This window comes from Bombina bombina, chromosome 2, assembly GCF_027579735.1.
Source record: "Bombina bombina isolate aBomBom1 chromosome 2, aBomBom1.pri, whole genome shotgun sequence".
Taxonomy (NCBI): Eukaryota; Metazoa; Chordata; class Amphibia; order Anura; family Bombinatoridae; genus Bombina; species Bombina bombina.
This window is the reverse complement of record NC_069500.1, coordinates 1,014,304,610-1,014,519,609: the sequence shown is the minus strand read 5'-3', so window position 1 is coordinate 1,014,519,609 and position 215,000 is coordinate 1,014,304,610. Positions and strand designations below refer to the sequence as shown.

General features: G+C 37.4%; 1 protein-coding gene across 2 annotated transcripts; it reads right to left on the bottom strand.

Moving 5' to 3' along the window:
* Positions 1-25,940: 25,940 nt before the first annotated feature.
* MYOZ2 (myozenin 2) lies at positions 25,941-142,543 on the bottom strand. Of its 2 annotated transcripts, XM_053703598.1 has the most exons (7): positions 142,417-142,543; positions 141,026-141,276; positions 136,974-137,075; positions 48,048-48,217; positions 38,900-39,029; positions 27,612-27,795; positions 25,941-26,331 (listed from the first exon to the last, which is right to left on the bottom strand). In XM_053703598.1, the coding sequence occupies exons 3-7, from the start codon at positions 137,047-137,049 to the stop codon at positions 26,100-26,102; spliced, it is 792 nt and encodes a 263-aa protein (XP_053559573.1). In that variant the 5' UTR covers positions 137,050-137,075; positions 141,026-141,276; positions 142,417-142,543; the 3' UTR covers positions 25,941-26,099. The 2 variants fall into 2 exon arrangements, with proteins under 2 accessions (XP_053559573.1, XP_053559574.1); XM_053703599.1 differs by lacking the exon at positions 142,417-142,543 and having other exon boundaries at positions 38,900-39,026; positions 141,026-141,358.
* Between the last annotated feature and the right edge of the window lie 72,457 nt (positions 142,544-215,000).

Here is a 215,000-nt window from a genome sequence, read left to right as displayed (position 1 = left end):
CCTGTTTATCATGCTTATGCCATGCTTGTCCTTTCAATATGTTTACTTTTGTTGACAGTAGAGACAACCTCCCAGAATTACATAACTACAACAAGAAACACATTTTAATATGATAAAGACATAACTCCTTCCTTGATGTTTTTATGTTTCAAGTCCCTCCCATCATATACTAACATCATTACTGATAATCAACTACTACAAGCAGTTGTTATTTAGGCCCTAGTATTTACAGGCTTAATTACTATTGCAGATGTCATGAAATGATATATTCTTTGCAATAAAGTGTGAGGACTCAATAGCATGGTGAGAAATATGCTGACTCTAGCATGAGCAGACCTCACTGAATGTTCTAAGCAAAGGGGCTATCTCAATAGAAAGTAATAATGTATTGTTTATTCAATTTAATAAGGGCAATGTATGTTTTGTACAAACTTGCCAGGCTACATTTGGCGAGATGAAACCGTAAGACCTATACTGTCTGTAACATATAGTAGAGATACATTAGAGGTTTGGCGGCTGTATCATTATCATATTCATATGTTCTATACAGGAAGCAGTACACGACTCCCACTGCTGAACAAATTATCGCTGAAATAACTTCAAATAAGTAGCTCTATTCAAGCACTGCAACATTTTTCAAAGTTGATATTTTCATATTGGGACAGTCACAAACATAGCATATTGAATGCACTGCGACTATATGATACCTTTTGCGTTCTACAAGATGTTTTTAGAAATACGTCTGTTGTGTGACACTTAAACTGTTATATTTTACTTCAGAATATATCTGTATATACAATATATATTAGACATAGGTACGGGTGAAAATTTCATTCCGTCTGAAAGATTTGTTTCATATTTTTTCAAACATTTGGTCAATGAATAGCTCACAGAGACACAAAAGTCACATGATTGCATATTCCAATAGTTCTAGTCTAACGGCTAGATTTAGAGTTTTGTCGGTAACGACCCGAAAAGCTAACGCTGGCTTTTTTCTGGCCGCACCATAAAAATAACTCTGGTATTGAGAGTCTACATAAAGGCTGCGTTAGGCTCCAAAAAAGGAGCGTAGAGCATATTTAACGCAGCTTCAACTCTCGATACCAGAGTTGCTTACGCAAGCGGCCAGCCTCAAAAACGTGCTCGTGCACGATTCCCCCATAGGAAACAATGGGGCTGTTTGAGCTGAAAAAAACCCTAACACCTGCAAAATAGCCGCGTTCAGCTCCTAACGCAGCACCATTGTTTCCTATGGGGAAACACTTCCTACGTCTGCACCTAACACTCTAACATGTACCCCGAGTCTAAACACCCCCAACCTTACACTTATTAACCCCTAATCTGCCGCCCCCGCTATCGCTGACCCCTGCATATTATTATTAACCCCTAATCTGCCGCTTCGTAAACCGCCGCTACTTACATTATCCCTATGTACCCCTAATCTGCTGCCCTAACATCGCCGACCCCTATATTATATTTATTAACCCCTAATCTGCCCCCCACAACGTCGCCTCCACCTACCTACACTTATTAACCCCTAATCTGCCGAGCGGACCGCACCGCTATTATTATAAAGTTATTAACCCCTAATCTGCCTCACTAACACTATAATAAATAGTATTAACCCCTAATCTGCCCTCCCTAACATCGCCGACACCTAACTTCAATTATTAACCCCTAATCTGCCGACTTGAGCTCACCGCTATTCTAATAAATGTATTAACCCCTAAAGCTAAGTCTAACCCTAACACTAACACCCCCCTAAATTAAATATAATTTTAATCTAACGAAATTAATTAACTCTTATTAAATAAATTATTCCTATTTAAAACTAAATACTTACCAGTAAAATAAATCCTAATATAGCTACAATATAAATTATAATTATATTATAGCTATTTTAGGATTAATATTTATTTTACAGGTAACTTTGTATTTATTTTAACCAGGTACAATAGCTATTAAATAGTTAAGAACTATTTAATAGCTAAAATAGTTAAAATAATTACAAATTTACCTGTAAAATAAATCCTAACCTAAGTTACAATTAAACCTAACACTACACTATCAATAAATTAATTAAATAAAATACCTACAATTACCTACAATTAAACCTAACACTACACTATCAATAAATTAATTAAATACAATACCTACAAATAACTACAATGAAATAAACTAACTAAAGTACAAAAAATAAAAAAGAACTAAGTTACAAAAAATAAAAAAATATTTACAAACATAAGAAAAATATTACAACAATTTTAAACTAATTACACCTACTCTAAGCCCCCTAATAAAATAACAAAGCCCCCCAAAATAAAAAAATGCCCTACCCTATTCTAGATTACTAAAGTTCAAAGCTCTTTTACCTTACCAGCCCTGAACAGGGTCCTTTGCGGGGCATGCCCCAAGAAGTTCAGCTCTTTTGCCTGAAAAAAAAACTTACAATACCCCCCCCCCCAACATTACAACCCACCACCCACATACCCCTAATCTAACCCAAACCCCCCTTAAATAAACCTAACACTAAGCCCCTGAAGATCTCCCTACCTTGTCTTCACCTCACCGGGTTCAGCGATCGGTCCAGAAGAGGGTCCGAAGTCTTGATCCAAGCGGAGCAAGAAGAGGTCCTCCATCCGGTAGAAGTCTTCATCCAAGCGGGGCAGAAGAGGTCTTCCATCCGATTGAAGTCTTCATCCAAGCGGGATCTTCTATCGTCATCCATCCGGAGCGGAGCGGCAGGATCCTGAAGACCTCCGACGCGGAACATCCATCCTGGCCGACGACTGAACGACGAATGACGGTTCCTTTAAATGACGTCATCCAAGATGGCGTCCCTCGAATTCCGATTGGCTGATAGGATTCTATCAGCCAATCGGAATTAAGGTAGGAATATTCTGATTGGCTGATGGAATCAGCCAATCAGAATCAAGTTCAATCCGATTGGATCAGCCAATCGGATTGAACTTGATTCTGATTGGCTGATTCCATCAGCCAATCAGAATATTCCTACCTTAATTCCGATTGGCTGATAGAATCCTATCAGCCAATCGGAATTCGAGGGACGCCATCTTGGATGACGTCATTTAAAGGAACCGCCATTCGTCGTTCAGTCGTCGGCCAGGATGGATGTTCCGCGTTGGAGGTCTTCAGGATCCTGCCGCTCCGCTCCGGATGGATGACGATAGAAGATCCCGCTTGGATGAAGACTTCAATCGGATGGAAGACCTCTTCTGCCCCGCTTGGATGAAGACTTCTACCGGATGGAGGACCTCTTCTTGCTCCGCTTGGATCAAGACTTCGGACCCTCTTCTGGACCGATCGCTGAACCCGGTGAGGTGAAGACAAGGTAGGGAGATCTTCAGGGGCTTAGTGTTAGGTTTATTTAAGGGGGGTTTGGGTTAGATTAGGGGTATGTGGGTGGTGGGTTGTAATGTTGGGGGGGGTATTGTATGTTTTTTTTTACAGGCAAAAGAGCTGAACTTCTTGGGGCATGCCCCGCAAAGGGCCCTGTTCAGGGCTGGTAAGGTAAAAGAGCTTTGAACTTTAGTAATCTAGAATAGGGTAGGGCATTTTTTTTATTTTGGGGGGCTTTGTTATTTTATTAGGGGGCTTAGAGTAGGTGTAATTAGTTTAAAATTGTTGTAATATTTTTCTTATGTTTGTAAATATTTTTTTATTTTTTGTAACTTAGTTCTTTTTTATTTTTTGTACTTTAGTTAGTTTATTTCATTGTAGTTATTTGTAGGTATTGTATTTAATTAATTTATTGATAGTGTAGTGTTAGGTTTAATTGTAGGTAATTGTAGGTATTTTATTTAATTAATTTATTGATAGTGTAGTGTTAGGTTTAATTGTAACTTAGGTTAGGATTTATTTTACAGGTAAATTTGTAATTATTTTAACTATTTTAGCTATTAAATAGTTCTTAACTATTTAATAGCTATTGTACCTGGTTAAAATAAATACAAAGTTACCTGTAAAATAAATATTAATCCTAAAATAGCTATAATATAATTATAATTTATATTGTAGCTATATTAGGATTTATTTTACAGGTAAGTATTTAGCTTTAAATAGGAATAATTTATTTAATAAGAGTTAATTAATTTCATTAGATTAAAATTATATTTATGTTAGGGGGGTGTTAGTGTTAGGGTTAGACTTAGCTTTAGGGGTTAATACATTTATTAGAATAGCGGTGAGCTCCTGTCGGCAGATTAGGGGTTAATAATTGAAGTTAGGTGTCGGCGATGTTAGGGAGGGCAGATTAGGGGTTAATACTATTTATTATAGGGTTAGTGAGGCGGATTAGGGGTTAATAACTTTATAATAATAGCGGTGCGGTCCGCTTGGCAGATTAGGGGTTAATAAGTGTAGGCAGGTGGAGGCGACGTTGAGGGGGGCAGATTAGGGGTTAATAAATATAATATAGGGGTCGGCGGTGTTAGGGGCAGCAGATTAGGGGTACATAGCTATAATGTAGGTGGCGGCGCTTTGCGGTCGGCAGATAAGGGGTTAATTATTGTAGGTAGCTGGCTGCGACGTTGTGGGGGGCAGGTTAGGGATTAATAAATATAATATAGGGGTCGGCGGTGTTAGGGGCAGCAGATTAAGGGTACATAAGTATAACGTAGGTGGCGGTCGGCAGATTAGGGGTTAAAAAATTTAATCGAGTGGCGGCGATGTGGGGGGGCCTCGGTTTAGGGGTACATAGGTAGTTTATGGGTGTTAGTGTACTTTAGAGTACAGTAGTTAAGAGCTTTATGAACCGGTGTTAGCCCAGAAAGCTCTTAACTACTGACTTTTTTCTGCGGCTGGAGTTTTGTTGTTAGATTTCTAACGCTCACTTCAGCCACGACTCTAAATACCGGAGTTATAAAAATCCCATTGAAAAGATAGGATACGCAATTGACGTAAGGGGATCTGCGGTATGGAAAAGTCGCGGCTGAAAAGTGAGCGTTAGACCCTTTTTTGAGTGACTCCAAATACCGGAGGTAGCCTAAAACCAGCGTTAGGAGCCTCTAACGCTGGTTTTCACGGCTACCGCCAAACTCCAAATCTAGGCCTTAGTGATTAAAATGTCTGAGCCTCCTCTAGTCTCCCACCTCCCTATGCTAGAATAAAAAGGGACAGTTTTCAACTTAGTTAGCTTAAAGTCTTACCTTATAGAAAGGGGTGAAGGAGGCTATTTGCAGCTTAATCTATCATTCAGCAGGAACGGTAAAAAAGTTATTTTAAACAGAATATAATTTCTGGCCACTTTAAAATGGCCACCAAACTCCACCCACTGATGATTTCACGGTCAGAGCTGCATGTGTTGTCCAATCACAAAAGTCTCACTAGTTAGATTCAGCAGACTGTCATTGCTATTCAGCAGAGTGTCCATATGCAGTTCAGATTGTGATGTCATCAGTGGGTGGAGTTTGGCGGCAATTTCAAAGTGCCAGAAAACAAATTATTTTTAAAATATTAATATTTTTACTGTTCCTGCTGCATGATATAGAAAGGGGTGCAGGCTATTTGTAGCTTAATTTAAGGTAAGATTTTAAGATGACTAAGGTGTAGACTGTCCCTTTAAGGCTTGATTGGGAAAGTCTGTTTGACTAAAATTCAACTTTTAGTGCCTGACTGTCCCTAACATCACTCATTTGTAATACTATGGCATTATTGGACAGGGGATAATGTATATATGAATGGTCAGACCCCTGTACATCATTACAAACAAGAGGGAGCTGATTAACTAAACAATATAACTCCAAACGGCACAAACAAATGAAGTGATTTCATCAAACAACCACCCCTTCTTCATCTGTTTCCTCTAATAATGTATATATATATATATATATTATTCATTTTATCATCCCTACCATTTGAATTAACCTGTATATGATGCTATGCACTGCAACCAACTATAAAATACAGGTTTAAAGGGACAGTCAAGTCCAAAAAAAACTTTAATAAATTCAGATAGGGCATGTAATTTTAAACAACTTTCCAATTTATCTTTATCACTAATCTTGCTTTGTTCTCTTATTATTCTTAGTTGAAAGCTAAACCTAGGAGGTTCATATGCTAATGACCTTGAAGACCGCCTCTAATCTGATTGCATTTTGACCACTAGAGGGCATTAGTTCATGTGTTTCATATAGATAACATTGAGCTCATGCACGTGAAGTGACCTAGGAGTAAGTACTGATTGGCTAAAATGCAAGTCTGTCAAAAGAACTGAGATAAGGGGGCAGTTTGCAGAAGCTTAGATACAAGTTAATTACAGAGGTAAAATGTGTATTATTATAAATGTGTTGATTATGGAAAACTGGGAAATGGGTAATAAAGGGGTTATCTTTCTTTTTAAACAACAACATTTATTGTGTTGACTGTCCCTTTAATATTAAAATAGAACATAGGGCTCTATGTACTAACCGGCAGGCGGACAGCTTCTTAACTCACGAAGCTGTCCGCCCGCCTTCGCTACATACGGTCAGTGGATCTGTTGATCCGCTTGCCCGTATGTATCATTACACACTCATCGGAGTGTGTAATGCCCGCCCCTTCATTCACGTGACTGAAAGGGCTGTTAATCACTGAGAGCGAGTGAGCATGCTCTCGTTGATTCTCCCTCGCCACTTCAGAGGTGGCGTAGGGTGTAAGAAGCAGCGGTCTAATGACCGCTGCTTCTTACATTGCAGGAAACAGGCTCGGATATGCGAACCTGCCCCGCAAGGGCTTCAGAGCAGCTTTCGCTGCTTCGTACTTGGAGCCCATAGTCTAAGTCAAAATAGTCTGTCATGTTAGTTCAGTAATTTAGCTGCAATAGTATTGCCGTATACTGTGCTGTTATTTCATAAAGAATGCTAGTCCAATAAAAATGTATCACAACCTATTCAGCATTTTTTTGATCCAAACAGGAAAAAGTGGAAAATAGTAGTCGTTCTGGAAGTAATTTGCAAAAGCACTTTAAAAAGACTAGTTCATTTTCAATATAGTCTTTCAGCAGTACTGGACATAAAGGGGTATAAAACACTTTGAAATTGTAATAATCATGCATAGTAAAATAACTTTGCAAAAGACTTTAATTTATTTTAGCTTCTTTTCCTGTTATTTAAAGGGACAGTCTATTCAAAATTAAACTTTCATGGTTCAGATAGGACATGCAATTTTAAACAACTTTCCAATTTACTTTTATCATCAAATTTGCTTTGTTCTCTTGGTATTCTTTGATGAAAGCTAAATTTAGGTAGGTTTATATGCTAATTTCTTAGCCCCATCTTTTATCTCAGTGCATTTTGACAGTTTTTCAAAGCTAGACTGTGCTAGTTCATGTTTGCCATATAGATAAAATTGTGCTCAATTCCGTAGAGTTACTTTTAAGTCAACAATGATTGGATAAAATGCAAGTCTGGGTAATAAAGGAATTATCTATCTTTTTAACAAATGAAAATTCTGGAGTAGACTTTTGAAATTTGGAAATGCAGACTGCAGATTTAAAAGCCTAAACCTGTAACATATCTGTGCCTAATTAGCCTTAGCACATATGATCTATAAAGGAGCTGCAAAACAATGGACTTTTGCTAACAAAAGAAAAGTGTCTAGTTGTGTCTCCTGCGGTAACAAGTCTGGATTCACTCATCCAAAAATATTAAGCAGTGGATGGAATTTTGCTATTGAAATAGTAGCAGCAAACAAGATGTTAATATTTTCAAAACATTTTCACACTCCGCTAGTATGTAAATTTATTTAAAAATTGGAGCAAGATCTTGTAATTTCAAGGTGTGTTGTGTCCCTTTAAGAATGCCTGGATTATGTGTGAAGCTATAGAATTAAGTGTGGGCTTCCGGTTCTTATTTGCATTCGAAAAAGCGATATTTTTGCTACATGATAAAATGCTTTTTTTTCACATTAAACCAAAACAAAGAAAGCACATTTATAATGACAGCATATTCAATATATACCATAGCTATCAGATTGTATATAAACATGCAATGTACTGTATGTCTGCTATCTTCTGATCATTGTTCTTTATCCCTTAGGGCTTTTTTGACATGGTATAACGAGTGGCTCATATCTAAGCTATTAACACACCTAAGAGCTATGTAACATTGTGTAATGTGATGTACACTGGATAGTGTTACTCATTATTCAACTTAATCATAGGCAGGTTGAAATAGTTAAATATATATGAGTATGATTTCATGTAAAAATATGAGAACACCTTGATCACTATAGTCATATATATTCTCATGCCTTAAATATCCTTTCTCAGTACAAACATGTTATGTCATAATACATAAGCAATAAAGATTTTTTTATCCATCTTATTGTTATGCACACACAACATATGATATGCTGTAGGGCACCTTGGCTGCTTCCTTTCTTGTAATTACTGATACACAAACAGAATATGGAATCGGGATATATATAAAATTGACAGGGGTGGTGGCACTCAAAAAATAGGCTTTGGTAAACTGCACCAGAAGTAAATGTGCAAGCAGTCACAGAAATATTATAAATATACACCATACAAAGATAGGGCTAATGAAAACATTAAACAAAAGCCAAATTGTGACATTGGGGCCTATCTATCAAGCTCCGAATGGAGCTTGATGGCCCGTGTTTCTGGCAAGTCTTCAGACTCGCCAGAAACAGCAGTTATGAAGCAGCGGTCTAAAGACCGCTGCTCCATAACCCTGTCCGTCTGCTCTGAGCAGGCAGACAGGAGGAATCACTGCAATTCAACCCGATCGAATACGATCGGGTTAATTGACACCTCCCTGCTGGTGGCCGATTGGCCGTGAGTCAGCAGGGGGCGGCGTTGCACCAGCAGCTCTTGTGAGCTGCTGGTGCAATGCTGAATACGGAGAGCGTATTGCTCTCTGCATTCAGCGAGGTCTTGCGGACCTGATCCGCACTGTCGGATCAGGTCCGCAAGACCTTTCATAAATAGAGGCCACAGGCTGCACCAAAAACAACATACTTTATTTTACAGCTTAAAATAGGCTCAGTGGAATGTCTCTTTTTCAGAGTACAATCGTGTAGCCGATATATAAACGAGGAATACACTTGCAAGCACCTGCTTAAGACGATATATATAAAAATATATACATAATAGGATATTAGGCAATCTCATGAATCATAAATTTGCAACATTGTAAAGTATTGTTGCATAATTTTGCCAGAGTTTATATATCGCTACACTGTTGCCAATGGGAGAAATACATGTTTATATATAACTATTAGTGATGTCGCGAATAGTTCGCCGGCGAATAGTTCCCGGCGAACATAGCATGCGATGTTCGATCCGCCCCCTATTCGTCATCATTGAGTAATACTTTGACCCTGTACCTCACAGTCAGAAGACACATTCCAGCCAATCAGCAGCAGACACTCCCTCCCAGACCCTCCTACCTCCTGGACAGCATCCATTTTAGATTCATTTCGAAGCTGCATTCTTAATGAGAGGAGGGACAGTGTAGCTGCTGCTGATTTAATAGGGAAATTGATAGCTAGGCTAGTGTATTCAGTGTCCACTACAGTCCTGAAGGACTCATCTGATCTCTGCTGTAAGGACAGCACCCCAAAAAGCCCTTTTTAGGGCTAGAACATCAGTCTACTTTATTTATTTTTTTCCTGTGTAATCTAATTGCAGTTGCCTGCCTGCCAGTGTGTGTGTCAGGCTCACAGCGTATACTGTGTCCACTTGCCCAGTGCCACCAATCATATCTGGCCAGGGCACAGTGTCACCCAAGTGCCACTCATATCTGGTGTAACAGTAGTGTAGATTTTAAAAAAACAACACTTTTTTGACTGTGTTAAATAATAGCAGTCAGTTTCCTTCACACATGTACGTTTCAGGGCCTGCCTGCCAGGGCACAGTGTCACCTCAGTGCAACTCATATCTGGTGTAACAGTAGTGTAGATTTAAAAAAAACAACACTTTTTTTACTGTGTTAAATAATAGCAATCAGTTTCCTTCACACGTGTGCGTTTCAGGGCCTGCCTGCCAGGGCACAGTGTCACCCCAGTGCAACTCATATCTGGTGTCACAGTAGTGTAGATTTAAAAAAAACAACACTTTTTTGACTGTGTTAAATAATAGCAGTCATTTTCCTTCATGCGTGTGCGTTTCAGTGCCTGCCTGCCTGCCAGGGCACAGTGTCACCCCAGTGCAACTCATATCTGGTGTAACAGTAGTGTAGATTTAAAAAAAAAAAAAACACTTTTTTGACTGTGTTAAATAATAGCAGTCAGTTTCCTTCACACGTGTGCGTTTCAGGGCCTCCCTGCCAGGGCACAGTGTCACCCCAGTGCAATTCATATCTGGTGTAACAGTAGTGTAGATTTAAAAAAACCAAAACACTTTTTTGACTGTGTTAAATAATAGCAGTCAGTTTCCTTCACACGTGTGCGTTTCAGGGCCTCCCTGCCAGGGCACAGTGTCACCCCAGTGCAACTCATATCTGGTGTAACAGTAGTGTAGATTTAAAAAAAACAACAACACTTTTTTGAGTGTGTTAAATAATAGCAGTCAGTTTCCTTCACACGTGTGCGTTTCAGGGCCTGCCTGCCAGGGCACAGTGTCACCCCAGTGACACTGGGATGACACTACCTGATCGATACAACATCATACCTGATGTTTTAAAGCACGTTATTCCAAACAATTTATGAATGTTAGGTGATTTATGCCCTTTATGGCTTAAAACCAGACTCTGCATCAACTATGTAATTTTCCATGGGAGTTTTGCCATGGATCCCCCTCCGGCATGCCACAGTCCAGGTGTTAGTCCCCTTGAAACAACTTTTCCATCACTATTGTGGCCAGAAAGAGTCCCTGTGGGTTTTAAAATTCGCCTGCCCATTGAAGTCAATGGCGGTTCGCCCCGGTTTGCCGGTTCGCAAACTTTTCGCGAACCCAAATTTTTAGGTTCGCGACATCACTAATAACTAGTGATTGGCACCACAGCAAAATGCCCCACATTCTGGGGAGATGGTTACAAAGATATAAGTTACAAAAATTTGCAAATTCCAGCTTCTCATTTAAACCTTTTGGTGACAAAGTGTTTAAAACATACATTCATTTGGACTCTTTCTGAAGCAGGATTTTGTGAATGTTACCTCCCCTCCTCCTGGGCTTAACCTGTTCAATGCCAATAACTGTTAACTCATCAGAATTTGATCCATGTTTCTCTGCAAACTGTCTCCCTATGGGGCTATCTATATTTACATGTTTAATATCATACCTATATTCTCTCACTCTATCTTTTAATCCTCTAGTCATTTTTCCGACATAAAATAGTGGACATGAACAGGATAAAAGGTAAATCACCCCTGTGGAGTTGCAGTTGATCCATTGTTTTATTTTAAAAACATGGTTTATATCTGTATGGAACGTTTTGGTTTGCACCATATGACTGCAATACACACATCTCCCACAGGGCTGACTACCTACACTGGGCCAACTGCTTGTCAACCAATTTTTGGTGTGGGTGCCTCTTACTTACTCACTATGGACAAGGGAGTCCTTTAGGCTTAGTGCCCTTCTGGCTGTTATCTGGGGGTAATCAGAGATAATACCATCTAAGGATTTATCTGCTTGTAAGATGTACCATTTTTTTTGTAAAATTGCCCTAATCTTGTCCCAATGACTATTATATCTGGTGATGACCCTAACTGTGTTATCATCCTTTTTTGATTTTGTTGTAAACAGCATTTCTTGTCTAGAACTTTTCCTGCCTCTTGTCCAAGCTTTTTTCACCTGCCTATTAGAATAACCTCTGGCTTTAAACCTGAGTGCCATATCTTCAGCATTGCTTTCAAAATATGCTTCCGTGGAGCAGTTCCTCTTTGGTCTTAGGAAGTTAGGAACTGCCCCATCGGTATAGCATCCTTGAGTGCCCTAGGGTGATGGCTCTCCACTTGTAAAAGACTATTAGCCGCTGTCGCCTTTCTATAGACCTCAGTAACTAAGCTCTTTCTATATTTCCTTATTTTTAGGTCAAGGAAGGAAGTTTCCATGTCATTAATCTCACAAGTAAGATAGATATTAAGAGAATTATCGTTAAGAAGTTTTACAAAGGTATTTACCTGGTCCACAGTTCCCTCCATAGGATGAACACATCATCCACATATTTCAGCCAGAGTACCACGTGTGCCTCCAACCATTCACTCAACCTAATGAAGACCTCATTCATTTCCCAGAAGCCTAAATGAAGGCATGCATAGGTGGGGGCACATGTGGCACCCATGGCTGTTCCTCTTTCTTGACGATACAATCTATCATCAAAGACAAAAATGTTATTCGTCAAAATAAACTCAAGCAGTTTTACTACATAATTAGTATGATTCTTATAGTCTATTCCTCTTGTTTCCAGATAGTATCTAGCAGCCTTGAGACCCACTTGATGGGGTATAGAAGAGTAGAGAGACTCTACATCCAGGGTTACCAATAGTGTATTTTCTCCCACATTCACATTGTACAGCCTTTGCAAGACCTCATTAGTATCTCTGACATAGGAGGGCATGGATGTCAGAAATGGTCTAAGAAAATAGTCCACATATTTACTGACATTCTCTATAGTGCCTCCTATGCCAGAGATTATGGGTCTACCTGGAGGTTTCTCCAGATTTTTGTGCAATTTTGGAATGCAATAGAATGTGGGAAGAACAGGATACTTTTGGTACATAAATTGATGCTCGCTACGGGTAATGAGTCCTTCTCTCAGGCCCTCATTTATAATAAACAGTAGTTCATTACAGGACTTATCGTATTCAGATTTATTTACACAGCTATATTGTTGAGGATCAAGTAGCTGTCTCATAGCCTCCTTGGCATAATCCACTTTGTTCATCAGGATTACATTGCCACCCTTGTCTGACAATTTGATGACAATGTCATCTGTGTTTTTTAACTCATTTAGGGCTATTCGCTCTATCCTAGTTATATTGTCTACTACTATTCCAGTGTTCCCAATTTTGCGCATATCTTTTTCAACGCATTTGACAAAACTTTGAATGCTAGGAAACAGGGATAGAGCAGGCATATTACTCATTTTTTAAAAAAAATCGATTTCACTGGAAATCTCTCATCCTCCCCTTCCACAACTTCCTTCTGGTCAGACAATAAAGAGACCAGAACTGCTAATGTTTCTTTATCTGCCTCACTTTATACCAGAGATTCTTTAATTTTTCTTTTATCTCTCCAGAGTTTTTTAAGGACAAGCTTTCTAGCAAACAAATTTATGTCCTTAGTTACTTCAAATTTATCTAGACCTGAAGCAGGGCAAACTGTTAAGCTCTTTGATAAAACTTCAATGTGGGCATTGTTAAGAGGAAAGGATTAGAGATTGAATACAGTGACTTTGTCCCCTGTGGGATGTTCACCTAAAATAGATCTTGCCTCTCCTGATTCCTTGTTGTCATACGTGTGTAGCCTCGATTCCCTCTGAATCACCCTGTTTCTGCCTCTTCTCCCCCTCCAATAGGTATGATATTAAACATGTAAATATAGATAGCCCCATAAGGAGACATTTTACAGAGAAACATGGATCAAATTCTGATGAGTTAACAGTTATTGGCATTGAACAGGTTAAGCCCAGGAGGAGGGGAGGTAACATTGACAAAATCCTGCTCCAGAAAGAGTCCAAATGAATGTATGTTTTAAACACTTTGTCACCAAAAGGTTTAAATGAGAAACTGGAATTTGCTAATTTTTGTAATTTATATCTTTGTAACCATCTCCCCAGAATGTGGGGCATTTTGCTGTGGTGCCAATCACTAGTTATATATAAGCATGTATTTCTCCCATTGGCAACAGTGTAGCGATACATAAACTCTGGCAAAATTATGCAACAATACGTGACAATGTTGCAAATTTATGATTCATGAGATTGCCTAATATCCTATTATGTATATATTTTTTATATATATCGTCTTAAGCAGGTTAAAGTATATTTAGTAGTATATAAGTATTATGTACTCTTGTAAATGTTTTTCTCCTCACTGAATGTCATGTTATGCAGCAGAGTAAGTGATTGTTTAACTCCACCCTCCTAAGCAAGCTGCAACTAAGGGCTATTTAAGCCAGGAGATGGAACCAGAATGCTATCTGACAAAGCCCCAAAGACGGCCCATTGAGAGGAGTGACAAAATGCGTCATCAATTCTGCAATCGATACTCACCTGTGAGCTGCTGGTTTGAGGTGAACCAAGCCCTCCATGCACTTACTCTGTGCGAGTAAGCTGCACAGGAACTGTCTGTTTATATCTTTGTGAATAGATCTGGAGCGTGCGGCTGCATTAAGTGCTCCTTATACCTAACATTTAAATTTATGCATATGTCTATATTTGGGACATTTCAAGGGAGCATGCTACGGCACTTATGTGCTCCAAGTATACAATATCATACACTGATTCAATATGTATGTACTGGTTGTCCAATATTTAGACATGTCACAAAACGATTTATGTTATGTATAGAGTATATATAATTTAAAGGGACACTGAACCCAATTTTTTTCTTTCTGGGTTCAGATGAAGCATGCAATTTTAAGCAACTTTCTAATTTACTCCTAATATCAATTATTCTCCGTTCTCTTGCTATCTTTATTTGAAAAAGAAGGCATCTAAGCTTTTTTTTTTATTCAGAACTCTGGACAGCAGTTTTTTATTGGTGGATGAATTTACCCACCAATCAGCAAGGACAACCCAGGTTGTTCACCAAAAATGGGCCGTCATCTAAACTTACATTCTTGCATTTCAAATTAAGATTCCAAGAGAATGAATAAAATTTGATAATAGGAGTAAATTAGAAAGTTGCTTAAAATTTCATGCTCTATCTGAATCACTAAAGAAAAATTTGGGTTCAGTGTCCCTTTAACAGACGTCTGTCTGTTCAGGCAAATTTTGTGCTTGCAAGTGTATTCCTCATTTATGTATCAGCTACACAGTTGTACTCTGAAAAAGAGACATTCCACTGAGCCTATTTTAAGCTGTAAAATAAAGTATGTTGTTTTTGGTGCAGCCTGTGTCACAATTTGGCTTTTGTTTAATGTTTTATTTAGCCCTATCTTTTTATGGTGTATATATATATATATATGTATATATATATATATATATATATATATATATATATAAATATAAATTTTTAGAGAAGTTTAGATAAAATGTCTAAAAACTTGAGACACATTGCCAATGCCTAGTAAGACACCATATATACAGTATTTGTGTGTGTGTGTGTATATATATATATATATATATATATATATATATATATATATATATATATATATATATATACCAAAATAACAAGAATATTGCATTAAGCAATGATACTTTTTATTGGACTAACTATACATTTATAAGTAGCTTTCTCAAATCTGAAGCAATATGCAATACATTTAAAGGGACAGTAAACCTTAAAATGTCATTCCCTCTTTTATTTTATAGAAGTATAATACTGTATTTTTGCAAATATGATTAATTATTTTAGTTGCATATTTTTTAAAAATCTTTATTTGATTTTTATTAGGTTTCCAAGCCCTTCCATTTTGTATTTACTGCAGTCCTATTAGTGCACGCTATCCGGATAGGACTGCAGCTATGCGCACATTATATCTGTGCATGCTCACTTGTATTTAACTGATAATTTTGTTTTACGTCAGTCACTTGTACAGATTTTAGCGCTCTGTGGACTTCTAGTGTACGGAGCTGCCAGTTACAATTCGTACAAGTAAGTGTCCAGACTGTTTGAAATTGTCTAGGTGTGGAGTATGCAGCCACTGCACTGAAGCGATATTTATGGCACTGCTAGCACTGTGTGTGTCAGATGAGTCATTGAGAGCCCTAGAGCAAAACTGGAAGCAGCAGACCCCTGGTGTGTGGGGTGATGTAAAAAAAATGTGTGCATTAAGAGTTTGCTTTAGGCAACCTCAAATGCATGTGCTCGGCAGTGCACAAAGACTAAATGTATATGCAAACATGCAACGATTTGATAGGTTGCATAATAAATGAGGGATGGAAAATTTCAAAGGGGAGAAGTTTAGCATAATTAGACCAGAGAAATAATAGGTTTATGAGAACAACCCATATATTAATAATATCATTTGGTGGGATTGTTTCATTGACGATATAATATTAATTTGGGATGGAAATGTAGATCTAATCCCGGATTTTATAACATACGTCAATGACAACGATATGAACCTTCAATTTACACATAGAGTTGAGAAATACAGTATAGAGTTCCTAGATCTAACCCTGTTCTCTGAGGGTGACATGGTCATGACCAAAATCGTCACTGATAGCAATAGTTCTCTTTCGGCGGACAGTGGCCATTATCCTTTGTGGATAAAAAATATTCCTTATGGCCAATTTCAGTGTTTACACTGAAACTGTGCGAAACTGGAAGACTTTGATAAAGAATCCATAGTATTGAAAGATAAATTTGTGACCAAAAAGTATCCAAAAAAACTACTGAACAAATCGATAAAAAAAGCTAGAGATCTTGATCGAAATTTGCTTCTGGTAAAATCAAACATAAAAGAAAAGGATAAACAAGTAACTCAGCCCAAATACAAGCTAAGGCTAATCACAACATATAACGAGGCAGCACCAGACATCAAGAGAATATTACAAATACACTGGCCTGTCCTTAAACAAGATAAGTTTCTTACCAATATTATAGGAGATAAACCATCAGTTACTTTCAGAAAAAATAAAAATCTCAAAAATACATTGGCTCCTAGTAAGCTAAGGACAACTAAAAACCAAGGAAATTGGCTAGAGAAAAATACTGTAGGTTTCTTTAAGTGCCATAGGAGTAATTGCTCCAGTTGCACTTATGCCTATGGATAATAAACTGACTAAAATAATATCAGCTACTGCCAACAAGAAAATGTGCACACTAAAACACCTTACCAACTGTAAGACCACTTTTATGGTCTACATTTTGAAGTGCAGCTGTCAACTGCAATATATAGGATGCACCAAACGCCCTTACAAAAAGAGGCTAGCTGAACACATCACAAATATTGAGATGTCCTTTAAGGACCATAGCCTGTCCGAACATTACAGGACGGTACAAAATAGTGATCCAAAATGTTTAAGGGGTTCGATCCTGGAACATATCCCCCCACTAAAACAAGGATGGGACAGGTTAATCAAACTCTGACAAAGAGAAACATTCTTATCCCAAAAAGTGTCAACAAGGACATTGATATTGTGGCCTTTCTATAATAATAAAAACATATATTACAACAATAGGGGAATATAGTGTTACCAATTCAGCTTTTTTCGTCTTTCTTTTTTCTTTGTATAGGGCACCAATATAAAAGTATTGATTTGTAAAAAGTACATTGTACTATAATGTTATCTGTAAACTACTCCTTGGACTAACTACCCAAACTATAACAGAGAAAGTACACTTCAGGTACTCAGAAATAACAACCTCTGAAGGAATTCCTCTTTTAATAATTTTAAATAATTAATAATAATTTTTAACCTTTTAAAAAAAGTATTATCTGTCGGGTTAGTTTCAACCTATGAGATAACCTTTGTGTCAGTCATTTAGGACACCTTATTGAAGAACCCACTCTCTCTCTCTAACAGGGATTTGAAAATCTATGGGTATATTTTACATAAAAAAATCTCCCAGGGCTATATTACTATTACTACCACTATTAATGATTTTGTTATTGTTTTTTGTACTATACATCTCTTAATATTGTGAGGAATTGCTTTTTTAACTATGCCACTATTAAAGTATAAACCCTTGGAGTCCTGAAAATATTCTATTCATTTATTAAATTTTTTACTTTTTATCAAGGTCATTTATGTATTATTATTTTTTATCAAGACCACTTAACTTTTGTCTTTGTGCTGCTATTTTGAAATATCGTCATATTTATGTGTATGTTTGTCTCTAGGTCACACTGTTGTCTATTGTCTAGTACCTTGAATGTCTTTGTACTCCTGTATATCCTTTTTATTGTTTGTATATATAATTGTACTTATATATTTTTACTTATGTAAGGTTTCATGAGATACAAAGTGAAATACTTACCAGAATGCCTTATTATGCACAGAGCAGCGTGTTAACACTGACGTCACTTACACGCTGGCCATAGGGTTTGGTCACACCCATAAGAGGTGTGCCAAATAGGAATACGGCATTTAGTCAAGACCGCTTACATAAATAGTGACGTCCCCAAGACCGTGAAAATCTGTATTTAAAGCAATACGGGATGCCATTTACATCACCATTACCTCTGACGAAGAAGTATTTGAACTTCAAAACGCATAAGGTTCATGGTGGGCATCCCGGTTCTACCTCGCGATCAACAGACGTGATTTCGAGTGTTACCCTTACCTCATAGGACTGAGATTCATTGCTGTAAGGACCTGCATTTTATTGTGTGTAGTCTTTCAATAAAACGTTAATTCACTATTAGTGTATTTTTGTGTTGATTCTATATCCCCATATCTGTATCTGCAAGCTGTACTGACAGCTGGGCAGGATTCCAAGCCAGAACACAGAGGATCAGCCAGAAACTGGAAGCAGCGGACACCTGGTGTGTGGGGTGATGACAAAAAATGTGTGCATTAAGAATTTGCTTTAGGTAACCTCAAATGCATATGCTCAGGAGTGCGCAAAGACTAATTGTCTATGCAAAAATGCAACAATTTGATAGGTTGCATAATAAATGAGGGATGGAAAATTTCAAAGGGGAGGAGTTTAGCATAATTAGACCAGGGAAATAATAGGCTGTGATCTGAGGAAATATTTAAAAAAATATTTTCAAGCACAGTTAGAATACATATTCAAAAAAAATTATAAACAAGTAAATAAAGAAAAGTTTACAGTCCCTTTAATATTACTGGTGTGGGACATGTGGACTAGTGGATATTTCCAGACCTGTCTGTCTATCTATATATAATTTTTTTGTACTGAGATTATGGTAGCTGGTTTGATATTTTACCCTGGATTGTGGTACACAGAATGTAGGATATAGATTGAAAAACTTTGGGCCATATTATATTTTTTTAGGAAAGTTAGAATAAACCCCTTAGACATTTGACTTGTCTCAAATGGAAGGTTCCTTTAGAACTTGCTCATGCTGCATAATGAGAAATCCAACACTGTCACACAATTTAGTGCTAGATTTTGAGTGGTGTGCAAACCATAGCGCACCAGTGATAAGGGGTATATCGCGGCTTATTGCACACATGGGAAGTATGAGTGCAATTGAATTTAACGCACGTCAGGTTAGCGCAACTTCAGAGCTCTGGTTAACCGTTATGCTTGACTAAAAAGTTGCACAAAACACATCAAAAATACATTGTACAGTACAGTTACACTCCTAATTAAACTGTCTAATAAAAATTCTTAAAAAAAATATTGCATAAAAAAGTTATAAGGGCTCAAAGGCATGATAAATGCCTTTAATATATAGATACATACATACACATGTCTAAATATGTATGTGTGTGTGTATATGGACTAACATGGCTACTCCAATCAATATATATATATATATATATGTGTGTGTGTGTGCAGACATGTATTTATATGTGTGTGTGTGTGTGCAGACATGTATTTATATGTGTGTGTGTGTGTGTGTGTGTGTGCAGACATGTATTTATATGTGTGTGTGTGTGTGTGTGTGTGTGTGTGTGCAGACATGTATTTATATGTGTGTGTGTGTGTGTGTGTGTGTGTGCAGACATGTATTTATATGTGTATAAATTCATCCAGATAAGAAAATTATCGCTGCTGGGTAAAAGACTGAATTGGTTATGAGTATAGTAGCTCAGACTCAGTATTAAACTCCCATCGAGCCCAAGCAGTGATTAGACAACTTCGGTATATACACTATGCAATCTGTGCTGTGTATAAATGTATATCTGGTACAAAACATTAATCGCTTTTTCAAAGTGTCATTATACCTAATAAACTGTAAAACTACCTTGGGACTACGATAGCCTTCCGTGTATTATTACCATGATGAAGTAAGTCCACCTCCGAGCTCAACACTATAGCGGAAGACGCTGACAGCCCTGAACAGGCCCCTCTCACTGGGGCTTCACTCAGCAACGGTCCTGTGACCCTTCCGGAAGTTCGGTTCCCAGGTTCAAAGCAACAGCAGATGCAGGATCGTAAGGAAGCGTCCCAGCCTCTCATCAAATTACGATATTAAAAGAAACAGGAAAATGATCCAATGGTGGTCATCAAATAGTGTAATTTATTTCAAAAGTGGTAAACAGCAACACATCATACGTGATACAGCAGGTCAGGTAAACAGTCTACGTGTTTGATGCCGACAGGCACTTCGTCAGGGATAGTGAACATACTCCTCCTCCTCCATTTGATCAGGTGTACAATTGTGTCAATTTGCAATCAGTGTTCAGGTGCACACACGGTTGTAATTCAAGTGATACATTCAGTTCAAAACATTGTATAGACTAAAAGAATCAGCATTTGGCCGCAAAGTATTATCTTCACATTGAGCAAACACAAATCTCTAGGGAAGAAAATAGACTCCCAGAGAATAATAAAAGTGGTGACAATGCATCCCGGCACAGAGTATCAGCCCCTAATATTCAAAATATATGAAAATAACGTATAATATAAAGTGTCTATTTCGTAACCATATACATATAGGGTTAAACAGTCTATTACCGTAATGCAAAAGTCAGCATATACATTTGTCAGCACATACATTTGTCTATGATCATGCAAGGAAACCACAGCCAAAAAACGGCAACCAATATAATACACAAAATACAACAATAATACAAAGTATAGAAGAACATTAATGAAAGATAAAGATTATCAAAACTATTCTAACTGGACTATGGAAATAAGTAAAAAATATATCTTAAAATAGATACACACTTGTTTGTACAGAGATACAGATACTGCTGGTTACATTTAATATAATCTATATTGCAATTGCATATTATGAATCTTAATATATGTATTAACGCATAGAAATACAAAATATCTTAGCAAAGATACCAAAACTCGAAGTATTCTGTTATCTTTGACTTCTTACATAAGATATTGCACTGTAAAAATATCAGGAAGCAAAGTATATGCATAGATATGGGAAACTGTTTCAAAAGTATATACAATTGTGCTCATAAGTTTACATACCCTGGCAGAATTTATGATTTCTTGGCCATTTTTCAGAGAATATGAATGATAATACAAAAACTTTTCTTTCACTCATGGTTAGTGTTTGGCTGAAGCCATTTATTATCAATCATCTGTGTTTACTCTTTTTAAATCATAATGACAACAGAAACTACCCAAATGACCCTGATCAAAAGTTTACATACCCTGGTGATTTTGGCCTAATAGCATGCACACAAGTTGACACAAAGGGGTTTGAATGACTATTAAAGGTAACCATCCTCACCTGTGATCTGTTTGCTTGTAATTAGTGTGTGTGTATAAAAGGTCAATAAGTTTCTGGACTCCTGACAGACCCTTGCATCTTTCATCCAGTGCTGCACTGACGTTTCTGGATTCTGAGTCATGGGGAAAGCAAAATAATTGTCAAAGGATCTGCGGGAAAAGGTAGTTGAACTGTATAAAACAGGAAAGGGATATAAAAAGATATCCAAGGAATTGAGAATGCAAATCAGCAGTTTTCAAACTCTAATCAAGAAGTGGAGAATGAGGGGTTCTGTTTGATAACATACTGCATTCATCTTGCCATCAATTCTGACCAAATTTCCTGTGCCTTTGTAGCTCACACATCCCCAAAACATCATTGATCCACCTCTGTTTTTCACAGTAGGAATGGTGTAACTTTCATCATAGGCCTTGTTGACTCCTCTCCAAATGTAGCATTTATGGTTGTGACCAAAAAGCTACATTTTGGTCTCATCACTCCAAATGACTTTGTGCCAGAAGGTTTGAGGCTTGTCTCTGTGCTGTTTGGCATATTGTAAGCGGGATACTTTGTGGCATTTGCGTAGTAATGGCTTTCTTCTAGCGACTCGACCATGGAGCTCATCTTTCTTCAAGTGCCTCCTTATTGTGCATCTTGAAACAGCCACACCACATGTCCTGTAAGTTATTTGTGGGTTTGTCTTTGCATCCCGAACAATTTTCCTGGCAGTTATGGCTGAAATTTTAGTTGGTCTACCTGACCGTGGTTTGGTTTCAACAGAACCCTTCATTTTCCACTTCTTGATTAGAGTTTGAACACTGCTGATTTGCATTCTCAATTCCTTGGATATCTTTTTATATCCCTTTCCTGTTTTATACAGTTCAACTACCTTTTCCCGCAGATCCTTTGACAATTCTTTTGCTTTCCCCATGACTCTGAATCCAGAATCATCAGTGCAGCACTGGATGAAAGATGCAAGGGTCTGTCAGGAGTCCAGAAACTCATTGACCTTTTATACACACACACAAATTACAAGAAAACAGATCACACGTGAGGATGGTTACCTTTAATAACCATTCAAACACCTTTGTGTCAACTTGTGTGCATGTTATCATGCCAAAATCACCAGGGTGTGTAAACTTTTTATCAGGGTCATTTGGGTAGTTTCTGTTATCATTATGATTTAAAAAGAGTAAACACAGTTGATTGTTAATAAATGGCTTCAGCCAAACACTAACCATGAGTGAAATACATTTTTTTGTGTTATCATTCATATTCTCTGAAAAATGGCCAAGAAATCATAAATTCTGCCAGGGTATGTAAACTTATGAGCACAACTGTACATGCCAAAGGACAAACATATATATTCTGTAAAATTTGCTCATTAGATACACATGTCACATGAATATGATATGTTCCATGTTTTCAATATTCACTATTATAATGTCACCAGTGAGTGTAAATGACACAAGACATTAAGTTTTGGAGCTCTGTATAAGTATATATGGATCAACATGAAGAGGCAAGAAGATAAACTATACAGTGTGTATAAACATCTCTTAAAAATGCACACTTGGCTTATTACCGTCTATACACCTGTATATGTTTGGAGATCCCATATCATGTTAATGCCCAAAGGGGTTCCTGTCTGTAGTAAAAAGATCCAATAGGCTTCCTTACGATTCAATTTGATAACCTGTCTCCACCCCTAATGTCATTAGGGACGCAATCAATAGCCTGGAAATAGAACATATCATTCATGTTAACCCCCCCATGTGTTACAAAATGCTTAGCAACCGGAGTTTTTGGAGGGTCAGCTCCTAATGAACTGATATGTTCTTTAATGCGATCCTTAAGAAGGTGAGTGGCATGCCCTTTATATTGTTTTAAGCATACTTTACAGGTGATCAGGTATACCACAATCTTAGAGTTGCATGTAAGGTGATTATAAATCTTATAAGATTTCCCTGTCACACTAGAGGTAAAATCTTCTCCCTTGGAAACATATTCACAACTTTTACAGGGACGGGTCCCACACCTAAAAAAAACCTTTTCTGGGGTTCAGCCAACTTCCACTCAATCTATTTATCTTGCTGAAATCCCTCTTAAGGACATTCTCTAAAGTCCTTGCCTTTCTCGAAACACATTGTATTCCTTTATCAACTATCTGTTTACCTATAAGTGGATCTTTCTCAAGGATTGGTAAAGCCCTCTGAACAATGTTGCATATCTGTCTGTATTGTTTTCTATATGATGTAGTAAACCTAAATGTATCATTTTTCTCTCCCATCTGTAACTTAATGTTATCTCTTAATAAAGCAGACCTGTCCACTTCATTAACCTCATCACACATCCTACATAAAGAGCTCTGATCATAACCTCTCGCTTTTAGTCTTTCTGTCAACTCATCAGCCTGTTTGTTGTATGTATCTTGCTTTGTACAATTACATTTTAGGCGGATGAATTGACCCTTAGGAATAACTTTCCTAAGGTGTACTGGATAATGTGAATTGGCTCTTAAGATAGTGTTGCCTGATATCTTTTTCCTATACGTCTGTGTTATTACTGCATGAGCATCAAGATCTTTCACAATGAGCAAATCTAGAACGGGAATTTCTTTTTCTGAAAATTCAAATGTAAATTTTAAGTTCTTATTATTATCATTCAGGTATTTAACGAAATTAGAAATGACTGATTTATCTCCACTCCAAATGAGTAGTATATCGTCTATATATCTTCAATAAAATTTAATATTGTCTTTATATGGATTTGCAGATGTAAATAACTTTTCTATTTTGAAGGCGTTAAGATATAAATTCACATAGGAAGGTGCGAATTTAGCACCCATGGCGGTGCCACATTGTTGTACATAAAACTGGCCTTCAAAGGAGAAAAAATTATGAGTAAGCAAAAAATACTCAGAATCACAAATGAACTTAATATAGTTACTGTAGAGGATAATCATCTTTAATAATGCTTCAATGCCATGATTGTGAGGAATACAGGAATAGAGTGACGATACATAAATTGTAAGGAATATGTCCTCTTCCTGTAAAATTACATCATTTAGCATATACAGAAGATGCTTAGTATCTCTCACATACCCTGGTGATTGTTTGACTATGGGTTGTAAGACTGAATCAACATAAGCTCCCAACTTCTCACCAAGTGAGCCCACCCCTGAGATAATGGGCTTCCCAGGGGGGGATATGATGGTTTTATGTACTTTCGGTAAGTGTTTGAACACAGGAATTTGTGGATTATGGACCATCAAAAATTCTGCAGTATTTTGTGTAATCAAGTAATCATCTCTCGCCTGAGATAAAAAAATATTCAACTCTTTTTTGTATTTCCCACTCGGATTAAAGGTGATTTGCTTGTAGGTGCTTACATCGTCAAGCTGTCTCTTGGCCTCCATAACATACTGAGACCTATCCTGGACAACGATGGAACCACTCTTATTTTTTTATATGTGTATATATTTATTTACATATATATACAAATTAATACATATATACACATATATATAAGTGCACTGGAGCCATTTGCATTCAAGTAGCTGAAAACATGAAAAAACATTTATGCAATATTCATATTTAATAAAGTATTTAACTGTAAATATTTCACATTCCAATGTTCTTTACATAGGGGAATATGTTCTAAGTATTTTTAAATAGATATTCCTATATATATCTGTATATATCTATACCTATACATAATTATATATATATATATATATATATATTATATAGGTATAGAGATATACTTAATTTTTTTTTAGATATATAGAAATATTTATTTAAGAATAAATAGAACATATTCTGCTATGTGAGGAACATTGGAATGTGAAATATTCATATTTCATGTCCGGTTAGTGCACTTGGTTAAACGGGATCCTGTTTGCGTGTGAGTATGGGTTTTAGTTCCCCCCCACACACACTTTTCACACTCCATTTAAGTCTATGGGGGAATACGTCAACGCGGTCATGATATTCCACTTTTTGAGCACATCGGGTTAGCATTTGTGCACAAACTTTTTACTTTCAGTTAGTAATACGAGCCCTACTCAATGCACAAATGCCTTTGTCTAGCGAAGTTAACACATGAGTAGGAGCGCTAATTGTACTCCACTCGTTATCTAGCCCTTAGAGAGATGCTAGCCACATTAAACTTTTAGTATAATCATATTAATATCTATTTTTTATCTAATGATGTTGTTTGTCTTCTGTTCATTTTCTTTACATTTTTATATGTGTTTTAGAAATTTATTATTTGACGTTTCAAGATTTATTCATTCATATATCATAGGAATGCAGTTATTATTATTCTATTTCTATTTTTATTAGTTGAGTAGTTGGTATTAGTTTTATTTTTATTGCATACTAAACGCATACTAAACAGGGAAATATTGGTGCATTCTTATTTATATGCAGAAATGAAAAAAAGATGCATGTAATGCAGTAGCCGTATTACTCATAGAATGTTGCCCAAAGCTTCAAGTTACATTATACACAACAATATTTTTATGTAATCCACAACAATATTTTATGGAATTATTTTTATTTATATTGGAACCGACACTTACACTTTAAAAATACATTTGTTTTTTGTCATAATATATCCTATTTCAGCAACTTAAACATGCTAGGAAAGCTATAGTATTACATATTTTTATTCTTGTTATAACTTAAGCTTTTGTTATTTACAGATCATCAGATTCCGGAATATCTACATTCAGGAAGATGTCAGACGTGAGGACAATAGGGTCATGTTCAGATGTCCACCCCTGAGGAGCTCTGTTAAAGGATCGTCTAGTGCTGAGAGGGTTGGGTACCATATATACAGGGTCATTCATAGATGGTAGATTAAATTCTGGGATCTTGAAAGTTATCATTTTTGAAGCTTTTTCAAATCCCCCAAATGGTGTAGCAGCTCTAAATAAGGTAGAAGGGAAATCAATTACACACAAAAACATACACTGATTAATTGTCTATTAAAAAATTTAAGATTTTTTTCAGCATTATAAGAACCTGCCTAAATATACTAAATATAGTATATATTGGGTAGTTTTTAACACTTTGGATGTGGATGGGCTCAATTTTGACTATAAGACTGACCACAATTCAAACATTTTTAATTAGATTTATCAGTCAGGATTGACCAATATTTTCTATATACAAGATAGAGCACTAAGCAAAAATCAGACCACAAAAATGAAGAGAACCTGGTTCTGAAAAGTCCCATTCCTGGGTAATTTTAAGAGGTTGAAGAACATTATTCTGCAGGACCTAATGGTAAAGGCTACATAGGAACAATTAGTGTTTTTTGTTATTTATTTATGCTTAGGTTAAGGGGCTGCTATTTGGGAGAAGACAGTATAGTGGGCTTTAGGGTTAAATGGTACATATACCAGTTAATAGGATCATGTTGAGTCATGGGTCAGTCATACTATTGTATTGGGTCAGGTAGTAATTGTGCATAGTAGCAGTGGAGGCCAGATAAGCCATTAGGTATACTGGAGAGTGGTCCTGAATAGGGTTAATTGCTGTTGGGCTAGGTCACAGTTAGGGTTATTAGGTGGGAGGTAACTGCAAGGCAGATGATCATTAATAGGATTTTTCATATTGGGGTTTTAACTTTTTAAAAGCTTGTCCAAGGAGTTTATACCAGGTTTTAATTTGTACTATGACAAAGGTGTTTATGAAAGCAATACACATACTCATGTTATTATGATATAGGGGTTCCCAAAGAAAGTAATTAACTGGAAACTGTCTCAATTGTAATATTGTGATAGTTGGCCAGCCACTATTGACTAAGTCCACATATATATAACCAATATGACATTTTACATGTAAATAGAAGGGAAAATATATCTTTCTCTGAAAAATATATTGTTCAGCCTTATGAAATCTAAATCGTTGTAAATTTTACAGTTTTCATTACTCAAAAATATGTTTCAATTGTTAATAACTTTCTGAAAGCATTTGATCTTTATTATTATCATTACTGAAAGACAACTACTGTACTTTCATGTTCTTGTAATCAGTAATCACCCACAAATACTAATACTATGGATAAGATGTTAATAATGGTTTAACTTGGAGATGTTTCATTAAAATAATTTGGAAAATTAGTACAAAATGTGAAAAACTATTGTGGTTAATCCAGCTGTGCAGAAGAAGAAAGGGATTATTATACTCATTAAGAAATGTACCTGTTGAAGCTCCTGTAGTCTGGTATGTCTTCCTTTTCCCCAGGTGTGGGCATTTTGGGATACAATGCATCTAGGAGGTCTGGGTCATTGACAATGGCTTCTTGCCATGGAGACATGTAATACTTTGGGACCGCTGTTTCATTGAATTTTTCTGGTGGGATTTCTTTGAGTGGTCCAGTGTATCCTATATCATCATGGGAAAACAGTGCAGATCAACTAATAAAAAGAAAGTACATGTTGACCCTACATACAGCTATAATTACAGAAGTTGAAGTTAACGGTGTGCTCAAGTGTACATATCACATATACAGAATTACTGTATATACATCCTAAGATCACCTTATGTAATTAAACAATTTGTTAAAATATATTAAACAGTTAGATAATTGCTTAATTATGTGTAGTAAATAGTATCTTGCAATATATTTTCATTATTTATTATGCCCCTGTTTTCTGTAATTTAAGGATTCCCCTGCTCTTCTCTAAGGTAATGGATACAGCCATGTTGAAACCTAGGTTTCCCTTATGTAATTTATTCTGCTGAAGACAGAGTTAGTTAGATAAAACATTGGTATATTCCATAAAGTCATTTTTGGAGACTATTTGTCCTCAGTTGTCCTCCACAAAAGAGATTAAACATAGGGAACCTAGGTTTTAACATGGCTCCACTGATTACTTTTCTCAAGCTATTTTTTGCTTTGAATATATCATTATATCTAGTGTATATATACTGTTTAACGTCCCTTTAACACTGGTGGCTGGTTGAAGGATTCTTGTTAATATATTTGGTAGGGGGGTTACAATGACCTCATTGAAAATACAGGTATTCACAAATAAATGCAGCCTGTTGGTATAAGGCTGCCAAGGCCGGATTGGCCTACCTGGAAATTTCCCTTTGGGCTGCAGCAGCTGAGGCTGGCCAGCTACATTTTAAGAGGTGTGCCTTTGGTTAGGTGATGCAGCTATATTACCTCCTCTTCTCCTCTGCAAATATTTACTTGCAAGTTTTATTTCCTAGGCCATGTACCATTTTGTAGCCCTGCTTTAAAGGGTTTTCATTGTCTAGTCAAGTCACACTGTGAGGCAGAGTGACACTTAAGTGTCTTTTCCAGATCAAATATGGATAATCATTTTCACACAATTAGTAATGCATGAAATTGGTTTGTTGTGTGTTTATTTAACAACGTCTAGCACTGGGAGTAGATATAAGAGGTGCACCAGCAAAATATACAATCAATACCTATATCTGAATACTAGTGTATCAATAAAAAATCTGAGTGTACAATTAACTAGATATAAGTGCCAATAGAGGCCCCAACTCTCAAATACAAGCAAGATAATGAAAGCTCAAAAATAATTAAAAATAATTAAAAAGTAAACTATATAAACAAACTAAATATATACATACAGATAACACAAAACCAAATGTATATGAAAAATAATAAAATAAATTATTAATGAAATAATAAAATAATAAAAATCAACTAATATATCACGATAAGTCCATCAATGAGCCAATCAGTCTCTATAACATATGCTCAAAGCAGAGTCCACAAGACGCTATAAGAATGGAGGCAGCAACCTAATGTTGTAATGTGTTATTAAAATAAACCTTTTAAAGCCATCATACCTTGCTCTTTGGTTACAACCAACTTTATTGTACAAGTAGACATATCGTAGGTGCTACTTTTTGATTGGTTACTTTCAGCCCAGGTGGAGATATGTCATCAGAGAGGAGTTGCGTGGTTATCCAGCTGTCCTGCCTGATCACTTGAGTCAGCCGAGCGGCTCTGAAGCCTCGGTCCGCTAGTTATTGCACTGGATATGCAACAACTTTTGGGAGTACCCATCTGCACATTCTACCTTTCAGTTTGTATCTGTTATGTTGTCACACTATTTGGTGCCTCTCTCCCCCTTGTCTTATAGGACATTGTATGCGATATTTTAAAATTACAAACTAATATAATCTAATTCTGAAACACAATTTTGGGGGAAGGAGTATCCCAGTAATCCCTTTGAGAAAAATAGGGTGTGTACATTCTATGGACTCAATGGAAAATAGGATTGGTCTTCAATTTGTTTACAGGGCTGTTTTTTTTATTCCCAGTCTGGCCCAAGGGCTGTTGATATTTATTTGACAACCTCTAAATCAATGGCTCACAAAACACAATAGATACTAGCAGGTCTGTTGCTACTTAAAGGGACACTAAACAATTCTGAATTATTTATTTATACTAATAGTGGCCACAGAATTTTTGGCAACTTTTTTAACCAGTAAAAAATATGCAACAGTGCAGCTTGCAACACAAAATAAAATAATGGTTATATATTTTATTGCATACAAAGAGAGAAGCGCTCTACCAGGAACGAACAACAGCTCAGTAGCTTGTTCTATGGCGATTTACCACCCGGAAGCAGCCTCTTTTAGACCAGTGTGCTTTTCACAGAAGAAAACTTTCCTGAAGTATATCAGTCTGATCCTGCCAAGTAAGGTCAGTCCAGCCCCGAAATACCAGGCAATTCTCCTCTGAACAAGGAACATGACAACCCCAGACGATCGTTTCGGCCTCCTATGGGCCTCGTCAGTGAGGTGCAGCCACATTCCTCTAAGCACACTGGGCAAGGAGTCCACGTCTGGTTTCCCCCATCACCCATAGGGAGACTTCCCCAGGGTCATAATAATTTGCATACAAAGAGAGAAGCGCTCTACCAGGAACGAACAACAGCTCAGTAGCTTGTTCTATGGCGATTTACCACCCGGAAGCAGCCTCTTTTAGACCAGTGTGCTTTTCACAGAAGAAAACTTTCCTGAAGTATATCAGTCTGATCCTGCCAAGTAAGGTCAGTCCAGCCCCGAAATACCAGGCAATTCTCCTCTGAACAAGGAACATGACAACCCCAGACGATCGTTTCGGCCTCCTATGGGCCTCGTCAGTGAGGTGCAGCCACATTCCTCTAAGCACACTGGGCAAGGAGTCCACGTCTGGTTTCCCCCATCACCCATAGGGAGACTTCCCCAGGGTCATAATAATTTGCATACAAAGAGAGAAGCGCTCTACCAGGAACGAACAACAGCTCAGTAGCTTGTTCTATGGCGATTTACCACCCGGAAGCAGCCTCTTTTAGACAATATATATTTTATTGCTCATATATTTATTTTCATATTCAAATGTATATTATATAATTGATCCTAGTTTCAGTACTTGTTAAATACAGAAACATGTAACAGTGGCATACATTCTTTCATATTAAAGATGAGTTAAAACCATACTGTAGCTTTAATAATAGCAGTCTATAAATCTTACTAGCGGCATAGAGTTTATTGCTACACAGATATATCCATTGTTTATAATGGAATTTTACAATTAAGAACTATTATACAGCACTGCAAAAGATAGAGCTTTAGGAATAATTATGATGCACATTATGGTTTAACTCACATATGTTTAGAAATGTAGTTTAGCATATAAATAAATCTTAGCATCATAATGTAATATATACACAGATTAATTGTCTACTGTGCTTGAAAGGATTAGTTGTATTATGCTAATGAAGCTTAAAGTGAATGTAAACTTTCAGCAATTAGTGCCCGATTTTTAAAAATACTATTAAAAACAGGGACACTTTAATTGATGAAAGTTTACATTGCACCGTATTTGTAGAAATACTTACCTTTTACTTCTCCAAAGCCGGATCGCCGATCCCCCGCCTCAGTCCCTCTGTACTTACGTCAGAAATGACGAAACTGGCTTCCTCCAATCTTGGCTTCCCCCCCAGAGCATCCATCTCGTTATGCCCTGCTGTGATTGGAGGAAGCCGGTTTCGTCATTGCTGTGTAAGTACAGCAGGACTTACCATAACCCCCATTGCAAACTACCCCACTACATTATTAACTCTAATCTGCCATAACCACTAAACCGCCATTACCCCCACCACAATAACCCCTACACTATTTAACCCCTAAACTGCCATTACACCCACTGCAATAAACCCTTCACTACTTAAACCCTAAACTGCCATAACCCTCACTGCCATAAATCCTATACTACTTATCCGCCATTATCTCCACTCCAATAACCACTACTTAACAGCTAACCCCCCAAGACCCATAACTAAGACCCTCTAAGTTATAAAACTAAAACAAACACTAACCAGTAAAAACTTTATTTTTTTTTACCAAAAATAAAAAAAACAATACCAGTAAAAGCCCTATCCTAAAACTAAAGTACCCTAAAACTTAATCTAAAAATTGTAGTTAAAATGGCATTTGTCAGGAAGTGCTTTGGTTAAAGTAATTATAGCTCTTTTGCAAAAAAATCTATCCTAAACCCCCCCAAAAAAATAACATAAGGCTAAACCCCAAAGTTTATACTCACCATCTTGAATCGAGGCTCCTTTTGGGGGCAGGTCCATGGCGGGGACGCACCTCTTGTGGGGTCCCCTGGGTGCTCTTCTTGGTCCTCTGGTGGTATTCCTGTGTCCCCTACTCCTCTTCTGGTCTTCCACTCGATCCTTCTTCATGCTGTCACAGCAGCACACTGAAGATTGAATGCAAGGTTCCCCCTTATATAGTGGTGCTTTACACAAAGAGAGAAGCGGTGCGCTCTGCCTTACCTGTTCATCGATGTGTGGCACTGGGGAGAGTGGGGATGACCGGCTAGTGAAGTGAATGCTGTAGGCGGCGTCTCCGTCCAAAGAAACGCCAAATAATGTAACAAAATCACAGAGAATCTTCAGCACATATCACGCCTTGGTGAGTAAAGTAAAACAATCCAAATGTATTGCTTCAGTATTAAAAAGATAACTGTCACAGCATAGCATCACAGTGACTGACAAGAGCATAGAGAGGATAGCTGGGCTCCTATGCAGACATGTTTTGTGTCCGTAGACACTTGTTCACTGCTCCATAGTGGTGCCCTTGCATTTTTTTTGGTAGATTTTTTTAATTCAAATTTAAATCATCCAATAGAAATGCAAGAGTACCCTATATAAGGGGGAACCTTGCATTCCTATCTTCAGTGTACTGTGATGACAGCATGATGAAGGATCAGGTGGAAGATCAGAAGAGGACTGCCCAAGAGAAGTGAGGAGCTAGGCCAGGGAATTGAGGAGCACCGCCAGCGGATTGGGGAATGCAACCAGGGGATCAAGGAGCACCACCAGGGAACCCCGCCAGAGGACCGAACCCCGCCAGAGGACCGCCGCCATGGACCCGTCGCTGCCCTCCAATGGAGCTGGATTCAAGATGGTGAGTATAAACTTTGGGGTATAACCTTAGGGGTTTTTTCTGTTTTTTTTTTATTAGGATAGATTTTTTTGCAAAAGAGCTATAATTACTTTAACAAAAGCACTGCCTGACAAATGTCATTTTCACTGCAACTTTTTAGATTAAATGGATACTGAACCAACATTTTTTATTTCATGATTCAGATAGAGCATGCATTTTTTTTCAACTTTCTAATTTACTCCTATTATCAATTTTTCTTTGTTCTCTTGGTATCTTTAGTTGAAAAGCAACATTATAAAGCTTAGGAGCCGGCCCATTTTTGGTTCAGAACCTGGGTTATGCTTGCTTATTGGTGGCTAAATGTAGCCACCAATATTGCAAGCGCTATCCAGGGTGATGAACCTAAAATAGGCCAGCTCCTAAGCTTTACATTCCTGCTTTTTAAATAAAGATAGCAAGAGAATGAAGAAAAAATTATAGTAGGAGTAAATTAGAAAGTTGCTTAAAATCGCATGCTCTATCTGAATCATAAAAGAAAAAAAATTGGGTTTATTATCCCTTTAAGTTTTTTTAAACATAGGTTTGTTTATTTGTGGGGTTATTTTAGTTTCAGTATAGGGTTTTTTTAGGAGGCTTTTATTTTTGGTAGTGTTTTTTAATTTTTTGTAACTTAGGGAGTCTTAGGTTAGGTTAAGAGTCTTGAGGGAGGTTAGCTGTTAGGAGGTTAATAGAGTATGCAGATATTGCCGTGGGGGTAATGGCAGTTTAGGGGTTACGTAGGGTAAGGGTTATTGCAGTGGGGGTTATGGTGGATTAGGGGTTAAGCAGTGTAGTAGTTATTGCAGGGGAGTTAATGGCAGTAGGGGTTATGGCGGATTAGGGGTTGATAATGTAGAGGGGTAGTTTGAGGTGGGGATGTGGTGGATATGAGGTTAATAGTGTAGTGGGACTAAAAGAGTAGAGTAATGTAGCTGTTTAGGGGTTATTAGAGTAGGGGGCTTATTACGATGGAGTTTACCTCATGAGTATAGGTGTTAGGTTTTCTTTTAACTTTGCTGCTCTATTGAAGTCAATGGGGTTAATGTGATATTGTGAACATGATACCCTGTGGTTAACTTTCTGTGCGTGTCGGGTTTTGCTCAAGCACAACATTTTTCCTTTCAAACTATTAATATCAGCGCTACCCAAAGTGCAAAAGTAAATTTCTAGTTTTAACTTATGAGGTATAATATATCTAGGAATTGCAAATACTTATTGATTTGCTTGTGCTATACAGCATTTGCCTTTTTTGAATGTGGGATGTTGAATTGCCTTGAAATATTACCATATACAAAAGAATGCATAGATCTTTGGAATTTTCCTTATGGTAACCAATCCCATTTGCCCTCTTATGGGGTTACACAATGGTGCTATATTATTTATTTAACCAGTATCATCTTCTAGTTAATGGAGAAGTCTCCATGTTTTTTTGCAGTGAATGTTGATGTTTTATTCTTAAATGTGTATTAAGCAAAGAATTTTGTATTTTTCACATTTATAAAAGAGTGGTGAATTCCCTGTATTTTAATTGGGTTTATTGTCCTCAATAATCTGTCTTTAAACTTTATGATTAAAGGGGTCGACCACAATCCTTTAGAAAAACGTATCAAGTAATTTATTTACAAAAATTCCAATAATGGTGTTTTTCTGTTGAGCATCATTAGATAAGTTTTTCTAAATAATTTTGATCAATATCAAACTGTTCATGAAGGTCTGTACAATATTTTGAATGATTCTGAGTACAATATAAAATTAAAAACATTGCTCCCCTCACTGTGGATTTAATTGAAAATACATTTAAATGTAATACTAAATAAAAAGCGAGAGCAGGTATTTGCAGAGCATTGAGGACTAACCTAAAATAATGTGATAGTTCTTTGTGTATTTTACATTTGATCTAAAGATTAAAGGAATATTAAAAAGTAAATAAATAATCAATAAAATTATGTTTTCAAAGCAAAGATAAACTTGAGAATACTAATAAGTTTAAGGATTTGGTTTCCATAAAGTAATAAGTGCCACCATGTTGGAACCTAGGCTCTCTTCAAATCTCTCTTTTCTGCTGAGAAAAAATAGGGACAGATATAAATCAGAGTGTGTAAACAAGGTTGTGTGGAATATAGGTAGATAACCCATTATCCAAACTGCTTGGGACCGGAAAAGGTTTGCATTTCGTAATAGTTTGGATTTTGGAATATTTGAATCTAACATGGAACAGTTTGTATAGAGAATGGAACCAGGTGTAAACAACAATATCTTAAGTCATTTAGGCAATATTTACATCATATAATACAGCTTATACATGTAACTTATAAAAGGTAGTTTTTTTTAATAATGTGTAATACTTTTGTATATATGATACCATCACAAAGATAGTACAGTTTACTGTAACCAGAAATGTTATTGCTCTTTTCAATAAATATAGACTATTATTTGCATTTTAGAACACAGAAATCAAACCAAAGACACAGGCAGAGAAGATTGTGACTTATAGGCGGAAAAAATATAAATTTTTGATATATATATATTTTTAAACATTAATTAAAAAGTTTGGATTTTGGAATTATGGGTTTGGGGATTTGTACCAGTATAGAATTTTTAAATAAAAACAGAATTTTCACACAGCCTTGTTTGCACACTCTCTCTTTTATTTCCTGTTTTATATCTATCAATATGGGCCTGATATGGGCTCTCCGCTCAGATGAGATGATATAAAATGGTCCTCCAGCACTGCAAGATCCCTCTGTATGTAAAGGAGAGACAAGCCTAGTGCCATATAGCACTGCATGACATGAGAGTTCCACTGCATTTACACTTTGTGCTTTGTGTTCAATAATATTTTACACTTCAGATTATGGGGTAGATTTACCAATGTCTGTCCGACATTATACGCTGTAGCATATCATGTCCGACAGACATTGCTGAATGCCGACAGCATACGCTGTTGGCATTTATCATTACACAAGCATTTCACCAGAAGTGCTTGTGCATTGCCGCCCCCTGCAGATTCATGGCCAATCAGCCGCTAGTAGGGGGTGTCAATCAGCCCGATCGTATAGGATCGGTCGGATTGAAGACCGCAGCCTCTGAGGCAGGGGACAAGTTATGGAGCAGCGGTCTTTAGACCGCTGCTTCATAACTGCTGTTTCCGGCGATCCTGAAGGCTCGCACGGGGAACAAGGGCCATTCGGCCCTTGTTATATCTACCCCTATGTCTTTAATTTTTATTAAATTTAGGTTTGCACTTTATATTTCATATTTTAATGCATTTAGATTCCATATACAGCAGCTTATTGTGATAAGCTTATTGTGATTTTACAGATTCTGATTATGCTTTGACAATTTCTATGTTTACTTTAACCAATTAGGGTCATACTTTGTATATTTATGTGCATCTTTTACAAATTTTATTACAGTGTATTTTTTATATTTAAACAAAAAACTGACAACTTCAGTTTTGAGAGAGCTTCATTACTTTCTATGGGTCAGATGATCAAAAATTTTGGAGAGAAATTATAGCACAGACTTCAGAGGCCGAATTAACTGAATTTTATAAGAAAATGGGCGGAACCTGGAATTCCCAGAGAGATGAGAGATATCTTCCCTAGAAAGTAATGAGGCTTTCTGGGATACAGAATTTCACAGGGAAGAGTGAACTTAAGAGCTGAACACCTGGGACTGACAGGAAGTCTCAGTTTACAGCAAATATAAATTAAACTGAAATGTTTTCACTACAATTTAACATGCTTTTGGCTCTAGTTTAGTATATATTAGTTCTATGTCAGTTAAATAAGTGTATTGTGGATTTTAAGCAAACTTTTCCTGCATACAACTAGAGAGCTGCTTTTGTAACTATGCTTACAGCATTTCATGAGAACTGTGAGAGAGCATCAGACATACCCTGGGAAGGCCACTGTTCAGCCCAGGGAATTGCCCTGTCCCTCCCACTTTTTGAAGCTGTCAGTTTTAGTTTACAAATGAGGAAATACAAAGAACAATTTAATTTGTAAAGTTTACATAGAAATATACAAAGTATGATCCTAATTTGCTAAAGTAACACAGACTCTTTAAAAGCATAATCAAAATTTGTGAAGTCACTGCTGTGTACAGAATCGAAATGCATTAAAATACAAAAGAAAAAGTACAAAGGTTAAATATAAGCATGACCCAATCTGAAGTGTAAAGTAATATAAAATACAAAGCACAAAGTGTAAGTGTGATAAAACTATTTTGTCATGCAGTGCTACATTGCACTGGGCTTGTTTCTCATTCACATACAACAGAAAGTCAGGGAAAGCCCCTTTGACAAGTATAGCAAAATTTGCCTGTATAGAATCTTGTGAGAGAGCTCCCAGTGCTGGAGGATCATTTTAGATCATCTCTCATCTCTCTGGTACTTCCAGGTTCTGATCTTTTTCTTTTAGTGTTCACTGAGTTCAGCCCCTGTAAAAATGTTTAATCATCAGGCTCTAATTGTCCTCAGCAGAAGAGATAAATAACCTAGGCTCCAACATTCCAGTGCCTATTACAGTATAGAAACCCAATGGAATGGAGACAACCAACTATTTTTAACATTACATAAGGGACCAAAATAAATAAAAAAAAAGTATATTTTGACTTCATATATAATTAAACATATTATATTACAATCTTAAACTATTTAATGCCCCTGTCGTTCATGATGTATGCGTTTCACTATAGCTCTGCATGTGGCCTCTCCTGGATTATCTTTTATAGTACCACTGTTATTTAGCTTAACATGTACCCAATAAATGCACAACAGCTAGACCCCTATTTAGGAATACTGCAGGAAGTATTGCTTTTCGTGTTCACGTTGACTGAATTAAAGGGATACTAAAGGGATACTAAACCCAAATTGTTTCTTGATTCAGATACAGCATGCAATTTTAAGCAACTTTCTAATTTACTCCTATTATCAAATTTTTTTTTGTACTGTTGCTATCTTTCTTAAAAAAGCAGGAATGTAAAGCTTAGGAGCCGGACCATTTTTGGTTCAGAACCTGGGGTACGCTTGCTTATTGGTTTACTAAATATAACCACCAATAATAAAGCAATATCCAGGGTGCTGAACCTAAAATGGGCTGGCTCCTAATCTTTAAAATCATGCTTTTTAAATAAAGATACCAAGAGAATGAAGACAAATTGATAATAGGAGTAAATTAGAAAGCTACTCTATCTGAATCATGAAAGAAAAAAAATTGGGTTTAGTGTCCCTTTAAGTGGAAGTTCTAGAATTTTACTTAGATCCAAATGTATATTTCCTATTTAATCTTGTTACCAAACCTGTACATGCATGAATATAACCTTTCCATCAATAAAAACAGTTAAAATAGCTATGGAACAAAATGGACTATATAAGTGTACCTTCTGATAAGGGGTACTGAGCTGTAATATGGAAGACCCATTAGAAGGAAAATGTTGCTTATGCCACTATGTACTAAATGCGAGTATAGACTAAATATTGGCAGATGTAAGGGTAGACAAAGAGGGAAGATGTTGTGGGGGTCACCAAACATAATTGCTTGCTCAAAATTTAGTTTAATGCACAGCTGATAAAAAAGATAACACAAAAAGAAATTTGGAATTGTTGAAACTGTGTTGGTTATATTTTATTTATTTATCTTTTATATTTATTCTGTACAGTTGGGATGAAACTACTACTTATTATTATTATTATTATTATATTAACCCCTTCATGCTTGGGTGCAAGTGCTTAGATTGGGACAAAATGAAATCCCGTGATCGCTGATGCAATCACGTCATTTCAAGGCTGGATCGAATCATTGAGGGTTGCCTAAGCTGCTAGGCACCCCCCATCTGATTTTTCATTGTCCAAAAAGGGAAGGCTGCAGGACATCATATAAGGTAGGATGTTCCATGCTGTCCTAATGGAGTTAAATCCCAGCGCTTCTAAGATGGCATGGAACTTCCTAACGACATCTAAAGGTTGACAAGGAACCTAAACCTATGAAGCTGGTAAGCAATACTGGATCACTCTTACCTGGGGCAATAGTTTCTGGGTTAGGAGGGCTTCGAGGATCTGGTGTATTTGGAGGCGTCAGTGGAGATTGTTGCTGGGCAGAGTTCAAAGTGTTTGCGTCATTTTTGGCATTTTGAATTAATTCATTCTGCTGATAACAGAAAGAAAAAGACAAGAAGATGATAATATGAGCTGAATACCTGTGTTTAAAATAACTTAACACATTAAAATGTCAAAATTAAAAAGTCTAATAAAATTGTGAATTAAACAATAGGTCAGAAACAAAGAAGTTAAAGGGACATTATACACTCATATTTTCTTTGCATAAATGTTTTGTAGATGATGTATTTATATAGACCATAAAGTTTTTTTGTTTTTTTTAAATGTATAGTTTTGCTTATTTTTAAATAACATTGCTCTGATTTTCAGACTCCTAACCAAGCCCCAAAGTTTTATGAGAATACCGTCAGCTACCTACTCCAGCTTGCTCCTGTTTGTGTTGGAGAGGGGGGGGGGGGGGGGGGGGGGAGTATCTTATTTGCCATTTGCAGTGGGCTTTCCAGCTACCTTTTTAACAGAGCTAAACTGAGAACTTCTAAGTAGGTTTTTAAACAGTTTTATACTGGATTTTTATATCTGTATCTGTGCATCTTATTCTTTATAGTATTGTCTATTACATGCCCGTATATGAAAATGAGTGTATACTGTTCCTTTAAGTAGTATTTCCTCAATACACTACCCCTATGTTGTGTTCTTAGTATATAACTTTATTTATTGGTGCATTTGTGTCTTTATTCTCTTTAAACTATGACAGATAGATAGATAGATAGATAGATAGATAGATAGATAGATCGATAGATAGATAGATAGATAGATAGATAGATAGATAGATAGATAGATAGATAGATAGATAGATAGACAGGCAGACACAGATAGATAGAGAGATAAATAGATAGATAGATAGATAGATAGATAGGAAAAAAACAAAAACTACAGGGCAGATGATTGTGTAAAGAACACTAGTGGTCCCAAAGCAGAGCCAAGACACTACTATTAAGATGTTGATTTGTTTGTTTTATTGTATTCTTTATAGAACAAGTATTACTTGCGACATTGACCTCTAAATAAACACAGTTTCCTTTGGTAAGTGACACTTTAAAAGGACAGTAAAGCCACAATTAAACTTTCATGATACAGATAGGACGTGCAATTTTAAACAACTTACCTAATTTGCTTTGTTATCTTGCTATTTTTGTTAAAAAAGCATACCTAGGTAGGCTCAGGAGCAGCAATGCACTACTGGGAGCTAGTTAGTGATTGGAGGCTGCGCAAATATGCCTCTTGTCATTGGCTCACAGATATATTCACCTTGCTCTAAAAAGGGCATTGCTGCTTCCTCAACAAAGGATTCCAAGTGACTGACGCAAATTGAATAAAACAAGAAAATTACAAACGTTCCAATCCTGTCTGTTGGTGGTTTTTTAGCTCCTGATACGTTTTTCAAGTTCTGAGTGCTCGCAATCCAAGCAATAACACCAAATCCATACTGGGAAAAGTTTAGATCGTATCCAAGCAGATAGCAGGAAAATCACCCATATAATGCAAGGACAGCAATTGCTTGGGCAATCACAATCTCCCCAACCACAAGTTTTGCACTTAATTTTGACAATAAATTGGACACAATTAATTCAACACACAAAAGGTGTTGATAACGTGTATATTTTACAATTTTTACATGAAGATTTAGAATAATTCTATTATCTTGCGCATGTGTACTACAGATGGCATTTTACAGTATACATGAATATATGGTGTGGATTCATTAAGCCTATATTCCAGCACTATTGTATAGTCCAAGGGTTCTCAAACTTGGCCCTCCAATGGTTTTGGAACTACATTTCCAATGATGATCAGCCAGATAAAATGCTGGTTGAGCATCATGGGAAATGTAGTTCCAAAACCTCTGGAGAGCCAAGTTTGAGAACCCCTGGTATAGTCCATCAGAAGTGGACAGGACAGATATTTACATGTGTATATGTGTGTAATAGACAGATATGTGATATTCCGTACAACTAACGAGAGCTGCAGGAAACGTGAGAAAATGGCAACATCAACAAATGGCATTTAACAATTGTGCTCTTAATATCTTTGTTTTTATTTCTCACTTGTAATTTGACTTGGGGATTGTGAAGTACAGTATTCTCATCTTAAAAATTGCATTGTCATTATTGGCTATTCAGTTTTGTTTGTTTAAAACCAGAATCTTCTTAAAGCTATAGAAATGTGGCAAAGAAACCCTGTTCTGTACAGTATAAGGGAGGTTTGGAAAACGTGGTCTGTACAGTGTGAGTGAGCCTTCGAATTCGCAGCATGTACAGTGGGTTTTTTAAATTGTGGTTTATACATTGAGTTCTGCAACTATCTTTTACAGCTAGTCACAATTTAGAGTGTGAGAACTGTTACATTTCTGTTATATAAGATGAGATACCTTGCGGCTACTATCTTCCTATATAAATATCCCCCACTTTTTCTTGATTTTAGGTGAATATCTTGCCAAAATAGAAAATGAGGTTTATTTAATGAATTAAAAAAACAAATCATCATTGATCAAACATGCCCAGTATACCCATCATTCCCATATACAAAAGGCATTCATATTGTTTAACACTTATCATAAAGACTATTCAATTGTACAACACAGACACAGACTCCATTAATCCCTTTAACCCATTTGTACCATTGTGAGTTAACACGGCTGTGTTTGACTCAGAAAGATTGTGATCATTTTGTTGACAAAAAATAAACGCCTGTTTCCTGTTTTTCTAATATTGGAAGAAAAAATGGTAAAGATTGAAATCGACCCCTGTATGTTCTATCAGAATCATCAATGAAAAATGTTGCCTTCTATGTCCCTTTAAATGAGCTAACAAAAGAAAAAGCAATATTTATCATAAACTATTTTCATCCATAATGGAGCAAAAAAAAAAAAAAAAGACCAGGACTGAACTGCTTAGAAAAGCTGAGCTTAAGTTAATAATACAAGCATTAATGTAATAGCAAGCATCAGAAACTTTCCAACCTGGTTAAACATTAAACATGGTTAGGGAAGCAAAGGAATGCCGGATCTGTAATAATCTGAAATAAAATGTGTTCAAATCATTCTTCCTTCTGCCAATCCAGTTTAGTCAGCTGATAAAATACAGCCCAATGTGACCTGTCTATTGTACAATGAGTCATGCTGCCTGCATGTGTTGCAATGTTCTCAAATGTTTTATTATTGTACACGGAGTACTGATTGGTTTACAACTAAACTGTCTATTTTTTCAGTCTTAAGACACCTGTGGAGCATCGTGGAGACTGGAATTAAAGCAAAACATTAACAAAGATAACAAGTCAGCTTCTATCCAAATAGAACTGTGCTTCACTTTTTGTTTTGAAGCAAGGCTCCACATTGGTATCAATGCTACAGAATTTAGAATTTCTTCAATAAAGTGCATTCAAAAAGTGAAAAGGTCTGTGTAAATGATGATGATTTTACTCAATAGAACTGAAAGCAGCGAGTTTTGCTGTGAGGCTTAAAATCGAGCGTTACACTCTAAAATGACAAGATCCGTAACGCCATCTAAAGTCAGTAGTTATGAGTGTTACACTACAAATCTGTAACATAAAACTCATAACTAAACTGCTACAAAGTACACTAAACACCCATAAACTAGCTATTAACCCCTAAACCGAGGCCCTCGAAAATACTATAATAAATTTATTAACCCCTAATCTGCCACTCCCGACATCGCCGCCACTAAGAAAATGTATTAACCCCTATTCCGCTGCTCCCCGACATCATCACCACTATACTAAAGTTATTAACCCCTAAACCGCCACTCTCCGGCATCACAAACACTATTTAAATATTATTAACCCCTATCTGCCGTCCGCCCACATCGCCCCCCACTATACTAAAGTTATTAAGCCCTACACCGCCGCCACTATAATAAACCTATTAACCCCTAAACCGAAAGCCCCCACAACGAAATATAATAAATTAAACTATTAACCCCTAAACCGAAAGCCCCCACATCGCAATAAACTAATTTAAACTAGTAACCCCTAAACCTAACGCCCCCTAACGTTATATTAAAATTACAATTTCCCTAGCTTAAATTAAATTTAAATTTACCTGTCAAATTAAAAAAACTAAGTTTAAACTAACAATTAAACTAATATAACTATTAAACTAAAATTAAACTAACTATCAATTAAATAAACTAAACTACACATTAAAAAAATCCTAACACTACTCTAAAAATTACAAAGTATCTAATAAAAAAAAATACTAAATTACAAAAATTAACAAACGAAATTATCAAAAATAAAAAAGAGTTACACCTAATCAAATAGCCCTATCAAAATAAAAAAGTCCACCCAAATGAAAAAAAAATCCCTAGCCTACAATAAACTACCAATGGCCCTTAAAAGGGCCTTTTGTAGGGCATTGCCATAAGTTAAACAGCTCTTTTACCTATAGAAAAGACCCCCCCAACAGTAAAACCCACCACCCAACCATCCCCCCAAAATAAAAAAACTAAATCTAAAAAAACCTAAGCTACCCATTGCCCTGAAAAGGGCATTTGGATGGGCATTGCCCAAACCCTGATCTAAAAATTAAACCCACCCAAAAAACCCTTAAAAAACCTAACACTAAACCCAGACGATCAAATTTATTGTTTTTTAAGTCCTGCTTGAACGATCTTCATCCTGGCGGAGAAGTCCTCATTCAGGCAGCGAGAAGTCTTCATCCAGACGGCCTCTTCAATCTTCATCCAGACGGCATCTTCTATCTTGATCCCGGCGGCGCGGAGCGGGTCCATCCTGAAGACATCGAGCGCGGAGCATCCTCTTTATACAGTCACCGCCGTACACTGAATCTTCAATGCAAGGTATGCGATCCAAGATGGCGTCCCTTTCATTCCTCTTGGCTGCAAAATTGAATCAGCCAATAGGAGTTAGAGCTGTTAAAATCATATTGGCTGTTCAAATCAGCCCATAGGATTTAAGCAGCTCTAATTCTATTGGATGATGAATGACAACTGTGATAAATGCTGACATTATATATTATACGCTTTTAAGAAGTCTGGCAAAGGATTTATTAATTCTTCAGATTATTAGCAATAGTTATGTTGAATACTTTTATACTATTTGTCATATTGTTACCTTTTTTAGAGCGTAGACATTTGTGTTGTAAATATACTAGTTAATAAATTACTGACTATAATGAATTATGCCAAAACTTTGATCTGTAGTGAAAAAGCTGGTCAATTTCCAACAGATAATGAAGTCTCTACCCTTTAGATAAATTGGGGCTTTCTATAGAAACATGGTGCATATATATGCAATATCTTATTGCTTAAAGGGACATGAAACCCCAAAAATGTCTTTCATAATTCAGATAGAGAATACAATTTTAAACAACTTTCCATTTTACTTCTATTATTTAATTTGCTTCCTTCTCTTGTTATCCTTTTCTGAAAGGTTTATATAGGCAAGCTTAGGAACAGCAGAGGACCTATGTTCTAGCTGTTGATTGGTGGCTGCATATATATATTGATTGTGATTGGCTCACCCATGTGTTCAATTAGGAACCATTAGTGCATTGCTGCTCCTTCAACAAATGATACCAAGAGAATGAAACCAATTAGATAATAGAAGTAAATTAGAAGGTTGTTTAAAATTGTATTCTCTATCTGAATCATGAAAGAAAATGTTTGGGTTTCGTGTCCCTTTAATGTTCTGCTGCTAAAAATGGTTCCATATTTTGAATTTGAAAGGGAAAAAGATGTTAGAAAAGTGACATTAGAGTTGATTTTGCTTCCTGTGTTGAATTTAAAGGGATATGAAAAAAAAAACTATTTCATGATTCAGATAGAGCATGCAATTTTAAGCAACTTTTGAATTTACTCCTATTATCAATTTGTATTTGTTCTCTTGGTATCTTTATTGGAAAAGCAGGAATGTAAGCTTAGGAGCCAGACCATTTCTGGTTGAGAACCCTGGGTAGCACTCGCTGATTGGTGGCATTTAGGACATCAATTAAACAAAAGTTCCTAGTATACTTTAGATGTATGGAAAACAATAGGCTGCTCTTCCCCTGTGAGAACCTTCAGTATAATCGGAAGACAGATAAGGTCAGAGAATTATTGGATAGATGTTTAACCCATTAGCCACCAGTGAGGACTGTACTGTATTGCAAGCATTGCTGTATGAGAACTGAGCATAGAGTGAAAATGTTCTCAGACATTTAAAGACAATAAAAATAATACAGTGATCATGTTCACCAAAACATAACTATAGTATTATGACATCATATCTATCACAGTTCAATTCCCTACCTGACTGAAAATCAATTATTTTTTGTCATTCTAATTCTTCCTCAAACAGGCTTCCTAAAAATTCGACTTACTCTGGTGTTATGTAAGAGATCATTAAAGCACCTGCTGCCATGGCAACAGATTGCGCACATTATACCTTTTTGTTAATAGAAGAAATAAGATTCTATTTATCTGTATGTCCTTATGTGTTTATATGTTACAGTACTAATGTAATGATTTCAGTTTAAGATATTGTACCTTTTATAATACTGTTTTCAAGTTTATAGTCATCATTGTTTTTATGAATTTGTTAAATTACCAGTGTTATCAGAGCATATAAATTGCAATAAAATCACCTACAATCAAGTGACACATTCTCTGTTTCAGCTGCTGAGGGATACACATTATTACAGCACTGAGGTGGTTTGTTATTGACACTTCACGTGTGTTGTAAAACTGATGACAGCTAACTTTGTGATATTATGTCATGTGCCTCTGGTATTTAAGGGCTGAGATTACACAGTGACTAACAAATCTTTAAACAGAGGATGTTAAAGGAACATTATATAGATCTCTGATGTAGGCATGGAAGCTATGAAGCAAAAAAAAAACCTGTATCCTAGCAATAGAAGTAGCAGTCAAGACAGTTTCTTCAGTACCAGAAAATGTTCAGGTTTCTATACGTTAGCAAATGCACAAAGGAACAGTCTACAAGTTCTGCACTTAAATTGTATGAGTCAGGACTGCTGTAAGGAATTATCAGGAGCGCCCTTTGCATATTGAGAGAAACAATTTTGCAGTCACTCTTGCGTTTACGAATGTATTTTTTGCTAAACATTTTCATGGTTTTACAAACTTGGGGTCTATACAAAATTCTAATCTATTTAAAGTGCTATACAAAGTGTATAGCACTTTAAAATAGACATTACTAATACTTTGCAATGAAAGTCCCAAGGTTTATCACTTTGAACTTATTTGAAGGACATCTTAGCGTGACTTTGTCAATGCTTCCATTTTTACACGGTAAATCCATTTTTTTAATATGCACATCTGATTCCTATTTGATTAAAAGCTAAAAAATATTGCTTACAGCAAAGTGGCATGGTTTAAATGTGTTCAAAAGAGCAAAACATTAAACCCAATTTTATTCAGATAGAGCATAGATTTTTAAATAACTTTCCATTTTTCCAATTTTGCTGCATTCTCTTGGTATCTTTTGTTGAAGGAGTAGCAATGCACTACTAGGAGCTAGCTGAACACATCAGCAAGCCTATGACAAATGGCATATATATATATGCATCCACCAATGAGCAGCTAACTCCTAGTTCCTGAGCCTACCTAGGTATGCTTTTCAACAAAGGATACCAATAAAAGTAAGCAAATTAGATAATATATTAAACTGGAAAGTTGTTTAAAATGGTATGCTCTGAATTGTGAAGGGAAAATGTTTGCTTTCAAAGTAAACCACAATAAAAGGAGTCCGTATGAAACAACATTGAATTCAGAGTTGGCAGTAGGGATATTATGTCTCCCATTAGATGAATGGATTTGTCCTGCTTTATCTGTGAAATAAGCATTTTGTGTTACATTTATGTGCTTGTGCCTGTGTGAGTTTTATGTTGTGTTACAGTGACCGTATCTGCAATAAGTAATATTCAATAAATTGCAGACAACATAAACATCCAGAAACTCATAAATACTTGCTCTTGTTCCAATGATAAATCATTTTCAGGGTCTGAGATACACACAGTATAGTATCTCTCAGTTTCCAGTCATGTAAGAAATGTAAATGAATACAATATTTTAAGCTGGGCACATAGCTCATCGTGCTAATGCACTGTTACAGAGATCTGTGGCAACCCAAGGGTTGCAGGTTCGATCCTGGCAATGTCCACTCATCCTTCTGAGGTCAGTAAAATGAGTACCATTAAGTTGGGTAATAATAATACCTGTTATCAGTGCCAATTGAGGTTGTGCCCTATACAAGTATCCAATAATTATAAATATGCATTATGGTTCAGAGTATTGAAAGAAGATATTATATCACCAGTGGTTGTTGATGCTGGAAAAGTTGAGAAACATGATGGAAGGTCCTTAGGACCAGTTTCTTCTCTTCTATGCTTGAGGGATGTTTCCAATTTGCAGTTCATAGGGCACTTTAGAGTAAGTTATTTAAATATTAATGTACAGTACATTTCCTGTGCATTCAGACATATGTAGTGGGGGTTATTGCATATAAATAAAAATATATTGTTGTGAGGATATTGTGATTTGATTTTCTAGTTCTATTCTAAATAAGAAGCCATTGTTATATTTACCATTGGGCATCTTGTTTATAACTCAGTTGCTGAGGTCTCAGTGCCACCTAATTATGTACTACCCTGTTCATCATCATTCTTTCAGATGTTCCTCCATTTACAATTCAATGCTGGTGGCAAGACTTCAAGATTTATTTATGTTTATATCTATCTTGCATTAATTAGACTAGTATTAAAAATGGTTAGACACACTAGACCTTTCATTATTATTTTCTCCAAAAACTGTATTATCACAATAGCGCGTCCTGCAGAAAGCTAGATCCAGTCATTCGGCTGAAATTTATATTCTACTAAATATTACTAATCAAAGTTTAATCTCGGTTAATGTCAAGCAATAGTTTGCCGTGCTTCAATTTTAGTGTTTAAAGAACATTATCATGTTAATTGCCTTTGTCTTTTTTAATTCTTTTATAATCAATTTATGCATTATATATGCAGCAGCCTAGTTATAGCACAAAAATATTTTTTTATCTGGGAAGTACTCACATTACTTTGTAGATTCATTTGATATGGAACATTTTCAAAAGTGTATTTCTCTGATCTCCTCTGCCTTTTCTTAAATAACATTGCCCCTCGGTTACTGTGATGAGTTAATTCTTCCAACATAATGTCCTTTGGGACGCTGATCTTCTTCCCAAAGTCCAAACCATCTGAATCTGTAAAATGGCACATATATATCATTATTCCCACATGGCCAATTTGCAGTTCCATAACCTGAAAAGTATATTGCAATTGCACATTAACTGGACAAGAAAGACAAAGATCTCCTACTAGTTAAAACCAAGCTCAATATTACATTGTAACCTGTTATAACAGAGAGGGATTGATCAATACTGACTTTATTTAATCTTAGGATTTTCAGTTGATATAACCCTGTAAAGGACAGTGCAAAATGACACATCTACAGTGTATCTTTATTTATCAAGTGTACAGTTGCACTATTAAATGGCAGATTTATAGAATGGATTTATAATAATTTTTGTTAAAATATAACCAATTTCAATAGTTAAAAAGAGTATCAACATTTCTGCCACAAAATTCGTAATTTGCAAATTTTGGGATTTTCATAGATGTACTATTTATATGTAATTGATTATAATTAAATGTAAACATATTTTAAAAATTGCCAAGGGCACCAAAACTGATTTGAAAAAAAAAAAATTGCTGTAAAGATCTTAGTTTTAAAGGAAGATTAGCTACTACATTTAAATAATTTCTTATAGTTCTTCCAGTGCTGACAAATACCACACTGTAAAAAAATTGCTTGGTTTACTCAAAAAATTGAGGCAAGTATTTGCATCAGCTTTTTAAGTAATGTCAACTAAACTTATTTTTTTTATTTTTTTATATACTGAGGTACTAAGGTTAGGCATACAAACAGTATACATATATAGAGGAAATTGTAATACAACGTATTGTCGTACAATGTCAAAAGAAAAATGTGCAGTCCAGCATAGTTCTGTAATAGTACGTGAAAACTTCTGCACAACTCACCAACAAAATAGTAAACATTAAAAAATGGTCAAATTAACACATGGTGCCTGAACAAAAACTAACCTTCCATATTAACCTCAGGAGATCGCTCTAGGACCTCAAAGAAGGAAACAAGTCTGATAGCAAGGGAAGGTATAATATATTGGAGAGACCACTCTTGGATCTCTCTGTGGTAGCCTCAGATTATATATTTTATATTGCTATGTAACCAAACAATATACTTTAAGTGACAAACTAATTTTAGATCAGAACTAAGCAAACAGGCTAAAAAGGACTAACTTAAATAACGTTAATTAAACCTTATCAAATCAAATAAAATAGATACATTATACATATCGCAACTAGTAACAGCAATAGATGCATTTAAAAATATAATACATATGTATGAATAATATCATGTTGAATCTCTGTGGCTTAGTTTCCTAAGGGGCCCAGTCGCACCTGCGACCTCTGCACCCCCTGTAGTTTCGCCCCTGTGCATACGTTTTTAATGTATGTATCCATTTTAGTTCTCTTTGATCTAGTTGTCTGGCTATGTTACTACCTCTCCAATGTAATTTAACCCTTTCTATTCCTATCCACATAAAGGATTCTTTATTAAAGAATTGACAGTTGTTACAATGTAGAGGTACTCCATGATCGTCATGTTTTTTTTCTATTTTATTTGTGTTCCATGATACAGGTCTTTAAAAATCTGGACGTTTGTCCCAAATATTGACATTTACAGCCACATTGTAGTAAATATATAACGTTCTTGCTTTTACATGTAATAAAATCTTTTATTTCAAAATTCTTCCCAGTGATAGTGGAGTTAAATGTTCTATGGGTTCTTCTGGTGTAATTACAACCTTTACATTTTCCACATGTAACAAAGCCTGTCATATAGCTAATTTGAAGAGGTTTTTTGGGGGGCTATCCCTTTAATCAATGACGGTGCTAATTTTTGTTTAAAATGTTGTCCTTTTCTGTAAATGTGTTTCTTAGGGATCATAGGTCATAAATATTCATCCTCTTTTAGAATATGAAATGAGATAGAAGACACACAGCGCCCACCGAATCAAGGTAGCTTTTAAAACAATTTATTATGCGCAAAAAATAAAATATATACACTTACAAGATTGTAGTGTTATAGATGCCTTTAAAAGATTATGTTGTCAGCAAGAGTCCGTCCATCCACAACCAGCTGATAAGCTTAGAGTTCCGTATTCAAGGGCTGCTCACACAGTCTTGCCGCCTCAGCTGTTCTCCCACAACAGCGTGTGATGTTCTGCCCAGAGAGCGGCTTGTATACTTCCACTTAGCTTAACGCTGGGATAACGTGCTTCAGGACACTTCAATGCTTTGTCCTATTTAACCCAACGCGTTTCTTTTGCAAGCGTGCAAACTTCCTCAGGGGTATTTCTCTCTCCTTTGCTTGACAAGCAAAGGAGAGAGAAATACCCCATAGGAAGTTTGCACGCTTGCAAAAGAAACGCGTTGGGTTAAATAGGACAAAGCATTGAAGTGTCCTGAAGCACGTTATCCCAGCGTTAAGCTAAGTGGAAGTATACAAGCCGCTCTCTGGGCAGAACATCACACGCTGTTGTGGGAGAACAGCTGAGGCGGCAAGACTGTGTGAGCAGCCCTTGAATACGGAACTCTAAGCTTATCAGCTGGTTGTGGATGGACGGACTCTTGCTGACAACATAATCTTTTAAAGGCATCTATAACACTACAGTCTTGTAAGTGTATATATTTTATTTTTTGCGCATAATAAATTGTTTTAAAAGCTACCTTGATTCGGTGGGCGCTGTGTGTCTTCTATCTCATTTCAGTTACTACACCTTCGTCGGACGAAAGACATCCGGTTTACACACTAAGCAGCAACCGATCAAGTGCAGGAAATCTGAAAGGAGCTTCAATATTCTTTTAAGGTTCAATATAATAGCACATACTATCTGGACATTTTTTATGGACATTGTTGGTTAAATTGAATATATATATAATATTGTAATTTTTTACGTATGAATATTTTAACCATTCTAACCATTTCAATGTTATTATAGATTTTAAAGACAGATTGTCCCACACACACAAAATAGGTAGTATAAAACGGATATTTTAATCTAAAAACTAGAAAAATTAAATCTTAAATTTCTGAAAAAAATCTTCTGTGCACAGTCGGGCAGGGGAGATAGACTATTGCAGGGAGCGCTGAGATTTAACATTGGGTTAAAATTCTCTTTTAGAATATGCCAATGTCTTTCTACAATTTGCCACAAGACCCCCTGGTAGGCCCATTATTAGTGGCATTGATTCTTTGATATCTAATTTGTCAGCTTTTATAGATTTTTTTCTTCAACCATATGCACAAAAAGCAAGATCACACTTAAAGGACACTAAACATGCCTTGAAAATTATGCAGGATGTAACTTGGCAAGAAAACTTTCTATGAATTACTATGGCTGTGACCTCTCTTTACTCTATAATTAATAACAAAAAGGGATTAGAAGCAGTCAAATGGAAATTATCTGAAGATCAGAATTTACAACCTAAACTTCTGGATTTTATAATCAGAGCTATAGATTTTATTCTACATCACAATTTTTTCTGGTTTAACGATAATTATTAACTACAGGTTTGTGGTACTGCCATGGGCACCAGGGTTGCACCAAGTTATGCCAATATTTATATGGATTTCTTTGAAACCAATCATGTCTGGCATAATGTGGAATTCTGGTGTTCTGGCATAGGTATAATGATTATGTAATTTGCATATGTAAAGGGGGAGAAGCAAATTTAACAAATTTTGTGAATAGTCTAAATAATAATAATAAGTTGATTTCACTAACCCCAGAATATCACAGATATGAAATTAATTTCCTTGATCTAACCCTCTATATTAAAGACAATGTTGTACAAAGTAAAACATTCTTTAGAGTTTTTTATATCACTGCTTGATTTGGATTACAGCACACCATTTTCCACGTTGCTTCTTTGACTTTTATAGGATATATTTGTCACTTTACTAACTTTGGAACTTTGAGACTTTCACTATATTGTATTCACACACATCATTTTGGACTAACCCCCTAATATGGATCCCAACTGATCCCCCCCTTTTTTCTATGTTCTTATTTTTGATGTTTTCTATTGAAGTACCATGTAATGTATTGTTGATGCTTTTAAACTGAATATATGCTTTTTAACTGTGAAATCTGATTGATCAATCATTTAATCGCTGATACTTTGAATTATTAGTAAATTGTTGAATACACTCTTATCTCATCTAATATTAACTGTTGTAATAAATTGTTTAATTATATTTATACTTATATCTATATGTATATTCATTTTACTTGTACCTGTATGTATATTTATTTATACCTACTCTACACCTGGATGCTCTATTGAATACAAAGCCTCTTGCCTAATTAGGCGCTGTATACACCCCCACCAATATTTGTTCCTATTCCAGACCAGCTAGGAGGTCCCTGTGTACTAACTTGAGGCTATACCTTGGCGCTCGACCTAAATACATTTTCTAACCAATATATTCCAAACCCAACATCTGAAATTCCAAGAAGTAAGTTTAAGAATCCTTCAAGATTCTACCCAAGTCATAGCAAAGGTCCTAATATTGAGGTATTCAATAAACTACTTATGAGAGATATAGATAATTTGTCCCAAAAAATTAATAACAAATGCTCAAATCCTACAAAACAAGAAGTGGAAATCTTGACAGCCCTTAATAAAAGGGAAGATATAGTCATTAAGGAGGCCGATAAAGGGGGAGGAGTTGTGATATTGGATAGAGAATATTATATGGAAGAGGCCAATAGAATTTTGGGAGATTCTAATACCTACACTGTTTTAAATAAAAACCCTAAAAAAGAGTTCACTACCACACTACATAAATTACTTTTAGAAGTGCAAAATCAGAAAATAATATCTAAAGATGAATTTGATTTTTTATTTAAAGAGGATTCTAGAACCCTTATATTTTATTTTTTTACTTAAATTACATAAGCATGCCACAAGACCCCCTGGTAGGCCCATTATTAGTGGCATTGATTCTTTGATATCTAATCTGTCAGATTTTATAGATTTATTTCTTCAACCATATGCAGAAAAAGCAAGATCACACTTAAAGGACACTAAACATGCCTTGCAAATTATGCAGGATGTAACTTGGCAAGAAAACTTTCTATGAATTACTATGGCTGTGACCTCTCTTTACTCTATAATTAATCACAAAAAGGGATTAGAAGCAGTCAAATGGAAATGATCAGAATTTACAACCTAAACTTCTGGATTTTATAATCAGAGCTATACATTTTATTCTACATCACAATTTTTTTCTGGTTTAACGATAATTATTAACTACAGGTTTGTGGTACTGCCATGGGCACCAGGTTTGCACCAAGTTATGCCAATATTTATATGGATTTCTTTGAAACCAATCATGTCTGGCATAATGTGGAATTTGGTGCAAACCTGGTGTCCTGGCATAGGTATTTTGATTATGTAATTTGCATATGTAAAGGGGGAGAAGCAAATTTAACAAATTTTGTGAATAGTCTAAATAATAATAATCAGTTTATTTCACTAACCCCAGAATATCACAGATATGAAATGAATTTCCTTGATCTAACCCTCTATATTAAAGACAATGTTGTACAAAGTAAAACATTCTTTAAAAAATGTGACACAAATACATATATAAAGCAGGATAGCTGTCATCACCCTAACTGGTTCAAGGCAGTACCAAAAAGTCAATTCTTAAGAATTCGTAGAAACTGCAGTAAGACAGAAGAATATGATCAGCAATCTAAAATTCTGAAAGAGAGGTTTATACAAAAAGGGTATAATAGTACAACTCTAGAGCAGTAGAGAAATGAAGTACAAAATAGAAATAGACTAGAACTTCTGGAAAATAATAAAAGAGAGAATATCACCAGCAACTTCCCAAAATTTGTAACTACTTCTAATGCGGAACATCGAGCAATTAAAAAAATTGTAGAAAAACATTGGCATATTCTAAAAGAGGTTGAATTTTTATGACCTATGATCCCTAAGAAACCACTAGTCATTTACAGAAAAGATTAAAGGGATAGCCCCCCAAAAAACCTCTTCAAATTAGCTATATGACAGGCTTTTTTACATGTGGAAAATGTAAAGGTTGTAATTACACCAGAAGAACCCATAGAACATTTAACTCCACTGTCACTGGGAAGAATTTTGAAATAAAAGATTTTATTACATGTAAAAGCAAGAACGTTATATATTTACTACAATGTGGCGGTAAATGTCAATATTTGGGACAAACGTCCAGATTTTTAAAGACCTGTATCATGGTACACTTAAATAAAATAGAAAAAAAAACATGATGATCATGGAGTACCTCTACATTGTAACAACTGTCAATTCTTTAATAAAGAATCCTTTATGTGGATAGGAATAGAAAGGGTTTAATTACATTGGAGAGGTGGTAACCTAGCCAGACAACTAGATCAAAGAGAACTAAAATGGATACATACATTAAAAACGTATGCACATTGGGGTCTTAATAAAGACACAAAGATTGCTGCTTTTGTGTAAAATAATTTTTAATAAGAATAACATCATGAATTTATACTTATCGCTATATATGAATAATTTCTTAGACTGCAATTTTTTAGACTGCGATCTATTGCTTATTTGTAACATTACCTTTGTTATGATACCAAACTGTTAGATTAAATTTCCCTTGTTTTTTTGTAACATTTTACTTGTCAATATAACATCCAGTTCTTTTTATGACCGGCATTACATTACTTTTAACATATAATGCTATCTTGTAATTTTGTATTTGCTAATATTACATCTGTTTCTCAATGGTGGTCTTACTATTTTTGTTAAATGCTATCTTTTTACAATGGTGGTAATCTGTATTGGTATATATTGAAATCTAACATAGATCTCTTTCATCCTGTCACCTAGTCTGCAACGGCACTTACAGCCGACAATAGTAAAACATACTGTTTCCAATGGAATGTTCTTGAATGTTTTTAACTAGTGTAAACCCGGCCTCCACCAATGAGGTAACAGGTAGCGTCCTTGATTGTATATTTAAAGACCACCTGCGTTGCAGAAAGGTATGCTTGGTTTATTAAGCACTTTTTCCATTTGTAAATGCTCTTGAGAAAGACAGCTGGGTCCGTTGAAACATGTTGGGCAAAATAAAACTGTTTTTAGATAAGAAAGCAGGTGAAGTTCTCTTCTTTGCACATACAAGGAGCCGGTTATCCTGAATATATGCTGTGTGTATCTACATGTTATTACATGTTGTCTTGATACAGTTTCTCAGCACAATATCTCAATTGGAACTAGGAGCAAATTTCTCCTGACGAGTGGAACATATTCAAGTAAACAGACAAAGATCTTTAGTGAACCAGCGCCTCCTTCTTGGCACAACATCTATTGCTGTTAGTAGTTGCAATATGTATAATGTATCTATGTGCCGGGTAAACTAAAACTGAGAGTGTCAATCAATGTATAGGGGTGGGATCTCGTAGAAACCGGCAAATTTAAAACCCCACACAGTTTATCTAAATATTACCTGTTGAAAAGTCCGCCTGTGTAGTGGACGAAATGCGTCCAGGAGTACAAAAGGAAGGATTTTAAACTCACCCTGCACCTAAGGCGACCTCACACAGTGAGACAAGATCCTGAACAATGGCACCCACACGGAGGTGACAAGCAGTAGCCTGAAGTGACTGCATACAAAGATCGATAGCCAGGAGGGGTTGGGGTTTTAAGGCAATTTTTCAATTGTTATCTTGTAAGTGCAATAGTGTTTGCCTAAATAAACTGATGCTGTGAGTCGCGGTTGCACCTGTCCACTTTTTGTTTCTCATAGTTTTCTACGGAGACGGGGTGTCTATCATAGTTTCTGGGGAGGCAGCACCAATCCGACCAAGCAAGGAGGAGTTTACATTTATAACACTGAGAATCTGAAATCCATGGTGATTCATTCAACTTAAAGTAAAGGTCAATTTTGACAAATTAGTGCCCGGTTTTTAATAATCCTATTAAAAACAAGGGCACTTTAATTCATAAATATTTATATCTCAAGCGTTTTCTTCAAAAATTTACCTTTTAATCCTGAAAGCTGCTCCCTCGATTCCCCCGGCTGTCGGAAGCCTCTGCTTACATCAAAAATGACGAATCCAGCTTTCTCCAATCACAGTGTTCCCCCAGGGGGATCATGGCCTGAGGGAACGCCATGATTGGATGAAGCTGGATTCGTCATTTTGGACCCGTGAAGAGGACTTGTGACGGGCGGAGGAAGCTCTGCAGCAGCTCTCAGGATTAAAAAGGTACGTTTTTGAAGAAAATGCTTGAAATGTCAACTTTGATGAATTAAAGTGCCCTTGTTTTTAATAGGATTATTAAAAACTGGGCCCTAATTCGTCAAAATTGACCTTCACTTTAAATCAAACGGTATTGTTCAGAGACTTTTATTGACCCTATGTGTCATTTATAATACAAGACACAGGGTATTGTGGACATTTTATTCATTTTTATTTTTATTATTATTTTTATTATTAACATTATCATTATTTGTTAGTATTAATTTTTATATGTATTATTTTTTCATCTAATTTATTGTCACTATAGAAGTATATTTTAAGACTACATTATTTCTATTTTTATACTCTGGTCTGTCATTTAGACGCGCTGCTTAAATTGGTGTGTTGTTCTTAATACAACAACCTATCGGCTAGATTTAGAGTTCTGCGGCCAAAGGGGTGCGTTAGCTACGCGTGTATTTTTCCCCCCGCACCTTTTAAACAACGCTGGTATTTAGAGTTCTCTGAAGGGCTGTGTTAGGCTCCAAAAGGGAGCGTATAGCATAATTTACCGCCACTTCAACTCTAAATACCAGCGGTGCTTACGGACGCGGCCAGCTTCAAAAACGTGCTCGTGCATGATTTCCCCATAGGAAACAATGGGGCAGTTTGAGCTGTAAAAAAACCTAACACCTGCAAAAAAGCAGCGTTCTACTATATTTTTTCTACTATATTGATTAGCAGTCAATGCAATAATGAGTAAAACTAAGCAGGGTATTTACTACTGTAATCCAAATGTTATTAATAGGATTAATAATTATCAATGCAATCTAATTTATTGCCTAAGAATGTGAGTTAAAATAATGCCCAAACGTCATCTATCACATGGTGAAAATAACTGTCTCAAATAGATTCCAGACTTGATAAAAGCAACATGTGTCATTCAAGGGTTCACACTTGTTCCCAAAGCCCTCAAAATAATCACACAACTCTAGGGAAAAAAGTATTAATATCTCCTGTGTCTGATAGAAAGTGACCAGAGACAGGTAAAAAGGGACAGAAAGTGAGCACTGGCTACCACTGGAATAAAACAGAGGATATGCATTTTCTGAGGAAAAAAAATAAAATGTTTCAAAAGACAAGCTGCCAAGTCCTTAAAGACCTCTATAGTGCACCACTGAACCCCTCACTCCAAGATCTCTTGTGTTATAGAATCTTCCCTTTTCCATGTCAAATCAAATGATGCCCCTAATGCAAGAAATGTGGTTATTAAAGATCAGTATATTGTACTACATAGGTATTATTATATACAAGTAGGGACCCTAGATCAGTACATATTAGTGATGGAATCATTTTCTACAAAGAATGTACCATCAGAAGATTATAAGAATAATTAATGATAATCTACTTATCATCAAGAGTATACTAAAGTTTGCAATCATGGTGAAAGAAGAGATATACAGCTATCCTGTAAAACTTACTGCTGTTTTTACATTGAAATAATATGTTTTTACATTGGAATAGTCATTTTCTATCGGCTAGATTACTAGTTGTGCGTTAGGCTGAAAAAGCAGCGTTAACAGATCCTAACGCTGCTTTTTCACTACCGCTGGTATTACAAGTCTTGCAGGTTTGGGGGCACCGCACACTTCTTTGGCCTTACCGCAAAACGACTTACGTAAACTTCGTAAACCCTTTTTTCTATGGGACTTCCATAGCGCTGGTATTACGAGTCAATCCTGGGAGGCCAAAAAGTGAGCGGTACACCCTCTACCTCCAAGATCCGTAACGCATTCTAAAGTCCATAGTTATGAGTTTTACACTACAACGCTGTAGCATAAAACTCATAAAGTGCTAAACAGTACACTAACACCCATAAACTACCTATTAACCCCTAAACCGAGGCCCTCCGGCATCGTAAATACTAAACTAAAATTATTAACCCCTAATCTGCAGCTCCGGACATTGCCGCCACTAGAATAAGCATATTAACCCGTAAACTGCCGCACTCCCGCCTCGCAAACACTAGTTAAATATTATTAACCCCTAATCTGCCGCCCCTAACATCGCCGCCACCTACATTACATTTATTAACCCCTAATCTGCCGTCCCCAACGTCACCTCCACTATATTAAATGTATTAACCCCTAAATCTAAGTCTAACCCTAACACCCCCTAACTTAAATATAATTACAATAAATCTAAATAAAATTCCTATCATTAACTACATTATTCCTATTTAAAACTATATACTTACCTATAAAATAAACCCTAAGCTAGCTACAATATAACTAATAGTTACATTGTATCTATTTTAGGGTATATTTTTATTTTACAGGCAAGTTTGTATTTATTTTAACTAGGTAGAATAATTATTAAATAGTTATTAACTATTTAATAACTACCTAGCTAAAATAAATACAGATTTACCTGTAAAATAAAACCTAACCTAAGTTACACTAACACCTAACACTACACTACAATTAAATAAATTTCCTAAATTAAATACAATTAAATAAATTAAATACAATTAGCTAAAGTACAAAAAAACAAACACTAAATTACACAAAATAAAAAAAGAAATTATTGAATATTTAAACTAATTACACCTAATCTAATAGCCCTATCAATATAAACCCCCCAAAAAATAATAAAAAACCCTAGCCTAAACTAAACTTCCAATAGCCCTTAAAAGGGCTTTTTGCGGGGCATTGCCCCAAAGAAATCAGCTCTTTTACCTGTAAAAAAAAAAAAAATACAAACACCCCCAACAGTAAAACCCACCACTCACACAACCAACCCCCCAAATAAAAACCTAACTAAAAAAACCTAAGCTCCCCATTGCCCTGAAAAGGGCATTTGGATGGGCATTGCCCTTAAAAGGGCAGTTAGCTCTTTTGCGGCCCAAAGCCCTAACCTAAAAATAAAACCCACCCAATACACCCTTAAAAAAACCTAACACTATCCACCTGAAGATCGACTTACTGTTCTGAAGACCGGACATCCAATCAGCCAATAGGATTGAGCTCGCATTCTATTGGCTGTTCCAATCAGCCAATAGAATGCAAGCTCAATCCTATTGGCTGATTGGATCAGCCAATAGGATTGAACTTCAATCCTATTGGCTGATTGCATTAGCCAATAGGATTTTATCTACCTTAATTCCGATTGGCTGATAGAATTCTATCAGCCAATTGGAATCTAAGGGACGCCATCTTGGATGACGTCATTTAAAGGAACCGTCATTCAGTAAGAAGACTCCGGATGAAGAGGATGCTCCGTGTCGGATGTCTTGAAGATGGAGCCGCTCCGCGATGGATGGATGAAGATAGAAGATGCCGTCTGGATGAAGACTTCTGCCTGTCTGGAGGACCACTTCACCTGGCTTGGATGAAGACTTCTCCTGGCTTCGTTGAGGACTTTGGCCCGGTTGGATGAAGACTTCTGCCGCTTCCTTGAGGATGGATGTCCGGTCTTCAGAACAGTAAGTCGATCTTCAGGGAGATAGTGTTAGGTTTTTTTAAGGGTGTATTGGGTGGGTTTTATTTTTAGTTTAGGGCAATGCCCATCCAAATGCCCTTTCAGGGCATTGAGGAGCATAGGTTTTTTAGTTAGGTTTTTATTTGGGGGGTTGGTTGTGTGGGTGGTGAGTTTTACTGTTGGGGGGGTGTTTGTATTTTTTTTTTACAGGTAAAAGAGCTGATTTGTTTGTGGCAATGCCCCGCAAAAGACACTTTTAAGGGCTATTGGTAGTTTAGTTTAGGCTAGGGTTTTTTTTATTTTGGGGGGGCTTTTTTTTATTTTGATAGGGCTATTAGATTAGGTGTAATTAGTTTAAATATCTTGTAATTTGTTTATTATTTTCTGTAATTTAGTGTTTTTTTTTGTACTTTAGCTAATTGTATTTAATTTATTTAATTGTATTTAATTTAGGTAATTTATTTAATTGTAGTGTAGTGTTAGGTGATAGTGTAACTTAGGTTAGGTTTTATTTTACAGGTAAATTTGTATTTATTTTAGCTAGGTAGTTATTAAATAGTTAATAACTATTTAATAACTATTCTACCTAGTTAAAATAAATACAAACTTGCCTGTAAAATAAAAATAAACCCTAAGCTAGATAGAATGTAACTATTAGTTATATTGTAGCTAGCTTAGGGTTTATTTTATAGGTAAGCTTTTAGTTTCAAATTATTTAGGTAATAATATTAATTTTTATTTAGATTTATTGTAATTATATTTAAGTTAGGGGGGGTTAGGGTTAGGGTTAGACTTAGGTTTAGGGGTTAATACATTTAGTATAGTGGCAGCGACGTTGGGAGTGGCAGATTAGGGATTAATAAATGTAGGTAGGTGGCGGCGATGTTAGGGACGGCAGATTAGGGGTTAATAATATTTAACTAATGTTTGCGAGGCAGGAGTGCGGCGGTTTAGGGGTTAATATGTTTATTATAGTGGCAGCGACGTCCGGAGCCGTAGATTAGGGGTTAATAAGTATAATGTAGGTGGCGACGATGTCGGGGGCGGCAGATTAGGGGTTAATAAAAATAATGTAGATTTCGGCGATGTTGGGGGCAGCAGATTAAGGGTTAATAAGTATAATGTAGGTTACGGCGGTGTCCGGAGTGGCAGATTAGGGGTTAATAAATATAATGTAGGTGTCGGCGATGTCGGGGCGGCAGATTAGGGGTTAATAAGTGTAAGATTAGGGTGTTTAGACTCGTGGTTCATGTTAGGGTGTTAGGTGTAAACATACATTTTATTTCCCCATAGGAATCAATGGGGCTGCGTTACTGAGTTTTACGCTGCTTTATTGCAGGTGTTAGACTTTTTCTCAGCCGGTTCTCCCCGTTAATTCCTATGGGGAAATCGTGCATGAGCACGTACGACCAGCTCACCGCTGACTTAAGCAGCGCTGGTATTGAAGTGCGATAAGGAGCACAATTTTGCTCAACGCTCACTTCTTGCCTTTTAACGCCGGGTTTGTAAAATCCTGTAATACCAGCGCTGCAGGTAAGTGATCGGTGAGAAAAAACTGCACGTTAGCACCGCACAGCTCATAACGAGAACTCCCTAATCTGGCCGTATGTGTTTAAAATATATTGAGTCTGCAAAAAAATATTCTGTTTACAACAAAATGTAAACTTTGAAGCTGACAATAGCTGTGATAGTTGTGAAATTGTATGTAATATAAATTGTCATAGGTTATTATTATGTGCTTGTCTTTCTCTGATAAAATCTAGTAATGCTTGTAAAAAAATGGAAATAGACAAAGGACATGATGGAGGTTGCTATGGAGTCCTCTGAGGGCCACAAGCAGTGCCTACATGTACTTAACCAATTTATATAGGGCCCCTCTGTCTCTTCCTTTGCCTCTGACCTTAGGGGGTCAAAGCTCAAATGAATGCATGAAGCATATCCTAAAAACTAACTCAACAAAAGTAAAATAATGAGACACTACCATAAAAATACAATCTGGTATATTTAATTTTTGCATACACTTAAGTGCTACATTTGTGGAGAACGTGTTGTAAAAGCTTTTTTATTTGACTATTTTCTCTGTTACTCATTTACAATGTGATTTTAGTGGGGCTACCCTGAGAAATATAAATCTAGAAATAAATTAACACTGCTGTATCTGTCAGAAATTGCCTAGACTCTGCTTATGACAATGGCAAATACATTACCCCAACCTTTGTGTTTTGTTTGCTTTACTCTTACACAACATATTTTCTTTAGTAGAAAACTAGATTGATTAATTGATTGATCACATTTTCACATTATATCTGTTTTACTTTTTCTATGTACATTATGTTTTCAAATGTACTCACCTGGAGGTATAAAATATAAATAAAGGCCTGAAGTTGTTTAACTATTGATAAACATATTTCTGTATATAGAGATATGTAGCAGTGTTTGCACAGTAATTCAGACATAAAAATACCCGCTAATGATACACTTTAACTGTAATGACATGCCATATTTAATAAAAAACTTTTTAATGATTGCTTTTTCCCAGGCCTAAAGAAAAGAGGAAGCTATATCTATATGAACATAGTTAAATATATATTAATATATATATTTGTCCATCTATCTATTTTTTTTTTGCAAAAGAAAATATTCTATTTAAAGGGACAGTCAACACCAGAATTTTTGTTGTTTTAAAAGATAGATAATGCCTTAATTACCAATTCCCCAGTTTTGCATAACCTACAGAGTTATAATTATGCACATTTTACCTCTGTAATTACCTTGTATCTAAGCTTCTGCAGACTGCCCCCTTATTTCAGTTCTTTTGACAGACTTGCATTTAAGCCAATCAGAGCTGACTCCATGGTAAATTCACGTGCATGAGCTCAATGTTATTTATATAAAACACATGAACTAATGCCCTCTAGTGGTGAAAAACTTTCAAAATGCATTTAGATTAGAGGCAGCCTTCAAGGTCTAAGAAATTAGCATATGAACCTCCTAGGTTTAGCTTTCAAATAAGAATACCAAGAGAACAAAGCAAAATTGGTGATAAAAGTATATTGGAAAGTTGTTTAAAATTACATGCCCTATTTGAATCATGAAAGTTATTTTTGGACTTGACTGTCCCTTTAAGGCAATAGTGGGATTAAATATTTTTTATAATCCATTATTTTTACAGAACAGTATTGCAATGTGTAGGAAACTATCAAATATAGCGTTTGATCATTCTATGGTTTGATCAATGTTAACAGATGCAGATGAGCTCTTTTTCATAATCAAACGTTTTTTATTGTTTATCACAAGGACTTGTTTGTTATCATTTGGTGAAAAACTGTTCAATACTTAACATATGCCATTCCTGTTTGAGAACCTGGGTTATGCTTGCTTATTGGTGGGTAAAGGTAAGTCACTAATAGGCAAGCGCTATCCATGGTAAAATGGGCTGGCTGCTAAGATTTACATTCCTGCTTTTAAAATAAAGATAGCAAGTGTACAAAGAAAAATTTATAATAGGAGTAAATTAGAAAGTTGCTTAAAATTTCATGCTCTATCTGAATAATGAAAGAAAAAATTTGGGTTCAGTGTCCCTTGTTCTCTCTAAGTATTGGACTTTTGTTTACAGACAGAGATAATATAAAGATTCATAAGTGTATACAGAAAGTGATAAAATAAGGAGATCTGATTTTCCTGCAAGCTCAACCAATTTTAATGGGCCGTGGTTTCAAAGAACAAAAACAGATATTTAATATACAAAAATAAACCAAAAAATAATTTCCCATTCATTTTATACACTGTAGCTGATAAAACAAGTCATTGAAACACATTAAGGGACAAAACAATTTTAGAGTACACTGTCCCTTTAATATTTAATGAGACATTTGGATGGTACATTTTCACTTATAGAATTCAACAACTAAAAGGAATTGATAAACCCAAGATAACAATTTTCAAATTATTACCAAGTGCTCCAAAATATTGGTTTTGCATATGGGTAAAACACACTGAAATTACCCACTGTCATTTTGTATCACATTACGAAACAACATCATCAGATTTAAACTAACTGCTCAATCAGTTAAATTTACACAATAATGTTAAGCATTTGTACACTAATAACAATGTGTAAAATCAACAGCACATCAAACACACGTCTAATTTAGCAATAGTTCCTCTGTTCAAGTCCCTTAGAAAGATACACACATCATTTTTTGGTTTTGCTTTACAACAGGTTAATTGCACACGTCACCTTTTAGCATCACTGCACAATATTAAAAGGGATTCCTCAACATAAAAACACTCATAATCGACATTTTGTTTGTCCTGAATCTTGAGTATTTGATTTTTGGATTAGGAAATAGGTACATTAAAACAAAGATCAATTGTGTGTAGTATTTGGGAGGCAAATATTTCAAACTTCAAGGGTATTAAAGGCAAAAGCATGTTAGGATTGTGATCACTGGAAATACTCTGACAATGCTGTCTGAGATTCAGAAATCATTATCCCTGAAAACAAGCAGAAGATTGTGATTAACCTCATTATGGGCCAGATTACAAGTGGAGCGTTAATTAATGCTCCCGCTCGAGCGTTAACTGCGCTAGAAGTATGCACACATATTACAAGTTAAAAGTAAACTGTTTTGTGCTCGTGCACAAACCCGACATGTGCAAATAGCCAAACTTATAATACTGCACCTGTAATAACCTATTTGCCCCTAGAAGTCAATGGAGAAAAAAAAGTGGAAAAAATATAACACCCTACTCGCACGCAAACCCGATTGCATATTCTCAAGTGCGCTAACCTGACATGAAAATATTATTATTTCACATTCCAATGTTCTTCACATAGAATAATATGTTCTATTTATTCATATAAACATATTTCTACATATATTTGATGGTATTTTGGTAATTCAATTCACTCTGTACTATATTGAAAACACATTATTTGATGTTTTAATTTTTGTGAATTTAATTTATTTTTGAAAATATACAATCATTTCAAATTTGTTGACTGCAACACACTCCAAAAACGTTGGGACAGTCGACTGTTTACCACTGTGTAACATAAACTTTTCTTTTAATAACACTTACTAAGCTTTTGGGCACTGAAGACACCAGTTGGTTAAGCTTAGCAAGCAGAACTTCTTTCCCCCATTCATCCATTATGCATGTCTTCAGCTGCACAACTGTACAGGGCCTTTGTTGCCTTCATAATGCACCACACATTCTCAATCAGAGACATGTCAGGACTGCAGGCAGGCCTTGCTAGCACCCGAACTCTCTGCTTACACAAACATGCACTTGTAATTCGGGCAGAATGGGGTTTGGCGTTGTCCTGCTGGAAAATGCAGCGATGTCCCTGGAAAAGACGACAATGGCAGCATATGTTGCTCCAAAATGTATACATATCTTTCTGCATTAATGGTTCCCTCACAGATGTGCAAATTACCCGTGCAATGGGCACTGACACCCCCCCATACCATGACGGATACTGACTTTTGGACCTGACGCTAACAACAGCTTGGATATTTCTTTTCCTCTTTGATCTGGAGAACATGACGGCTATTTTTTCCAAAAACTATTTGAAATGTTGACTTGTCAGACCTCAAAACACGATTCCACTGTACAACTGTCCATCTCAGATGAGACAGAGCCCAGAGAAGTCGGTGGTGCTTCTGTATAGTGTTGATGTATGGCTTCTGCTTTGCATAGTACTGCCTTAAGTTGCATCTGTAGATGCAGAGGCAAATAGTGTTGACTGTCAGTGGTTTACCAAAGTATTCCCGAGCCCATGTCAGGACATCCATTATAGACTCATGACAGTTTTTGAGACAGTGACATCTGAGGGATCTGAGATCACAAGCTTTCAGAAGTGGATTTCGGCCTTGCCCTTTTTGACTGGATTCCTTGAATCTTTTAATTATATTGTGCACTGTAGAAATGCCCAAAATCCTAATGATTTTTTTGGGGGGAATGTTGTTCTCAAAGTGGTGGATTATTTGCTGACGCATCTGTTGGCAGATTGGCGAGCCTCAACCAATCCTTGCTCTTGAAGGACTAGGCCTTTATATACTATGATTACACAATTCTCTCACCTGTTTCCCATCAACTTCTTATCATCACTATTAGCCCTAAATTGCACCGTCCCAACTTTTTTGGAGCGTGTTGCAATCATCAGATTGGAAATGAATGTAAATTTTCAAAAATACATTAATTTCACTAAGTAAAACATAAAATAATGTGTTTTTTGAATATAGTACAAGCTGAATTGAATTTTCAAATTACTTTTTGTTTAGTTGCATTTTCATATATATATATAGGAATATCTAATAATAAATACTTAAAAACATATCCTGCTATGTTAAGAACATTGGAATGTGAAGTATTTACAGTAAATACATAGTTAAAACCATTGTCAAATATAAATATTGCATAAATATGTTTTTTTATGTTTTCATCTACTTAACTGCAATGGGCCCAATGCATATATATATATATATATATATATATATATATATATATATATATATATATGTACTTATATGTGTATGTGTGTCTGTAAATACATATATACACAAATAAATACATATGTACACACACATATATATATATATATATATACACACTATATATTTATATATATACACATACATATACTGTATATACATCTTTAGACATGTATATGTATGTATCTCTATGTTAAAGCCTTTTGCTTGCTTTTTTTCCTAACACATGAGACCTCATATCTTTGAGCCCTTATAACGTTTTGTGCAGTATATATATATATACTCTCATCACCTCTCATCAACTTCCAGGGTGCTCTCAGGGAGTGTATAATAGCAAATGATTCAAAGCACTCACTGCGGTCTTCTGCCATCAAACTGGAAATTTATTAAGTGACGTTTCGGGACATATAGTGTCCCTTCTTCTGACAAACATACAGTTCAAGTGAACAAACTTATAAAGGCCTAACAATCCCTCCCCTAGTAAGCCTCCAATCCTAGGAGACAGTGTGCAAAACATCAAGACTAAACCATCATATAGTTTAGACATCTCTTAGTGTAACAGAGTTGTTAAAACTCTCATATGCGTGTTGTAAAATGTGTAACACTCATCTTATGTGCTATTCTTCATATGTATCAATCAGTGAGAAAATAAAAAACTACTGGCACTGATCCATTTAACATATAATAATATCCAAAAACCACATCTATACCCCTCAGAGTTAAAGTGGATTCTTCCATGTAATCATAGTATAATTGCAAGAATAGCAAAAAGCCGCCCCCATTCCTGATAGACTAAATCAAGTCTTTGCCATGGAAACATAAATAATAATACTAGCCCTACTGACTCGATGCACAGGTAAACACAGCACCCTGAGACATCGCAAAATATTGAAAATCCAATCAATCCTATGGCAGTCAGTAAACTGCTCTCCATCACCATCCACACCTATTATTGACTTATTCCAATCTTCCTAGTGAGGCTCCTAAATCATATCATAACGGATCCTTTGCTATCAGCCATATCACACCCCTCTCATTGCGATAGGCTGTTTAGAACACCCCCCCGTTCTAATTGGTCCCAACAGGCACATTGGTAAACAAACCCTCACGTCCCACTTCATCGGAACGGGAGGGAGGGGGCGGGCTCACGGCTCCACCGCAGTGCACACTCTCAGCCTATAGTAAGCTGTCAGGCTCAATCAACGTAAAGCTCAGTCATCATAAACAGCCAGCTCACAATGTCAGCCCATACCATCATAAACAGTTAGCTCACAATGTCATAGACCATCGGCTCACAATATCATAAACCATCAGCTCACAATGTTTTGCTATTATATATATTTATAAATTTTATTAGATGTTGTTATTATGAGTGTAACTGTACTTTTAATGTATTTTAATGTGTTTTGTGACACTTTTTTGTTTTGCAAAACAATTACCCAGAGCTCTGAGCTTGGGCTAACTCAATGTGCGTTAACTTAAATTGTGCTCAAGCAATTGTGTTTACTTTCAACTTGTAATACGAGTGAAAAACCCGTGCAAGTGCACCGTACAAGTGCCCAATCTCTTTCAACAAGGCAGATATTTTAGTTTATTCTAACCATTCTAAAAAGTTTGTAGCTCTACTAATTAAAGGTTAATTTTAACGAGCTAATATATTGCTAATATAACAAACTGTGTTTCATTTTTTACCCTATAAGTTTAAAGTCACTGGAATAAGTATTGTAATATGGAACAGCGAACAATTGTAAAATTAATGTGATTTTCATAAAATGAGAAACCATCAAAAGGGGGAGGTAGATGGACAAATAAGTTTAGTTTCACAATCAATGGCTATAATGGTGAAAAATCACAACTAAAGCATCATTTTCTTTTGCATTATTTTCAGTAGCTACTTACAATATGAAAAGTATTGAAGGGTAATTCAATCTGCTCTAAAGTAGCAGATCCTAAAATGAAGCAGTTCCGATGACCTTGCGATTAATTCAAAGAACCCTCAGATTGGTACTGAATTATTAAGTGTCTCTGGCACTGTACCAGCCAGGCAGAGAAATCTTATCAGTTAGGAAGACAAATTCTGTACATTATGATATGATATGTTTTGGCTGATGTATATATGTGCACACTCATATAGTGTTCATGCTACAAAGTCATTTGAAGAACATTTATTTACAGGAAGTAATTATAGATGTGTGTAGATACATAGTAATTATATGCATTTCATCGGATACACTAATTTACTGATCAGGGTTTGACCTAAGTTCCTTCTAAGAAAAATCTTGGTACAAGACTACATATCAGATTGTATGACATTCATACATTATATAACTTTTCTTCCTGGGCTACCTGAATGTGCAAACCATATCAAACTAGCTAATTTTCCTGCTTTAACACAATATTGCATTAATGTCAGGAATGCAACGCAACCTACTCAAGCCAACTCAAGTGCAGGGCAGACGTGTGGTAAAGCCATTAACGTCATTATGCCTGAATGGAACAGGATCCCACACATGCTCTCTGGCATGGTGCCTACTACTTTAGTCACTTCTGCAGCCAGGAAGTCAACAAGATGGTTTTTATTTCTAGCTGTACACAACACTGTAACTGTAAATGAATAGGGCTACTGTAAGTGTAAGGTGAACTCATCAAATGATGTTGACGCATCCTACTCCATCCTTAGAATCACTTCAGAAATTATTGTCAACTGTTTAGTTGTCTAATGTAATAGATCAGGGACAGCCAACTTCCCAACACATGGTCAGTATGCAGCATTTTAATTTATCATTATTAAACACACAAATAATAAAATACACCCTAAAAATGCTCACAAGGGATTAAGGTAAGGGTCTTATGTTTTCCCCTTTAGAGGGCTCTTTTGAGTATTGGCCACCCAAAGCACAGATTTTTATTTCTATCTTTTTCTAGGGCCACAAAAACTATGGCACACATTCTTTGTTCTGCATTTTTCAAGGGACCCCAAAGACTAATGCAGAGGGCCGCATGAGACCCTTAGGCTATCAGTTGGCCATCACTTTAATGGATTATATAAAGTTGACCTGTAATTTATCAAGCAGAACAAGCAATATTTAATTCCTAGCTCTGCTGAAATCTAGCATAAGTTATTTCCTTCATTCAGAAATGTACCGTTCTCTACTGTACTGATTTGTACAAATGATACAATCCAGTGATAGCTTTTTTATAAAGTGATATGAAGGACTAGGATAATTGTCATAATTGCTTGAGATTCTAATCATTTAAACAATTATGTACTGTATGTTCCTCTTTAATTCTGATTTCTGATTGTTACACTTAAAAAATAACAACATTTAAATGATTACAGGGTTAATTATAAACTTAACCTATATCAGACTTACAAGTTAATGTATTTGTCCAGCACACTAATATGTTTTTTAACCTTCAGAAATATATGTGAGGCTGACTAGACTTCTTAGGCCTAGTTTCCATTAAAGGGATACTAAACCCAAATTTGTTCTTAAATGATTCAGATAGAGCATGCCATTTTAAGCAACTTTCTAATTTACTCCTATTATCAATTTTTATTTGTTCTCTTGGTATCTTTATTTGAAAAGCAGTAATGAAAACTTAGGAGCTGTCCCATTTTAGGTTCAGCACCTGGGTAGAGCTTGATAATTGGTGGCTAAAATGTAGCCACCAATCAGCAAGCGCTATCCAGGGTGCTAAACTAAAAATGTGCTGACTCCTAAGCTTTCATTCCTGCTTTTTCAAATAAAGATACCAAGAGAATTAAGAAAAATTGATAATAGGAGTAAATTAGAAAGCTGTTTAAAATTGCATGCGCTATATGAATCATTTAAGAAAAAAATGTGGGTTTAGTATCCCTTTAAGGTTGCAAAGTATGGAAACTGGAAGTAAAAACATTTATCTCCATTAAAGTCTATGGAGCATTTTTATGTTACCGCCAGTTTCCAAACTTTACCACCTCAATGGAAACTAGGTCATAGTCTGCAAAGCTATGTCTTACACACAGTGTCTATGCAGATTGAAAACCATATAATCGCAGGAACTGAGTTTATTTTGCTTCCAATCTATGGTTAATGATGCTATGTAAAATAACTGCTTATATACTTTTCTATGACATGGATACAAAGCAAGAGGGATCGAAATGAGCTTAATCATGCTTTCTGGAAAAATCTCTAAGACAAAAGCGGTATGAGGTGAATTCAAAATAACATATATACTAACGCCAATTAAACAACTTGTGCAAAGTACTCAAACCCAACAGCTAAAATATTCTACATTTAAACGATAACCAGTGGATTGGATGATTTTTAGAATGTGAGAGATTAAATAGAATGTCTAATAAAACCTCAAACAACTTGTTGCAGACATGCTTTTATTACTGTAACTCCTGCTGTTGACAGCACTGAGTGCAGACCAAATATTAGCACTTTATGAAGTCAATAATTCCAAATCCTTTGCTCCTGAAGGCCCTAGAATGAAGAGAAAAAATGTATTGCACCAGAACAAGGTATTCTCATATGAAACTAGAAACTAAAAGACTCTAGAGTATTTCATATAGGGATGGTAAGGACAAATCCAAGAATGCCTGGGCTATGTGCCCTAAGAATTAATTAAAGGGCCTATCTATCTATTTACGAGTACACTATGGGGCCTATTTATCAAGCTGTCAACAGCAAATACGCTGGAATTCCGCAGTGTAATTGTGGAAAGCTTGATTCGCCTTATTTATCAAAGGCTACAGACCGGCAAAAGTAGAATTTTGTGACTTAACATATGATCCGCCGGTCTCAGTCAGACACAGATCGATGGTTACGTCACTTCAGATGTTCCGAATGCAAATTCGGCACTATCTGACTACTTTTGCTAGTTAACAAATTCCTAGCAGGTACGCTTTCCACTATTCTGGCCCAGCGTACTTGTTTTTCAATCCGCCGCCGTGGAGGCGGCGGATGCCATAGGAATCAATGGGAGTCTGAAAGCAGCAAAAGCTTATGTTCGCTGCTGCCCGATATCCCATTGATTCCTATGGGAGAATAACATTTAAGTTTACACCTAACACCCTAACAGACCACGAGTCTAAACACCCCTAATCTGCCGCCCCCTACACTGCCGCCACCTACATTATACTTATTAACCCCTAATCTGCTGCCCCAACACTGCCGCCACCTACATAAAGTTATTAACCCCTATCCCGCCGCTCCCGGACCCCACCGACACTAAATAAAGTTATTAAGCCCTAAACCTAACAACCCGCTAACTTTATATTAAATATTAACTCATCCCTATCTTATAATAAATTTAAACTTACCTTTAAAATTAAATTAAACTATATTAAACTATTAATTAACCTACCCTAACTATTATAATAAAATTGCATTAAACTATATTAAATTACTAATTAATCTACCCTAGCTATTATCCTAAAATTACATTAAACTATATTAAACTAATAATTTATCTATACTAACTTTTATACTAAAATTACATTAAACTACAAATTAAATTAACTATATTATATATTTAAACACCTAACCCTACTCAAATAATTTAAATCTACACTAAAAAATTACAAAGTTACAAAAAACTAACAACTAAGTTACAAAAAATAACAAACACTAAAGTTACACAAAAAATAAACACTAAGTTACAAAAAATAAAAAATAAATTATCAAAGATTTAAACTAAATACATCTAATCTAAGGGCCCTATGAAAATAAAAAAGCCCACCCAAAATAAAAAAAACCCTAACCTACAATAAACTACAAATAGCCCTTAAAAGGGCCTTTTGTGGGGCATTGCCCCAAAGAAATCAGCTCTTTGACCTGTAAATAAAAAATACAAACAACACCCCCAACAGTAAAACCCACCACCCACACAACCAACCCCCCAAATAAAAACCTAATCTAAAAAAACCTAAGCTCTCCATTGCCCTGAAAAGGGCATTTGGATGGGCATTGCCCTTAAAATGGCATTTAGCTCTATTGCACCCAAACCCTAATCTAATCAGCCAATAGGATTGAGCGGGATATGGGTAAAATAGTGTAGTATAATGTGGGTGCTTAGTGACAGTATACAAATAAAGCTGTGAAAAAGGCGAAGAGCAGCGAGATCGATGACTGATAGTTAACAACAGTCCGCTGCTCATCGCCCCGTATTTGGTGCACAGCTTTTTGACAGCTTTTTTGTTAAATATGGAGAGCGTATTCAGGTCAGCGGCAGCGAAGTTAGGCAATGTCAGGCGAGCGTATTGGTGCCGTTGAATGCAAGTAAGTTGACGGCTTGATAAGTAGACCTCTATGGGTCTATTCATTAAGAGGTGAATAGTGGGTGAATTAAATTCCTGCCATAAACTAAGCATTAAGAAGGGCCAAACCCAGTGAGTATCTCCTGCAAGAATAGCTGAGTTAGCCCTGTACATTGCATAGTTAATGCTGTGTATGACTCACCTAAAATTGGAGAAATGTATGCAGCATCTACTATGCATTGTTCAGGGTTTACTCAGCTCTTCCTGTAGGAGATACTCACTGGGTTTGGCCCTTGATAATGCATATTTAATGAAAGAATTAAAATCACCTACAATTTACCTGCAAATCATTTCTTTGTGAATAGAGCCCTATAAATGTTGGAATCATTATATGCTAAACTCACACAATACAATACACATTTATACTATTTTTTTTGGGTGTCTTTATCCAGACTCCTAAGTTATTAATGAAAATAGAAGCAGCATATAGTACAGTACAATGCATTACCTAATAACTTGAAGGGCCGTGTTCCTGTTCCACGGCGTAGATTCTGGTAAGATTGTTTCATATTTTACTCATGTATGATAACGCAAGAAGACAGGGTCACAGTGTGATTCCTTTTATCTGTATAGAATCAAGGGTTAATATCTCCTTAGGGGGGGGGGGGGTTTGAACAGGGGGGAATAATCTTATATGTTTATATGTGTGAGATGTTATAGCATAGGCTGTTATGGAATATACAGGTTTCACTTTTATTTTGGGAGCCATGCTACAAGCTTGGCACGCTTTCTCATAGCAGGGAAAGTCCTGCATTGGCACCATGTGATTCATTCCCTTTTTCCTGACCGGGTGTCTATCAGAGAGGAGTCATAAATCTCTGTACTGTCTGAGTCATAGGAGGTGGTGAGTGCCCCAGCCATTGGGATATAAGGGTGCCATTTTTTTGAATAAAATAAGATATTTTATTTCTCTAGTTCTCCAGTTAATGCACTAGCGATGGAGGATTCTGTTACTTTAGAGGGCACTTCCTCTATTCCTAATGAGTAATTCCTGTTTATATAGTGAGGAGGCCTTAGTTCCGCCCTCTCAATTATGTTCCATATGCCTTTTTAATGTGATAATATCAAACATGTTTGATACCACGGAGCCATCCACCTCTGAGGAGTTGTCGTCCAGTGAGGTGCGTACCCTACATTCTTATATCTCTACACATGCAGTTTTTCCCATAACATTGCTGATCCTCCATCTGGAGGAGGCCTTTTATCACCAGACGTTACTGCGCAGTTCAGACAGCAGTGTCTGCGGCCTTTAATACTTTACCTCGCCCTGCTAAGCGCAAGCGAAAGATTACATATTGCACTCCTTCCCAGAGTACATCAGGTAATTTATTGGATTTAACTGAGGGTTATCCGAAGATGAAGTTCTTTCTGAGATTTCAGAGTATGAACATTCTGGGTCGGAGTCTGCTGCCTCTAAACCTATGGCTGCGGAGGAACCAGACTTTAGTTTAGGAATTTGCGCTTTCTTCTAAAGGAAGTTTTTGGCGAATTCAGATGTTCCAGAGGCCAAATTGCCTGATGAACCTTTAATTCCTAAATTGGATAGAGTTTGAGGACAGGGTGGTACCTTATCCTTCCCTGCTCATGTTAGATGGCAAACATCATTAAGAATGAATGGGACAGGATTGGATTAATTTTCCACCTCTTCTCCCTTTAACAAATAGTCCCCGGTCCTGGACTCTCAATGGAGTTGTGAGGTTCCATCCCTAAATGGGATAGCGTTATTTTCACCCTTGCTAAATGTACTACTATCCCGCTTGAGGGTAGTTCTTCGTTTGAAGAGCCCATGGATAAAAGATGGAAACTCTGTTAAGAAAAATGTTTCAACATACAGTATTTTTGTTTCAACTGGCAGGACAATCTAAGGGACAATTTTCGTTCTTTTTGTTCTGATAAAGTCCATGTCAGCAGTCCTCCGCTAAGCCAGAGCAAACCAAGATTTTTTTTTTTTCTTGGAAACCGGCTCAGTCCTGGAATTAATCCAAGCAGAGCAAGAAGCCTGCCGAGTCTACGTCGGCATGAATGGGCAGTCCCCAGTCCTCTTCTGGATTGTGTAGGGGGCAGTATGTCGCTTTTTTCAGTCGCTTGGTTTAGGGACGTGCAGGATCCATGGGCCCTGAAGGTCATAGCTCAGGGTTACAAGATAGGTTTTAAGTCTCAGCCATCCAAGGGCAGATTCCTCCTGTCTTCCTGACCAGAAAGGAGGGAAGCCTTTCTGGGGTGTGTACGGGATCTGTCCTCTAGGAGTTATTGTCCCGGTGCCTATCGCAGTAAGAGGTTTGGGATACTATTCAAACCTTTTCATGGTCCCTAAGAAGGAGGGAACTTTCCATCCAATTCTGGACCTAAATTGCTTAAGCAGGTTTTTAAATGTCCCCTCGTTTAAGAAGGAGACAATAAGGTCCATTCTTCCCCTCGTTTGAGAGGGGTAGTTCATGACTACGATAGATCTGAAGGATGCTCCCTTCTCGTACCAATCCTCAAGGACCACTTCCAGATCCTAAGGTTTGCATTCCTGGACCAGCACTTCCAGTTTATTGCCCTTCCGTTTGGTCGAGCTAAAGAAATTTTTCGAAGAGTGGACTATTCAGAATATCTCCTCTGTCTTCTTCCATTCCATGGATGGCAAATAACCTAGAGAGAGTTCTCTTGTATCAAGTACCAGGGAAGAATTCTCGGGTTCTATAATAGTCTCCATAGACATAACATAGTAACATAGTAACATAGTAGATGAGATTGAAAAAAGACCGAAGTCCATCGAGTTCAACCTATACAAATCTAAAATATATACAAAAAGCTCCAGTTAAGCTTAAATAATCCCACTAAAAGGTGACCCATTTAATACTAGCAATCATATCCATGAATTTTGTTTATAGACAGAAATGTATCCAAATAATTTTTAAATGTATCTAGGGTATTGGCATTCACTACCTCCTTTAGTAATGAGTTCCACAATTTTATTGCTCTTACAGTGAAAAAATGTTTCCGTTGCAAGAGATTAAATCTCCTTTCCTCCAACCTTAAATTGTGACCTCTGGTCACAAACAATTTTCTTGGAATAAACAGAGCTTCTGCCATCTCTGTATATGGGCCTTGAATATATTTATATAAAGTAATCATGTCACCTCTTAAGCGCCTTTTTTCTAAAGAAAACAGACCCAGTTTGGCTAGCCTCTCCTCATAGGTTAAATTCTCAAATCCCTTATTAGCTTTGTGGCCCTTCTCTGAACTTTTTCAAGTTCTGCAATATCTTTTTTTGCGATTGGTCCCCAGAACTGCACTCCATACTCAAGGTGAGGTCTTACCAGGGCTTTATATAGTGACAGAATTATGCTTTCCTCCCTTGAGTCAATGCCTCTTTTAATACATGCTAGTATCTTATTAGCCTTTGAAGCTGCTGCCCTGCATTGTGCACCCATCTTTAGCTTGTTATCTATTACTACCCCCAAATCCCTTTCCTCATGTGTTTGGCTAAGTCTTGTCCCATTTAAATAATACGTAGCCTGCTTATTTTTACTTCCAAAATGTAGAACCTTGCATTTTCCCGTATTAAATCTCATATTCCATTTACCTGCCCATACTTCTAATTTTTGCAGGTCCCTTTGTAACGAAAGTTCATCGTGCTCTGACCTAATGAACTTACTTAACTTAGTATCATATGCAAAAATAGAGATGTCGCTATTTAATCCTAGCTCCAAGTCATTTATAAAAATATTAAAAAGAATAGGGCCCAGCACTAATCCCTGGGGTACTCCACTGCATGAGACATGAGAATATTTCTAACAGACCAGAGACGTTGCAAGCTAGCTTCAACATGTCTTGCCCTCCATATCTCCTTAAGGCCATCAGTGGCTTGGTGTATGAAGGTAATTGGTCTCATGGTGTCCAGCTTGAACATAATTTCCTTTGCCAGGTTTCACCTCAGACTGTTGCAACTGCCCATGCTGAACTAGTGGAACGGCGATCATTTGGATCTGTCTCAAAAGATTTCTCTTGACAAGTAATCGGGAGAATCACTCTCTTGGTGGTTTTGTCTGGATCACTTGTCCTGAGGGACGTCTGTCTCAAGATCATCCTGGGTGATTGTGACTACGGTTGCGAGTCTGTCTGGATGGGGAGCCATTTGGGGTGCCAGGAAGGCACAGGGCATCTGGTCTCAGGAGGTAAAGCTCCCTCCTGATCTTATTTTGGATCTTCAGGCAATATACAATGCTCTGAAGGCTTGGCCTCTGCTGGGTTCGTCCCAGTTAATCAGATTCCAATCTAACAATATATCCTCGGTGGCTTACAGCAACCATCAGGAGGGGGGGGGAATGAGAAGCTACCTAGTTTTGAGGGAAGTATCTCGGATTCTGATGTGGGGGAGACCCACATTTGTTCGTTGTCAGCTATCCACATTCCGGGTGTGGACAACTGGGAAGCGGATTCCTCAGCAGACAATCCTTTCATCCGGGAGAATGGTCTCTCCATCCCGAGTGTTTGCAGAGATTTGCAAGAGGAAGATCTTATAACGTCTCAATACCAAGCTACCCAGATAGGGGTCGAGGTACAGGGATCCTCAGGCGGAGCTAACTGATGCATTAGCGGTGCCTTGGAGGTTCAATCTAATTTATCCTTTCCAACTGTTAACACTACTTCCTAGTGTAGTGGCTTGAGTAAAGAAGGCGTCAGTGATACTGACTGCTCTGTCTTGGCTGCGAAGGATATAGTTTGCGGATCTACTGGGGATGTCATCATCTCCTCCGTGGAAGTTACCTTGTCGCAGAGATCTGCTGACCAAGGTCTCTTTGTTTATCAATGTCTAGATTCTCTGAGGCTGACTGCGTGGAGATTGAACGCTTAGTCCTAGCCAAGAGAGAGTTATTTTTACTCTCATTCAAGCTCGTAAGCTGGTTGCTCTTTGCATCTATCATAAGGTGTGGAGGACCTACTTATTCTGTTCTCCAGGATGAACTGGAGAAGGGCTTTTCTGCAAGTCCCCTGAAGGGACAGTTTTCAGCCCTGTCTGTGTTACTGCACAAGAGGTTTGCAGAGCTTCCTGATGTGCAGCCATTTGTTAAGGCTCTGCTGGGATTAGACCTGTGTCTAGATCTAAAGCTCCTCCTTGGAGTTTAAATCTTGTCCTTAAGGTTTTGCAGCGGGCTCCGTTGGAGCCTATGCAGGAAGTAGACATTAAATTATTGTCTTGGAAGGTTCCTTTTCTACTGACTATTGCTTCTGCGCGCAGAGTATCTGTGATTGCTGCCTTGCAATGCGTTCCTCCTTATCTGGCTTTTCATGCCAATAAGGCTGTTTCTATGAACCAAGTTAGGTTTTCTTCCTAAGGTTGTGTCAATTCGCAACATCAATCAAGAGATTGTGATTCCTTTCTTATGTCCTAATCCTTCTTCGTTGAAGGAATGTTTAGAACATATTTCTGGATGTGGTTTGTGCCTTGAAGTTCTATCTTTGGGCCACGAAGGAATTTAGACAAACCTCTTTCTCTGTTTGATCTCTTTTCCAGGAAGCGTAGGGATCAGAGGGCCTCTTCGACTTCTTTATCTTTTTGTCTGAGGAGTGTCATCCGTTTAGCATAGAAACAGTGGGACATAAGCCTCCTCTGAGGATTACGGCTCAATCTACGAGAGCAGTGGTTTCCTCTTGGGCCTTCAAAAATGAGGCCTCTGTGGATCAGATTTGTAAGGCGGCTATCTGGTTCTCCTTACATACTTTTTCCAAAATTTTACAAGTTTGATGTTTTTTCTTCTGCTGAAGAAGCCTTCGGGAGAAAGGTTTTTAGCTTGAGGTGCCCTCAGATTAGTGTCCGCCTCTCTTTTTTCCCTCCCGTTAGCATTACGTGTAGTCTAGAGCTTGGGTATATGTTTCCCACAAGTAAGGAATGCAGCTGTGGACTCTTCCCATATTAAAATGGAAAACATAAATTATGCTTACCTGATAATTTCATTTCCATCTGTATGGGAAGAGTCCACAGCTCCCGCCTGTGTTCTCCGATGGGCGGCCCTAAATTTGAATTTTTTTCTTCTGGCACCTTTTTCACCCTGATATTTCTTCTACTGTTCCTTGTTCCCTCTGCAGAATGACTGGGGTTATGAGGAAGTGGGGGAGGTGTTTGAGCCTTTGGCTGGGGTGTCTTTGCCTCCTGGTGGCCAGGTTCGGTATTTCCCACAAGTAAGGAATGCAGCTCTGGACTCTTCGACAGAAAGGGGGAAAGAGACAAGAGCGCTAATACCCAAAAGAGAGGAAAAATGAAAGAAATCAAAGCTGTAGCCCTGAGTGTATATAAAATAGTTTTATTCTATGTATAATATTTAAACAATAGTCAAAAAGCACAGAATAAAAACAGAATGTTCTGATATAAAATACTAAATTGCAAAGCTGTGAAACATATATAATACAGTGATATCTTGGTTCAGAATAGCACTATTGTTATATTGTACTCAAAATGATCTAGGAAAGGTGAAGCACAATAGGTTCACAATTAAAAGAAAAACTTAGTAAAGGTATTTTATAAAATATACTCTTATTTACTATCCGATAGCTATGATAAAATAGGTTGGCCAACCTTACACAATAAATATATAGTTTGATTACATAGTTTGATTACACAATAAAAAGTGATCAGCAAATCAAGAAAGAGCAGTATCGTTAAAAACAGTGGCAGGAAATATCAGTTTGCAGTCTGTTTTAAAATGTCTAATTATACATATTTAGGAAAGCGGTTTGGTTTTATGTATCCGTTTTTTCTTATTTTGCCAATACTTTGCGGAACAGCGGATATATAATTGTATAATTGGAACTCTTTGTTCAGAAGGTTTTGTGTTATATAGTTAATAACTTTAGTTTAGGAGAGATAGTTCTAAGATAGCAATTATGTATGTCTCTTTGTAGATAAATTGTTTTATAGAGCTATGAAAATTTTACAAGTGCACTTGTTTATGTAGCGTTTTAGACAGATTCTAACCTTATTTCCAAAGTTGTCTCCTTCCTTTCAGTGTTATGCCCGGTTTCCGGACCTGTGGCATAAATTTCTTATTGGTTTCTTTGTAAGGTTTTGCTAAACTGCCGCCTTTCAATGACAGCAGCCAGTGTTGTAGATTTCCACCTCTAACTGCAGCCTTGCAGGGAGGGATCCGCCGGTCCAGGAGCTGTCTATTTTCTTAGCGTCTAGTCAGCGAGTTACCCAAAAAGCGCGCCTTCTTACTTTAAAGCGCCTTGATTGGTTATCCTTGTGGGGGTGTTGTCCTACTGACAGCGCTTCAGACGGCTCTACGGCAGAATCTTGTTAGTAGTGTGAGGGTGTCTGGAAGTTCTGCAACGCATTTCAGTTGAGCAATCTCAGCTTTTCTCAAGCATGAACTTCTTACATATGTTAGCCTTTAAGTACCTTTACATCCTGTTTGATTGGTTAACTGTTTTGTTTTTTAAAAAACACCTTAATCCTGGTTGAAAATTGTCCAATAAGTCTAGCATTAATGATTCAAATTAAAATACACAAGGACGTGCAGTCATAGGAGGCAGGGTAGGCAGAGCCTACCCTGCCATATGGGCCCAAAGTTTATTTAAATGTATAATATAAATAAAATTAAAAAATTGTGTTAAAAAAAAAAAAAATGTACTTTTTAATTTCTCCCCCATGTTACGCTATGGAGATGCAGAGCAGACATACTCCATAGCGCAACATGGGTGCATATTATGAACATTAGCGACACCTGCTGGCATAACACAACTATTCACTTTTTTTCCCCAAGTTACGCTATGGAGAGGCACTGTACTTTTGTACCTCTCCATTGCGTAACATCATGGCATTTTTCAAATAACCGGCGAAGGATCAAAACACCACCCACTGGCTGTCACAGGCTGACTGATTGTCAGCAAGGAAAATATTGGCCAATCGGAGGCATGACTCGTAATGCCTCTTAGAGAGGGAGCCAATCAGACGGTCATGTTCTCCTGTGATTGACAACACCAGGAGAACGTGACCGTTATTGATTGGCTCCCTGCGCATGCGCAAGAAAGAATCCAGAGCGCAGCGCAGAAGTACTGGAGACTTGTAGGCTGGCGGCAAAGTCTGTGAAGGAAGGGCTGTGTGTTGCCACCTGATCAGCTCATCCCTTCTGGTTCACTTGGACGCGGACGGAGCGACGGAGCACCGGAGCCTGGCCATATACTTAATTTGTTACGGGTAAGTCACAACAGAAAGGGTCTATGCTAATGCTTTCATTTTTAAAGCGGGAGAGCGCATCTAGGCAGAAGCAGGGGAGTTAGTACTATTTGTCCACATTATTTTTATTATAATATACCTTGATCATGAATCAAGGTATATTATAATAAAAAATAATGTGCACAAATAGTAGTTATGTAATGATGCAGCAGCAGGGGAGTTAATGAAATACATAGTTATACTACTATTTGTCCACATTATTTTTATTATAATATACCTTGAACCTCTCTGTCTCTCCCTCCCCCTCTGTCTCTCTCTCTCTCCCCTGTCTCTCTATTTCTCTCCCTCTCCCCCTCTGTCTCTCTCTAGCCATCTCTCTCTCCCTGTCTCTCCCACCCCCTCTGTCTCTCTCCTTACGTGTCTCATTCTCCCCCATGGTCTCTTTCTCTGTCTCTCTCTCCTCTGTCTCTATTTGTGTCTCTCTCTCCCCTCTGTCTCTATTTGTGTCTCTCTCTCCCACCCCCTCTGTCCAATTTACATCTAATATCTAATTTCCTTAATTCTCTTGATATCCTTTGTTGAAAATCATATCTAAATATGCTCAATAGCTGCTGATTGGTGGCTGCACAATCGATACCTCATGTGATTGACTCACCCATGTACATTGCTATTTCTTCAACAAAGGATATCTAAAGAATGAAGACATATCCTAGCCAGTGCCTCACCTGTCTCCGACCTCACTGCACGTCACTGATATATATATATATATATATATATATATATATATATATATATAAATCAAGATTGCAAGGGATTAGCACTCTCACTTTCCACTTTCACTGGACTTTCAAAATGTAGCAATTTATAGTTGACAGGGATGTTTTTGGGGATCAGACCGTCCTCTACATCAGACTGATGAAGGGGACGGTCTGATCCCCGAAATGTTACTGTTCACAATAAATTGCTACGCTTTCAAATTCCAGTGAGTGTGGATCCGCTACTTTTATATATATATATATATATATATATATATACACATTTATATTGAAATAATGAAAAAATATAAAGCACTCGCCAGACTTCAGTCAACTGTGAAAAAAAGAAATGTATTCTAGTGACGTTTTGGGGTAAAAGAACCCCTTCTTCTGACAAACAAAGAGTGGAGAATACAAACATTTATAGGCCTTTTAGACCCACCCTGAAAACAATTAACAAATCAGTGAGCACCGTGTGCAAAATCTTTCAAATCATCAAATTTATCAACATTGTGTTGCAGTGTGTGTATACGTGTATAGTGAAATACAAATAAAGCTAAATAATAGGATGTCATCACTCAGTCTATGAGAGTAGAAAAGACCAGATACTGCAGTAGTAAAAATATACAGACGCGATCACCAACATACGCCAAAAAGGGCTTATTTCCATAAACAAATAGGAATGGCACTGATAGGTGGATAATGAACCTCCCACCTAGGAGGAAAGTACCCAATAGGGCTACGGCACTTAACCCACACCCATCTAGCGTCTCATAAGTTAAACAGAATAGGTCCGTCTATTAAGGGAAATAAAACACTTAACATACCACAACCGATTATATCTAAAAATATCTATATGAAAAGGGGAGTAATAAGAGACTAATATCTGGTCAGATACCACCATCATTGACAGTAAGAGATGCACTCAGAGCAGACAAAAAAAATGTGATACCATAGGTAAAAGGACAATGTAAATGTTAGTGAAAAAATTGTGACCAAGTGTGTATCATATCAAAAATAGAGCATAGAAACTTTAGAACAATTAAACAAATTGCGCCACGTCAGAAAAACAAGGAGCAGAAAGGGCAGACAATGTCATATATATGGCTAATATCATTAAACCTTGTTACCTTATTATTTTGTAGAGACAAGCCTATATAGACTAGCTAAAGAATAAATCAAATATATACTACAAGTATTAAAAAAAAACATTATGCTTGCTTTTATATATATATATATATATATATATATATATATATGTATGTATACGTATATATAAAACATGGAAGTCTTGGTGCAAAATTTAAGATCACTGGCACGGTGACCCCCCCCCCACACGCACACATACTAGCACTTGTGCAGAGAGTCCGACCATACAAATAAATGTATAACAGGGAGGTGATAGTGCAGAGTTTAAGATCACTGGTACATAGTGTATTGCCCTACCTATGTAAAGGGTCAGACAATACTCCAAGCTGCCTTCCACAGTCTCATACACACAGTGCATTCTCTTTGAGGCACACATAGACACACAGCATGCAGGAGGGGATGTGACCTCATGCAAAACTTTCTACCCACCAGAAAGCTCACTCCTTACCACTATACAATGCATGCTAAAACTTAGAGTCCAGAACTGCAGTACTGAGAATGAAACAGAGAACTATAAATTCCAGAGTGCTATGTAACTCCCAGAGTACTATGCTTCTTCCACTGAAATGAAGCTACATTCAGGAAGATTAAAAAAACAAAAACAAAACAACAACAACATTCAATTGTCTTTTTTTCTGCAGTTTGTACTCCAGATGGGAAGGAAAATCGGCACTTACCCCCTGCCAATGCCCGCAATGGAACCTGTGTCTGATCCAGTTAGCTGCGCTGGTATTACAGCTGGGTCACATGACTAGAACTGGTGATAGGATCAGCAGCAATTTCTGCTCTGGACAAGCAGTTTTTTGCAGATCCCGAGCAGGTCTTAAGCATGTGGTTTGCAGGGGTTAAACAAATTGCATTACAGTGTCACTGGTGTTAAAATGACATACTCTAGCAGATTAGAACATGTAATTTTAATACTATAATGGCCCTTTAAGGTTTTACTTCACAATAAGGCTTATATGAGTAAGCACCAATCAGCAGCTATCTCCCAGTTGTGCCTTGCTGTTCCTGACCCTACCTAGGTATGCTTTTCAATAATGGCTACCAAGAGAATGATGTACATTTCATAATAGAAGTAAATGAAAACTGCATGCTCCAACTGAACTATTAAAGATTCATTTTGACTTTCATGTGCGTTTAACTGGTCTCTATTGACAGGAGAGGTCCCAGCACTGGTAATTTAGCACAACTTCTTAAAAAGGCAAGGGCAGAAGGTTTATGAGACAAGAGGCCTGGGAGTTTGGGTTTAGTAATGGGAACATACGTGAAAGTTCTAATAAAGGAAAAAATGGTGTCCTGCCTAATGTCAAACAATTATTGGATCAAAGGCACCATTGTTTTACTGCAGAAAGATTATGTCTAGCAAATATGGATGTTTTCTTTGACTATGTGACTAAAGGAATAGAAAAGTAGGATCATAATAAAATACAAATTTCATCAAAGCGGTAGACACAGCCCTAAGCACTCTAAAGTGCACTGCGCAGGATTCATCTAAACACAAGACAGTAATCTTGGAATACTTACAAATGACAGGAAGTTACTAGTGACGCTTTTTGTTCATTAGCTATACAACTAAAGAGCTTTATTTAAAAGTATGTGTTTTTGCTTATACAATGAATATTGCTAAAAAGATTATATTACCAATGTATATAATAACAGGGATGAGATTTGAAGACTAAAAGAATCTACCAGTATGTTAAAGCTAAAATTTGATATGATATTGATATTATATTTTTAGGACTATTGTGCAAATCTCTTGGGACCTTATTTTCTGGACATAAATACTGTATATTCCCAAGCTGTATATTCCATATGTTTCTAAAGACTAGAAAAATGCAGGAATGCTGAAGCATTGATCCACTTCTGGTACCACCTTCCCAAATGCTACAAAGGTGTCTGCAAATAAGCTGCAGTGGATCATACTGCAGCCATTACTAGGCTGGTCCCCTTGGATATGTTTTCATTGATAAAACTAAAAGCCACATGAGATATAGCTCAGGGACAATATAAAGCTTTTTTTACCTGTTTATCTATTTAAAGGGCAATAATAGTTCAAACATGACATGATCTAATTCATTAGACACACAGTAGAGCTACCGCTCTGGACTTGCGGAGCATAGCTGGTCCTGAGCGGAAACAGTCACTGATCCAATCAGCAGCACTAGTTACTCAGTTCTCAGTTGAGTGGTGCGATTAGCACTGCTGATTGGATCAGTGGAGGTTTCTGCTCGGAACCAGTACTGCAGGGTCACTAGTCTTAAAATAACATGCTCTAGCGAATTAGGGCCAGTGCTAGGATTCAGACGGTCCTCACCAGTTCTTGCAACCCTGTTCCTAATATTTCCAGTGGTTGGGTGATGCCATCTTTCTTAAAGGGACAGTATACTGTAAAATTGTTTTTTCCTTAATGTGTTATACCACCAGCAAAGTATATAGTGTATGAGAATTTGCTGCTTTAGGCTTATTTGAATCAAGGCATACTATAGCCTTGTAATTTAATATAGACAACTGTTTTTAAGGAGTTAAACCAGTGAGGATGAAAGTGTAAAGGTTCTAATGTCACAGTGCAAATTACCTAGCTTTTTCTATTATAGAGAAGTTAGAGAACCTGTTGCTAAAATGTCTTAATTACACCATAGATTAGACAATGTCCTTTTGTTTCCTACTATGGTTCTTTAAAGTTGCTTCTCTCCAGTAATGAATTCTCACAATGAGTGTATATAATTTATCAAAACTTTATAGCAAGTGGAGCTTTTGTTTTTTTCTTTTTGTGTTTAAAGAGACACTAAGGGCCAGATTATGAGAGGAGTGCAAAATTGCGTTGGTATTACTAGTTGAGTGCAATGCAAACACTACCTCGCGTTCACATTTCATGAAAGTTTTGCGCTCATTAAAAGCGCTCTTGAATAGGATCCAATGGGAGCTTCATTCTCATGCCTATAGTCATAGCAGAGAACCGAGTGCAGCAAAGGGGGTACGTTGTGCAGTGATGGGAAGAAAAGCTAAATCTATATGTATATGAATATATACTGTATATATATATATATGTATATATATATATAAATATATATACAGTACCTCACAAAAGTGAGTACACCCCTGACATTTTTGTAAATATTTTAGTATATCTTTTCATGTAACAACACTGAAGAAATGACACTTTGCTACAATGTAAAGTAGTGAGTGTACAGCCTGTATAACAGTGTAAATTTGCTGTCCCCTCAAAATAACTCAACACACAGCCATTAATGTCTAAACCATTGGCAACAAAAGTGAGTACACCCCTAAGTGGAAATGTCCAAATTGGGCCCAATTAGCCATTTTCCCTCCCCGGTGTCACGTGACTCATTATGGTTAAAAGGTCTCAGGTGTGAATGAGGACCAGGTGTGTTAAATTTGATGTTATTACTCTCACACTCTCTTATACTGGTCACTGGGAGTTCAACATGGCACCTCATGGCAAAGAACTCTCTGAGGATCTGAAAAAAAGAATTGTTGCTCTACATAAAGATGGCCTAGGCCAGAGCTTTCCAAACTTTTTATGTTGATGACACGCTTTTTAGACCTACATCATTTCGCGACACAGTAATTCAGTTGTACTAGCAAAAAGGAGGTTAAACTAACTTGTTTTAAGCGATACGGACACATACATGAATTATATAATAATGAAATGTATTTACAAGTAACAGTATGTATGGGCAAGAATTAAAAAAAAAATTAATAACACCAATAGCTACTTGATATTTTAATGGGATGTATGAGGTTGATGGGATGAACACTGTTTCTGAATATTTAGTGTAATATTAGATAAAGACACTCGCATTTCATCATCAAGCATTTCTTAAGCTTCCACTTCCTATCCATATATCAAGAGCAGGAGCAGCAATGCACTACTGGGAGCTAGCTGCAAAAAAACCCCACTGACTTCAGCTCAGCATTTAAGCTGCCGCCCTCAGAGCTCGGTGAGTCCGATTGACTACTGCCCATGCTGCAAACACACTGCTGTCCCACTCACTGACTATACATGCAGTCATGAGCCAATTAAGGAGACTACATGTGCAGTCAGGAGCCAATGTGCCTCCAATGGGAATAGTTTCAGTTCCCACTGAGCTGCGCCAATAGGTTAAGATGATCTGTGTCCCCCTAGGTATCAATCACGTGTCAACCATATGATATGCGTAGCAAGTCAGAAACCCAAAAAAAAAATTAAAAAAAAATTTGTGCTGAAGCAGGGACACACCTACACACTGCTGCCGACACACTAGTGTGTCCCGACACACAGTTTGGAAAGCACTGGCCTAGGCTATAAGAAGATTGCCAAGACTCTGAGCTGAAACTGAGCTGCAACATGGTGGGCAAGACCATACAGCGGTTTCACAGGACAAGTTCCACTCAGAACATGCCTCGCCATGGTCTACCAAAGAAGTTGAGTGCACGTGCTCAGAGTCATATCTAGAGGTTGTCTTTTGGAAATAGATGTATGAGTGCCCAGCATTGCTGCAGAGGTTGGAGGGGTGGGGGGTCAGCCTGTCAGCGCTCAGACCATATGCCGCACACTACATCAAATTGGTCTGCATGGCAGTCATCCCAGAAGGAAGCCTCTTCTAAAGATGATGCACAAGAAAGCCCGCAAACAGTTTACTGAAGACAAGTGGACTAAGGACATGGATTACTGGAACCATGTCCTGTGGTCCGATAAGACCAAGATAAACTTATTTGGTTCAGATGGTGTCAAGCGTGTGTGGTGGCAACCAGGTGAGGAGTACAAAGACAAGTGTGTCTTGCCTACAGTCAAGCATGGTGGTGGAAGTGTCATGGTCTGGACCTGCATGAGTGCTGCCAGCACTGGGGAGCTACAGTTCATTGAGGGAACCATGAATGCCAACATGTACTGTGACATACTGAAGCAGAGAATGATCCCCTCCCTTCAGAGGCTGGGCTGCAGGGCAGTATTCCAACATGATAACGACCCCAAACACACCTCCAAGATAACCACTGCCTTGCTAAAGAAGCTGAGGGTAAAGGTGATGGACTGGCCAAGCATGTCTCCAGACCTAAACCCTATTGAGCATCTGTGGGGCATCCTCAAATGGAAGGTGAGGGAGCGCTCCATGATGTCGTCATGGAGGACTCCAGTAGCAACCTGTGAAGCTCTGGTGAACTCCATGCCCCAGAGGGTTAAGGCATTGCTGGAAAATAATGGTGGCCACACAAAATATTGACACTTTGTGCCCACGTTGGACATTTCCACTTAGGGGTGTACTCACTTTTGTTGCCAATGGTTTAGACATTAATGGCTATGTGTTGAGTTATTTTGAGGGGACAGGAAATTTACACTGTTCTACAGGCTGTATACTCACTACTTTACATTGTAGCAAAGTGTCATTTCTTCAGTGTTGTCACATGAAAAGATATAATAAAATGTTTACAAAAATGTGAGGGGTGTACTTACTTTTATGAGATACTGTATATATTTATGTGTTTATATGTGTATTGCAAATGTGCCCATTTACGGGTGCACGATAACTTAGCACTTCAATTGTAATCTAGCCCTAAACACTTAAAGTGAATGTAAATTTTGATGCTAAAGTGCCTGGTTTTTAAAAATTCGATTAAAAACAGGGGCACTTTAATTCATCAAAATTTACATTTCACTCGTATCGTGAAAAAATACTTACCTTTTAAACGTGACTGCCACTCCAGCTTCCTCCAGTCGTCGCAAGCCATTTCTGATGTCAGAAATGATGGATAGGTCATCCTCCAATCACGGCTTCCCCCCGGGGGAATAACTGTCTGATTCAATGCTGTGATTGGAGGAAGCTGGATTCCTCATTTTAGACCCAGGAAGAGGCTTTGCAACGGACGGAGGAAGCTGGAGCTGCTGTCAAGTTCAAAATGTAAGTATTTTTTCACAACAGGAGTGAAATGTAAATTTTGATGAATTCAAGTGCCCCTGTTTTTAATCGAATTTTAAAAAAACGGATACTTTAGCATCAAAATTTACATTCACTTTAATACATTTTATCCCTCTAATAATAGGTGCTACAATTATGGAACCTAGGTTACACTGCAGGTATCTGTAGGAGATTTGCTGCACTTGTGCAAACAGGTCAGCACTGGAATGTAGTGAAAGATAGATTTTATCATGACTAGAGAGAGGCGGGAAATAACCTAAATGCTATGCTTATAAAATGTATTTAGTAATTAATGTCCCTTTAATCAGATTGTTTTCTAGAGGTGTTACCAAACCCAATAAATTAGACATATCTAACAAAAAGGATAGTGTTTAGCTTCCAGTTTCTATTGCCATTTTGTTTGAATTTGTCTTCATTTTTCAAACAGAATGATAAGGACTTTTAGTTTTATTGTAGTGAGCTGACTTATAAAAACGGAGGATAGTTTCCTTAAAGTGTTCAAATGGAAATGTCAGTGACCTTGATTTTACAAGCAGGAAAATGACTCCAGTGTGACATGCTTCTGTCATTTCTTCTATGATCTTATGCATCTGACTTGAAGAAAAACTTAAAACTGTAATACATTAGTTCTCACGGAATAGCTTAAATTCTCAAAATCGTGTACCTTACATTAAAACTGAGGCCAGTGTCTTTAAAGTGATTGGACTCTCTTAGTTAATGATGCATATTCACTAATAATGTAGATGCCTCCCCAGTGAGGTAAACGTCTTTAATTTGTTTTAATTAACCCTTTAACTGCAGATGATGACATGTGGGAGTCATCTCCTCAATGCCTTAACTGCAGATGACAACCAAGTGTCGTCATCCGTGGGGGGCACGTGGGCAGCTGATTTACCCCGAATATAACATAGAACAGGAAAGAGGCGTTGTATGTGTGAATCAATAACCAAATGGGTATAAGCACATAGAAGACACAGGGTACTCACATGGTGTAGAGGCACCCACTTGTGCCAATAGGGACAGGCTGGTTTTTGGCAGCAGACAAGCATATCTGCTGTTAAAAACCAGCCTGTCCCTATTGGCACAAGTGGGTGCCTCTATATCATGTGAGTACCCTGTGTCTTCTATGTGCTTATACCCATTTGGTTATTGATTCACACATACGACACCTCTTTCCTGTTATTTGTTAAAATCAGAATTGCCTGTTACCTATGGTGAAGTCAGAGTGCTGCCCCATCTGAACGGATGTAATACAAGTTTCCATCATTACCAAAGAACCATATCACACCAAAAGGACTCTTTTTGGGACTGGTTTATCTTATTGATACACCAGCTGATTGGTTTTGAATGAGTTATTTCCCTTTCATATATATGAGTGATATACAGTTTTATTGACTTTATACAGCTGTTTTTTGTGTATGTTATACCTATGAGAGTCTGCGTATTCATTCAGGATACCTTTTTATTGTATTTTTAACCTGTGAGAGTTTGCATATCCATATAGGATACCTTTTTATCATAGCGCCTCCTATAGGGATCTTAGATTTCCTTTTTTTTTTTTTTAGCTGATTTACCCCCCCTGCAGTTACAAGCCAATTCAAGGTGACATCGCCAACCCAGAAACCAGGAAGTGCTTCACAGAGCTTACAGATGCTGCATTTGGGGGGTAAGTATTCAGCATTTTAGATCTCAGTTTACCTTACTATTTTAAAGGTAACTTGGGGGGTATGTAGTGTAAACACATTAAAAAATGTTATTTAAATTTCAAATAAACAATACACACTTTTTAATGAGGGGATATCTAAGCACTTATAACAGCCCATTAAAAAAAGCCTAGCGACCCACAAGACCCCTTGTTTTAAAGCCCAAAAGCCCTTCTTTAAAATGAACCCCCTATATAGGTTTGTATGTGTATTTATTTGAGTAGGAGCTCATGGTAGGGACCACATCAAAGGTATTTAACTGTACCCAAACTTCCTTATTTATAAGAGGTTAACCCTTCTTCTTTTTACAATAGTTTTTACAAAACACAAACACACATGCACTATTGTTCATTAAAAAGTTTAATGACAATATGTTTACGCTTTTTGTTGTACAGCTCTCACGTGTTATATAATAATGAAATAGTTTCAATCTACTGGGTGTGATGAAAAAACCCCATAATGGGCCAGATTATTATTTACAGACATATATACACATATAGAGGCCCTTTTATCAAGCTCCGAATGGAGCTTGAGGGCCCGTGTTTCTGGCGAGTCTTCAGACTCGCCAGAAACAGCAGTTATGAAGCAGCGGTCTAAAGACAGCGGTCTAAAGTCCGCCTGCTCTGATGAGGTGGACAGGAATCGCCACAATTCAACCCGATTGAGTACGATCGGGTTGATTGACACCTCCCTGCTGGCGGCCGATTGGTCATGAGTCTGCAGGGGGCGGCGTTGCACCAGCAGCTCTTGTGAGCTGCTGGTGCAATGCTGAATAAGGAGAGCATATTGCTCTCCGCATTAAGCGATGTCTGTCGGACCTGATCCGCACTGTCAGATCAGGTCCGACAGACATTTGATAATTCGGCCTCATAAACACATAAATACATATGTACACATATATAGACATATACATAAGTGCATTGGAACCTATTGCAGTTTAAAAGTAGATAAAAACATGTAAAAGCATATTTATGCAATATTGATTTTTAATATAGGTTTAAACTATGTATTTACTTAAAATTTTTCACATTACAATGCATTAAGTATTTCTAAATAGATATTCCCATATATATATAATCATGTATATATATATATATATATATATAGGTATATATATATATATATAGGTATATATAGGTATATATATATATATATATATATATATATATATATATATATATATATATATATATATAGTACCAAAACATCAGATATATGTAGAAGTATTTATTTATGCATAAATAGAACATTTTCTATGTGAAGACCATTGGAATATGAAATATTCATATTTTCATGTGGGGTTAGCCAATATGAGAATATGCAATCAGGTTTGTGTGTTTGTGTTTTTTGTCCATTGACTTTTATGGGGGAATTCGTGAACATGCACGCAATATTCTGAGTTCAGCTTTCTGCGAGCACAACCCGACAAGCCAAAAATCTTACTTCTAGTGCAATTAACGCTCAAACAAGAGTGTTAATTAACATACCACTTGTAATCTGGCCCAATATGTGTAGTTTCTCACTGAAAATGGGCTAAAGTAAGGGTTAAATGTTTGCTACAGCTAGAACTCCAAAACAGCTCAGCACAAGGGTGGCACAGAAGTTAAGGGGTTAATGTAGTGTGTCCAGTAAATGTAAACACCTATGATTTTCTAGTATGTGTCAAACAATAGACTGTTTTCTTTTTTTACAAAAGCTATGGGTCTGTCTCCATTCATATTATAGTTAACCTATTATACAAAATGTTCAGGAAAAACAGTACATTCTGTCTGAAATAAATCTGTGTACAGAACATTACTGTTAATACATTTTGGTAGAATATTTATTTGCCTCAAGTCTGTAATGCCATTTAATAACCCCCTTGCGCACTTAGAAAAGCTGTTGACATGAGCCGCATAGCTAAATAACAGGATTATTTGTGCATAACAGGAAAAAAGTAGCTGCTTATCCCACATACACAAGCACTTCCTAACATTACTAAACATTTTCTCTTTCATTCGTGGTCAGGGGCTAAAAGGAAATTACATAACGACCTTTATGCAGTTTCCCTGGTACAGGTTTAGTATATCTGATGCCAAGATGTGAATTTAAACATGGAGGGCAAGTTAAAGGGACATGAAACCCCAATTTAATTTTTTATTATTCAAACAAAGCTTCAAATTTTAAACAACTTCTCAATTTACACCTGTTATCAAATTTGCTTGATTCTCTTGGTATCCTTAGTTGAAAGAGTAGTATTGTACTACTGGGAGCTAGCCTAACACACCTAGTAAGCCAATAAAAGGAATCATATACGTGCAGCTACCAATCAGCAGGTAACTCCCAGTAGTGCATTGCTACTCCTATGCCTAGCTAGGTATGATTTTCAGCAAAAGATTCCAAGAACAAAGCACATTAGACAATAGAAGTTAATGGGAATGTTGTTGAAAATTGTATCTTCTTTCTGAATCATGAAAGAAAAATATTGTGTTTTACATCCCTTTAAATGTGTGGTTTCTACAAGATGACAAATAAATTAAAGTGGCATAAAAGAGTAAAAAAATAATGATCTAATGCATTAGAATGTTTTATTATTGCACTTTTGCTTGCAGAGAACTGTGTTTAATTCCCACAAATAACAGACAACGCACTACTGGTCAAGAGCTGAATACAGATGTTGTGCCAATAAGGAGCAGTATATATATATATATATATATATATAAATAGTAGTACAGAAGTCAGCACTCATTGGTCTTGTGTAATAAAACTTAGCATTTAATAGCCATATTTAAAAACAGCAAACGTTACGAAGCCTAACTGGCCTCTTTGTCAATGCAAATACAAAAATCTTACCTTAAGAGCTTCCCTCTTACACCCCTTATATACACAGCTAATTTCACTAACAAGCTGCACACTTGTGTGATGTGAATGCTAAACACCATGTGTGTGTGGATCAGTGATGGGTGTCACACCGATGATGTCATCATGTGTTGCTGGTCGGCTCTGTAACATGTGACTTACGATCAACAGAATTTGACAGCTGTCATACTCGCATCCTACCCTCTGCCTGGCTGTGTAAGATGGAACCATACAGTAGCGAAATACCACAAACACCAGCAGATTCCGGGCGCACAACTACCCATCATTGTAACCATCAACCTATTAAACTCTGTACATTTATAAACATTAAAAGAAAAAATATAGATACTAAATAGAATTATTAAAATAGGACTATAACATTGGTATACACTTATAACATTTTGATTTCTCCAGTATCTGGTGAAGTATGGTAGATTATGTTTTAGGTGCATTAAACAGATATACATTGCACATATATTCAATAGTCCAACAAGTTAGGTATGGGCAGATTTCACAATGTCCACAGGGGATCAAAAAAGACTCAAGGTTTGCCGAAGAAGGGGCTGAAATCCAGTATTGTTTTCAGGCCTCTGGGTGTCACAGTATACAATAGATATATCCACTTATATTCCATTTGTAGTAACTTCTGTGCCCTATTACCTCCCCTCCGTAGAGGGGGTATATGACCAATCAACATTGTTCTCAGACTCGCTAAACTATGTTTATGCTGAACAAAATAGCATGCCACAGGCTGGTCTGAATCACCATCCTTTATAGCTTCCCTAATTACAAATCTATGATTTGCCATACGTTCCTGGAACGTAGTTGTCATTTTTCCAACGTATATCAGAGAACAAGGACAAATGAGCAGGTATATGACATAGTCGCTGGTACATGTTAATCTATGATTGATTTTATAGCGCTTATTCCGATGTGGATGCTATGGCAGGTTGTGCAGTCTCCGCACTTCACGCATCACAATTTTGTTGGCTTCAGTCAATTTTTCTTTTCATAACATTTATTGGGATCCATTTCAACCAGTATATCCCTCAGATTGGGAGCTCGGTGATAAGCCATTCTAAGAGGTTGTAATTGTTGAAATAGGAGACTTTAAAGTATTTCCCATCAATTCCTCATGGCAGTATTCATCTATGGGATATGTCAAAAGTTGTCACAAAATTTAGCTTCTCGTCCTTGGTTTTATACCTGTATCCCACATGTGGCAGGCATACAAGCAACTAAAATAATCTTAATAAATTCAGACTCCTATGAGGGTCCGCCAATTGACTTTATTCTAGAACTTATGAATTTTTGTTTAAGTAACAATTATTTTAGATTTTAATCAGACTTCTACTTACAGACCTCTGAAACTGCCATGGGCTCTAACATGGCCCAGGCATATGCCAACCTATATATGGCATGGTACGAGCTTTATATCATGCAGCCACACATACATGCTAGAATAGCATAATATACCTGCTACATCGATGATGTGTTCTTGATGTGGCAGGGTCCTGTACCAGAACTGCAAACCTGGGTAAATGTATTAAACCAATTTGAAGTTCCCATTAGATTCAAAATAGAATGTTCAGAGAGGGAAATACATTTCCTGGACCTTAATATATTCAAGCTTGAGTCAGACACTGAGTGTAAATTTGGTACATCGCTTTTTTCAAAAACAACAGATAGAGTTTCATTACTTGAATCCCACAGCTGCCATCCCTCACACCAGAAAAGTGGTATAGCCTCTCAACTCATTCGGGTGGTAAGGAAAAACACTGATGTATCCATTATGCTTACCCAAATGGATGAGATGGAAGCGAAATTGATCCAACATGGCTATGAACCTAAACTGATACAGGAAATTAGAGGAAAAATCATGAAAAAGACTCAAGATAATCCAGAACCTAAAACTATGGATGAGAGGCTAAAGTTTGTGACAACTTTTGACATATCCCATAGATTGATGAATACTGCCATGAGGAATCAATGGGAAAACTTAAAAGGAATAGAAGTCTCCCATTCCAACAATTACAACCTCCGAGAATGGCTTATCGCTGAGATCCCAATGTGAGGGATATACTGGTTGAAACGGATCCCATTAAAGGGACAGTCAACACCAGAATTTTTGTTGTTTAAAAAGAAGAAAGATAATCCCTTTATTACCCATTCCCCAGTTTTGCATAACCAACACAGTTTCAATAATACACGTTTTACCTCTGTAATTACCTTGTATCTAAGCTTCTGCTGACTACCCCCTTATTTCAGTTCTTTTGACAGACTTGCATTTTAGCCAATCAGTGATCACTCCCAGGTCACTTCACGTGCATGAGCTCAATGTTATCTATATGAAACACATGAACTAATGCCCTCTAGCGGTCAAAATGCATTAAGATTAGAGACAGTCTTCAAGGTCTAAGAAATTAGCATATGAACCTCCTAGGTTTAGCTTTCAATTAAGAATACCAAGAGAACAAAGCAAAATTGGTGAAAAAAAAGTAAATTGGGAAGTTGTTTAAAAATTACATGCCCTATTTAAATCATGAAAGTTTTTTTTGGACTTGACTGTCCTTTTAAATGTTATGAAAAGAAAAATTGTCTGAAGCCAACAAAATTGGGATGCGTGAAGTGCGGAGACTGCACAACCTGCCATAGTATGTTGACTGGACCAACATTTCAGCATCCACAACGGATGCTACTCTAATCTTAAAATTGATATTTTGCTTGTTTAATTAAATTGTTGTTTAATTAAATTGTTATTTTTCCAAATATAACCTCTTATTATTTAAAACCTCTTAGTATTCAATATCATTGATTATTTTAACAAACACTGAGAACACATTAATAACACATTGGTTTAGTAAACACTAAGGTATAAAACCTCACTAAAGTATAAAAAATCTCACTAAACTATTAAGATTGTCATACTTGATACAACAGCACTAAAAGAAGAATCACATAATTCATCACAATAAGAAAGTTCCATATTTAAATCTATGAAACAAGCTTTAAGGTCGAGACATTCACAAAAAGCACATTTATTAAAGCCACTATACAAAGAATGTAACACAAAAAACAATTATTTAATTTTGCACATTAGGCTATCGGAAATATTTAAATAAAGTTGTATTTGATATATGGACACTAAAATACTGTTATTTAAATAATTAATCACAAACAAATGTATATAGGAAAACCAGATTGCCATAGGTGCCCCCTATTGCTCCTGCATGTCCCTTTCAGAATATGGATTATTGGTTTAATGTTTCTTTTAGAACATGGATGATCAGTGAAAGTTAAAAAAAAATTAAAAGTGGATGGAAACTTCTTGTTGGTCTTCTTTACAAAAATAAAAAGTACCTGTTTTTCTTCATTGTATGTAAGTCATGTTTATAATACAAAACAACAAAACAAGCAGCTTTTATAGCTAAAGCAGAGAGAAAGGAAACGTTACATTTAACAGGATGCAAATCAATACTATTGTTTCTTCAGAAGAAACTCAATCTTTTGGAAGGAAGCTGATTATTCAAATTTGTTCCTTTTTATTTTACATTTGTTTGTCTTGCTACATGGGACTTTCTTTTAAAAACAAAGACAAATTTATAGTAAAAGTAAAATACAGGAAAATGCAAAATAAGTAGCATCTGATGCCAAAGATCATTAAAGGGACAGCAAACACATTGAGATTTTAATATAAAATGTTTTGTTATACATAGTAAAACAACTTTAAACTATACCTTCATTATATATGTTGTCCTTTAGATAATATATACATCAGGGTCAATTTCTATGAGTAGGAAAATACTGCTCTGAAGTGGAAGAGTTTAGAACTATACCAGAATAATACTATTAGGTTGATTTACTTTAAAAAGGTAATTTTTATTTTATTTTTCAAATCAGAGCTCAGATCAGAATGGCCCCTGACAGAGAAGCTACTCTATACGTACCATGCCCACATAAAATCTGGGCCCTGGCCCTAAAACACCCGTCAGCTACATACCCACAATAGACCTCAGATGGAAACCTGAACTTCCAACCCTTTTGTCTGCCCAGTGCCCACATCAAACTTGAGATCACACGCCTTGTCCTACACCCACTCTGTCAGCTCCATGCCCAAATCAGACTTCAGAGAGAAAAGACAGAATAGAGATATATAAAGAGAGAAGAGGATAGAGGTAAAATAGAAAGGGGAGGGTAAACATGAAAGAAAGAACAGAGTGGAGAAAGTGAACAGTGAGAATGATAGAAAAGGAAAGCTTAGAGAGAGAGAAAATAGAGCCCTTAAAGAGAGAAAGGTTAAGAGAGAGGAGAAAAATAGAAGAAAGTGAGAGGAGAGAAAGAGTAGAGTGAAAAGATAGAAAGAGAGAAAATGGAGAGTGAATAGTGAGTGTAAAGAAAGGAGCAAGCAAGAGCTGTCAGAAAAAAAGGGTACGGTTGGGGTCTGTTTGTGATCACTTAGGGTACAACTGCTGTGGTTGTACCCTCAATAGATCATAATTACACCTTAAGGAACTAATATGTACCATTTAGCGGTAAATAAGGTACAAATATGTTTCCAACTGTCAAAGGGTCCATGCCTGTACCATTTAATTCCCCCAAAAATGTACAATCACTTTTGTGACTAAAAGGTTGAGGGGGATGGGTGGTTCAAGGCTGCCAAACCCTGCAAGTCCATATAATTAGTGCACCTCAATTATTAATTGAACACATAACTGGCAGTCACCAAAAATTAATTCAACATACATGTTGTACATCAAAATAATTAAAGTGATATGAAACTCAATTTTTTTCTTTCTGCATTCAGATAAAGCAAGCAATTTTAAACAACTTTCTAATTTACTTAATAGTATCTAATTTGCTTCATTCTCTTGAGATCCATGGTTGAAAAGCATATCTAAATAAGCTCAGCAGCTGCTGATTGGTGGCTGCACATAGATATCTTGTGTTATTGGCTCAACCATGTGTATTGCTATTTCTTCAACAAAGGATACCTAAAGAATGAAGCAAATTATGTAATAGAAGTAAATTGGAATGTTGTTTAAAATTGCATTCTATACCCGAATCATGAAAGAAAAATGTTGGGTTTAGTGTCCATTTAATGTTCAATGGTTGTTGGTAATATGCAAGAGGTGGGCAAAGCAACAAAAAATAATTAGTAACCCATATCTTCAATGATACTGTGTTGCTGGTTCTTAATAGCACACAAACTCTTAACATAGTAATGTTTATATTTAGAGCATCAAAATGATAACTCTTAAAGATAAAGCTAATGTATTAACTAAAATACAGAGAAAGATTTTCATTTTAAACTCTATAAAATAAACAGGAGCTGTTTAAGAACCTGTTTTAAAAAAAAAAAATTGTAACCATTTCCCAGTCACATACATCGACACTGTGTAACACGCCATAGTGCCATCTATTGGTTGAAAGTTCCTTGACATGTGTAACACAGCTCCATAGAAGGTTCATCACCAAAATGTGTGCTGGGGAAATAGACTAATTTGCATATATTTTGCATAGAGTGACAATTCAATGTGTGGTTTTAAGTTTTATCGTTTATCCCTCCCCTGAATCACCCTTCCTTTCATTAGAGTTACATTTTTATTATTATGTTGTTTTCTATATGTTTTCTATATATTTATGCTTTATGTGTTTTTAAATGGGGTGTTTTTAGAGTCTAGTACAGAGTCTAGTACAGAGTGAAATAAACCATGGTGAGTAGCTCCTTTTGAAACTGGTTGTTTATCCTGGGTCTTTTAGGAATTCCTGCAGCAGTCTTAGGACCTGCTGTTTGTTGACTCTAACAAAACTTATAAAACTGCAGTGTGGCTGTTGTAATAATGTCTGAAAAAGTACACATTAAATGAATACATATTTGAATGTTATATAATAAATTTGATGGAACAGCATTTTAATATGCTGTGTTGAGTACAAATTTGCCATCACAAGGTACAAAGAGCTTGTCACTGGGGCAGTACCCTTAAAAGGCCAAAGTCGCACCATTGTTTAAGGGTACATTATGGTACCACAGCACTAATGTCTAATCTAGTCACCAAAGGTAGTGCAAAGGGCTTGTCACTGGGGCAGTATCCTTAAAAGGCCAATTTTGCACCATTTTTTAAGGGTACATTATGGTACCATAGCACTGAGGTCCAATCTAGTTGCCAAAGGTACATATTTGCCTTTGAAAGGTACAATCTGCAAGGGTACCAATATGTTCCCATGTTAAAGGGTACTGCGGGTGTATCTTTGAGGGTACTGCCCCAATGGCAAGCTATTGTACCCCTAAAGGTACAATTTTTGCATATTTTTTCTGACAGTGTAGGGACAATTGGAGATTGTGGAAAGAAGAAAAATTAAATAAAAACATAAATTATGCTTACCTTGATAATTTTATTTTCTTCTGATGGAAAGAGTCCACAGCTGCATTACTTACTTTTGGGAAATAAAAACCTGGCTACCAGAAGGAGGCAAAGACACCCCAGCCAAAGGCTTAAATAATCCTCCCACTTCCCTCATCCCCCAATCATTCTGCCGAGGAACAAGGAACAGTAGAAGAAATATCAGGGTGAAAGGTGCCAGAAGAATAAAATAAGGACGCCCTACAAAAAATTACGGGTGGGGAGCTGTGGACTCTTTCCATCAGAAGAAAAGAAAATTATCAGGTAAGCATAATGTATGTTTTTCTTCTTAAATGGAAAGAGTCCACAGCTGCATTTATTACTTTTGGGAAAACAATACCCAAGCTATAGAGGACACTGAATGCCAAAATGGGAGGGTACAATAGGCGGCCCATTCTGAGGGCACCAAGCCAGAAAAACACAAACCATCCCAAACCCTGCTTCTTTAGAGCCAGGCAGAAAATTAAGAGTGAAAAAGCCCCCCGAGGACACAGACTTATAGACAGTCCGAAAGTCCAACCAGGGATCCCAAGCAGACTCACAGAACCAACACTCCACCAAAAGGACCGTCTCCCCATAGGCAGTCCCACACTCCCTGTACGAGTACAAATCCCCAAATCCCCAAAAAGAAAAGGATAAGGGAAGCCAACAGGATACCCAAAAGGTATAAAGATCCTCTAAAGGAACCATCTCCTGTAGACAATAAGTAATAAAGGATCGTACAGAAGCATAAAAAATGACAGCTGAAAACCAAGTCCTTGACATCAAAACTCAGAGTAATGAGATACGGTAGGAACCCAGTAAAAAATGCCTGAGTCCAGAAACTCACCATCCTTGGTACAATTCTGAGACATCCGCAAGGAAAACTGCCAACAAGGCAAATACCAAATTGCCCACCCTCCCAGACAGAGGACACCCACCAGGCAAACTAAGACGCTGGACTAACCAAAAGTACACTGGCCCAAAGACCTGCAAATGAACAACCGATCTCAGATCGTACCCCCAGCCGGACCAGCCCAAGCAATGGTAGATCTGAGCAGGGAACAAGATAACCGAAGACCAACCCATGAAAGCGAAAGAGTAGACACAGCTAATCCATCTAGAGACACTCGAGAAGGCACGAGATCCAAAGAAAACTCATGAGCCAACCAACTAAAGTTTCAACGTTGGCCAAGAGCCCAGTTCGGAAAGAACAACAGAAGGTGACTAATGTCCGAACCAAAGAAAAAGACCTGCTTCAACCTCCCACCCACCGACCGGAGAACTTCCACAAAGGAACCACAACCCCCAAAGAGAGGAGAGAAAGACATAGGGAACCCTCAGAAACTAGAGGATCGAGAGACACCTGCTCAAGGAACAGGAATGTCAAGAAAGAAACCGGGAGAATACTGTATCACAGAAGAGTCCCTCAGCGAAAACCCCATAGAGTCAGCATGCCTATCAGGCGCGGAAATAAAAACCTTGTCCATGCAACAATCCCCTGTGAAGCCAGAACTGCCACTGACAAGGGACAAAAGGCAGCTGACCCCAGGGAACCACAGCTACCCATCTCCTAGAAAAGCTGGCCCAAAGAAAAAGCCAGAACGAGGACGAAGGCCGAGGAACCCGGAACGCTGAACTCCCAGGTCCGACCTAGGATCTTACATCTGGTAACATCCTACAGCGGGATCCAAAAGAAGGAGCCAAGAACAACTCCTCGACAACCGGAAGATCAGGATAAGACCCCCCCTGTGTTCTAAAAAGGGTAAACTAAACCATCATGCAGGAACAGGAATCCCTGGTCCGAGAGACCGATAGACCTCCCAAGGAACATCCGGACAAAGCCAGATAACAAGAGCAAGAGCTCTGCAAGTCCCAATCCAAAGGGAGGAGACCCCCACACAGAAGATGCTCTAAAAGTAGTAAGGACTCTCAAGGATGTATTAAGACACTCGATAATTAGTCAACCAAGCGACATGAACATGAATGTGCTTGACCAGCGCGGCTAATCCCCTACCAGGGATCAAGTGCCACCTCGCAAAACTACCGAAGGAAAGAAGACTGAACACACTGTGGATCAAAACTGTAACCCATCAGGTTACCACGATGCAGAGCACCTTCAGTTGATAGCATTCTGATCTAGCCTTCCAGCTAATCACGAACCCCAGCAACAAGGAGACAGTGAGGACAAGCTACCTGCAGAACACTGCAGGACTCTATACCCATCAGGATAAACCAAAGGGCAGAATTATGTGGTTGCGGGTGCCACTTAAGCAGCAATCCCTAAACGACACGAGAAAGGTCATTAAGACCTATAGATCGCCAGACTACACTGTCAGTTGTCCTTAAGAGGATCAAAATAACTCCTGAAGGGATACCAGATCCCTGAAGGTGACCCACCCCCAAGGAGAAACAGAGATAGTCCAGATGGTCACAAAACCAATTAAACAAGTCCTAAAAGGACAAATTCCAAAGCCTCCAAAAGGTTAAAACCCACACTGACTGGAGGACAAAAGGTGCTAGGGCCTCTATCCTTCGCACCACGTGGAAGGAATACTCCAGCTCCCCAAAAAGCGGGAACGACGGAGAGAGACGCCGCATTTTCGTTGACCGGTCCCCTGAAAGATAGTTATAAAAAATTGAAACACTTCCAAGAACCACTTGGACCCAAGAGTCCTGGTAAATGCTTAACTAGAAGCAAAATAACACAAATATTATTGTGAGAAATCGGCGCCCCTACCAGACCAGCTAGGCCGATAGTCTCCACTTATCTGAAAAGTCGTGTGACAGCAGAACTGAATCCAAGCAGGGCCAGCCCTAAAACAGGGTTACCACTGCCAAGCAGACTATTCTACTCTCAGAGAGAGGCAGAAAATATTTAACAGATTAACATGGAACTAACGTGTTCCTAACAACTTCAATAGAAGCAAAACCACGAGCATTGATCCCAGAAAAAAAGTTCCCACAGGAACTATTATAAGGAAAACCAAAAATCATCCTACCGGACAAAATTAAAACAACCGGTAACCCGAAGGTTAACGTCCAAAAAATTAACAGAAGGCCTGCAGGACCCACTTAACGGAAAACCTGTTCTACAAAACTGGGAAGGATCTCGATAACAAGACATAGAGGAGATTATACCATCCCCCCCATGTCTAACAAGGTTGTGTCATTCGAAGAAAAAGCTACCAAGTCCCATAACCCATAAAGGTACGGTCCCCCAGCAACCCGAAAAATGTGTCTGAGGAAGACACTAAGGCGAGCCCGCCTGTAACAAAAAACACAGCACTCTGGAAAGGTTACACCCTCACGGAGCTGCATATGTCCTCCCAGGGCCGAGAGACCCAGGATAATTGGGCACAAGCACAATCACAAACAAACATCTGGAGCGCTTCTACAACATATACATTTCTTAAGAAGTTGTTTAGCAAGTTTATTGTGGTAAAACATTATAAACAGCATTGTTATAGTACTTATATTTTATACACAATATAGTGAGCTCAGTCATTTTCATTTAGTGCTTGCATGTAAAAAGATATAAAGGTCTTTATTTTTCATGATTTAAACAAAGCATCCTTTTTTTTTTTTAAAACTTTCTAATTTACTTTAGGCTCAGAATCAGCAATGCACTACTAGGAACTAGCTACTCATTGGTGGCAGCACATAAATGCCTTTTATCATTGGCTCACGTTTTCGGTTAGTTCCCAGTAGTGCATTGGTGCTATTTCATCAAAGAATTCTGATATGATGAAGAAAAAATGACGATAGAAAGTTGTTTAAAATTGTATGTTGTATGTAAATCATGGAAGGAAAAACGTAGGGTTTCATGTCCCTTTAAAGAAAAAAAATCAACTATTGTGTGTGTAACCTTATTGACCAGACACATAATGTACAAATAGAGAACTTATTATTTTGTAAAAATCAAGTGTTTTTTAGTACATGGATGTAAGTGTAGTGGTTACATCTCTTTATACAGAAATCCATTGTTGTAGGAAAGTCTGTGATTCAAGCCATCTATATACAAGTTTATGTTGTCTAAACATGGAAGGTCTAAAGGATGTACAAACACTGTACAACACTAACAAAAGGCACGCCTGATACCTCATTTGCAACCCACTGAATACCAGTGTACAGCTTTTATCAACAAGACCAGAATTTCAAGATATTTGTTTTTATATTCCACCCAATAATATCCCTACAATACTGTCAAAACCTTCTCTAAAACTTGGCTTGAGTTGCCTTTTTATAATTGCAACCTCTATGTTGTTTACCTCAGATACATTTAAACCCCTTTAAGGACAGAATTTTTTTCCCCAGTTTTCTTGCTTACATCACAAAGGCCATTTTGGCATTTTAGCTCAGTATTGTTTTCCAATTATATGCTCTCTTGTTAAGTGCACCCACTCATATTATATACTGTTTTTAACAGACAAATAGGCATTTCTAGTGATATTCTATATGGGTACATAAAATAACAATAAATAGGAAATTAATATTAAAGAATGGAGCAAACATTTTTTTTAGAAACATTTCTACAAAATTAATGTAGCTAAAGGAACATACCTTAAAATACATTCATTATTTTTTAGATAATCTCACCAGAGAAGAGAGCTTTAGATCACCCTGCCCAATGGCACATAGTTTTTATGATTAAAACTAGAAGTATTGTTAATAATCTAAATTTTACTTCTGCTTCTTGCCATGCTAGCTACATTACCCCTTTATTAGACCTCATCATGCAAAGACAACTAGGAACTCTCAAGATTTCCCAAACTACAACAAGGTCTATTGCTTTATTTTCCCTCTGCAGGTTATTTTAGATCAAGGGAGCCCACATTTGTTTATATGGAAAGTAGGTCACTAATGGCCAGGTTCCAGGTTCCACATAAGATTACACTCTCACTTATGCTAATGGCCAGGTTCCAGGTTCCACATAAGATTACATTCTCACTTATGCTAATGACCACGTTCCAGGTTTCACATTAGATTACACTCTCATTTATGCTAAAGATAATGGGGCCAATTTATTAAGCTGTGAATGCAGCTATTTCCGTGCGAGCCTTCAGGCTCGCCGGAAACAATAGTTAAGAAACAGCGGTTGTAAGGTGGTGGACAACAATCATCCTGATCAGATACGATCAGGATAATTGACGCTCCCTGCAAATTTGCGGCCAATTCACTAGAAATGCTTGTGAAATGTTAAATGCTGACAGCGTATGCTGTCGGCATTTAGTGATGTAGGGCAGACATGATCTGCTATAGCGGATCATGTCCGTCCAACATTTAATAAATCTACCCAATGCCTCAAATTGATTAATTAGAAAAAAAAAATACAGAATTTATAAGTAGTGTTGCTATTCAGAATGATTGTAACAAAGGAAATGTATTAATAGGGTTTCAAAAGGCAATATTTTGCAGTAAACAATGTGTAATTCTTGGAACACTTAGATAAAAGTTTCCTTTATCTGAAATAACTCCTGAAGTGAAACATCCTATCCCTATAACACAGGTAATTGATGGAACTCATTGCTTTTAAAATCTGCCTTACATAGAAATGGCAAGGCTGATATCTGTGTTGTCAGGTGCAAAGTGTCTTAAACCCAATTCCAATAGGTCAAGTTATTTTGTGCTGCTGGAGTAATGTAGAAACAAGCACTGGATAAAGTTTGAAGCAATTTGTGCACTCCCAGAACATGGCAGAAGTGATCCATACTTGAAAAGGGTTGGGATTGCTGCTCCTCAAATAGTGTTCCAATACCACTGTGAGATCTAAAAGAGTTGAGAAAACAAAGAAGCGCAGTTCTGATTCATGTGCAGAATAAAACAATTTATTGTACCCCATATATACAGACAGCTACTCACAAGATAAAAGATCACATAAGGCATTGTACATATGTGACTCTGTTACATTGACTTTCATCATGTTACTATCCGTTGCTTCCAATCCAAGATGTAGGAGCATTAACAGGTGCCTGATATGCCGTCCAGCAATTCCACTCGATGGCCAGCTCTTCTCCCAGTTTCTAAACCCATAAAAATAGTATATTGTGGGGTATCACAGGAGATGCACCCGCATATAAGATATGTTAAAATCAGTAAAATCAAATAAATGTTAAAAGTCTGTACCTCTGCTTGTAGTTGCTCCACACGTCAGGAGCTACAGAAGCTTCAACAGGACAAAAGTCTCAACGCGTTTCGTTCCTGTACACAGGAACTTTGTGAAGAGTATAGAATGTCTGTTAATGTTCTATAAATGCCTATAATAAAAGACAATCTATACTACTGAAAAAGTTCCAGGCATTTCTCCTGTATGCCCTATGGCTAGTCCGGGCCTGTACCTAATGAGAAATGAGAGACTGCTTTTTCGATAACAAATTAGAAATGTATCTGTTTTGTAAGGGCCACAAAAGTTTTTGGAAGGCCACATGGGGTCTGCAGGCTAAGTTTTGGCATCCTTATAAAGATAATTTGATAACCTTTATTGTTCCATTAGTTATTCTTGCTGTAAAATACATATATTTAATAATTGCATTATGTGGAAATGTTTGTAACACTAACAACTTTCAATGAAGATTATTAAGACAAATGAAACAATGATTTAGATATCTATTACACTGTAGAAAATCTGCCACTTCAGACAGAGGAAATTCAGAATTGTCACAGGAAACCTGTTAATCATATTCTTGACAGATTTTATTTCAGCAGTTCTATTTCCGAAAAATAAAGTTAAATTACAATCTATTTGCAGCCAATAATCCTTGTTTATATTGCTTTCTGCTTTCTGTATGACGTTACATAGTTACATTCCAGTTAGTAAACCAAGGACAAAATGTCTAAGTTTATTTAATTATTTTTTTTGTGTAAAATGCCATCAGAGTATACTGTATACCATTCGCACAAAGACTACAGATTTTTTTTCTCTCTCTCTCTCTCTCTCTCTCTCTCTCTCTCTCTCTCTCTCTCTCTCTCTCTCTATATATATATATATATATATATATATATATATTTGATTCACTTTGCCTTATCTTCAAAATTTACACAACAGTTAAAAGAACAACATAAATATTGGCTTATATGCCCATGAAACCTAATTACTTTTTTTCTTGCATATTTTAGTTTAAAGGGACACTGTAAGTAAATATTTTCTATGCCTGTTACTAACTAACTACCCCAAATACGCTTTTTATCAATAGCATTTCATTAACATATCTCTACCGTATATCAGAAATCTTGTCTGCAAATTTAATTGTTTTCCAAACCCACTCCGTGGGTATCCTTTGCTCTGTACCAATCCGTTTACAATACCTAGGTTTCAAAATGGCGCTTTAAACACAAAGTTATTGATTTAAGTATTTTAAACATGCAGTGCTGAAAATAGTGGGCAGGATAACGTGACATCATCGGCGAATAAAAGATATAACTTTTAGAGCGTTATGAAACTTCGTTTTGGAGAAAATATAGGTCAGTAGGTTTTAATTAATGTTTATTAACTTTAATATGTTAGTTGTTTAGCTTAAAAATTATAACAGAAAGTAATCCTTTAAGCTTTTCTTAAATAGCTCTAATTGTTTATGCATTTTAACTAACAGGAGAAAGGCAGTTTAAACAGGCTTTATGGAAGTGAACAGCCCATCAGCCTATGTTCCTATATAATCAGGCCAAGGTACAGACAAAGTTATTTGCCACATTCATATTACTCAAGGTCACTGAAGCTGAAATGGAAGGTGAATACAAAGGTTAGAACAATGTAGGCACACAAAATATTATCAACTTTAGCACCCTAGCAGTATAGTTTATCTTGGCTATTTTTGCTTATGCAGTCTGACCTGGATCATATTTTAATTGAAACTTTGTAACAGCTGGTGACAGCAAAAATCTTCATATACTTTAATAAAGAAAATAGAAAATATTTTTGGAGGGGATTTGCCTCTTCTGGACATCCATAGGGAATACTCCTGGAAAGACATGTAAGACATATGCTTACACAATATAAAATGGACGAGATTCAATAAAACTCATTTGTCAAACTAAAATGCCATTGAAAAAATCGCTGCAGTGTTGTAACTCAAAAATTGCAATTCAAAGAAATGTGTACCCCCATCACAGCTGTGAGTTGCAGAATCGGCTGCATTCTAATCAATGGAGCTACATTTATCTCGCAGTCGATAAATTCATACTACGTATATCAAGTTACGCAAAGATAAAAATGAGGCACCCTTTTTAAATAAATAAAGAGAAGCGCTCAACCTGGGAATGAACAATAGCATAATAGCTTGTTCTATGGCTAGTTACCACCCAAGATGCAGACTCTTTTGCTCAACATGTGCCTTTCACAGAGAAGCATATCAGTCTGATCCTGACTTCACAGTACAGTACAGTCCTGAAGTACCAGATAATCCCTCTCTGAACGAGAGAAACAGCAAAACCCCAGACATACGTTTCAGACTATTGTGTGCCTTGTCAGTAACGTGCAGCCATATCCCTCTAGGCACACTGAGCAATGGGTCCACATCTGGATTCCCACATCACACTTAGGGAGACTTCCCTAAGTGTCATAATTTGCATAAATAAAAAGAGAGAAGCTCTCGGTGGTAACTAGCCAAAGAAAAAGCCATTATGCTAATGCTTGTTCCCAGGTTGAGCACTTCTCTCTTTTTATTTATGCAAATTATGACACTTAGGGAAGTCTCCCTAAGTGTGATGCGGGAATCCAGATGTGGACCCGTTGTTCAGTGTGCCTAGAGGGATATGGCTGCACCTCACTGATGAGGCCCACAATAGGCCGAAATGTACGTCTGTGGTTTTGCTGTTTCTCTCATTCAGAGAGGGAATATCCTGGTATTTCGGGGCTGGACTGTACTGTGAAGTCAGGATCAGACTGATATGCTTAAGGAAAGTTCTTCTCTGTGAAAGGCACATGTTGAGCAAAAAGAGGCTGCTTCTTGGGTGGTAACTAGCCATAGAACAAGCTATTATGCTATTGTTCATTCCCAGGTTGAGCGCTTCTCTCTTTTTATTTATGCAAACCTTTTTAAATAGTGTGACTCAAACACAAGACAAGATAATTCACAAGATCAACTGAGACTTTAAACGAATAGGAATGTGGCCTTTATAGAAAATGTAGGCAGACATATTGGGACCATGGATCTTATCTGCTTTCAAAATGTATGTTTCTATACATTTTGTATGCTTCAATGAAGTTTAGGGTAAAAAACATGACTACAATTTTGGAGTGCCCACAGCCAGCCCCATATTCAGGTCTGTGTGGTTCCTGACACGGTTCATGTTCTATCCAGCAAGACACTATGGGGCCGATTTATCAATGTCTGGCGGACATGATACTGTTATGACTCCAGGTTGCCATGACACTATTTTGATGCCAGGTTGCTCCGTCTCACATCACCTGTAACCCATTGTGTCACCTTTGGCACACTTTTTCCTTTAAATGCCATTCAGTTTCTCTATTTCATTGCCCTTGTATAGAGTTTATCTCTGGGTGTGTTTTGGGCTATATATTTGGATATCGAACTTTGGCTTGTGACCTGAACCTCCTTTGACTATTCTTCTGCCTGCTGATTTCACCTTGTTTGTTGCCCGATTGGTTTTGACCTTGGATTTCTCTGACTACTCTTCTGGATTCTGATTCTGTTTCCTGTGACTGTTTGGTTTGATCCCTGGCTTGTCGACTCTGCTTTGACCTTCCCGGTCTCTTCCTGGTATTCAGCTCTTTACTATTCTCCTATACAATAGTCATCTTCCTCCTGGGTTCTATCACTACTATCCTAATAGATTTTACGTTATCACTCCACTTGACGCCGGGATAACAAGACTACCGGCCAGGATTGGTTTGATAGCGAAATATCTGAAAGGATCCTAACAGATACGCCGTAGTGTATCATGTCCGCCATACATCGCTGAATGCCGACAGCAAATGCTGTCTGCATTTAACATTGCACAAGCAGTTCTGGTGAACTGCTTGTGCAATGCTGCCCCCTGCAGATTCACGAACAAATCGTCCGCTAGCAGGGGGTGTCGATCAACCCGATCGTATCTGATTGGGCGGATTGATGTAAGCAGCCTCAGAGGCGGCGGACGAGTCAAGGAGTAGCAGTCTTAAGACCGCTGCTTCTTAACTCCTGTTTCCGGCAAGCCTATAGTCTCGCACAGAAACAGGGGTATTTGGCCCCTTTATGGCCATGATAAATCGGCCCCTATAAGTTTTGATCATGATCTCGTCTTAAAGGGGACAGTCAACACCAGAATATTTGTTGTTTTAAATGATAGATAATCCCTTAATTACCCATTCCCCAGTTTTGCATAACCAACACAGTTATAATAATACACATGTTGCCTCTCTAATTACCTTGTATCTAAGCCTCTGCAGACTGCCCCCTTATTTCAGTTCTTTTGGCAGACTTGCATTTTAGCCAATCAGTGGTCACTCCTTGTTAAATTCACGTGCATGAGCTCAATGTTATCTATATGAAACACATGAACTAATGCCCTCTAGTGGGGAAAAGCTGTCAAAATGCATTTAGATTAGAGGCGGCCTTCAAGGTCTAAGAAATTAGCATATGAACCTCCTAGGTTTACCTTTTAACTAAGAATACCAAGAGAACAAAGCAAAAATGGTAATTAAAGTAAATTGGAAAGTTGTTTAAAATGACATGCCCTATTTGAATCATTTTTTTTTTTTTGGACTTGACTGTCCCTTTAACAATGAGACCCTTCAGCATCCAATTGAACCTAGCCCAATGTCATGTACTTTTCCTTTTATGCCAGGTACAACATCAAGTACTTTTTTCTATTGACATTTATTTTATGCATACTTAGATTTGTGACATTTCAATTTGAAGGGACAGTCAGAAAACAAAGTACAAAAAAAATGACATTTTTGAAATACATATATTTATTAGAAATTTTGCAGCTAAAGTTGTTAAATTGAGAGTGGACTTACCTGTGTTGTTGGGTCCTGTTACAACCTGTGTGATACTACTGTATTGTTCCTTCTCCACACAGCTCAATATTCTCTTACTCTCCTTAGCCAGCTGTAGTACGTGCAGAGCCCTCTAGCCAGCAATCCCTGGCTGTGACAGACTAGCTGTGGACAGTATTCTGCACACACCACAGAACAGTGGTGTCCCCAACAATGTCTTCCTAGGGGGGGCACTTCCAGGAGGCACACCAGTGATTTGTGGGTATGGCCTCGGTGGAAGAAGATGTGTCATCGCTGGGATTGGGCATGTCATTCTGTGTGCTTCAAGCAAGGTTGGACATGCTGCAGCAGGGCCGTCTGGAGCTGCTGTAGTGTCTGGCCAGAGTGGAGGTGGGAAGCTATTATGGGGTTGGGCACATGAGGGCCTCGGGCGAGCCATTATGTTGGGGGAGCTAGTGTTGACCCCTGGCCCCACCCTGGTGATGCCAATGGCACAGAAGGAAACCGTTTTCAGTCTTTTAAGCACAATGTAAATTCTCCATCTATGGACTCAAGGCTTTAGCCCCTATATTATATATACTACTCGTACATTTCCTTGAAGGGAAAGTCCACTCCAGAATTATTTTTGTTTAAAAGATCGATAATCCCTTTATTACCCATTCCCCAGTGTTGCATAACCAACACAGTTAGTGCTGACTTATAAATAACAAAAAAGTGAGAACAATAGTATCTATATGCACACATGAACTAGCGCTGCCTAGCTGTGAAAAACTGTCAAAATGCACTAAGATAAGAGGCGGCCTTCAAGGGCTTAGAAATTAGCACATGAGCCTCCCTAGGTGTAGCTTTCAACCAAGAATACCAAGGGAACAAAGCAAATTTGATTATAAAAGTAAATCGGAAAGTTCTTTAAAATTGCATGCCCTATCTGAATCATGAAAGTTAAATTTTGACTAGACTGTCCCTTTAAGGTACAAGGTCACCTCGGTTTTGGGGTTAAAAACAATTCCTGTAATACTATAGCAAGAACAAGTAAAGGTAAAGTTCTTACGATAAAAAGCACAGTATTCCATGCTGAGGGGCCTGCTCATACAGGCACATTAAGTTATTATACTGTTTGCTTGCTTTGGGAAAAGTCATTACACTTCTCGTAGCAGCAGCATCCTCTCCACCCTTTGATCATCGATCCGCTCACCTGACCGTCCTCAGAACAAGCTACCACTGTTTAATCCATGTCACTGCAGCCTACTCAATTAATAGAGAAACGACTCATATAGAGCGAATATGTAAACCAGTTAGGCAAACCCAATCAAAGAAAGAAACTAAACTTAACTCTTACAAAAAGCTTAATAGTATGTAAAAATGGCATGTACGCCATGTAGGTCTTACGTGTTTTGGGCAGTCACTGGTCTTAATCATAGATTTTCTGTACCACATTAAACAGAGATATACTAAAGAAAAGAAAAAAATAAGCAGAAGAAAACTGACCCCCACGAGCTGATTAATAGTTTTTGCAGTTATGTATGTTGCTCAGATATCAAAGAAAAAGAAATTCAAGCAAGTAAAGAGATTCAATTTAAATGCAAAATATGAGTAATGATAATCATACTCAACAACAAGAGCTATGAGAATGGATATATAGGGCCCAGTTCTCAAAAGTTCTCTCTTTGTGTCAAAGGGCTGGATTGCAAGTTAAAGGTAAAAGTCAACACCAGAAATGTTGTTGTTTTAAAAGATAGATAATCCCTTAATTACCAATTCTGCAGTTTTGCACACAGTTATAATTATACACGTTTTACCTCTGTAATTACCTTGTATCTAAGCCTCAGCAGACTGCCCCCTTATTTCAGTTCTTTTGACAGACTTGCATTTTAGCCAATCAGAGCTGTCTCCATGGTAAATTCAGGTGCATGAGCTCAATGTTATCTATATGAAACACATGAACTTATGCCTTCTAGTGGTGAAAAACTGCATTTAGATTAGAGGCGGCCTTCAAGGTCTAAGAAATTAGCATATGAACCTCCTAGGTTTAGCTTTCAACTATGAATACCAAGAGAACAAAGCAAAATTGGTAAATTTTTTGGAAAGTTGTTTAAAATTACATGCCCTATTTGAAACATGAAAGTTTTTTTTGGACTTGACTGTCCCTTTGAGTTAAGCACGAACATGTTAGCACTGATGAGTGCTAACTTCACATAAGGTTAATTAATAGCACTTGTATGTTTGCACTGGTAAAAGACTCAGTTTTGCTTACATCTGGAGGTTGGTTAACACGACAGCACTAAATCCCTTTCCCCATAGACTCCTATGGGGGTCATCAAAAAAATAATTGCTTGAGCGCTAACCCGAAGGTCACTAGGGCAACTGTGCTTAAGCCAAAGGTACGTTAAGAATCCTGTGTTAATAACGGTATAAAACTGCAAGTTAAAAAAATAAATAAAAAAAATAAACACAATAGCCAATCAGCAGTGCTGAGCTCATGCATTGTTTAGCTGTGATCTCATGAGATTTCACAGTAAACTTTCTTAACCCCTTAGTGACCATGACGTACCCTGTACATCACTGGCCGTTAAGGGATTGCTGATAATAGTGCAGGTCTTGCCATAAGCGGCAAGATCGCTCTATTAGACCCTCCCTACCTCCTGCTGGCTCCTAAAATAGTGCAGTCTAGTTTAGGAAGCCAGTGTACATCACTGGTTATTAAGGGGTTAAACTGAATAGGAAAATAACATGACCATGCCTGCACATACTAGATGCACACTCTCTTGAAAATCCTGAGACTAAAGTCTCTTTACAGTGCGGTGTAAATACTTAGGAAATTGTGAGGTAAATATCTTCCTTTTTTTTTTACATAGAGATGTTCAGGTGATATTTTCTAGTCAGCTTTTTACAGCTCTGCTGCATCACTTTCAAGTGCTTCAATGTTTGGGTTTCATGTCCCTTTAAGGCTTTTGTATATGAAGGGTATGGTGCAAACAAACATATACTTTTGTAAGACACAACACATATAAGGTCCATTATAGTAGAAAATGTACATGGGCTTATTCATAATAACCATGTAATCTTATCACTAGCAACTCCCACACATGGGTTAAACACATAGCTAAATTATCACTTATGAGCAAAAGAGATATGCTGGTCCAGAGAGTAAACTGATGGTGAAGCAATCAGCATTGGTCACATGACCCAACACTACCAGATTTAACACTAAAATGGCACATTGTTACTAAATCTGCTTCATGTTTCACTCTGATCTGTTTAAAGGGACACTTTACTGTGTTTTTTCCACCTCTTTAATGTGTTTTCAATGATCAATTTTACCTGCTGGAGTGTGTTTAATTGTTTACAAATAATTAGTTTATCTTTATTTTGTCACTTGAAATAGCTGTGTTTGCTTGTTGTATCCCCACATATACTGCTGGTTATAAGAAGAAGAAGATTTAGAAGGAATTACACTCCCAGTGGGTGGAATGTTAATTTTCTTTAGTATATATAATGTATAGGGAAATAAGATAAAGAAGATTGTGTGTAAATATAGAAAGATAAGGTTCTGCTCTCCATGGAAGTTCCGTCCATTTTATTAGTTTGTTGTTTTAGTTAGCAGATACAGCTATTTCATATACAAAAAACGCCCAAATTAGTTTTTTTACATGCATTTTGAATTTTTCAGCTGGTATAACAAATCAATGCTTACACATTAAGGGGAACCCCATTTTACAGTACACTATCCCTTTAACGTCAATAACCTTTATATATATATATTGATACCTAACTGGGAGAGTCCACATTTCATTCAATCTTTTGTTTATTTTATTTATTATTTATTTTATTTATTCACTAGTATATGGGGTTTCTTTGTTATCCTTGGGTATCTTTTGATCTATTCTTTATTTACGTTGGATGTTCTCTTTTTCTTTATATCTTATATTGGTGGTTGGGATTCTGGCTAATCACATAGATACTGATGTGCTGTACCTGCGATGTGGCAGGATACCCTGTTGTGGCTGGATACAAAGTCAGTATGCAATATACTTGGTACTTCAAAAAGTTTTGCTGGCATTTAATATGTGATAGGATTAGCAAGGTCAAAATTGCTACTTCTCTATTGATCTTTACAATACATATTATTGGTATATAACCCCCATGTCACTGCGCTGGTGTAGCTAGTGTTGCAGCGCGGAGTATGGGCAAAGGTTTAAGGATGGTATAGTATAGAAAGGTGCAAGTTTATATAGTAACCAATAGTACTTTGGGAATGTGTATGCATGCAAAGTAGGTACCACTATCATTAATAACTGCTGCTTATAACTATTTGTTGTTTCCTCCCGCTGCAGATTGGTATCGTTGTGACCCATCACCATGACAACAGCACACAACTTTGTTGATTGGCGCATCGCCCCCCACGTGAGCGGTCGGTGCAGTTCCGGGTTTCTTTCCCCTTCCAGCGTTGTGTGCGGGTGCTGTGAGGTGGTGTACAGCGATCGGTGTCTGATCCGTCTCTGATCTTTTGTTTGGTATGTTGGCATTAGTCCCTGTTATTTTAGTTTATACACGCTTATTGTGACAACTTTCATATAATGAGAAGTAGTTTATTTATTAAGTGTATTTGATGAACTGTTATAGTTGTGTCATGTATGTTTCACATCGGTGTCCAGTACTGCTACAGATTTTTAAATTAGTATTTGCACAGTAACAATTTGTTTAAGAGTCGTGATGGCTCACATTACACTTTAAGTATTAGATCAACACTATAGAAACATAGAAACATAGAAACATAGAAACATAGATATTGACGGCAGATAAGAGCCATAGGCCCAGCAAGTCTGCCCGACCTTACCTAACAGTATAAACTTATCTAGTTCGTAGGATAGCCCTATGCTTGTCCCATGCATTTTTAAAGTCCCCCACAGTGTTTGTTGCTACTACCTCTTGAGGAAGTTTATTCCATAAATCAATCACTCTTTCTGTAAAGAAGTGCTTCCTCAAATTACTCCTGAATCTACTACCCTTTAGTTTGAGCTCATGACCCCTTGTTCTTGAATTTTCCATTTTATGTAAAATACCCACAGCCTCAGTTTTACTAAACCCTTTAATGTACTTGAAAGTTGCTATCATATCACCTCTTTCCCTTCTCTCCTCTAAGCTATACATATTTAGGTCATTGAGCCTGTCCTGGTAAGTTTTATTTTTTAGACCATGTACCATTTTGGTAGCCCTCCTTTGCACAGATTCAAGTTTGTTAATATCCTTCTGAAGATATGGCCTCCAGAACTGCACACAATACTCAAGATGAGGCCTAACTAATGATCTATAAAATGGCATAAGAACCTTACTATTTCTGCTGCAAATACCTCTACCAATACATCCAAGCATTCTGCTAGCCTTACTTGCTGCATTACTACATTGTTTACTAAGTTTTAAATGATCTGAAATAATAATTCCCAAGTCCTGTTCCTCGTCTGTAACAGTCAGTAAAGTGTCATTGAGTCTGTAATTAACATTTGGATTTTTCTTCCCTAAATGCATTATTTTATACTTTGCTGTGTTAAACTTTAGATTCCAGTCGTTTGTCCAATCCTCCAATTGTTGTATATCACTTCTCATTTTGTCTACCCCCCCTGGAACATCCACTCTGTTGCAAATTTTTGTATCATCTGCAAAGAGACATACTTTCCCCTGTAGCCCTTTGCTGATATCGCAGATAAATATGTTAAACAAAACAGGCCCCAGAACTGACCCCTGAGGGACACCACTAGTAACAGCCCCCTCTGCTGAATGAACTCCATTTACTAAGACACTTTGTTTTCTGTCCTTAAGCCAGCATTCCACCCAGTTCACAATTTTTGAATCTAGACCAAGGAGATATAGTTTGTGAATAAGTTTATTGTGTGGGACGGTGTCAAATGCTTTGCTGAAATCTAGATATGCTACATCAACTGCTCCTCCCTTGTCTAATACTTTTGTTACATAATCAAATAAGTCAATTAGATTAGTCTGACATGATCTCCCTGAAGTAAAACCATGCTGATTTTGGTCCTCTAAATTGTTTGTCTTTATGTAAGTCATAATTCTTTATTTTAAGAGGCTTTCCATTAATTTCCCTACTACTGAAGTTAAACTAACTGGCCTGTAGTTGCCAGATTCTTCTCTACTGCCCTTTTTATGAAGAGGTATTACATTTGCTATTTTCCAATCATCTGGGACAGCTCCTGTTAATAGTGACTGATTAAACAGATCAGTTAATGGGACAGTTAGCACTGATCGAAGTTCTTTTAAAACTCTTGGATGAATATTATCAGGACCCACTGCCTTTGTAACATTTATTTTTGATAATGCTAACAAAACCTCATCCTCTGTAAAAAGATTACTGTTAAGCTTGTTTCTATTTTGCGTAGCATCCCTTAATGTAGACATTGTATCTTCACAATCTTTAGTGAAAACAGAACAGAAGTAATCATTGAGACAGTCTGCAATCTGCTTATCTCCTATTATTCTACCATCAACTGATTTCAATTTTACTATTCCTACCTTATTTTTTCTTCTTTCACTGATATATACTGTTTATTTTTTGACTTGTGGTCACCATAGCAACATGATTTGGCGTTTTTTTGTGCTAATTGGGGGGAGGGGTTTGTTTGTTTGAATGTATAAATTCACCATTGTTTGATGCAATCACTGTCTGAGGAAGGGGATACACTGTCCCCGAAACGTCACTATCTTTGCCAAGTAAAGTTTTGTTAAAAGTCCAGTGAGTGCAAGTTTTCTTTATTGCTGTATATCTAACTCCACTAGCACCCTGGTAGTTGTGATTATGTGAGAGTGCACATCTTTGCTAACGAATATTACTTTTGTTGTTGCACCCACAAGGAAGAAACCTCTCTCCAATTAGACTTTTGTCTATTCACTTACCACTATCACTAAACACCACATCTGATCTGTGGCAGTACATTATGGAACCTGATGTGGAAAACACACAGACCCTAACTTTCACGGTGGACGATGCAGCCAGAATTCTATTTAATCCTGAGGAGGAGACTACCGGTGGCAATACAGCACAGGCCATTTATTTGGCTATGTTGAAACTGAAAAAGAAAGAAGTGGACCTGCGATTACATGGGGTCTACCTCTCAGAGTATTATAGAAAGCTCATGATTCCAAGGGGCTTTAGGATACGTAACCAACCTACAATAGGACGTAACAATCCTGAGTTCTGCAAGCGCTGGTGCGCAATACTCAATAAATGTTCCCTTGACCTCATTCTCTTGGTCACAGAGGAGGTGAGGAACCAACTTGATAAAATTAAAGGAGAGATCCAGGAATGGGAAAGAGATAAGACATCTGTATTGATTGAGGACACTTCTGAACAATGGCTCGATAAATTGTCCTCTCAGATCAAAGAATATAAAGATACTCTTGTGCAATTCAAGAACAGGAAATTGCAAACAGTAACTGAGGACCACAAGGATAAAACTGTATATAGATGGTTAAGTGGTGGTGAAAATAGAAGACCATTGCCCCAGAGGCGTAGGAGACAAAGATTCTATACGAAACAGTCTCTGCAAACAGTTGACAGCAGCTCTGGATCTGATACAGAAACATCACAGAGTCAGAGTGGAGTAAGCGGCGGCCAACCATCTGGTCAACAGGTTTTTCAAGGGGTTACTACCAGAGCCGGCCAGCGAAGACGAGGAAGAGGCCACACGTACGGAGGGGGGGCTGGAGAGAGAAAACCACCACTGCCAACCAGACAATAACCACCGCTGGTCCCGTTGAGGACCTAGTGGTGAACATCAGTGATAGAGTTTTATCCATGGCAGAGAGAAGTGTGTTAAATAGAGGCTTGAGTTTTGTCCCTTCAGGCAAGGGTGACGAATTCACCAATTACATTGATTGTCAAAAATTCCAGCGGTCCCTGAGACTAAAATAATTTTTTAAAGACCACTCTGCAGATGGAGACAAACACAAGTTCAAGAATAAAAGCTTGTTTGACCCTGCAAGTAACAATGCCAGTATTAAGACTTTTATGAGATTGGTCTCTCAGGATCTGAGAGGATATGAGTCTAATAAATACCATACCAACCTAACCACACAAGAGAAAATGGCCATCACAACACTGTCTAAGGACCCTGACATTGTGATCCACACCGCAGATAAGGGTGGTGCAGTAGTAGTACTGAACTATAAATACTACAGTGATGAGATTAACCATCAACTTAGTGACACTGAGACGTATCAGCCACTTCCCAGAGACCCCACCAAAAGCTTTCAAGCTCTGATACATCAGGTGGTTCAAGAAGGGTTGAATGACGGGTGGATTGATGAAGATATAGCTGGTTTCTTGAAGATTGAACATCCAGTCTGTCCAATACTGTACACGCTCCCCAAAATTCCCAAGGATCTGGAGAAGCCTCCGGGGAGGCCAATTGTTTCTGCTCGTAACTCCATTACCTCTAGGTTAGCAATTTTTGTGGACCATTTTTTACAACCAATTGTGAGGAATATGAGGTCTTATTTAAGGGATTCAACACAGCTGATTGAAGAACTAAAAACCATCAAGTTTGAAGAGCCGTATATTCTTGTTACAGCAGATGTTAACAGTTTATACACAATTATCCCGCACGAGACAGGGAAACAACATGTGTCTAATGTTTTGGATAAGTACCCCTATGTAGGTCCCCCTAGAGACTTCCTTATCAAATTGCTTGAGTTGAGCTTACGTCTAAACTACTTCAGGTTTGAGGGCAAGTACCACCAACAAATATCAGGTACGGCCATGGGATCAAACGTGGCCCCCTCACTAGCTAACATCTATATGGAGCACTATGAACTGTCTGTGATGGGGATATACCAGAAACCTGAAATATTATACTATAAACGGTATATAGACGACTTATTGATTATTTGGAGTGGTACAGTTATTGAGCTAGAAGTATGGTTTGAGTATTTGAACTCACTTACTAATCCAGTAAAATTCAAATTGAAACATGACCCGGCAAGTATTGAGTTCTTGGATTTAAATATCTTTAAAACAGAGAGTGGTAACTTGGGTACCTCCCTGTTTAGAAAACCTACGGATAGAAACTCTATTCTGCACGCCACTAGTAACCACCCAACAGCACTCCTCAAGGCAATTCTGAAAGCTCAATTACATCGGGCCGTGAGGAACAATAGTGATGAGGTCAGAAGAGACCAACAACTTAATGAAATGCAACAACGATTTACACAAAGAGGATATAATTCGCACCTTATCAAACAGAGTACATTGGCAGTGGAAAATGAAACCATGACACCTACTCAATCTGACCAAAAAGAGGAGCAGAGAATGACTTTCACTACAGTCTTTAGTCCCTCAACGAGAGCCTTGGGTAAATCATTGAGGGAACACTGGCACATTGTACAAGGTGACCCCTCTCTCCCGTTCAATGGTTGGCAACACCCTAGAGTGGGATATAAATGCGACAAGAATTTGAAGGATCTTCTGATGCTCACTGATCCTATCCATTGCTACACCCCTGAGACGTGGTTGGCACAAAGAAAGAAACCAGGATGTTACAGGTGTTTAGGGTGTACCACCTGCAATGCTATGATTCCAGGGGCTACTTTTGGACACCCCCACCGAAACCAACGATTTAAGATCAGGCATATACTGACGTGCACCACCACACATGTGGTGTACTTACTGAATTGTAGCTGTGGGCGTTTTTATGTGGGTAAAACCACGGATGATGCCAGAACCCGGTTTGCTAACCACAGGTCATCTATTAGGACGTCTCTGAAAAAAGGCTCTAGTGACCAACCTGTGGCCAGGCACTTTGTGGAAAAGGGACATGGACTTCAGGATCTGAGATTTACCTTAATCGATCACGTCCCCCCATTGAGGCGGGGGGGTGATAGGGATACACTCCTCTTACAGATTGAGGCCAAATGGATTTTTCGGTTAAACACCTTGCAACCTCATGGACTCAACACTATGTTTGACTGGCACTGTTTTCTTTAGCTATGCATCCAGCCTCTGTTAATGTGACTGACTGAGCTAGCTCTATACCTAGATTCGATTTATTCAACCATGAGAGTCCACGTTATTGATACCTAACTAGGAGAGTCCACATTTCATTCAATCTTTTGTTTATTTTATTTATTATTTATTTTATTTATTCACTAGTATATGGGGTTTCTTTGTTATCCTTGGGTATCTTTTGATCTATTCTTTATTTACGTTGGATGTTCTCTTTTTCTTTATATCTTATATTGGTGGTTGGGATTCTGGCTAATCACATAGATACTAATGTGCTGTACCTGCGATGTGGCAGGATACCCTGTTGTGGCTGGATACAAAGTCAGTATGCAATATACTTGGTACTTCAAAAAGTTTTGCTGACAATTAATATGTGATAGGATTAGCAAGGTCAAAATTGCTACTTCTCTATTGATCTTTACAATACATATTATTGGTATATAACCCCCATGTCACTGCGCTGGTGTAGCTAGTGTTTCAGCGCGGAGTATGGGCAAAGGTTTAAGGATGGTATAGTATAGAAAGGTGCGATTTTATATAGTAACCAATAGTACTTTGGGAATGTGTATGCATGCAAAGTAGGTACCACTATCATTAATAACTGCTGCTTATAACTATTTGTTGTTTCCTCCCGCTGCAGATTGGTATCGTTGTGACCCATTACCATGACAACAGCACACAACTTTGTTGATTGGCGCATCGCCCCCCACGTGAGCGGTCGGTGCAGTTCCGGGTTTCTTTCCCCTTCCAGCATTGTGTGCGGGTGCTGTGAGGTGGTGTACAGCGATCGGTGTCTGATCCATCTCTGATCTTTTGTTTGGTATGTCGCGATTAGTCCCTGTTATTTTAGTTTATACACGCTTATTGTGACAACTTTCATATAATGAGAAGTAGTTTATTTATTAAGTGTATTTGATTAACTGTTATAGTTGTGTCATGTATGTTTCACATTGGTGTCCAGTACTGTTACAGATTTTTAAATTAGTATTTGCACAGTAACAATTTGTTTAAGAGCCGTGATGGCTCACATTACACTTTAAGTATTAGATCAACACTATAGTGTTTACTTTGTGACTTATGGTCACCATAGCAACATGATTTGGCGTTTTTTTGTGCTAATTGGGGGGAGGGGTTTGTTTGTTTGAATGTATAAATTCACCATTGTTTGATGCAATCACTGTCTGAGGAAGGGGATACACTGTCCCCGAAACGTCACTATCTTTGCCAAGTAAAGTTTTGTTAAAAGTCCAGTGAGTGCAAGTTTTCTTTATTGCTATATATATATATATATATATATATATATATATATATATATATATATATATATATATATATATATATATAATTTTTTAATATACAACACTCTTTCAAAACAATTGTTACAAAAAAAAAATCCATGATATGAAAATGTGATATTCACATATTTATGAGCTGGCACCTGGGCCATTATATTCAAAGATTCTCCAGATTGGAGAGAAATTGTAGTTCAGACTTCACAGGGGCTGAACTCACTGAATATTCAAAAGAGAAAGGGCAGAACTCTCCAGCACTGTGAGATCTCTCTGATTTATGTATATGAAGCAGTGACAAGCCCAGTGCAATATAGCACTGCATTATATAAGATTTTTGTTACACTTACACTTTGTGAATTGTATTTTTTATTACTATACATTTCAGATTGGGTATTATTCTTATTCTGATTATGCTTTGAAAGTTTCTGTTTTACTTTAATAACTGAGGATCATACTTTGTATATTTCTGTGTATCTTTTACAAATTACATTGCACTTTGTATTTTCTCCAATGTAAGCTGACAGTTTCAGAAAGTGAGAGGGACAGGGCAGCTGAACAGTAAAGTTCCCAGGGTATGTCTGAAGCTCTCTTACAAGTCTTGTGAAATTTTGTAAGCATGTTATGTGGTCTCGCTGATTTGTCTCACCAGCTATATGCAGGTGAAGTTTGCTCAAAATTCACAATACACTTATTTTAACTAACAGAAAAGTAATTTATACTAAAATGTAGACAAAAGCAAGTTAAATTGTAGTGAAAACAGTTCATTTGGAAGGCATCACACATCTCTCTGTGATTTCCAAGTTCCTCCCCTTTTCTTTGAAAATTCAGTGAGTTCTTCCCAGGTGAAGTCAGCATTATAATCTCTCTCCAAACTAGCAAATGTTTGGCCCTTAGAAAGCAATGACGCTCTGTGGAAAAATGAAGCTGACAGTTTTTCAGTTTTAATTTGAAGATATGCAAAGTGCAATCAAATTCGTAAAATATACAATTAAATATATAAAGTTTGAGCCTAATTTGTTAAAGTTACACAGTAAATATGAAAGCATAATCAAAATTTGTAAAATCACAATCCTAAATACACTGCTGTATACAAAATAAAATACAAAAAATGGGTTTATCTCTCCTTCACAAGTTCCTTTGTAGCAATCTCCTGGCTGTGCTGGATAAAGCAGCCAGCAGAATTATGTAACATTAATTCCTACGTTTACTGTCCCTTTAAAGTCAGCTCTAGAGCAGCAATGCACTACAGGGACCAAGCTCATTACATCCAGTGATCTAATAACAAAAGGCATATGTGTATAACCACCAATTAGCAGCTAGCTCCTAGCAGTGCACTGCTGCTCCTGTGCCTACCAAGGAATGTTTTTTTAACAAAGGATACCAAGAGAATGAAGTAAATTTAATAACAGAAGTTAAAACGTTTGTTAAAATTGCATGTTATTTAAGTGCAATGACTCAATAGTGTGCTGATGAATTGTCTTTCCAACAAATATGTGATGTGATACTAAAAAGTTTGGGAACCACTGCTATAAATAACAAACATTTTTTTAGCCAGAATTGACATATCCCAGCAGGGCCGCCACCATTGATCAGCCCCCCCCCCCCATTTGACATGTGCAATTTTTGACCAAGTGACTAAAACGTATATGCACTTTATTTTTAAGTGTAGTCAAACTTGGAAATGTTGTAAAGGTAGTAACACACAAACACAGAAACACACAGACACACTTATACACCGAAACACACACTCACACATAAGGATTCACATATAGACACTCTAGCAGACACGCAAAGAAACACACAAACACACTCAGACACAGACACCCAAACAGACACTCAGCACTTGTTTACATTGACCTGACAAGTAATGAGGTAGACTACAGTTTTGTCAAAAAAGGAGATTTACAAAACAAAATATGGAGTTCTGATTATCTTTTTGTCAAGGAAGATGCCAACTAAATGATGACAACAGCATGCAGTGGCTGAAAGAAAGGGCCCTCAACTGCCTAAACAATAATTGAAAGGTTAAATGGTGGATTGGTGACTTCTGGAAAGGTCTCATAAAAACAAACAGACAATGAACACACACACACACAAGCTCAAACACAAACTTGCACATACACCCAAGGAAACACCGACAGAGACAGCCTCAGAAAACACACAAAGACATACACACACATACATAGAGACACCCACAGAAAACACACAAAGACATACACACACAGAGAGACAACCACATAAAACACACAAAAACATACATACACACACACACACCCTCACTGAGACATCCCCAGAAAACTCACAGACATACACACACTCTCACAGACACCCAAAGAAAATGCACAGACATACACACACCCACAGAGAACACACAGACATACGCACACACCCTCACAGGGACATCAACAGAAAACACAGACATACATACATACACACACCCACCCTCACAGAGATATCCACAGAAAACACACAAAGACATACACACCCACCCTCACAGAGGCATCCAGAGAAAATATACAAATACATACATACACACATTCTCACAGAGACACCCATAGAAAAAGCACACAGACATACACACCCACCCTCACAGAGAATACATACACACTCATAGAGACACAAACAAAAGAACGAAGACATAAACACAGACACCCACAGAAACACTCACAGGAGGTAAAATTTCTGCACATTGCATACCCTAAATCAACAGTTTTTGACATGCATGATAAAAAAATTGCACTTTTTAAAGAATCAGATTTGTAAATGTGCAAACAAAAATAATTCTGTGAATTCAAAATTGTACATTAATGATCTGGGAAGATGGCTAGATGAAGAAAAGTACTTTTGAAAGGTTGACATATGTTTGTCCCCCCCCCCCCCCATGTTCCCCAACCAAGAGCACCACTTCAAATATGGTGTACAACTGTTCCCATCTGTCAGCTGTACTTATGGATTTTGAAAATGCTGTACTCTATATGGTTTTGGTGGAACCATAATCTGTGGTACTCAGTCTCATACCATTAGATCTGGTTAAATGCAGGATTTAGGCTTGTTTGTATGTATTTCAAAATTAATTCAGCTGTAGTGTAAACTGAACAGTGTTAAGTTAACCGGTCTTATTTAAAACACTGAGAGTAACATTTTATGCAGATGTAAAAAATCTAATGCCTCCTTGCATCTGGAAAGTCCTTGCATAAAGGGGCAGTAAAATATAATGTAATTAAAATATATATATTAATGAAAAAAACTCATATCTGCCCAAAGGGCACCTATCATTTGTGTATTGAGGAGGAAACATTTCTACATGGCTTTAAATATAGAATTTCTACAGCATTGTGAAATAATCATAAATACACTGCTACATATTGCTAAAAAATATGTGTTTTTATGGACCCCTGGCTCCACCATACAACTACTACCACACTGAAGTTACAATCTGAAATTGCACAAAGAAATAAAAAACATTTACTAAGTAAGTCCTACCTCCTCTGCAAATGAAAGTGATCTGCCGTCTGACTCAGGCACATACTCTACAAATTCAAGTGCCAAGCCTGTCTCATACTGTGCATAGTGGTTTAGTGCACACTCAGAAATCCTCTCAAATGCTAATGCTTTACTCTTTGCAATAACATTTCCCATCAATAGCACTCTGCTGTAGTAACCCTCGGGTGGCTGCCAAAATGTAAATATATATACAGTATATATATATATATATTTTTTTTTTTAATAAACTGTTCTTGCCTCATGGGGCCCCACTGGGCCTCTGACAAGAGTCACCCCTGTGACCCCCTGCTGGCGGCTCTGTATCCCAGTAAAGCACTGCTCTAAATCCTGATGTTAACAATCACATACTTCTAAAGATAGAACTTCTATTATCAATAGTAATTACCCCTATCCAGCATCCTTCCTCACTGCTGCTTAGGACATGACCCTTCACAGTCACATGCTATGAAGGTAATCATTTGCAAAAGCAGAATGTTCATAAAGCAGCAGAGCTGCACATTAGCTCTGTTAAAGTATATTAATCGATTACTATGTGACAGTATAAAGTTTTTGTATCAACACCATTTGTCAGATGCTTTCTCTTGGACATTTCTATTATGCACACAAAGCATATATCAACAATTAAAGTGAATGTCAATTTTGATGCTAAAGTGCCCGGTTTTTAAAAATTGGATTAAAAACAGGGACACTTTAATTCATCAAAATATATATTTCACTCCTGTTGAAAAAAAAAACTTAGAAAGAAAGTGTTCTGGCCCTGCGCCAACCAAGCCCCTATTAGCCTGAGGGTGGCGGTACCTAGTTACCACCGGGGTGATATATGATTTAATAGTGTGGAGTCCCCCAGGCGCCTAACTACGGAGGCAGAGGGGAATAGAGATAAGATGATCAGGCCCAGGTTGAAAGTGCAAAGTTTAAAATTTATTATAAACAATCAACAACCTATATACACATATTATTACAAATATTATTACAAATTCATGGATCCATGATAAGTTATAGACAATGTTAAAATATATCAATGTAAAACAATGTCAAACAATGTAAACCAATGTAAAAATGTAAAATCAATGGGCAAATCAGATTGCATTAATATAAAAAAATCGTGATGGCAGTTTAGGTGGCAACCTATATTAGGGTATACGACAAATATATAATATAATGATAAAAAGGTGGTATAAAATCTTCTTTAATAGGTGAGTCTTCTTAGTTGTGAAAAAGTCTTAAAAATAAAGTTCACCAGTGATGTATTTAGTTGAAAAAATTCCCAAACAATGACAAGTGAAAAAATGGAGGTAATTTTAAGTAAAAGTTCTAAAAGTAAAAATAAAAATAAAAATAAAAGTTCAAAATGTGTCCAACCATAAAAAAATAGTTCAAAGTGTATCCAGCAATGTGAAAAAATAGTTCAAAGTGTATCCAGCAATGTGAAAAAAATCACGATAAAACCACAATAAAAGCAGTGAGTGTGTATGACTGGAAGTGATGTCACAGATCTTCTAATGATAAGTGTCCCAAAGTAATAATAAAAATCCAAAACGATAACCTATAGGGAAACAGATAAAGACAACAATAATAATAATAATGTAGGAATTAAGCTTACCAATCAGGCTGATTGGTAAGCTTAATTCCTACATTATTATTATTGTGAAGACGTTATTGCGCTATGTTGTCTTTATCTGTTTCCCTATAGGTTATCGTTTTGGATTTTTATTATTACTTTGGGACACTTATTATCATTAGAAGATCTGTGACATCACTTCCAGTCATACACACTCACTGCTTTTATTGTGGTTTTATCATGATTTTTTCACATTGCTGGATACACTTTGAACTATTTTTTTATGGTTGGACACATTTTGAACTTTTATTTTTACTTTTAGAACTTTTACTTAAAATTACCTCAATTTTTTCACTTGTCATTGTTTGGGAATTTTTTCAACTAAATACATCACTGGTGAACTTTATTTTTAAGACTTTTTCACAACTAAGAAGACTCACCTATTAAAGAAGATTTTATACCACCTTTTTATCATTATATTATATATTTGTCGTATACCCTAATATAGGTTGCCACCTAAACTGCCATCACAATTTTTTTATATTAATGCAATCTGATTTGCCCATTGATTTTATATTGTTACATTGTTTTACATTGTTTTACATTGTTTTACATTGTTTTACATTGATATATTTTAACATTGTCTATAACTTATCATGGATCCATGAATTTGTAATAATATTTGTAATAATATGTGTATATAGGTTGTTGATTGTTTATAATAAATTTTAAACTTTGCACTTTCAACCTGGGCCTGATCATCTTATCTCTATTCCCCTCTGCCTCCGTAGTTAGGCGCCTGGGGGACTCCACACTATTAAAATGAGAAAAAAAACCTTACCTTTTAAACTTCACAGCAGCTCCAGCTTCCTCTACCCGTCACAAAGCCTCTTCCTGGGTCTAAAATGAGGAATTCGGCTTCCTCCAATCACGGCGTTGAATCAGACACTGATTCCCCCGGGGGGGAAGCCGTGATTGGAGGATGACCTATCCATCATTTCTGGTGTCAGAAACGGCTTGCAATGACCGGAGGAAGCTGGAGCTGCTGCGAAGATTAAAAGGTAAGTTTTTTTCACAACAGGAGTGAAATGTAAATTTTGATGAATTAAAGTGCCCCTGTTTTTAATCAAATTTTTAAAAACCGGCCACTTTAGCATCAAAATTGACATTCACTTTAAGTATTGAATTGTAAATGATCTATATATTAAATACATGCTTTAAAATTACCACTTTCTTTGCACAATCTGCTAATAAAAATACTCTAAACATTGATGACTTTCCAGTTACTGTGGACAACAGCAGAAAATAAGTTTGTGCACTGCTTTAAGCAATCAGTGTGTAGTATGTAGCTGGTTTAGGTAGTTTGCAGCGTTTCACATCACTTTTAGGTAACAGACAATCAACATTTTCAAAGGTTTTCAGAGATATTTTACAGCATATGTAAGCAACATAAAGAATGAATATATTATATATGGTAGTGATGGTTCAATTAATTAATTTATGGGGACTTAAAGTTTGAATTTAATGTCTCTTTAACACTTGCTATCTCTCATTCCTCATACTACTACAACTAAAAGTAAAAAACTGTTGTAAGTGAGCAATTGCTTCTACTTAAAGGGACACTGAACCCAAATTTTTTCTTTCATGATTCAGATAGAGCATGCAATTTTAAGCAACTTTCTAATATACTCTTATTATCAATTTTTATTTGTTCTCTTACAATCTTTATTTGAAAAAAAGGCATCTAAGTTAAGGAGCCAGCAAATTTTCAGTTCAGGACCATAGACAGCACTTGTTTATTGGTGCTGTCCAATCAGTAAGGACAACCCAGGTTTGTTCACCAAAAATGGTCCGGCATCTAAACTTACATTCTTGCTTTTCAAATAAACATACCAAGAGAATGAAGAAAATTTGATAATAGGAATAAATTAGAAAGTTGCTTAAAATTGCATGCTCTATCTGAATCATGAAAGAAAAATGTTGGGTTCAGTGTCCCTTTAAAGGGATTTGAAAACCCAAAGTTAACAATTTAGCTATTTAGATATTCTGTGTTGAAGAGATACCTAGGTGGGTATTTGGAGCACTACATGGCAGGAAATATTGCTGCCCTTTAGTGCTATTGCAAATGGATAACATTTTTGTAAAACTGCTGCCAAATAGTGCTCCAGAAATGAAGAACATTTGATAATAGAAGTAAATTATAAAGTTGTTTAAAATTGTATGCTATAGCTTTCATGAAAGAAAAAATGGGTTTCATGTTCCTTTAATTTTAGGGATTATTCAAGCAAAGTGATCTGGTTTTACTCTTAAAGGGACAATGTACTGTGATATTTTCCCCTTGAATATTATCACAATGATTCATTTTACCTGCTTGAGTGTGTGTGTGTATAAATATATACAGTATATATACAGAACCTCATATATATATACTGTATATATATATATATATATATATATATATATATATATATAGGTGTGTGTGCAAATTACCTCTTTACCTTTATTGTGCCATTTAATATAGCAGTTTTTGCTACCTATACTGAAAATGGCAGAAGTAGATCCAGCTAAATTAGCTGGTTGTTTTAGACATACTTGTATATACATGTGATTTAAATGCTATTTTATTTAACTATTAATTTAAAACAAACAAATCTATTCAGTGTTGATTCCAACATTTAAATGGTCATTCAAACACATCAAATATATAATTTTTACATTTAAAGGGACAGTACACTGTAAATTGTTTTTATATTAATGCATTTTCAATGAATTGTTATACCAGCTGCAGAGTATAAAATGTATGAGAAATTGCATTTTCCGGTATATATTAAGTAGCTAGTATATTAAGTAGCTAGTTTTGTCCTTTTTAACCACAGCCTATTACAATGGGTTGAGCTTCAGGTAATATCAGATCTCATTATGTTATCACTTTGTGTACACAGACTTGCTTCCTTATCTTATATAGTATTTGTCTAGAAAACCAAAGCTCAATACTTAGAGAGAACAATGGAAAATTATCATGTTATTACTTAAAGGGACAGTACACTGTAAAATTGTTTTTCCATAAATGTTATTTAAATGACTTGTTATACCAACTGCAGAGTATAACATATTTGAGAAATTGCATTTTTGGGTTTATTTGTGTATCTGAAGTAGCTGGTTTTGTGCTTTGAAACCACAGCCTATTACAATGGGTTGATCTTCAGGTAATATCAGATCTCATTATGTTATCACTTTTATGTACACAGACTTGCTTCCTTATCTTATATTTGTCTGAAACACCAACTCAATACTTAGAGAGAACAATGGAAAATTATCATTTTATTACTTAACTATCATGCCCCCCACTGAGAGTGTAATCTCTTCTGCTGGCTGCGTTTACTTAGGCTTGTCAATAGCGTATACGCCAGTATCAAAACTTTCAGTATAGGTTGGGAAACCACAAGCTAAATCAGTTATTTCAAATGCTGAAATATGAGTAAAGGAGCTACTTGCAACCAATTTAATACACTCTAGCAGGTATAAAGGATCATTGGGAATAATTTAAAGGGGAGAAAGTTTTTGGGTGAACTGTCCCTTTAACTATCCTGCACCTCACTGTGAATGTAATTTCTTCTGCTGGCTGTGTTTACATAGCCTGTAATCTACTATAGAAACTTTAATTATAGGGGGGACACCACAGGCTAAATCAGCTATTTCAAATGCTGAATTATGGGTAAAGGAGCTACTTGTAAACAATTTGATATATTCTAGCAGGTGAAATGGATCATTGGGAACAATGTAAATGGAAGAAATGTTTTGGGTGAACTGTCCCTTTAAGTGCTAGTCCTAATGAAACTTTAAAAATTAAAAAAAGCACCAATGGAATCAGTAAACATATATGGTATGCAAGGACAAGTGTAATCAGAATATACATTTACATAAGCAGGGGAAGGAGTGCAGATGGGGAAATGCAATTAAATCAATGTTCCTCATTTACTTTTTTTGTGTCTTTAATACATAATTGAGCAATTTGTAGCATTATAGGAACAGTCTACACCTCAGTCATCTTAACATCTTACCTTAGATTAAGCTGCAAATAGCCTCCTGCGCTCCTTTCTATATCATGTAGCAGGAATAGTAAAAAAGGTATTAAATTAATAGTGTTTCTGACCAATTTAAAATGGCTGCCAAGCTCTGCCAACTTATGACATCACGATCTGGGCTGCATATGGCATCCAATCACAAAAGGCTCACTAGTTGGATTCAACAGACTGTCAATGTTGTTGAGCAGAGTGCCGCATAATAAATAAAGGGGTGCAGGAGGCTATTTGCAGCTTAAAGGGCCATTATACACTCATTTTTTCTTTGCATAAATGTTTTGTAGATTATCTATTTATAAAGCCCATAAAGTTTGTTTTTTTTAAAAATGTATAATTTATAACATTACTCTGATTTTCAGACTCCTAATCAAGCCCCAAAGTTTTATTTGAATACCGTCAGCTACCTTCTCCAGCTTGCTCCTGTTTGTGTAAAGGGTCTTTTCATATGCAAAAGAAGGGGGAGGGGGTGTCTTATTTCCCACTTGCAGTGGGCTTTCCAACTACCTTTTCAACAGAGCTAAACTGAAAGCTTCTAAGTACGTTTTTAAACCATTTTATACTGGATTTTTATATCAGTATCTGTGCATCTTATTCTTTATAGTAGTGTCTATTACATGCACTTATATGAAAATGAGTGTATACTGTCCCTTTAATCTAAGGTAAGAATTTAAAGGGATAGGAAATTAAAAATGAAACTTGCATGATTTAGACAGAGCACACCATACACCAACATACATTTAAATTAACTTAGTTTTAAATGTGCTTTGTTCCCTTGGTATCCCTTGTTGAAAAATAATATGCACATATCATACACTAGTGGGTGGTAGCTGCTGATTGGTTCCTATACACATTTGTCTCTAGTGATTGGCTAACTAGATGTGCTAGCTGCCAGTAGAGCAATGTTGTTCCTTCATCAAAGGATAACAAGACAATAAAGCAAATTTAATAATATAAGTAAATTAAAAAGTATGTTCTATGCAAATCATGAAATAAAAATTTGGGGTTTCCTGTCTCTTTAAGATGACTAAGGTGTAGACTGTCCCTTTAAACCTTTTTATATCTCGTTCCTCTAGCATTTAAACCCTTACCCAGAGAGTGTCAGCTCTGCTATAGATGTGTGTATAATTGCAAAACAACCAGTCTTTCATTAAAGCCCATTAGTACTATCTTTACTGAGATACATACAAACAAAAATAATGTAGTCAAGCTAATAACTGTTATGACTGAACAAATTATAAAAGTTATTATTGTTTCAGAAATAATTTTTACAGTGCGCATAGCATGTGTGTGTTACAAAGATGCCTCTATATAAAACTGCCATGCGATCATGTTTCAATTTTTAATTGTATGGCCCTTAAAATGAACTAAACTTAGGTTTCTTTTTTTTTAGGTGGTGGCAGACTGTGTTAAATCTTCTTGTCTTATGGTGAGTTTGTTTTAAACAGCTTCACTGAACATGTAAGGATAACATTTTATTGTGAATCCCAAATATATATTTTAGCTACATATGTGATATTCATTGTAATAATCAAAGAAAGAGATCATTTTTAATGGACTACTCTTTATAAAAATGACTTTGTCCCGATAAGCGTTTAATAAGGAGGACTCATTTTTGTTTATCTTTGTTTACACTATGAAAACGGTGAGTTATACCATATAATGGCTATGTCATGTTTTGTTTTGTTTTTAGGAAAAATGTATATAACAAGCAGTATTGTATAAAATGGTGAGAAAATTAAAGTAAAAAGTAAAAAAAGAGAATGTTCGTGACCTTAATTCAATAAGTCTTATAAAATAGGTCAGATAATGGCTCCTATTAACAGGGAAAAGGAAATACTTAGCAGAATACAGGATGAGCCAAAAGTCATTTTAGAGTCTCAGCACTTCAATTACTGAGCATTATCCTTGACCCATGAAACAATGGATAATTATGATCTCCGGCTTTAAGATATTATAATCTTTTTGTCTTATCCTGCATCCTGTTTAAACCTGTTTATTGGTATCAGAGCATTTTATTATTGCATGAAGATCCATTGGTAACTTGTTGTTAAAATGCCAGAAGTGGGTAAAGCTCAGGCACTAGACTTCCTGCCTGCAGCTAAGTTTATATGCTATTTCTGATTGGCTTTCTCGCCATATCATCTGTAGGAGTGGCAATGTATTGGAGGAGACTAACAAAGTTAGTGAAAATGTTGCAAACAGCACACATTATATATGAAGCCCTTCTCAGATCAGCAGGGGCGCTACACCGGCATTTGGAGGTGCAAAGCACTACCCCGCCCCATAGAGCCGCCACTTCTCATTGTATATAATGGTTTATTTATAAGGTACCACTATTACTACTGTTCTGAAAGAACAATTGATAAATTTAAATTAGAAATATTAATCTCTTACATTGAGAACTGACACTATAGATTCTGACACTATCGATTAGGGGCTAGATTACAAGTGGAGTGCTGATTTATCACACACCCGTGAATAACCAAACCAGATCTCTGGTTAATTTTATAAATGTATATACACATATTAAATATATATGTATATAATCATATACATTTATATTTACAGTTTGCTGCCATTGCTGCATGACTTATCCCCTTTGCTGCGCTAATTCTCATGCCGTGTCTCACAGCATGAGAACGAGACTCCCATTGGTTCCTATGGAAGCACGTTCTTGTGAGTGCAAAGCTTCCCAGCAATGCAAACGCGAGCTCGCGTTCGCATTGCACTTAACTTGTAATACCAGCACACATTAGCGTGCACTGGTATTACTCAGTGGAGCGCAAATATCACTTTCGTGAAAGCGATATTTAGCGCTCCACTTGTAATCTGACCCTATATACTATTTATGGACATAAGTGTGATTAAGTATTATTTTAACTGAAGCGCCTCAGTCATTTGTTTTTAAGTTGTTTATTTTTTTTAAAAATAAATAAATTTTGACTGATGTCATTTATATTTGTATTTAGTTTATCAAATACCTAGCGTGTGGCGCACCTCTTTGTTACTTATCCAGCTTTTACAATTGTTGATTTGGTGAGAGATTCTATCGGCTTTGAGAGGTTGCATAGAGGAATATTTTTGATTTCAAACTTTGGCAATATTGTTGATATTGATTTGATTCACCACTTCTCAAGTCCCTCAAAGACCCTGAAATGCATGTTGTATGCTAAAGTTTGTTGTAGTTTATCTATCATTGCAGCCTGGGCCCTGGGGGTTCACTTGGAGGACTCTCCAACCTGTCCAGTTTCACCAACATAACTATCTCTCTAATTTCCAGTGATGTTATCTTTTACCATACATCTGATTTGTTAAGGAATGCAGAGATGAGCTTTAGTAAATCAATTGCATATGATAACATAGGGATTGAAACAGATGGATAACTAGTGATAATGGTGATGCTAGAGAGGCCTCTTCATGCAGGAGCTCTTTTTATATCTATCCTCTGACTGGCTACAGCAAAGAGTGCTCTTAAATTATATTTTTGAATATTTAGAGAGTGAGACCTTAAAGCAAAAAATACAAACGGAAGATAAGATACAAGCACCATATCCTGAAATTTTATAATAGAGATATATTACTTGATGTATAATATACCCAAACAAAATATTACTTCAAACATGGAAATATAGGTAGTTTTTTTTATTTATTAAAAATTGTATTATGTTAAAAATCAAAAGCCTACATAACATTCTTGTTTTAAATTTTGCAACTGACAGTAACAACAAAAATGGTTAATAGATTTTAAAGGAGATTTTCGTTTTTACTACCAGATGTGTTCATGGGAAATTTGTTTCCTTGTACTCCCAAAGCCACAAACAGGTTCTGTTTTGTTAGTATACTGTTTGTCAACAACTTTAATTAACTCATACATTTCCCAGCTAAGACAATATTGCAGAAACATTTCCTTCTTGCCAGGCATAGATTCTTTTTTATTTAAAGTGGGTTATTGGGTATTTATGTATGAAGGAGGGAAGACATTTGTGAACCCTTTGGAATTGCCTGGATTTCTGCATTGATTACTCATAAAATGTTGTTTTACCATCATCTAAGTCAGAATTATAGACCAAGAGTTTTGCACTGTGAATGATTATTGAATGTCTTCAACACAAATGTGAAAAGTACAACTGTTTGTGTGTTATTAGTTTAGTCAGGTTGTGTTTGTCTATAATTCAAATTGAACAAATATCACCTGCTTATCAAGCCAACCATATCTACTATATATTTCCCCGGAATCCCCCCTTATAGCACTTCTATGAAACAAGGTATTTCTTAGCAAAAATAACAATTCTAAATTAATCACAGTTTGTTTATTGTTAAGTAATTCCGTGCTCATAAACTTAAACAAAATTAAAAAAGGGGAAAATTAAATAAGTTGCAATATTTACAAACATTTTATAGATTCTCATTTATATAAGATCTGCCTGATCAGAACGTTTACTCCATTTCAAAATGTATGTATTTCATGTAACAGTCAGAATGTTGCTGTCTGTATCTTATAAGTTTCTATAAAAAATATGCCCTAATAAAGCATGAAATATAACTTAAAATCTTAAATCTTCACTTTCAGCAGACCAATGGAAAAATATTTGTTATATTTAAAAATAAATCAGTGTTCTCATAATAAGTATTAGAAACCTACACCAAAGTATTAATGAGATAGTAGCTAAGCCAATAATGTATTTACAGTCTTTGCCCACTGTCATTGGAGAAATGTTGGAGAGGCTGTGAATAACAAGGTATACTGATATGTACTGTATGTGGTACACTTGTCTAATTATAGGTATATACTGGAATGAAATTATAGCATCCATAGAGAAAATAATAGGACAATAAAAGAAAAAAGAAAAAGATCCATTATATCACTGTTTATCAGTAAAACTGAGAGAGAGGACCTTATCAGCCAGTGAGTATTTTGTAAAGCAAGTGCATAGAGGACAGCGCCAGTTACTTGGAAATGTATACAGGCTCACTTCATGAGAGAACAATTGCCTAAAATAATTGTTCAGAACATGTGTGACAAATTGGAAAGTGACTGGAGCGCCTATTATACTGCAGAAAATGGTGTAGTGTAAGTAGAAATAATAAGAGTTGGTACGGCACAAATAAAATAGTATATAATATAGTTTATAAAGCAGTATTGCAACAACTATTGCAATAAATGTATGTATGTGTAACATTTATTGCAATAGTTGTTGCAATACTGCTTTATAAACTATATTATATACTATTTTATTTGTACCGTACCTTCACTTTCCAATTTGTCACACAGTGAGTATTTTGTCCCACAAACATGCACTTCCTTGTACTGTCTATATATTTAATTTTAAACTCACCCTCTACTAACAAATAGTCTAGCCCCTGACGTCAGTTTTTTTTATTAAAATGTGGGAGGAGTCAATGCAGCCAATGAGAAGTTGTTTATTGCTGAAGTGAGACAGTGATATTCTAAGGGAGTTAAGGTGTATAACTTCAAACAATCAATTGCAAGATCTCAAAGATGCAGGGAAGAATGTTAGCTAGCAAAAAATATGCAAAATAAAAAAAAAAAATCAGTAGAATTGATGCATTATAACAATATATCACTTCCTTTACCTTTAGAGTAGATAAATGAAATGACTGCACAGATAAAATAACAGTTCTGTGTCTACATAAACTACATTTGCAAGTTCACAGTAAAATATGGCTGCTTTGTAGGTTTGTCACAGGACTCTATCATGCAGGGTATACAATCTCATTCATGGAAGCCATTAATGGTGTCAACCCTAAATACAAAGTTGAAAGTCAATCCCACTAGACTATCTATCAGCTGTTGGCTAACTTCATTCCTTCATAGCAGTTGTTCATCTTAAAATAGCACAAATAGGCAACTACAACAGGTTTGGTTACCAAAGGAAGCAAAATATTCTGAGAGATTATTTATGGATATTCATATAAAACAATGACTCAATGAGAGTGTTATAATCTTAAACACAGCTGGAAATAAGTGCTGGCTGTGAAAGTAATTTATCTGTAGGTTTGTACCATTTCCCTGGATTTCCCTCATAATGGCAGACGCTTGTTGTCTCCTCTCCTTCTGTAGGGCACTGTGTGATGACATTGTGTTCCGTGCTTGGCTGTTCCTCCCTGAAATACAAAGCAAGCAAAATGATCACAAGCTTAAGGGGGCGATAATTAGCTGTCTTTCACCTGACTACATAACATGACACCAGAAATCCAATGCACCGGCAAAACTAAACATTTGGACAGCAGAAATTGTCAAGGCTTAGATAGTCAATCATCAAATCTAGCCATTTGATACTACCCCTTTTAGGGAAAGTTATATATTTGCTTTTAGTTAAAGGGACAGGAAACCCCAACATTTTCTTTCATGATTCAGATAGAACATGCAATTTCAAACAACTTTCCAATTTACTTCTATTATCAAACTTGATTAATTTTATTGTTATCTATTTCTGAAGGAACAGCATTGCACTACTGGCAGCTAGCTGAAAACATCTAGTTAGATCTAGTTAGCCAATCACAAGAGACAACTGTGTGCAGGCACCAATCAGCAGCTAGCTCCCACTAGTGTAAGACATGTAGGTATTCTTTTTCAACAAGGGATACTAAGAGAATGAAGCACATTTGAAAATAGTTTATTTAGGTGTCTTAAAATGAAATGCTCTATCTGAATCATACAAGTTTGATTTTGACTTTTCTATTTCTTTAATATTAAATGTTTTTAACTGCCTGTGACAGGTCATGTATTTGAAATGTAAAATTACAGATATCCTGCACAGTTGCAGTACTTTTCATTCAGCCCTCCACTTATGAAATAAACATACTCCACTATATTTCCCCATGTGCAGCACACATGGTACTTCACTTCTCGTCACAACTGGCTAATTCCTTTGCATATGTTTCTGGGCTGTTTGTATATGTACTTGTCAGTCACTGATATCCACAGAACAAAATCCAGGGGAGGTATAAAATAATGAATTCTGTATCAGACCAGCTGTATTTCTATAAACAAAGTGTAAATGTATTGATGTTTTTATATTGTCCAAGTGACCTATAGGGGATATGTCACCCATGTCACCCAGCACCTTCCTTTTTATTTCTATTACTGATTTGTTATAGGGACATGATACCCAGATATTGAATCAATATATTTGTAAATATTTGACTTGAAAATGTCAAATGAACATCGCTATGAAAAAAGAAAGACATTTTACCTCACATTTTCATCCCACTGTAAAGGGACATAAAACCCAATATATTTATTTCATTATTCATTATCCATTTTAAACAACTTTTCAATTTACTCCTGTTATTAAATCATCTTTTTGTTGTTGTTATCCTTTGTTGAAAAGCATGAATGTAAGCTCAGGAGTGTGCATGTGTCTGCAATACTATTTGGCAGCAGTTTTGCAACAATGTTATACATTAGCAAGAGCACTGGATGGCAGCACTATTTCCTGTCTTGTAGTGCTTCAGGAATGTGCACACTACCTACTTAGGTATATCTTCAAAAAAGAATAACATGAGAACAAAGCAAATTTGATAATAGAAGTAAATTGGAAACGTTTTTAAAATTGTATTCTCTATTTGAATAACAAAATAAACATTTTTGGTTTATGTCTCTTCAAGCAGCCAATCAGGAAGCTTGTCCCAGGACTTGCACCGGGCATGTGCAGGCACAGTAACTTTATTTCGCTCCTCTGTTTAAAAAAGTTTACTCTGAAATCTCACAAGATTTTGGTGAAATACTACAAGATCACAGTAAAGTAGAGAGTGAAGCATTGATGCAGTTAATTGTCTGTTGCTTTTTCACTAGCATCTGGATCACATAGCACAGAATAAAGTTTGAGGTAAAATATCTTCCTTTTTACATAGAGATGTTTATGTAACATTTTTATGTCAGTTTTTTACAGTCATGCTGCATTACTTCCAAGTGAATTAGCATATGAGTAATATGTTCCTTTAAGAGATTACTTTGGCCACATTAGTCATGTATTAGAAACAATATATAGTTATTTCCAGTGAAGGGTCTTGTGTGTGTTAAAGGGACAGTCTAGTAAAAATTAAACTTTCATTATTCAGATAGGACTTTTAATTTTAATCAACTTTCCAATTTACTTTTATCATCAAATTTGCTTTTTTCTCTTGGTATTCTTAGTTTAAACTAAACATAGGTAGGCTCATATGCTAATTTCTAAGCCTTTGAGGGCTGCCTCTTATCACATGCTTTTTAAATCTCTTTTCAACACAAAGAGACAGAAAGTACACGTGGGCCATATAGATAACACTGTGTTCAGGCACAGGGGGTTATTTAAGATTTAGCACAAAACAATGCTAAATTTAAGACAATAGATAATAAACAGTCACAGTCATGTGATCAGGGGGCTGGAAGAAGGTTCCTAGATACAAGGTAATCACAAAGGTAAAAAGTATATTAATATAACTGTGTTGGTTATGCAAAACTGGGGAATGGGTAATAAAGGGATTATCTATCTTTTAAAACAATAACAATTCTATGGTAGACTGTCCCTTTAAGGTTGCAAAGGGACTGAGTTGAGAACTTTGTTCTGGCCTTGTTAAGATCAGAGTTGTGGCATGTTACTATGCAAGGCCTGATTGGCCTACCAGGACACCAGGAGATTTCCCGGTGGGGCGGGGCACCTGCTGCTGGCAAGCTACAATTTAAGGGATAGCCCTGTTAGCGAGGTGATGCATCTGTATCACCTCTCTTCTCCTCTGAGCTTTATGTAATAAGGACACAAAGTATTTCCATGTAAGTATTTTCTAGACCATATACCATTTAGTAACCCTCCTTTGGATGGCTTTTAGTCTAGTCAAGTCACACTGTGAGACAGTGACACACTGTTTTGAGAGTCTACTCCAGACTACATTTTTTGTATAATCATTTTCACACTGTTAAAGGGAGTCATGGATGACATTGTGTTGTATGGTGCCTATATAACAACAAGCTGCCATTTTTTATTACAAGCTAATATTAAATTCTGAAAAAAATATTGGGGGAAGAAGTATCCCAGCAATCCCGTGAGGAAAATGAGGCAAGTGCATTTAACAGACCCAACATTAAAAAGGGCTTGTCTTTAAAAATTTCCAGGGCTGCGTTTTATTCCCCACAACTTTGGCTTCAAACAGTTTTGGATGTCAGACAAATTAAATCCAGAATTTTTTTTTTACATAATAATAAAAATCAATTGCAAACGTGGGCATTATTTTCTAGCACAATTTTTACACTTTGCTCATATCTGTAATTTTTCATTGAAGGAAATAAATTCTAGAAAAACATACTGCATTTCAAACATGTTCACATATTTACAGCAATAAGTATAGAATATATTTTAGAAGAATATGCTATTCAAACACATTTTCTAATTTCTTGGGAGCTCTTCAATTTGAATAAAAACATTTTCTAATAGTGTCAACAGGCAGTACAAGGAATTGGTCTAATTTTGTTGCCGCAATGAATAATTCACATGCAGTAACTGTATAATATGTTTAAATATAAACAATATTTACATGAGAAAAGCTTGTTCTATAATGAGCTTTCCTTTGTGTGACATGTGACATTGTCAAGACTCATATCCTCTTGGTTCTATAAAATATAAAAATCACTTAAAAAACAAACCAATGCAGACATTAGTCATTTTACAGCCAGTACTTTTTTCCCTACTTCTTTTTATCAGAAGTTGTGGCTCATATTTTTAGACAACAACAAAAGGGGTTGCCTAGCAACATAATCTACAGAATTAGCCATGCTGTTCTTGACTCTTTAAACACTGTAAATGGTATGTTTTATATTTGATCAAAATACACAAGTATTATCAGCTTTTTCATTATTCATTGCTTAGCAGGTGTCCTTGTTGTTTCCATCTTATTGCACTAAATTTGCTTTTATACCCAGTCAATCTACTTTTCTGTCATTAAAGTATATTCTAGCCCCTACTGTACTAATTAGAAAAACGTCTTTCTGTTAGCCGTGGTTGCAGATACCTGTACTTTGTGGAAAAGCTGCAAACAATACTTAAGTGTTGTCAGATGAAAGTGAACAATGCACTTACCCTTGGTGAGGCTTTGTTTTAAAAGAAGGAAGCAATCAGAGTCTTGATGAATTGTCCTCACTGTGATTTAGAATTTGAATGACCTTCTTTATCCTGGACAGCGTCTTCCTGTAGAGTAAATTGTATGGAGGCAAACTGGTGGGTTCGGGCACACTTCAGAGCCAGGCATCCAAATGACATCAGCTGCCTAAATATAGATTTACCATTCCAGCCATTCACATCCTTCTGGCTTTACAAGAATGAAGACTGGTCTGAAGAAAAGATGCACTTATTACACACTGTATATTATAGCAACAATAGCTTGTCTTGCTTAATTATTTAGAGTATACCTAGAGCAAGTCATATATTCCTTTACAAAGTTCCTGCACTATACTGAGTGTCAAACGTTTTCACACTTTGGAGGTCAAAGCATCTGTCAAGGATTTTTTTTTTTGTAACATGTAATGTGAACCCTCTCGTGCCTGCTTTACAAAATGCCAGGGCTACTATGTCTATTCGTGTAGTTTATACATAATTGGCATGGATTCTTGCTTTGTTTTATTTGCTTTATGCGTTCTATAAATCTCAGCTTCTTTTTATTAAAAATGTAACAACTAATTACTATGCATTTAAATGCAGTATATATATATATATATATATATATATATACACAGTAAATATACTTTTTAATAAAAGCTTATTGCATTGCCAGTGGTTTGCAGCTGGTTTATTTGTCTATATTTATAATGGGAAGTTATATTTATTAAAAAAAAGTGTTGTCTTAATATTACAGCCAAGTTGAAAATAATATGAAATATTGGTATTGTTTTAGGATTAACAGCTGGAATGGTGGTGCAATAGCATCAGAAGTTGAGTCAAGGTCATACCAAAATATCAGAGGTCATGGGAAAGGGCCAGTCGGCAACTGGCAATGGGAAGATTAATCTATAGACTCATCTTCTTGCATCCTCTATTCTATGTCACAAATACCAGCACCCCCTCTCTACATCCCTTTCCAACTATAGTCCAATCTTTTCCCCAGACAAAAAAGATTTATGAACTTTTGGATCTGGATGTTTTAGAAAATTACTGTGACGTAGGGTTGCCATGTATTTCAGGTTTCACCTGGTATTGATAACTATGCTCTAGAAGAGTGACAACAAGAGAGAGATTTATGGAAGGAGCTGTAACACGTACCTGTGATATTAGTCAGAGACATCACCTTGTGCAGCCTCACTTAGTGCTGATTCTCAAGAACCCACCAGCATAAAGAGAAATCATCAGCTTATTTTACTGAACATTATATTGTAAAGTTAGTGTTTCTCCTTAGCATCCTCTTAATAAGATACAAAGTTCCAAAGGTAGGAAAAAATCCCTTTAAAATGACCCACAAGGGGCCCCTTTATACTTACAAGGCATCTTATAGAATCTTGCCAGACCAGAGAGCTTTTGAGAATCAAGGCCCATATTGCTTGCAGTGCTGGTGAAAGAGATCATATGCAGCTGCAAAGGGTGTGTGCTGTGTTGAAAAATGAGGGATCATAAGGTGCAGCCACCAGCACACAGTGTGTGTAAGAGAGAGTGACATGAGTTCAGCGGTAACCTAGGCAGCTGCAACATGTGCCTTGTGTACTTTGTTGATAGGAAATAGGAACATGTTTAGATACACAGAAGACTTGACATTCAGGGGAGAGACATAGCACTAAGTGCACATTGCCCGGCTCTATTGTGCATAAATCATGCAGAGTGAGTGTCACTTAGATGGCTATACCCACACCACACTCTCACACCATGTCCCCTAACAAAGTGTTTTGAGAATGCAATAAGGGACAACACTACTGTACAGTCCTAAGGAAATCTTGTGTACTGCCTAAGAAAAGTACTGGTTTCCAATCACTGCAAAGAGTTTTCAGAAGAAAAGGAAGCTATAATATTATTCTGCTACCTTCTCTACTCTAGGAGCAATAGGGAGACTGTGCGCTTGGTCGTAAAAAGAGTCAGGGCTGTGTGGGATATAGACTAGAGGTCATTTTTCAGGATAAACAATGAGGCCACATCATGATGAAACCTGATTTATGATTTAGGAAATTCAGGAGATATTCTCAATCATGTAATTCATATTTCTATTTCTTCTTGATTTCAGTTTTATTTGTTTCATTCCTGTCTCCTTTCTCCCCACCATCCTATGTTATCAGTTGCTTGTCGTCTCCTCCCTAAAAATGTTTATCTAAAGTAATGTATCAGTGCAAATATCATTTTAGTGTTGTGATTATCTATAGTAATGTATAAGTGCCAATATAATTTAATGTTGTGATTATCTATAGTAATGTATTAGGGCCAATATCATTTAATGTTGTAATTATCTATAGTAATGTCTTAGTGCCAATACCATTTAAGTGTTGTGATTATCTATAGTAATGCATTAGTGCCAATACCATTTTCATGTTGTGATTATCTATAGTAATGCATTAGTGCCAATACCATTTTCATGTTGTGATTATCTATAGTAATGTATTAGTGCCAATATCATTTTAATGTTGTGATTATTAATAGTAATGTATTAGTGCCAATACCATTTTAATGTTGTGATTATCTATAGTAATGTATTAGTGCCAATCAGCTAGATTACGAGTTATGAGCACTATAGGGAAATTAACTGCCGTCCCTGACATCGCCGAAACCTGCATAATGTTATTAACCTCTAATCTGCCGCCCTTAACATCGCCGCCACTTAATACACTTATTAACCCTTAATCTGCTGCCCTTAACATCGCCGCCACCTACATTACAGATATTAACCCCTAATCTGCTGCCCCTAACATCGCCGCCACCTAAATACACTTATTAACCCCTAATCTGGTGCCCTTAACATCGCCACCACCTAAATACACTTATTAACCCCTAATCTGCTGCCCTTAACATCGCTGCCACCTACATTACAGTTATTAACTCCTAATCTGCTGCCCCTAACATCACCGCCACCTAAATACACTTATTAACCCCTAATCTGCTGCCCTTAACATCGCCACCACCTAAATACACTTATTAACCCCTAATCTGCTGCCCTTAACATCGCCGCACCTACATTACAGTTATTAACCCCTAATCTGCTGCCCTTAACATCGCCACCACCTAAATACACTTATTAACCCCTAATCTGCTGCCCTTAACATCGCTGCCACCTACATTACAGTTATTAACTCCTAATCTGCTGCCCCTAACATCACCGCCACCTAAATACACTTATTAACCCCTAATCTGCTGCCCTTAACATCTCCACCACCTAAATACACTTATTAACCCCTAATCCGCTGCCCTTAACATCGCTGCCATCTACATTACAGTTATTAACCAATAATCTGCTGCCCCAATGCCCCCGCCCCTATACTAAAGTTATTAACCCCTAAACCTCTGGCCTCCAACATCACTAACACTAAATAAATATATTAACCCCTAAACCTAGCCCTAACGTAACCCTAAGCATAACCCTAACCCTAACGTAACCCTAAGCCTAAATCTAACCCTAACACCCCCTAACTTAAATATAATTAAATTAAATCTAAATAAAACTTACAATTATTACCTAAATAATTCCTATTTAAAATGAATACAAACTTACCTGTGAAATAAAACGTAAGATAGCTACAATATATCTAATAGTTATATTGTAAATATCTTAGGTTTTATTTTTATTTCACAGGTAAGTTTGTATTTATTTTAACTAGGTAGACTAGTTAGTAAATAGTTATTAACTATTTTATAACTACCTAGTTAAAATAAATACAAACTTACCTGTAAAATAAAACATAACCTGCCTTACATTAAAACCTAACATTACAATCAAATCAAATACATTAAATTAATCAAATACAATGATCTAAATAACAAAAAATATAAACACTAAATTGTACACAAAAAAACACACAAAATTATCAAAAATAAAAACGAATTACTCCTAATCTAATAGCCCTATCAAAATAAAAAAGCCCCCCCAAAATAAAAAAAACCCTAGCCTACACTAAACTGCCAATGGCCCTTAAAAGGGCCTTTTGCGGGGCATTGCCCCAAAGAAATCAGCTCTTTTAACTGTAAAAAAATATACAAACACTCCCCCAACAGTAAAACCCACCACCCACACAACCAAACCCCCTAAATAAAATTCTATCTAAATAAACCTAAGCTAACCATTGCCCTGAAAAGGGCATTTGGGTGGGCATTGCCCTTAAAAGGGCATTTAGCTCTTTTACGGTGCCCAAACCCTAAGCTAAAAATAAAACCCACCCAATAAACCCTTAAAAAAACCTAACACTAACCCCCGATGATCCACTTACAGTTTTCGAAGACCGGACATCCATCCTCATCTAGGCAGCAGAAGTCTTCATCCAAGGGGGCAGAAGTCCTCATCGAAGTCGGCAGAAGTCTTCATCCAAGCGGGCAGAAGTCTTCATCCGGACGGCATCTACTATCTTGCTCCATCTGGCACGGAGCGGGTCCACCTTCAAGACATCCGGCATGGAGCATCCTCTTCTTACGATCGCCGCTGGAAAATTAATTTTTCCCTTTAAGTGACGTCATTCAAGATGGCGTCCTTTACATTCTGATTGAGCTTTTATCCTATTGGCTGATCCAATCAGCCAATAGGCTTGAGCTTGCATTCTATTGCTATTTCAATCAGCCAATAGAATGCAAGCTCAATCCTATTGGTTGATTGGATCAGCCAATAGGATAAAAGCTCAATCCTATTGGCTGATAGAATTCTATCAGCCAATCAGAATGTAAGGGACGCCATCTTAGATGTCGTCACTTAAAGGGAAACTTCATTTTCCAACGGCGATCGTAAGAAGAGGATGCTCTGCGCTGAATGTCTTGAAAATGGACCCACTCCGCAATGGATGGATGAAGATAGAAGATGCCGTCTGGATGAAGACTTCTGCCCGCTTGGATGAAGACTTTTGCCGGCTTCGATGAGGACTTCTGCCTGCTTAGATGAAGACTTCTGTCGCCTGGATGAGGATGGATGTCCGGTATTCGAAAACTGTAAGTGGATCGTCGGGGGTTAGTGTTAGGTTTTTTTAAGGGTTTATTGGGTGGGTTTTATTTTTAACTTAGGGTTAGGGCACTGTAAAAGAGCTAAATGCCCTTTTAAGGGCAATGCCCATCCAAATGCCCTTTTCAGGGCAATGGTTAGCTTAGGTTTATTTAGATAGAATTTTATTTGGGGGATTTGGTTGTGTGGGTGGTGCGTTTTACTGTTTGGGGGGGTGTTTGTATTTTTTTTACAGGTAAAGATCTGATTTCTTTGGGGCTTTTTTATTTTTTTTTAAAGGCTTTTTTTTATTTTGATAGGGCTATTAGATTAGTAGTAATTCATTTTTATTGTTGATAATTTTATTTTTTATTTTGTGTAATTTAGTGTTTATTTTTTTTTGTAATTTAGATAATTGTCTTTGATTAATTTCCTTTATTTGATTTTATTGTAATGTTGTTTTATTTTACAGGTAACTTTGTACTTATTTTAACTAGGTAGGTAGTAAATAGTTAATAATTTACTAACTAGTCTACCTATTTAAAATAAAAACAAACTGACCTGTGAAATAAAAATAAAACCTAAGATAGCTACAATATAACTATTAGTTATATTGTAGCTAGCTTAGGTTTTATTTTATAGGTAAGTATTTAGTTTAAAAAAGAAATTATTTAGGTAATAATTGTTTTATTTAGATTTATTTTAACCATATTTAAGTTAGGGGGTGTTAGGGTTAGATTTAGGTTTAGGGTTACGTTAGGGTTAGGTTTAGGGGTTAATATATTTATGTAGTGATGTTAGAGGCCAGAGGTTTAGTGGTTAATAGTTTAATTTAGTATATTTCGTTGTGGGGGGCTTGCGGTTTAGTGGTTAATAGGTTTATTATAGCGGCGGTGTGGGCGGACAGCAGATTAGGGGTTAATAATCTTTAAATAGTGTTTGCAATGCGGGAGGGCATCGGTTTAGGGGTTAATAGGTTTATTATAGTGGCGACGATGTCGGGGAGCGGCGGAATAGGGGTTAATACATTTTATAAATGGAGGCGATGTCCAGAGCAGCAGATTAGGGGTTAATAATTTTATTTTAGTGTTTGCGATGCGGGAGGGCCTTGGTTTAGGGGTTAATAGGTAGTTTATGGGTGTTAGTGTACTTTGTGACAGTTTAGTTATGAGTTTTAAGTTACAGCTTTGTAGCATAAAACTCATAACTACTGACTTTAGATGGCGGTAAGGATCTTGTCATTTTAGGCTGTACCGCTCACTTTTTGGCCTCCTAGGCAAACTCGTAATACCGGCGCTATGGAAGTCCCATTGAAAAAGGACTTTTTTAAAAGTGCGGTACTGACGTTGCGTGACGGCCAAAAAGGTGTGTGGTACACCTATACCTACAAGACTTGTAATAGCGGCGTTAGGGAAATAGCATCGTTATGAAGCATAACGATGCTTTTTCACTCATAATGCAAAACTCTTATCTAGCTAAATATAATTTAATGTTGTGATTATCTATAGTAATGTATTAGTGCCAATATCATTTAATGTTGTGATTATCTATAGTAATGTATTAGTGCCAATATCATTTAATGTTATGATTATCTATAGTAATGTATTAGTGCCAATATCATTTAATGTTGTGATTATCTATAGTAATGTATTAGTGCCAATATCATTTAATGTTGTGATTATCTATAGTAATGTATTAGTGCCAATATCATTTAATGTTATGATTATCTATAGTAATGTATTAGTGCCAATATCATTTAATGTTGTGATTATCTATAGTAATGTATTAGTGCCAATATCATTTAATGTTGTGATTATCTATAGTAATGTATTAGTGCCAATATCATTTAATGTTGTGATTATCTATAGTAATGTATTAGTGCCAATATCATTTAATGTTATGATTATCTCTGGTAATGTACTAGTGTTGTAACCTTTCTTTTGTATATTGATTTTCTTTTGTGAAAATACTGTTACATTTTATTATATTTACTATCCCAATAAAAATAAATAAATAAATAAAGCCTGGAATGAGTGAAATTCAGTTCATATTTCAGAATCAGCACCCCTTGTGATTTTGAGCAATTACTTTATCTGTCTTGTGCATTCTGATTTTGTAACCAATGTTTTGTGCCATGATTTTCTTCTGCTGAATATACTGTTACATTTCATTGTGATGTGCTGACTACTGAGTGCACTGGAGAAAAACAAATGTATTAAAATAACCTTGATGTAGGAAATCCAGCTGATATTTCAGTATCAACCCTCCCTCTGATTTTGAGCAATTCCATTATATTTTGTTTCCACTTAGAAGAACTTGTAAACAATGAAATATGGTTTCACAATGTGCTAAAATATTATTTGATGTGCTAATTGTATGTTGGAACAGAAGTCTAAGAGGCCAATTTAACAAATGTCTTGCGGATCAGGTCCGCAAGACATCGCTGAATGTGGAGAGCAATACGCTCTCCGTATTCAGCATTGCACCAGCAGCTCACAAGAGCTGCTGGTGCAATGCCGCCCTCTGCAGACTCGCGGCCAATGGGCCGCCAGCAGGGGGTGTCAATCAACCCGATCATACTCGATCGGGTTGAATTCCGGCAATTCCTGTCCGCCTGCTCAGAGCAGGCGGACAGGGTTATTGAGCAGCAGTCTTTGTAACCGCTGCTCCATAACTTGTGTTTCTGGCGAGTCTGAAGACTCGCCAGAAACACGGGCCGTGTTTATCTATAATAGTTTATCTATTTTTGAGATTCAGGAAGGATCCATCTGTAAAAAAAATAACATTTATAATTATATCATTTTTCTCCCTAAGGGAGCTCAAAGAGCTTTAGTATCCAAGAAAGTCAACAAAGTTGTATAAGATTTACGTGTTTTTAAAAGCCTAGGTGTGCTGTGCAGAAACATCTTAAGTTCTCTTTAAATATGTCCAATGAAAGGTGTCTCTGTGTGGTAGGGAGCTTTTTGGAATTGGTGCTACAAATATTAAAGGAACAGTCTACACCTGAATTTTTATTGTTTAAAAAGATAGATAATCCCTTTATTACCCATTCCCCAGTTTTGCACAACCAACAAAGTTATAATAATATACTTTTTACCTCTGTGATTATCTTGTATCTAAGCCTCTGCAAACTGCCCCTTTTTCAGTTCTTTTGTTAGACTTGAATTTTAGCCAATCAGTGCTGACTTCTAGGTAACTCCACGGGCATGAGCACAATGTTATTTATATGAAACACATGAACTAACGCCCTCTAGTTGTGAAAAAAATGTCAAAATGCATTCAGATAAGAGGCAGCCTCCAAGAGCTTAGAAATTAGCATATGAACCTACCTAGGTTTAGATTTTAGCTAAGAATATCAGGAGAACAAAGCAAAATTTATGATAAAAGTAAATTGGAAAGTTGTTCAAAATGACATGCTCTATCTGAATCATGAAAGTTTAGTTTTGACTAGACTGTCCCTTTAATGTCCAGGTTCAGAGGTAAGTAGTTTGTTCAGTTAGAATATTTTTTCTTGCAGATCTAAATGGGAAGTGGAATTCCAAGACAGCCAGAGTAGAGCATGAAGGACAGTTGGTTTCTGGTAGACATATTTATATAACATGGCTGCTGCACCTCTGCTGTAAGTGGTGTACTCTGCATTTGGAAAACTTATACAAAGGTGACTGTAGTTGTCCAGTCATAAACCTAGTAATGGTCTTCTGAAGGAAAAAAATATCATTTGATCACAATATTAGGGTAAAGTATGTTAGATTTCAGAATATAAAAGAAAATCGTTAATGTAGGTGATGTTTTATAAAATAACCTTTCAAAACACTTTATCTATCTTAAAACTTACTTTATAAACAGAAAGTTCAATCACCCGCCGGACACCTCCAGAAGAAACCTATTTTTTAGCCCTTGCCAGGTGGGAGGTACAGCCAATAGCAAGCACACTGCCCACCTTATATATTCTATATCAGAATGCTCTTGCGCAGCTGCTAGTATCAGATATCACTGACTCTAAGTAAAGCTTTTCAAAAGGTGACTTTATAATAGATCACCTACATTTACCATCTCTTTAAGCATAATGAAAATAAGCAATATAAAATGATGCTTCATTCAGATTTCCAACATACACAATTAAACCTGTTTATACAGCCTATGTTAGCCCCCCTTTCTTTTATTAGGTTTGTACCATCATCAGCCTCCACTGCTTTTACCACAGGAATCTCGGGAACCACTATGTAAATTAGGAGAAGGCTTAACAAGCTAATGTAAAATCTATAAGCAAGCTCAAAAGTTCAGGAGCCACACATGTTTGGGATCAGTATGATCTATCTATCTATCTATCTATCTATCTATCTATCTATCTATCTATCTATCTATCTATCTAATACCTTGCCAGATGATTAGATCAATTGGTCAAAAGTCATAATTTTAATATTAATTTCATATTTATTCTTAATAATGTTGATTGATATTTTACTTTTGTAACCATTCAATGTTATATTGGCAACATCTGCAGTACATTTTTACATCTAATTTGATTGAATATTACTAAAATATTTGTGGCTAGATTTAGAGTTTTGTCGGTAACGACCCGCATAGCTAACGCTGGCTTTTTTCTGGCCGCACCTTTTAAATAACTCTGGTATTGAGAGTCCACAGAATGGCTGCGTTAGGCTCCAAAAAAGGAGGGTAGAGCATATTTAACGCAACTTCAACTCTCGATACCAGAGTTGCTTACGGAAGCGGCCAGCTTAAAAAACGTGCTCGTGCACGATTCCCCCATAGGAAACAATGGGGCTGTTTGAGCTGAAAAAAAACCTGACACCTGCAAAAAAGCTGCGTTCAGCTCCTAACGCAGCCCCATTGTTTCCTATGGGGAAACACTTCCTACGTCTGCACCTAACACTCTAACATGTACCCCGAGTCTAAACACCCCTAACTTTACACTTATTAACCCCTATTCTGCCGCCCCCGCTATCGCTGACCCCTGCATATTATTATTAACCCCTAATCTGCCGCTCCGTAAACCGCCGCTACTTACATTATCCCTATGTACCCTTAATCTGCTGTCCCTAACACCGCCGACCCCTATATTATATTTATTAACCCCTAATCTGCCGCCCACAACGTCGCCTCCACCTGCCTACACTTATTAACCCCTAATCTGCCGACCGGACCGCACCGCTATTATAATAAAGTTATTAACCCCTAATCCGCCTCACTAACCCTATAATAAATAGTATAAACCCCTAATCTGCCCTCCCTAACATCGCCGACACCTAACTTCAAACATTAACCCCTAATCTGCCGACTGGAGCTCACCGCTATTCTAATAAATGTATTAACCCCTAAAGCTAAGTCTAACCCTAACACTAACACCCCCCTAACTTAAATATAATTTAAATCTAACGAAATTAATTAACTCTTATTAAATAAATTATTCCTATTTAAAGCTAAATACTTACCTGTAAAATAAATCCTAATATAGCTACAATATAAATTATAATTATATTATAGCTATTTTAGGATTTATATTTATTTTACAGGTAACTTTGTATTTATTTTAATAGCTAAAATAGTTAAAATAATTACAAAATTACCTGTAAAATAAATCCTAACCTAAGTTACAATTAAACCTAACACTACACTATCAATAAATAAATAAAATAAAATACCTACAATTACCTACAATTAAACCTAACACTACACTATCAATAAATTAATTAAATACAATACCTACAAATAACTACAATGAAATAAACTAACTAAAGTACAAAAAATAAAAAAGAACTAAGTTACAAAAAATAAAAAAATATTTACAAACATAAGAAAAATATTACAACAATTTTAAACTAATTACACCTACTCTAAGCCCCCTAATAAAATAACAAAGACCCCCAAAATAAAAAATGCCCTACCCTATTCTAAATTACAAAAGTTCAAAGCTCTTTTACCTTACCAGCCCTGAACAGGGCCCTTTGCGGGGCATGCCCCAAGAAATTCAGCTCTTTTTCCTGTAAAAAAACACATACAATACCCCCCCCAACATTACAACCCACCACCCACATACCCCTAATCTAACCCAAACCCCCTTAAATAAACCTAACACTAAGCCCATGAAGATCTTCCTACCTTGTCTTCACTTCACCGGGTATCACACCGATCCATCCTGGCTCCGATATCTTCATCCAACCCAAGCGGGGGCTAGACTTCCATCATCCGATGGCTGAAGAAGTCCAGAAGAGGCTCCAAAGTCTTCATCCTATCCGGGAAGAAGAGTAGATCCGGACCGGCAACCATCTTCTTCCAAGCGGCATCTTCTATCTTCATCCAATCAGGACCGGCTCCATCTTAAAGACCTCCACAGCGGACCCATCTTCTTCCAACGACGACTTCCCAACGAATGACGGTTCCTTTAAGGGACGTCATCCAAGATGGCGTCCCTCGAATTCCGATTGGCTGATAGGATTCTATCAGCCAATCAGAATTAAGGTAGGAAAATTCTGATTGGCTGATGGAATCAGCCAATCAGCCAATCAGATTGAGCTTGCATTCTATTGACTGTTCCGATCAGCCAATAGAATGTGAGCTCAATCTGATTGGCTGATCGGATCAGCCAATGGGATTGAACTTGATTCTGATTGGCTGATTCCATCAGCCAATCAGAATTTTCCTACCTTAATTCCGATTGGCTGATAGAATCCTAATCAGCCAATCGGAATTCGAGGGACGCCATCTTGGATGACGTCCCTTAAAGGAACCGCCATTCGGCGGGAAGTCGTCGTCGGAAGAAGATGGGTCCGCGGTGGAGGTCTTCAAGATGGAGCCGGTCCTCATCGGATGAAGATAGAAGATGCCGGTCCGGATCTACTCTTCTTCCCGGATAGGATGAAGACTTTGGAGCCTCTTCTGGACTTCTTCAGCCGTCGGATGATGGATGTCTAGCCCCCGCTTGGGCTTAGATGAAGATTTCGGAGCCTGGAACGATCGGTGATACCTGGCATGGTGAAGACAAGGTAGGAAGATCTTCAGGGGCTTAGTGTTAGGTTTATTTAAGGGGGGTTTGGGTTAGATTAGGGGTATGTGGGTGGTGGGTTGTAATGTTGGGGGGGTATTGTAAGTGTTTTTTTTTACAGGCAAAAGAGCTGAATTCTTTGGGGCATGCCCCGCAAAGGGCCCTGTTCAGGGCTGGTAAGGTAAAAGAGCTTTGAACTTTTGTAATTTAGAATAGGGTAGGGCATTTTTTTATTTTGGGGGTCTTTGTTATTTTTTTAGGCGGCTTAGAGTAGGTGTAATTAGTTTAAAATTGTTGTAATATTTTTCTGATGTTTGTAAATATTTTTTTATTTTTTGTAACTTAGTTCTTTTTTATTTTTTGTACTTTAGTTAGTTTATTTCATTGTATTTATTTGTAGATATTGTATTTAATTTATTGATAGTGTAGTGTTAGGTTTAATTGTAGGTAATTGTAGGTATTTTATTTAATTAATTTATTGATAGTGTAGTGTTAGGTTTAATTGTAACTTAGGTTAGGATTTATTTTACAGGTAATTTTGTAATTATTTTAACTATTTTAGCTATTAAATAGTTCTTAACTATTTAATAGCTATTGTACCTGGTTAAAATAAATACAAAGTTACCTGTAAAATAAATATTGATCCTAAAATAGCTATAATATAATTATAATTTATATTGTAGCTATATTAGGATTTATTTTACAGGTAAGTATTTAGCTTTAAATAGGAATAATTTATTTAATAAGAGTTAATTTATTTCGTTAGATTTAAATTATATTTAACTTAGGGGGGTGTTAGTGTTAGGGTTAGACTTATCTTTAGGGGTTAATCCATTTATTACAGTAGCGGCGAGATTCGGTCGGCAGATTAGGGGTTAATAATTGAAGTTATGTGTCGGCGATGTTAGGGAGGGCAGATTAGGGGTTAATACTATTTATTATAGGGTTATTGAGGCGGGAGTGAGGCGGATTAGGGGTTAATAACTTTATTATAGTAGCGGTGAGATCCGCTCGGCAGATTAGGGGTTAATAAGTGTAGGCAGGTGGAGGCGATGTTGAGGGGGGAAGATTAGGGGTTAATAAATATAATATAGGGGTCGGCGGTGTTAGAGGAAGCAGATTAGGGGTACATAGCTATAATGTAGGTGGCGGCTCTTTGCGGTCGGCAGATTAGGGGTTAATTATTGTAGGTAGCTGGCGGCGACATTGTCGGGGGCAGGTTAGGGGTTAATAAATATAATATAGGGGTCGGCGGTGTTAGGGGCAGCAGATTAGGGGTACATAAGTATAACGTAGGTGGCGGTCGGCAGATTAGGGGTTAAAAAAATGTAATCGAGTGGCGGCGATGTGGGGGGACCTCGGTTTAGGGGTGCATAGGTAGTTTATGGGTGTTAGTGTACTTTAGAGCACAGTAGTTAAGAGCTTTATAAACCGGCGTTAGCCCAGAAAGCTCTTAACTACTGACTTTTTTCTGCGGCTGGAGTTTTGTCGTTAGATTTCTAACGCTCACTTCAGACACGACTCTAAATACCGGAGTTAGAAAGATCCCATTGAAAAGATAGGATACGCAATTGACGTAAGGGGATCTGCGGTATGGAAAAGTTGCGGCTGAAAAGTGAGCGTTAGACTCTTTCCTGACTGACTCCAAATACCGGGCGGTAGCCTAAAACCAGCGTTAGGAGCCTCTAACGCTGGTTTTCACGGCTACCGCCAAACTCTAAATCTAGGCCTTGGTAAATTAACACAAGTACAGGTGGCCCTCATTTTACAACGGTTCCATTTACACCGTTTCAGAATAACAACCTTTTTTTCCAGTCATGTGACTGCTATTGAAAAGCATTGAGAAGCAGTGCATTTATTAAAATAGCCAGTAGGTGAAGCTGTCCGCTTGTGTTGCAGCAAATCCAAGCAAGCTGAAATTAATCAGTTTAACCAGACCTGAGCTATCGAGCAGATTTCAAAGGAACAAGATCTTCCTGTCTATAAATCAGTCCATATTGGAATGCATAGAAATAACTGTTTGCAGAAAAATGCAAGTGAAGTCTGTGTTGTGTGATTATTTTATTAGGTTTATAATGCTGTTTAGCAAATGTTTTTGTTCATTTAACTTAGTTTAATTATAAATTCTGTGTTGTGTGATTATTTTATTAGGTTTATAATGCTGTTTAGCATTTAAAGTCTTCATTTCAAAGCTTTAAAAATAATGTATTAGGTGTTACTTAAGACATTTTTGAGACGGGCCTGGAACCTATCTCCCTCACATCCCATTGACTTACATTATAAACTGGGTTTCAATTTACAATGGTTTCGATTTACAACCATTCCTTCTGGAACCTAACCCCGGCGTAAACTGAGGGCTACCTGTATATGTTTTTTTACAGATGGGTAAACAAAGTGACTTGATCAAATTGTTGCCATGTTGAAGGCAAAAACATATTGTAGAACAAGATTGCTGAAATTGTAGGTGTATCACGTAGTTCTGTAAAAAATATTTATTAAAAACAATGGATTAAGGGGATGGTTTCCGAGCAGGGTTTCTGGCTTACAAGCCCTCTTCATCTAATCTTCACTGAACAGATATCTCGGATACCTTGATGCCTGCGACCTGACTGAGTCAAGACTCTCACAGACAGTTTTCTATTTTCAGTGCAGATATCTTGAATTCTTCTGATCGTTCTTGGTGTAGAAACCCAATGTCGACTGCAAGCGCCCTTCCTTTTGGGTTAAATCATCCCCACAATCCATTGTTTTCTTAATATTATTTACAGAACTGTATGATACACCTACAATTTCAGCTATCTTATACTGTGACATGTTTTTTTGTCTTCAACAGGCCGACAATATAACGACTTTCTTTAACGACAAGTCACTTTGTTTACCCATCTGTAAAAACATAAACATTTGTTAATTTACCAAATATTTAGTATTAGATCAAATTATATGTAAATTGTTTTGTAGATGTTGCCAATATAACATGAAATAAGAAATGGTTACAAAACTGAAAAATCATTTAACACAATTAAGAATAAATATCAAATTAATATAAAAATTATGATTTTTGACCAGCTGCTTTAACGCCTTGACTTGCCAGAGCACCCATCACAGTAATTTAACTCCATGATTGCCACACTTTATCTTGAGGTGAATTGAATCTGGAGTTGAAGAGGCTGAACGAGATAGCTAACTCAGGCTGCTGGATGGAGACAAAATGGATATACAGCATAATGATTTTACAAAGACAGATAGCATTAATGCCACTGTCACCTGAGCTTGTATGTCCCCAGTGCTTACCAGACACTACTCTGGAACTGCAAGCAGTATCCATGGCAGCCAGTGAGAACCTGGGGATTAGCAATTTATTCATATTTACTCAGAGGGTTTAGTAATGTATGTATAAGGCAATCTCATAAAAACGTAAAGCATTTTAAGTAGTCAAGACTTCACATAATGCATTCTACATGGAGATTTTATTCTAATTATTGGGCTAACCACAATCATGTGGTTGTTAATTACCAGTATGTTAACAGCTTAACAATACATTTAAAGGGACATTGTTAACTTATCAAGCTCAACAGCTAAAAATACTTGCTTAAACCTTTACAACACTTTTCAACTTATTAGTGAAAATTCCAAAAAGTTTTGCGAATGGGAAAAACACATATATTGGCTCATATTAGGAAACGTCACAAAACGGTTATAAATGCTTCCAATGAAAGATAACAGTATGCACTTATGGATTATTGCTATGGCTCATTTTTATCAATCATGCATGCCCACTATGCCCATAATGCTTCTGTTCAAATCCCTTTAAAGAACATACACACATATCTATATTGTTTTCAAGAATAACAATATACAGGCCCCACAACTTGTGCCCACCATTTTGTTTGTCTCCAATCCAATGTCTTTTTTTATGAAATCAGGATAAAATTATTGTATATTACTTTCAAACTGTATCAAGCTACATTATACTTATTAACCCCTAAACCGCCGCTCCCGGGCCCCGCCACAACAAAATGAATTGTTTAACCCCTAAACTGCCGCTCCCGGACCCTGCCGCAACTAAATAAAGTGTTTAACCCCTAAATCGCTGCCACCTACATTATATTTATTAACCCCTATTCTGCCCCCCCTACACCGCTGCCACTATAATAAACATATGAACCCCTAAACCTAAGTCTAACCCTAAACCTAACACCCACTAACTTAAATATAATTTAAATAAATCTAAATAAATTTACTATAATTAACTAAATTATTCCTATTTAAAACTAAATACTTACCTATAAAATAAATAAACCCTACAATAGCTACAATAAAACTAATAGTTACATTGTATCTAGCTTAGGGTTTATTTTTTATTTTACAGGCAAGTTTGTATTTATTTTAACTAGGTACACTAGTTTTTAAATAGTTATTAACCATTTAATAACTACCTAGTTAAAATAAATACAAAAATACCTGTAAAATAAAACCTAACCTAAGTTACAATTACACCTAACACTACACTATCATTAATTACCTAAATCAAAATAAATTAATTACAATTAAATAAAATTAAATTAACTAAAGTACATAAAAAACAAGCATTAAATTACAGAAAATAATAAAATAATTACAAGAATTTTAAACTAATTACACCTAATCTAATCCCCCTAATAAAATAAAAAAGACTCCCAAAATAATAAAAAGCCCTACCCTATACTAAATTACCAATAGCCCTTAAAAGGGCTTTTTGTGGGGCATTGCCCCAAAGTAATCAGCTTTTTTACCTGTAAAAATATTACAATACCCCCCTCAACATTAAAACCTACCACCCACACACCCAACCCTACTCCAAAACCCACCCAATCCCCCCTTAAAAAAACCTAACACTAACCCCCTGAAGATCACCCTACCTTGAGAAGTCTTCACCCAAGCGGGCAGAAGTGGCCCTCCAGACGGGCAGAAGTTTTCGTCCAAGCCGGACAGCAGAGGTCCTCCAGACGTCCAGAAGTCTTCATCCAGGCGGCATTTTCTATATTCATCCATCTGGAGCACAGTGGGTCCATCTTCAATCCAGCCGACGCAGAGCATCCTTCCAGGCTGACGACTAACCGATGAATGAATATTCCTTTAAATGACATCATCCAAGATGATAGAATTCTATCAGCCAATCGGAATTAAGGTAGGAAAAATCCTATTGGCTGATGCAATCAGCCAATAGGATTGAGCTCGCATTCTATTGGCTGTTCCAATCTATTGAATGCAAGCTCAATCCTATTGGCTGATTGGATCAGCCAATAGGATTGAACTTCAATCCTATTGGCTGATTGCATCAGCCAATAGGCTTTTTCCTACCTTAATTCTGATTGGCTGATAAAATTCTATCAGCCAATCGGAATTCAAGGGACGCCATCTTGGATGATGTCATTTAAAGGAGTATTCATTCGTCGGGTAGTCATCGGCCTGGAAGGATGCTCTGTGTCGGATGTCTTGAAGATGGACCCGCTCCGCTCCGGATGGATGAAGATAGAAGATGCCGCCTGGATGAAGACTTCTGGACGTCTGGAGGACCTCTTCTGGCTGGCTTGGATGAAGACTTCTGCCCGTCTGGAGGACCACTTCTGTCCGGTTGGGTGAAGACTTCTGAAGGTAGGGTGATCTTCAGGGGATAACTGTTAGGTTTTTTTAAGGGGGGATTGGGTGGGTTTTAGAGTAGGGTTGGGTATGTGGGTGGTGGGTTTTAATGTTGGGGGGGGTATTGTAATTTTTTTTTACAGATAAAAGAGCTGATTACTTTGGGGCAATGCTCTGCAAAAAGCCCTTTTAAGGGCTATTGGAAATTTAGTATAGGGTAGGGCTTTTTATTATTTTGGGGGGCTTTTTTATTTTATTAGGGGGATTATACTAGGTGTAATTAGTTTAAAATTCTTGCAATTATTTTATTATTTTCTGTAATTTAGTGGGGGTTTTTGTACTTTAGTTAATTTTATTTAATTGTAATTAATTTATTTTTATGTATTTAATTTATTTAATGATAATGTAGTGTTAGGTGTAATAGTTAACTTAGGTTAGGTTTTATTTTACAGGTACTTTTGTATTTATTTTAACTAGGTAGTTATTAAATAGTTAATAACTATTTAATAACTATTGTACCTAGTTAAAATAAATACAAAGTTGCCTGTAAAATAAAAATAAACCCTAAGATAGCTACAATGTAACTATTAGTTATATTGTAGCTAGCTTAGGCTTTATTTTATAGGTAAGTATTTAGTTTTAAATAGGAATAATTTAGTTAATTATAGGAATATTTATTTAGATTTATTTAAATTATATTTAAGTTAGTGGGTGTTAGGTTTAGGGTTAGACTAAGGTTTAGGGGTTAATATGTTTATTATAGTGGCGGCGGTGTAGGGGGGCAGATAAGGGGTTAATAAATATAATGTAGGTGGTGGTGGGCTCCGGGAGCGGTGGTTTAGGGGTTAAACAATTTATTTAGTTGCGGTGGGGTCTGGGAGCAGCAGGATAGGGGTTAATAACTTTATGTAGGTGGCGGCGGTATAGGGGGCAGCAGATTAGGGGTTGATATAAATATAATGTAGGTGGCGGTGGGCTTCGGGAGCGGCGATTTAGGGGTTAATACATTTATTAGAGTTGCAGCGGGGTCCGGGAGCAGCGGTTTAGGGGTTAATAACTTTTTTAGTTGCGGGGGGCTCTGGGGGCGGCGGTTTAGGGGGTAAAACAGTTTAGTATAGTTTGGGTGCTTAGTGACAGGGTAGCAAGAAAGCAGTGAAAAAGCCGAAGAGCAGCGAGATCGATGACTGTTAGTAACATAGTAGATAAGGTTGAAAAAAGACTGAAGTCCATCGAGTTCAACCTATACAAATCTAAAATACTTACAAAAAGCTCCAGTTAAGCTTAAATAACCCCATTAAAATGTGACCCATTTAATACTAGCAATCATATCCATGAATTTTGTTTATATACAGAAATTTATCCAGACTATTTTTAAATGTATCTATGGTATTGGCATTCACTACCTCCTTTGGTAATGAGTTCCACAATTTTATTGCTCTTACAGTGAAAAAACGTTTCCGTTGCAGGAGATTAAATCTCCTTTCCTCCAACCTTAAATTATGACCTCTTGTCAGAACCAATTTTCTTGGAATAAAAAGAGCTTCTGCCATCTCTGTATATGGGCCTTGAATATATTTATATAAAGTAATCATGTCACCTCTCAAGCGCCTTTTTTCTAAAGAGAACAGACCCAGTTTGGCTAGCCTCTCCTCATAGGTTAATTTCTCCAATCCCCTTATTAGCTTTGTGGCCCTTCTCTGAACTTTTTCTAGTTCTGCAATATCTTTTTTAGCAATCGGTCCCCAGAACTGCACTCCAAACTCAAGGTGAGGTCTTACCAGGGCTTTATATAATGACAGAATTATGCTTTCCTCCCTTGAATCAATGCCTCTTTTAATACATGCTAGTATCTTATTAGCCTTTGAAGCCGCTGCCCTGCATTGTGCACTCATTTTTAGCTTGTTATCTATTACTACTCCCAAATCCCTTTCCTCCTGTGTTTGGCTAAGTCTTGTCCCATTTAAAAAATACATAGCCTGCTTATTTTTACTTCCAAAATGTAGAACCTTACATTTTTCCGTATTAAATCTCATTTTCCATTCACTTGCCCATAGTTCTAATTTTCGCAAATCCCTTTGCAAAGAGAGTTCATCCTGCTCTGACCTAATGACCTTACTTAACTTAGTATCATCTGCAAAAATAGAGATGTCGCTATTTAATCCTTGCTCCAAGTCATTTATAAAAATATTAAAAAGAACAGGGCCCAGTACTGATCCCTGGGGGACGCCACTGATTACCTTTGTCCAATCTGAGTATGATCCATTTACTGCTACTCGTTGCTCCCTATCTTTTATCCAGTTATTTATCCATGAGCTAACATTTTCAGCTATTCCCAGTCCCTTAATTTTGTGCATTAATCTCTCATGTGGCACTGTATCGAATGCCTTTGCAAAATCTAAGTATATCACATCAACTGATTCCCCTTTATCTATATTTTTACTTACTTCCTCGTAGAATCTAATTAGATTAGTTTGACATGATCTATTTCTCCTAAAGCCATGCTGATTAGAACTCATAATCTTGTTTACACGAATATGCTCATCAATATAATCCCTTATAATCCCTTCAAATATCTTCCCCACTATTGATGTCAGACTAACTGGTCTATAGCTTTCTGGATCATCCCTGCTTCCCTTTTTGAAGAGTGGCACCACATCAGCTTTACGCCAATCCTGGGGTACCATGCCTGAGGATAATGAGTCTTGAAAAATTAAGAGTAAAGGTTTGTCTATAACAGTGCTAAGTTCACTTAACACCCTTGGGTGTATTCCATCTGGGCCTGGAGTTTTATTTACCTTAATATTTTTTAGTTTTTTCCTGATATCCTCTAAACAAAACCCAGTTAGTGGTATGGACTGGCATGTTCTATTCTGTTCCAAAGTATCATTCAATGGTTCCTCTCTTGTGTATACTGAAGAAAAAAACTGGTTTAGTACCTCAGCCTTTTCCCTGTCATTATTTATCATGCTACCCTCCACACATTTTAATGTACCTATATTATCCTTCTTAGATTTTTTGCTATTTATGTACTTAAAGAACCTTTTAGGGTTAGACTTAGAATCCTTGGCAATTAATTTTTCATTTTCAATTTTGGCTAATTTGATTGCTTTTTTGCATGCTTTGTTACATTCCTTATAAATATTGTATGCTGCGTCTGTACTATTTTCTTTTAATAATTTAAATGCCCTACGTTTTTTCCTAATTTCTTTTAACACATTTTTATTTAGCCATAACGGCTTATTTTTTTAGTTATCAACAGTCCGCTGCTCATCACCCCGTACTTGGTGCGCAGCTTTTTTGATAATTTTGGAGAACGTATTCAGGTCCGCGGCGGCAATGTTAGGCGAACTTAGGCGAGCGTATTGGTGCCGTTGAATGCAAGAAAGTCGACGGCTTGTTAAATAGAGACCATTGTGTTGTTCTTGCTGATTGGTGGGTAAATTCACCTACCAATAAACAAGTGCTTTCCATGGTACTGAACCAAAAAAATAGCTTAGATGCCTTCTTTTTCAAATAAAGAAAGCAAGAGAATGAAGAAAAATTGATAATAGGAGTAAATTAGAAAGTTGTTTCAAATTGCATGATCTATCTGAATCACAAAATAAAAAATTTGGGTTCAGTGTCCCTTTAAGCGTGGTTTTCAGCGCAAAACTCTAAGATGCATCAGATTATCCTCCTGTAATGATTTTAATCAAGTAAAATAAAATTGTGCTTTTAATGATATTTGGAGTGTGGCTATCTTCAGTGTTTTCAAGCATTTAGTGGTGTGGTTCCTCCATCATTGCCGGCACCCTCACAGCAGTGTCTTGAGTGGCTTTCATGTTCCCTGTCTTGAGGGATCTGTAGCAGCGGATTTTTGCTTACTCACTTACTTCCATGTTCCGCCATTTGTCATATACCATATTCCTTCAATTCTGCCACAAAACCTTTTATTTATGTGTTTTGTTCTGCCAACTAGCAAGTGATCATGCGCTCCACTTGTAATCTAGCCCAAATTATTTTATTTCGAAAATACATTATATGTGATAGACAATTAATCAGAGCATAGTTTAACCCTTATCATAGCTAAGCAATCTACCTTAGACCTTAAAAATAAAGATTAACTATAATCAGTTTGATTTAAAATAACAAAAACCATAAAAAAACAAATGAAATACTGGTAAAAAATCTTAAAATGTGAAAAAAGGTTGAAGAAAATGTATAGCATAGAGTAAATACATTTAAATCATGAGAGAATGTGTTGCTTATCTTGCTGATATGGGAACGGAAAAGCAAAAGGATGACCACTGAATGTTAAAATAGGAAAAGGGCAACTAAACTGTCAAAGCTACTCTGTTTTACTGTCATCACCTTCCAGCAGATTTCAGAGTTTAACTGCTTCATCTCAACATATTTTAAGTTGTTTGCTGCTATGAAAGTTTAGGAAAACAAAACTAAACCCAATGAAAGCCCCTCTCCCTTAAAAAAAAAATCATTACTTCTTTTTTTATTTGGATCCCCTAAAATAATAGAAAATAAAAATAATTCCATTTAACTAGCCCTGCATTTTCACTATTAATGTACAAGGCTAGCAGACTGAAAAGGCAAGTAAATGAGAAAAAGAGAGGTCAGAATTATAAATTAAGGGGTTATAATTAAGTTCCCCTTAACAATGTATTCTATCTGAAGCTATATTGATATATTTAAGATATGGATAACTGACTGACATGCAGAAAAAATTTATGAAATTAAAAAGAATAATAAAAATGGGAAGCACTCTATGATACAGCCAGTAGAATTGCTAGTAGAAAGAGAGAAGTAAAAATGAAACCAAACATAGAACCTTAAAGGGACATGAAGCATATTTGTATCATGTATATGAAAACAGCAATTAAGCAAATTATATAAAAGTTTTAAGCAGGTGTGAAAATAAGCTGTAAAGTAACAATGCTTTCAAAAACAGAAATAGTAGTTTTTTTTATCAATTAATAAATGCCAAGTGAGTGAACAGAAATTTATGGTGCAACCACCCTTTGCCTTAAAACATTGTTTTAAGAAACTCAGCAGGTAGGTTGTTCCAAGCATCTTGGAGAACTAAACACAATTCTTCTGTGAAATTGGTCAGACTCAGTTGCTTCTGCCCTTTCCTTCTGACCAGACATCTCTAGAGAGTAGATGGGTGTACCAGGGACTTATTTAAAGTAAGCATGATGTGTCCTCATATGCTGCACTAAGCTTCCTTGGTTGACCACTGTATCTACGGTCCTCAACATTGAACATTTCATTGTGCTTCTTCAGAAGAACTTGGACGGCACATCTAGAAACTCCTGTCTGCCTAGAAAGTTCTGCCTGGAGAGACCTTGCTAATATTGTATAGCTACCTTGTGTCTTGTTGCGGTGCTCAGTCTTTACAAGGTGTATGACTTTTGGCAGTTGGATAAAAAGTGGGGAAGTGTGGGATAAGCGCTCTGGATGGAGCAAACCTAAGTGATTTGACTGTGATAATAGTATAATAACAAGAATAATCAAGATGTTGAATATATATAAGTATTAAAAAAGAAACTAGTTGTGACGATATAAAAATGTCAATTTAATTTAAAATAAATAAATGTCAGCAGGGTATACAAAATAAACATATAGCATATGATTATAACATAAAATAAAATTCAGGTGACTCATATAAGTCTAGGATGCCGGCATCAAGGAAATAAATTAATATTGATATAGGAATAATGTATAATTGGCTAAAAGAGTGAAATTCACAACATATTAAAAATAGCGATTGCTAAGTTAAAAACAACAATACACAAAAACTTGATTTTTGCAATAAATGTGCTACTATATAACAAACCAGTATTATGGTCACTAATGTGGGTAAGAAATAGAGATTTCAAATGCTAAGTCTGTAAGAAATAGCAACAAACCAACAGCGTATGTTTGTGTCCGTTAGAGACAATGAAGCGTGTGATCCGTGGATGGTGACGTCATGTGACTAATCGTGATGATCCAATCGTATCCAACGATTATAATGTAGCGTGTTATTTGAAAAATTTATACCGGTATATAAAAAAGAAACAAAGTCTCAAATATTTTTGTAACAGTATAAAAGTATACTTGCAAGTAGCGGATCGCTGTCCTCCAATCTCTCTCGTAGGGAAAAGAGCAATTCAGCTGATTTGAAAAACAACAATGTGGATGAAATATAAACAAGTGTCCGTCTTTTCTTTCTAAACTCCAAGTAGATAGAAATTCTTTACAAGGTGCTCTTTATTCAGCAGTCCTTTAGATAGATTGTAGTATTGTAGTTAGAACCAGAGGTAACCTGCAAGCACACAGGAATTATTCATATATCCAGCTCAGGTGTGGTATGTGAGCTAGAAATGAACCTGTTGTTTGTGCCGCCGTAAAACCAGGTGAGATGAGAATGAAGCTCTGTGGCTATATTTAGCATGTGAACACCGCACACAGGAATTATTCATATATCTTGCTCTGCTTGGATTGTAGAGCTCGAAATGAACCTGTAATGTGCAGGGTAGAAGAATAGATACGTTTCTCTTAGTGACTGTAAGCAAATCTACGCGTTTCGGCAGAGTTACCTGCCTTTATCAAGATGACTTTTGGCATTAAATTGTATTCAGCATAGTTTGGCTCAACCAGTTTTATTCTTCCTACAACTGTTTCTGTTTCAGTTAATGATTGTGTTTCAACCAACATAATAAATTAATGATCTTTAGCAGCTGTTTGGTATAAATGTTTAATCAGGCACTTGACTTTATGCCTACAAAATCCCTGACTTTGCGCAAAAGCACATAAAAGAATTTATGCTGTTTTGAAGACAATGGCCTCTATTTAAAGAAGTCTGGCGGACCTGATCCGACAGTGCGGATCAGGTCCACCAGACCTCGCTTAATACGGAGAGCAATACGCTCTCCATATTCAGCATTGCACCAGCAGCTCACAAGAACTGCTGGTGCAACACTGCCCCCTGCAGACTCGCGGCCAATCGGCCGCCAGCAGGGAGGTGTCAATCAACCTGATCGTACTCGATCGGGTTGAATTCCGGCGATGTCTGTCCGCTTGCTCTGAGCAGGTGGACAGGGTTATGGAGCAGCGGTCTTTGTGACCGCTGCTTCATAACTGCTGTTTCTGGCGAGCCTGCAGGTTCGCCAGAAACACGGGGCATCAAGCTACATTCGGAGCTTGATAGATAGGCCCCAAAGGGTGATCACATAAATTTTGATTTGATTGAGATTTTTATTCTGTTTACTCACTTTATTCAACTAACTAAAGATTATTTACATTTAAAGTGACCCTTTAAGGAATTTCATGTTTAAATGCAATTCATACCTTGGTTATTTACTGCCACCTAGATTATGAGTTTTGTCGATAAAGCCGTGCGGTGCTAACGCTTAGTTCCAGCTCACCGCTCACCTGTAAACAACGCTGGTATTACAGGTTTTTTTCAACCCGGCGTTAGCCTCTAAAAAGTGAGCGTAGAGCAAAATTTAGCTCCACATCTCACCTCAATACCAGCACTGCTTACGGTAGCTGTGAGCTGGCTAAACGTGCTCGTGCGCGATTTCACCATAGGAAACAATGGAGCTGAGCCGGCTGAAAAAAACCCTAACACCTGCAAAAAAGTAGCGTTCAGCTCCTAACGCAGCCCCATTGTTTCCTATGGGGAAATACATTTTATGTCTGCACCTAACACCCTAACATGAACCCAGAGTCTAAACACCCCTAATCTTACACTTATTAACCTAATCTGACGCCCCCGACATCACCGCCACCTGCATTATATTATTAACCCCTATTCTGACGCTATGGACACCGCCGCCACCTACATTATACTTATGACCCCTTAATCTGCTGCCCCTAACATCCCTGAACCCTACATTATATTTATTAACCTCTAATCTGCCCCCCAATGTCACTGCAACTATAATAAAGTTATTAACCCCTAAACCTAAGTCTAACCCTAACCCTAACCCCCCCTAACTTAAATATAATTTAAATAAATCTAAATAAATTTACTACAATTAAATAAATTATTCCTATTTAAAACTAAATACTTACCTATAAAATAAACCCTAAGATAGATACAATATAACTAATAGTTACATTGCAGCTATTTTAGGATTTATTTTTATTTTACAGGCAACTTTGTATTTATTTTAGCTAGGTACAATAGTTATTAAATAGTTATTAACTATTTAATAACTACCTAGTTAAAATAAAGACAAATTTACCTGTAAAATAAACCCTAACCTAAGTTACAATTACACCTAACACTACACTATCATTAAACTAATTACCTAAACTACCTACAATTAATTACAATTAAATTAAATAAACTAAAGTACGAAAAACAACAAACACTAAATTACAGAAAATAAAAAAATAATTACAATTTATTTAAACTAATTACACCTAATCTAATCCCCCTAATAAAATAAAAAAGCCCCCCAAAATAATAAAATTCCCTACCCTATACTAAATTACAAATAGCCCTTAAAAGGCCTTTTGCGGTGCATTGCCCCAAAGTAATCAGCTCTTTTACCTGTAAAAAAAAAAAATACAATACCCCCCTACATTAAAACCCACCACCCACACACCCAACCCTACTCTAAAACCCACCCAATCCCTCCTTAATAAAACCTAACACTAACACCCAAAAGATCACCCTACCTTGAGACGTCTTCACCCAGCTGGGCACAAGTGGACCTCCAGAGGGGCCGAAGTTTTCATCCGATCTGGGCAGAAGAGGACCTCCAGACAGCCAGAAGTCTTCATCCAGGCGGCATCTTCTATCTTCATCCATCCGGAATGGCGGGAGTTCATCTTCAATCCAGCCGACACAGAGCATCCTCTTCAAACGAAGTCCAATGAAGAATGAAGGTTCCTTTAAATGACGTCATCCAAGATGGCGTCCCTTGAATTCCGATTGGCTGATAGGATTCTATCAGCCAATTGGAATTAAGGTTGGAAAAATCCTATTGGCTGATGCAATCAGCCAATAGGATTGAAGTTCAATCCTATTGGCTGATCCAATCAGCCAATAAGATTGAGCTTGCATTCTATTGGCTGTTCCAATCAGCCAATAGAATGCAAGCTCAATTCTATTGGCTGATTGCATCAGTTAATAGGATTTTTCACACCTTAATTCCGATTGGCTGATAGAATCCTATCAGCCAATCGGAATTAAAGGGACGCCATCTTGGATAACGTCATTTAAAGGAACTTTCATTCTTTGTTGGACTTCGTTTGAAGAGGATGCTCCTCGTCGGCTGGATTGAAGATGGACTCGCTCCGCTCCAGATGGATGAAGATAGAAGATGCCACCTGGTTGAAGACTTCTGGACATCTGGAGGTCCTCTTCTGCCCGGATCGGATGAAGACTTTGGCCCATCTGGAGGACCACTTGTGCCCGGCTGGGTGAAGACGTCTCAAGGTAGGGTGATCTTCAAGGGGTTAGTGTTAGGTTTTATTAAGGGGGGATTGGGTGGGTTTTAGAGTAGGGTTGGGTGTGAGGGTGGTGGGTTTTATTGTTGGGGGGTTATTGTATTTTTTTTACAGGTAAAAGAGCTGATTACTTTGGGGCAATGCCCTGAAAAAAGCCCTTTTAAGGGCTATTTGTAATTTAGTATAGGGTAGGGAATTTTATTATTTTGGGGGGCTTTTTATTTTATTAGGGGGATTAGATTAGGTGTAATTAGTTTAAAAAAATTATAATTATTTTTTTATTTTCTGTAATTTAGTGTTTGTTGTTTTTCATACTTTACTTTATTTAATTTAATTGTAATTAATTGTAGGTAGTTTAGGTAATTAATTTTATGATAGTGTAGTGTTAGGTGTAATTGCAACTTAGGTTAGGGTTTATTTTACAGGTAAATTTTTATTTATTTTAGCTAGGTAGTTATTACATAGTTAATAACTATTTAATAACTATTGTACCTAGTTAAAATAAATACAAAGTTGCCTGTAAAATAAAAATAAATCCTAAGATAGCTACAATGTAACTATTAGTTATATTGTAGCTAGCTTAGGGTTTATTTTACAGGTTAAGTATTTAGTTTTAAATAGGAATAATTTATTTAATTGTAGTAATTTTATTAAGAATATTTAAAATTATATTTAAATTAGGGGGTGTTAGGGTTAGGGTTAGACTTAGGTTTAGGGGTTAATAACTTTATTATAGTGTCGGCGACGTTGGGGGCGGCAGATTAAGGGTTAATAAATGTAGGTAGGTGTTGGCGATGTTATGGACGGCAGATTAGGGGTTAATAATTTTAAACTAGTGTTTGCAAGGCGGGAGTGCGGCGGTTTAGGGGTTAATACATTTATTAAAGTGGAGGCGATGTCCGGTCGTCAGATTAGGGGTTAAAATTTTTATTTAAGTATTTGCTATGTGGGAGGGGGGCTTGGTTTAGGGGTTAATAGGTAGTTTATGGGTGTTAGTGTACTTTTTAGCACTTTAGTTAAGAGTTTTATATTACGGCGTTAGCCCATAAAACTCTTAACTACTGACTTTTAAATGCGGTAGGAGTCTTGACAGGAGAGGGTGTACCGCTAATTTTCTCCAAGACTCGTAATACTGACGTTAGGAAAATCCCATTGAAAAGATAGGATACTCAATTGACGTAAGGGGATTTGCGGTATGCTCGAGTCGCAGAAGAAAAGTGAGCGGTACACCTGTACCTGCCAGACTCGTAATACCAGTGGGTGTTAAAAAGCAGCGTTGGAACCCCTCAACGCTGCTTTTAAAGGCTAACGCAAGACTCGTAATCTAGGCATGAGTTTTTTTTGTGTGTTTTTAGGAAACATCAATTTTAATACTTTAATATATTTTTTATATTTTCTTTTAGAATAGAGAACATTTTTGATTGAGATTTCCCTTTAAAGGGACAGTCAAGTAAAAAATTAAACTTCCCTGATTCAGATAGGGAATGCAATGTGTCTCACGGAATGAGAACCTAGCACAGTGAAGGGGTTAAGTCATGCAGTGATGGGCAGCAGATTTAAATTTATATGTATATGAATATATACATATATATTTATATGTATATATTAACACATACATTTATATGTACAGTATCTCACAAAAATGAGTACACCCCTCACATTTTTATAAATATTTTATTATATCTTTTCATGTGACAACACTGAAGAAATGACACTTTGCTACAATGTAAAGTAGTGAGTGTACAGCCTATATAACAGTGTAAACTCAACACACAGCCATTAATGTCTAAGCCATTGGCAACAAAAGGGAGTACACCCCTACGTGAAAATGTCCAAATTGGGCCCAATTAGCCATTTTCCCTCCCCAGTGTCATGTGACTCATTAGTGTTACAAGGTCTCAGGTGTGAATGGGGAGCAGGTGTGTTAAATTTGGTGTTATTGCACTCACACTCTCTCATAGTGGTCACTGGAAGTTCAACATGGCACCTCATGGCAAAGAACTCATTGAGGATCTGAAAAAAAGAATTGTTGCGCTACATAAAGATGGCCTAGGCTATAAGAAGATTGGCAAGACCCTGAAACTGAGCTGCAGCATGGTGGGCAAGCCCATACAGCGGTTTCATAGGACAGGTTCCACTCAGAACAGGCCTCGCCATGGTCGACCAAAGAAGCTGAGTGCACGTGCTCAGCATCATATCCAGAGGTTGTCTTTGGGACATAGACATATGAGTGCTGCCAGAATTGCTACAAAGGTTGAAGGGGAGGGGGGTCAGCCTGTCAGTGCTCAGACCATACGCCGCACACTGCATCAAATTGGTCTGCATCGCTGTTGTCCCAGAAGGAAGCCTCTTCTAAAGATGATGCACAAGAAAGCCTGCAAACAGTTTGTTGAAGGCAAGCAGACTAAGGACATGGATTACTGGAACCATGTCCTGTGGTCCGATTAGACCAAGATAAACTTATTTGGTTCAGATGGTGTCAAGTGTGTGTGGCGGCAACCAGGTGAGGAGCACAAAGACAAGTGTGTCTTGCCTAGAGTCAAGTATGGGGGTGGGAGTGTCATGGTCTGGGCCTGCACTGGGGAGCTACAGTTCATTGAGGGAACCATGAATGCCAACATGTACTGTAACATACTGAAGCAGAGCATGATCCCCTCCCTTCAGAGACTGGGCCACAGGGCAGTATTCCAACATGAATAACAACCCCCAAACACACCTCCAAGACGACCACTGTCTTGCTAAATAAACTGAGGGTAAAGGTGATGGACTGGCCAAGCATGTCTCCAGAACTAAACCCTATTGAGCATCTGTGGGGCATCCTAAAATGGAAGGTGGGGGAGCACAAGGTCTCTAACATCTACCAGCTCCATGATGTCATCATGGAGGAATGGAAGAGGACTCCAGTAGCAACCTGTGAAGCTGTGGTTAACTCCATGCCCAAGAGGGTTAAGGAAGTGCTAAAAAATAATGGTGGCCACACAAAATATTGACACTTTGGGCCCAATTTGGACATTTCCACTTAGGGGTGTACTCACTTTTGTTGTCAACGGTTTAGAGGGGATAACAAGTTTACACTGTTATACAGGATGTACACTCACTACTTTACATTGTAGCAAAGTGTAATTTCTTCAGTGTTGTCACATAAAAATATTTAATAAAATATTTACAAAAATGTGAGGGGTGTACTCACTTTTGTGAGATACTGTATATATGTGTATATACACATATAAACATAAATATATCCTATAATATAAAAGGCCAAGTGTGTTTGACGAAGCTGTCATGCGCAGTAGAGACTGCACGAGGACAAATACACCTGTCCTTCAACAGACTGACTTGGCATCTGGGGCCGACAGGTGGCGGAATCTAGCGGGGCCATGCATGGCGGTGGCGGACGTGACACAGATGGGGCAGGGATGGGTGTGACGTGGCTGGGGCCGTGCAGGGCCGTGCGGACGTGAGAGAGAGCTCAAAAGAGGGGGGATAGAAAGAGAGAGCAAAAGAGGGGGGAAAGAGAGAGCAAACGAGAGGAAGAGAGACAGCAAAAGAGAGGGGGGAGAAATGGGGGAGAGAGGGAGGGGAAGAGAGGGGGTAAGAGAGGGGGACGAGAGGGGGGAGATAGAGAGAGAGCAAAAGAGAGGGGAGAGAGAGTAAAAGAGAGGGAGAGAAAAAGAGCAAAAGAGAGGAAGGAGAGCGCAAAAGATAGGGGAGAGAGAGAGCGAAAAAGAGAGGGTGAAAGAGAAGGGGAAGAGAGAGCAAAATAGAGGGGAGAGAGAGAGCAAAAGAGAGGGTAGAAATAGAGCAAAATAAAGGGGAGAGATAGAGAGAGAGAGAAAGAGGGGGATAGAGAGAGCAAAAGAGAGGGGGGGGAGAGAGAGCAAAAGATGGGGGGATAGAGAAAGTAAAAGAGGGAGGATAGAGAGAGCAAAAGAGGGGGATAAAAAGAGCGAAAAGGGGGGAGAGAGCAAAAGAAAGGGGGGAGAGAGAGAGAGAGTAAAAGAGGTGGTAAGAGAGAACAAAAGAGAGGGGGAGAGATAGAGCAAAAGAGAGGGGGAGATAGACAGCAAAAGAGATGGAGAGAAACAGCAAAAGAGAAGGGTGAAAGAGAGCAAAAGGGGAGAGAGAGCAAAAGAGGTGGGATAGAGAGAGCAAAAGAGGGGGAGAGAGACAGCAAAAGAGAGGGAGAGAGACAGCAAAAGAGAGAGGAGAGGGGAAGCCAAAGAAAGGGGAGAGAGAGATCAAAAGAGGGGAGATAGAGAGAGCAAAAGAGAGGGAGAGAGACAGAAAAAGAGAGGGGGGAGAAAGGGGAGGGGGAGAGAGAGGGGGAAAAGAGAGGGGGGAAGAGAGGGGGAAAGAGATAGGGGGAGAGAGAGCAAAAGAGAGGGGAGAGAGAGCAAAAGAGAGGGGGAATAGAGAGAGAGATCAAACGAGAGGGGGAAGAGAGAGAGCAAAAGAGAGGGGGGAGAGAGAGAGAGAGATCAAAAGAGGGGGGATAGAGAGAGCATAAGAGAGGGGAGAGAGAGCAAAAGAGATGGGATAGAGAGAGCAAAAAATAGGGGGGAGATAGAGAGCAAAAGAGGGAGGATAGAGAGAGTAAAAGAGAGGGGGGAGAGAGCAAAAGAGAGGGGGGAAAGAGAAAGCAAAAGAGAGGGGGGAGAGAGAGAGCAAAAGAGGGGGGATAGAGAGAGCAAAATAGAGGGGGGAGAGAGCAAAATAAAGGGGGGAGAGAGAGAGTTAAACAGAGGGGGAGATAGGCAGCAAAAAAGATGGAAACAGCAAAAGAGAGGGATGACAGAGAGCAAAAGGAGAGAGAGAGCAAAAGAGGTGGGATAGAGAGAGCAAAAGAGGGGGAGAGAGACATCAAAAGAGAGGGGAGAGAACAAAAGAAAGGGGGAGAGAGAGAGCAAAAGAGGGGGGATAGAGAGGGCAAAATAGTGGGGGGGATAGAGAGAGCAAAAGAGAGGGTGGTGAGAGAGAGCAAATGAGAGGGGGGAGAGAGAGACCAAAAGAGGGGGGATAGAGAGAGCAAAAGAGGGGGGATAGAGAGAGCAAAAGAGAGGGAGAGAGACAGCAAAAGAGAGAGGGTAGAGAGCAAAAAAAAGGGGGAGAGAGTAAAAGAGGGGGGTTAGAGAGAGCAAAAGAGAGGGGGGGATAGAGCAAAAGAAAGGGGGAGAGAGACAGCAAAAGAGAGGGAGAGAAACAGCAAAAGAGAGGGAGGAAAAGAGAGGGGAGAGAGAGAGAGCAAAAGAAAGGGGGGAGAGAGAGAGCAAAAGAGAGGGGGAGAGAGAGAGCAAAATAGAGAGAGGGGGAGAGAGCAGAAGAGAGGGGGAGAGAGAGAGAGGGGAAAAGAGAGCAAAAGAAAGCGGAGAGAGAGAGAGCAAAAAAGGGGGGATAGAGAGAGCAAAAGAGGGGGAGAGAGACAGCAAAAGAGAGGGGGGAGAGAGCAAAAGAAAGGGGGAGAGAGAGAGCAAAAGAGGGGGGATAGAGAGAGCAAAAGAGAGGGAGAGAGACAGCAAAAGAAAGGGGGAGAGAGAGCAAAAGAGAGGGGGAGAGAGAGAGAACAAAAGAGAGGGGGAGAGAGAGAGAGCAAAAGAGAGAGGGAGAGAGAGCGCAAAAGAGAGGGAGGAAAAGAGAGGGGAGAGAGAGAGAGCAAAAGAAAGGGGGGAGAGAGAGAGCAAAAGAGAGGGGGAGAGAGAGAGCAAAATAGAGAGAGGGGGAGAGAGAGAGCAGAAGAGAGGGGGAGAGAGAGAGAGCAAAAGAGAGGGGGCAGAGAGAGCCAAAGAGAGGGGGGATAGAGAGAGAGCAAGGGGTGGAACCGCTGTACTGCAAAAATGGCCTTAGGACTAGTATGTATATATTCATATACATATACATTTAAATCTGCTGCCCATCAGTTTCCTCATCTTGGATTTTCAAGAATGAGGCTTATATGGAATAATTCTGCAAGGTAGCAACATACTTTCCCTGAATTCTACCATTTTTATGTGTTTGGTAGGAAAGTCTTTCAGGCAGCAGTGTCCGGTAAATAGATATGCCTCCCAATAACTTGTAAATTCCACAGTCTGGGTATTAATTTCCAGAAGTAATGACTCATGGCCTCTCACCTCCTTATGAAAGAAAACTAAATTTTTGCTTAACTGATCAATTGTATATTTTTACGGTGGTGAAAGTCCATGAGACCCACCCATTTTTATTTTGTGCATAATTCCTTTTTTCTTGTGGCAAGTTTTAGTTTGCACTTTATTTTCTCTACTTTTGCCCTTTACCACCTTTACCACCTTTCTATCTCTCCTTTTTTGGCTATACGACAGACTAGAATACAAGAGAGGTGGGAGAGATTACGTGCTCTTAGAGCTTTGTGAATCTTTGCCTCCTCCTAGTGGCCAGGAGTTAAATCGCAGGAGTAATGGCTCATGAGTTCTCACCACCATGAAAGAAATTAATTTATCAGGGGGCGTGACTCTGGGCAGCACCTTGAATGGTAGCAATATCGGTTGCTCTGAGTGAAGCATTAATAATATGCCTTTTATTGATGTCTATGAGGATCATACATCTATGATAATTAAGTTCTTTGTATCAAGCTGAATCGAATGATAGTAAAATATTGTAACTACCACTTTTAATAACTGATCTGGAGTGTTGAGGCCTAAGGCAGTCACCTGAGTGAGAGGCTCTCAACACCCCCCCCCCCCCCGGTATCTTGCAAGCCAGGTATGCAGTGCAAAGACACTGAAAACTGCAGCAAAATGGAACCTGAAGCAGCTATCCTAATCAAAGAGATATGTAATCTCTTAAAGGAACATTTTTTACAGCTAACAGAGAAGATGGAGGCAGCATGGGTATACAGGGGAAATTTCCATATCACTGAGCCTGACCTAATAGCGGTAGAACGGGCGAGAGACCATAGGCCCTCCAAATACTGTGCTAATCAGAGCCTGCTCAACACACAGACAGACAACAGAACCTGCATGAGTAGTGAATCGACGCTGAGCAATGGGAACCTGGAGACAACTGCCACACGCAACTTAACAATAATCTGGCCTGAGACTGATTCCGACTTCACTGGCGGTGATGAGACAGATACCTCTGAATTAGGAGAGATCCTGGTTCCACAGATCACCCCACTAATTAGAAGCGTCTACTCGGTCCACCAGTCACATCCCACAAAAGAAGGCAACCCTAGACCCTACAGCCGGGCACACACAGAGAGCAAGACTGCACACGTGGGGTCTATATCTGCACAAGATGGCGTCGCACCGCCACCTCAGATGCCTTTTCCCCTGACTACCAGTAAGCGAGTGTCTTACCTTCTTACACGAGGCTATTGGCGACATAGGCGAGTCGCTAAAGAAATTTGCATAACGAGACCTACCAGGAGGAAATCTACCACATTGAAGGCCAGGAGCAGACACGGAGATAAGTTGGCAGCATCCAGCTCGCATTCATTGTTCCGGTGGGTTCAATATAGAGGCTGGTTTGGTCTTCCCTGGAGATTCGTAAGTCACATATTACATGGGCACTTGGCAATGGCTCCAAAGTATGCTTTTGGTTCTCAGGTCACCCGAGGTGCCGTACTTCCCACTCGCTCTGGCATAGGCTAGCAGAAGACAGCTCATGGGGTTCTCAGGTCATTAAGCCTCCGCCTGACAGCTATTAATTCTTTCCCTGAACTCGCTTACCTTCCATTTAAAGGACATTATTGAACTGCTCCCACAAAGCCCCAGACGGACTTCGCCCCAGGCGGACTTCGCCCCATGATCTACCTTTTAATTCCCCTTAGAAGATATGTATCCAATTGGCTTTATGTTTCATTTAAACAGTCCCGTCCAATAACTTTTACTCTTAATGCTCATGCACAGAGCTTGTGGGTTGGATACAAAAACCCAAGCAGACTGCAGATATATAGGAGATAGTGAAAGAACTGTTTTTACCAACTATTGAACCACCAATTGATAACCAGAAGGGCTGTTTTTATCAAGAAGAGAAGAAGGGTTCTCTTCAATGAGGACTCTGTACCTTTCAGCTCAGATTGACTTATGTGCCTAACCATAGAATACATTAACCTTAATAGCAGTACTGAAGCTTGAAGTAAAGGGAACATTACATACTGATATGCTACAGTATTTAACATAACCTAAATTGAGAAATGTATGCATAATTTTTTAGGTCAGATGAAATGTGTGTCTTCAGTATTATTTATATTATGTGCACCATACTAACATAGTAAACGCTATTTGACTCACACCTGTTATTGAATATTGTAGTGGTTAATTACATGGCAGGTGATGCATTTATATACCTACTCCCACTGTGATATAGCCACTTGAAAAAATTAAAGGCAGACCAAAACCCTTTGTATAGGGCTCCTATAACCATGTATACATAGTCTGTAATCCATGTTCCATGGTACTTCATTGCCACAACCGAGCTCCATGTAGATGTGATAAAGACATGTCCGGATTCAGGAGATTAATCTAGTAGCTTTACACAGCAGATATGGAGTTGATACCATACCAGCCCCCTAACAATATAGATTTTGGGGTTCTGTATAAGACCCCCACAAATGTTTTACTAGCTCCCCTGTGTTAATGATATATGTACACCACAACAAGTACTATAGCCACTGAAGAGTTCCTAAGCCGTCAAATATTGGTTTGTATGCTCTTCGATAGTTCAGATTTATAAGGTTCCTGTAAGCAATGTATTCTATGTGTTTGTAATCTTAACCTCACAAACTGGGTCCAAAAGTGGCCCTGCAATTCTTTTCCCTACATTCCCCACCCCAAATGTACCTAGTTGTCAGCGGTCCAAAAGTGGCTGTTATGGTTAATAAGGGGAAATTGTTCATTACCAAGTTGTAGTATACAAAAAGGGATACTCCATATTGTTAACCCAGACGAGGAAAACAAAATAAAATTGAAAACGGAGGTCTTTCAATGTACACCTTTTGTTTGTATAGAATCGGATAACAATGTTGTATTTTGTACAATCATTATGTCATGCCCCTTTATATGTTTGTTCATTCAATTTTCTCTCCTTAATAAAAAAAACTTATTAAAAATAAAGAAATTTTGTTTTTGCTTTCCTATAGGTCTCTGGAAATAACTATAAGATGACACCCGTGTGAACCCTTTGATTAAATAGTTTTTTCATGTTTTTACCCAATTCAGAAGCAAGAAAACCAGATGCTTCTGTTATATAGTGTAAGTAATATGGGCAGCTTAAGTATTTAAAATAGTTCTGCTTCTAGTGTATTGGAACTGTGGGTGTTTGAAGAAATATTTCCAGGAGGGGGAACACGAGAGCGTTGCTTAATGTACAAATAAGCTGCAAAACATTTTTAAACATTAACCTAAAAATAATGATTCATACAGGTGCTTACACTTGGATATAAAGAACAAACTCCAGGGGGGAGGGATTGTCCCCCTCCTTTTCATATGCCCATGGGAGCTTCTAAAAAAAGGATGTTTCTATGAAAGTATTTGTTATCTTTTAATGCAAAGTGAGGGGAATATGGTTTTGTCCATACTTACTGGGGATAAATTCATTACATTCTCTAAATCCCATTTGGCTAGTTTACGAGTTGTGCGTTATGAGTGAAAAAGCTTCATAACGCTGCTTTTTCACTACCGCTGCTATTACGAGTCTTGTAGGTACAGCTGTACCGCACACTTTTTTGGCCGTCACACAACGTAACTACCGCACCTTTCAAAAAGACCTTTTTCAATGGGACTTCCATAGCGCAGGAATTACGAGTTTGCCTGTCCGGCCAAAAAGTCAGCGGTACAGCCTATAACTACAAGATCTGTACCGTCACCTGAAAGTCAGTAGTTATGAGTTTTACGTTACAAAGCTGTAGCATAAAACTCATAACTAAAGTGTTACAAAGTACACTAACACCCATACACTACCTATTAACCCCTAAACCGAGGCCCTCCCACAGCGCAAACACTAAAATAAAATTATTAACCCCTAATCTGCTGCTCCGGACATTGCCGCCACTATAATAAACATATTAACCCCTAAACCGCTGCACTCCCGCATTGTAAACAGTAGTTAAATATTATTAACCCCTAATCTGCTGCACCCAATGTCTTTGCCACCTACATACACTTATTAACCCCTAATCTGCTGTCCCTAACATCGCCACAACCTACATTATTGTTATTAACCCCTAATCTGCTGCCCCAAAACGCTGCCAGCTAACTACACTTATTAACCCCTAATCTGCTGCCCCCAATGTCACCGCCACTATACTAAAGTTATTAACCCCTAAACCTAACCCTACGTCTAACCCTAACCCTAACGTAACCCTAACCCTAACACCCACTAACTTTAACATAATTAAAATAATTCCAAATACAAATTACAATTAATGCCTAAATTATTCCTATTTAAAAATAAAGAAATACTTACCTGTAAAATAAAACCTAAGCTAGCTACAATATAACTAATAGTTACATTGTAGCTATCTTAGGTTTTAATTTTATTTCACAGGTAAGTTTGTATTTATTTTAACTAGGTAGACTAGTTAGTAAATAGTTAACTATTTACTAACTACCTAGTAAAAATAAATACAAATTTACCTCTAAAATAAAACCTAACCTGTCTTACAGTTAAACTTAACATTACACTAAAATTAAATAAATTAAATTAAAAAAATACATTTATCTAAAATACAAAAAAATAATAAACACTAAATTACACAAAATAAAAAAGTAATGATTAAATATTTAAACTAATTACACCTAATCTAATAGCCCTATCAAAATAAAAAGCCCCCCCAAAATAAAAAACCCCTAGCCTACACTAAACTGCCAATAGCCCTTAAAAGGGCTTTTTGCGGGGCATTGCCGCAAAGAAATCAGCTCTTTTACCTGTAAAAAAAATACAAACAACCCCCAACAGTAAAACCCACCACCCACACAACCAACCCCCCCAAATAAAAAACTACCTAAAAAACCTAAGCTCCTCATTGCCCTGAAAAGGGCATTTGGATGGGCATTGCCCTTAGGGCATTTAGCTCTTTTACGGTGCCCAAAGTCCCTAATCTAAAAATAAAACCCACCCAATAAACCCTTAAAAAAACCTAAAACTAACCCCCGAAGATCCACTTACAGTTTTTGAAGACCGGGAGAAGTCTTCATCCAAGAATTCATCCAAGAATTCTATCAGCCAATCAAAATTAAAGGGTAAAAAATCCTATTGGCTGATGCAATCAGCCATTAGGATTGAGCTTTAATCCTACTGGCTAATCCATGATTGGAACAGCCAATAGAATGCGAGCTCAATCCTATTAGCTGATTGGATCAGCCTATAGGATTGAAGCTCAATCCTATTGGCTGATTGCATCAGCCAATAGGATTTTTTACCATTTAATTCCGATTGGCTGATAGAATTCTATCAGCCAATCGGAATTCAAGGGACGCCATCTTGGATGGCGTCCCTTAAAGGGAACCTTCAGTGTATGGCTGGGACCGTATGAGGAGGATGCTCCGTGCCGGATGTCTTAAAGATGGAGACGCTTCGTGTCGGAAGGATGAAGATAGAAGATGCCGTATGGATGAAGACTTCTGCCCGCCTGGAGGACGACTTCTTGCCACTTGGATGAAGACTTCTCCTGGCTGGATGAGGATGGATGTCCGGTCTTCAAAAACTGTAAGTGGATCTTCGGGGGTTAGTGTTAGTTTTTTTAAGGGTTTAGATTAGGAACTTTAGGCATCGTAAAAGAGCTAAATGCCCTTTTAAGTGCAATGCCCATCCATATGCCCTTTTTAGGGCAATAATGAGTTTAGGTTTTTTAGGTAGGTTTTTATTTGGGGGATTGGTTGTGTGGGTGGTGGGTTTTACTGTTGGGGGGTTATTTGTATTATTTTTTTTTACAGGTAAAAGAGCTGATTTCTTTGGGGCAATGCCCCGCAAAAGGCCCTTTTAAAGGCTATTGGCAGTTTAGTGTAGGCTAGGGGTTTTATTATTTTGGGGGGCTTTTTTATTTTGATAGGGCTATTAGATTAGGAGTAATTTGCTTTTATTTTTGATCATTTCTTTTTTTATTTTGTGTAATTTAGTGTTTATTATTTTTTGTAATTTAGATAAATGTATTTTTTTTTTAATTTAATTTATTTAATTTTAGTGTAATGTTAGGTGTTAGTGTAACTCAGGTTAGGTTTTATTTTACAGGTAAATTTGTATTTTTTTAACTAGGTAGCTAGTAAATAGTTAATAACTATTTACTAACTAGTCTACCTAGTTAAAATAAATACAAACTTAGCTGTGAAATAAAAATAAAAAGATAGCTACAATGTAACTATTAGTAGCTAGCTTGGGGTTTATTTTACAGGTAAGTATTTAGTCTTAAATAGATATTATTTAGGTAATAATAGTAATTTTTATTTAGATTTATTTTAATTATATTAAAGTTAGGGGTGTTAGGGTTGTGGTTAGACTTAGGGTTAGGTTTAGGGGTTAATATATTTATTTAGTGTTAGTGATGTGGGAGGTTTAGGGGTTAATAACTTTAGTATAGTGGCAGCGGTGACGTTGGGGGCAGCAGATTAGGGGTTAATAAATTTATGTAGGTGGTGACGACATTGGGGGTGGCAGATTAGGGGTTAATAAGTGTAGGTAGGTGGCGGCGACATTGGGGCGGCAGATTAGGGGTTAATAAGTGTAGGTAGGTCGCAGCAACATTGGGGGCAGCAGATTAGGGGTTAATAAGTGTAGGTAGGTGGTGGCGACATTGGGGGTCGCAGATTCGTGGTTAATCTAGGTGTCAGCGATGTCAGGGGTGGCAGATTAGGGGTGTTTACACTTGGGGTTTATGTTAGGGTGTTAGGTTTAAACATACATTTTCTTTCCCCATAGACATCAATGGGGCTGTGTTACGGAGCTTTGCGCTCCGTCATTGCAGGTGTTAGGCTTTTTTTAGCCGGCTCTCCCCATTGATGCCTATGGGGAAATCGTGTACGAGCACGTCAAAGCAGCTCAAAACAGCGCTGGTATTTGTGTGCGGTATGGAGCTCAACACTGCCATATTGCCCGCAAACACCGTTTTTTTGCAAACCTTTGATAGCGGCGCTATTAGAGTTGAGCGGTGGAAATAACTTGCAAGTTATTACCGAGCCACTCATAACGCAAAACTCGTAATCTGGCCGAGAATTAGTAAGCATATTCCGGCAATTAAAATTGGTCAGAAAAGGGTAACAGTCAATTTATAGATACAGAAGGTCTTTTTCAAGTTTTTCCAGAACCTGTACAATGCCGACGCTCCAGATGAAACTCAAAAATCCAGATTCTGGAACAATGTAAAAATACCGAGGCTCTCGCAGGAAGCAATGACCCAAATAAACCTCCCAATCACACAGGAAGAGATTTTACACAGGATTATGCATGCAAAATTAAATAATGCCCTGGGCCCAGATTCACTGCCTGTTGAACTCTAGCTCTAGATATTTTGCATATTCAAATATTACCTTAATATTAAAAAAAGATAAGAGCCCAGAAGATCCTGCATCATATAGGCCTATATCCCTTATCAATTTCGATTACAAATTACTCACTTCTATAATTGCCAAGAGATTAACTCCATACCTTGTTGATATAATACACGCAGATTAATCAGGTTTCATGTCCGATCGGAACCCTGTTAAAAATATATACAAAAATCCATGATAGTATTGGATTATTATTGCAATAGGTATAAGGCAGATCAACAAAAAATTTCAAAGGCCGCAATATTAACGGTTGATGCAGAAAAAGCCTTTGACTATATTAATGAGTACCATCTTTTTTATACATTACATAAATGTGGATTTACAGGTAATATCAATCATTTTATACATTTAATCTATAACAACCCCCATTCGGCTATTGTTAACAGTGAAGTCTCTGAAACCTTAGTGTTACACAGAGGAACTAAACAAGGATGCCCACTTTCCCCACTCCTTTTTAATATGGCGCTAGAACCGCTAGCAATTCTACTACGACAACAGTTGGAGTGTATACGTATAGGTAATCAGTACATTATTCTTTTACTTTATGTGGATGACTTGCTCCTGTTCTTGGGTAATGTGGAATCAGATCTAGACAAATTACTCTGCGACATACAAGTCTTTGGATCATTTTCCGGATACAAAATCAACTTAGGGAAATCAGAACTTCTTTGGCTAAGCAAGTCACACGCTTATTCTTTCAAGCATCCTTTCAAGGAAGTATATCAAATTAAATACATAGGCATAATGTTGTCAAGGAATCCCGACGAGTGATACACATTGAATTTCCCCAGTTTCCGCAATTTATAAAGAAACAATCCGACTGGGGAAATTTAATGATTTCTTTAGTAGCTCGAAGTAACCTGATTTAAACAATTTTGTTCCCCAAATTACTATACCTACTTCAGAATATACCAATTTTTCTGCGTATGTCAGATATAAAGAATTTTAATCGGGTGTGTGCAAACTTCATATGGAAGGATAAAAGACCGCGCATCACTTTGAATAAGTTGACTCGTCACAGGGAGGTAGCTGGCCTAGTGTTCCCAAATATCAAGTATTATAATTTAGCGACAATCTTGAAGTTTGCAGTTGATTGGGTAACAGAAAAGGAACACGTGACGTTATTAGCATGTGAAGTAGATTTAGCCATGCCATTTGATTTAAAAGCCATTTTATATTGTCCCTTACCAAAAATACCTATAAATGTCTCTTGCTTGATAACCCTGAAAAATGTAATTATCGCATGGCATAAATACTGTAATGAGATTAATTTAAACCCACACTGTACGGAATTCCTCCCAATTGTGGGTACAGTAATTAAAAATTTATTCCTGGTATTCATTATCTTTAAAGAATTGAAGAACAAAGGTTTAACGCAGGTTAAACAACTTATTTCAGACGAAAATGTATTTGTTCTTTCCATAATATTTTGAATCGTTTCCAATTGTCGCAAAATGATTTTTTTGCAACTCAGACACTATATAACTGAATTGAAAATCACATATGACCCTGACTGGTCTTTGTGTCTGCTGCACAATGGGATTAAGCTATACCAAGATGGAATATATTACATCTCACATTTTTACAATTTTACAAAAATTTACAAGTTTTTCCCTGAAATTGAGTTACAAAATATCCAAAACAGTTTTAAGTTGATATATAAATCTTGGGTTCCATCCTCATGGCAAGAATCACATTTAAAATTAATTAATCAAATTTACATCACTCCAGATAAGTTAACCAAATGGTATAGACACCAGGGGGCCTATTTATTATGTGTCTGTCCGACATTATCCGATCAGCGGATCATGTCCGACAGAAATCGCTGAATGCAGAGAGCAATATGCTCTCTGCATTCAAAATTGCACCAGCAGCTTTTGTGAACTGCTGGTGCAATGCCGCCCCCTGCAGATTTGTGGCCAATCGGCCGCTAGCAGGGGTGTCAATCAACCCGATCGTATTCGATCGGGTTGAATTGCGGCAATGTCTGTCCGCCTCCTCAGAGCAGGCGGACAGGTTATGGAGCAGCTGTCTTTAGACCGCTGCTTCATAACTGGTGTTTCTGTTGAGCCTGAAGGCTCGCCAGAAACACGGGGCTTTAAGCTCTATACGGAGCTTGATAGATAGGCCCCCAGGTCTATTGCCCTAAGTGTAACCATGAACATGAAAATATCTTGCATTATTTTTGGATATGCCCCAAGATTGTTCAGTTATGGGCGCAGATCAATTTTTGGATAAATAATGTACTTGGTGTAGATTTTACCATCTCCTCGCGGCACATCTTTTCTTTAGCCGCCTACTCTGAAGCAGGTCATAATTTCGATTTAATTAACACAATCATTTTATTAGTACGGAATCTCCTGCTAAAGAACTGAAAAGCAAGTTATGTGCACAAATTTACTTATTTAAAAAAGAATTAATTAGGCAAATTGTATTAGAACAATACACGATTCAGAATTTTTAGAATAAGCGTTTGAAGTACTTCTTCTCCAAATGGCTCAAAGTCATTCAATCTCTACCGAGGGATTCCCAAATCCAATTCATTTAGCCTTTTAATAAAACTTAATATGTCCTCCAAAACATTAATGCAGGTAATTTCCCAATATTCTGGGCCTAATAATAATAGAGTTACCATAATGAATTATCACACTTTGAGGGCAGGAACACAAAAGGAACTAAACTTAAATTGATCCAGGTGGTGTGAAGGGAGGGGGGCTGTGTTTGTGTTTTTTTGTTGTTTTTTTTTGTCTTGTTTTTTTTTTTTTTTGCTCTGGCTTGCTGAGGTGCTAACCAAATATTTATGTTTATTTCGGACAAATTGTATCAGCTAGAAATACTGCAGGGCTCTGCTGGCAAATGTTCCTTGTTTATTACTATATCAACCCAAGTAGGTTACTTTTTTGCTTTTATTTTTTGTTCTGATATATATTTAGACTTGATATTATGCAGATATAAAATGGTAAAAATTCCAACAAAGCGAATGTAAGATGGTAAAGATTTATGTTTTTGACTAAGTGACTGTTATACATATGTTGTATATACGAGATGTATTTATATGCCATTTTGTACTGTATGGCACCAAACTCATTGCTTGTATTGTATTCATTTTGTTGGGCCCAAATAATAAAAAAAAAAAAATTGCACATGCTTTTCAAATCATAAAGGAAAAATGTGGGTTTCATGTTCCTTTAATATGTGTTTTGAATAATGAAACATAGTTTTAGAGTAATGTCCAAATGCAGATGTATATAGCTTTCTGAATCCATCCACCCTAATATATTTTCAGAAAATTAAATCAATATTGTGTGAACTTTAAAAGTATAGATTGGACTTTGCATTTTTATTTTATTTAGTCCAAATTTCAAACACCCTATGAGTATTTTTTTTAACTATTTATTTGGCAAATATTACTTAAGCTCTTAAATCAATAAAAACAGGACTCAGTAATGTTATTTAAAGTATATTTAGAACTGACTAAGAAATGTTCTTAGCATATATTTTACTTATAATAAGCCAAAGAATAGGAGCCAAGTGCACACACAGAAAACTGGCCAGCTATGGATAAATATTTTTTCTATCCCCAGATACTATTTGTCTTGCTTCATTAACCCTTCCTATAACTCAAGTGGTGAACAGGTTCAACCTACACATTCCTCAAACAGCAGCACAGAAAAGCTGAGTAATTCTGTGATTAATGGACAGCGCCCATTATAACTTGTTATAATTAAAACATATTACATATAATAGACTATATTATAATGGAATATAACATTCTGTAAATATGAGTAGAGTCTATACATCAGCTTGGTGCTAACTTGCAAGTTATTGTCATCGCTCACCTCCCTATAGCGCTGCTATTACACGTTTTCATAAACCCGGCATTAGCAGGCAATATGTGAGCATTGAGCAAACTTGAACTCCATACCGCACTCAAATACCAGCGCTGGGGTGAGCTGGTTTTACGTGCTCATGCACGATTTCCCCATAGACATCAATGGGGAGAGACCCGGCTGAAAAAAAGCCTAACACTTGCAAAAAAGGAGCGTAAAGCTCCGTAACGCAGCCCCATTGATTCCTATGGGGAAAGAAAATTTATGTTTACACCTAACACCTAACAACTTTACATAAACACCCCTAATCCGCCACCCCGACATCGCCGACACCTACATTGCATCAGCCAATAGGATTTTTTCACCTTTAATTCTGATTGGCTGATAGAATTCTATCAGCCAATTGGAATTCAAGGGACTCCATCTTGGATGACATCCCTTAAAGGATGCTCAGCGCCGTATGTCTTGAAGATGGAGCCACTCCGCGCCGGATGGATGAAGATAGAAGATGCCATCTGGATGAAGACCTCTGCCGGCTTCGATGAGGACTTCTGCCGCTTCGGTGAGGATGGATGTCCGGTCTTCAAAAACTGTAAGTGGATCTTCGGGGGTTAGTGTTAGGTTTTTTTAAGGGTTTATTGGGTGGGTTTTATTTTTAGCTTAGGGACTTTCGGGGGAAAAAGAGCTAAATTCCCTTTTAAGGGCAATGCCCATCAAAATGCCCTTTTCAGGGCAATGGGGAGCTTAGGTTTTTTAGATAGGATTTTATTTGGGGGGTGGTTTGGTTGTGTGGGTGGTGGGTTTTACAGTTGGGGGGTTGTTTGTATTTTTTTTTACAGGTAAAAGAGCTGATTTCTTTGAGGTAATGCCCCGCAAAAGGCCCCTTTAAGGGCTTTTGGTAGTTTAGTTTAGGCTAGGGTTTTTTTTTATTTTGGGGGGGCTTTTTTATTTTGATAGGGCTATTAGATTAGGTGTAATTAGTTTAAATATTTGATACTTTCTTTTTTATTTTGTGTAATTTAGTGGGGGGGGGTTGTATTTAATTAATGTAATTTATTTAATTGTAGTGTAAGGTTAGGTGTTAGTGTAACTCAGGTTAGGTTTTATTTTACAGGTAAATTTATATTTATTTTTGCTAGGTAGTTAGTAAATAGTAAATAACTATTTAGTAACTATTCTACCTAGTTAAAAAGCTAGATACAATGTAACTATTAGTTATATTGTAGCTAGCTTAGGGTTTATTTTACAGGTAAGTATTTAGTTTTAAGTATTATTTAGTATTATTTAGTTAATGATAGTAATTTTTATTTAGATTTTTTTAATTATATTAAAGTTAATGGGTGTTAGGGTTAGACTTAGGGTTAGGTTTAGGGGTTTATAACTTTAGTATAGTGGCGACGATATTGGGGTTAGCAGATTAGGGGTTAATAACAGTAATGTAGGTTGCGGCAATGTTAGGGACAGCAGATTATGGGTTAATAATATTTAACTAGTGTTTACGATGCAGGAGTGCTGCGGTTTAGGGGTTAATATGTTTATTATAGTGGCGGTGATGTCCGGAGCGGCAGATTAGGGGTTAATAATTTTATTTTAGTGTTTGCTATGCGGAAGGGCCTTGGTTTAGGGGTTAATAGGTAGTTTATGGGTGTTAGTGTGCTTTTTAACACTTTAGTTATAAGTTTTATGTTACGGCTTGGTAGCGTAAAACCAATACCTGCTGACTTTCAGTTTACAGTATGGATCTTGTCAGTATAGGGTGTACCGCTAACTTTTTGGCCGGACAGGCAAACTCGTAATACCGGCGCTATGGAAATCCCATTGAAAAAGGATTGCGTTGCGTTACGGCCAAAAAAGTGTGCGGTGCAGCTAAACCTGCAAGGCTCGTAATACCAGCGGTAGTGAAAAAGAGCAATAACGCTGCTTTTTAACTAATAACGCAAAACTCGTAATCTAGCCATCTATTAGGTGTTGTCAAATAGCCCAGTTTTATTAACAATCACCTAGATTACGAGTTTTGCGTTGCGGATTTTAACGCAAAAAAATGGCAATTACAGCATAAAAGCAGTAACGCCGCTATTGGGAGTCGTGTCGGTATAACTATACCGTAAGCATTTTAGCCTGTAACACAATCTCAATCCCGCACTCAAAAAAATGACATTTTTGCGTGGGATTTCCATAGTATTACAGGTTGTGCGTTTAGGCTAAAATGCTTGCGTTACAGCCTATACCGACACGATCCATGCCGCCATCTGAGACCAGTAGTTATAAGTTTTGCGCCACAAAACTTTCACAAAACTCATAACTAAAGTGTTACAAAGTACACTAACACCCATAAACTACCTATTAACCCTTAAACCGCCACCCTACAGCATCACAAACACTATATTAAACCTATTAACCCCTAATCTGCCACCCACCCACATTGCAACTATACAATAAAGTTATTAACCCATAATCTGCCGTCCACCCACATCACCAACACTATTTAAATATATTAACCCCTATTCCCCCGCACCCCGACATTGCCGCCACTATAATAAAGTTATTAACCCCTATTCTGCCACTCCCCGACATTGCCGCCACTAAATAAAGTTATTAACCCCTAAACCTCGGGCCTCCCACATCTCTGCCGCTAAATAAACCTATTAACCCCTAAACCGCCAGCCCCCCACATTGCAAAACACTTAATTAAACTATTAACCCCTAAACCTAACACCCCCCTAACTTTAAATTAAAATTACAATATAACTCTATTTAAAGGGACATAATACTTATATGCTAAATCACTTGAAACTGATGCAATATATCTGGAAAAAGCTGACAGGAAAATATCACCTGAGCATCTCTATGTAAAAAATTAAGATATTTTACCTCACAATTTCCTCAGCTCAGCAGAGTAAGTTCTGTGTAAAAAGTTATACTCAGCTGCAGGTAAAAAAATAATAAAAAATGAAGAAATGAACAGCAGCCAATCAGCATCAGCAGTGCTGAGGTCATGAACTCTTTTACTGTGATCTCATGAGATTTGACTTAACTCTCATGAGATTTCATTGTAAACTTCCTTAAGCTGAATAGGGAAATAAGATGAGAGTGCACGAGGCTGAACCCTTTAGCTGTCCCGGGACATACATACTAATTTGCTGCTTAGAAGTCCTTTACAATGGGATGTGGCTACTGAGAAACTTTTGAGGTAAAATATCTTTCTTTTTTACATAGAGATGTTCAGGTGATATTTTTAAGTCAGCTTTTTACAGCTATGCTGCATCAATTTCAAGTGTTTAAACATTTGGGTATTATGGCCCTTTAAATAAATAAAAACCTACCTGTGAAATAAATATAAACCTAACATTATATATTTAACTATAAATTAACCTAACATAACTAATCTAATAAAATAAAAAATACTACCAATTAAAACATCTAAATTATAAATTTAAAAAACCTAACACTAAGAAAAAAAAAAAAAAATCTAAATTACAACTAAAAAAAACAAATCCTATGAAAAATTTACCAAAAATAATTAACACCAAAATCACGTAAAATAAAAATCACTAAAATTACAAAAAAATAAACAAAATTATCAAAAATAAAAACAATTACACCTAATCTAATAGCCCTACAAAAATAAAAAGGCCCCTCCAAAAATAAAAACACCCCTAGCCTACAATAAACTACCAATAGCCCTTAAAAGGACCTTTTGTAGGGCATTGCCTTAAAGAAATCAGCTCTTTAACCTGTAAAAATATACAAAGTCCCCCCAACAGTAAAACCCACCACCCAACCAACCCCCAAAATAAAAAACCTAACTCTAAAAAAAAACTAAGCTACCCATTGCCCCTAAAGGCGCATTTGTATGGGCATTGCCCTTAAAAGGGCATTCAGCTCTTTTGCATTGCCCTTAAAAGGGCATTTAGCTCTTTTTCAAAGCCCAAAGCCCTAATCTAAAAAACACACCCAAAAAAACCCAAAACAACCTAACACTAAGCCCAGAAGATCTACTCACGGTTTTTGAAGTCCGGACATCCATCTCTATCCAGGCGGCAAGGTCTTCACCAAGGCGGCGAGGTCTTCATCCATCCGGGGGCGTCTTCTATCTTCATTCTGGCAGCACGGAACGGAGCCATCCTGGAAGCCGAACACATCATGCACGGAGCATCCTCTTCATACAGCACTGAAGTTGAATGCAAGGTAGCTGTTTCAATATGGCGTACCTTGCATTCCTATTGGCTGATTTGAATCTTCAAATTAAAATCAGCCAATAGGATGAGAGCTTCTGAAATCCTATTGACTGTTCAAAACAGTCAATAGGATGAGAGCTACTGAAATCCTATTGGCTGATTTGAACAGCCAATAGGATGAGAGCTACTGAAATCCTATTGGCTGATTTGAACAGTCAATAGGATTTCAGTAGGTCTCATCCTATTGGCTGTTATGAACAGCCAATAGGATTTCAGTAGAAGATATACAAGAGTTCTACAGAGATGCGCTAGTGTGTAGGAGAAAGAATGGACAGTCCGGCAGCACTCTCACGATGTCGAGGTGATGAGTTGATCCTAGAAAGGCAGGAAGAAAGAGAGGCGCCACATAGGGTAATATAGTATGGTCACTACAGAACCAAACAAAGGTAGACCGACCCCCAGAAGAAAATTACTCACAAGCAGAGTGGCACAACCAGAGTGCCTTACTACACAGCACGGGACCAAACCAGTCGCCCGAAAGACTATCAGCGGGATCTCTCACACGCCAGCCTCGGGTCACATGAAGCAGAATGCCAATCACCACCACGGGAATTCCTCAACAGGTGATCAGAGCACAGGTGTTCGTGAGTATATCAGGCAGATGATGCGGGGTCATATAACAGTGACCAAACAGTTGTAGAGGCCAAATGGAAGAAGAGCAAGTAATATTAAAAAGTGGGTTTATTAAACACACTGCAAATCCAGCAAATACAATGCCGTTTCATCAGGTTGTTAAAAAAATGTTCAGGATAGAAGATGGACCCGCTCCGCTCCGATTGATTGAAGATAGAAGATGCTGCTTGGATGAAGACTTCTGCTGGATGGAGGACCTCTTCTGCCCCGATTGGATGAAGACTTCTAGCCGGATCGGATGAAGACTTGTGCCGGTCCGGATCTTCTTGAAAAAGGCTCTGTTGCCGATACGCGTTGATCCGCCCTACAGCTACAGACAAACTTGGCACCCAGGACCGTTGTCTCTAACAGGAGGTTTGAAATAAAAAATCCCTGTTAGTTAATGTACAGCGAGAGGCGCGCACTTAATTTAAACAAGGAGAACCTCTGATTAGTCACAAAGAACCCATGTGACTCTATTGCCGAACCGGACAGCTGATATATCAAACACTGACAGGAAAAGTAAGAATACACGGAGGAGCGTTTTTTATACATAAAGGTACTGTGTGACATCTCTAATTGGAAACTTTCAAAGGAACTACAAAAAAGGAAAGACTGTGGGTAAACACCTGCTAGGAAAAGCCCTCTAATTAAAGCTTGCAACACTGTGTTTAATAAGACACACAGCATTTTGAAAACACTCATTACAGACTATCAATACAGAAAAGGCTTATCATTGTTTTTACCATTGGTTCATACTGGTGTATGAAAGCTAACTACACTTATCAATCTGCAATGGTTTATTGTTACTGTATCAACCTATGCTAGGAAAATCCCTCTAATTAAAGCTTGCAACACTGTGTCTAATAAGACACACACCACTTTGAAACACCTGTTACATACTACCAACACAGAAAAGGCTTATCATTGTTTTCAATATTAATTCATACTAGTGTTTGAAAACTAACTCCTCTTATCAATTTATAATGGTTTATTGTTACTGTATCAACTTATGCCTCTACTAGTTTTCACTTTATTATATGCCCATCCCGACGAATGACGGTTCCTTTAAGGGACGTCATCCAAGATGGCGTCCCTCGAATTCCGATTGGCTGATAGGATTCTATCAGCCAATCGGAATTAAGGTAGGAAAATTCTGATTGGCTGATGGAATCAGCCAATCAGAATCAAGTTCAATCCGATTGGCTGATTCAATCAGCCAATCAGATTGAGCTCGCATTCTATTGGCTGTTCCGATCAGCCAATAGAATGCAAGCTCAATCTGATTGGCTGATCGGATCAGCCAATCGGATTGAACTTGATTCTGATTGGCTGATTCCATCAGCCAATCAGAATTTTCCTACCTTAATTCCGATTGGCTGATAGAATCCTATCAGCCAATCGGAATTCGAGGGACGCCATCTTGGATGACGTTCCTTAAAGGAACCGTCATTCGTCGGGAAGTCGTCGGTGAAGATGGATGTTCCGCGTCGGCGGGATGAACATGGATCCGGAAGAAAGAAGATTGAAGATGCCGTTGATAGAAGACTTCAGCCGGATCATGGACCTCTTCAGCTCCCGCTTGGATGAAGACTTCAGCCGGATCATGGACATCTTCAGCCCCCCGCTTGGGCTTGGATCAAGACATCGGAGGAGCTCTTCTGGATCGATCGGTGAACCTGGTATGGTGAAGATAAGGTAGGAAGATCTTCAGGGGCTTAGTGTTAGGTTTATTTAAGGGGGTTTGGGTTAGATTAGGGGTTTGTGGGTGGTGGGTTGTAATGTTGGGGGGGGGGTATTGTATGTGTTTTTTTTACAGGCAAAAGAGCTGAATTCTTTGGGGCATGCCCCGCAAAGGGCCCTGTTCAGGGCTGGTAAGGCAAAAGAGCTTTGAACTTTTGTAATTTAGAATAGGGTAGGGCATTTTTTTATTTTGGGGGTCTTTGTTATTTTATTAGGGGGCTTAGAGTAGGTGTAATTAGTTTAAAATTGTTGTAATATTTTTCTGATGTTTGTAAATATTTTTTTATTTTTTGTAACTTAGTTCTTTTTTATTTTTTGTACTTTAGTTAGTTTATTTCATTGTATTTATTTGTAGATATTGTATTTAATTAATTTATTGATAGTGTAGTGTTAGGTTTAATTGTAGGTAATTGTAGGTATTTTATTTAATTAATTTATTGATAGTGTAGTGTTAGGTTTAATTGTAACTTAGGTTAGGATTTATTTTACAGGTAATTTTGTAATTATTTTAACTATTTTAGCTATTAAATAGTTTTTAACTATTTAATAGCTATTGTACCTGGTTAAAATAAATACAAAGTTACCTGTAAAATAAATATAAATCCTAAAATAGCTATAATATAATTATAATTTATATTGTAGCTATATTAGGGTTTATTTTACAGGTAAGTATTTAGCTTTAAATAGGAATAATTTATTTAATAAGAGTTAATTTACTTCATTAGATTTAAATTATATTTAACTTAGGGGGGTGTTAGTGTTAGGGTTAGACTTAGCTTTAGGGGTTAATCCATTTATTACAGTAGCGGCGAGATTCGGTCGGCAGATTAGGGGTTAATAATTGAAGTTAGGTGTCGGCGATGTTAGGGAGGGCAGATTAGGGGTTAATACTATTTATTATAGGGTTATTGAGGCGGGAGTGAGGCGGATTAGGGGTTAATAACTTTATTATAGTAGCGGTGAGATCCGCTCGGCAGATTAGGGGTTAATAAGTGTAGGCAGGTGGAGGCGACGTTGAGGGGGGCAGATTAGGGGCTAATAAATATAATATAGGGGTCGGCGGTGTTAGGGGCAGCAGATTAGGGGTACATAAGGATAACGTAGGTGGCGGTCGGCAGATTAGGGGTTAATTATTGTAGGTAGCTGGCGGCGACGTTGTGGGGGACAGGTTAGGGGTTAATAAATATAATATAGGGGTCGGCGGTGTTAGGGGCAGCAGATTAGGGGTACATAAGTATAACGTAGGTGGCGGTCGGCAGATTAGGGGTTAAAAAAATTTAATCGAGTGGTGGCGATGTGGGGGGACCTCGGTTTAGGGGTACATAGGTAGTTTATGGGTGTTAGTGTACTTTAGAGCACAGTAGTTAAACCGGCGTTAGCACAGAAAGCTCTTAACTACTGACTTTTTTCTGCGGCTGGAGTTTTGTCGTTAGATTTCTAACGCTCACTTCAGCCACGACTCTAAATACCGGAGTTAGAAAGATCCCATTGAAAAGATAGGATACGCAATTGACGTAAGGGGATCTGCGGTATGGAAAAGTCGCGGCTGAAAAGTGAGCGTTAGACCCTTTAATGACTGACTCCAAATACCAGAGGGCGGTAAAAACCAGCGTTAGGAGCCTCTAACGCTGGTTTTGACGGCTACCGCCCAACTCTAAATCTAGGCCTTAATAAATTAACATTATAACCCTAATCTGCATACTATCCCTTTTTTCTCATTTTTAATTAGGATTCTTTTTTAATTAGGATCCATATTGTCTACCTAAAATCTAAAACTTGTGAGGATCCCTAGTTCCCAGTACTAATTTAATCACAAATATATTTAACTATATTTTTTTGCACCCCTACTTTTCACTACAACAATTATCATCCATACTGCACGTATACTATATACACAGAAGATCTACCTGGTGACATAGAGTCACTTTAAACTTACTGCTCTAACACTAATTTCACACCTATTTACTCTCACGTTTTAATTTTTTTTTTTTAACCTTACATAAACAAGGAGAAATTAGCATGTTTTAACTTTCATTAACACTTTCACTAAGCAGTTTTCCACGCAGCACACATTATATTATCACTGAAAAGATAGAAGATTATTATACTATTTAATTTTATCATCATACCTGAACCTCATATTATTGGTATTACCTACCTAACTAAAAGATTAACACTTTCATTAACACTTTCACTAAGTAGCTTTCTATGCAGCACACATTATAGTACCACTGAAAAGATTATTATACTAATTTATTTTATCATCACACCTTGAACTTACTATTGGTATTGTTTACCCCAACTAAAAGATAGAAGATTATTATATTATATTATTTTATTTTACCATCACACCTCATATAATATTTAATATTGGTATTCTCTACCCCAACTAAAAGACAGAAGATTATTATATTATTTTATTTTATTTTACCATCACACCTCATATAAGATTTAATATTGGTATTCTCTACCCCAACTAAATATAAATTAATGCAAAGGTCTTAAGTTATATACATTTCCAGATTGCGGTTCAGCGCCCCTTCCTACCCCACTATAATTTTTTTTTCTCAAAAACTTTAGGTGTAGTCACTTGTGAGAAGACTACAATAGTGAAGGAGGCTATATCTGGAGTGAGTTAGATTGTTCAAATTACCCTATCTATTGAAGATAGAAGATGCTGCTTGGATGAAGACTTCTGCTGGATGGAGGACCTCTTCTGCCCCGATCGGATGAAGACTTCTGGCCGGATCGGATGAAGACTTGTGCCGGTCTGGATGTCCTCTTCTGCCCCATCGGTGCCCGGCTGGCTGAAGACGGCTCAAGGTAGTGTGATCTTCAATGGGGTAGTGTTAGCTTTTTTAAGAGGGGATCGGGTGGGTTTTAGAGTAGGGGTGTGTGGGTGGTGGGTTGTAATGTTGGGGGGTATTGTATTTGTTTTTTTACAGTTAAAAGAGCTGATTACTTTGGGGCAATGCCCCGTAAAAAGCCATTTTAAGGGCTGGTAAAAGAGCTGATTACTTTGTAATTTAGTTTAGGATAGGGAATTTATTATTTTGGTGGGCTTTTTTATTTTATTAGGGGGCTTAGTTTAGGTGTAATTAGATTAAAATTCTTGTAATATTTTTTTATTTTTTTTAATTATTGTTTGTTTTTTTGTAATATAGTTTAGTTTATTTAATTGAATTTTATTTTAGATAATTATAGTTAATTTATTTAATTAATTTATTGATAGTGTAGTGTTAGGTGTATTTGTAACTTAGGTTAGGATTTATTTTACAGGTAATTTTGTAATTATTTTAACTAGGTAGCTATTAAATGGTTATAAACTATTTAATAGCTATTGTACCTAGTTAAAATAAATACAAAGTTGCCTGTAAAATAAATATAAATCCTAAAATTGCTACAATGTAATTATTAGTTAGATTGTAGCTATCTTATGGTTTATTTTATAGGTAAGTATTTATTTTTAAATAGGAATAATTTATTTAATTATAGTAATTTTATTTAGATTGATTAAAAATAGATTTAAGTTAGGGGGGTTGTTAGGGTTAGACTTAGGTTTAGGGGTTAATACATTTATTATAGTGGCAGCAGCTTAGGGGTTAATAATTGCTGTTAGGTGGCGGCGATGTTGGGGGGGGCAGATTAGGGGTTCGTAAGTATAATGTAGGTGGCGGCGGTTTACGGAGCGGCAGATTAGGGGTTAATAATATTATGCAGGTGTCAGCGATGTTGGGGGCGGCAGATTAGGGGTTAATAAGTGTAAGATTAGGGGTGTTTAGACTCGGGGTTCATGTTAGGGTGTTAGGTGTAGACATAAAATTCCTTTCCCCATAGGAAACAATGGGACTGCGTTAGGAGCTGAACGCTGCTTTTTTGCAGATGTTAGGTTTTTTTTCAGCCAGCTCAGCCCCATTGTATCCTATGGGGAAATCGTGCATGAGCACGTTTTTCCAGCTTACCGCTACCGTAAGCAACGCTGGTATTACAGGTAGAAGTGGAGCTAAATATTGCTCAACGCTCACTTTTCTGAGGCTAACGCAGCCATTCAGAAAACTTGTAATACTAGCGTTGTTTAAAGTGAGCGCTGGAAAAAAAGGAGCGTTAGCTCCGCAAGTTTTTACCGACAAAACTTGTAATCTAGCCGATTGTTATTATATCTAAGTAAATTTAGCCATAAGTGAATTTGCTTGGTCCGTTTCATGTAACCAGAGGCAGACAATGCAGTATGGTATAGGCATGTATGGTTATTCATTATATATCTGTATTCTAGTGTCAGCCCTAGTAACAGCACTCATGTATAGCGCTTATTTGAATTTTTGTATTATCATGTATATCTGTGTGTTATAGAGGAGACTTTCTGTTAAGGCATGTATAGTGTTAATTTTTATTTTTTATTTTCAAATGAATTCATACGTCACAGGATCACATATGTACTTAATGAGGCTGTTTGGCCAGTTGCAGCATGGTCTATGAGGAAGGCGCAAGCTGAAACGCATAACAAAATCCTGTTATATTCCTTTTAAGGGCTATTGGTAGTTTATTGTAGGCTAGGGGGTGTTTTTATTTTGTTTTTGTTTTTTTATTTTTATAGGGCTATTAGATTAGGTGTAATTGTTTTTATTTTTGATAATTTCGTTTATTTTTTGTAATTTTAGTGTTTTATATTTTTCGTGATTTTAGTGTTAATTATTTTTGGTAAACTTTCTTACATTTTTCATAGAATTTGTTTTTTTTTAGTTGTAATTAAGATTTTAATTTTTTTTCTTAGTGTCAGGTTTTTTTAAATTTGTAATTTAAATATTTTAATTGGTAGAATTTTTTATTTTTTTTAGATTAGTTATGTTAGGTTAATTTATAGTTTAATGTTAGGTTTATATTTATTTCACAGGTAAGTTTTTATTTATTTAAATATAGTTATATTGTAATTTTAATTTAAAGTTCGGGGGTTGTTAAGTTTAGGGGTTAATAGTTTAATTTAGTGTTTTGCGATGTGGGGGGCTGGCAGTTTAAGGGTTAATAGGTTTATTTAGTGGCGGGGATGTGGGAGGCCAGAGGTTTAGGGGTTTATAACTTTATTTAGTGACGGCAATGTTGGGGAGTGGCAGATTAGGGGTTAATAGCTTTTATTAGTGTCAGCAATGTTGGGGGTGGTAGATTTGGGGTTAATAACTTTATTTAGGTGGCAGCGATGTCGGGGGCAGCAGATTAGGGGTGTTTAGACTTGTGGTTTATGTTAGGGTTTTAGGTTTAAATGTAACTTTTTTTCCCCATAGACATCAATGGGGTTGCGTTATGGAAACTTTTTATTCCCTGATCGCAGATGTTAGGTTTTTTTTCAGCCAGCTCAGCCCCATTGTATCCTATGGGGAAATCGTGCATGAGCACGTTTTTCCAGCTTACCGCTACCGTAAGCAACGCTGGTATTACAGGTAGAAGTGGAGCTAAATATTGCTCAACGCTCACTTTTCTGAGGCTAACGCAGCCATTCAGAAAACTTGTAATACTAGCGTTGTTTAAAGTGAGCGCTGGAAAAAAAGGAGCGTTAGCTCCGCAAGTTTTTACCGACAAAACTTGTAATCTAGCCGATTGTTATTATATCTAAGTAAATTTAGCCATAAGTGAATTTGCTTGGTCCGTTTCATGTAACCAGAGGCAGACAATGCAGTATGGTATAGGCATGTATGGTTATTCATTATATATCTGTATTCTAGTGTCAGCCCTAGTAACAGCACTCATGTATAGCGCTTATTTGAATTTTTGTATTATCATGTATATCTGTGTGTTATAGAGGAGACTTTCTGTTAAGGCATGTATAGTGTTAATTTTTATTTTTTATTTTTAAATGAATTCATACGTCACAGGATCACATATGTACTTAATGAGGCTGTTTGGCCAGTTGCAGCATGGTCTATGAGGAAGGCGCAAGCTGAAACGCATAACAAAATCCTGTTATATTCCTTTTAAGGGCTATTGGTAGTTTATTGTAGGCTAGGGGGTGTTTTTATTTTGTTTTTGTTTTTTTATTTTTATAGGGCTATTAGATTAGGTGTAATTGTTTTTATTTTTGATAATTTCGTTTATTTTTTGTAATTTTAGTGTTTTATATTTTTCGTGATTTTAGTGTTAATTATTTTTGGTAAACTTTCTTACATTTTTCATAGAATTTGTTTTTTTTTAGTTGTAATTAAGATTTTAATTTTTTTTCTTAGTGTCAGGTTTTTTTAAATTTGTAATTTAAATATTTTAATTGGTAGAATTTTTTATTTTTTTTAGATTAGTTATGTTAGGTTAATTTATAGTTTAATGTTAGGTTTATATTTATTTCACAGGTAAGTTTTTATTTATTTAAATATAGTTATATTGTAATTTTAATTTAAAGTTCGGGGGTTGTTAAGTTTAGGGGTTAATAGTTTAATTTAGTGTTTTGCGATGTGGGGGGCTGGCAGTTTAAGGGTTAATAGGTTTATTTAGTGGCGGGGATGTGGGAGGCCAGAGGTTTAGGGGTTTATAACTTTATTTAGTGACGGCAATGTTGGGGAGTGGCAGATTAGGGGTTAATAGCTTTTATTAGTGTCAGCAATGTTGGGGGTGGTAGATTTGGGGTTAATAACTTTATTTAGGTGGCAGCGATGTCGGGGGCAGCAGATTAGGGGTGTTTAGACTTGTGGTTTATGTTAGGGTTTTAGGTTTAAATGTAACTTTTTTTCCCCATAGACATCAATGGGGTTGCGTTATGGAAACTTTTTATTCCCTGATCGCAGGTGTTAGGTTTTTTTTCTAACAATCTCTCCCCATTGATGTCTATGGGGAAAGCGTGCACGAGCACGTCAAAGCAGCCCTTGGATTTTGTGTGGTATAGATCTTAACGCCAATATATTGCACGCACAAGGCGGATTTTCAGAAACTCATAATGGCAGCTTTCTTTAACACTTTAAAGGGACAGTTTACTCAAAAAAGTCTCCTCTTTATTTGTTCCTAATGATCCACTTTACCTGCTAGAGTGTATTAAATTGTTTACAAGTATTTACATTACCCTTAGATTGGCATTTGACATAGTTGATTTAGCCTGTGGTATAACCACCTATCCTGAAAGTTTTTGGCCTTAAAGGAATAGTCTAGTCAAAACTAAACTTTCATGATTCAGATAGAGAATGCAATTTTAAGCAACTTTCTAATTTACTCCTATTATTATTTTTTCTTCATTCTCTTGCTATCTTTATTTGAAAAAGCAAGAATGTAAGCATAGGAGTCGTCCCATTTTTGGTTCAGCACTGTGTTAGCACTTTCTGATTGGTGTCTAAATGTAGCCACCAATCAGCAAGCGCTACCCAGGTGCTGAACCAAAAATGGGCCAGCTACTGAGCATAAATTCAAATTAAGATAGTAATAGAACAAATAAAAATGGAAAATAGGAGTAAATTAGAAGGTTGTTTAAAATTGTATGCTCTATCTGAATCATGAAAGTTTAATTTTGACTAGACTATTCCTTTAAGGCCAAGCTGTGTAAACATAGCCAGCAGAAAAAAATTACACTCTCAGTGGGGTATAGAAGAGATAATGTAATAAAATGTTAATTTTGCATTGTTTTCTCTAAGTATTGGTAATTGGTTTACGGACAGATGTAAGAAAAAGATAAAGAAGCAGCTATATGTACACAATGTGATAAAATAATGAAATCTGATTATACCTACCAGCTCAATCCATTTTATTAGGTTGTGGCTTCAAAACACTGACGCCTAGATTTAGAGTTTTGCGGCCAAAGGGGTGCGTTAGCTACGCTGGCTTTTTTCTGGCCGCACCTTTTAAATACCGCTGGTATTTAGAGTTCACAAAATGGCTGCGTTAGGCTCCAAAAAAGGAGCGTAGAGCATATTTACCGCAACTTCAACTCTCGATACCAGCGGTGCTTACGGACGCGGCCAGCTTCAAAAACGTGCTCGTGCACGATATCCCCATAGAAAACAATGGGGCTGTTTGAGCTGAAAATAAACCTAACACCTGCAAAAAAGCTGCGTTCAGCTCCTAACGCAGCCCCATTGTTTTCTATGGGGAAACACTTCCTACGTCTGCACCTAACACTCTAACATGTACCCAGAGTCTAAACACCCATAACCTTACACTTATTAACCCCTATTCTGCCGCCCCCTCTATCGCTGACACCTGCATATTTTTTTAACCCCTAATCTGGCGCTCTGTAAACCGCCGCTACTTACATTATCCCTATGTACCCCTAATCTGCTGCCCCTAACACCGCCGACCCCTATATTATATTTATTAACCCCTAATCTGCCCCCCACAACGTCGCCTCCACCTGCCTACACTTATTAACCCCTAATCTGCCGTCTGCACGCCGCCGCTACTATAATAAAGCTATTAACCCCTAATCCGCCCGACTCCCGCCTCAATAACCCTATAATAAATAGAATTAACCCCTAATCTGCCCTCCCTAACATCGCCGACACCTAACTTCAAGTATTAACCCCTAATATGCCGATCGGAGCTCACCGCTACTCTAATAAAATAAATTAACTCTTATTAAATAAATTATTCCTATTTAAATCGAAATACTTACCTGTAAAATAAACCCTAATATAGCTACAACATAAATTATAATTATATTATAGCTATTTTAGGATTAATATTTATTTTACAGACAACTTTGTATTTATTTTAACCAGGTACAATAGCTATTAAATAGTTAAGAACTATTTAATAGCTAAAATAGTTAAAATAATTACAAAATTACCTGTAAAATAAATCCTAACCTAAGTTACAATTAAACCTAACACTACACTATCAATAAATTAATTAAATAAAATACCAACAATTATCTACGGAATATTCTGTAGGTAGGAATAACCTAAGTTACAATTAAACCTAACACTACACTATCAATACATTAATTAAATAAAATACCAACAATTATCTACGGAATATTCTGTAGGTAGGAATATTCTGATTGGCTGATATTGGCTGCTCCGATCAGCCAATAGAATGCGAGCTCAATCTGATTGGCTGGTTGGATCAGCCAATCGGATTGAACTTGATTCTGATTGGCTGATTCCATCAGCCAATCAGAATATTCCTACCTTAATTCCGATTGGCTGATAGAATCCTATCAGCCAATCGGAATTCGAGGGACGCCATCTTGGATGACGTCATTTAAAGGAACCGTCATTCGGCGAGTAGGCGTCGGTTGAAGAGGATGTTCCGCGTCGGCTTGGAAGAAGATGGCTCCGCTCCGCTCCAGAAGAAAGAAGATTGAAGATGCGGCTTGATAGAAGACTTCATCCCGATGATGGACTTCCGACTTCAGCCCGATGATGGATTTCTTCAGCCGCCGCTTGGATCCAGACTTCAGCCCGAGGATGGACGTCACTCTTCAGCCCCCCGCTTGGGCTTGGATCAACACTTCCGAGGACCGATCGGTGAACCTGGTATGGTGAAGATAAGGTAGGAAGATCTTCAGGGGCTTAGTGTTAGGTTTATTTAAGGGGGGTTTGGGTTAGATTAGGGGTATGTGGGTGGTGGGTTGTAATGTTGGGGGGGGGTATTGTATGTGGTTTTTTTACAGGCAAAAGAGCTGAATTCTCTGGGGTATGCCCCGCAAAGGGCCCTGTTCAGGGCTGGTAAGGTAAAAGAGCTTTGAACTTTTTTAATTTAGAATAGGGTAGGGCATTTTTTTTATTTTGGGGGGCTTTGTTATTTTATTAGGGGGCTTACAGTAGGTGTAATTAGTTTAAAATTGTTGTAATATTTTTCTAATGTTTGTAAATATTTTTTTATTTTTTGTAACTTAGTTCTTTTTTATTTTTTGTACTTTAGTTAGTTTATTTCATTGCATTTATTTGTAGATATTGTATTTAATTAATTTATTGATAGTGTAGTGTTAGGTTTAATTGTAGATAATTGTAGGTATTTTATTTAATTAATTTATTGTTAGTGTAGTGTTAGGTTTAATTGTAGATAATTGTAGATATTGTATTTAATTAATTTATTGATAGTGTAGTGTTAGGTTTAATTGTAACTTAGGTTAGGATTTATTTTACAGGTAATTTTGTAATTATTTTAACTAGGTAGTTATTAAATAGTTCTTAACTATTTAATAGCTATTGTACCTGGTTAAAATAATTACAAAGTTACCTGTAAAATAAATATTAATCCTAAAATAGCTATAATATAATTATAATTTATATTGTAGCTATATTAGGGTTTATTTTACAGGTAAGTATTTAGATTTAAATAGGAATAATTTATTTAATAAGAGTTAATTTATTTCGTTAGAATAAAATTATATTTAACTTAGGGGGGTGTTAGGGTTAGGGTTAAAATTAGCTTTAGGGGTTAAACAATTTATTAGAGTAGCGGTGAGCTCCGATCAGCAGATTAGGGGTTAATACTTGAAGTTAGGTGTCGGCGATGTTAGGGAGGGCAGATTAAGGGTTTATACAATTTATTATAGGGTTATTGAGGCGGGAGTGAGGCGGATTAGGGGTTAATAACTTTATTATAATAGCGGTGCGGTCCGCTCGGCAGATTAGGGGTTAATAAGTGTAGGCAGGTGGAGGCAACGTTGTGGGGGGGCAGATTAGGGGTTAATAAATATAATATAGGGGTCGGCGGTGTTAGGGGCAGCAGATTAGTGGTACATAGCTATAATGTAGCTGGCGGCGGCGTGCGGACGGCAGATTAGGGGTTAATAAGTGTAGGTAGCTGGCGGCGACATTGTGGGGGGCAGATTAGGGGTTAATAAATATAATATAGGGGTCGGCGGTGTTAGGGGCAGCAGATTAGGGGTACATAGGGATAACGTAGTTGGCGGCAGTGTACGGAGCGGAAGATTAGGGGCTAAAACATTTTTATAGAGTGGCGGCGATGTGGGGGGGCCTCGGTTTAGGGGTACATAGGTAGTTTATGGGTGTTAGTGTACTTTAGAGCACAGTAGTTAGGAGCTTTATAAACCGGCGTTAGCCCAGAAAGCTCTTAACTACTAACTTTTTTCTGCGGCTGGAGTTTTGTCGTTAGATTTCTAACGCTCACTTCAGCCACGACTCTAAATACCGGAGTTAGAAAGATCCCATTGAAAAGATAGGATACGCAATTGACGTAAGGGGATCTGCGGTATGGAAAAGTCGCGGCTGAAAAGTGAGCGTTAGACCCTTTAATGACTGACTCCAAATACCAGAGGGCGGTAAAAACCAGCGTTAGGAGCCTCTAACGCTGGTTTTGACGGCTACCGCTCAACTCTAAATCTAGGCCAAAATCAGCTAATTTGTGTACACAAACAAAGCTTAAAAAGCAAATCTCATACATTTTATACTCTGCAGCTGGTGAAAAAAGTAATTGGAAACACATTAAGGGAAAAACAATGTTATAGTATACTGTCCCTTAAATACTCACACATATTATAGAAAATGTATTTACAATCTACAGTTTATTACAAATAAAAGATAAGACATACTACAGAGACACAAAAAATCCAGATAGTACTGGATTGTTTATTTCAGAAGCATTTCTTCCAGAACCAGCTAGTACTGGCTGCTTTATTTTGTAAGCATATTTTACATGTTCGAGAGTGCTATTCATTATGCATGAATAACACAACAGTGCTGTAGTATGCTTCCATGATGCATTAAATATATCCTATTGTATTACAGAGAGTCTGAACATTACTCATATGCCCTCAGTCCTAACTATATATAGTGACTGATTATTTTCCATATGTCAAGGGATTATACATGAGTTTTAATTTTTGCCCTCATTCCAAAGACCTGCAAAACCTAGTGCTCATTCATTTGACACACACACATACACACGCACACAAACATATATATGCACACATATATATATATATATATATATATATATATATATATATATACTAGTCCTAAAGCCCGTTTACACGGGCCATTTTTTGCAGTACAGCGGTCCCACCACTTGCGCTCTCTCCCTCCCCCTCTCTTTTGCTCTCTCTCTCTCCCCCCTCTCTTTTGCTCTCTCTCTCCCCCTCTTTTTTGAGCTCTCTCTCTCCCCCCTCTCTTTTGCACTCTCTCTCTCTCTCCCCCTCTCTTTTGCGCTGTCTCTCTCCCCCTCTCTTTTGCGTTCTCTCTCTCCCCCTTTCTTTTGTGCTCTCTCCCCCTCTCTTTTGCACTCTCTCTCTCCCACTCGCTTTTGCACTCTCTCTCTCCCCCATCTCCTTTGCGCTCTCTCTCTCCCCCATCTCTTTTATGCTCTCTCTCTCCCCATCTCTTTTGTGCTCTCTCCCCCCTCTCTCTCTCCCCCTCTCTTTTGCGCTCTCTTTCTCTCCCTCTCTTTTGTGCTCTCTCTCTCCCCCTCTCTTTTGCGCTCTCTCCCCCCTCTCTTCACGCTCTCTCCCCCCTCTCTTTTGCTCACTCTCTCTCCCACATCTCTTTTGTGCTCTCTCCCCCCCTCTCTTTTGAGCTCTCTCTCTCCCCATCTCTTTTGCGCTCTCTCCCCCTGTCTTTTGAGATCTCTCTCCCCCCTCTCTCTCTCCCTCCCCTCTCTCTCTCCCTCCCCTCCCTCTCTCCCCCTCCTCTCTCTCCCCCCCTCCTCTCTCTCCCCCCTCCTCTCTCTCTCCCCCCTCTCTCCCCCCCCTCCTCTCTCTCTCCCCTCTCTCTCTCCCCCTCTCTCTCTCCCCTCTCTCTCCCCCCTCTCTTTTGCACTCTCTCTCTCCCCCTTCTCTTTTGCGCTCTCTCTTTCCCCTCTCTTTTGCGCTCTCTCCCCCCTCTCTTTTGCTCTCTCTCCCCCCTCTCTTTTGTGCTCTCTCTCTCCCCCCCTCTTTTGTGCTCTCTCCCCCCTCTCTTTTGTGCTCTCTCTCTCTCTCCCCCCTCTTTTGTGCTCTCTCTCCCCCCTCTTTTGCTCTCTCCCCCCCCCCTCTCTTTTGCACTCTCTCTCTCCCCCTCTCTTTTGCGCTCTCTCTCTCCCTCACTCTCTTTTGCGCTCTCTCCCCCCTCTCTTCTTGCTCTCTCCCTCCTGTCTTTTGCTCTCTCTCCCCCATCTCTTTTGCACTCTCTCTCCCCCTCTCTTTTGAGCTCTCTCTCTCCCCCATCACTTTTGCTCTCTCTCCCTGTCTTTTGAGCTCTCTCCCCCCCCTCTCTCCCCCTCTCTCTCCCTCCCTCCCCTCTCTCCCTCCCCCTCTCCTCTCCCTCCCCCTCTCCTCTCTCTCCCCCTCTCTCTCTCTCCCCCCCTCTCCTCTCTCTCCCCCCCTCTCTCTCTCCCCACTCTCCTATCTCTCTCCCCCCTCTCCTCACTCTCCCTCCTCTCCTCTCTCTCTCCCCCCCCTCTCCTCACTCTCCCCCCCTCCTCTCAATCTCCCCTCCTCTCTCTCCCCCCTCCTCTCTCTCTCTCCCCTCTCCTCTCTCTCTCCCCCCTCTCTCCCCTCCTCTCACTCTCTCTCTCTCCACCCTCTCTATCTCTCTCCCCTCTCTATCTCGCGCCCGTGCCCGGCCATGCCCCCGCTATGCCCGCTACATCCCCTTCACGGCCATTTGCGTCTGGCCACGCCCGCCGCTCACGCCCGTGCACGCCCACTTCTGCCGCAGATCAGCTAGGGAGTAGGACTCAAAGGCCAGGTGTATTTGTCCTCGTTCTGTCTCTACTGCGCGTGACAGCTTCGGACAAACACACTTGGCCTTTTATATTATAGGATATACGCACACATACATTCACACAAACACACACATATATACACATAAACACACACACATATATACGCACACATACTCACACATACACACATACAAACATTATCAGACACACACACAAACATTATCAGACACACAAACATCAGACACACACACACATACAAACATTATCAGACATGCACACACAAACATTATCAGACACACACACGCACACATACAAACATTATCAGACACACACACACACAAACATCAGAAACACACGTGATGCATACATACAGACATTATCAGACACACACACACATACATACAAACATGATCAGACACACAAACAGATGCACCATTAGTGACTACCGAGAAAACCACATGTATCAATAAATACAATGATATTATTTCATATCTTTATTATAATCGCGTTTGTAACGCGTCCGTCGTGTCGCCAGTTGTGCACGCATCCTCAAAGGAATGTTGACAGCGTTAGGCAGCCAACAGAATGATGGCTGCGCGCGCAGCCAAAATAATTCACCAGTAAGTATTAAAAAAAAAACCCTAACCGCACGCAATAAGTATTAAAAAAAATAACCGCCCGCAATAAGTATTAAAAATACCCTAAGCTCCCGCAATAAGTATTTAAAAAAATAAAATAGCCGCCCATACTAAGTATTAAGAAAAAAATAAACTAACCGCCCGCACGAAGTATTAAGAAAAAAATAAAATAACCACCCGCACAAAGTATTAATAAAAAAAACAACTACCTAATAAAATTATTAACCCCAACATCGCAAACTAGCTAATACATCTATTAACCCCTAATCCGCCAACCCCCCACAATGCATTAAACCTAATTTACCTATGAACTCCTACCCCACCAACCCACACAACACAAATAACTAATTTAATGACTAAGCCCCATAACCTAACACCTCCTAAATTAACTCTTTAATTACAATTAAAAAAAAATACTACATTACAATAGAAAAAAAATGACATTAGATTAATCTAATTATGGAAAATAAAAAAACGCTAACATCACAAAAAATAATAAACAACACTATCCAAAATATTTTTTTTTAGCCTAATCACTATGAAAATAAAAAAGCCCCCCAAAATAAAAAAATCTAATCTAATGCTAAACTACCAATAGCCCTTAAAAGGGCTTTTAGTAGGGCATTGTCCTAAAAAAACAGCTCTTTTACATTACAAATAAACCAAGTCCCCCCTAACAGTAAAACCCCCACCCCCAAACCCCCCCAAATAAAAAAAATGAACACTAATAAACCTAAACTACCCATTGCCCCTAAAGGTGCATTTGTATGGGCATTGCCCTTAAAAGGGCATTCAGCTCTTTTACAATTGCCCCCAAAAAAACCCTGAACTAAAAAAACAAAACCCCCCAAAAATTAAAAAAAACAAACACTAAAGCCCCAAATAGGTACTCACGGTTTCAGAAGTCCAATGGAGAAGGTCTTCTTCCAGGCGGGTCCATCATCTTCATCCTCAGCGAAGGCGGTGTGGAGCGGAGGTCCGGAGTGGTCTTCCCAGAAGTGGCGATCCTCAGCGGCAGTCATCGGTGGTTGTGGCGTTCCTCGGCGGTGGTCCTTGGCGAAGGCGTGGAGGTTCCGCTTCATGCTATCGTCCGCCACACACAGAAGATTGAATTTAAGGTACTCCATATTTATTGGGGTACCTTGAATTCCTATTGGCTGAAATTTTCAAAATTAGCCAATAGGATAAGAGCTACTGAAATCTTATTGGCTGATTTGAACAGCCAATAGAATTTCAGTAGCTCTAATCTTATTGGCTGTTTTGAAAAATTCAGCAGCCAATAGGATGAGAGCTACTGAAATCCTATTGGCTGATTTGAACAGTCAATAGGATTTTAGTAGCTCTAATCCTATTGACTGTTTTGAAAAATTCAGCCAATATGAATGCAAGGTACCCCAAATTGATTGTGGTACTGTGCATTCAATATTTAGTATACCACGGACATAGGATAAAGAAGAGCCTCCATGCCGCCGAGGACCACCACCGCGGGCTGCTGCCGCCGAGGACCGCCGACGCCGACACATGACCACCGCTGAGGTTCGCCACATCTGGGAAGACTGCTCCGGATCTCTGCTCCGCGCCGCTTTAGCTGTGGATGAAGATGATAGACCCACCTTGAAGAAGACTTTTTGGGGGGGGTTTGTTTTTTAGATTAGGGTTTTTTATGGACAAATTGCAAAAGAGCTAAATGCCCTTTTAAGGGCAGTGAAAAATAGCTGAATGATCTATGCTAGGTTTCCTGATCAATGTTTATATTGAGGTCTTTATTCCAAGCCAGTGTGTATGTTGGTAATTGTGTATTTGGGGGTATGAGTAAATCAAATGCAGTGAGTTCTCTTGCAAAGTTTTATCTGTGTTTGTGATGTGTTAGGTAGTGAGAGAGTTGATGGTATCTTATCCACAAGGAGAATATATCACCGCATTTTTCTGCCAGTTGCTGTTTAGAGCACAATTTACCACTAACAAATGTAAGGAACCAGATCGCAGGTAATATGGTTTACTCAAGCATGTACCTAGGTGGTGATAAGGTAATTCTGGATTTTCAATGATAGGTATTAGTGGTGAATGTCAGGGGGGTAGGTGTGTACTAGTATTCACCGATCTATTCCACTCGCGCAGCACTTCCGCAGATAAGGCGTATTTATTTATGCTCCTGGGGCGTAGCATTGGAGGGATCCATGCTAATGTGCCCATGTTATTTAAAATAAATATTTGTTCATCTAGCCACACCCTGGCTTTATGATTGGTATTGTGAGACCATTCTATGAGCCGTTGTAGAAGTATTGCGTGTCTGTAAGTGTTCAAATCAGGTAATCCCAGCCCCCCTTTATCTCGTGACATATACATTGTTTTCCTCGGAACACATGGTTTCGTTCCTATCCAAAAAAACTGCTCTATTATTTTTTGTAAGTGGGGTAGGAAGTCTTTTGGGAGTGGAATTGGGAGAGTCTGTAGAATACATAAGATCCGTGGGAGAACCTCAATTTTACCCAGCCATGTAAGGGATTTGTTCTTCCACGACGAAAGATCTCTAATTGTTTCCTCTTTTAATTTTAGATAATTAGCTTTATATAATTCCTGGGGGTTCGTTGTGATGTGGATACCTAAATATTTTAATTGTGATGATGCAATGATTACTTTGTACATCACTTGTAGATAGTGTACATGTTCCTGGGGTGCACTGATATTTAGGAGCTCTGATTTTGTGAGGTATAGATGAAAATTAGAAAGGGTGCCATATATTTGTATTTCTTGGAGAAGTTCTGGGACAGAGGTGTCTATGTTCGCTAGGGTGTAGAGGATATCATCCGCATAAATCGCTTGTTTATATTCAGTGACTCCTTTTTTTATTCCATTAACTTTGGGGTTATTCCTATTTTTCTGTGCAAGGGCTTCAGTTGAAATGACGAAAAGGAGGGGGGAAAAAGGGCAACCCTGCCTAGTGCCATTAGTGATGTTGAATGTATCCAATAAGGTTCCATTCACCCTAACTCGTGCATTCGGATTGGAATATAGAGCAAAGGCCATATTTATAAATGGTTCTCCGAAATGAATAGCCTTCATAACCTGACGCAGAAAAAGCCAATCAACATGGTCGAAAGCCTTCTCTGCATCCATCAAGAAGAGTGCCATAGGCACTTCCTTCATTTAGGCATGTTGTACTAATTGTAATTAGAACTAGTACTAATTGTATTAGAACAAAGCACATTTGAAAATAGAAGTGAATTTAAAATGACATGCTCTATCTGAATCGTGCAAATTTAATTTTGACTTTCCTATCCCTTTAAAAAGTTGGTGCATTGTTGGGGCTAGGGACTTGAAGAATGTTTTATAGTATTTGGGGGTTAGCCTGTCAGGCCCTGGACTTTTACCATGTGGCAAGCCTTTAATTGCTTGAGACAATTCTTCAAATGTGAACTAATTTGTCAGTGTTTGAGTCTAATTGCGGTAGGTCTAGTGTGGCTAAGTAGTTATCTATAAGTAGTTATCTATGGATTGTATTTTAGCTAGATATTGCGTCTGGGCATCTGTTTTATTGTTGTATAATGCTTTATAGTATGTGTTAAAGGCATTGGCGATCATTTTGTTACTTTTCAATATGGTACCGTCCGCTGTTTTTATTGTATTTTTTATTTTTTATAGGGGTATTAGTTTAGGTTTCATTTTATTATTTTGGATAGCTTTGTTTATTTTTTCTGTATTTTTACTTTTTTATTTTTTGTAGCTTGGCGGGTTTAATTTTTAACACACAGACTGCCCTCTGGCAGGCTTATCAACTAGTTTATATCATAAACCTATTAATCATAACAAAGAAGGCATATCTGATAAGAACACTGCCTGTAGGGGGTACAAATTCAGTCTTTTTCTCACTAGACAGTTACACTTCAAACAATAGCAATGCAAGTACACTCCAGTTAATTTGGAACAAGCAATTTATTAAAGTATTTATAATATGATCTATATCAAGAGCAACATTCTAGGCTACAGCTCATTTATCAACTGAAAATGAGCTGCTTTAATACAAGCATTTACACCTCACCTGATTAAAACAGGCAATTGAATAAATCAATTACAAAACACATTATTAACTCCCCTTATTAACCAATAAGAGCAATTCATCACAAAGATTCTATGTAAAAGAAAATAGGCTAAGGCGCTAATAAGAGAGTGAAAATAGAGATAAAAATCTTTCTTTGGTTACTATTCTCGTTTGCTGTTTGAGAGGCAGCACATCATACACGGGGGAAACATCAGTCAGCAGGGAACAGCAATCATTGAGAGCCTTGAAGATTATTAACTCCCCTTATTAACCAATAAGAGCAATTCATCACAAAGATTCTACATAAATATCTACTGATTTCTATATATGATAAACCTATAGGCCGTAATACATATGTTTTAAAAAGGGCACAGAACCTTACCACAAAGACTTCCAGTATGCTCATCTGTACTGCCATTAGTTTTAAAAGGTGCCCATTACTAAATTAGACAGTTTGTTACTTCAGTTGTCTGTTCATTAAAACATATGTAAAAGAAGATGGGCTAAGGCACTAATAAGAGAGTGAAAATAGAGATAAAAATCTTTCTTTGGTTACTATTCTCCTTTGCTGTTTGAGAGGCAGCACATCATACGCGGGGGAAACATCAGCCAGCAGGGAACAGCAATCATTGAGAGCCTTGAAGATAAGAGATTGCAGGGCCCTGGATCTGATGTGGTAATATGGCTGACAGTGTTTGAGGTCCATAAAATCTGATCTCAGATCTGATATTGGCATGTGTTTTACAAGGGTTGCATATCATTGGGGTATGATTTGAGGTCTGATGATGACATGTGCCTAACAGGGTTTTAGAGTGTGGGGAAATGATCTGAGGTCTGATGTGGTAAAGTGGCTTACATGCTTTGCAGTGTTATGGGGCCTGCTTTGAGATCTGATGTGGGTTTGTGATTGAGAAGTTCAGGTCACTTTAAGTAATGTAGAAAAATATAGAAAATAATGCTCTCTGTGTCACTTTAATTTGAAAAACATGATTATTTTAAAGCATTCTCTGCATGAAGCTACATAGTTATTTAAACTTATGCAAAACAGCATGACTATTTTATTTTATTTTTTATTTATTTTTTCCGTACAAGCTAGCATCTTTAACATCAACATAGCAGCAATAATAAGAGTCTTGTTAAAGCACATAGCTTCCCTTCTCATTGAGCAAATAAATAAAAAGAGGAAGCAAAGGAAGCAGAACTTCAAAAAACACTCCAATTACAGAAATAAACATAAAATTTAACCAGTTTATATCAGTGCAATGCCTTGTGTGTGAGTTCATGACTGCCTGTGATAAAAGAAAAAGGCACCATACTTTGTTACACAATAAATTTATTTCTATGCACCAGGAATAGCTTGATCTTTAATACCAACAATGTATTAAAACAGCTTATTTTTAGAATAACACACGCACACAAACATTATAAGACACACACACACACAAACATTATCAGACACACACACAAACATTATCAGACACACACATACAAACATGATCAGACACACACACAAACATTAGCAAACACACTCAGACATCAGACACACACACATACATACAAACATTATCACACACACACACACACATAAAAAAACATTATCAGACACACACACACACATACAAACATTATCACACACACACACACACACACACACACACACACATAAAAAACCATTATCAGACACACACATGCATACATACATTATCAGACACACACACACATACAAACATAATCAGACACAAACATCAGACACACACATACATACAAACATCACACACACACACAAACATTATCAGACACACACACACACATACACCATTAATGACTACCCAGAAAACCACTTGTATCAATAAATACAATGATATTGTTTCATATTTATATCATAAACATATTAATCACAACTAGGAAGGCATATCTGATAAAAACACAGCCGGAGGGGGTACAAATTCAGTCTTTTCTCACTAGACAGTTACATTTCAAACAATAGCAATGGAAGTACACCCTAGTTAATTTTGAACAAGCAATTTATTAAAGTATTTATAATATGATCTATATTAAGAACAACATTCTAGGCTACACCTCACCTGATTAAAATAGGCAATTGAATAAATGAATTACAAAACTATTAACACATCATTAATTCCCTTATAAGAGCAATTCATCACAAATGTTCTACATAAATATCTACTTATCTCTATATATGTTAAACCTATAGGCAAAAATGCATATGTTTACCACAAAGTCTTCCATTATACTCATCTGTACTGCCATTACTTTTACAAGGTGCCCATTACTAAATTGTTACTTCATTACTATTACCATTACTAGATTGTTACTTCAGTTTTCTGTTCATTAAAACATATGTAAAATAAAATGGGCTAAGGCGCTGATAAGAGAGTGAAAAAAGTGATACAAATCTTTCTTTGCTTACTACTCTCCTTTGCTCTTTGAGAGGCAGCACATCATACACAGGGGGAAACATCAGCCAGCAGGAAATAGCAATCATTGAGTGCCTTGAAGATAAAAGATTGCAGGGCCCTGGATCCGATGTGGTAGTATGGCTGACAGTGTTTGAGGACTATGAAATCTTATCTCAGATCTGATATTGGCATGTGTTTTACAAGGGTTGCATATCATTGGGGTATGATTTGAGGTCTGATGGTGACATGTGCCTATCATATGATATGAGGTCCGATGTAGTAATGTGGCTTACATCCATTGCAGTTGTCAGGGTTTCACCCTGCTTTGTTTGCCATTTGCTGCTGGCTTCCATTTCACTTACCTCTCTCACTGAATCTGATGCAGAGTGTGTAATGCTGCACACTCATCTGGGCGCCCTCTTATGGCCAAACTGGTGAACATCATCAGTGTGAGACAGGTTGCAGTCCCATGATTATGATGTCACACTTATTATTTGAAGGGCCTCTGTTCAGTATGCTTTTGCCCTTGGGATGTCTCAGACTTGTTAGTTCCTGTGTTCCAGTTCCTGTGTATTACCTGGCTTGTCTGACGTCCCTTCTGGTTCCTGATTCCTGGCTTGTTCCTGACTGTTTTCCTAGTTCCTGATCCCAGCTCGTCTGAATACCAGCTCTGGCTTTGACTTATTATTTTTTGTTATTAATAAAGGTGTGATTATTTTTGCACTTATTTTTTGCACTTAGTCTGATTCCTGGTACCCTGACAGCAGTGTCATGGGGCCTGAATTTAAATCTGATGTGGGTATGTGATTGAGAAGCTCAGGTCACTATATATAGAAAATAATGCTCTCTGTGTGTCACTTTAATTTGAAAAAACATGCGGCTAGATTACGAGTTTGGCGTTAGAGGCTGTGCAGTGCTAACGAGCAGTTTATGCTCACTGCTCACTTACAGACAGCGCTGGTATTACGGGTTTTTACAACCCAGACAAGAAGTGAGCGTTGAGCAAAATTTTGCTCTTTACCGCACTCCAATACCAGCGCTGCTTACGTTAGCGGTGAGCTGGTGTAACATGCTTGTGCACGATTTCCCCCTAGGAATCAACGGGGAGAGCCGGCTGAAAAAACCTGCCAAAAAGCAGCGTAAAGCTCCTTAACGTAGCCCCATTGATTCCTATGGGGAAATACATTTTATGTCTACACCTAACACCCTAACATGAACCCCGAGTCTAAACACCCCTAATCTTACACTTATTAACCCCTAATCTGCCGTCCCCAACATCGCCGACACCTACATTATATTATTAACCCCTAATCTGCCGCTCCGGACACCGCTGCCACCTACATTATACTTATGAACCCCTAATCTGCTGCCCCCAACATCACCGACACCTACATTATATTTATTAACCACTAATCTGCCACCCCCTATGTCGCTGTCACCTACCTACATTTATTAACCCCTAATTTGCTGCCCCCAATGTCGCTGCCACTATAAAAAACATATTAACCCCTAAACTGCCGCACTCCCGCCTCGCAAACATTAGTTAAATATTATTAACCCCTAATCTTCCGGCCCTAACATCAACACCACCTACCTACATTTATTAACCCCTAATCTGCCGCCCCCAACGTTGCCGCCACTATATTAAAGTTATTAACCCCTAAACCTAAGTCTAACCCTAAACCTAACACCCCCTAACTAAAATATAATTAAAAGAAATCTAAATAAAATTACTATAATTAACTAAATTATTCCTATTTAAAACTAAATACTTACCTGTAAAATAAACCCTAAGCTAGCTACAATATAACTAATAGTTACATTGTATCTAGTTTAGGGTTTATTTTTATTTTACAGGCAAGTTTGTACTTATTTTAACTAGGTAGAATAGTTACTATTGGATCAGCCAATAGGATTTTTTCTACCTTAATTCCGATTGGCTGATAGAATTCTATCAGCCAATCGGAATTGAAGGGATGCCATCTTGGATGATGTCACTTAAAGGTACCTTCATTCTGTGTTAGCCATCGATTGAAGAGGATGCTCCGCGTTGGATGTCTTGAAGATGGACCCGCTCCGCACCGGATGGATGAAGATAGAAGATGCTGACTGGATGAAGACTTTTGCCCGTCTGGAGGACCACTTCGCCTGGCTGGATGAAGACTTCTCCCGGCTTCCTTGAGGACTTCGGCCCGGTTGGGTGAAGACTTCTCCTGGTAAGGTGATCTTTAAGGGGTTAGTGTTAGGTTTTTTTAAGGGGGTAGGGTGGGTTTTAGAGTAGGGTTGGTTGTGTGGGTGGTGGGTTTTAATGTTGGGGGGGGG

Excerpts from the sequence above, each read along its gene's own strand:
- MYOZ2 (XM_053703598.1), bottom strand. The coding sequence starts at position 137,049 with ATGTCATCACACAGTGCCCTACAGAAGGAGAGGAGACAACAAGCGTCT. Across the intron at positions 48,218-136,973 it reads GAGGGAAATCCAGGGAAATG|ATTCAGATGGTTTGGACTTT; the intron begins GTACAAACCTAC and ends GCCATTTTACAG. Across the intron at positions 26,332-27,611 it reads GACTACAGGAGCTTCAACAG|AGCTGCTACACCATTTGGGG; the intron begins GTACATTTCTTA and ends TACCTTATTTAG.